Raw genomic sequence first — 287076 nt, forward strand, 5'->3', positions numbered from 1 at the left:
GTAGTAAAATAACACGGTCTGTCAACATCAAAACTAATAGAGGTGTAAATCCTTGCACCCAATCAAGGACAAATGTGAAACATTTAAATGAATGCATGCTGTACACAGAAAGTACAGCCTTGTCCGTTTTCAGTCACTGTCACCAAAAAGTAGATATTTTTAGAGTACAGTCGACTGTTGGTAAAGAGCAGGACTTAGCTGCCTAACCTTTGCCCTAACAAGGATATATCACTGTAATGTGTTTATTCACATATAGATTTACAAGCCTTCTAACATAATGCTGTGTGGTGCAATGGATCACAGATTCTTCTCACTTATTGTTTTGTAAATGTTAACAATGGCTTGAGAAATTGGACTTAATCTCTTTTATTGCATGAGCAGCATTCACTGAAAAGACAGAAAATAATTTCCAAATAGGATTCAAGGATGGAGAGCGTGGTGAGGTGAAAGTACCACAATCGTAATTTCTGAACGAGCCCCAAGGTGACATCTGAGACAAGGACAAAAAAATAGCTTGCAGCTTCTCACCAAACATATTGTCATTCGGTGAGTGCGAGATCCGTGTAGAATGTGCACAGAAAAGTCAGCAGGTGTTGTATGGCCAGATGTTGGGAATATATATATATATTCTGACACCATTTTGAAAAAGTGCAGCACACATCATTATGTACCCAGTACGCTGCTGTAGCTCGTTGGCCTATGATGTTTCATCTTTCTCTTTTGTTTTTTTGCCCTTTTGAAACCTTATTGCCACATTCATGCGTGTGACATGATTCATTTCCTTTTCATTTCTTATTCTTTACAATAAACAGAAATAACACTACCAACAAAATGACTATTGACCACAGTGTAGGACTTTACAATACAAACAAAACACCTGTGTTTTTATGCTCTTTATGTTTCTTCAAGGAAAATCCATGATCCATTGCTATCACGGTGGGTAATGTTTGCAGAGCGTGTCAACACTTATAGAAATATTGCTTCACTTTGACTGATCCACTAAATGATACTTTGCAAAATTGCATCCTGGTTACCTGATGTCTTTATAACATGCTGTCATAGAGAGGCTGACAGAGTCTATTGGCATTATTTTCATTGACCATGTTGCAGATCTCCTGTTCATGCTAAGGTGTAAAGAACATTCTTCTGGCATCACAATAAGGTTGCAATGCAGACCTATACTGATGCATAGTCCGAGATAATAAATTTAGCTTGAAGGATGCAATATAATGCACTGTGATAATTTACATGGGTCATACAAACACAAGAGGAACACATAGTCCCATATAGTCCACAGATTTAATTTTAAAATGCACGTCTTATGTAATCTAGCGTACAGTTTGGTAATGCCATAAAATCCATGTAGACTGTTTCACAGTGCACGACAATATGACAGCTTGGTGCCTCTTTGGGAACTGTATTTTTTTAAATATCAGCTTTTCTGCACCTTATAGCCTTTTTGCATGAAACTTGCTGCAAATGAAAAACCTAAAATTTGCAAATAAACTTTACAGTTTCTCCAGAAATCCCTAACTCTGTTGTTTCCCACCCTTGCTTTTATCACACAATCGTTTTGAGATTTGGCTCAAAGACATTTTTTGAACATTTTGCTGGGGCTGCATGCAGCTTTCAGCTCAGCTTCTTTATGCATTTATTCCCTCTCCATGACTCCATATTTCTCCTGGTGTCTGAATTCAAAATCAAAACACATAATGTATTCTTTAAAAACAGGGATATTCTCATGACGAATGGATACAAAGGGCTTTCTTTGCACTCTGTAAAGAAGTTTCCCCACCTCTCTTGAGACTCTCTGCCTTCAGCGTCAACCTTCCTTTGTTGTGCCATTCTGGATTAGCTGGCTTGTGAGCTTGCAGATTCGTCTGGTGTGTTCAGTGAGTGCACATCACAACCGCCACTAAGGTTAAAAGTTTTACCTTTTTGAAGACCAATAAAAGGTGAAAAGCTCAAATATTTTTCTCGTCTGATTTCTTAGTAGTAGTATTTTCACCGGTGATATATGAAACTAAGAAGTAGTGTTTTGTTTTATATAGAGATCAAACTCTTTTGATGTGATTGTGTAGCTTTCCCAGAAGAATCAGAGGTTTTGTGAAAAAAGTGAAATGTTTCATTTGTTGAAAAACTTTAACAAATCATACAACATTAAAATAAGCTTCAACCAGCTTTGGTTGAAAATTTCCACAGAGAGAGGAATTTTTAAAAAAATAACTCATGGAAAGTTGCAAAAAAATAGATATAGACTGTATTACTAAGATTTTCATTGACAAAAATCCACCCATCAGTTTCTTCAGCCTCTTTTCCAATTAGGGTAACGAGTTTGTCCCAGCTGACTTGTGTGAGAGGTGGAACATATCCCGCTGACACCGACAGCACAGCTGATTTATTTTTCTGCCAAAATAACACATTTTATATTTTCTCATTGTCACTGCAACAATAAAGTTTACTGTGTGGAGGAATTTGGAGTAGGTTAGGGAAAGATCATGCTGTTACATGTATACAAAGATGCTGCATACTGAGACGTTGGATTATAAGGATCCTTCTGATTGTCTGCCAACCCGTTCAGGGAGTATTCTGCCACTTCCTCTAGGTCACCTTGGATAGATTTGAGCCCTGCTGTGCCTCTGAATTTGATATGCAGTTGAGGAAAATGGATGCATGTGTAGCCATTATGATTATATGCTAAACCATCATTTATTCTGAAAGAAATTCCTTTATTAGGTTAAACCATCGAGTCCACAGGGGGTATGAACCCAGTCTATGGAATCTAGAGATCTGCGATGACTGAATGACCAAAAACTGAATGTGAGCTGGTTCATAACGTTGTCTGTGAACATATTGCAGGCGGTAAGCTGTAACTATGTGCCAGCAGCAGAATGTTTCAGTGTGAATTACCTAAAACAGTTAGTGCAGATAATAACAGTGAATCAAGGCAAACAGACTGACTTTGCGGGGTGTAACATAGTGGTCACATTTAAACGTCTTCTGTATTTGTTGAGGATTTTTGTTGGTTTTACTCTGACATGTTTTGAGAATAGAAATCGATTAAAAATACATCTGTTTGTTCTTGGGATTTTTAATCCCAAGAACAAACAGATGTATTGTTTGAGCCTTTGACCTGATTTTATCAGTAAGATTTTGAAAAAGATCTGACTCAAAAACCCGAGGACAACCTTGCACAGCAGTTACATCTTTGATGACACATACCGTACGCTATGATCCTTTTCCAAATGAACACATCTGTGACAAGCAGAAGCAGCATCTAACTTTTCCTAGATGAGTGCTAATTAGCAGACAAATTTACTCAGTTGTAATTATAGATAAAAGCTTTATCGCTGCCATGTTTGAGCAATTTCCTTTTAGTGTAGATACATAGTGAATGACTGTGAGAGTGTCCATGGATGAACTTCCCTTTCACGGTAGGATTGCTGTCCATCCTGAACAGAACACGTGTCGGGTTGTTGCTTAGTATTTTATTTTCCCCCTTTAGCACCTGGAATAAGAAAATCAAAATTTCAGTGCAAACACTCGATATACTGGATGTTATTTGCTACTCAAAGAAATCCTTGGGAGTCTTATTCTCTTTTTTTCTCCAGCTTGTCATGTTTGTACTGATGCTGGCTGGTGAAAATTGGACCCTCTGGCTGTAATGATGCTTGAGACCTTTCGCTGTCTCATCAATGCAAGAGATGTTTGACCTTAAAATATGGTATGCACGTGTAAAACAGCAGTGCTGAAAGAAAAAAAATACCTGAACTCATAAGGAAAATAAAAAATTATTTTCTAGATCCATTCAACCATGCAGCTCATCGTAAAGTTACGACAAGGAGAGACATGACAGAAATACAGACATCCACGAGTGGGTGACTCATTATGAAGAGAAAGGAAATGATCAGATTTTTATGTCACTGATTGGTGATACCAATTTACAAAAACAAGGCTGTTGTGCAGAGCTGTAATTACAGAGAGCTAACATTAATGAGCTATCATGAAGCTACGGGAACAGGTTTTTGAAGCTAGGTTAAAACGAGAGGTGATGATCAGTGAGCAGCACTATGGCTTCTTTCTGAGACAGAGCACTACGAATGTGACGTTTGCTTTGAGAGTTAATGGGGAAGCACAGAGAAAGTCAGGACAAGCTTCACTGTGTCTTTGTGGATCAGAGAAAGCAGATGATTGGCTGCTGAGACAGGGACTGTTGTACTATGAGGAAGTCAGGAACGGCGGAGAAGTATTGGAGGTGGTCCAGGAAATGTATGAGGAAGGTGACAGTGGTGTGATACGAGTGACAGATGGGTGTAATGTGGGAGTGGGATTACATCAGGATCTTTTCTGAGCCTTTTTTCATTTGCATTGTGGACAGGTTGAGAGATGAGGTCAGGGAGGAGTCTTCTGGTATTCAGAGTAGGTAGCAGGTGGAAGAGCGCCTGCTGACGTGGAAGTATGCACTGGGGACGAGAAGAATGAAAGCCAGGAGAGACATGTGCAACAGTAAAAAGTACACAGAGTGTCAGGCTCTGGCTTTGTGGCAAGCGGAGGTTGGACCCAAATGCAGGACTCCAGAGACAAAACATGAACTTAAACAGCTTTACAGAGGAGAACTAAAGCTCAAAGTACAAAAGAATAAACTCCTGGTTGTCACAGTGTGCCGAAGCAGACTGTATGAATTGTGAAGAGTGGACCCAAAATGCAAACACGAAGGAACATGGAACAAAACTTGATATTAACAAAAGGCTTATTTGATAAGCCTGATGAAAAGGGTATGTGAAGTTGGACCCTTTACACACGTACAAGACACTGACGTGGTGACAGCACTCCTTTATTAAACACTCTTTAACTGTGGTTTGTAATGGGACACAGACACTCCCGCCCCGCTGTCACGTCCGCTCTCTCCCTCCTCCGACTGTCACTGTGAACATATAAAGAGTCACAATCACAGTCACATCCCAGCACACCTGTTCACCCTGCCTCTGCGCCACCCCGGGAGCTCGCTGCGCCACCCCTCCTCTGCAGCCAGCCAGAGACCACACCCACGCCACAGGGTACAAAATCAATGGGCAGATACACACTGGGGAGAAAGTAACTAGAACTAAACTGGGAAAACTAAATGCTAAACACAAAAGACAAAGAACAAAACCTTGAACGTGATTTTTTTTTTTAAACGAACAGGCAAAATCCTGGCGACCCAGAGGCACGGAAACATGACGAGGAACAACAGATGACCTGACGATGAATGAATGAAAACACAGAGACTAAATACTTGCAAGAGGTGATCAGAGGAAGTGGAAACATGGGGAAACATCTGAGGTTAATATGACTTAACGAGACAAAGGAAGCACAGCCAATTACAGTTTTAGATTTTAGGTTGTGAAGTATAGGGTTGGATGGAGGCAGATGATTCACTGTGGTGACACCTAATGAAGACAAAAATGTCCAACTTTGCCTAAATTTGTGTTTAGCAAAAATTATATTAAATATTTGAGATCAAGAATCTGATTTTCGGGCACATCCTGGATCGTGATATGCAGCATTATCCTAGCATTTTTATTTTTCCCTTCATTTGTTTACGCAGGACAGATTTCATATCCTTGACTACACCGTGTGATGGAAAGCAGGCTAACTCAAGCACAGGACTCCCTGAGACAATTTATTTACAGGAAACAATTGTGCAACAATTTCTTGCAGCAAGAATCTTTGTTTAGATGCAGATTCGGGTCCACAAATCATAAACCAATCCACAGAGTTCAGACTGTGAACACTGCTAGTTCAGCAATCAGGAGGTGAATGAAGTTTTTCCCTTAGCTTAAGAAGAGACAGAGGAAATCAGCAGATGAGCCACAGGTGTGATGGTCAATGTCGGGTGTACTGGCACGACATGGAGGCGTGTTTAATTCAAGCACAACCAAAACACACAGGAGAGTGAGAGAGCACAGAGCAGAGACAGACAGAAGAAGGGCTGGAGGACCATGACACGCCAAAATCGTTGCAACTGTGCACTTCTGATTACATGCCAGGAACAGTATTATGTTTATCCCTCTGGAAACAAACATCATTCTCTGTTTGCACAGCACTGCTCCTGTAGATGGCTTAGGCTTTTCCGTGCTAGATAACAAGCCCACGTTATGAAAAATTGGAAATTCAACATTATGAGGAAAAACCATTATGTCACACAATTGTGAAAAGTAAAATCACTGGCATGAAGTCATCCCAGTGATTTAGCATTTCAATCAGAATGCCTCAATCATTTGAATAAAGTCAAGTACAATGGAATTATACTGGATAGGTCTTTTACATCAAAGCCTTTGCTGTAAAAGCTCAGCTGCCAAAGACAGCAGACTGCATTCAACATGTAGGCTATAAAATACAGTTTATTACATAATCATGATATTTTAGGGTTAGACGATACATTAGCCGTGTAGAAAGCTGCTGCACATTTTTATGTACTCAGTTATAAATCATATGGTTATAGCATTCAGTCTGTTGCCGCGTTCACTGCACTTGATCTCAAAATAACTCTTGTTGTTTTTGATTTCCTTCAGCTTGCCTTGGTCTATTGAGACTAGTGTCAGTAAAGACGCTGGGATCCCAGCTACTTACATAAATGGATTTCTGCTTTGATGAATGTGTATGCTCAAGCAGAATGCTGAGTCTTTCAATCTCGAGACCATATCTCGATGTTTTAAACCCTGCAGTTTCAAATAGTCTGAACCTTCTCTGTAGTTGAGTCTACAGAGTAGTAGCACTGGATAGCTCTCAAAGTTTAGCGTTGTCACAACTAGACTTTTCATTCAAGGAAGAAAACAACAAAATTCTCCACCCTTTGTAAACAGCTGTGATAAAAAGGGTGCCAGATTAAACTTGTACCTTGACTAAACAGCAGTTTCTTTGGCAATTCAAAGACATCATTTGCTAATTGGACATAAGGAAAAGAGTGAGTGTGATGTGTAGTTATATAATCTGGAGTTTCTTAAGTACATTATTGAATGTTAGAGTATAAATTAAAGATTTCTATTCTGCTAAGAAATGCTAATAGGTAGACTGAAAGCATTACCAAGAAACCCATTTGTGGCAGTGCTTGCTGAAGAGGTGTAACTGACATTTTGCTAAAGGGAGTATGCATGCACAGTATATGTGTCTAATGCCGCGTTTCAGTAAAGCCTCTTTGCTGGCATCGCTCTGAAAGAGAGAAAAAGTGTCCTGCCAGAATTAGATCATGAGTCACTTTTAAATCACAGTGCTTTTTTTCATGTAAGTGCCTTTTTAAGGCTGTTTACATTTAGTCACTTAATGCCCACAAATGCAAAATGTGAGATGAGATAAAATGCAAACTGTCAGCCATTGTTAACTACTGCCATTACTTTTGTAATCAGTGCCTGCTGCATGATATAATGTTATGATATAATAATCCTCCCATCACTCTCCACTGCCTACTCTTCTCTATTGTTTCTCTGTCATCTTTTCCCTCTGCTTCCCGCCCCTTCTGTCTTCACTGATCCTGTCCTCTGCTTTTGTCCCCATCTCATTTCTCATTCCCCATTTCCCTGCCAAGTGTAGGTTTTGACAAACCTAACTGTGAACTAGTGGATTTTCTTCTAGTCCCAAAACAAAAAAGTTTGTCATTAAAACATTTGCCACCGGAAAGCAAATACAGCCATTTATATACATAAGGGAAAACTATAGAGATATTATATCAGACTCTAACTAACACACACCTTTCTATTGATTTCTCTGGTCTCTGGACACCCTTTAAACATCAGCACGTAAGCAAAATAATTAAACATCAGCATGTAAGCATTGTGATTAAATATCAGCATATTACCACTGTGATTAAACATCAGTCTATAAGCTCTGTGATTAAATACCAGCACATATGCATCGTAATTAGACATGTTAAATTGTCCCAGACAAGAGTCAGACTCCAGTTTCCTAATCAAAAGTATGGCATGCTGTTGTTGCTGAGACTCTACCTGCCTTCTAATGAAGACTGGTTAGAGTTTTTTAAAAAATGTCACCTCAAGGGGCTTTACACTACAAGGTAAAGACCCAACATTAATTCAGAGAAAACCCCAACAATCAGATGACCACCTGTGAGCAAGCACTTGGTGACGGTGGAGAGTAAAAACTCCTTTTTAGTTGGAAGAAACCTCAGAAGAGATAGGCTCAGGGAGGGGTGGCAATCTGCTGTGACTGGTTGGGGTTCAGGGGAGGAAGACAGGACAAAAGACATTGTTGTCTTACCAACTTAAACACATTAATAAATATGAACATCTGTTTAAAATGTCAACAGAGTGTATTGCTCAACACGTGTTACATTCTTTATGCTACCTGGAGAAAGGTTTCACCGACAGAGAGTGATTTCAATCCATGTAAGTGAGTTGTGCAAAGTATCTGCTTGGAAATCTGGTAACACTAAACTGCAGTGCTCTAACAGCTGTTTCGGTCCTACAAGCACAACCTGAACATCCTGTTGACTCAAACTGCAGAATGAGTTGGCATCGGGGACAAAAATGCAACTTAAACAGTGACATGAAATGACTGAAGTGCTTTTTGAAGGGGACACATACACAGAGCTATAAATACAAACTTCAGAGCGGAGCGGGCATTGTTGTAGAGCGATTATCACAGCAGTGTTGTTCAAACAGCTCAAAACAGCCTCTGTTTACATTTTACTGACCAGGATCCTCTTGGGTGCTGTGCACGTAATGATTTTTTTTCTGCCCAGAGAGAAAGGACAACATCGGTTCTTTATTCAAGCAACTTAAAGAGACACAAATAAATCTGTCATTTTGGTTGTTTGTTTGTTTTGTTGGGTAGAGAAGGCTGAGATGGTTTGGGCATGTGCAAAGGAGGGACAGTGGATATATTGAAGAAGGAGCTGCCAAGCAGGAGGAAGAGGAAAAACCACAGAGAAGAGTCAAAGACATGTTGAAGGAGGACATGCGGGTATTGATATCAGCATGGTTTTTTTTGTTTTGTTTTTTGGGGGGAGGGGGGGGGGTCAATATGTAGAATAGAATAGAATGGAATTAGAATAGAATTCAACTTTATTGTCTTTGCACATGTCACAAGTACAAGGCAACAAAATGCAGTTTGCATCCATCCAGAAGTGCTTTTGCCATAATATAGATATATTAATCAGAATCAGAATACTTTATTGATCCCTAGGGGAAAATATTTTTCATTACAGTGCTCCATTATAAACAAACATTAACAGAGACAGACAATACACTAACTAAGAATTACAAAATATATATCAGCAATAATATAGATATATAGATATATTACAGAAATGGGTCTGTTATAGGTATGAGGGTACAAAATATGGGTCTATTATGGATATGTTACAATGTACATGGTATAGGTATGTTATGAATATGCTATAACTATAAATATGGATGGATGTGTCCTCTCACCACTACTGTTCTCCCTCTACACTAATGACTGCACCTCCAAGAACTCGGCTGTTAAACTCCTAAAGTTTGCAGATGACACCACTGTCATTGGCCTCATTCAGGATGGTGATGAGTCTGCATACCGGCAGGAAGTTGAGCGGCTGGTACTCTGGTGCAGTCAGCACAATCTGGAGCTGAACTGTAGAGATGACAGTGGACTTCAGGAGACATCCCTCAACTCTGCCCCCCCACCCCACCCCACCCTCCACCCCACCATATCAGACAGCCCTGTGTCGACTGTGAAGATCTTCAAGTTCCTGTGTACCACCATCTCCCATGACCTGAAGTGGGAGACCAACATCAACTCCATCCTCAAAAAGACCCAGCAGATCTTCCACAGGAGCTGCTGATCCAGTTCTACACTGCGGTCATTGAGTCTGTCCTGTGCTCCTCCATCACAGTCTGGTATGGTGCAGCCACTAAACAGGACAGGAGCAAAACGAGCATAAAAGTTGTTGAGCTCGTTGAGAAAGGAGACATCAGAGGATGCGGGGGAGGGTTTGGTGGTCCTGTAGTCTGTAATGGTCTGGAGTCCTTGCCACATGCGTCGGGGGTTGGAGTTGGAGAAGTGTTCTCCTACCTTCTTTTTGTAATGGTGTTTGACTTTTTTGATACACCTCTTTAGCTTAGCCCTGGCTGTATTGTAGGCGTGTGCATCTCCTGACCTGAAGGCGGTGTTGCGGGCCTTCAGGAGGAGACGAACATCCCGGTTCATCCAAGGCTTCTGGTTGGGGTACATGGTGATCCATTTCTGGGTGGTGACACTGTCTGTAGTTTTGGAGATGTAATCCAGTACAGATGAGGCCCAAAGACTTTCCCTCTGCTTATTCTCTCTTCTTGTTAAGTAAAGAACATTATTCCAAATAACACACTTTACTAAAATTGTCAAAATGATGAACATCATACCTGCTAAACATTAGCACAAGCATAAAATAGCACATGTAGCAAAGTGAAGCATTACAGCTGTTAGCATCTTTGCTTCACAAGACTACGACAAGCTCAAAGTACCTTGTTTTTCCTACCTTTACAGAGCCACCAGCAGACTATAAGTCACATGGGCTAACGACATTTGAAATTGGTAAAACTGAACTGAATTAATTATTGTTATTGTATTGCTATTCATCCATTGGTATATTTTATATTTCTTAAAAATCTATTGATATATTTCTTTAACATTATCTACACATACATCTTTTACAGCATTACAGAGAGCCTTCAGGCTACCTCAGCTGACACTAGAGACTGGAGACTTACAGTGAGATCACTTGGATGGTGTTGCTTACCCACTAAAATAATGTGGATTACATGCTCGAGGAAGCAGCACCCAAAGGACACTGGGATTACCAAAGATGACCTTAGGCGGCCTATGAACTTTTCTTTTTCAGGTGTGATGGCAGAAATGAAAATGTTCTGGTCAGTGAACATTTCTGGCTTTTTGAATTTTGCTTTGGGTTTGTTCACCTAGTGGCTCAAGCCACTTTAGGTTTCATGTCTTTGTTGTCAGTACTTTAGTTACTCTAGCATTGAAGTGCCCACATAGATTGTAGTACATGTTAAGATCACCTGATTTCATAGTTTTGGACGGAAACTGGCATGCAAGATTTTATGACATCGACAATTCTACCATTCTATGAATTCATCATATCAGACAAAAACAGGCATTTTTTTACAATCAATGTTTAAATATCTTGAAAATGTGTCCACTGCAACAAATAGATTTAAAATAATTGTGTAATTTTCTTATTTTGGAGTGATTAAATGTTAATTTTCTCTTTAAAAAAAAAAAAAGCAGTAGTCGCCCTCGGTAACTCAATCAGTTTCAAAGACATTGTTCTTGAATTGCCTTATAATGGATGTATTATTCAGCTATAGCTGACAAAGAAGTCTGACTAATGGATTTCACCTTGCATGTAAAGTTCAGTGCTTCCAATCAAGACCATCTACCTTGAAACAAGCTTCAACATCAGCTTCAAGTGCATTTTGTTTTTTATAAGATTGCTTATCTGTAACCATAAATAAGATTTAATCACCCTGAAATGAAAATGAAAGAAAAGGTTAAGGCTTAAGAGAGCAAAGTGAGGCTGATTATTCTGAGGTCAAACTAAAGGAAATATCTGGATTTGGCATCTCAGACTAGTGTCACAGAAAGTATTAGCAGAATAATATTCCTTAAAAACAACAACAACAACTTTGAATTTTAACAAAAACCATTGTCGGGTATGTCTGATGTGAGATGAAAAACATACACCTGTAAGAATCTGGGGTCATTTCAATGCACGTCCAGTTACTCAAGCTCAACTGCCTGTCGTCTCTCCCTGCCAGTCATTCAACTGAGTGTTGTTTACAGATATGACAGCCCAATGGGAGCAGCAGCACGAGGCTTGAGAAGCAGCACAGGTATGTTAAATTAGAAAATTTTACACAGCCTACTTGTTGTCCTCAGAGGTAATTAATGCTGTCAGACTGGTACAGCGTGTGTGTGTGTGAGTGTATGTGTTTTTGTATTTGCACGTGTCTCTGTGTGCTTTTGTTTGTCCCTGTGTCCATGTCCATGTTAGGCGTAACTTTTTCTAATTCCGTTATTAAAACATTCATCCCCCCAGCGCTCATCTCTTTCCTCTATAGTGGAATTTTTAAGCCCTTTAAACAATGCCTTTTGGGGCTATAGCATGTCTGTACAATTCATACAGAGCTCAATCTATCGATGGGTGTCATGTGATTCTTCATGAATTATTTCCTCACACATTATCATTGTGTCAATTTTAAGCGTGCACACTATGACGTGAATGCAATAAATGCATTTACATAAGCTTCTGAGTTCAGGCAGAACTGCAGGCATAACCTGGAAAATGGATGAATTATAAATAAGATTTGTGGATTGTCGATTTCGACAAAGATAACATTCATCATTCAAGTTTATTGCCATGGGAGATTAAACAAACATATCCTTTGAATATAAACAGAATAGCAGCCACAGCTTCTCTGGCTGTTTTCCCCTCAAAGTTATTTGCAGCTTTCTGTACGCACATGAAAGCCACAAAGATTGAAAAGGGCTCTGCAATTATGACGAACAAAATAAGAATAATACTTTGTTTTCTGGGGACTGGTTGGAGCATTCAGTCAAGTATAATCCAACACAACACCGGGGTCTTTATTTGCCCATGATTATAAGTAAAAACTGAGCTGAAACAGAGAGAGGTAACCATTCACACTCACATTCGTACCTATGGCCAATTTAGAGTCACAGTTATCCTAACTCTACTAATTGCATGTCTTTGAGTGGTTTATCTCCAGGTACCCTGCTTCATCCCACAGTCAAACACAGGGAGAGCATGCAAACTCCACATACAAAGGCGCCGGGTAGATGGTGAAGTTGGACCTTCTTGCTGTCAGGCGACCACTGTTCCACTTATTTTATATTTTAAAAAATACCCTTTCGAGGAGTAGTTTCATACATTTTTTCATGCTTGTTTTGATTTTTAGAGGATAATTCTGTTAACGCTGCTTCAATGTATTTATTATTTTATGCATTTATATTAACTAAACCTCGAGTATACCCTTACTGCATCCATACAAAGTGGTTGGTTAGTAGTCAGGTGCTACTGAACAAAATCACCCAAGATCACCCCATAATCAGACCGTGCAATGCAAAATCCCAATGATATCCCACATTCTACAACCGTCAGTTAACACGCTAAATGTTAAAATTCATTAGAATAAGACTAAACAAGCAGGCTTCATTTGAAAGGGTTGCCCAGAAGAAGCTTCTGGCCTCTGGCTCTGGCAAAAAAAACAAAAAAAGACAACACCAAGTGGAGATGTTTGGTCATATTGCATAGCAACAGATTTGGTGAAAACTAAACACAGCATATCAGGACAAGCACCTCATATAAACTGCTAAGATGTAATTGTCATACAAGAGGACAATTATCTCATGCAAAGCACCAAATTTACAATTTACAATACAAAACGAGGACTGAAAAAAACAAAAGAATCGAGGTGTCACAATGATCTCAGTGAGACTACCTGTTTAAAAAACAGATTCAATAATAACAATATAGGCAGAATGTATGCAAGTGAGAAATGTGTGGTACAACTAGTGATGAAAATCATCATCAGGGGTTAAGGATTCACAATTCCATCATTTATTTGTTAATTAGAACAAAGCTATTGTTGCTCTATCTTCGGGTTACCTGTATAACAGGTGAGTGGCACATACAAAAACAATAGAAATGACAATCATGATGATGGATATGAGTAAATCTGAGTAGGCTTCTGTGTTAAAACCTGGAACTGATGTGCCATCTACTGGATAAAAAAAATATTAAACAACATCACATTAACAATCTGTTAACAATAAAGAAATATGTGTATATATTTCTGTATATATATATATATACACATATATATTGTTTGTTTGAACGTTTTAGCCTATAGTGTACAAAACAAAAGTACAAATATTGTTTTTTGCATATTGGTCAAGTGCCCACTCGTGTCTCATGAGTTTGGAAAATAGGCTGAAGAACTAATTAAGAGAGAAAAAAATCCAATAAACATTAGGAACTGATGTTTGATTACCAACGATTGCTTTAGGAACTAATTACTATACTTTGGCCTTAAACACAGCAAATAAAGAGGGAAGACGAATGAAGGGCAGCAGCAGGCAACTCTGGCCTTCACTCATCTGTAACGAAAGAAAGTTGCGACTCCCCCTACTGGAGAGCTAAAGCATTACAATGGGTCAACAAACAATTAACCCAGGCATAACCCTATATTAGCCAATTGTTGCACACTTGGATTAAAATGAATTGAAACCAGTGTGGCTTTGTGAGTTCGCCTTTACTGTATCTGCAAATATATATATGGACATAGCACAACGTTACACACTTTTGCAGTCTCACACAACTCTTATAGGCGCACTGCCCTATATGGTTAGTCTTTAAACTCAAATCACTAATATTTCTTACAGTGCAACAATGAAATAAACATAAACAAAATAAATACAGGTATAAATCCACAAAAGCGCCACGAGGTTTCCGCACAAACTAATGAATTAGATCTAGCTGCTAATCGTTAGCGTCACGGCTAATTCACATCGTTACCAATAACTTATATACTAATGACACATAGTGGGGATTAACGGCCAACTTTCCCACATTCTCTGCAACCCCGTGGACTCATCTGTAGATACATTTTAAGTTATTTACCATCTTATATCTGCTTACCTGCAAATATATATATTGACATAGCACAAAGTTACACACTTTTGCAGTCTCACAGTGAGACTGCAAAAGTGTGTAACTGCCTTATGGTTAGTGGCTGGGCTTATTTACTCCCGCTAGAGCTGCTCATTTTAGGGGATACTCCCTCTTGTGGTGTAACGGAGGAATAACTACCCTTCCTGCACTATGTCATTTTTGGAGACTGGGGCACACATTATTTTACAACAATCAAAGAAAATACATATTTGAACAATCATACCATTTAACTAACTATAATATTGTAACTAAAGATTATTGTTTTGTCCACAATGTCTTTCTTGTCCTTACACAAGTCCACTCTTTTACAATAACAAGGTCTCCTTTCTGGGAAATGTTGTTCTGCCTTTAAGAGGATTATCTTCACCTATAATTTCTAAAAACTCTGTCTTTAGTGTATACTCTTTACCAGTGCCATTTGAGATGCTGTTTTGCACAATAGCTGCCCTTTTTTATTTCTTTAACCTACTTCATGTTTTATTTCTTTATTTTTATCACTGTTGTATTTCATATTGTAAGGACTACACTGGAGACCTGTGGTACTTTTACTTTTAACAGTGTTGTTTTTATTGTTGATTATCCTAATTTGTTTATTTTTACCTGTTAACATATCTAAATTTAGTATTTGTATGACTGGTACTCAGTTTATTTTCCTGCTGACCTTGTTAGTGAAACATGCAAATATTTAACCGTTATCGAGCTACACTACAAGACGAAATCTCTGGATGTGTTTTTGTTTGTGTTTAGAGTTTTTGTTTCCTTTGTCGCCAAGTGTAAACTATCGTGATAATATATAAATCGCATGAAAGCACCCGGAAGCAGCTGGAAATTAAGCCACGTTTTCCTTTATTTTGTGCATGGAACGAAAGTTCGAGTGCCCGATTTCAACATATCTAATGCACCATTACGTGATGACGCATGTGGCTGACGCAAGCAGTATAAAGCGCTGTTTTCTGACGTCAGCGCCCTCTTCCCTGCCTATGCCCTCGTGAGGTGGGCAGTGTAAAATTCCTTGTCTCTTTTCTCCACCAAGAGAATCCAAAACCATCTGTCAAAATGGTGAGTTGCTGTTATTTTTTAAACTGAGTAATGAATTGTTGGGCACATAAACTTTCCTCACTGTCAATATTAAGCTGAGTATGTGAATATTGTAAGGATGTATTGTTACTTGCATAATAGTGTGTGGTCTGTGCTCTGATCAAAATGGCAACCATTTTGTTATCTGCCGGTGGCCTGCAAGGCCCGCGAAGGCTGACTAAAGGCAGTTTGAAAATGTTGCTAAATCATACATATCTATTTGCCTACGTTAGTGCCTCCGTGGAAGGATTAACGTTTATCTCCTGACTCTTTTAAAGGTTAAAATGATAAATTGTATACCGCTAATGTTAGCTAACTTTACAACGACTGCGTTTTGCGGCATCGTTAGCCGTCGTTCCAGTAAATTGTCACTTATGGCCATACAAATGTCACAGAACCAAGATATGAGTAGGCCTTTGAAAATTGAAAACGTAATGGGTCAAGCCAAATGGTTAAAAAGTGAGCTTGACCTCGTTCTGATCTGTAGGAATAATTTGCCGGTATGTCGGCGCTGTCAGTGTTAGCATTTAGCATGGATTCAAAGTCTGTACACGTGGCCTGCTCACGCCGACGTTATGCCGGGTGTTTGTGTTTTAACAGTCTTTTGCCAACGTGTTTTTAAGTAAGGTGATACTTTTTTAAAAATGGTTTCAAATCATCATTTGGGATAAAACCCGGGGCAGACGACTTGGATACTTTTTTTTAAGCTAAACTTAGACAACAATAACGTCATCTTTGATGATGGCGGACACCCAACGCCCAGGGTGGAAGTGCAGCACAGCTGAGTTTACCTTATGTAAGCAACATTTTTACAGGGCTGAGGGCGCAGTTATTGTTAGATGTAGCAAATGAATGATCCGTGTATACTAAGCAGAATTACACAAAGCGTGAGCCACAGAGCCTGTTGTTTAGAATAACGGACATAAAGGGGGTGCACTTTTACCATTATCCCGTCTTCTTTAGTATCTTGTCCCACATTAGTTGGTGTCACAAATGATGCCTTTAACCTCATCTGCACTTAACAGGAGAATCAAAATAATCACAACATCGGATTTTCAACTCACTTTCTTAAATTATTTTTATTTTATAGAAAATCAGACATCTGTTGAATGGTCTAATCTTGACTCTGTCCCTTCAGGTGAACTTCACCGTAGACCAGATCCGTGCCATCATGGACAAGAAGGCCAACATCCGTAACATGTCCGTGATTGCGCACGTGGACCATGGAAAGTCAACTTTGACAGATTCCCTGGTGTCAAAGGCTGGCATCATTGCCTCAGCTCGTGCTGGAGAGACCCGTTTCACAGACACCCGCAAAGATGAGCAGGAGCGTTGTATTACCATCAAGTCAACGTAAGGATTTTTTTTTTTTTTTTTGCATTTTAATTGATGTGAGAATTTTAAATTTAAGACAACAAATGTGCTGGGATTAAAGAATCTCATATCAGTTTCATATAGAGCTCAATTTTCTTAATACCTGTACAATGTATTGTAGTATTTGGTCATTATGTGGTATGTTGGGCTATGTTGAGCACAGAATTTGGGGTAAAATTAAATGTTTTGTCTTAACTTGCAGAGCTATCTCCCTGTTCTACGAGCTGAGTGAAAATGACACCGCCTTCATTAAGCAGTCCAAGGATGGCTCTGGTTTCTTGATCAACTTGATCGATTCCCCAGGGCACGTTGACTTCTCCTCTGAAGTGACTGCTGCTCTCCGTGTCACTGATGGAGCCCTGGTTGTGGTGGACTGCGTGTCTGGTAAGAGCCAAACCAAATATTTGTGGGCTTTTAACATTTTCACCTGCCACAAAAAATAAGATACTAGGTGTAGTAGAACTGAAAGATTTTTATTTTTTTTAGCTGTAGCCCAGATATTTAATAGTGACCTGCTTTAGTGTTTGTTTAGATTGGTTAGGAGAGATGAGTATTGGCATTGGGTTTCAGGACAAGTTTACAGTCAACATGACTAAAGAACGGAGAGTAAATTGTTTCCATGCATTAAGAATATGCTCACACACCAAAGGAAGACTTGTGTCAGCACAGTCCTTGATACTTTTTTTTTTTGCTTATCTGAAATAAGATTTATAACTTAACATGCTCTTCAATTAGTTGTCGTATTATGTGTCCCTACTAGGCGTCTGTGTGCAGACTGAGACTGTGCTCCGTCAGGCTATTGGCGAGCGTATTAAGCCAGTCCTGATGATGAACAAGATGGACCGTGCCTTGCTGGAGCTGCAGCTTGAACCCGAAGACCTTTACCAGACCTTCCAGCGTATTGTTGAGTCTGTCAACGTAATCATTTCCACCTATGGCGAGGATGAAAATGGACCTATGGGTAACATCATGGTGCGTAGCAGTCTGAACGTTTTAATTGGAACAAAGATTTGTCCGTTTGTCGGAGTACTCGGCACAGTTGCTGATATACTGTTGTCTCACTTTCAAGGTTGATCCAGTCCTCGGCACCGTTGGCTTTGGCTCTGGACTCCATGGCTGGGCTTTCACCCTCAAGCAGTTTGCTGAGATGTATGCAGCCAAGTTTGCTGCCAAGGGCAACGCCCAGATGACACCCGTTGAGCGCTGCAAGAAGGTGGAAGACATGATGAAGAAGCTGTGGGGTGATAGGTGCGTTTCTAATACATAGAACCTCAGCTGTAGTGTTGAGGGCTTGGGCCTGTCCAGATGTCAGATTGAAGGCATGGGGGCTCTCTTAAAGAGACCATTTCAGAGGGAATTGTGCAGAGTTTAAAGTGATTCTGAGCATAAGGTTATGATGGGAAATTGCACAGGGTGGGTTTTTTGCTTTTATACATTCTAATTTAATAAAGTAAATTAACAGTGGCTTCTGTTATATAAATGTTTTTAGTGTATCTGTAATGATTAATTACACTTTTTCTTTTCTAGGTACTATGACACAGCAAATGGAAAGTTCGTCAAGTCCGCAATTGGAGCCGATGGCAAAAAGTACCCCCGCACCTTCTGTGCCCTTGTTCTGGATCCCATCTTTAAGGTATGAAACCTTTGATAATGTTTAAGTATTTAAAAAGGGTTAACTGGAAGAAGAAATGGCAACGTTGGCGGTCCTACCTTATGTACTTGTTAGTCTGCCTTAGTCAGAATAAAAGTTGCCTTGTATGCCTGCATGTGATGACTCAAACATTCTTCACTTTGACCTGACTAATCAGTGATGACAACCTTAAGCCTGAGCAGGCGCAGATGCTTTATTAACGTCCTAGCATGTTCATAATAAATTGCACTGAACTAAATGGTTTCCCTCTAGGTGTTTGATGCCATCATGAACTTCAGAAAGGATGAAGCTGCCAAACTGATCCAGAAGATGGACATCAAGTTGGATAATGAGGACAAGGATAAGGAGGGCAAGCCTCTCCTGAAGGCTGTCATGCGCCGCTGGCTGCCCGCTGGAGAAGCCCTTCTGCAAATGATCACCATTCACCTGCCTTCCCCTGTCACTGCCCAGAAGTACCGTTGTGAGCTCCTCTATGAAGGCCCTGGAGATGACGAGGCTGCCATGGGTATGCAGCTGATGTATTTCAAATTTGCTCATGCACCAAGCAGTTGACATTATTTGAAACACCTGCTTAAAATAACCCAGAATTTTAGTCGTTGGATTATTATTTTTAAGCTTGACATTGCTTTGCGTGTTAATGGTCATTAGGTATCAAGAACTGCGACTCCAAGGCTCCCCTGATGATGTACATCTCAAAGATGGTCCCCACCAGTGACAAGGGTCGCTTCTATGCATTTGGTCGTGTGTTCTCTGGGTCTGTGTCCACTGGCCTGAAGGTACGCATCATGGGACCAAACTTCGTCCCTGGCAAGAAGGACGACCTCTACTTGAAGCCAATTCAGAGGTTGGTTTCAGCATCTTCTTAATTAATTATTGGCAATAAATTTGTGAGATAGGTAGGCCAGAACTGATTTGTCCTGCTCTGATCTCTACCAGGACCATTCTGATGATGGGCCGTTACGTCGAGCCCATTGAAGATGTGCCTTGTGGTAACATTGTGGGTCTGGTTGGAGTGGACCAGTTCCTCGTCAAGACAGGCACCATCACCACCTACGACCAGGCACACAACATGAGAGTGATGAAGTTCAGCGTCAGCCCCGTTGTCAGAGTTGCTGTGGAGGCCAAAAATCCCGCTGACCTGCCTAAGCTGGTGGAGGGTTTGAAGCGTTTGTCCAAGTCTGATCCTATGGTGCAGTGCATCATTGAGGAGTCTGGAGAGCACATTGTTGCTGGAGCTGGAGAGCTGCACCTGGAGATCTGTCTGAAGGATCTGGAGGAGGATCATGCCTGCATTCCAATCAAGGTTAATATATTGACTTTAAGTAAAAGAGCACTGCACTTAATCTTAAGGTTTATACGACAGAGATGAGATATTTAGATGTTATTTTGATATGTCCCTCTAAACATTTGTGCATTAACACTTTTTTCCAGAAATCTGATCCTGTGGTGTCCTACAGAGAGACAGTCAGTGCAGAGTCAGATATCATGTGTCTGTCAAAGTCACCCAACAAGCACAACCGTCTGTTTATGAAAGCCCGTCCCTTCGAGGAAGGCCTGGCAGAAGACATTGAGAAGGGTGACGTTACCTCTCGTCAGGAGCTCAAGGGCCGTGCCCGTTACCTTGCTGACAAGTACGAATGGGACGTCGGCGAGGCCAGAAAAATCTGGTGCTTCGGTCCTGATGGAACTGGCCCCAACCTGCTGGTGGACGTTACCAAGGGAGTGCAGTACCTCAATGAGATCAAGGACAGTGTTGTCGCTGGTTTCCAGTGGGCCGCCAAGGAGGTAAGAGCATTGAGAGTATACTTGTGAGTATAATATGAGCATTTTAAAAACGTTCTATCCAGTGATTCATGGATATTTGTTTAAAAGTGGTGTTTGAATGTTTTCAGGGTGTCCTCTGTGAAGAGAACATGCGTGCCATTCGCTTCGACATCCATGATGTGACCCTGCATACAGATGCTATTCACCGTGGTGGTGGCCAGATTATCCCCACAGCCCGCAGAGCTCTGTATGCTTGTGAGCTCACAGCTGAGCCCAGAATTATGGAGCCAGTCTACCTTGTCGAGATCCAGGTCAGTGTTTTCCCCTGTGATGTTTTAGTTTCCGATTTGTAGCTCGTGGAAAATGGCACAGAAAAAGTTCTATCCAAAGCTTGTGTCAATAGGTGGATTGTACGGGACAGTAAAATAAAAAAAATACTACAGTTATTAAAGTCATTAAAAGTGAAGCACGGAATACTTGGATTTCGGTGTTGGTGCAGTTAACACTTTGATAGACTGCTACGTTTAAAAGGGAGCCAGAAGGTCAAAAAAAAGTTCGGTATTCTGGTTCAGTGAATCAAATTAGCTGAGATGAAGTATTTCACTGCTTAATAAGTACCCAACTTTGACTAAAGCAGAGTCTCTAATAATACAGTTTAAATGGTTGAGTTGCAGGGCTGACGGTTGCTGCCAGCTAAACCTTATAAATCTCTTTAATTCTAAATCTTGTTGAACGAGTTTACCACACCTTTCAATGCACTATGGAGTTTAGTAACGCCGATTTTACTCTTATCAAGTACTTAGTAGAATTATTATCACAGCTCACTTTAATAGCATTAAACAAACTGAAGTCGGTACCACTCACCATCTGTTTGTTCCACAGTGCCCTGAAGGTGCAATGGGTGGGATTTATGGTGTGCTGACCAGGAGGCGTGGTCATGTGTTCGAGGAGTCCAGGGTCATGGGAACACCTATGTATGTCATAAAGGCCTACCTGCCTGTCAACGAGTCATTTGGTAAGTCCTCTTTTGTTCTGAAGAGTCAAACGGCATCATCATCATCTAAGCTTAATTTATGTTCAGGTTTCAATCCCAAGTTGAAAAATTACCAACACATGAAAGTTTGCTTGTTTTCTGTATTTTAAAATGAATATGAAGCTGTGTTATATTTAGTAGGGGTGCAACAATACTCGTATCGATATTGAACTGTTCGATACAGTACTTCCGGTTCGGTACGCATATGTATCGAACAACACAAAATTTTTAATTTATTTTATCAACTTTCCTTCTGACGATGCTGTCTGTGTTGAGCGCTCAGTGGATCTGCGCTCGACAGTGCAGCCTAGGCGGAATAGTCGAATGCAGATTCACTGAGCGCAGGGCAAGCTTGCGAGACAGAAGTTAAGCTCTCGTTGCAACATGGCAAATTGAACCTCCCCCACCCTCATTCAGATCTGGCGTTGGGAACTATTTTGGTTTTCATGTGACGTATGACCCTGAAGGTAAGCGCGTCATGGACAGTATGTTGGATGTGCCACGCAATGCTCAATTACATTGGTGGGAACTAGTGCATTAGCGCAGTTAGCTCCTTAATGTGTTGACGCTGTCCAGCCCCATGCACGGGGCGATCTGCGGTAGCTCGTTAACGGAGATTTGCCGTGTTGTGGCGTTAACGTCATTTCAACGAGATTAACGCTGACAGCACTAGTGGGAACACAGCGAATATGACTGCACATTTACGCCGACATCATCCTAGTGCAAAGATGAGGAAGCAGACAAAAACAACAAGCACGCATGCTACACACTTTACCCGAGTCATTTAGACAGCCGTTAGCACGTGATTCTCCTTATGGGGACCTGATATGTTTAATATGCTGCTGAGAATATAGCCCAGAAGAAGCGTATAGTATAGCTTTTATTTTGGAAAGAGCCATTTCTCTGTAATAAACTCTCTTCCAAAGATGAGTGATTTCTCGATCAGAGATTTGTTTTTTTTATTACTTTGTTGTTTCAGCAACATTAAATTTAAAAACTGTACTTTTGAGTTAAAATATATATTTATAATTTTAATAAATGACAAATTAAAAAAGCATGAACATATTTTTTTTTTTGTATCGAAAAAATATTGAACCTTGACATCAAAGTATCAAACCGAACCGTGAATTTTGTGTATCGTTGCACCCCTAATATTTAGATGTGACTAACAGGGGGGAAAATGTGTTTTTTCAAGTCATGTGATACTCTGAGTATACGAGGTATTAAATAATACTTTCTGTCACCAGGTTTCACAGCTGACCTGCGTTCCAACACTGGTGGCCAGGCCTTCCCACAGTGCGTGTTTGACCATTGGCAGATCCTCCCTGGAAACCCACTGGATGCCACATCCAAGCCTGGTGTAGTTGTCCTTGAGACACGTAAACGTAAAGGTCTCAAAGAAGGTGTCCCAGCCTTGGACAACTACCTGGACAAATTGTAAAAGCTTGGACACCCCTCTTGGCACTTGTCTCATTCCTCCATGCCCAACACATTTAAGTCTACGTTGTGGGACCGGACTGTACAGAACACAGTGAGCACTAATGTTTGCCAAAAGGATTGACAATAATTAAGAAATGACTACAAAAATTGTAAACGATAAATAAAAGAAAATAAAAACTTTTATGTATCAAGCTGCTTTCTTTATTGGGGATGATTGTGTGGGTCGTTTGTTTTTTTTTGTTTTGCCCACTCCTAAATCTGGTGAAAATGTTGAATTTGGAATGCTTATTCTTCATTGGCTTTTAGCCTGGCCTGTACTTCTTTCTTTTCTATATACCCCTGCTGCCAGCAACACCTGTGGCTAAAGACAGTGTTCTGGTTGTTGGTCCATCCCATTCCCATAAATGTGATTAGTCCGTGCCTCAAAGCAATTTCATTTGGCACAAATATTTACTTTTGACTACCATCTAAAAATCAAACTGGGGAGCTGAAACAAACTTATTGGCCAGAGACAACATTAGTTAATGTGCAGCACTCCACATGTCTAATAGGATAAAGTGATGACAGTTTATACTCTGAAGATTAAAAAGACTGGTGGGTGGGTGTGTACATCCATGAGCATTTTGTTAACTGTTTGATTTTATTGTACTGCAGTTTAGAACTTTGAAATCTAGTTAATGTCTCTTCAAGCCTATGGGGAAAATACACATATTTATTGGCATACAGTTAATAGTATATAACCTATATAGTTTTGTACAGAGATTTGCCTGCTCTGGTTATTGTCCGGTGGACATGAGTTCTCCAACTCAGATGTCACATGGATGTATTCATCTGTTGCAGCATGAGCAAAGTGGCTTTCCTGCATTTCCAGCGCTGCATAACAGCCACACCCAGAGCGTTCAGTGGGGCGGGGCTTAGTTGTCACAACGAAAACATTATCTGTTTTCTAAGTCCTGTGACTTATGTTTTTGAAGGAGTATTAGAAAAGTATGAATGGGTCTAAGTCATTCAAATACTGCAGGCTGACTGACCTAAAGCCTTATTTGGCTGCAAATCGCCTGGTTAAAACTTCAGAAATGAAAAAAAAATCTAATACGGATGCACAAGAAGGAGCTTTGCCAGTTAAGTCTAAGGATGTTTGATATTTAAAGAGCACAAGTGTAAAAAAACAAAACAAAAAAACAATTGCATCATTGACTGATTTTGGTGAATTTAATGGTACACAGTTTTAGTAATCTTCCATTGAATCTCTGTTCAGTCAGTGAGTAAAAAAGAGAGAAAGGAAAAACAATGTTAAAAATCTGTTATGTTTTTTATAAACTGTCAAAAAAGTAGTTTGATGTGTTTTGAACCGAAGTAAGGAATATCTGATGTAAGCACTCCTCTAATGCCAGCTGGTGACCGTTTACGAGTTCTATTTGGAACATAGTTGCTATTAAATAAATTTGTGTCCCACATCATCTTTGAATTAGTGATGAAGAACCTCAACAAAGATAAATCACGAATGACTGAAGAGGGTGCTGCACTTCACATGCACGGCTTCATAGCATTTTAATTAAATAAAAAATCTGACCTATTTCCTTGACCAACACCACAAAAAGTAGAAAGAGTGCTTTTCACGTTGATTAATTCAATTCAAGTACATTTCCCTGCTTTTTCTTAAGGGATACGGGGCAGGTTGTTATGATTATATGCCAAAGTATTATTTCTATTAAGAAGTAAACTTAATATTTCAACAAGCGAGAGAGAGAAAGTTTTTAGAAAACAGATTTGGGAGAGAATTGCACAACAGCAAAGATGCCAAGCAAAAAAAAGATCTTTAAAGCATCAAAGTTCGAGTTAGGTTTTCTTCATCAGATGCTGCAGCGGATTTTCTGTAGGTAGTTTTCAAGCAGTGGTATCCACGAGAATGCTTACAAAACGTAAAACTTTAAAATAACTGCCTAAACAGGTCCCCGGAGGCTTGTCAAGATGGCTGTCGAGTTGCCAGACTTGCTTCAAGTAGGATTTTGTAACAGAGGTTGAAAACCACCTTTCCTGTATGTGCACACACCAGCAGTTACATACTATGACCACCAGAGGACACCAAAGTACGTAATGGATTTTACAGCAGACGTGGAAAGCACGACCAGCAGCTGACAAGAAGCCCGAATAGCAAACGAACTTCCGGTGAAAACTTAAAATAAAAAAGTACGAAAAAGTCCTATGGCCACGTTGTGCGCATGTTTCACTGATGTGTGTCACATAGTGGTGAGTGCTTCGGTTTAGTCGACCCTGAACTAAGGGCCACAGTGGAAAACATTTTTACTGTCAGCCTTACAGCAATAGAGAAGTAATCATGTAGGAGATCTGTAGAGTAGAAAATAAAGATAAATACTGCTTGTGTTAAGCTGTTTTGTAAAAAAGTACGTAACTTACACAACTCCAACAATATCTACACGACGACAGAGCGTCTTACGTCACCACTTCTATTTTCCACCATGGCGTCCTGCCCTTACAGCTCTTTAAAAATTCATAACATGTTTAAAACCCTGCCTTTGTATTTATTCTACCTGATCTGATTGCAGGGGGAGAGTGCGGTGCATACTGGTTCTGGGTGGAAACGGGGGGGGGGGGTGAGAGGGGGTCTTCGACCAGCCAACCAATCACGAGTCTCCCTATCGACCAATCAGGAGACAGGCAGGCTGTTCTTCCTGTTTGGCTGAGGGATTCATTATCGGGTGAGTAATAAAATCCAAAAAGTAGAAATATATTTGTAAAAATCTATAATTTTCCGTGGTGAAGAAACACTTCTACTTTTAGGAGTGCCTGATTTTCATTTTTTCCACCGGAAGGGTGGGCGGTGTGGATTATCTTTTATTGTGTAGATTTCTGCCCGTTGTGTGTGTATGTGCGTGTGTGAGAGCTGCGACCAGTTAACGTTAGCCACACTGAACTGCTAGCAGTCAGGTTAGCTTGAAAATCGGCGTTATTGTGGGGAAATAGCTAATTATAATCGATGCTAGTAAATATATTTTGTACACTACTTAAACCTTCTAATTCTGCACAGATTTCTCCCCACGGAATTACTCTCTAACGGATAAACACGTTTTTATTCTGAGAGTCAGCTGCACGGACACAGATCATGGGAGGGATCAAACAAGAGCAGAGTGATGCATCACAGCAGCCCAAAGCTTCACAGACAGCGGATCAACCCCCAGAAGAGGTGAGCACCGCTGCAGCTGACTAAAGTGGACTGGATTTGATGCAGTCAATTTCATTTAAATCTTTTAATTGGGAAAATAAGGGTGTTCATATTTGGTTAAATACTTTGCTTCAGCAGGTACACTCAGGTTTTAGTAATAGCGGACTCCACGGAGGGTCCTGAAACTAAGGACACACTGTGACTCATTAGTCTGCCAGCAGGGTCTTGATGGAGTGCTTTTCTGTGTCTCTTCCATCACTTGTTTTTGCATGCTCTTTAGATGTGGGCTTTGACTGGGCCATTGCAGCACCATGCTTCTTTTTTCAGCCATTCTGTTGAAGGTTTGCTGCTGTGCTTGGGATCATTGACCTTTTGCATGACCCAGTTTAATATACAGAGGAGTCGATGGTTGACTCATTGACTGCAAAACAAACCCAAAACATTACCCTTCTTCTGCCATGCTTTACAGATGTTTTGAGGTGTTTGTGCTGATATGCATCTCTGCCTGGGTCTCATCGGTCCAAATGGCATAGTTCCAGAAGCCTTGTGGTTTGTTCAGATCTATATTTGCAATCCTGAGCCCTGCTGCCATGTTCTTTTTTAAGAGCCAGTGGATCTTAGCTGATTATTAAGGCAGTCACTAGCTGCATCAGGAGGAGTTAGATTAGACTGTCCCTGCCTTTCTGAGACTGTTGTTTCATCCATCTCCAGCCCAAGAAAAGAGGCTGGCCGAAGGGAAAGAAAAGGAAGAAGGTGCTGCCAAATGGTCCCAAGGCACCTGTTACAGGATATGTGCGCTTTCTGAATGAACGGCGAGAACATATGCGGGCCAGATACCCTGATTTACCTTTCCCAGAAATCACCAAGAGACTCGGAGCAGAGTGGACACGATTAGCTCCGATGGACAAACAGGTAGCTTTTAAAAGTGTCCCATGCACATGCAGATTGTTCAATATAACACAAAATAACGTCATCAGCTGGATATTTAGTGATGTTTTGCAGAGAGTGTTGTTGTATTTGAACATATTTCGTATACCAATAGCGTTATCTGGATGAAGCGGAACGAGAGAAGATGCAGTATGCCCAGGAACTGAAGGAATATCAGCAGACTGAGGCCTATCAGATCACGAGTGCTAAAATACAAGACAAGAGGATCAAAAAAGGTAACAACTACCCTCTGCTTACTGCTTTAGAGTTGCTCTGTCTTATGTGAGCTGTATGTAATGCACATACACTTTTTTTCAGAAGACACACCATCTGCAGTTATCGGCACTAGTTCAGGATCCTCCTTAACAAAGGTAGGTGACGCTTTAATCAGTTATTACTGTTTTCTTCAGTGTCACTTTCCCGTCAGTTGTCCATTTGCTGACTCTTTCTGTTTTAGGCTTCTGACCTCTCAAACAGATTTGACATTCCTATTTTCACCGAAGAGTTCCTCGATCAGAACAAAGGTAACAGAGGAACTGACAGCGCCTGACTAGTAGTGTTAAGACAGAACTGTGCCGATGCTCTGTTAGGTAATCGGACATTCTCGATTAAACTTCCAACCCCGTCAAACTCTTTTTATTTTTATTCTCTGCGTTCAGCTCGAGAGGCAGAGTTGCGACGCCTCCGTAAGGCCAACATTGAGTTTGAGGAGCAGAATGCAGTGCTGCAGCGGCACATTAAGGACATGTACAATGCTAAAGAGCGCCTGGAGGCTGAATTGGGGCAAGATGAGAAACGTACCCAGGCTCTCCAGCAACACTTGATGGCCATTAAGCACACACTGGTCAACAGTCTCTCATCGGTGCCCTTGCCAGGTCAGCATTGTTTGGGTCAGAGTCATGAAGGGAAATGCAGTAGGAGGGCAAAATATTAGATAATGCTGCTGTTATTGAATCTCTCTTTTTTTCCTGGCTTTTAAACATGTGGCTATAGCAACAGCAAGGTTTAGTTTATACATATTAGAGTCTCGTCTGAAATGATCAAAATTAAACATTTGCAGTTCTGTATTTATCCTGAACAGGTACTGGGGAGACAGCATCTCTTGGAAATCTGGATTCATACCTGAGTCGTCTCAGCGGAGTACTCGAGGGCAACCCTCATAAACACCGTGCCCTGCTTACCCAGCTTTGTGAGGTCCTATCTCACCTGGACAGGTAATCTAATTATTATATCCAGTACTCAGACTGATAGGGTGGAAAATTTAAAATAGAATACTGGGAGCTGTAATGGAGCGAACAGATACTCGGTGTCGTCTTCCAAGAGATATATCGATTTGCTTGCCAAACACTGGCTCTCTGCGAAAGCAAAAGGTTATACCTGAGTTTGAATAAGTCTTTACACTTGAAATTCAATGTGATGGACTCAGACTGGGTGTAACACCATCAGTTTTTTTTTCCCAGTTAGTGGTCTGGTCTTTGTTAATGCCAGCTCAGGTGCAGCGTTTACTGTTTAATGCTGCCAAACACATTTGACAACAGCTCAACACTTTGGCTTATCACATCCTGTTTTTGTCACAGATGTCACACCAGAGCTTTTTCTCACACTCCCTCCTGTGGCGACACAGGTGTTCGTGTCAAAAATATGAAGCTACGTCCAAAAGCTGGTTAGCTGCTTTGGGTTTTATACATATAAACAAACAAAATGTTGTTTGTTACTTGGTCAGCCTTATTGCTCAGTTATAGAAGAGCAAACATAAGACAACCTCCTTTGCAGCTAGGAAACGCTGGTGGTTGCCTGGTGATTGCATTGAACTTTTTCACATTTGACCAACTGTTGACCCAGATGTTGAGCATTCCCCACCATAAAACATCTGGGTGACCACTTTCGATCTCGAGGTGACAGAACAGGTCACCTGGCGGGAGGCAACCTGTCTCCAAACCATCTGAGTCGGTGCTACTCAGTCTGCAACAGCAACAGATTCGCGATTTTTGCCGATTTAGTAGTGTATTATCACAGATCGGATCGAATTGCTAACCCGATCTCAAACGTTTTATCCCTGACCGTGTCTGCAAACGTTTGCAGTCTGTTGCCATCTTCAAAGCAACTTTTCTAGGTGCTCCAAAGTTGCTTTGAAGGGAAAAACTGATTGCAAGTGATGCAGACCTGATCCCTGACTTCGAACCAACAAGATTACAAGTTCATTGGACACGGTTGCAACCATAGCATTAAAGGACGCCTGCACAGGTAGCAATTCGCTTTTACACTTCGTTAGTTGTTAGCAAACATTTTAGGCTCTGGTTGCCTGTCGTATGTTTACCTTTAGTTTATTCATTTCGGGTCACACCCTTTATCTCTTGAAGTGAAGTTGACTTTCCCTGCTTCACTAAATTGCCGCTAGTCGCTTCTTGCATGGATGCTTCTTTAAAGGCTGCATTTACTGCACAGGCATGAATGGTGTCAGTTTTCTCATCAAGAAAGTGAACAAACCAGTTTTTAAAATTTCAAACCATTACTTAGACACACGTGCACTGTTATTAAATATATTTGTCTACATTATAAATATAACTAATTACTTTTACCTTCAGAGGTGGTTGTGTTTGAAATGCCTCCAGAACTACTGTGTAGGGCTCCACATTTACTGATTACTATATTATTTTCCTTCAAAAATGAAGCACGCTTTATGATATGTGCATTACTATTTCTTAACAAATGCAACACACTGTAGTGTTCGGTGTTATATTGGTGCAAAAATTGCACGTGTCCAGGGTCTCCATTTTATCGTTTTGCTTTATATCTTGTCTCTAACGACGTGTTTTCATTCCTTGCCAGTGAGAAGTTATGAGGAGGCTGCAGACAGAGACACACCCAGTCTTGGATCACGGACACGCGAGAGGCTTGGTGCTTTTAGGTCAAATCATTGCCAATCAGCAGAGCATGTAGATAGGAACAGGTACTTCAGAACAACACACATAATCCATGTCTGCATGCCTATAGTTTATGAATATGTGTGGATGTGTGTATTCCCACACATACATTTTGTGAATGTAAGTCTGCGCAGCGGGGTTGAGGGGGCTTTACAATTCATAAATGTCATCAAATAAAATGTCATTTTACTTTCTGAGCTGCCTTAATTAAGTCTTTTGGGAGTCACCTTCCCCTTATCGTGTAGTCATCTACAAGTACATGGCGTGTACAGAAAGCCGAATTATCAGTTTACTGTAAATGATTTGTGGCGTGTGTTTGGCGGAGGGATGCATAAGTAGTTATTTTTAAAAACTGGAAAGGGGTGAGTATGCATGGTGGAATTTCTATTGATAATGTCAGGTTCTGAAATGGACAATTTGTTTGCCATGTTGCCAGAAAACTGAATATTTGTATTTTTCCAGATGTTCATTAAACCATTCTGAAAATGGAGAATTTATGCACATTTATTGTTGACATAATTGTTTAAAGTGCACAGCCTCATGTTTAAAACAAATAACAAAACAGCACGTCACACCTGCAGAGGTAGACCCCACAGCAGGTAACTAATTAGACAGGGTTTTGTTAAATTCAGTGACTGTAAAACGAGGAACTGTAATGATGCAGGGGATGCTGTGTCCCAGCAGAGGGAGATGTGGGCCCACACACGGTTACAGCAACAGCAGCTGAATCCTGGACTAGCTTCACTGAGGCGTGCTTCATATTTTGCGAGTGTCATGCCAAGGTTTAAAAACGTCATCATTTCTGGTATTTAGATTTTTCTGCATGCTGCAAAGTTGGTCACAAACAGCTGATGTGCTTCCAGTCGGGCACACTAAATCAACTTACCTAATTACCTTCTTAAAGTGGATGGTTTTTTTGCACCTCTGAAATTTTTAAATCTCAAACTATTAATGGCAGAGGAAAGGGGAAAATCAAGCACCGTCAAAACCATCTCCCAGCCCATCTTGAAGTATTTGATGAATTTTCTTTACTGTTCCCATCTTACCGATAAAGAGCCCCTTGTTAAGCCACCTGCTGAAACACGGAGGCACTGGAGACAGTTTTGATGGACAGGAGAGACACCTGTGCTGTCGTCGTGGCCAAATGCTGCCTAACTACACTTTGGCTGAATGCTAAATTTGTGATGTTAGGAAGACCAGGCCTTCCTCCCACAGTTCATCTGACACTGAAATGCCCAGTTCTTCCTGAAACGATCAATATTTACTAACGTCATAGATGTCATGACAAAGGGGTGAGTGTGTGTGTCACATATCTGTCAATTTTTCAGATGAGTAATTCATAAAAACGCTGCTTCGATTGTGAACTCTTAGATACAATCATCTATACAAATCACAAAATTGAACATGTGGATTTAAAAAAGATGAGGATGGGTATATTTACTGTGGAGCTGGAAGTATAAAGCATATTTATCTTTTCTATGTTAAGCTCACCAGCACAACAAAGTCTCTTCTGCTTCCAGTCCAGAAATACACAATCCATCTGTGCTGGTTTGAACAAGTGATTGTATGCTCTCGGGCTGTGTAGCAAGACATTTGGCAGTCCATAAAAGTTTTATTTGATTTTAAATCTGCAGGGAGTTTCTGAGAATGGAGTTATAACCACGTAATTTGTAGGAAGGCTGTACTCTGGAAGAGAACAGCACTCAGAGAGGTCTTTGAAAGTGACGTGGACTTGATTTTTAACCAGAGTGCAGAGACGGCAGATCGGTCGGCAGCAGGGGAGTCCCATTACCAGAAAGGGAGAGCACAGTAATGATACTGTCATGGTTCGAATTTTTTGAGGAAGAGACATACGACTGGAAGTCCATAGTGGGTCAACACAAATTATTTTATTAAAACACACAGTACAGTGTGGGAAGAAACTTGCAACAGCCACCCTACAATCTTCCAATCTTCCTCGAGCAGACCGCTCCCCATCCTTATATTACCCTGATGACATCACAGCTAGATCTTACTGGAAATGATAACAGTTCCAAAGTTCTCCTTATATAGACATCCGATACTACTTTCGAAACAAACAAGTTTGTGATATGTTGTGCAATTTTGTGAGACTGTGTGTCCAACCGAGAGATTGTCCTGAGACGACCTCCCTGTTCTTAGTACGTGCGGGAGTGAACGTGCGTACTTTCCATGACTCTCTATGTGCATGTTGGTGTGGGCCTGAATATGTGTGTAGGTGAATGTAGAAGGCCCTACTGGACCCACAGCTTCGAGAGGTGTGAATACAATGATATGGATACCATTTGCAACAGCTTAAGCAGATAGAAAGAATGATAGAGAACAACAATAGACTAATTAAAGTGATGATAATATACATACATCAATATTTTGCTCAGATTACCATAGATATAATTCAGAGATTATTCTGTCAACTGGTTCGACAATGATGAATGATTGACCAATGATAGTTCTGATTATAAATCGTCACCATAAGAATACAAAATAAAATATCTCTTGTCCACAATACCTAAATACAGGAAGGCCAAAGCCAACCTATGTTTACATTCTTCTACAAGCCGACTTTAACAATGCAAGGCTTTTCATGTGCCCAGACAAATCAAAGGATTACTGAATCCATTTGTCTGCACACAAAGGGGAAGGTTTTAGAAAACCTATAAACATCTGCAGCTGATTGTATGATGCAGGCGATTGTGGAAAGGGCACCGATTTCCATTTTCTGCTGTGAGCCTCGACTTTGTCAAAGAAATTCAACTTTATGAAAAATCTGGTCAGATGAATGTGTTACTGTTTACACTTTTTCTTCACTATTTGCCATTAGTAATAGTATAGGTGATGCTAATTAATATAAACGAATATATTTGGAAATGTTTTGAGTCACCCTTCATTTCTTTATGTTTTGCTTCATAGGCAACAGATGTTGTTGACATTTTTAAAAGTGCTTTGAGCAATGCAACTCCAGCCTTTCTGGAGGAAAAGTTTTTTAAAGTTTTGGGGCATTGGCTGCTTTTTCACTCACTCTCAGTCCAATCCTTGTCTTTCTTAGTCCGTCTGCCTGCTGCAAAAGCAACAAGTCTTCATTTCTTCAGCTGAATCTATGAAAAATATTTTAAAAAGTGTTTTTTCATCAACTAGGTGATTCACAAACTCCTATTAGCCAAAAACTTGGCACATCTCAGCATGATGTGCAGTGTCTCCTTAAAAATCGTTGTAGTATATACATGGAAAAAGTGCCAGGTTTAAATCTACATCAGATGAACAGAATCTAAAAGTCCTTAAGAAAACTTCCAGCAAAAACCTGACACAAGATCTGAGATGTGCATCTGGACCTTCAGCCGATCCATCTACTGTTCATTGAAGCCTCATCTGAAACGGTCTCAGTGGAAGGAAGAAGTCATTCTTAAGGAAAGGAAACGGGGAGGGAAGGCTGAGGTGCGCCAAAATATACAAGAACTGGACTGAAAATAAATTTGTGCCAACGGGTGTGATGGAGTGATGAATCCAAATTGTCATAGTTTGATTCACCATGCAATACCATCTGGAAAACATGTGATTGGCTTCATTTTTCAGCATGACAGGGAACCCAAACACACTCCCAGTGCAATTTTAATCCACGCCTAGATTAAAACCCACAGTGGAACACTATCAGTCATGGATTCCCCCCCAGAGCCTCAGCATTATTGAAGTAGTGTGGGAACCAAAAGCAGCCAACATCCAAATATTGACTTTCAATCTCATTAGAAGTGGTCAAACTCTGTCTTACATACCGAATTTCCATATTAGGAATATTTTCCGATATTTAAATAAATTGCTGCACATATTTCTTTTCTTTTTTTCCCCCAATACCAATATAAAGAAATGAAGGGAGACTCGAGTGGTCTGCACATTACTGTATTTTTCCAAAAATGTCCAAAGTGTAAAGTTAGAAGTTAATAATCGGGGATTTCACTCCCCCCTCCCCTCCCCCACCTTTACACACCACCACCACGCGCTCTTACGTCACTGCCAGGAGCTGTCCACGCAGCGGTGGTGCTGAAGCTGAACAAGATGGCTGTGTGTTGGGGACCGGAGAGCTGAGAGCGAAGGGGTGAAAGAGTCTCAGAAATAAGCAGTCAGCTCATTCAAACCAGAGCGACAGGACGGCGGAGCTGGCGTTCACCCCGCAACTGTGAAAACTTTCATTTTGATCAGCTGTAGCGAATCCTGTCGGGCTCTGGTCCTGCTCGCTGGCGACGGCAGGCTTCTCCATCTCCCGCCCAGCCATTCATCCCCGGACTGTATACTGCACAGATTAGCTCTGCCAGTTAGGAAGCTGGATCCTGTACTAAAGGCGCAAATAAGAGATGTCATTGCTGTGTGTTGGAGGTAAGAGAAAAACTAACAGTCCGTGCGCTGGCTTGACTTGCTGTCCGTTTCCTTGACCTGCTGATGTGAGCAGTTTCCATAGCTCCAGTAGTATCTTTACAGCTTTTGGAGGGTTGCTGGTGATACTTTTACAATAGCCACCTCCTGCAGATAACATTACGGAAGAAATCTGGGCTGTTAAATGATCATTCGATGCAAATAGCAATCTATGAGGCAATATTTCCCATCACCTGCATATTAGTTTGAATTTTTTCGCTAAAATATATACAGAAATCTTGCACTCCTCTGGCTGTCCATGCTAACGGTCCAGCCTCTTTTTTTCCTTTGATTTTCTTTTTCTTTTTCTTTCTTTCTTTTTTTTTTTTTTTTTACAAAAGCTGGCATTGCTACAACCGGATCGATTTATGTAGTAGGCGTATGCTTCTGGCAGCTACTGTCAGACATAGTAAAGCAAGATGATATCCACTCTGCTCGTCCCTGTGAGGAGTGTTTTATTCTTTATTTTATAAAAGGTGATAGCATTTTGATTAAATATGTCGAATGGATCCCTCTCTCAGTTTCCACACATAAATACGCTCTGCAAAAAGGCGTGTTCCATTAGGCTGCTGGGTTTCTTTACATTACGATTTCCCCTAACCACGTGACTCATTGCAATGCTATAAAATTTCCATTTCTCCCAATCCGTCCTTAAACATTGCGAGATTTTCCAATTGTTTCCTGTTACTTAAAGACCCAAAGGGTCATTAAATGCACTTATTCAGTAGAGTCTTTAATATTGTCTATGATGTAAAGGCTGTCAGTGAGGTGTCGATAAAACCTGAGCTGTCACTCTGTTGCTGTAAAACCTTTGCAGCATTTACAGGAAGTCACATGTGTAAAGTAATGTTGCTTTGGCTGGTTTGGGGCTTCATTTCAGGCATTTTGTATGAGGAAAGGACTTCAGATCTTCATTTATTAATACATTATTTCTTTTTTAACTGATGAAATGTAAATCCCTTGTTCGTAAATACAAATTTACCCATGTAGTAGTGAATTTGGGAGTGAGCACTTCCTTTCCCCCTACATAAGGAACTCAAAGTTTATGTCTTGTGTGAGGAGATTTGTGCTTAAAATGACATTTTCCTAAGAGTTTTTAAAAGTTTTTCTGCTCTCCCTCCCAACAACAAAAACTTTCTCATGTTTTTTACAACAATGTCTTTACAACATATCCAAAGAACTATATAATATATAACATTATAATTGCAGCTACAGCTGTGGGAGAACCACAAGTTTATGTAATCTAATATCTGTCTATTTGAATGCATGCTGAAACTGTGCACATCTCTGCCTGTCGTGAGCCACTTCCTGGATACTGCTGCTCCTTTTACTTCTCGCTGAATTGATATGAGTTTTCCTGTTATTACAAATATTTTTTATAACTATTTAATACTTCTAATGCTTAGGATCAAATATGTGCTATGCAGAGAATCTCTCCAGAGTTTTTAGTGCATTTCCAATTCTGAAGGGCTTGATAGGTTTTGAGTTTTAAGGGTTAGTGAAGAAAAGATGAAAAACGGGATTTCCTCAAGCGTCTTGCTGAGATTTAACAAGAGGTTAGAACAGGCTCTTAGTGTTTGCAAAGAGGCTGCTTTGCTGCTGACACCAGTGCTGGAGCTGATTGCACAGATGTCAGGATTGAGATTCAGGCTCGTTGGTGGTCCCTTTATGTCCTGAAGCTTTGTTGGCATAGCAACCCCATTGGTATTTTAGGTGTCTGCTGGCATTTTCTCATTAGCTTCTAAACACACTGTAATAGGCCTGCAGCTAGGTTAATATTGATACTATGTTCTTCCTTTCATGGTGAATGTGAGAAGAATAGAGAATTATGGGATGAACAGTATGGGCTGTCATGCTGGACTGCAGCAATCACACAGTTTGCCTGCTGTGATGTGTGTGTGTCTCATGATGTTAGATCTGGTCTGTGAAATGATGGACTGTGCTACAAAAGCTGAGTAAGTAGATGGCAGCCATCCTTACTGTCACGCTTTGTAGCAAGATGCAAATTCAGGCATTATAGCTCTATAAATGAGTGAGCCATGGCACATGCGCTCATTAGCATTACTGTATAATTTAGCACCATACAAACCTTGACTACATTTGTCTTTTACTGTCTCGAAAACACTGCTATGTTACTGTACTGTAAATTAAGATCAGGAGCAATCATAGCAAAAAAAGATGACAGCAAAGGGCAAATTGAAGTATGTGCAACAGTTACAATGAAGTATTCACATTCTGTCGATAACAATGCTTAAGCTGTAGATACTCTTTCTTGTATATGCTATATATAATCTTTAAACCGCTGACTGGCAGTTGTGCTCTCTCAACGCATTTAGCATAATGGCACTCTAATTCTTGTTGCAGGTATTATACTGTAAGGTTTACTGTAAGATAAAGACCCTATAGTATTCTGGAGAAAACCCCAGCAATCAAACAACCTATGAGCTAGCACTTTGCAACAGTGGGAAGACAAAAGCATGGCTGGGTGGGGGTGTGAGGAGGAAGAGAAAAGAAAGAGAGCAGAGGGAGACAGGTGAAAAACCATGGGCTAAAGGAAAGAAGACACAAATTTAATGACATGCTGCAGGCATATATAAACGCGTGGGGAGTAAAAGAGAGGTCAGTGGAGAAGAAGCGCTCGGTGTATCACATGAAGTGCTGCAGCTGTCTAAACTTATAACAGCATAACTACAGGTTGGTTAATTCACCTGATCCAGCTTAAACATTAAGGCAAGGTTTTATTCTAACCTTTAAAGCAGAGAGGGTGTCTCTGCTGAATCCAAACTGGGAGCTGGTTCCACAGAAGACAGAAAAAAGCTGAAGGCTCAGCCTCCCATTCTACTTTTAGAAACTTTAGGAACCACAAGTAAGCCTGCAGTCTGAGAGTGAATCACTCTATAAGGATAATATTGTGCTATGAAGTCTTCAAGATACTATAAAATCCTACTAAATTCAATTCTAAAAGAAAATAGAAATAAGCCCTCTCTCACTCTCTCTCTCACTCATCAGTCTCACTGCAGCATTTTTGATGATCACATTGTTACTTACTAATACCTTCGCCTAAAACATTGTGTCTGACCAGATACTGGTTTCTGGTTTCTAAGGCTATTAGGACCAAATGTAGCAGCCTCAGTTTTTTGGGTTTGGGAGAAGAAAATTGCAGAGCAACCATCCCTTTATGTAGTTTAATGTCATCTGGCTTCATAGATAAATAAAGCTGAAGATCATCTGCATAGCAATGAATATGTATTCTGTGTTTTCTGTTAGCATTGCTTAAGGGAGGCAGGTATAATGTAAATAGAATTGGTCCCAGCACAGAACCCTGTGGAACTCCAAGACTAACTTTCATATGTGAAGAAGACTCCCTATTTACATATACATTTCTTAAAATCTTACACTCAACTGTATCAAATGAGGGCTAACAGCAGAAACACAAAAATGAGTCCACTATCAGCCATCGGCCCTAAGAAGGTCATTCGTAACCATCACCAGTGCTTCTTCAGTGCTAAGATGAATTCTGCAAACTGATTGAAACTCTTCAGTTATACTATTATACTGCACATGATCACCCCGCTGTTTTACAGCCACTCTTTTGTAGGTCTAAAGGCTAAGACGGCTGGCTCAAGTAAAAGCTTTTAAGTACTGGTTCAGTTATAGCCACCTTGAAAGCCTGTGGTAGACATTAGTGACTACTTAGACCTTATTTACTAGTTAACATTATTAATAGACCATCAACTTCTAGTTGCACTGAGGTCACTGTGACTGAATATTATTTAGAAAACAGGGATGAGCTTTAATCACCAATTATTTTAGACTTGCAAGCTGTTTTTTTTAATGAATGACCATTCAATCAGTGTTCCTTTCTTTTTTAATTATAATATTTGTAATTTCCTTCTGTGCGCTCCCTCTTCAGTACTACAGGTTGATATTGCTGTTGCTGGTGTCAGTATAATGGCTCTGATGAAATAAAAAGAAATAAAAAGCCCCTTTAGCTCCTCTGAACCAGGGCACGAGTAAAAGTATTTGTCCAATTTTCTCGAGTGAAGAAAGAGAAAATGAAATCCTGTAATCACCGTGGCACCGACTCAACATTTTCTGTGGAGGTTTTGCTCAAAATATGTAACTCTCTTTATTTTTCACCCACACCGCAGCAGTAACAAGCTACAGAAGTGTTGGTTTAGTCTCATGCCTGTGAGCAAGTAACCCCTCCACCACCCCACCCCTCTTCCCCCAGCTCTTACACACACACACACACACACCTCTCCACTTTCCAGCACCCACCCCCCCACCCCTGTCACACTGAAGTGGTTATTTTTAGTGTTGGGGATGCAGCTCACTCTGCCTGCATCCGGCTCCACAGAGAGATTAATGGAGCACAAGAGAAAGAGATAGAAAGGGAACACACGTGCACACTCACCACATGGCAGGGGAAGCTTGTAGGGGCGAGTGATTGACTGAGAGAGAGGGAGAGAGGACCGATGGCTGGTGAGGAGAGGACTGTATATGTGTGAGAGAGAGTGCTGGCAAGGGTGCAGCCGAAGGTGCATCTGTCAATTACTGCCTACTTAAAAGCAAAGTACCCATTTGAACTCGTCTTTGTCGAATGCATGTTCAGTGCAGTGAACCTTCCTCACCCCTTTGGCACGACTGCCTTGTCAGCAGCTAAAATATCAGGAAGGAGACTTTACTTTGATGTTGGCTAAGAACACACATGCTTCACGACACTTTCTACTCTGGCACTGGTTTCTTGAATCTGAATAATATTTAAGTGATAAGAGTGATCCCAGGGGTTTCCTGGGGTGATGCTATTTTTAGAAGCCAATTTTTCCACAATGATTATCGCGCCTGCTCTCTGTCACTGACTAAGAAAATGACTCAGTGTCTTTCTTTGTCATCATCATATTTGAAACTGTATTTTCTGCCTTTTTTTTCTATTTACTTTCCTCCTCTATACTAGTGAGTCGGGCTGTAGGCTGTGCAATATAAAGAAATTCTTCTTTACATCCGTTCACACGTGCATGTTGCTGAATTTCCATTAGATAGATTTTAAGTAGCCTGTATTTTTTTCTTTAAACCTAACGTCAGTGAAAAGAAGCAATCATCAGGGATTAAATACCAGTCCGCTGAATATTAATACTTCACTCTTGAACATGGGGATGATGGAAATCGGCAGGGTGCAAGACTAAATGAATAATGAATAAGCTTTTGACGTCACTGTGGTTTTAAAAGTCATTTGGGTACCTCCAGTAGACCCTGCGTGGAGAAACTGGCTGTGGCACCTCAGCAGCGATTCGTCTGTTGTGTACAAGAAACCGCAGAACTGTTCAGTGTTTTATCCATCAGCCTGTGTTGACAGGCATGATGGAAAACACACGGGTATCGTTCAGGCCATCTGTCCATCCAACAAGTCACTCAGAGACCCTGACGTCTCCTGCTGAACGGATGCAGTCTTTCATATTGAGAGCCTGGCATCTGCTCAAAGAGCAAAGTTTAGTTGTAGACCCAACACTTTCTCTGTAAAATGCCAGACTACTGTCAGTCACCAAGCAACCATACTTTGATGCACATGAGCTACAGGCAGAGGCTCGCACTGCAAGCACAGGATGAAGCCTTTGAGATCCGATGATGGAATATGATCTCTTAAAAAATACACAAAAAAACCCTGACAGGCTAATTTCCTTTTTATTTTCTCAATTTGTTCACAGTGAAAAAAGGCAAGCTTGATGGACCACAAGGTGAGTTGTGTCATGGATGTACTGCGTGAAGCTGTTGATTGTAAAACACTGGGGTCATCGAGACCGATGTTTGAATCTGTTCATTTTCGCAGAGAAATTCAACACATACGTGACCCTGAAGGTGCAGAATGTTAAGAGCACAACCATCGCTGTCCGTGGCAGTCAGCCATGTTGGGAGCAGGACTTCATGTTGTGAGTGCTTCTCGTCCTGACAATGAAAAAAAAATCCAGGGAATGAAGTTGGAATAAGGCAAACTTTCCACACCTCTCCGGCATGTGGCTACTTTAGCAGCTACCAATATAGCACAGCCAAGTCTCCAACCAAGATTGTCATAAAACGAGTTTCAGCTTTAAGAAAAGAGAAGAATGCATGAAACGAGGACAGTATTGTGGCATTGATGTTTTTAACTGCCTGTTGCAATTGAGACAACCTTTTAAGAGTCAAAGCTGCATTACCTTATTAAACTATCAGCTCTATTGTTTTATTTCCATAAGACATTTTTAATGTGAACATATTCTTAATTAGTGAAACTAAACCCGTTTTCTCTGCAGCCCTGAACTGTCCTAGACATTACCTGGTGCACGTGCATGTGAGAATTCAGACATCTAATATGAAGCTGTCTTTAACCTGCGTGATGTCCAGTTTCACCCACGTGAGGAGTGAAATTGATGTTATCAGGGTGCTGTGGGAGTCAGCTGTAACATTTGTGTCGCAGTTTTTTTTGTTTCTGTTTTTTGCTGCCATTCTGCTTCCCTTCCACTCATGAGTGATGGGATGAAATAACACCTCTGCTGCTGTTTGCTCTGCTCCAGCAGATTTCACACATCTAGTCATGAAAGTTTCTCCCCATTCAATCATTATCAATCCAACAGAAAAACTCTGCTACAGTCATGGTGCTAAATTAAATGTAAGGAATATCTTTAAAGAAGGGCTTTCCTCTACTTTTCACCTTTCGGGGCCAGCACACCATCCAGCAAAGTCACCTGAAGATTTGTTCATCTCCTAAGGAAGCACTTTACGCTCATTATTAGGTTTTTTCTTCATTTAAACCTAGCTTAGGAGCATCACTGTTCAGTAACGGGAGATGCATAGTGAGCTGATAACCTGCAAGCCAGATACGTAGTTGCATTACAAATGTTAGCTGTATATGAGCTTTTGAGTTCACTGTTGTTTATCACACATAAATATAGATAGTTTCTGTCTGTGCAGTCACTTATATGTTGTCGGGAGCCTGGCTGACTGTCACCTGTGCTTTTCCATCTTCATGCTGAATGACTCATTTCCCTGAGCAGATTGAATCATGGTGCATATCCATCACCAGATTCAATTCAGCTCCTCGAGGAATAAACTGTATTTTTGCTAAAAGTCTTGTGTAAACAGCCCAAGCCTCCACTCAGGTCATGACAGTATTCTGTATTTAACTTCTTTTTTTATTCCTCCTCATTTTTCTGTTTGCTTGTCCTTTTCTTATCTCGCCATCTCTACTGAGCAGTGAAATAAACCGCCTTGATCTGGGCCTCACAGTGGAGGTGTGGAACAAGGGGCTGATCTGGGACACCATGGTGGGCACCTTATGGATCCCCCTGCGCAGCATACGGCAGTCCAATGAGGTTCACCACATTCATCTTTCTGACTCAGACCTTTGGTTTTATTGGCAATGCTTACTAGCATTTCTGAATTTAGCGTACTCAAACTCACATATTAAGCCGTAGATGAGAAGATTGATGGCACTGGTCATTTGTACGAAAACAGCAAATTAGATCCAGGGCAGAGATACCAAAATATGTATTGATCACACAGTAAGTGTTGCTGCAGTCATGTTTGTCCTTCTGTCTTTTCCAGGAGGGACCGGGTCAGTGGCTGACCCTCGACTCCAATGTGATCATGGCTGAGAATGAGATCTGTGGAACCAAAGACCCGACCTTTCATAGGCTGCTGCTCGACACACGCTTTGAGCTGCCACTAGGTTTGACATTTATCAGTGCTGTGTCAACAATAACGTTTAATTTATTTTGTATTAATTTGAATTCCTTTTTTCAAAAAATGTTACTAGTATTAGTACTGCTGCTACTTTAGGACTCTAGAGACTGTCTCATGATTCCTATTAGTACTTTTTCTAGTAGTTGCCTGATACAGTTTTATTACTACTTCTACTACTAATACAACTAGCCCTCTAATGCCAGCCCTACTCTTTGATATAACTTGAGAAAATTCACTTTAAACTTTGGCAAAACAGTATCAGCACAAAGTCTTACAGCGTAGCGCCCAATATTTCACGTGCCAAATGGAGAAACTCAAGTGTTTCTGTTTCTGCAGACATCCCAGAGGAAGAGGCCAGATACTGGGCGAAGAAACTTGAACAACTTAATGCCATGAGAGATCAAGATGTAAGAATTTTATTCTGCTGAACACTCTTTACTGTATTACCACAACTTTTTCTGCTTTGTATTGTTTCCTTATTCGTCTGTTGTTGCCGCTTTTCTTTGCCTCAGTACGCCTATCAGGAAGAGCAGGAGCGACCACTACATGCACCATCCACACAGTGCTGTGAGTGCCGCCAGCCTCCTCTTCTGCATTTACCTCCTCCTGCGCCCGATCCTGCTGTGCCCTTTTTATGCCTCCTGTGTTTCCTCTCCCCACTCCCTCTCCTCTGGCTCCTCAGCTTACTGAGAAGAGGCGTAGACAGGAGGTTGAAATAAAGCTAATAGATGAAGGAAAGGTTAGCTGGCGAGAGGAAGGAGAGCCGATGAGATTAATCACAAATGCATGCCTGCCTGAACACTAGAATGACTTACAGGTGATAGATCCGTGATGAATGTGAGATGACATACGGGGGGTGTCAGACACACTCCCACGCCTGTCCGCCTGTCTGGCAGTGGTGACACTGGGAGCAGGTGCGTAACTGTGTGGATACTATGGACCTGTGGAGAGAGGGGTTTGGTTTGCATCACGGTGCTTGTGTTTGTGCAAAGAAGATGTGTGTGTTACCTAACTGCTTCGAGGCCAGCTGCCTTAAAAAGACTTTGTGTTTTTCTCTGCTCAAACACACACACACACACACACACACACACATACATAGACAGCCACTTATAAACTCTCTCCACACATATTTACATCATAAAACAATTATTTCTGAGGGCTAGCGATCCTCCTCGTTTGTTTACCCTGGTTTTGTTGACTGCTTGTGTGTTTAATTTGTGGCCCAAACCTAATTTGGTTTTTCCGACTCCTTTATCTCTTCGCAGGTAATTGGAGTCTGTGGGGAGATCAACAAAGTAAGTTTCTTTCATGTGGTTCTGCTAACAACTTGGAGTAATTCTGTATTTATTGTCCATGTCTCACTTAATGTAATGATCTCCTTGCGTAGTATTCCTCAGAGACCATTAACTGCCAAAAAAGTATTTCTTCTCCACACATCCTCCCTGAACTTCCTCTCACCTCATACTCTTGCTTTTGCAATAATACCTCAAACTGTTAAAATGAAATTGAATGCAGCTCTAGCCAAACTCAGGATGCATACATATTTGATGAGATAAAGATGAGTTATTTTCGAGTGATTCATTATGAGACAGGAAGCACATAACCGAATAACTCCCACTTGCATCTCAGGCACTGAACTGTCTAAATCTCTGTTTCCACAAAATCTGAATCTTTTGCGAATCATTTCAACCCGCTGGTCGACCTGATCGAACATCTCACAGCTGTATGGGTTTATTAGCAGCAGGTCAGTCTTTCATGAAGACATACTGTGGATAGATTGAATCATTTAATAAAAGACTGCGTGGGGAAAAAAGTTTCACAATTTAAAAATAATTCTACAGAATCTGCAAAACAAGATCAAAAACTATGGTGGCCCTGAGAGGCCAAACGGACTGCAACTTAAGAAAACACCAGCAATAAGAAAGACGCAGCAAAAGCACCCAAACACAATGGAAATAGGAAAAATGACAATGGAAATAGGAAAAAACTGATTTCCAAAAGCACAAGGGAAGTGTTTCTGGGGAGACAATAACCCGACGGACCAAAACATGCTAAGAATTGCGTTGGGAGACAGTTAAAAGAAGTGGAGGATCTATTGGTTTTGTGAGGAAAGAAAAGATGAGAGGTAAGTGTGTTAGCCTAACTATTAGCCTAAAATGCGTCATCGGTATTATATGAATCATGATAAAACACAACTACCGTGTTTTGGGTTCCTGCAACTGGTCCGTCCGTTTATTGTCTCCACAGACACACTTCTCTTGTGCTTTTAAAAATCAGTTTTTTCCTATTTCTGTTTTGTTTTTTCCAATTTCCGTTGTCGTTTTTCCTATTATCGTTGTGTTTTGTGTGCTTTTGCAGCGTTTTTCTTATTGCTGGTGTTTTCTTAAATTGCAGTCCGTTTGACCTCTCAGGGCCACCGTAAAAAACACTTTTCTCTGTTTCCTGTAAAAACGTGTCTTGTTATTCTTTTATTCTAGCCTAACAATCTTTAAGTGTTTGTAGGTAAATACAGTTACATTTTAATTTAAATTAAAATAGATTAAAACTCCATTTAATTATAGGGGAATTACATAGTCACAGGCCTACAGATGTTTTCCCCCTGATTTTTAGGCTCTCATTTAGGATTGAATGAGAAGAAAAAAAACTGGATTCTGAGCAGAGACTTCAACTATCTGAAAAGAAACAAGACCACCCCCCTTCTCTACGCCCCAGCTTTCATTACACACTCAGTGTACTCAATGGTCGTCATCTTTTTGTCTCGCCAACCTCACTTTGCTCCGTCTCCCGCTGTTTTGGTGAACAGACGAGGACCCAGACAGCGCAGTGGATGACAGGGACAGCGACTACCGCAGTGAGACCAGTAACAGCATCCCACCTCCTTACTACACCACCTCCCAGCCCAATGCTTCCATGCACCAGTATCCCATGAGGCACCAGCACTACAGACACTCCTACACTGACGACATCAATGAGCTGGACTATGATCACAGAGCTATGAGGTAACAGGCGTACTACTACTGAGACTGAAGAACAGGGTTTTATTTTTCCTATGTGCACCTTAAAGTTTACATGCAACATAGAGAGAGGATTTTTTTGGTCACACAAAAGATCTAAATGTTTTAACGTTGTGAATTTAACATCACGCTGCTCGTAAACGGAGCACTCCTCCCCGTCTAGCTCATAGCCATGAGACAAGTGAGCCCCAGCGGCCTTGTTTTGTTGCACTGTGTTGTACATAGTAACATGTCCCACTGTGCTCTCCTTCTCTAGAGAATAACCCTGGCTTCAGTGTATACAAGCATGCTGGGGTGCAGAGTTCTTGTATACAGGTTTTGTATGAAGCGGGCCTTTGTGGTTATCTTTCACGTGCGAATGCGTGTGCGCGTGCTTGCATCTGTGTGTGCACGTCGAGTGTGTGAGCATCAGAAACCCCTTGTGATTTCTGAACATAATGGTTGTCACTTTAGACATGTATATATGAAAGCAGGAGAGGCTCTAAACTCATGCATTTCTCAGAAAAGCTTAAATTGAAAGTTTGACCATTTGCTTTGTCAAGGCTGAGATGGATATAATAAATCTCAGCGTCAGTGAGACGTCTTTGTGCAGAAGCTTAATGGACAGGTTCATATTTTCAGCAGGTTGTACTTGCTGTTATTGTTTCTCCTTTTTATACTCGCTGTAAAGAGAGCCCTTCCCCATCCACTTCCAGTGTAAATGATGAGTGAAATCCATATTCCTTGTCCCGTACAAATGTATTCATCTGAAGTTAATATGAGTTTTCGGTAATCTGATTTAGACGAGCAAAGAGGCCGTGTTCAAAAGATATTTGCTTATTAGTGCAAAATTCCCTAGAAGATGAAATTTCCCACTGAAATGACGGGAATATCTGCATTTGGTTTAAATGACCTCAGCCTCATATTAACTCCAAATTAAGATTGAGCCAGGACTGCTGTGGATCACTTAGGAATAGATATTAAACGCTGGCGGGAAGAATAACAGCAAGTGAAATTTTCATGTTCATGTGGACGCCTGACTGATGTTTTAAGACAACTTTGTGAAGCTATCGTTAAGCAGGCGGCACAGAGGCTCAGTTTGAGTTATAGCTGTATTTCCAATATTTGCACTGAGCTCTACTGATGCTCCTCTCCCACCTCTCCCCTCCTCCCCACCTCCTCCCCTGCTCCTCTTACCAGACGCTATGATAGTTTAGACTCGGCCACCAACGGGCGCAGTGATATCGACTCAGGCTCAGGGTCGAGCCGGCGCACCAGTCGTCAGTATTCTCTAGACAGTAGGCACTCGCTGTCCGATAGGTGGGTCTCTGTACCTCGTCTCTAACTTCTCCTCTTCCTCTTCTTCTTCCTTCTGCTCCAGCCTGTGACTCCGTCTCGCTGTGACGTCAGTGGTGGACTTGTCCCGTCCTCCTCGCTCGCTGTGCTTGCATGCATGCGCTCTTACCCTATCTTTGTATATGTATATTCTGTATATTTTAGAGGAAACTACCGAACCTGCATCTATCCTTACTGTGTTCCTGTGAAGAATCACAAACGATCACACTTGTCCCCTCAATCTTTAGAAGTTCTGTGCTGTGTCGTCTTTACATGTGTGGGTGAGCGATCGGCGGGATGCGTGTGTGGTGTTTCGTAACAGTCGGAGACAGAGAGGTTAATTGTCGGTTGGAGTTTGTAGAACTGCCCGTGTGAGTCTGTGTGAGCGTGCCCATCTGTTTTCATGACAGCTTGTTATTACAGCTTCACCCTGTATGTGAGACTTTAAGAAGGGCCCTGTCTTATTTAGGGTGTCCCATACTTGGTAATTATACACATTTAATTTCCACTTGTGAGACAGCAGGAGCCCGTCAGCCCAATAATGTGGCCGAGCAGAGAGGCCGAGACAGATTGCGTTCTTTTTCATCTTCATTTCATCATGTTTTGTTTTACATTCTTTGTGAAGAAAGAGGGCAGACATGTGTTTAGACTCACAAATTATGCAAGCATTTGTCACTGTCTGTGTTAGTCTTTGAGACGGAAGAGAGAGAGAGATTGCAGGATAGGTTATGAATAGGAAAAATGGGGGTTGTTGTGATTGAGTATTTATTTGTCCATTCAGCCATACTTTTGTGTCCTTTACTGGTCGTGCACTATGCATTATTAAACCAGCAGGACTGTAATCAATAGAGCCGAAAACAATAAAGCCGGTGTTTGTGTGCGTCTGTCAGAGTGTGTTTAAGGAAATAATCTTTCTATGTGTCTCATATCTCTCGCTGATTCAGTCTAATGGCTTCATTTATCATTGGGAATTTATCTGCTTTTTTCCACCAGTCTGCTAAATTATCCTCAACCTCGTCAGGTTAACTTCTTTTGTTTTAAATTAAACAATTTAAATGTTTACTTTATGAAAAATGCATCGTTGTGTTTCTGCAATCTAGTGTGCTTTTGTATGCCGTGTGATTCTGTACAAATTTGTGTTTGAACTAACAATCATAGTAAGCATTCCTGTTACTAAACAGATGAGTCCCCTTGTAGTTGCATCACTAGTCCAAAGCCCATTCTGGGTTTGATTTAAAGTCACTCCTCTTCTCCTGGTGGTTAGCTCTCTCCCTTTCCGGTCCCAACACAAGCTCCTTTAGTATCTCTGTGACACCCAAACGTGGAAATAGATATAGTTTACTTAATAACCAAAGGCTTATCTAACACGTGTTTTCGTTTCCCCTGCCTTCAGTCCCACAGACAGTCGTTACGCTTCGTCGGGCGAGTTGAGTCGAGGCAGCTCGCAGCTCAGCGAGGAGTTCGTTCCCGAGGACGGTGAAAGCTTGAGAGGTTCGGAATTCTACGATGAGAACGACTCCTATCATTCCTGCCACTCTTCGGTCAGCTACGGCAAGGAAGATTCCCCAGGTTGGGATGGTGAGGATCACCAAGGCATCTACAGCGATGAGGGAGGCTACCTCAAAGATGGAGGGGAGGAGGGGGCTCTGTATGACGAAGAAGAGGGAGACATGTATGGGGAGGAGGGAGATTACAACTATGAGGAGGAGGAGGAGATGTCATATAAGGAAGATGAAGAAATGTATCCACTGGATGGCACACTGAGTGAAGACCAGGAGCCTCCCTATACCCCCACACCCACAAGCACTGCCCCCACCTTGATGCCCCCTTCTGATGGTCTTTCCTCCACCAGGCCGCCGTTGGAGAAGCAGACGTCACTGCATCAGCAGCGACTTGCCCAGGATCGGCCTCAGTCTCCCAGCACGGCTGCTGGCTTACCTCCGGTCTCACAGGACAGCACAATGGCCCCTTCTCTTGCAGATTCCACCAAGCCTCCCTTTGCACCCACACAGCAGGATCTCTTTGGCACAACTACAACTACACCCACCCCCACAACTACATCACAGGTTCCAGCTCCAGACAGCAAGCCTCTGGAGCCTGAGCCCAAATCTGAAGTGCCAAAGGAGGAACCTCAGCCCCCCGAGCTTCCTCCGGCAACAGAGAGTGTCCCTCTGGCTCTTGAACAGAAGAAAGAGGAGCCTCCTGTTGCAAGGTGAAGTTCCATATTGTTATAAAGGGAAAATGTCAAAATTACATATGTAGTTATGTATAGATGTACTTCAAGTTGCTATGACCTACACATGAAAACACCAGTAAAGGGACAAGGACGGTAAAGAATCTCAGCCTGTCCAGATAAAGCAGCGTGATTTTAATAAAACAGCCAATGAAGATCTAATGTGTGTTGTAGTACAGTCGAGAGGTCACTACTCTTTACTGACACCAACTCAGTATGTGTGGTCTCAGCTCCAAAGACACTTCCCTTTACATCCAATGTCATTAAAATTACCTACCAGCAAGTATTAGCCTAAACAACACCTGCACAAAATAATTAATTTTAAAGTTAACACTAACCAACCACTTACTGTATGGAGATAAAATCACTTAAATAATGTATTCACATACCAAGAAAAGCGTATTTTTAGAGAGACACACACTTTTATTCACAGACAAAAATAATAATAATAATTTTGTATTAAAGCCTATATACCCATCAACATGCTTGTGGTTGATTGGTCGTCTCTGAGACCAGTTTTACCATATACATTTCACCTTGAAAATCAATGTTTTTTACGTGATTCATTTTAGCATCTTTGCTACTACGTTACATATCGCTGTGTATATAATAGTTCTGAAAGCTAAACTTCTTCCTCAAACCATATTTCAGCTTCCCAAAAAGAGAAATCATGGAGCCCGGTCCTGCCAGAGCTAAAGCCAACTGGCTTCGACTTTTCAGCAGAGTACGACTACAACTACAAGAGGTACTGCCAGGATGTGTCTGTGTGTGTTCAGTTTATTTGTATGGTCCTCTTGCTTGCAGTCACTGTCAGGTGAATCCCTTCATTGGCAGGAACGGATCTTAGAGTGCGGTTCTGTTGCTGCTCTGCTGATTGCCTTGTTGCATCAATCCCTGCATGTCCTGTTCTTACTCTGTATTTTTCCAGCTTTCGTTGACTAGTCTGTCATTTTTCCCAGTTTTTGGTCGCAGCTGTGGATTATATTGTCTTGTGTTTGATAGTTTCTGTTTACCCCCTGTATTGTTTTTGCCATTTCATTATTTTCTTTTCAGTTGTTTGCCATCCTCGTAGCGAATGCATGTAGTCCATTCTGATTACCCATGGCAGGAGCTGGCTCTCAGGTGGGTGTGCCCTGTAGTGTGTTAATAAATCTAATTTGTATCGTATGTATCTGTATGGCTCACAGATATTTATGATGAGCGCAAGACGCACATAGGAAGCTGTTGCAAGTCTGTTAAGCGTCCTTTCCAAAGCCTGGTGTTTGTATCAATCAGGGCTATTTCTGTGTATAGTGTGACGTTAGTATCAGTGCCGCATGTCATTGTTTGAAGAGGCAAGCGGACAAAGAACATGTCTTTCAATAATGGAGCAGATAGAATTAGAGAAATGATTACACGGATAGCCATCTGGCTGTAATCTTCTTCCACAAACACAGAACTCACTGCTGATGTCAATAATCCCCACACTCACTAAGAAATACACACAGTGTAGTTTTTTTCACTCTGTTGTAAATCATGACTTTGAGAACACCTGCAGTCATTGTGGTGACAGCTCACGTTTGAGCGAACTACAAACTACAATTGGAACTACAGCGTTGTAGTTTTCTGGAAGGCTGCCTTTTCCCGCTTTTTCCATCTCATCTTTTCCTTCTCTTTCTCCACAGGCCCGAGGAGAAAGTGTTGGCATTGCCTCTCTGCTTTTGTCAGCAGGGTAAGTAACCACGAGGCTGACACCGCGCCAGCTATTGAAAATCTATAACTTACCGACCAAAAAGAAAGACCAGTGTCTCAGTGCATTTATTTTGTAACTTATTCACAGTGAAGGTTCTAGCTGCCAGCTGTTAGCTGAAAATATAGCCGATGTTTAAAGTATGTTTTCTCTCCAGGATGGGTGGTGCTCTGTATAGTATTGACAGCATGCCAGACCTCAGGAAGAGAAAAGCAATGCCTCTGGTCAGCGATCTGGTGAGTTTCTGCACTAATCTCTTTACGTTCCCGTGACTGTCTCACATTTCCCAGATCCATCTCACTTGGCTCAGCAGTCCGTACTCTCATCCTTAAATGTTACTCCTGTTTTCTATCTGATTCTCTACTATGTTTATTTTCATGATCTTTTCTAATATTCTACTATTTTTACTCCTGTTGTTCTCTGTCCTTTACTCCACTGCATCCATGCTGTTAAAGAAAATGCATTGCCCTGCTGTTAAAGTCTGACAGGGCATGAAGCAAGGCAGAGAGGCCAGCGGCAGAGGCCAGAGGTTTTCTCTGACTGACGCTGATGTCTGCTACATGCTGTCATATAACAGACCTTTATTACCCCACCATGCCATGATCCCTATGCCTTTTTGACACTATCTCATTACCAACACAACTCTAACAGACATTAATCTTTTGCAGACTTCTATTGTCACTTTTCTTAGAATGTAGACAGACGCACTCTGTATCTCCGTGTCATTCTAAGGAATGTGCGAATAAAAGAAAACCACAAGCGTATTCAGGTTTTGAGAGCACATTGGTTGTCACAGTTTGGTTTTTTTATCATTTAATTATTATCACTCGCTTAATCCTAATTCACACAGAGCTAAAGACCAATCGGTGACTATCTGGCAGTGTTGGGAAGGTTACTTTTAAATCCACTACAGATTACAAAATGTATTTTGTAACGTATTCCGTTACGTTACTCAATGAGAGTAACGTATTCTGAATACGTTGGATTACTTGATATATTATCATGCTTTTTACAACTACATGAATGTACTATTGCTGTGTGATTTATTACTTTTACTGAAGGTTATTCGCCATACCAATACCAACTAGATTTTTAAATCTTAATATAAAACGAGTAACAGTAGGATGGACATTAGGTAAAGCTGCACTTTTTGCAGCGATCTCGTATAGAAAACTATTCCACGCGTATATAAAACAGGTCCGCGGCTCTGAACCGTATTAAAGGGACCTCTGGCTAATACGTCGGGTTCGTGTCGGGCTCGTAGCCAAAAACAAGCTTTACTTTGTTGTCTCGGTCAACTTTGCTAAAAGCACGAACACAGTGTAGAGTCGAGTCTTAATAGCTTATTTACAACTGGGCCCATGAGGCTACATTCTTTAGGGCTATGCCTGTAACACTCTGCCTATTGCCTTCATATTAAATCATTTTTTGAACAATAATTTTTAAAAATATTTCGTCACGTCATTATGTGGGCCGCAAATAGAGGTGACATGGGCCGCGAGATTGAGACCCAGGAATTAGAGCCTATTAATGCGTGTTTTGTTTGAGTTTTCGCCAGCGTGGAATTACCAAAAATAGAGAGGGGACAGCCTAACACAGGGGTAGGGAAAGTTAGACCTCGAGAGCCGGTGTCCTGCAGGTTTTAGATGTCTCCTTGATCCAACACAGCTGATCTAAATGGCTAAATTAGCTCCTCAGCATGTCTTGATGTTCTCCAGAGGCCTGGTAATGAACTAATCATTTGATTCAGGTGTGGTGACCCAGGGTGAGATCTAAAACCTGCAGGACACCGGCTCTCGAGGACTAACGTTCCCTATCCCTGGCCTAACATATGAAACAGGAAAAGACCGCCGTGTAATCCAAAGTAACTGTATTCTGAATACCACCTTTTTAAACGGTAACAGTAACGGAATACAGTTACTCGTATTTTGTATTTTAAATACGTAACGCCGGTACATGTATTCCGCTACTCCCCAACACTTCTATCTGGTAACCACGTGTAACCAAGTGTTTGCTGGAGGTTGCTTCCTGGCACCGGAGGAAAATGGTTGCATAGAGGGTGCTGCACCAAAAACCTCCCTCTGACTGCCACAGTCGGCAGTGGGTTGCATCAAAGATGCTGACTTGTCTGCAAATACTTGGCAACTACCAGCTGGGCAGTGTTAAAATTGCCCAGCTAGGGTGATGCTAGCTCGAAACAGAAAGCATTCGCCTTAAAATTTCTGCCTCAGTGCTGCAGTCACATTTCAAAAGGCACAACTTTCACGTTAAAAGTAAGCGGGTGACCGCAGTAATCTGTTAGCAATCATAAGCATGGTCAGAGACATTGGGATCAGTTTAAGCGATTCAGCATCGATAAACAACATAAGTTACATAATGCACATGGTACATGCACAGCTATAGTTACAACTTAATACCATATTACCAAATAAAAGCATCATAAAGCAACGTTGAAATGTGTCTGAAAAACTGATCCTGCTGTTCTTAAATAAACCAGCTTAACTTTGCTTGTCATAAAGACTAAAAGTTAAGGCCTGACTAACCCTGTTAGTAGTTTCAACTGGTGGTTTCACACTTTGGTTTGACAACTTAAGCATAACATGCTATTGATAGCTGTAGATCTGCTGGTTTGTCACCTCTTGACAGATCCATGCTAGCTGCTGTCTATAGCTTTTGTTTTCACAGCACGAGTGGTTACGTCTTCTCATCTAACTCACAGCAGGAAAGCCAATAAGCATATTTAGCATATGATATGTCAAATTGTTGCTTTGATGCCAAATCACATTGTGCACTGGGAGCCGAAATAATGCCGACTCTTAAATCAGCTGCCAGTCAAAGCTCAGTGCCACGCTCATAAACACCCACCATGCACTGACAGGCAGGTGCACCTCTTTCATCACTCTCATTTACACACACACACACACACACACACACACACACACACACACACACACACACACACACACACACACACACACACACACACACAAACAACTTGTCAGACTGTCTGCTATTGATTTATCACAGTGGAACACTGCCTGAATGAGCAGTAACTAGTATTTCATTCAGAAATCTAATATTCAGGTGGAAATGCAGCAGAGATTTTCTGAAAAATCCCAGTCTCCCTTGATTCCCTAATCGCTTCATTGTTGCTTTTTCACAAAACTACCACATATGCATAAAAAGTGCATCCATTTCTCAGTCATTCTTGCAATTTTAATTCTCTGTGTAATCCTCTGTTGCCTTTTTCTGATACATTTCTACCTTTTTTCTCCCAACTTCACGTCACTGCTACAGGCTATGGTGAGTAGCGCACCTTTTGTTTATGAAATGTCTGCAGTTGGTTATGAAGATATACTCGTTTTCTGGTACCGACCAAAGTGGTCACTCCAAACAAAAATATGCAGCTGTAATCTCCTACTCTGAGATTTATCACGATTAAAGAAGATATTATACTGACCACCCTTCTTCCATCACACAGTCTTTGGTCCAGAACTCCAGGAAGGCGGGCATCACCTCAGCCCTGACATCAAGTACCCTACATAATGAAGAACTGGTCAGTCCACATTTATATTCTTTAATTAAATTATTTCAAATTCTGCATGTAAGCTTTAACTCTGCTGACCCTGGGCTTATCTTTCCTACAACCTTGTAGAAGAGTCATGTCTATAAGAAGACCCTCCAGGCCCTCATATATCCTATTTCCTGCACCACCCCACACAACTTTGAGGTGTGGACAGCCACCACACCCACGTACTGCTATGAATGTGAGGGACTCCTCTGGGGTATTGCTCGCCAGGGCATGCGCTGTACTGAGTGTGGGGTGAAATGCCACGAGAAGTGCCAGGATCTACTCAACGCCGACTGTCTGCAAAGTAAGATGAACGCCGGGAGGCATCACTCCATTTCAGCCCCCAAAGCATTAATGAAGTGAAGTGACTAGTTTACAAACGTGACAATGAAATCTAAATTTAGCAGCCCATATGTGCAGCGGGTAAACACTCCCAGTCACTGCTGGTGCAAAAAGACGGTGTAAATTCAGATAAATACAACCAGTAACTCCGGCTGGCTTTTAGAAATTATCATTTTTAATCGTTTCACTTTTTTTAAAGACATTATATTTATAAGTTTTTTAATACTGGCAGGTTATCTTTTTTTCACTGGCCTTCCATCAGAGACCTGATACTAACTTCAGCTATCAGTGAACAAAAAGGCTCAGATCAATTAGATGTTCAGCTGAATTTAGAAGAGGTAGAGTGGGTAATCCACTGTCTGGGAGGGCCACTGTTTGATTCCTTGGCTCTGAAGCGTCTTAACTAATTGCCCATATTGTCATAAATGCATCTGTCAGTGATATATGAAGTGTGTGAATGTGGTTTTAATGATTACAGACATGAGAGTGAGAAAGGATCGCAGAAAATACCCTTTTGCTGAGTTTCCGTTTTAGACTTTTTGCGGTGTCAGTTCTTTTTATTTATTTTTATTAATAATAGAAAACGATGTAGTCCATTTATTTCCTCTCCTGTCTATTTGTCAGTGCCAAGCACAGAGCCTTCCTCCCTCCTCCTTCTCTTCTTACTCCTACATTCCTATTTTCGTTGTTTTCATGAGAGGATATTACAAACCATTTGTCTTTTCTTGTCATCCGCCTCGCTCTCTTTCCATCTTTTTCACTCAGCATTTTATAGCTCTGCAAAAGCATCCTCTTATATTTCATGAAATACACCAAAGTTGTTATTACAGTGTTATGGTATTCGTTTGAAACGATCTGAAAAATTGTAGAAATTTATCCACCATGATTTCAGGATCAGTAAGCGTGAGCTCACCTCTCATCTCACATGGCACCTTTTTCCATTTTTGTTTACAAATCTGATTCTTTTACTTCTCAATTTTCTTGCCAACCAGGAGCGGCAGAGAAGAGCTCCAAGCACGGCGCCGAGGACCGAACTCAAAATATCATCATGGTTCTTAAGGATCGCATGAAGATCCGTGAGAGGAACAAACCAGAGATCTTTGAACTCATTCAGGAAGTGTTCACCGTCCCCAAGTCCACACATGTCACCCAGATGAAGCAGATCAAACAGAGCGTGCTCGATGGCACCTCTAAATGGTCGGCCAAGATCAGCATCACAGGTTTGTGTCTATAAAAAGAGACAAGCTGCTGTTTGTATGCAGTGAACACAGGTGGCGTCTATGGGGCAGTAGCTCAGAAGGTCAGATGAATTAAGAGGCATCTGTTTCCATCCAAACGCACACACACGTATACATAAACCCACTGGCCTTACCAGCTTGGCTTTTTTTCCTTCTTCCTAGTGTTGTGTGCCCAGGGTCTACAAGCTAAGGATAAAACTGGTTCCAGTGATCCGTATGTAACCGTCCAGGTTGGAAAGACGAAAAAGAGGACCAAGACCATCTATGGCAACCTCAACCCTGTCTGGGAGGAGACATTTAATTTGTGAGTCATTGGCTTTTTTGTATGGTTACTGTTAATTAACCTCCTAAGACCCGAACTCTTTTAATTTCTCTTTGCTGTTTGGGCTGATTGGGACCTGATGACTGTAAAAACAAAGAATTCGGTGATTTTTTTTTTACTTGATTTCTGAGAAAAATAAGATCCACATATGAAGACATTAGTTTTAAATTTCGATAGAGCAGTGGCAGTATAATGTCCTCGTAAGTGGATATCAGGCTCTTGTAGAGCAAAATTTAGTATTTTGGTCTAGACAACCCAAAATGTGATGTCCACATATGTGAACGCCAGATCCTAGGAGGTTAAATAAACAAGGTTTATTTTTAAGGCTAGTGATTTCTGTTTACGCTTGAAGAATATGATACGTACGAGTCACCCTAGTAATCTGCCCTTCTTGTCTAACTGCCAGTATACCTAGTATATTTGGCTCACTCTCCGGTTTGGTCTTTGCAGTGAATGTCACAACTCTTCAGACCGCATCAAGGTGCGAGTGTGGGATGAAGATGATGACATTAAGTCTCGTGTGAAGCAGAAGTTCAAACGAGAGTCCGACGACTTCCTCGGTCAAACCATCATCGAGGTCCGCACTCTGAGCGGAGAGATGGACGTCTGGTATAATCTGGGTCAGTTGAATTGGCACGACTCCTCTTTCTCCGTACACTGCCCCGTTTAATATACTGGATCTCATCACCCATCATTTTTTTCCAAAGCAGACCTGGTGACTGTGTTTCTGTGTGTTTTGCGCTCTTCACAGACAAACGTACTGACAAATCCGCTGTGTCTGGGGCCATCCGCATGCACATAAGTGTAGAGATCAAAGGCGAGGAAACGGTTGCTCCGTATCACGTTCAGTACACCTGTCTGCACGAGGTAAACTCGCTTTTTATCTGTGAGTGAACATGCATTTAAAGAGGGTGAATGCTTCTCAACCGCTTTGTTTTTATAAGGGTGCATTTTGTCAGATTATCCTTTGTCCGACGTTTGTGCATCTTAGACAAATATAGTTTTTTTCCACATAACGGGCTGCCTAAAAATGTCAACTAATTTTAGCAGGTAAGGCATGACATTCACACTGAAAAAGACTGTTTTCTGCACATAGTCGTGTCTGCGGTGTAAAGAGACAGACTGCAGCAGTCGTTTAAATGCGAGTCAAAATGAACCGCTTCTCTTTATTTGCTATGTGCTGACTGAAACCGTTACGCTTGGTTTACAGGAATCTTTGACAAACAAAATTAGCTTTTGTTATAAGTGTGTAATATTGTTTTTGCGGCCTGCGTTTATGAATATGTGTGTGTGAAGCTGCCTTAAATGAGCCAAGCTAAACTAGTTAATTTGCTTGACTGATGTTCACTTTAATAACTGACCCATTAAACTTGAGTTAGTACTCTGGAAAGATAAAGATAGAGGCATCACACACATGTTTCTGCTCTGGGTTCGTGCAGAAAATTCTGCTGATTGATTGTAGACCAGTCCCAACTTTGTATGGAGTCATTACTCAGTCCATTACTCACAGCACATTAGCTGACCTTAACTGACAAATGGGCACTGTTACTGCCTCTCAAGTGCCCATAAACCCACTCAGAATATTTTACAGTGGTGTAAGGTTTTATGGATGAGACAGCACCTTGTGTTGGCCTCATAATGTGGGTTTATGGCTCTTTATGCAGCAGAGCCAACAGACACAACAGCTTGTGAGGTTATAGCGCGCTCTGTCTTAATGGCTTGAACTGTTTACAAATAAGTGATAACTGTTTGAATAACCATTTGAATTTTTTCAAGCCTTTTTTCTCTTTTATTTCACTCACGCCGCCTTCCGCTTTCTTTTCCTTAGAATCTCTTCCATTATGTGACGGACATCCAGAATAATGGTGTGGTGAAGATTCCTGACGCCAAAGGGGATGATGCATGGAAAGTGTACTTTGAGGAAACTCCCCAGGAAATCGTAGATGAGTTTGCCATGCGTTATGGAGTCGAGTCCATCTACCAGGCTATGACGTAGGTTCCCGGCTGACTGCCCGACTCCAGAACGTCACCGTTTATAAGAAAGACCCATGTGTTCAGGCGCATCGTAGATTGTTTAGATAAAAAACAAACAAACAATATCTAACATTTGCCTGTCCTCCTCTCATTTGCAGCCATTTTGCCTGCTTGTCATCTAAGTACATGTGCCCAGGTGTGCCTGCAGTGATGAGTACCCTGCTGGCAAACATCAATGCCTACTACGCCCACACCACCCAGGCAACCAACAATGTCTCTGCCTCTGACCGCTTTGCTGCTTCTAATTTTGGGGTGAGTCAACATTTAGCTGGATCGATAAAGTTAGATGTCATACTTTTATTAATTAAATAGTATTATATACTAATTTTCCCCTAACTATCGCAATGGCATAGTTTCTCTGTTATTTCCCTTTGTCGTGTCCTCTTTATCTTCATTATGTTTAATCACAGAACCTATCAGCGCGTTTCTTTTATTACCCACAGAAAGAGCGATTTGTCAAGCTCCTCGATCAGCTTCATAACTCTCTGAGGATCGACCTGTCCATGTACCGGGTAAGTTACTCTTATATAATTTCTTCTGGCTTATAACTAATGATTCTCTGCGTCCCTGCACGTCTCTCTTTATCAGAAGCAATTTGAGGAGGCAAATGTGTTAATTAGATTGACAGCTCATCGGAAACGTGCACGGACACGTTCGGGAAACCATGTACGCCCACACAGTCAGAACAGGGCTTACTGCCAGTGAAGATTGACCATGCTGGATCGTGCCCACAGATGCAAAAAAACTGGACAAGCACAGATGTGAATTCATGTACTGTGGCTCGCCGTTTCTGATTTCTTTCCTTTTTTTGGCCCGATTGCAGAACAACTTCCCGGCCAGCAGTCCTGAGAGACTGCAGGACCTCAAGTCCACAGTGGATCTGCTCACCAGTATAACCTTCTTCAGAATGAAGGTATAGTCTCTTTCTCTTCCACCATTTTTCCAGTCTTTTTTCTTTCAGTGAACACAGCCATTAGACTGCCATCTTATTCACTGTATTGAAACGTTAGATTTATCAACCTTAAAAATCAACAACTTCCAAAAAGATTTGACTCAGAAGAAAAGCAACACAATATTTTGATCCTAAAGCTTGGTGCTGAGTTGGATTTAAGGCTTTTCTTCAGAAGCAGAAATGGAGAGAATTCTGCAAACCAACTCGGCTTTCTTCACATCGTCTATTTAAGCTGCAGAATATCCCATTTTTCCCCCTGATGTGTCAGTGCTGCTGCCCTGCATCACTGCCTGATCTTTTAACTCTCCCACCTCCCACATGAAGGCTCCAGGGAGATTTTTATTTTCACTACTCCAGTCTTCTATGTTGCATACTTGGGAGAGCACTGTTGCCAAACTTTAACTATATTCTGCAACTGTAATAAATTCATCATTTCAAATGTGAGCTCAAATGAATGATCCAGTCACTGCATGTCTGATTTATGTGCCTGCGTTTAGGTCCAAGAGCTCCAGTCACCACCCAGAGCCAGTCAGGTAGTGAAGGACTGTGTCAAAGCCTGTCTCAACTCCACCTATGAATACATCTTTAATAACTGCCATGAGCTCTACAGTCGCGAGTATCAGGCAGACCCGGTAAGAAGCAGCAGTGATGGGCTGAATGTCTGCGTGTGTGTGTCAGTGAATGTTTTTCTTTTTCCATCTTTTTCAAAAAAAATCAACTTTGAATTGATGTTTTTTGGCATAAACATAATAAAGTACAAAAAAGTAAAGCCTTGTTAGCACACCATGCATGCGTACATGTACTGGACTTCAGAACATACAGAATCAAACAGTTAGAAAAGTGCAGATGTTCAGGTGTGATGGTGATGGTATCTGCATATGTTCATTTTTTATTTACTTAAAGGTACATCAACAGTCTTTGAGTTTAATCTTTGTTAAAAATTGTCGTTGTTACATCTGCTTGCAGCAAATTATAGAAAAAAAAAGTGCTGAATTATGATTTGTTTATTTGGTTTATTTGTTTAGTCCATATTTTCCTTGGTTCATGTTTGGTTTTGGACAAACTTGATCTGTTTTTAGTTGATATCGTTCTGAGCTTCTGGTTGTTACCAAGCAAAACAAATAAACTTGGTATATTTCATTCAGTGGCAAAAGGCATTGAAGTTTACTTTGGAATTTTTGCTGTAGATTTCCCGTGACTGATTCTGTCCGGTTCAGTTTCCCTTAAGCAAAATGCCGGGAATAATGACAGCCCAACCACAATCTCAGCGCCTTCACACCTGCACCATTAAGTCTGCTTAAATTGAATTCTGGTTCATTTTCCATCTTGGTGCGGTTCGCTTCTGCAGACACGAGCAGGGTAATTGCACTTGCAGTGAATCTACCACAGACGCATTCGAGGAGGCGGTCTCGATCCAGTTCCAAATGAGCTTCAGACTGATTCGTTTATGGTGGGAACATGATCTGACCCAACCACTGAATGTATGCTGGGCGTTTGCCTTCTGATAGCCAGGCATGCTTTGCTTCCTGGGATGTGGCAGAGTACCATAAGCCTGCAGAGTACACAAATTTTAAAGAATTGGAAGAAGTGACATTGCAAAGTTATCCTGTAGCTCAGAATACTGCGTCTTCTACCTGCTTTTGCTATTGTTCCTCTTGCACATCTGGCCAACAAGCAGACTGAACTTTCTCATGCGGTTTGTATAAAAAAGACACGTTTTGCTTCGCTTGGAGTTTTCTTTGTGTGAAAACAAAGTAAAATCAAACCAGGGGAAAAAGCTTAAAGTTTAGACACTCATCAGCTGATTGAATTACAGGTGGAAGTACAACTTTAGTGATCAAAATCAGCGGTTTTACCCAGAAGTCATCACTACAAAGAGAATAATATTTACATTTTTACATTTCTAATACAAAAAGGATTTCAGTTTTGTCCTCATTCCATATGTAGACACTTGTGTGTATGTTGTAGGTTTGTGTGTGTGTGTGTGTGCGCGGTAAGTCCGTGTCTTAGTCTGGTGAAGCCAGGCTCTTCCATCCGTCACTCCTGTAGCCGATTCCAACAGAGATTTCTAGAACTTGCTTTGAGCCCTCATTAAAGCACCAAGCCCAATTCTGACTTCCCCGTGAATTTCAAATAAGCATTTTTTCTCTTTGAATAAAACATTTCGTCCTGAGGGACTTTGCTATATTTTGTTGAAATCTCTGCAAGATCATTCTTCACTCTTCAAACCCTGCAGCAGCCAGCTCAGTGTTTTGTTTTGTTTTTCTCAGCACATCTTCAGCTGTTTCAAAGAAGTCGACCAGACAGTTGACATTCGCAGTCTGTTTAAAGCTGTTTGAGCAGCAAGTGTTTAATATGTATGAGTTGTTGAGTTAACAACGCAGTCGAGATTTCCCTCCAAAAACGTCTCCCCGTTGCAGACGACAGAAATATTATTGGTAAAATTCACATTAAGATTACACAATTACACGACTCTGAACATCCTGTTGTACGGCTTTAAAAACCGTTTCACTGATCAAAATTCACTTATGTGCAGATTTTTCAGCCAAAAGGGGCAATAATAGCAGGTAAACCTCAGAAAGCCATTGTCATGAGTCATTATAACGCCACTCATGTTGTTGCTTTCCCAGGCCAAGCAGGGTGCTGTGCCCCCAGAGGAGCAAGGACCCAGCATCAAAAACCTCGACTTCTGGTCCAAGTTTATCACACTTATCGTCTCAATCATTGAGGAAGACAAGAACTCTTACACTCCTTGCCTAAATCAGTATGTCTCTAAGTTTTCTACACGGCCGTTCCAACTTTGTATTTGCTTTGTTTCCTTGTACAAATTAAAACAGAATGGGTTTAATGACATTTTAATGTTATGTAGTTATCCACAGTTTCTCATAGTGCCGTTAAAACTGCACTCTGAGGCTCTCATCAGCTTTCCCGGTTACATGTTCTCCTTCTGCATCCAGATTCCCTCAGGAGCTCAATGTGGGTAAAATCAGCGCGGAAGTTATGTGGAACTTATTTGCTCAGGATATGAAGTATGCAATGGAAGGTGAGTAAAAACCGATAATACAGGTAGTATTGTGCTGTAGTCTACAAAAACACAGAAAAGAAAAGAATCCAGTTAATATTCAGAGAATTTAATTAAACGTCTGTGCTTTTGTTTAACTATCGGCTGCTGGTAGTTCAGCACACTGGTTATTGGCCCTAGCTGGACTCCCACTCAGTATATACAAATGGATATTAAAAAGCCACCTATTATATTAAACTCTCTTGAATGTTACAGTCATACAAACACTATACGCAAGTTTTGTTTTTGTATTAGCAATAAAATGATCCAGTTATTCCACTCGTGGCTATCTACATCCTCCCAAAAACAAAAAGCCATTTTAATCATTAAAACACACACACACACACACACACACACACACACACACACACACACACACACTGAATGTGTGCTCCATGACAAGCAGCTGTTCTTGCTGACTAACTGCCTGCCTGATTTAAATCTTCCAGTACCGCTGCTGAGAGCAAACATCTCATTTTTTCAAACAATGAAGCAAAATATTTTAATTTTGGTAGATCTTGTGATATGCGTATTCTGATTTCTAGCATGCATATTTTTATCTGATATTTTAAAAAAGTATTTATGCATAAAAATAAAGTTTCTGATAAGAAAAAAAGAGGATTTGGCTCTATCCAAGCATGACTGGAATCATGTTTGTGTATTTTAAAACTATTTATTCTATAAAATTATCTGTAAAGTGTCAGTTTTTCAGTTTCTCTGTGCATAACAGAGCTGCAGGAAATGCTGGCCGCCTAAACAGTCCTGGAAATATGTGTTTTCTCCTTTTCACAGAGCATGAAAAAAACCGCCTGTGCAAGAGCGCAGATTACATGAACCTGCACTTCAAGGTCAAGTGGCTGTACAACGAGTACTGCAAGGACCTGCCCTTCTTCAAGAGCAGAGTGCCTGAATATCCTGCGTGAGTAGCATCTTGTTTTGTAGAAACAGACGCATCCGGTGAAAAAGAATTATAGAATATATTTTTGAAATGCTCGAATTTAGTTTGCAAATATCTAAATTGTTGCTCCCCGTAGGTGGTTTGAGCCATTTGTCATCCAGTGGCTGGATGAAAACGAAGAAGTGTCTCGTGACTTTCTGCACGGTGCTTTGGAAAGAGACAAAAAAGATGGGGTAAACGTTTCCAGCTCCCTTCCTCCTTATCTCTCCTTCAGCCCTCTTGAAGCGCTGAGTCGCTGTTGTTATTCAAGCAGAATTATTGTAATCCATCCTTTGTACTTCCTCTGTCACACTCAGAGTTATCATCCAAAGTTTCTTCCCCACTCCCGCCCCGCCTCCCACACGTTCTCCTGTCTCCCCTGCATTCTTCAAAGACTGAAATAGAAAGCATGGACTCAGCAGTGCAGATTCTTAGGAAGTTTTCAAAAAGAGTGCCCGTGACTTGCATATGCTTAAAGCCAAAGATGATTCTGTTACAGCAGGACATTGTAAATTAATGGCCTTATTCCAAAGGTTTGACTGCAGAAAAGCTGTCCTCAACTCATTACCCTGACTCCCTGGAGTAGCACCTACTCACCTCTAGCCAATTAAGGACCAGGCGGTAACCAGCAGCCAATTACAAGGAGACAGACAGGAGCTCCCACCTGTCACTGGATGGCTGTCTAACTGTCTGTACGGCTGGCTCTGGGAGGTCTCTGTACAGGCAGTGAAATATATCAAAGGTCCAGTTTAATAAAGCATCTAATGGTCTGTCTGTATGGTCTTAGACGGGCACACAATCTCACCTGCAACCTTACTCATCCCCTTCTTGTGACTTTTTCCTCCTTTAATTTTCCCCAGTTTTTAATCTTCCCGCGTATCTTTTCTGCCCTGCAGTTCCAGGTCACATCGGAGCATGCTCTGTTCTCCTGTTCGGTTGTGGATGTCTTTTCCCAGCTCAACCAGAGCTTTGAGATCATCAGGAAGTTAGAGTGCCCAGATCCACAGATTGTAGGACACTACATGAAGCGCTTCGCCAAGGTAGGTGCAGTGAAAATGTCATTTGCAGGTTACAAAATAAAAATGCAAGACCGAGGTCTTCAATTTTTTTTCTGTACATGTTACAACATTTTTTATAATAACAGTAATAATAATAAGAACTTGGATTTGTATAGCGCCCTTTAAGAAACCCAAGGACACTTTACACAAGAGCAGAAAAAAAATATTTCCTTTGTTGTTTTCTTCTCCAGACCATCAGCAATGTGCTTCTGTCCTATGCTGACATCATCTCAAAGCTGTTTGCCAACTATGTCACCATGGAGAAAGTGGTGAGTGGCCAAAGACATAATGACCCAATGTGGTTTTTCCACAGATGGTCTCATTTTATTCTGTTTGCCAAAAACCGAAAGCCAACTTTTGGAATAAACATAAAAACATGCGCATGTGTCCGCTTCTTTTTAGCCCTGCATCCTGATCAACAACATCCAGCAGCTGAGGGTTCAGCTGGAGAAGATGTTTGAAGCCATGGGTGGAAAAGATGTGAGCGACTCTTCTCCACTCGCAAACAGCCAAAACTTAGACTGTTTAATTATTCAGACATAGTTTCTAATCCTAGTATATCAGCCATGTGTTATTATTATCCTATCACACAGCCGCCAGTCAACCCAAACAGCTGAGTGAGTTTGTGTGTTTTTATTGTGGCATTTTAGCTGTGTGTTGAAGCTAGTGATATCCTGAAAGACCTGCAAGTCAAACTCAACAATGTCATGGATGATCTCAGCAGGGTCTTTGCTGTCAGGTGGGAACACGCTCACACATATTCATATGCAAATGAACGCTACAGATGCAGTCTCTTAAACGCTTCTACCTTTCATCCTCTGTAGTTTCCAGCCTCATATTGAGGAAAATGTTAAGCAGATGGGAGACATCTTGGCTCAGGTTAAGGGAACCTCAAATGTGGGAAATGCCAGCAGCGTGGCCCAGGATGCTGACAATGTCCTGCAGCCAATCATGGAGTTCCTGGACAGCAAGTGAGCCAATCTTTAGCTTAAAATGATTCCCTATTCGGAAGCAAGTTTCTTCTGACTGACTGCCTGATTGACTTGCAGATAGAAGGTTTGAACAGTAGGTGGGTAGGGGAACGATGCTCGTGGCTAGAGCTGCAGATATTCCTGCACAATAACATAATCAAGATGAAAGAGTAGAAAAAAACTGACCTTTAAAACACTCTGGAGACTGAGCTTTCATCTTTCAGGGATTACCAGTGAATACACTGATGTGATTATTTGAATCTTTGGCTTTGTTGGTTGTGGTTATACGATATATGGATAAAAGTATTAGTCCGCATCTTTTAATCTTTGAATTTGGGTGTTTTCAGTCCCATTCCCACAGGTGTACAGTGTACAATCCATCACCTAGCCGTACACGCTGTCTTTACAAACATTTATGAATTAACGGTTTCTAAAGAGTTCACTGAATTTAACTGTGGTGCAATAATAGGATGCCACAACCACCCTTGTTTTTGTAGGAATGACTTGGAAACGTCCATGACTTTATTTGCCTGTGAATGAATGAAAAATATTGAAATTTCCCTAAATTTTCTGCTTTTCTGAGCGTTTTTTCCCTCATGAAGGTATTTCTCTTTTTCATATTACCTCTTTTTCTTTTGATGATCCGATTTTTCTTCAGGTAGACTGTGTTTTTGTCCCCTCTGCTGCTTAATACTTACGTCTCCTTCTTACTTGTGTCTCTCCCTCCTCCTGCCAGCCTGACTTTGTTTGCTAAGATCTGTGAAAAGACTGTGCTGAAACGTGTGTTGAAGGAGCTGTGGAAGCTGGTGATGAACACCATGGAGAAGACCATCGTTCTGCCACCGCTCACAGACCAAACGGTAAGAGCGCATAGAAGTATAAATGCACAAAAGAACATACCAATACACAAAATAGGCATATTTAGAGATGTTTTCTTGGCTAATTTGTGTAGACGAAAGAGACATGTACACATATCCAATCGCTATCATCTCTTTACAAAATGTTTAATGATTATTTGAAGTCCATGCGGATGTTTATAGCAACATAAATGAAGATATTACATGTTCATATGGTGACCCCTGCAGTATATAAGGCCTACACGTGCACAAGTACGTTCTACTTACACCTGTTACTGCCAAGGCAACATCAAAGGACAGAAAGAAAGAAGAAGGAGGTGGAGAACGAGGGGGAAGGGAAAACAAATGCAGACATTTTGTGTGTGTTGCAATCCAACATGGCCCATGCATAAGCAAAAGATCAAACAGTTTTTGCATCACATCTACATCCTACCCTCTGCTCACCCCCCCCCCTACACGCAGTATATGCAGCATTGCCCTGCAGGTGCCTTCGCTCATCCAAACAATCCAGACGAAACCCTTAAAAAGCAAAAGAAAAAAAAAGGACTGCACCATATCATTCCTACACCAGCTCATGGCTGCTCTCCAGTATGTCAGTTGTTTGGAGAGATTCCTGATTTATGAGTAACTCACATCAGAGTTGCAGAAAAATGTTAGCCTAAAGGATCCGACCCACTTCTGAAAAGAATGATACATTTTGGAAAGCAGCCGCTCTTCTTTTGTTTGTTTTTGGTATATGTGTTATTTCTGTTTGGTTATTAACTAAAGAGCCTCATATCACTGATAATAAAGTGATAATCTGTGGTTACTGTGACCTTCAGTCACAGGACGCAGAGTTTAATGTGCGCCAAAGCTGCACGATCACACCCACAGCGACACTCTTCATGTGAAGCTGCTGAAAGTTAAACCTCGTATTTGCTTTATGAGCAAAGAGATGATGCTGTAACGAGTTAGCTTAGGTGTTATGGCTGCCTGCTCAGTTCTCTACCTGTGCTTAGTCCAGGCTCTAAACAGGTGTCAGTTGCTCCACGTCCCTCCAGGCCTGGGGCCCAAACTTGTGATTTTGATTGATGTGGGGCTCTTTGCAGCTTGACTGACCCTTCTCTCTGGTTGTTGTTGTTGTGATTACTATTACATCCTGCTCCCACCGCTCTCCCTCCACAGATGATTGTAAGTACAGCACTCCTGTGTGTTTGTCTGTCTGTCAGTCCACGGTGGTCAATTTCTCTGCTATATGTGGCTGCGATCTTCCCCTGTTTTTACCCCACATCACACCGTCTGCCTTCTCACGACCTCACCTCTTTGATCTGTCTCATGTCTCCTCTTTTCTCTTCTCTCCTCCAAGTCTGTCTCTCGTTTGAGAAGACAGGAGCATGGTGCATTCCTAACTAGTTCTAATAGGTCCCACCCCACCCCTCAGCAATCTTCACCGATTAGCCCCCTCTCCCTTTTCTGTTGTCTCTTCTTCATGAACGCTCTCCTCAAACAGGAAATGGTACTCCTCTCCTCTGTTGTGCCTGGGTTTGGCTTGTTTCTTCTCATGCATTGCGCCCTTTTATGGGGACCCCGGTGAGGTGACTGATCTCTTGGTAGCTTGGTATCTACTGTCCCGACCAAACTCCAGCACCCCTTTTCCGCCCTTTCCAATCCTCTCACCCCACTGTCCCCACCTTTCCTACCTGTTTGAACTGTGTCCTGCCTTCCTACCCCCTACTGTGGGTTTGTTGCTTGCATCTGATCTATTTCAACACTGCAGTCTTCTCTCAGTATCCTGTACGACACTGTAGTACACTGTATGTCTCTGCGGACCTGTCCTGTTGGTCTCTTCTGGTTTGGTTTCGTGTTCTGTTGTTGCTATAATTACTGTCATTGTGTTTTTATAAATAGACTTGATGCTTTTTCTTGGGTTTAGGTTGTGCAAACGAGGTACACGGTTTGTTTTCTTAATGTCTTAGGACCAAATATTTCACTTTCTGATGCTGACAGCCTAAAGATGTATAAAAACATTTACTTTAATGTCAAGTTATTCATTCTGATCTCTGGTAACTTCCAATAAATTATTTAAGAGAAGCTGGTTTAACATCATAAAGATGCAGACTCTAAAATTGTTCTTTGGATGGAAGTTACTGCACAGAGCTTTAATGCTGCATAATTATTGAAAATATTATCTTTCAGTGATTCCACTAAGAAACTGGTAAAACTATCGGCCTGCCATCACACCTAAAACTCACTAGCACCATCCTGTTTAATTTGTGCATAAATCTAAATATTGTAAAACGATTTCTTTCATAACCCCAATTTTAGTCTGTGACTTTGTTCACGTGACTGAGCGCCCTGTATTTTTCATGCAGGGAAAATGTTTGTGCGCTGTGATTGATAGCCAGAAAATGAATTTCTTATTGAACATTTTAAAGAGAGTATGCATATGTTTCCCCTAGGTAAAATTTTTATTTTAACCAAGATGTTATATTACATTTCTTTAATGGAAACTATTACGTGCTAAGATACATTTAGATTTTTCCTTTTTTCATGCTTCCTGGCACTGTTTTTGCTTTGGGTTGCATGCAAACAGGTTACGAGTGGCCTGGCTGAAATATCAGACCACATGCAAACAATATCTCTGCAATGATCATAAGTGAACAGAGTGCAGTCGAAGCATTTACTCTCATAATGTTGGATTGGCAATCGATCAAAAAAAGAAATAAACTGAAAAAACTGACGAGGGTTTTTCAACATTCGTTAACATTTTTAAAGCAACGTCTGAGCTTTTGATTGCACGCTCTTATGCAGCCAGTGAGCGTGAAGTCAGACAGCAGGGACTGGCCACTGCTTGAAGTATTAACCACATGCTCTCTTTCCAGGGGAGGCTGAAGAGTGCTTCTCACAGCGATGTAAGGACTAAACCCCTTTAGATCAATGTGTCTTGTCTCTCTCCTCCACGTCTTCTCTCCATGTCTATGTCTCTCTCCCTCAGCTCCCAGTCAAACAAAGCAGTGGAAATATTGTTTTGTTCACTATCTACATAGTGCTTTTTATAGTGTGCTGTAAACATACCTCTATTGGATGTAGACATTTGTGACTTAAACACAGAAAGTCAGTGTGTTCAGCAGTCACTTAATTTGACTCAGACCTGGCTATGTGCAAAAAAACAAAAAGACAACAGAGTGTGGTTTAGCTTCACAGCCAAATCAAAGGGAAGCCAAGCTTGCAGGGTAAAAAAGTATATTCATCACAGCAGCTCCTGCAACCAAAGGCACATCTATCTGCACGACTTCTGACAGTTTAGCATAGAGTAGCAGTGGAGGGATGCTGGATTATTCTTCCCTGTTGCTTCCCCACAGTTTCAGAAGTGCACTCTGTTATTTGTTAATAAAACTCTTCCTGAAACTTTTATGCTATTATTTTTTTATTGCATTATTTGAAAGAATACTAAACTACAGTTGGTTTTGGTAAACTTTCAAAGCAGTACTTAGGATACATCCTCTTACAAGAGTACTGCATTAGGCTGGACCAATAAATACCAGCACACACCACGGTGAAGCTTTATAGCTGCTAAATATGTGTGTGTGTGTGTGTGTGTGAGGGAGAGTGAGTGTGTCTGTGTGCATTTGAGTGCACAAATATGTCTATTTTCCTGCCCTTACTACGAGCTGAGCCACTTTCCCTTCTCCTTGTAGTGTTTGTGTGTAATGTTTTGGAATGATTAAAAGACAGATAAGTGTGATAACAGCACTTGAAGGAAAATGTACCGTGACACCTGTAAAGCGGTTCAGAGTGACTGTTTATGAATGTGTGTGTCAGAAACGTCGCTGTCCTCTGTGTGACACTAAGCCATTTACCGCCGCCATTGTTTTGTCACGATAATAACAGCGCTCCTCTCTCTCTTTCTCTCTGCTTGTCTACCTTTCTTGTTCCTCCTTCTGCCTTTCTGTCTCTTCCAGGGCACTCAGCTCATCTTTAACGCTGCCAAGGAGCTCGGACAGCTGTCCAAGTTGAAGGTACAATATGTTTCTGCTACACTTACGCTCTGGGCCCGGCACCAGTGCTTCGGACTGAGTCTCTAATTGCTTAGAAAATACACGGAAGAGTATATGAGGGGGACATATTGGTCATTTTGCTTTATGCCTCTCCCGCTGGCATCTTTAGGAGCACATGGTTCGTGAGGAGGCCAAAGCGCTAACACCCAAGCAGTGTGCTGTGATAGAGTTGGCTCTCGACACCATCAAGGTAGAGATTCACTTTCATTTTCAGTGATTAAACATTGAATATTCTCTTTATTATCAGTGCAAGCGTTTCAGGAAACAAGAATTCATAAATGTACAGTCTTAAAACCCAGAGTTTGGGACCAGGAAATTAGGTTTTTTTATCCCTTTAGGATGAATTAATAAAAGAAAAATAACACATAATTTCACTCCCAAAGCATTTTCCCAAGATAACACAGGCACCCACATAGCACCAAATGTTAAAACGATTATTTAGAGCTCTACGGGGGCTCTAATTTGCACATCATAGAAGCGTTTTGAATTGTTATCTGCAGTTGTCAGTATTGACTGGTTTAGTGTTGGATTCATGTGTGACTGTGGGAATGTCAGGATTCGCTGATGATCGCTCTGCTGTGTTTATAATTATTTGTGCCCTTTTATTTCTTCAGTCAGCTGCTGGTCGGAAGATGTTGGTAAAATATGTTTTTTTTTCCCCACCCTTTTATGTGACAGCAATACTTCCATGCTGGTGGTGTGGGTCTGAAGAAGACATTCCTGGAGAAGAGTCCTGACCTTCAGTCTCTCCACTATGCCCTGTCCCTTTACACGCAGGCCACAGACAAACTCATAAAGACCTTTGTCCAATCGCAGAACGCTCAAGGTAACGTACAAATCTGTCTGTGTCTGAGGGGCTTTGAATTTGCTTTACCTTCCAGTATCTTCAGTTGTTAAGTATGAGCTTAACTACCTACAGCATCTTACATAATTCTCTGAGGAAGGGAAATGTATTCCTTCTTCGCTCACACTCTCAGAGGAGCCCCCCTCGCTGCCCCCTCTGTTGATGTTAGGGTTTTCCCAAATGCCGAGTTTCTATATGCTCAAAGTATCTCACGTGCCTCGTAGAGCGTAAAATTGAGACTGCAACAGCACAATATTTCTCACTGTTCTGAAATGCTGAGTCTCCTGATAGCAAGCTTCTGGAACTGCAGCCACTATTCTGTAGATGATCTGACAGCTATTTGCAATGAAAAAATAAATACCTACCCACTCTGTTTTCCTTCTCTTTGATGCTGCTGCTCAGCCTCCGTCCTCCTGTCACATAGCTGTGTAACAGCCATCCCGTTTCTGCCATCAGACGCTCACACATAGTCCCCGAGCACTGGTAGAAATGCCTTTTGAGTGGATAATCATTTAAAATTGAATTTTTTAACTAATGCCATGTGGCTTTTGATGTTGCAAGACACAGTTTTTTCACTGCTTATTTAGAAGTAGCTCAATTTCCCCAACAAATCAGGGAAAATGCTTTTTACATGTTGGTCTGTTTTCTACTCTGTAATTGTGAAACTCTCTGCAAACCTCATATTTCTTCGTGTGTCTCCTTTCTCTGTCTACTCCCATCTCCTGCCCCGTCTGTGGGACAGTGTTCGGCGGGAAGGGGGTGAGATTCACCACTAGTGAGGATGTTTACCCAGAAAAGGGTATGTGGCACTCAGGCTGAGGCTCTGAGACACCAAGGACCACCAGAGAGCCTCCAGAACAAAGCCCAGCAACCTCCACCTTTTCACCCACCCCCACCCCCCCCATGTGCATCCTGAAACTCTCCTGCCTGCTCAGATTCATCCCAACAGACAAATGCAATGCACAGACTGAACACACTCTCTGCCTTTTTGAACACACATACATGCCCACCACCACAGCAAGAATGGTAACTTTATGCATTCATGCATGAAACGTACACACTGATGTCTGTATGTACAGAACTGCGCTGAATACATACGCCGTGGACAGTATGTATGAGCAGACACGACGCATGATGCGCGGACATCAGACAAATATAATAGAAATGCATTAAAGCGTGGAGGAATTCTGATGCAGCATGATGTCACCCAGAGAAGCCAGGGGGCTAAGTGTGTGTGTGTGTGTGTGTGTGTGTGTGTGTGTGTGTGTGTGTGTGTGTGTGTGTGTGTGTGTGTGTGTGTGTGTGTGTGTGTGTGTGTGTGTGTGTGTGTGTGTGTGTGTGTGTGTGTGCACGTGGGAAAGTACGTGACTGAGCAAAGCAATCTGATGAGTCTGTCCTCAGGTTGTAGAAGCAATTATTTATTTCCAGAAACACTGAGAGGAAATCTTTTTTTTTACAGTGTCACTGTCCTTCCCACTGTGTTTGAAATGGCAGAGTAGGATTATTATGAAGATGATGATGGCTGTTGGCTTAGTTTGTCTGGGAGGGCTCTCTGTCCTTCCCTACCCTGCGATCGCATCCAAAAGCAGGCAGAGATGGAAACACCCAGTCAGCTTCCACACGCAGCGCCACCCTCCCCAAAGCAGTGATGGGAAAGGGTTCTCAGCTCGTCTCCCCTTAACAGATCTAGCCAATCACAAACAGTCCATCGGGTCAGGTGGTCTGATTTCCGTCTCTTTAGATCAGAATAAAAAAGTCTGACTTGCTCTCAGATGCGGTATGTTCATACACGCTCACGCGGAGAGACATATGCATTCTGCTGTTTGTGTGTGCACTTGGCTTCGCCGTTTAATTTGATGCTTCGATGATGATCTGGTGCTGCGCAAGCCCTAGCGCCCTGACAGTCATCTCAGAGGAGCGGCTCAATATGACATTGTTAACACTGCAGTCTGTTACACGTCAAGTTGTGTCACTTTCCTCTGGAAAGAGACCAAAGATGGAAATGTGTAAGGAAAGAAAAGCATTCAAAGTAGATTTTTATGCAGATTAATGCCTAACTGTGAAAGGTATCCACTACCAACAAATACTAGCAAAGGAATTTTGTTGGAATAGTTGAGATTTTTAAGTGTTGCTCTGAACTGGTGTGTTCTCAGGTTTGATTGTCTGACTGAGCTGAATCTCACTTTCTCATCCTTTACCTGTTCAAAATGGTGACACCAGCTTTTTAGTTCTGATGAATTATGACTGGAAATAATTCAAATGCTCCTTTTTGCAAGTTTTATGGAAAATCATCTATTTGAGATTGAATAAACAAGCAGCAAAGAAGCTTATCTTTCGCCTTCCTGCCAGCTGGTGGATGTCCCTGACTGTAACAAGGAAGCAAATTAACTCCCTGTCAAACAGATTTCACTGAGTAGTTTCTCCAACCATATTAGAGTGGATGATTAGAGCAGGATGAATGACCAAAGCTCAGTGGAATTTACTCGCAGCTGAAAGAGTCTTTGATCAGCGCTGACGGTCGGTCTCGCGTGCTGCTGGCTGTGAGCGCCGATATTTGCGGTTAAAATAATCAACTCATTTGTGAATAAGTGGCAAACTCAGGCGATGCTTTGGCACATTTAAAGTACAATTCTGAGATTTAATATCTATTTTGGTGACGTTTTGCAATACGGTGCAAAATGTGCCTCTGATTGCTGTGTTTGTTAACGAAGAAAGGGGCTGCTTTTTCCTGGCAACATCTTCCTGCCTCCCAGCCAGAAAAGTTTCTTTCTCATCTCTCATGGATGTCCTCTACTGAGTAGACAAGGCCAGATGGATGACTGCTGCTCTCTTTGGTCCTGTTGGCAGTGAAACCAGCAATCCCATAATGCTCCCCTAAGAGATGCAGAGAGCCGCGTGCCAGGAACACTCTGCCGTCTAACTCCCACAGACACCTTGTTTAGTGGGCGGCTGGTTAAAAACACAAACACACAGGCTGCTGGTCGTCGCCACAAAGATACCGTTGACATAGTGAAGACGCTAATTAAAACACTGAAAATTAATGTCCATCTGTCACTGTATCCTTCTGGAGTTGTACGTGGATATAAACCGCTTGTTCACATGCGGCACAAGGAAAGATCATCATCCTCCCTCCCAGACAAAGGTGTTAGAGCCTGGTGAAAGCCATCTAGACTTGTCATCTTCTTCCTCAGGCAAAAAGTAGAACTCCAAGGACCCCAAACAAGCCCAGGTCTGGCGTAGCGTAGAGATGGAACAGTTAAATGACTTTGATGTTTGTGGTTGCAATGCAATGAAATGACTGATTTTAACCAGGAACCCGGTCAGTTATGAGGGTGCGTGTCGCTCTCGATCCATAAACTTACATTAAATGATGAAAAAACTAAACAAGGAGAAATAAGAGCAATCTCTCTTCAAGAATGGAAATATAGACATTAAAAGGACAAAATTAGGACAATAGAGCAGAAAATATGAAAAATCTTCTATTCGCTCTTCTTGCAGAAAGCTTTATTAAAGCAGTCAGGCATCAGTAGTGTCATCCTATACCGACGGGCCGGGGAGGCCGAGCTGCTTCTCCCTCCACGTGGTCCCTCCCTCTCTTGGCCCTCCTCTTGACCATGCTTGGGTAAAACACTTTACCAAGGAATGGGTGTATCCATCTGAGCATGCCCAGACATGATCTGTGTCGGTGGGGGGGATCCACACCGTTAGCTGACCTTCTCCAGCTTCTCTCCTGTCTTCTTCTCTGCCTCTTACTAACCACCCCGCATCCTAACAGACACTTTGCATCTATGAGTGGGCAACAGTTACCACAGTGATTGCCTCTCAGTCGCTCAGGTTTAATCATAACGTAGAATGCATTACAAAAGGAGATAATACAGCTATTGCAGGCTTATTGTTATTATTATACCCTACCGGTATTAAACACGTATGCCCACTCATAGCTGCTTTGTCTGAATGTCCACTTCCAGACCACAACATATGCACAAGCAGAACTCTGTGCTTTATTTTAAACGCTATTATTTTATAAAGAAACATTTGAATAGTCAGTATTCTACTTTATATTCACCAGGTTATAACTGAGTCCATTTCGTTGTTTCTTTTGTGAAACTGAAATGGAAGTGTAACTTTTTTTAAATTAAATTATGGAGGAGAATTCGAAATAGAGGGCACAGTGGCTGCGACATTAGCACAGTGGAGATTGGGAGACTCGAGGGTATTAATGGCACTTTTACTCTTTGTCCTGTCCCGTCAGGCTCTGGGGTGGACGATGCTGTAGGAGAAGTGTCCATCCATGTGGAGATTTTCACTCACCCGAACACCGGAGAGCACAAAGTCACAGTGAAAGGTGAGCAAAAATATTTGTATCTTTTTTTGTTTTCACTTTTTTTTGGGACTGAATCTGAGGGTATTTCTGGAAATAACATTCAAGTCATAGTTTAACATTTAAACATTGCTAGACCCCGCGGGCAGGACTGTATGGCCATAACAGGGCACCAAAATATAGCTCTAGCTTTCATCTGCCATAGAAAAACATGATTTTGTAATGAATACTCTTCCAATTCTATTTTCATTATCTTGACCATAAACTGAATGTGAGGCTTGAGGGAGAGCCAGTATTGTCTGAGTTTCCTGTTCACTCGCCCTCGCTCACCGCTCCACTTTTTCACACATTTTCTCCACACGAATCTCACAGTCACCCACACCTTCCCGCTCTCTTTCCTTCCTTTAGCTCTGTCTTTCTGTCTGTTTCAGTGGTCGCTGCAAATGACCTGAGGTGGCAGACGCAGGGAATATTCCGGCCTTTTGTGGAGGTCTATATCATCGGCCCTCACCTCAGTGACAAAAAGAGGAAGTACGCCACGAAGTCAAAGAACAACAGCTGGGCTCCCAAATACAACGAGACCTTCACTTTGTAAGTGGTTGATGTGCATCGATGATTTGAGGGATTGTTTCGAGAGATTTTTGTAATATTCTCCATCGCCCCACTCTGCAGCACCCTGAGTAATGAGGTGGGTCCTGAGTGCTACGAGCTGCAGGTGTGCGTGAAGGACTACTGCTTTGCTCGAGAGGACCGCACCGTGGGCATGGCTGTCCTTCAGCTGAAGGACGTGGCCCCTAAGGGCAGCGCCGCCTGCTGGCTGCCGCTGGGTAAACGCATCCACATGGATGAGACGGGACTGACCGTCCTGCGCATCCTCTCCCAGCGCAACAACGACGACGTGGCCAAGGAGTTCGTCAAGCTCAAGTCCGACCAGCGCTCTGCTGAGGAGGGCCGTAGCTAGGGGGCCAAATCGCAGTTTAAAATGCCACGTCAGGAACTCGAATCAGACCAGAGTATCTGCCCAGGAGCTCTCCTGAGCCACTGCAAGCCACTGCCCCGATTATCCAGTGTTGTAAAAGCACACATAAGACAAGAGTCGCCACACATACTGTAAATACATTTATTTCAGTGGAAATGACAGAGTGCGAAGCAAAGCATCACTCGTTTTCTGAAAACGCACCAGTGTCTTTTTTGTTACTGACTTCATCAAACATGTTTTTGCTTCAGTTATACATAGAGTTTAATCTTAGAGCATATAACTACTTTCCTCTAATCCCAGAGGAGAGCCATGCCATCCCACACACACACGCACACCTCACTTGACTGGTCAGAGTGAGAAATATCTTGTAGCCTTTAATATTTTGGCTTTCTTTCTCACTCTTTCTCTGCCTTTTTAACTTTACCGATCCCCAGCTCCTCTCGTCCCTTCCCTAGTTCGCAACCACTTAGAGAAGGGACCGCAAGTGCCAACAAGGAATTGCTCAAATATGCCAAGACCAGCCCTAAGCACAACCGGACCAACTGTCCACCTGACCCGTAAACAACTACAACGGCTGCAGCCTCAAACATTCCAGATATTGGGTGGGGAACACATACAGGGAACAAAGCACTATTTAGTTATGATGAGTTTAATATTTATTTACTTTTTTCTTCCAGATTATATCTATATTTTAATAATTCTATATATCATCACATATATATATAAAATATTAAGGACATATGTAAAGATAAATACAGGATTGTTCGATGGAACTGTGGTCGGCTAAAGATTGTCCTCGTCCGTCTCTCTGTCCGTCTACCCTGTAACAGAGCACACTGCCTGACACCCTTAATGCCTTCCGTCTTGTTAACCCTTGCACATTATGTATGTCCTGTTTCCTATATGATAGAGAGCGGAGCCTGATGATCAAGCGCTGTAAATCATCGGACTGTATGTGTGTGAAAATGAATGTGTGAATGTGCGATACAGTGTGTTTGTAATACGTTCTAATGTCAACCTCGTGTGACCGCCCGTGTTGTCTGTCACCTGCAGATGTAATCACTGAAAGCCATCACAAGTGAAGGACGTCACAACGGGTGGGGCGGGAGTGCGATAAGATTCGGGGGATTTTTATTGTTTCGTTCAGTTTGTTTAATTTAGCACAGACCAAGGTTATATTGTGCGGGTGGATATTTCCATCTGGTTTACTGCAAACATTCCTCAGCCAGGCAGCTCTGTAAGGACAGTCAACTGCCTTTAAAAAGTACGTGCTAATTAAAGTCCTACATGTATAATTAGATGATTAAAAACACAGTCCCTGATAAGCTAAAATAACCACGTGGGTTACACAACAGCACATTCCCCAACACGGGGAGAGCACATACCGCTAATGATCCAGCGCTTATCGCGTCTAATGATCCACCTGCAGATGCCGTAACCCTTAATCGTGAGTGAGAAACGAGACCTCTGCTAAAGGGCTGCAGATCCAGACCGAGCCAGGTCTGGATCTGACATTTAAAAGAGGGCCTACTGTCCACAGTACAGAGATGTAGTGTGAAAATAGAAGAAGCACAGGGGCTTTGCTGCACTCATAAAAACACATTTATACTCTGAGCTTGTTTTACAGCAGTTCACCTGAAGCTACGGTCACTTTCATGTGAAACTAAATGTTTTAAAACGACTGCTCGCTGTCTAGCATGTCTCTCAATGCAACATCTATTTTTAAGAAAATACCCTTTAAAAAAAAGAATATATTTGTTGTTTTCTCGTGAACAAAAAAAATCATGGGGGTGATGATAATAGTAATGATAATAACAGGATGATCGGTTGGTTGGATGTTTTTCTGCCTCATTACTAAGATGCCCCCTCCCAAACCTGAATAATATCAAAGTCTCCATTATTAGAACAAGGCCTACAAACTGAACTCTATGCATCTGATCTATAAAGTCTCTGTAGATGAGTGATTTGGAATCAGTCTTATAATGTTTACATTGTGGATTATTATTCTAATTATATCAGCACAAGCGTTTGTCTGATATGTTGTAAATGCCGTCTCTGTTTCGATGGGCCAAACATCACAGCTGCGGTAGAGCTGACCAGAGATGGGAAGTTTGGTCAGCTCAGAGGAAACCGATCGGGAGGGAGATCGATCGCTGCGGTCAGGTAGTTGTAAATAGCTCGGATGTAACAAACACACGTCATACTATGTGAAGTGAAGTTTCGCTGCTCTTTTGTAGACTTGAATTTTGCTGCGAGTGACTGCACAGCTGGTGTTTATGTGCGACTGGGTGCCCAATCTGGAAATGTAGCTACTATTGAAGGGTATAGAAAGACCGCGTGCACTCTAGAGATCAATAACAGAGCGTCTGTATTACTTTAATGGGGCCTGATCAGGAGCCATTCAAAGTAATGCATCGTATATCATTATATATAACATGCTGCCTGCTAGTGAAAACTACTCACAGCTAAAAGTTAAGCAATCCCTTAATATGATCTTGTGTGTGTACAAGGTCTTTTATTAAGAGGGCACATCTACTTTTAATAGTAAAATCAATAACAGGTACGCAGCTGGAAATGCAACGAAAAAAAACAAAAACTTTATTGCTGTTGACAATGATACTTTAGGAGAGGAAATTCTTCCCCTTCCTCCACCTTCAGAGGCCCGGACTGCGTGTTGGATTATCAGGTTGGCACGTTGAACAGGAACGCACACACAGAGGTGGATGAAGCACAACGAAAAGCACACAGACACAAGTGGACACACATGCATGATCCGTCCTGAAGTGTCTCGCTGAGCAGGCCACACAGACAGATACCTGCACAGCGCTGCTGGTCCGGTACTTCCAGATACGGTGCATGATAGGAACAATAAACAAAAAGTAAAAAAACGTGTATTGTGCCAGCACGCATAATTATTTGATGTTTAACTGCCAATTGTTGTCTTCTTTATTTTGATATTTAATTATCGTTTTCTATTTTTCAAATGTTTGTGAATATATAAATATGTATTACTGATGCTGTGTAGTGGTACAAAGTACTCGCATGAGAATTTTTTTATACACGAGATGTTTCTAAAAATTCTTTCTTTTGGGCTTGTTTTTTTTATTATAATTATTATGGTTGTTCTTATTGGGGGTTGAGGTTGCTGGGACTGCAGTCTCATTGTGTTTCTGCTTCCAATAAAATATGAAATAAAAGCTCGTGGTCATCCTTTGTCAAACTGTTCAAAGGAATAGCCACATTTAGTTTTATTTAGTTATATTGATTTAATTTTATCCAGGTCTTTAACACGTGCTCTCTTTCATGCCATTTTAGCTATTTTTCCGAGATGTACCTTTCTGAAATAACTCGCAACCTTCTATAAGATACAGACTACACCGATGACAGCCTAATTAAACAAGTTAATGCACATTTTAAAAGTCTGAAAGGAGAAATTCTCAGTAAGTCATTTCAATTTCCAAGGAATAACTTCAGCAAGTTAGGAGTTAAATTCACTGGAGCATTAATAAATTTGCATCCTGCTTCTTATGCTTTGCGCAGAAAGGAGATCTTGAGGGAGTCTGGGATGACTAACTGCTCCGCGCTGAGGACGGGGGGAGGCGAGTAGAGGAATATGACAGGAAACACTCTCCTCACATCCATTAGGAGCTGTGAAGGCTGACTGTTAGAGCGGCCTTTGAGAAGCCCCTAGGACAGCAAAGACAGAGAGGAACATGGGATGCAGTGTATTTTCCACATGAGGAACATGTTTAACCTTACATCTGCAGACTGTACCTGAACAGAACGTATGAAATTCAGAGTGACTCTTTCATCCAGATCGCTGTGGGGGGTGTAGAGGGTCAGAATCTTCACGATCTGTCAAACAAAATAAGAGACCAGCAGCCAATGAAATCATGCACACACGTTCGTCTCCCAGCAGAATCCAAGTAGACAAACAGACCCACCTGCTGGCTGGACAAGGCACTGCAAGTCCGGACGATCCCCTGAGCATCCGCCTCGGTCTTTTTCCCCACCTGCAGCAGCTGCACTGCCTGGATGAGGGGCTCTAGTGTGGCCACAGCGCCCCCTGCCTGTAAACCCCGGCCCCGCAGCCACTCCTCCAGCACGCTCACATTGTAGCTGTGACAAGAAAAGGATTTGAGATAAATCCGTGTTTATTTCTATAAGACCACACAAAGGAGGTGGAAAGAACAACATGCAGACTGTTGTGCAGCACGTGATCTAGCTCTGGAGTACAACAAAGGCGAAATTAATGTTGACACTCTTTCAGGGAGCTGATTATTGAAGTTGAAGCTGTATTTGTGGGGATGCTGTATTATACATATGACATTCATCTCTGCAGTAGATCTAGGCTGCTGTGGGCTACAGCTTCTCTTTATTTATGAAGAGCGCTGAAAAATCTGCTTTCAACTTTCCTTTATTTGGCCTTTACATGCTAAATGCTAATCTGAAAACAACTTAACCTCATTTTAGATCACACAACTGAGATACAAACAAATTGAGATCATTTAATTTTTAAAATTTATGGACTTCAAAATCAAGATATACTAGTTAATGCAGAATATGTTTATGGTCTGCGTCTTTATTTGCATCTCATGTCAGACTGTAAATCTAAGTGCAGGGTTAAAGTGTGTTTCTACCGTATTTGCAGGCCACGACTCCAGCTGCACATGTCCTTCCTCAGCAGCAGGCTGTTAAAAGCAGAGGCACAGATGAGGTAGGTGAGCTGGTGAAAGGCTTGCTCCATCAGGGTCTTGGGCAGAGCTTGTTGAGTCAGAGCGGTGTGAAGGGCTCCGAGCTCCCTCAGCACAGACGCCATCGTGGGAGCCTCGCCTCCTACAGTCCTGGGGTCTGAGCCGGCCCGCTTCCTGCTCACTGCCAGCTTCACCGCTGAGCCTGATAGACCTTGGATGGTTTCGCTCTCCAACAGGGCAGGGACTGAGGGAGGGGAGGGTTAGAAAATAGATAAGAGGAGCAGAGAAGGGGAGAGCGTCAATCATCACTTTTTGCAGTACCTATGATGTTTTGTAGACGGGTCTCGGTGATGGAAAGGAGCTGCTGATAGGCCTGGATAGAGAGGTCGCTCAGGGTGCGGATCAAGTCATTCATATCAGCAGACAGGGTAACCAGTGTGTCTGAGTCGAGGGTCTGAAAAGCAATCAGTCCAGTCACGTGTGAAAGTAATCAGTGAATCCTAAACTTTTATAATCTAGTCAGTGACGTAGAAAGTAAATGAAAGCTGAGCCTGCCTGCTTTGGGGAGTGCTGGGTCAACAAGTCGTGGAACAGACAGATGTTCTTCAACCACAGAGCAGTCATGTCTATGTCACTGACATGTTTCTGCAGAAAAACGATGAAAGGGAAAATGGTTACATTTTAATTAGAAATCATTGCTAACAATGAAAAATGAAACTATCTCAGTGATTGTTTGAACAGATGTGTTTAAAACAGACTTTGTTATGGTTACGTTGGTATGAGATGCTCATGTGGGCCAAAACAATCACAAGGACAAGTTTCAAAATCAGCTGTCAGTGTCATTTTGTAAATGGCAGTCTGCCTGACTCGATGTGAACCGTCCTCAAACATTAAACTTCAACCATACGGCGCACCGAGAAGGCTCAGAGATCAGGTCACCTTCAGAGCTGCCTTCATAGCGGTGACAGCAGCGCTACAAAGAGAGCGAGCGCGAGCTTGGTCCCCGCTGCAGTCGGCCTGGCGGACACACAGGAAGAGCACGCTGGCAGGCAGACCGGGAGCCAAAGACAGGGCGCTGTCAACACGGATGTCTGAAGCACAAACAGAAAGGGAAGCAGTGGCAGAGAGAGGACAAGGCCAGGGCAATGCTGTCAGCTTCAAGAGCTGGCTACACTTATTTCTACAGTGACATCATACTTACCGCTGAATTATTACACATTCAAACCCTGCCCTCCAAATTACATTTTGACACATTTTACCATCATTGTAAAAGTGCTTGATTATTGCCTTTCAAAACGTGTTTTCAATCTCATCCCTCATCTTAAACGCCTGCTTCACAGCTCCTCAAAACCTTCAAGAAAGAAGAGAAAAAGAGGTGGGTGAAGATGATTGAGGCAGACGGGGGGTTGATCTCACCTGTGACGAGATTCTTGATCAGTTTGGTTTCGTCTCTTTTTCTACATTCCAGTAAACCAGTAACTGCTGCTGGCTTCGACTGGGCAGGAGAGGAAGTCTCTGTGGCCAAAGCTGATGGGAAAACTGAAGAGGAAACACGCCATCGCAGTGAAACAGAGAACAGCACATTGAAAACTATAAATGTAGAAGATTGTTAAACTGAGAGGCAGATTATTGTAATTATATTATTCTAATAATAAGTGTTCATTTACCATTGGTAATAAAGTCTCATGATCAAAATGTACACAAATCAAACATCTGCTGGACGTATTTGGCATCTGATCCATGGAAACTCCACCTTGCAACTTAAAATAGCCCCTTAAAGGGTTAGCTGCTAACAACCTGGTGCCTGAGACCACAGGACACCTTCAGAGCTCTTGTTGAGTCGACACCTGGATAGGTCAGAGTGGGCCAGGCCCAATGAGGGAGCCTATGTTAGGCTATTGTTGCATTGATGTTTTTTGTTTTAAAATTCCACAGGAGACTCAGCGCCTGCAGATTTTTTTCCAGCCTGCAGTGACTTTCAGCTTCCGGGCTCATTCAGGTAAAGTCTCACCTTGTGTCAGGAGTCGCCTCAGTGAGACTGTGTTTCTCAGTTCCTTCAGCTCTCTCCTCAGCCTCACACATTCACGCTCTCGGGCTTCCAGCAGCTCCTGAACATCCTTTAAAAAACACATTTAAATTTGTGACTTCAGCCTCAATGTGAATATATAAACATTATAAACGATGATCTGAAACAAAGTGACACGCAAACAGTGACGAATGAATAAATGATAAACGTTACAGATGGACAGCTTTAATAAGTGACAACCATCAGATCCAGAGAACTCTTACAGTTTTATTATGACCTGAGTAATGATACCAGTGAAATGTCCTGCCGTGACTATTTAGACCGGGGCTGGGGAACTCCAGGCCTGAAGGCCCAGTGTCCTGCAGGTTTTAGATCTCACCCTGGGTCAACACACCTGAATCAAATGATTAGTTCATTACCAGGCCTCTGGAGAACTTCAAGACATGTTAAGTAGGTCATTTAGGCATTTCAATCAGCTTTGTTGGATCAAGAACTCATGTAAAACCTGCAGGACACTGGCCCTTAAGACCTGGAGTTCCCCCACCCCTGCTTTAGGCAATGTTTTCTGTTTTAACTTCTTTTTTTTTAACCTCTCCTTTTATTGATTTTTCCAGCCCTTCTCCTAGTGTTAGGCTTTCATTAAAGATCATTAAAGTACTTTTTTTAAACCCTCTCATGTGGGGCTTTAATAAATTTATACCTGTCTCTGTACAGCAGAGGAAGAAACAGACACTGCTTGGGCAAGCTGACTCCTCAGAGTTTCCAGTTCCTTCTCCCACTGACTGCACTGGTTCCGTAGCTGGCTCTCCAGAAACCTGAAACACACACACACAGACATGTAGATTAAGGACAGAATAACTAATAATGAGCTCATCCACCAAATATAAATCACGGCACAAAACTGAAAGCTAGTGCTCTGCCAGAATGAAGGAAGGTGGTGAGAGACTGACTTGTTTGCCACTCGTACAGCATCATAAGCATGAGCCAGATCTTCTCCCTTCATCTTCACCGATGGGTCTTTGGCCACGTCCATCTTCTCCATCAGCTGCTCCTGTCATTACAAACATGAACACAGTGAGATAGTAAAGGACACTGCCTGTGCTGGTGATGCTGCAGTGACGATGTGAAACTTAGGACTTCAGTCGTGTGGTCCTCTTTATTTCATTACCATTGAGGCTTCAGAGCTCCACATTGAGACTCTCTTCTCTGCAGAGGGGGACGTCACGCTGATCCTGCGGACCTCCTCTGGGGATGGAACAGCAGATGGGAATGGTGATATGGAGAGTGGGGTGAGAGACTGGGGGGACAGCGGCGTCGAGGGAGAGAGAGGTTCCAGACTCTGGGTGGAGTCGGTTCTTCTGTGGCCTTTGGTGTGCTGCGACATGTGGAGGAAGAAATTACAGGAAGCACTCAAGATTAATTTTCAAACGAACAAATTGCATTTAAGGCTGTCTCCCTTTGCAGCTAGCTAATGACCTCTGTGAGCAGACTCATCTCCCTGAGGTTGTCATATCTCTGCTCCAGTCTGGTGAACTCTCTCAGGAGACCCTGATACTTTCTCCTCTCCTCGTCCACCTCTGCCCGAAGAGCAGAGGTCACCTGAGACACAGCCTGATGCACACACTCTGCACATAGAGAGAGAAGGAAATGTTTGACAGACACAGACAGAAGAAAAACAGCTGTGACTGTACAATGCTAGTAAAGGGAAGGCCCACCTTCTTGTTTTTCTTCTTGTTCCAGCAGGGAAGCCGAGAGATCGTCTCTCTCTTTGCAAAAACTCTCCCTTTCTTTCTGTAGTGCTTGCAGCTCCTTGAAGAATCAAAGTCAATAAACAGACCAAATCAGAAGCATTCCCTACTAGATAAAAGGAGGAAAGTGTGTTTATTGTTTGGAGACCTACTTCTTTAAGCTGGAGGATCTCCTGGGCAGCTTTCTCTTCAGCTCTTCTTCTCTCCTCTGCCTCCTTTTCGCTGATAACAGGCCCAGGCGGAGGCTTTTCCTGTAACTGGCTCTCTAGTTTTTGTATCGTTGCCCTCAGAGCCGCCAGCTCGGTGCTGGAAGCCTCTCGCTCTGCCATTATGGTTTCTCTCAAAGCAGCACTCTCCCTGGCCTGGATGCACACAAAAGCAACTTTGCCATGTGAATGTAAAGTGAAACGACCTCTTGACTCATACAATTAATTAATGCTTATCAAAATCACATGAGATGGTCAAATCCCTGCACAACTCTCACCCACCTCCTGGTCTGCTTTCAACTGCAGCTGCATCAGTTTGACCTCCATGCCTTTGTTGAGCTCTCTGTATCTCTCCACGGAGCGGGCCTCAGACTTCAGTTTCAGCAGTTGTCTCCTGGCAGCCTTGCGGCGGATGCAGCACTGCATGAACACGACCGCCGCACGTACGCGCCTGTACGCCTGCCTCGCCAACCACCCACGCACTGTGGCCTGGAGCAGCACGGCCGCCCTCTCTGCCACCAGCTGAGGAACCAACAGGGTTTTAAATGCATTCAGGTTAAGTGTTTATAACTTGTAATTGCGTGTAAATAGCCTCTTTTAAGATTAGAGCAAACATGGATAAAACATATTTACACAGGAAAATAAATGAAACCCGAGTATAAAGGTTGATGCCATTTTTTAAACATCTGCTGTGCCCTGTAATGAGAGAGACACTAAATGCTGACCAGTCTGTATCTGCGGCGCTCCAGCATCCCCCTGGTGAATGCCTGGATGGTGACGGTGGCCTGTCGGATCATGAAAAATAGCTGCCTGACCACCATCATACGATAAGTCTTCTGGATCACCAAGGCAGCCCTGGTGTAGCGCAGGATCAAAGCCAGTCTGCAGCCATGCAACAAAGAAGAGTTTCATATATGGAATATTTTATTACGTTTAGACTTTTGTCATTTTGTCTTCTTTCAGCTGCTCCCTTTAAGAATCCCCACCGTAGTTCATCTGCCTCCATCTCACCCTATCCCAGCATCCTCCTCTGTCACACCAACCCTCTGCATGTCCTCCTTCACTACATCCCTGCACCTTCTCTTTTCCTCCTTCACGGCGGCTCCATCTTCAACATCCTCTCGCCCTCCTCTGCACATGTGCAAACCATCTCAGCTGTCTGACTCTGAGTTGTCCCTGCGATGGACTCATTCTTAATCATGTCCAGTGAGGAGCTTTACATCTCAATCTCAGCTCTCTGTCTTTTCGTCAGTACCACCATCTCCAAGCCACACATCATAACAGGTCACGCTGCCATTTTTTAAACCTTTACTCCCATTCTTGCTGCTATCTTTCTGTCACAAATCACCCCTGACACTCATCTCCACCCACTGCTTCACCTCTCTCTCTGCTTTTGATAGCTGACTCCAGGTATTTTCACTCATCCACCTTCATTTCCTCTGCTCCCTGCAGCTTCATTGTTACACCCATCTCCCCCTCTTGCTTTTACTGACTTTCATTCTTTTCTCAGAGCTCTGAAAGCTTTCCTTCACCTGCTACCTACTCTCACCACAATGATCTTCTAAATCTGGGTCATCATATCTAGTGTTTCAAACATTAACAAGAATTCTAGAACTTTCCAATTTTTCCTTTAAAAGAAATGAAGTGGCTTAGCCTGACATAGCCATACATCATAGTAAAGAGACACAAACACTCTTGCTGTCCTCACCGTCTGGCCAGCGCCCCTCTGCTGTATCTCTGTATGGTGAGAATAGCCCAGAGGATCCTGGTGTATCTGATCCGTGCCAGCCATCCTCTAACCTGACTCTGGATGATCACAGCAGCCACTCTCAGTCTCTCAGCTCTCAACCTCTCCAAAAGAGCCACCTGACCAGCCCGGAAAAATACTTTCGTCTTTCCAAAGCAGTACTGGTCTGGATCTGGGATGAGCTGAGGCAGGGCCTGTCTGCACGCGGCCTGGGCCTGGTCCTGGCTCTGAGGCCCCCGAAGAAGAATTCGATACCTACTGAAGAACTCCTCATACGTCCATCTGGATTCACAGATCAAATAGAGTAAATCTCAGAGAAAAACAGTTGATATTTCTGTTTTTATAACTTAAAAATCGATCAATCAACCATTTACAATAAGATAATTATTTAATCTCGATGAACAGTTATACAAATTTATTCTTTTGCTACTTCGTGATAGCATTTAAGTCACTGTTTTGATTAAGTTTCCTGATTTATGTGACAATCTTCCCACGTTTCAGAGCCACACTGTCACGACACTGTGCTCGTATTATAAAGACTAAAGTCTTAGAATTACTCAGTACCTGGACGGATAACCTGCTGCACTGATGCGGATGGTCTCCAGCACCCCACAAGCTCTTAGCTGCTGGACTGTCCTCTTAGGGTCAAACCTAACATGTATATAATGTTATAAAAGCAGTACCCATTAAATCACACCAAAAACCTTAGCTGTGGGAGTAAGCAAAATAAGGACTCACAGAAAAGGCTCTTTGAGGTCATTGGGTTTAATACAGCGGACGTAGTGAGGGGTGGTGCTGTTGAGAGTTTCCATTAACATCTGTAAGGACTGACGGAACTGAGAGGCCCAAAAAAAAAAAAATGAGCAGGAAAATTATGTTTAGAATGAATGGATGTGCAAAAAAAATGAAAAGATAAATGAAAAAAGAAAGAAAAACATCTAACCTGAAAGCCTACTGTCAGCTTGTGTTCTCTGGCGGCTCGTTTACCTGAGCGAATGCTTCCATTGGCCACAGGAGACACATTTCTCTGCTGCTGGAACAACTCAGCGACCAGCTCAGACTGAAGCACGCACACATACAGCGCTGGTGAAACGAATGTTGCTTAGAAATTATAAATTTATATATATTTAGCATATATCTACCTGACTTGCTTTCAAAATGTTAATGAGCTCTTCAAAGACCGTGTCTCGATTTTTATCTAAAAAGCCATCGCATTCATATTGGACCTGACGAAAAGAAAAGAAACCATCACTGCAAACACAGACACACTGAAGAGAATTACAAAAGGCCCTCAGAGAGAGCTCAGAGATTCACCTGAGACCTGACGAATCCAGCATTGTGTCACTTACCGTGTCAGCAAAGTGCAGGACGATGAAGGCGCTGTTTGACATGCGAGGCTTCCTGAAGTGAGGGTGAGGCTTGCTGCTCAGGTGCTGGTCGTACAGCTTGCGCACCCAGCTTTCATCAGAACCTTTAGGCATCTGGATAATGCACAAATGAACAGTTATTACACATGCTAACACAGTTGTCACAAATGCCTAAGTTAGTTAACATGCAAATACTTTTATCCACACAGGAAAAAAAAGATACGAGAACGAACAGAACTAGAGGATTGGATGACCGACCCTGCACTCCTCATCCAAGAGATCAAACATGCCCAGCTGTCCCTCTATTAGATCGATGCACTGCTGATTGTCACTGAACTCAATCCGGCTCCATGCCAGCTCCTCACGGACGTACTCCTCCTGCTCCAAGTGGAACACATGCTGCAAACACCACCAAACAAGTAATAATGAGACAGAATTAGAGAAAGACCATACCCATGATGGAAACCAACAAAAGACTGAAAAGACAGTGATGTGAGCGCAGGTGAAAGGACTGATTTCTTTGAAATAACAGTTCAAAAGCAGCATAAACTAACTCTGACAAACAGGAAGGGCACAAATCAGAGGGAAAGGACGACAGCTTACTCTGTTGAACTGTTGCTGCAGTTTTTCATTTGCATAATTTATGCAGAACTGCTCAAAACTGTTCCTTTCAAAGGTCTCAAACCTGCTCCAAGGGAGACACCTGTCAGTCCACGTCAAAGGCATACAAAAACTTTAATCACACACTGCACAGTCACAGAGTTCATTCACTCACCCATAGATATCTAAAACCCCTACAAAGGATTTGGTCCGTCCTTGCTGGGCCCGCAGAGCTGAGTTGAGCCTCTGGACAGTCCACGCGAACAGCTGACCATAGATGTGTTTAGCAAGTGCGTCTCTGGCTTCTATGGCCTGCTGGCCACTCATAGGTTTAACCAGCATCTCTCCTCCTACAGCAAGTCTGCGATGGCACAGCCAGTGAGCCATCTGAGATCCCTCAACTCCAAGCAGCTTGGAGAAGACAGCCAGAGAGCGGTCCTCTGCCTGAGAAGCAAAGCAACTATTATGAAGGAATATGAACAAAAGACGAGTGAATGCAAAAGTATTCATGTAGATCATTACATCAATGTAACCCCGGTCAGAGCTTCGCCCACTGGCTTGAATGTTGACATTTCCCAGGTGGAGCACAGCTGACAGGATCCTGAAGAGTTCCATCTGTTGGTCAGGCTGCACACCTGCAATTTTAACATATATAACATAAAGGATTTCCTGTTTTATCTTCAAAGATATGTCGTACGTGCATGATTTGATGTAAACATTCTACCCAGAATGGTGAAAGCATTGCGAGTGCGCTCCAGGTCTGACAAATCATCAGTACCAGGTATCTGCATCTCTCCTCCCTGGTTAGTGTAGCGGAAATTCTCAGGAGCATCTGGACTCAATAAAACACACTCACACTCAGTGCACTGTGAACATAATAAAGTGGACACGGTATTCTTCTGAGAACAAACTGAGGGGGTCGCCTCTCACCCAGTTTGAGGGACCTCATTTCAGGCAGCTCTCTGGATGCACACAGCTGATAGAAGATATGGTAGTTCCTCTCTGTTGATGCCTTAAAACAAACGAATATGAAGAAAGCACGGATGAACACCCGTGCATTATTTCTACAAGACATTTGTGGTTTTGTGTGGCTTTTTGCTCTGGCCTAACTATATTGTAGCAAGTTAGTTTACCTGGAAGACCACCCGTGACTTCTCCAGCAGATAGGTCCTCATATTGGCCCCAATGATGTCCCCCTTTCTGCCAAAGCCAATCTCGATGTACTTCCCAAAACGACTGCTGTTGTCATTTCGGGTAGTTTTAGCATTACCAATGGACTAAAGACCAAAATATAGAAGTTTTTATATTAGTAGAATTTTTTATACTCTGTACCTTACAAAGTTGCACAGACTGAAATGTTGCATACTAATAAAAATAATGGTGAGCGGAGGTTATTCTTTGTCTCTTTACTAAGATTTTTTGTCACTGATTTAGGTGTGCAGCGCTTCCTAAATTTGATATTAAAACTTTTAACAATAACGAACATACAAAAAGAGGGAAATATTTGGGTCCTTTACCTCCATGATTGGGTTGGAAGCCAAAACTCTCTCCTCCACACTGGTCTGCTGTGCTGCTCCTCCAACCACAGCGAAATATCTCATGGTGAACTTTGCAGAGACAGTTTTCCCAGAGCCAGATTCCCCACTGATGATGATAGACTGGTTCTTCTCCTCCCTTTGCACAAAGACACAGTGACCATGACATCCCACACAGTGTAGTTAATGCTCAGAATATTCAAAAAGTTAATTAAGCATAAGGCCACCAAACACCCAGGACCCCTGACCTGATCATAGTGCGGTAGGCCTCCTCAGCCACAGAAAAGATGTGTGGTTCCATGTCAGCCATGTCCTGACCGCTGTAAGCGTCTATCACCTCCTCTCCGTATATTGGAAGTTGGTCATATGGATTTATGGCCACTAACACAATACCTGGAGACACGGGAAGGAAAAGCAATCTCACCACGAGAACCTGAATATTAATATATACCTGAATATATAAACATGGCTGTTATTTAAAAACAGGTTTTAGAATAAAACTTGAAATTCTAATATAATGAGGACATGAATAAATGCTTTTATTTACTATATAATAATGTGACACTGCTACATTTCATTAACTTTTGTTCACTCTTTCTGGTCATTTCCTGCTTGTTGTTGGTTGCTTCTCTCAATCATAGCAGATACAATCATGTGAAGAAGAAGGTTTTCAGAGGACTTTATATAATCCTGCAAAAAACTAAGTAAACACCATGATTCAGTAGGTTGTAGAACCACTTTTAGTGGGCAATAACTTGAAGTAATCGTTTTCTGCATGACTTTATCAGGCTCTCACATCGCTGTGGAGGAATTTTGCTTGAAAGTATTGCTTCAGTTCACTGAGGTTTGCAAGGTGCGCTGGCCCTGTGGCTGCAGAACAAGCCCGAAACAATGCTGGACAGCTGGTGTGAGGTGTTTGTCCTGATATGCCGTGTTTGGTTTCCTCCCAAACACTGAGGCTGTGCTTTATGATCACACATCTCCATTTTGGTCTCATCTGTTTGTTAGGACGCAACATTGCAAATCTAAGCTGTGCTGCCATGGTCTATTCAGAGAGCAGAGGCTTTTTCCTGGAACCTTTTCCAAAACAAACCAGTCTTTTAGACTTTTTCTAACTTTACCATCATAAACCTTTACATTTAATGTGCTAACTGAGGCCTGTAGACTCTCAGGGGACTTTGGAGGGAATTTGCTGGAAGATTTTGTTAAGCACCAGATTGCCAGAGTCCAGCAAATTACCAAAACCTTAAACTGTATTAACTAAAGTTAATCAAGTGCATTCGATTAGCAGCACCTCGCTCGTAGTTCTCCTTTTAATTGGAAGCAGTAAAGGTGGGCTTAATTTTCACGGGGCTGAACAGAGTCCTGCAAGCTTTCTTTTTCACATGACTGTAGCTGCCCCTCCCTGAGCCTGGATCTGTCAGAGGTCTTTGCCCTTCAAAGTGAGTTCTTCTTTCACACCATCGCCAAATGCTGCTCATGTGGGATCATTGGATTATTGGATATAGGATCTTTGCCATCTCAGTGTAATATATATTGAGATGTCTGGTCATGAAAAAGGTGAAACATTTATATATAAAAATGAAAATTTAGTAAGATGAGTCATCTAATTCAAAGATAATGTGCAACTACATACATAAGAGTTTTTTCTTTCCTTTTACAGTGTGGCAGTGAGGGTGTAGTTTCAGCCTTTGACCTCCTATATTATAGACAGCATTATGAGCTGCAGTATAATCATGCAGACAGAAGCACACAGGAGCTGTTTCTGGCTTTTTTCCAGCAGGAATTTAAAGATCCTCTCTCACTCTCGCCAGTCTATTGTTGGTTGAGTAATCATCCCTGTTTTTCTAAAGTTCCCTGCCATCTCTCCAGTGCAGTGCTCACCACAGTATGTGTAGATGCTGCTATAGTCCAGGAATCGAACTCGGAGGTTGTGCAGCACAGCGGGCTCGTGGAGAAAGCTGAGAGCTGTTAGATCATTCTCGCCCTCCAGTATGTCGGGATTCCCCAAAGGTGGGAGATCAGAGGGAGAGCCCACTGGGTAACGGACCTCCTGTCATTGAAAGCGGAAATTAAAAGTCTCGGATGTAAGATCGCTGAGAAAGGGGTTTTAGACAGATGCAATTATATCAAAATTGAGCATTTGGTTTAATCTATAGAGCGTAAAACAGTACTGCATCTCACATTTCCATTTGAGAGCTGCAGCAGCAGCAGATGCTTCTCTCCAGGCCTGTAGTCCTGGAGAAGCTGGGCTGAAACCCAGACAGCATCTGGGTCAGGAACCCACACATTTGCCCCCTAAAAAAGGAACAGACTGTCATGGGTGTGTAAAACACAGACTGAGTGAAAAAAGAAGAAAAGTGCAGGATAAATCTGGATGTGCTGAAAAATCTGAAAGCTGATTTTATTTTTGTTGAACACTGTTAAGGTAGATGTCACACTTCCTGGACTCACCCAGTGAAGCTATTTGGTACCCATCAGCATAAAAAGCTCCTAAACTGTGTTAAAAATTAACCGCAGTCATCCTCCCTCCAAACTACCCGCGAGGATTAGGCATTGTTTAAAGCTGAGAAATCCAATTCGCTAATTCACTTATTAATGCACAGATTTTACAAATAAGCTTCAAGTCTCACACATTTTTTCATATATTCAGTAAACACTTTAATACCTCAGACTAACACACTGCTACCAGATCAAAGATCAGGAATAGTCCTAACTTGGGCAATGAAACAGACTTGCTTACCTGACAAACTCATAGGATGCATCTAATTAGTGCACACCTGTGCTCAAACATCAGTAGCAAAGCTGTTTTTATACACTAAAGGATGTTTCTTATTCAAAGCACCTCGAAATTGCAGATTCCATAAATAATAATAAATCATTGCAAAGCCCTCAAGTTAATCCTAATCTTACCTTGCTGTACAATTCCAGTGTTGCCATCTTTAATGATTCAAAGCACGAGGACAAACATCACTTAACACAAGAGACAAGGTAACATCTGCAGGTCCCTCTGAGCCGGTATCCTCCCTCTCCTTGCAAAGCCGCGTCACATCCAGCTGACAGTATCTTGCACTTTGTCCACATAAAGACACGAGGACTGGCAAGTTAACTGTTAATCTGCGAGGAGATGCAGTGATTGGATGTGCCGAGTGTGAAACATTTGTCCAGAGGTGATCATTGAAGGCATAAAAAAAAAACAAAACACTCAGCACATTTTGTGACATACTGACTCATTTTAATAAGCAATACAATCAAATTCATCTCAGCAAACAGCCTGCTGATGTTTTGTAGGGAATTTCATGATTTCAGCGGGACGCATTATTCACTGGGGATTAAAAAATACAAAATATTACCGCTCGCGTGATACAATGAAAAGACAGTGAGTCTAAAAATCAGCTAATTTGCTTTCTACCCAATTCTGTGCGTGTGTTTCAGAGGAGGCAGCGTATTGTGTGGTAACATTGACACATTAGAATTATTTTTAAAAAGAAAATACATGAACTGAAGCCGTGATCGTAACAAAGCTTTGAATAAGCAGCGTCTCACAACATCAGTAAGCACCTATAACGATGATGAGAGTTAAAACAGTAATACGTGTACAACGGAAAGAGGTCTCGCGTCATTTCTCGCCCTCAGTCCCATCGTGCGCTCTTTTCACCTCAAAGCCAAAAACCTAAAACGCCTTTCAGAACGACTGCCTCCTCTTTGGTCAATACTGAACGGGACTCAGCACAATGCAGCTGGCGCAAAAGATGTTTTCTCAAAATGACAACAAAAACTGGACTCTGCCCGTTCCAACGGACACAAACTAAACCGTAAGGACGAGCTGTGCGTGTGCTGCGTCAGGAGTGTATCATACAAATTCAAGAAAGAGAGATGGCAAACGTACAAAAACATTCACTTCCAATCTGCCCGGAACAAATAGAGTTTTTTTCTCTAATGTTCAGATTTGATGTGATTGTCACAAAAAACACATACTCATTCAAAGCTTTTTAGTAGAAAACACACTTATCACCGAACACTGAATTTGCCACGATTTAGATAAGTTATTATTTTAGTATTCAAAAGTTCATTTGATTTCATTTATTTATTTATTTTCATTTCCTCAATAACAATCACGTGGGCTCTAAAATACGGCCGAGGAGTCCATCCAGTGGAGTTATTGATGAACGGATGCATTTGAGACTTGTTTCTGGGGTTGGGCGAAGGGAAAAGGGCTCTTTAGGTCGTACTGGAATAAGTCAGGCTTAGGTTTAGGTTCTTCAGAGCTGGACTGGAATGGGGAATCCTACTGTTCATGGTTGTAGATGTAGGCGTGGAGCGACTCCATCTGCAAAAACCTACAAGAGAAAAAAATATTAGCAAATTGATTTATTCCACAGGTGATATTTTATACAGTGTAGTGTAATGACTGCACTAAGTTACAGAACAGGAATGATTTGGATCATCACTGAGAAACGGTTCTGGGTTTGCACCAAAAATCTAACTGTGCAACGCGTCAAAGCTTTTGTTCCACTCGTTTTTTGTGGATTTTCTCCCCCACATTTATCTTACAGGCCTATAAAAGAGACAGGTAACCCCAGTATATTACATTTATACACGTTTTTCCCACCTCTGGCTTTAATGCTGCTCATCCACCTAGAACAGCGGTGGGTAATTAATTTTCCCAATGGGCTAAAATAGAAACTGGGACTGTTGCGGCGAGCCCCCCCGATAACCTTAAAAAGACATAAAATTAATATTAAGCAGACGTGATTTCAACTTATTGCTGACACACCGTGAGCTAGAATGTCCTGTTGCAAGCTGCCCTGTTCTGGAGATGCTGGCGCTAACGCATTTCCACACTTGTGTCCGTTTAAATCAAACCTCTTTTATTTTTTTGTAAAGATGCAAACACTCCGGTGAGAACCAAAGCAACCAGGCATGGACCCTTTGGAGGGTCTCTGATCCAAATGAATTCCAGAATGGTTTGTTTATGGTGATAGCATGATCTGACCGTTATCTGGTTAACTACCAGGTGTGTGCTGCAGGTCTGAGCTCAACACTTTACTGTGGTCAGCCAGACATGCAGAGTACACAAACTGTAGGAACTAATCCAATAATGAATACAAATTCTTCACATTATCCACTAAATCAACTAAGACTGGTAACTGAATTCAAGCTTTTTTCCAGGCGCTCACTTATTCATCCAGGGGTCACCCCCATTAATGCGTATATTTGATTTAGCAGGTTTTTACACCGGATACCTGCCCTGACGTGACCCTCCCGGGGATCCGTCTCTCTTACCCATCTTGAACAGTGTTGTGTCTACTTAGCACTAAATGTGTGGTGCACAAAGTACACCGCATATGCCACAACTCAAAAAAGTTGTTGTGACCGGATTCATCCAGGAACTACTTTCATTCTGCAGAACTACAACTGCAGCTAGGAAGCAGTTAGCAGGATGTTAGCTCCATCCATCCATCACGAGAGCCCATTTAAGGTCAGTCTTCTTGCCATGACAAAAGTTATCAGGCTGCGTTGTTTCGGCGGTCAACCCCCCTCTCGATTTTTAACCTCACTGGTTCGCCTAGGGCCTCACAGTTACTTTAAAAATGGATGAGTTGAAGCAGGACTGTGTGAACAGGTCCATCTGCACAGGCATTTATGTGACACGTGCATGCAGGAACACGGGGATCGCAGATGGCACATGGAGGGAGATTTCTGCAGTGCTGGAGAAGACCGTAAATCGACAAAAGCGGCGTAGTGGCGAGAATAAATGAATGTAGCTTTGTGATGATGTCACCATCGGCACATCTCGCAAACAATGCAGTGAGCATAAATGGGCCATAAGCCCCTTGCTCTTGATGAGGATTGTGGATTAGTGTTATCTACCTTTATTATAAAAGAGAAGTGTGATGTATCTACAACCAATATTCACACAATTGGACAAAATAAGCCTGGACAGATAAACAGTGATACAGAGTTTAAACACATAAATCTAATCTTTGAGTAAACTGTCACTTTAGTGTTTCCACCAACCTGTGCTATACACTCTCCATGTCTTCACTGCCATTGCCCTCTTCCTTTAAAGCCTCTCCTTCATTGGCAGCCTCCTCGACGTGGGCCAACATATCGGCCATGAGTGCCTCTTCCAGCCGCTTCCTCACGCTGTACACCAGCTCCTCCTGCTTCCTACACGTAAACACAACAGGAAGCTGTTACAGTTGGCAGTTACATCTGGCCATAACAGCCATTAAACCAAGAAAGAGCAGATGGTGTCTTTACAGAGATCACTGGTCACTTGCTATGGGTTGAGGAACACTGACCAGAAGAATACTGGAATTGGGCTAATCAGAGATAACAGAAAAAAGGCAAGCTTACTTTGAATTTGGCAAATAGCCCCATTTTTCTAATGCATTTAAATTTGGGATAGAAAGAATCGATACCTGTTGCATCTCTCTTTATCTTAATGACCTTATAGTACCATATCACAGCATTAGCACTTCGCTCTCGCACTGCAGGCTTACTTGTTGTTCCTAGAGTATTTAAAAGTACAATGGGAAACAGAGCCTTCAGTTTTCAGTTCCCTCTTCTATGGAACCAGCTTCCAGTTTGGATTCAGGAAACAGACAGGCTTCAAACTTTCCTTTTTGCTAACGCATATAGTTAGGGCTGGATCAGGTGACACTGAATCCTCCCTTAGTTATGTTGCTGTAGGCGTAGGCTGCTGGGGGATTCCCATGATGCATTAGTGTTTCTTCTTCACTCACTATGTGTTAATAGACCTCTCTGCACTGAATCATACTTTTTATTAATCTCCGTCTCTCTTCCACAGCATGTTTTTTAATCCCGTCTTCCTTCTCTCATCCCAACCGGTCGCAGCAGATGGCCGCCCCTCCCTGAGCCTTTTTCTGCCGGAGGTTTCTTCCTGTTAAAAGGGAGTTTTTCCTTCCCACTGTTACCAAAGTGCTTGCTCATAGGGGGTCATATGATTGTTGGGTTTTCTCTGTATATATTATTGTAGGGTGTACCTTACAATACAAAGTGCTTTGAGGCGACTGTTGTTGTCATTTGGTGCTGTATAAATAAAATTGAACTGAATTGAATTATTCCCACTACTGGAGGTCTTACTTCCTGGAACTGAAAATGACAGGCTCAGGTAAACATGAGTAGATTTTTTTTTTCTGAAAACCCAAAACACATGTAGACTGTTTTAAGAAACCCACCGGATGTCTTCATCAGTGACTATGAAGGCCTTGCACAGCGGCTGCGCAGTGTTGAGCCAGACTCCCGGGTTCTTCTCCACAGCGGCGGACAGCTGCCCGGTGATTGGAGCAGCGCTCGTGTGCAGAGCGCTGGCAATCGCCGACAGGAGAGTTTTATCTGTGCAACCTGGACCGACACCTGTGGGACCAGCATGTGGTTACCAGACACTTTCCAGAAACTGTTAACTACACCCATGTTTATTTATATTTTATCAAAGTTTAGCAGTTACTGAGCTCAGTCGAAAACTGCTCTTAGAGAAAATACCAAAATGTCATTTTAGGACATAAAGTGCTTGGTGAGGCTGATGAAGTTTTACCTTGCAGGCCTTTAGGCAGTTCCATTGTTTTCACCAGCTCCTCTGCAATGTCATAAGCATTCAGACCACTGAGTTTCTTCTCCCAAAATAACTGTGAACAAAATAAGGAAGAATGTTTCAGCTGCAGGCAGTTCTCAACAGAAATACATTGTTCCTACAAATGCAGTAACCCCCCCCCCATCCACCAGCATTCGAGCAATACTGGTCTGTCCAGTTTCCTAGCTACACACACTCTTCATTATCTGATCCTTTAAATTACAGTGTCAGATTACAGGCCTCCTGATTTCTCTGGCTTATTGTCACAGTAACAGTTTATTCACCTGTCTGGGCTGGTCAACGGCTTTCTGAGGGTCCGTCTTCACTTTGTTGTTGGGATGGTTGGTAACCTTGGTAACGGGCTGCTTAAAGATGGAGGCCGTCTGTCTGACTGGGAGTGATGTGTTCAGGTCAGGTTTACCCTTAACGAAAATATCAAGAGAGGATGAGAAGGACAAGAGAAACAGGATCCGTCTCATTCAACTAGAGAGAGCTAAAGCCTCTGCTTCATAGGCTCAGAGTCCGGTCAGCCACTGCTTGGTGATGGCAAACGGTCGCTGACTTTTTCCTGACTTATTTCACAAACTGTTTCATCTCATTCTCTCCGATCTGTATCTGCGCTCACCACATCCCTCATTTCTGATTTAATCTTACATGTTGTATCCACCAAAGAAGCACTAATCAGTTTCCTGATCTGTGTTGCGAGCAGTGGACGTCAGACTCTAGCTCAGATCATAAAAATGTAATCATGTAATCTCACCGTCATTGAACAGTTTGTCCACTCTAACTGCACAGTTTTGTTGGGTACATTACTAAAATGTGACTTTTCCGCAGGTTTGATCATAATGCATTCGTTCTGCGTCACTCCAGACCGAACTGTCAGGAGAATATTTCGAGAAACTCCTCGCCATCACCTTATCTGGAGATGGCGACCCACAGAAAGTGTGGGCCGCACAGCTAACCTGTTACCACAGTGATCGATGCAGGTTAACAGAAACATCTCTGAGTCTTACTTTAAGCTCAGTCTACACAGCTACACTGTTAATCTTGCTTGTACACTCCTTAGAGCTACTGATCCAATCTGTTTATCGAGACGAGCACCATATAATCCGCAAAAGAGATTAATTTTACAAAGCAGTGGCTGCATGCGTCCTTCCTCCACTTAGATCACAGACTTCACACTCGGGATTCTGGCATGTAGATAAAAGGGCAGACAGTAAATAGAACACAATTCTAGAGCCCGCTTTAGCACTGAGGTCAAGCGACTGATTTTCACGAGGCCAACTGTGTCACCTTGTTCTGGCTGTTGTTATCGTATCGCAGTCTCTGGCGATTCTTGTTCAGCTTGCTCATCAGCATCTTCCCCGTGCGGAAATCAAAAGAGCTGAGGTCCATCTGGTTACCAAGGTAACGGGCCAGCTGAGGCTTGCTCCGAAACTTCTTCCCAGATGGACTAACGAGGAAGACGCAGAGATGAGGCGGGGGAAGAAAAAAAAACACCACGTTAACACTGCCTCTCAGCAAAAACGAAGGTCACACCAAGACTGAAAACACGAAAGACAAAAAACACACAGAGACGACACAGAAAAGTGTAACACACAGACGACAACATGCAACAAGTCAACAGCAACAAAGAGAAGCAGGAGACATCCAAATGAGCGGATGAGCACTTTGTGAAATGGATGCAGACTCCACCTTGGCTCTGTCACCTACCAACAAGCTGCACACGTCTCAGGAAAAATGGGCACATATGAAAATATATACCGAACATGTGTAACTACACCCCACCCTCCTCCATCAGTGATCACAATGTGAACATGGCAAAACTAAAACTAGTCAAATGTTTCAGGGTGGAAACATTAGAGCTCCGCTGCTGGGAGCAGCAGCATCATCTTGAGCCTGAGAGATGACCAAACAAAGGAACAACTGTGGGTGGATACGTGCTAGAGTAACTCATGCAAATGCATCTAACATCACACACCACAGTGAACACCAGTAGGATTGTACATTTAGCCTACCACAAACTATACAACCGACCCGCCTCCCCCCTCTCTTGCCTCTGTTCCTCATCTTGCTCTTCTCCTCTGCTAAATGAGAACAAATCTGAGGTTTGTTGATTCACTTCACTGGGAAATAAAAGGTCATTAGCGGAGATTACACGGAGCTTTATTTATCTCAACACCTTGGCGGGTATGAGGAGCTGCTGCTAGCCTGCACACACTCCTTGCAGTCCCAACAGTTGTTGAGGACTTGGCCCGGCTGGCCTTGTTGTTGTCGTGCAGCAAACAGAGCCCCCCTCCTTCCCTCCCATTCCCAAACTTTACATCGACACCGAACACACTCCTGCCCCGCTTCCGTCCGCACACTCGGTGTCTCGTGCAACTTCTAAGTTTTGTTTTTGTTACAAGCCCTTAGCTCGTGCAGTACCTAAAATAATAGACATCGCTCTTTCCAGCTGACAAACCGGACTTTCTGGTCACTTCTTCCATTTTCCAGCCTTTGGGGAGAGCAGTGCAATCCCACCTTTTCTTCTCCATTTCCCACGCGAGTAATCTCTAAATCCACTCAAACTTACTCCAGATGACCACAGTGGCTTTTAGGAAATGTGCCGATGTATATTTGTATATAATGTTGTTGGGACGGCAGGCCTATGGCGCCTCACGCTTTTGTTTCGACCATGTTGCTACGCGCGTCCTCTGGAGTAGATCTCTGCGCGAACATCTCGGCTCTTTGTCGTCGCACAGATCGCTCCGCCGCGGACCTCAGCCACATCACTACCTGACTGTCTCTCCGGGGCACGAGGGCTACATCCGCAAGGAAAACAGGACAGATACGTCAAAGCGTCGCGACACAAACAGGAAGCTAGTGCGTTCGGATTTCGGTAGAAAAGCACGTCCTTATCGAAGCGTGAGCTGATTCTTGGGTAAAGTAGAGCAAGCGACCGGGGGAAAGGAAGATATTACTGATGTTTAAAAAGGGGAAAATAATCCTCCTAAACCTGGAGTGTCAAATGTAAGGCCCGGGGGCCAGATTCAGCCCAGCAAAGACTCCAATCCGGCCCACTTGACGGCTTTGGAAAATGTGCAGGAAGACATAAATCTTTGGACTTTTGAAAGTTTTTTTTATGCAAGTTTTGCAGATTTTCTTTTTTGCTGATGAAGCACTCCTTGAGGCCATACATACTACAAGCAATTAAGTGATAGATAAACAATTGAAAACATAAAATTTCCTTTTTTTAACAATCAGTCCAAAGAAAGGACATTTTCTGTGAATTATAGTAACTTTCTGTTTTGTTATTGCAGGACATTCTGGCTAATGAGCTGCCTGTAATTTTACACATTAATTTTACACAGTCACGCTAAAAGATTAACACGTTTAACAAAGTAACACGTGGAAAAACTGAGACGTTTCTTTTTCTTACATTATCATATTTCTCCAATAAGTAGTTACATTTATTTACACTGACGAAAAGGGCAGTTTCACCGGTCCGGCCCACTTAAGATCAAAGTGAGATCCATGTTAAGTAAGTAACCGTGCTCTATACTGACCCCTGAAGAGGTCAGTGTTAAAACATGCATTGTAACGTAGTTACATGGCAGTACACGCAAGAGTTATTATACTCATTTTTTATTTGTATTTAGTTTTACACATTTATTTCTAGTAAAGTTAGCTGCCAGAGGGTTTTTTTTTTGTTATTTTAGTTAGATTTCATTAACTATAATAACCTTATAGTAACCTTCCATCCAAAAAGGTAATAATTTTACTGCTGTAAGTAAATTAAGTCTTATGATTTGGTAATGAAAATATTAAACAATTTCAGTTTATTGTAGTAACAACCAGCCTGTGTTAAATACTTGTTCAATAGTAACTTAGAGCATCTGCATCAACTGTGGTGGCATGACTGAGGAGGACACTGGATTACCACCATACCTGTTTCAATGGAAGTCATCATCAGCTCACCAGGCTGTCTTTAACTCACAGGCTTATTTACAAACGAGTGTTCTGTGTGTTTATGGTTATTATTCATAATGGTTCATGATATGGTTTCAGATAAGTTGTTTATGCTTGGATTTGTTGTACAGGCTAAAAAGCTGGCACCATTGATTTCATTTAAATAGCAAAGTGAGTTGCCTTCAGGTTGTATTTTGCCTGTCTGTAATCTCTTAGCTGAACATATGAAGTTCAATTATCTGAACTGGTATTAAGTTTGGGCTCTCACATTCACATTAATTTTCCTAATGTTTTATACTCAGTTGTCTCTCAAATTTTTAATGTTAAAATCTGAAACTTGGGTGACAAACCACTTAATATTAAAGATTTTCTTAAATATTTGAGTAACAGTTGAGTAATGAGTCTTTTCAAACTATTTATTACATGAATATTTTCATATTCATATTTGAATATAAACAGAACAAACTTACACACGTTTAAACCCAAAGCTTGTGTGTGATATCACCAAAGACCGTAAAACGGATACGTTCATGTGTTTTAATTTATTCTTGTTCTTTTTCCTCTAATTTAAATATTCACATTCATTTTTTTTTAGTTTTATAAATCAAGACTTTATAGAAATTGATGTGTCTTAATTGCATGCATTACTCAGGGAGATGATCCAAACATTCTCGTACACCCGGACAATGACAAATAAAGATATTCTATTGATTCTATTAAAAACAGCTAATACTGAAAAATAGTTATCTGAATGCATTTGAGTAGTTAAATTCTTGACTTTGAAATGTAAGGTTTAATAATAAATAAATAAATTGAGATCTACTTAGCGTTTTTCAGTTTTTGAGTGATTGTTCATGTTGAATTAAAACAATGTTTTATCAAATATGTGAATGCAGTTATGTGATTAAATATATAATTATAATATTATGATTGAGTATAGTATGACTGCCTCCCCCTTGCTGTGCTTAGTTATACCAGAGTTTGGGTTATGCAGCTAAATCCTACAAATTCTTGAACTGAAGCGACCCTGTATTCGCTTTTATTTTGACAGATCTTACAGGAAGTTGTGCGTTCTACTTCCCCGTAGCTTGACGTCAGTGTCATAACACCAGAGCAACGTTAATCTATGGGAAACATAAATTAGGCTGCAGCTACAAATAGACCGTAAACAATAAGCACGAAGCGGCGCTGACAACAACCACGACCGGCGCTAAATAATTAAATCCAGCAAAATACGCAAAATAAACACATTTATTTGTGGTTTCTTCACCGAAATGCGCAGGTTTCTGTGTGAACTGCGTGAAACTGGAGAGCCGTTTCACCACGACAATGCCGACCGTTGTCATTCAGGCTCGGAGCCGGCTTTTATCAATGAACAAAGTAGATGTCACCGATGTACCGCACAGCATTTCAACTACACGTCACGCTTAGTTTCTATAAGAACAATGCAGGAAAAAGAAACATTATTTCTACTTTGCACGGCTAAAAATCTGCGCCGAAACAGCACCGTGTCGACGCAGTCCTGCCTCCGTGCTTAAACCGTATTATCTGTGAATCTCGGGGATATTAAAGCATGCTGCGAGGCTCCAGGGACGCGGACAGCCTGGCTTCAAGCCGATGCATGGATGTTTGCAGAATGCGAGGAGACTAGACGGTTGGATTTGTCTGATCGATGACAAACATAGTTTCCGAACATATTCCGAATAACGCATCAAACGCTAGTCATAATTACACCCACAGCTCGCGGTTTTATTGTCCTTTACGTGTACTTACTCGTTTTTATCCATCTTGAAGACACTATCTGGTTTTCTCCCTCTCGCTATGTTAAATCCCTTCTCCCCTCTCTTCTTTCAGTCCCCTCCCCCTTCGATGTTAGAAATGAAAGACATTATCCACGCAAATTTCGCAGTCTGCCTGATAAAAAGAGCATAATGTCTGGCTCAAACTGGCCTCTTCTGGTTGAGCTGCTGGGCTCGTTACGCTGAATTAATATGTAATTTTAAATTATTTTTACAGCACGAGAAAAGCATGCTGTGACAACTACTAAATGAAATAAAATAAATAAATAAAAACATCCAGTTAATTTTAATGCAAGTAAATAAACGAAAATTTCTCACCATACAAGTTTAAACAAAGCATTTTAATAGTTGTACATTTAGAGAACAAGGAGACATACTGGGAGTAAATTACATTTATTCACATTTAATAACACTTAATCAAAAACAGCAGTTTATAAAGAGAGTGCATCTTGAAGTCCAAACTCCTAACAAGCCCTCAGTGACTGACTGTTGAGACAGGGCATCCCACAAAAGCTCAAGGTGTGAAAGCAATCCACCCAAGTGCCCATCCCAACGTTGTGGTCCTGCAGGCAGACACACGGCCCGTTTATTAGCAAAGTGTACATGAACACGTCAGGCTGAATGGCTAACTTCTGTTTCTCTCTTAGGAAACCTTCTGCCTGATGCAACAAGTGAGTGATTTCTGACATGATAAAGAGGTTGGGATAGGGCGACGGTTCCAGAGGTCTGCAACTATTAAATAGGGTCTGCTTTAACAAGTAACACATGTACAAAAATGACAGAATGGAATGCCACATTATTCATAATAATAAAAAAAGAAAAACTAAATCATTTTCAAACATTAATCATACAGAAGCATGGAGCCTTTATTCTTGCACATTACTTCAGTGAACAGGAAAAGAAGAGCGGAGTGATCTGCACAGCCTTTATACACCTGTAACACACTCACGTGTTAAGAGTTTACTCGTCCGTCTTGAACTTCCCTCTAATGTACGGCACATAGTCTAGGATTAATCGCCAATCTGTGAAGTGAATGAGTGCCACGCCGCCCACTGTTCCCCAGGCAACCATGTTTGGGACCCTGGAAGGAAGAAAACAAGACTCCTGAATAAGACAGAAATGTAACCACACCCTCAATGCCAGCTTAGATTACACCCCTCAGTCATCATACGACATAGTAGTAATAGTCTGTTATTTATTTTGTACTGGATGCTGTTTTTATAGATACTATTATATATATATCATTTTTTATTTATTTTTTATTTGGATGACCATACAAATAAATTTTCTTGCAAAAAGATATGCACAGTGTGACAAAGTGGATGAGCAATTGTCCCAGTTGTGCTGACTTTTTTTTGCACATTATTCTGTCTCTGTATTTATTTGCTATTTGTCAAAGTAACATTGCTGCACTAACTATCCTGGGTTTGTTCGTGTAAGCATTCTGTTGCCGGTAAAACACACATTCTGCAAATTAAGGCAAATACTCGGTTACATGTTTCTTTATATTTTATTATGTTACAGGTTAAGTTATTTGTTCATACTTACTTTGTTCTTTCTTTTCAGTCTTCATGTAGGTCAGGTGTGGGGAAAGGCCCACCTAGCATTTCCTTATTTTAAAGTGCTGATGATGCCACTCATGACATCAGCAGGTTGAACCAAAAGGAGGGGTTTCTTTTACCATAGAAATGCTTCCTTTTGTTTGTTTCAAGGTCTGAAGGGATTTGTTGAATCTTTTTTTTCCGTAAATAGAGCCGTTTAGTTAATTAGAGGAACTCCTGTCTGAATAAAAGGGAATAATTTACTAACAGAAAAAAAGAGGTTTTAATGATTTGGAGTGATACAGTTTGTTAGGGAGTAAAACATCCCCAAGTTTTATATATGAATAAAAATACAATATACTAAGATTATATCAAAAGGGCAAAATGATGGGGGGAGGCAGCTTACTAATGCCATTCTGCTGCAGGTGCTGCAGGCAGCTCTAAGCATGCTGGAAACAACGGAGGCGGCGCCGCCCTGCTGGCCAAACCTTGTGTTACACCATTTCTAACAATATTTTGGAAAACAATCTCTTAATGGCCTATAATCAGCCTTTTACCTCTAATACAGGTACACAAACATCAGTTTGACTCTAGTTTTACTAAACAATGAGTGAGGCTTTCCTGTTATTAGTTATCCAAACTGGATAATATTAATGTTGTAAATGGTTAACGAGCAGTAACTGTAAACATGCCGGTTTAATTAAGAGTATGAAAAACTGGGAAATCCTTACATTTGATGCAAAAATAACAAAATATAATAATAATCATGTACTCTATTTTCCATCAGGCCAATATGAGCGGTTCTGTTCTTACTGGGAGGATCTGGATGTATCATAGCATAACAGACATAAACCTTGACTCCCATATCACTAACTGAGCTGTAAACCAACCCAGCTGTAACACTCAGCCATTTAGTTCGCCATTTAAAAAAAAAAAAAAAAAAAGCATCTCTATGGTAACAAACAGCTAGCCAGCTAGGCTAAAAGGGGTGACGCAGGACACACGAAGGAAAAAGAAAAAAAAGCAGGACCAACCCCCCGTAAACCCGCTCCACCTCTTAACTTACCACGTCCTCGCAATACCTATGTACTTCGCTCCGATGATTTTATTTAATATTTTCTGAACCATTGTGACCTTCTCGTAGTTGCTCTTGTCGCGAAGGACCCCGGGCTGTCTCTTCTGCCTGTTTAAAAATAACCACCACATCCGCGGTCGCGTGCAGGGTCGTTTCAGGCCACCATTTTAAAGACCTGCGTTTACAAAAGAGGGCTGTTTAAACATGTTGGCTTCAGAGCTCCAGTAACGGCTCACATCTGCTCTTAAACGTGGCGCCTTTGTTGCATTCTGATGGCGCTCGAGTGAGTTTTTACCCTGTCCGAATATTGGCAATAGAAAATATGGACAAATTAATTTAACCCTTTATTACAATGGTTTTCTTTATTTACTTTTTTTTTTTTTTTTTTTTTTTTTTTTTTTAAATGTATACAATATTCAAAAGCCAGACATTGGAAAAGGTATAATCTGTTATTAAAATGGCACATTTATTGCTACATTACTGTTATTTACAGGACAGTTCTCAACTATATATATATATATATATATATATATATATATATATATATATAAAATATAAATATATATATATATATAAGAGAGAGACAGGCTGAGTCAGGCGCTCTGAGGACCAGCAGTCAGTGTCCTCGCTCCAAGATGTCAAGCTCTGTGCCTGTGAATGTCATTAACACTCAATGGTCCAACCCCCTTCTAGTTCAACAAAGATGTGACAAAACTGTCGAAAGAAAGTTTTTAATTATGCTCTCTTGTGAACAAAACAAGTCCAAGCCCATCAGCTGAAACATTTACAAGCTCCTGCAGTGACTGGGGTGGCTGTTTGTTTGTCAGATTTCAAACTGTGTCTATGTCAAGACTTCAATCAAGAAAGAAAAAGCTCCCCCCGCCACAGAAGTCCAGCCCAGGGAATACTAATTTACATCTAATCCGATTCTTCCCTTGGAATTGCCATCGCAGTGTCCAGTACACAGATTGATCATGTGACAATAGACAAAACTTCAAAACACAACTTTTTGACTTAAGTGATCAAGGATGTCCCAAGAGTCTCCATCAACACCATCAAAGAGTTGGAAGAGTGAAAGGTTGGGGTTTAAAATTGTCACTAGTGACGACACATACTGAAAGTCACTGCAGCGAAGGGCTTGGACGCCACAATGCAGAAAGTCTTTACACCTGAAAATAAACTGTCCACGCTGACACCATGCAGCACATACCGAAACAGGTTTCTGTGCATCAAAGGCAGACAAGCAGAGTCAGAAGCAGCACCTCTTGAACCCTGCCACGCTTTAGCAATACAGGACAGACAGAAAACTCAGGACCTGGACCCGTGACCTTCACTAACACAGCAGATTGGACAATCCAGTTGAATATTTCAGGGGGAAAAAAGAGGAATAAAAACTAAACAAGATCTATGTAACATTTATTTATTTTAACTAGATACACTGAAAGAAAAATCTCTTTATACCATTTAAACTTCTTCCTGAAAACTGAAAAAAGCATTAGGAGAAGGGAGGGTGGGGGAATGAACAAGTACCTCTTTAATCTCCATGATAAATGAAATGATATGGTTCACAAAATAAAAACGGTCTTAAATGAAAAAAATAAAATAAAATACAAGTTCAGGCACTGATAAGGCATCACTCTCCCATCATGACATCTTAAGTCTTGAGAATGAAAAGGCCACACTATTGATTTGTATAGGTCTTTTTCTTCATCTCTTTTTGTAGAAATTACACACACAAAATGCTCCACCTCCCATTTGTGATTACATGTTGGTAAAAAGCCATTCACAACATGACGTGACATGGGAATAACATCACAATAACACTGTTTTTGTTCTCCATATTGCCCTTAACCTTACACCCAAACATGGGCATCTGCCTCCAAAATAAACGAGCAGGAAGTTGAAAAGCGAGCGCACGCCAAGCGCCGCTCGATTGAGGACAGACATCAGAAACAAAGAAGAGTGAAGTGAAAACTATTACACGGTACTGACAAAACCCAGGAACACAACTTTGAAAATGAAGGCGATCCACATTTGTATGGTAGCTACATTCAAAAACCAGTTGCATAATTACTGTTAGAGACAAAAATCCCCTCCCCCATTTTTCTCCAGCGCCCCCTGCTGGGGTCAGAATGCCTCAGCAGGTCCGTGGCACCAATTCTGCCCACGCGCTCCCAAATGGACAGAAAGAATTCTCTTGGGTAGCTGATGAGACGCTTCACAACTAAAACTGGAATAAAAGGACACACCAAACGCTTTTAACATTTTCCATTTGTCATCCCGTCAACCCTTTTCCACCGCCATCCCAGTTCAATTTTGAATTAAATGTCAAATATCCCCTTATACAGCTCATCTACAATACACTCTAAACTTCAAACTAATATTGCCATTTATGTAAAAAATCTACAATGTATAGACTAACAAAAAATATATATTTTTATATATATTTAATTTTGAAAAATGAAACAGAATAATGTATGAAGTGAATTTACACATCACACTTCTCTCGGTAAGAAACGTGAAAACACACTTACTCAGGAGAAAGGTGAAGGGCTGCAGTTCAGTGGGAATGCTCATTTAGGAAACAAAGCTTCGGTTACACAGAAGCTCGTCTGCTTTAACGCCCGCGGACTGATGAGATCCCTCCTTTGTAGAAACCCAGATTTTTTTTTTAATCTTTTTTTGTAATTTTTGTTTTTCTCCTTTTGCTGAACTTCAATTAAGGGGAAATATTCGAGCCGTTAAGTCTGTTGGCACCATCAAAACCACTTCAAAGATACAGCACTAAAGGGCGCTGTTCACTCAGCGAGTAATTCAAATGGCTTTCATACAGACTTTCACAGGGACTGAAACGTGAAACAGGTCAACACTCAAAGTCCAGCCTAAAACTACACGACTGTGCTTTCGTCTGTGGATGCTTTAGTACATAAAGCGGTACAAAAACCTGGATCGATAACAAGCAACTACTGGAGTAACACTTGAATTTGTGGTCAACAAACAGGAAGAACAGTTTTGTTTTGTTGACAGATTCTCCCACTTGGATAGATTATCGTCTTCAAGGAAGAAGTCTTCAATTCCAAGTCTCCAGATGCCTCGTGTGATATGACCGGGCTCCGGCCAGAGACTGTCTCTAAGTCAGAGTTCCGTCTTTCATGCTTCAAGCTGCGTTTCAACTGTCAAAACTGTGACCTTTGCCTTGTGACCTTTTCCCCAACCTCCACACACACACACACACACACACACACACACACGCGCGCACACACACGAAGAAAATAATTTTGACAGTTCAACTTCAACTATGGGCTTGGTTACATAACATATGTAAGACTGTACCATCACGCTGGGAATGACATACATTAAAAATAATTGCTCATACACATAAGCAATCCCTCACAATAAATGTTCCTCACATGTAAAGCAATTTGCTTAAATGTCAAATAGAAAACATGTAACAATTAGGCACAAATCCTTGATTCAAATTATTTGTTTAGGTCTCTCTCTTCTCTCCCCCCCCCACTCCCACCAGAGCACCTCTCGGCAGTGTGTGAAGCCCCAATGTGTGGCAGGACAAAAAAATAAAAATAAAAGAAGTACTCCTGTGTTCCATCATCATCATCATGTGGAAACCAGGAAAAAAAAAAAAAAAAAAAAAAAAAAAAAAGTTTACATGTATTTATATAAAAAAAAAAAAAAAAAAAAAAAAAAAAGGCAGTTCTTCACATTTGAGCTTGTAGTCATGGTTGGGAGTGCGACAAACAGGCTGTGTCAGTTTTGGCAGTATGCATGTGTGTACGAGTGTGAATGTGCATCTTGAAATTTGAACGGACAATACACAGACATGTCCACATACACACGCTCACATACACACGCTCTCACACACACACACACACTTGAGAATAACGGGTGGAAGAAATCTGTTAAGGCCACATCCTCTGACAGCCAGAAAAACACCACCAGATCTGGAAAAAGGAAGGAGGACAATGACATAATGCAACGACATTCCTGCATAACACACAAATGATAGAATATGACTGCGGGTATTGTATACTTGCAGGTAGGTTAAATTCTGACACGAGTCTTTTGGGCCTACCTGGTGTTACATGTGGCCAACTGGATTGTGGCCATCTCCACCCATGCTAGGATGGCCTCCTGAGAGCTGCATGGGTGCTTCACCCACCACCCCAGACACCTTCTCTTCCTCGCGGCGTTTTAAACACGCTGCCTTTGGGTTTAGGTTACGCTCTGAGAAAGATGAACACAGAAATGAGCCTTCTTAGTCCTCGAGAGAGGTCCACAAAGCTGGGATTTTCATCCATAAGAGTCTACATGCAGACTGACCTCTGACTTGTTGTTCTAAATTGAGGATGACATTAACAGCTTGGTGAAGGATGAGAAGTTTGGTCTGAGGTTTATCGTGGCTGAGGTGCAGCTGGCACATCCTCCCAAGCTCCTTAAATGCCTCGTTGATGTCCCGTACCCTAAGGCGCTCACGGGCATTGTTAGCCACTCGTCGTTCCCTCTCGCGCTCCATCTTCACCTCGGGGGGAAGGTCCTCATCGTCTTCCTGACTGGTTTCAAGAAAAAATGAAAGGATGAAACTACAAAATAAAAGTGCTCATTCTACCAGTTCACACTTTTAACCCTCTCAGGCTCAAATTAAACTTTTTGTTGCTAATGCACAACCAAGTCCTGCAGTGGTACTTCTGAGTAAAAAAAACTCATAAAATATGTATGTGGGGTAATCAGGTTGTTAGTTTTTAACTGTTGCAAATCAGCAACGCCTGCCTCGAGAGGGTTAAGCAGACTTGTTAAAGTGCTGGGAAAACATTACTGAAGAAAAGTGCTGGGGGCAACACGTGTCTTGTAATGCAACACTTGAGTTGCATTATAAGACAGCAGTTTATATGTGAATGAGGAAGAACAGTATTTACATTGTGGAATTATTTGCATCACTTTGAATTTGTGGAGGGGAAAAAAGGGCAAAAAAACCAAACAAATGCAAAATGCAAACTGTGTACAGACTAACGGCCTCTGGACAACTTAACCAACAGGCGCAAAGAATCGAGAGGGCTTTTTTCTTTTTGATCCTGCAAATGTACCTTAGTAAAGGGCTCTAACCTCATAATACAAAAGTTCATTTTAAAAGAAACAATTCCCAACACTGCTGAAGAAGCAGTTCATATGATCATTTAATTAAAACGCTTATCCCACACAAGTTCAATTAGAAAAACATTCTCTGCTGTGTGTGAAGTGTTAGCAGATTTAAAATCTATGTCTTGTAAGAAGCTAAGCATGGTAAGCAGCTTTAGCCTCCACCTTTACAACCCCGAACTTCTTAGGATTTTGTGCAGCGCTGTTCATTACTGTGATGCTGGACTTGGGATAAATGTCTATTGTTTCATGCTTGCATTTATTTGTAGTCTAAAAAGCATTTTGGTTTCAAATTTCAAAACTTCCAAGTGGCAACTGTGCAGAAATGGTGACTAATGAGTATCAAAGTTCAGAATGAGAAATACTGTGACGACTCTGTCGAGCAGAGATCGTTTAGACATCAGCTCCAGCGGCATTTGTTTGCTCAGTGATGCCTGGCAAGAGCCCACAAAGCATTAGAAATTGATTTTCTATTGGAGAAACTTACTCATCTTTCTGGTCTGAAAGGCCAGAGAGCATCTGGAGGGTCAACGCCTCCTTTCTGAAAACGTGACATGAAGGGAGAGGGGGGAGTTTGACATCGTTAAAAACCTAACATAGCCTTGGCAATCACTGGGAAACACAGGAAAGAAGAGATGACTGAGATGAATTAAACTTGTATAAAAGTGACAGCTGACTCCCTTTATATTCTCTTAGTGACAAAACGATCCTCACCTTTGTTTGACAAAGTAATAGTTTAATTCTGTAAAAATCAAGCTCAAAGTTTTTAAAGTTTGAGGTGAAAAGACTAAACGTGCAAGGACCTTACCTTGTTCGACTGCGTGCCGCTTTGGTGTCTTTCTTTTCCTCCTCTGACTTGTCTGCAACAGATGAATTTTCATCGTCCTCCTTGTCTTCTCTTTTGATATCTGAGCTGCTGGAGGAGTGTGAGGAGCGAGCCAAACCACCCGGGAGACCTACGGACAAACACAGTGCATGAAGCTTTAATATTTTCAGTTTCAGGAGTGCATACAGCACCGGGGAAGCTGATGAAGTCCAAAAGAAATCTGTGTACATGTAAAATAAACATTTTTATAATTAATAATCATTAATCAAACTTACTGGTAAAGCCTTCTGGCTGGCTTACTGCTGGTGTGGGTCCAGATGCGTGATGACCGTGCAGGAGAGTGCTGCTGGGAGGAAGACCTGTGGGCTCCTCATGTTTCCCACCCTGCTGGTAAAGGTGGAGAACGGTCACGATAGACTCACGAGGACAGATCGAGCAAAGCTGATACACAGACTACAAAGCCCCCCCACCCGAAATCCAGGAAAAAAAAAACCAACCCAAAACTGACATGACATGTATTGAAAATAACTGAATACTTTTTGACATTAATAATAAAAAACAAACTTATTTGCTAATATTTTTTGGAACTGGTTTTACATAACTCAGAGACAAAGTATATAAAATGAACTCTTGCTGTACACCGTTTGGCCAGCAGATGGCACAAAGCATCACCACTGTGATGGTTTTTTGTTTCTGGTGGAGATAAAACCCAGACTAATTTTTGTGACTGATTTTTTCCCCCTATTTAATCCAAATCCTTTCTTGGAAAAAAGAAAATATTTATCTGTTCAAAAGGACAATTTGTTGTGCATCATAAAATTAAACACACAACAAAGTTTCCCCTAATTGTAAATCATTTCCCACGTCTCAGTTTTCTAACATGTTTTAAAAACCGGAGCATGTTCGTTTAAACCTCGACACTGACACAGCCTCTTCAGGAGCGTACCGAATTTAAATCTCCTATGTATGAAAACGTAGACCGCGCAAATGCTTAGACGAGGACTTTTGTCTGCTTTGTGTTTCAAAGCAGCATCACGAGCCCACACCTCTCTTAAAAACAAAAGAAAACATGTTGAACAGAGCAGGTGACTCACCATTGCGGGATGTCTGTTGCTGAGGGCAAGACTTGCATTGGGGAAAGCCGGAGAGAGGCCTCCGAGGCCCCCGTTGTGTACTGAAGACAGCAGGCTGTGCATGTCAGAGTGGGCGCCCTCTAAGCCGGGGCCCTGGCCCACAGCGTGGCTACGGAGCACATGGATGGCCTCTTCCAAGCGATCCTCCATTTTACTCTGCTGTATAAATACATGAAAGATGTGCTAAGCTGTCAAGATGAAGGTGGGACATCAACTATTAAAACAAGTAACGGCATACAAAGGCTAGAAGAACACACCCATACCGGCAACGTTAGGTTTTTAATTAGGATTGATGCAGCAGAGAAATATTTTGGCATACCAGTGCATGTGGTGGCCCTTCATAGTTGGGTGTGGTTGGTCTTTGCCACTGAGACTGAGGTCCTGCAGGGAGAAATATTGGGTGTCGGTTAAGTAGCATTTCTCAACTTTTCACCAGGTGGCACTGCAGACACGTTTTTCTGCTGAATAACATTAAAAACGCACAAGAAAACATTCACTCATGTTCAACACACTCATTCTTCGATGACAAAAATGCAATCGGGTCAGACTGAACAAGTGAAATGAACTGTACTCATTAAAGCACTGTCCAGTTCACGCTGATTCATTAACCAAATTTGTGGTTGCACGGCAGAGATAAAACCACCTTAACTCAGTTTACCAACCTTTTGATTTGCTAAATCTACAAAGCCTTGAGGTTCATCAGCACAATGCGGAACTGATACAAATTTTCCACATATTTTCAAAAAAAAAAAAAAAAAGGATAAACATCTGTCATTTTAATGAGATTATCTTTTATTGTGAGTTTTTTGAAGCACTAACACTGTATGAGAGAATGTACCTGCGATGGCCTGAGGAGATCCAGGAGTAGATGGAGCTGAGGAGAAATTATTACTGTTGTGGTCCGATGGGTAAATCTGAAAGTATGAGCAGAGAAAAACTTAAAACAAATTCAATCTCCTGGGTTCAAAAGGTAAAAATACTCATAGGTAAACATGTCCATACATCTTTTAATGTCTAAACATTCTTCTAAAAAATAAAAGTAAACAAAAATAAATAACATTAAATATCTAATGGTTAGATATTTCTTATTGTCATGACCTTGGAAATGCTTAAGGACCCAGGTTATTGTAAGCAGAACAGCAAAACAACTGATTCAAGAAGGGTTTATAAAATTTAACTATGCCACTTGAAGCCAAAAAACAGCTGTTTTGGTTTTTCACTCCCCCTTCAGGATATTTTTTTTAAACAATCAATCTGTTTTGGATAAAACTCTTTATATCCAAAATAATCCTACACCATCTAACTAACATTTTTGCCATTTTCAGACACTCCCCGAGCTGAATTTCCACTCATGTCTCCAACAGAATTTACCATCACTGCTGATTTTCACTTCGTTAGAGGATATAAAACTCTCGGGAAAATTATTTAAAGTGTTTTATTGCCCAGCACTAATTTAAAGCAACAAACAGAGAGAAAAGAACTCACTGAGGCAAGAGCCTTTCCAATTTCATCTCCTGAACTGCCAGCTGTGGTGCCTCGGTTGGCTGCAGAGATAAAATAAATGCGAGTCAGATGACTTGTTAATCTGAAAAAACAACTCAGTCTGACCACGTAGCCGTCGAAGCAGTGACGGAGAGGTTTGCGACGCGCTCTTTTCAAAGGTTTTTTACCCATTATGCCTTCTCCGTTGATGGTGGGCGTGTGGTTGTAGGTGGTCGGGGCCGAGTGGAAGCCGTTGACCTCGCTGCTGTGCAGAGGATAGTTCTGTGGGGACAGAGGCAGGGGTGATGTTTCTGGGATACAGGTAGCGTCATAAAGCACAAAAGCTGTTCACAGAAAAAAAATAACCCAATCTGCATTGTGTACTTGGCGCCTTGAGAATGGGTACGGCATATTGAACATCCAAACAATTAACCTGTGGATTGATTGCAGAAAAGGAGCCTGGTTGTCCAATGTGAGGGGAATTACCCAGCATGGCAGAGTAGCCAGAAGATGACCAGGGGTCATCTAAGAAAAGAATGTTTGGAATTAATATGAAAACAGTTCAAAGAAGATTACAGGGCAATAGTAATATTTTATGAAAGGTTACCTTGCAAGTAAAAAGAGGTAGGGTAGACTCCAGGCTTAGCACCAGGATATCCCCCATTTTCTCTGGTATACTCGTCACCAGATGTGGAAGCATACACCTAAACAAAGAGACGTGACAAACAGTTGAGACTACGGTTATACAATACTACAATACACACCACCGTTCATGTGTGTTAGCAGTTTACTATGAATCCTGAGCCATCACGAAAGATGAAGTACTGTGGCATTGATCCATCTCGTCTTTGCTATGGATAACCATTTAATTACACTAGCGCCAAGTGACCACAAGATGGCAAGAGGGAGTCTGCCAACGGTGGAGGAGGAAGGCCGGCTCCTCGCCCGTGGAGGAGAACACAGTGGCCATGGCATGCTGGGCACAGCGACGGCTTAGATCCCAGTGCACAGTGAGCACTTCCTCTCTAGCTCCTAGGACCCCAGTGACATCGCACTGCCTGGCCTGCAGCCCCTCCCTATAACACACTCGGTATCAGCTCGCACACATACCATGCATTCAGTGAGCCAACACACCCATCCATGCACAATCCAAAAGCTATGTCCTCAAACTCGCACTAGAGCGTCAGAGGATTGAAAATGACAAAGAACAGCTTTGGTTAATATTGTAGACATTTTAAATACTTGCACCTTAAAGAATTCAACCGCACATTGTTCCTAAATATTGCAAACGACCACTGATGCTAGGCCTCCGAACACAGCAACAGAAGACGGACATGAGACGCCTTCAGTTTCCAGACTATCAGCCACCACTGAGTCCTCCTTTTCCTCTCCTCCTCTGTACTACATGCAGACAGAGGGAGAGAGAAAGAGAATGGAGGCTATGCTGCAAAGAATGCTAATCCAGAGAAGGGATTTTTTCTGTAATTTGATTTAACAGGGAGAAGTGGAAAGGGAATGGAGAGATGCACTTCTAATTACAGAGCCATCTGCCTGTTCCTGGACCACATCCAACTCCACAGGCAGCTGGGCTGAGGAGAGGGAGAGAAGAGAGGGAGAGAGATGGGGGCTGGGATCCAGTCAGCAAGACAGAGAGAGAGGGAGAGAGAAAGAGGGAGAGATTGCAGTGGGTAGGGGGTGGTTAAGGGGCAAGGGGGAGGACTGAGGGGAAAAAAAAAAAAATGAAGGCCCTGATGATTTATGAAATGGGTAGAGAGATAAGGGGTGTTGAGGGGGACAGGAGAAGGTAATCTAAATGACTTAAACAAAGCTTGATATGGCCAGGGGAGTGTGAAGGAAACAGGGGATTTAAAATGATCACGGTTAATTCAGGGGAAAACATGATGGAGATGGCTTCATTTAACAATAGGCTTTGAGTTGTTCTTTCACGGGGAACAATGTCGAGTGAATCCTGCCGCTCTAGATGGGAACACAGGACTACACAATGACTAGTGCTGCTGGATAATTGTATTCTCAGGAAGAAAGGGATTGCTAGGGTAAAATCCTCAACTAATAGGGGTTTAATGTAATTCAGGTTATGACCGTGTAAAGGTCTCTACACCAGGAGGAGAAAAAAAAAAAAAAAAAGCAAAAACAAAAAACACACACACAGAAAAAAAAAAAAAAGCGGCTTGTGGCAAGGGGTGGGGAGTAGATGAAGATTAACATCAAACTAACCTCAGAGCGCTTTATTCAACCACAGGGGTTTGTGGTTAGTATACTGGACAACTAGGGGGCAGAAGAGAGGCTCCTCCATGTTTTTTGTTTGTTGCACATGAAAAGAGGCGTACGATTTGCACGGTTAGGGTGAGGATCTTGTGCGCAGGCAACGCTGGGAAACTGAAGTCAGCTAGCTCGAGGGCAAATGAGATATGGTGTTTACAAAGCAAAACGATTTCTGAAACTCAAGTGGATAAAGAAAAGTAGAATATGCTGATGAGGTGGTTTAAAAACAAACAAAAAAATAAATAAAACAGCGGCAAGAGAGGAGTGTGGGAAGAAGGAAAGACCACAGGATCATCACCAGCTATCATTAATCTGGGCTCAGACACGGGGCTAAGAGGCCTCACAAGCACTGCGCCTCACAACTGGGTCACTCACAGGGGGAGGCCCACCCAGGCCATCATGTGGTGAGGCGTAGGCAGAGGGCTGGGTGAGGTGGGGGAGGGGGGTTCACACACAGAAGTCTCATCAGTCGCGCTAAAACCACGCAGCCATCGTTTACACTGCGGGGACTGACTGAGATTCAGACGGTGAGAGAGAGTGGGAGAGAGAGAGAGAGAGAAGGCCTCGACCAGACAGAGCGTTGACGCTCCATCTCTGTGATGTAGTCGCTTTGGCGAAGCCTGTCTGCACGTAGAGGTTTCGGCAGCCACTTCAACGCGACAACACCCACAGGTGGGAGATGGCAGCAGAAGCAAATTTCATAAACAAACAAGAAATCAAAAAAGATCTGGCTAAGCACAGAGTTCGCCGAGTTCAACTTTGATCTGTTCCCATAGTTACGCTCCGAGTCAATCTGATAAACACCAATCTAATCAATCCACAGACTGTACGTCAACTTAAGAGTCAAAACGCAGCTCTGTTCAAGTCTGCCTGAATTTCCTGTCAGACTACACTTCAAGACGTCTTGTATGGACCCTGTCAGACATACAAGCCTTTGAATCTGCCTTCTTTATGCGTGTAACGCTATCAGCCTTGGTCTGAGTGAACGCCTGAATAAAAATCTACGCAACATACAGATTATTTTAAAAACAAACAAAATAGGGCAAAGATGGCTAAAAATGTTTGAGAAATTGATTTTAATCTTTCCTTCTGCTTGTGTTCATAGCATAGGATATGTTCATCTTCGAAGTCAGAAGACACTTGTGCAGTGGCAACATTTTATATTGATGATCCACCAGCAGCTTAGACATCAAGAGAGTCAACAGCAACACAGGCAAGCCACACACGACCAGGTTTCTGAGTTTAAATAACCTGCAATCACTGCACAAGACACATAATGAAAAAGATTTCTAGTCTGAGTAACAGCAGCACATGCTGAGAAAATTCTTTGTCAGCATTAGCTGACTGTATATTCAAACATGTAACAATGACTAGTATCTCCAGCTATGGTTGGCTGCCATCATCCTCACATCAGCTGCATCAGCAGCTGCCAACTCTTATAATGTGACAGTACAGTCTGGGCCCTGTGAGACACTTCTTTACCTTCGAGCAACAATTTCTCAGTTTTAAATATGTTCAAACGAGAAATTTAAACACAACTTCATCCGTTTGGTTTTGTTTTCCCCAGGCTCAAACGTTACAAGCAGCCCAGCATTGAGGAACTAAAACACAGACACTGTCATGTAAAGAATTCAAACTTTGGACAGAATTATTATAATTACATAATTAGCTATACATCTACTTGTTTGCACACTATAAAGGCGCAAAAAAAAAAAAAAGACAAATTCACAATATTTTACGAATATTTGACTTTGAGCTCGATAAAACCAATGAAACCTTGAACTACATCAGAAAACAAGACTTGAGACCCAAACCTTGTGCGATTTGTGCGTCAGCAAACCGCGAACCACGTGTTCTATCAAAGTGTATCATTCAATCTAGGCTACAGAAAAAGGTATGTAGACATCAACAAAGCACCTAAAAGCCTGCAAAATTACATGACTACATGACAATCAACCCAGAAAACCACTTGAAACCACTTGACTATACAGACAACCACAGTGATGATGTTTACTGGGGCCTGAGTTGCCTAACTGTCAGCTCGCTAAGAGTCTGACTGAGCAGAAGGTCTTTACCCCTGTCTGTCACAGAACTGTTCAAGCAGAGCGAGGACAGCAGTGTGTGTGCAGAGAGAGAGAGAGACGGCGAGAGAAGGGACTGGCTGCGAGCGGTGTAGACGAGCAGAAATAAGCTCTTACCGAGGACGGCAGGCCAGGGGGTTTCCGAATCTTCTTTGGCTGGGTTTCTACATACAGGCAGCAGAGACATACAGAAAATGTTTAAGAGGCAGGAACACAAATACGGACTAAGTGAGGGTACGTGTCATGTTAGCATGTTTGCATTTTTAAAGCTAGACCAGAAAATAAAAATAAAAAAAAAAAAAAACCAAGATGCAGCAAGTGCTTGCCGCTCTGTACGCGCATCAGTTTGAATGAAATGCCAAGGTGCATTCGTGTGCATACACTGTAGCTTTGCATTTAGATTTATGTTCAACAGAACGACAAAGAGAAAGCTGTTTTGGTCCCGATGATCTGATGACACATTTTAACTTCCTAGGACCTGGCGTCCACATATGTGGACATCACATTTTGGGTTATTTAGACCAAAATACTCAATTTTGCGCTACAAGGGCCTGATATCCACTTACGAGGACGTTATACTGCTACTGTTCTATCAAAGTTTTAAACAAATATCCTCATATGTGGCTCTAATTTTTCATAAAAACAAAAATAAGGTAAAAAAAAAATCAAAAATCTGGTAATTCTTTGTTTTTACATTCATTGGGCCCCAATATGCCCAAATATCAAAGAGAAATTAAAAATGCATGCTGTGGAAGAGTTTGGGTCTTAGGAGGTTAAACATCACTTTGGGCTACGGGTCACTGTAACGGACAGTTTTCACCATTTTTGGAGCTACCGAACACAACGCAGTTAAATGACCAATAAATAATCAGCAAATGAATTAATCCTGAACGACACACATACAAAAAAATAAGTACTTAGTAGCCACACTGCATGCCCCATGACGTACCTATGGCTCCTTCAGGCGGCCTTCTCCTGGGGTTGTTAGGATATGAAGGATAAAACTGAGAGCCAGACTTCAGACCAGAGGGTGACATGGCATCTGGGCTGGGCATCGCAATGTCGCTAGGAAGAAAACCAGGCTAGGGGAGGACAGAGAGATAAGATTTACTAAAAGGACACACAGAAGCGTGGGAAAGCATGGTTTCTTTTCTAAGAAACCAAGACCGTTGTCAATTCAAAGTGCCTGACATGAAAAGAGAAGTGAAAATACGGGGCGTCTTACACACAGGCAAACTACATGAAATTAGGTCACATGTATCCTCGCTGTTAAACATACCTGGTTTCCAAACGAAGAATACGGTGGTCTCTCATTTTTACCTGTGAGGTGAACATGATGGACATTTCAACATTAATTCAAGTGAAACCCTGAGCTGTATACGCAGATTAAGACGCAATGGACTGTGCTAATACAAATGAAAAGTAGGTTTTTCTAAAGTACAAAAAGTCCAGCGATGCCCTCCCTTTTTTTCCCCTCAGTACGCTCAGCTGCATAAAGCCGCCCGCCAGACAAAACCCTAGGGAAGCTTTCTGCTTCAATACCCCAACATCCCCAACACTCAACGAATGAGCACACACACACACACACACACACACACACACACACACACACACACGCACTCACACACAGATATAAACATATGCATATACATACACATTCTGCCATCCAGAAGACAGCTCTACGGTCATAAATATATGCACGACTGTCCAATCGGTCTCCATCAGCATGAGTTTCTTAAAGCTGGCGTTTGACAAGGCAACATTCATCTGGTACCAATGATGACGCTTTTATATTTTGTAAACTGATACGACTCAAGTGCTAAAACTTAAACAGATAAAAGTCACATGCATCAAAGTTTACTTAAAGGAAGCAGAACATACCAGCAATCCCTGAACTGATGAATGGAGAGGACAAGGCTTCGTGCTCACTGTAGTGGGATCCTTCTCCATAACCCTGTGGGAACAATGGCACACATAAGACAACTAACCATAAAAGGCCAAGGATGGCAGACACTAACCTCAGGCATATAGACTAACACGCTTACATGGCCAGCTACATCTTTTTAGCACCCCTGCGTGGCTTAGCGCTTACCCTCCCTCTGCTTTTCTGTCTAACAGGATCCATGCCAAACAAATCTGCATCAGCTCGAGGGAATCAAACCAACTTTCTTAATTATCAACTCGTGGTAATCAAAGCTTGCTGCATCCATTTCACCCCCCTGTTCCTTGTATTTACACAGAGTTGTGCCAAGACAGTTATGGTAGATGTGAAGCTGCAATTACCGGTGGGCTTCGACAGAGGTTTGGGCTACCAGAGAGCTTGCCAATGCAGGATCCTGGGCCAAAGTTATTAGGTAGAAAGTAAAACTACAGCTTCAAATTGCATATGGCACACAGATGAGAAAAGTACTAAGCTGTAGTTGTGGTTGGGGGATAGGACGTTTGTGTTTTCATCTATGGCGCAGCGGTTAACTGAATGTGAGTGAGTGACAATGTCGTGGCATCTGGTGTTAAAGCTTTGCAAACTTAAAGTCATGAGCGACTGAAGAGGCCGAGTGTGTGCATTTGGAGCTTACCCGTCCTTGGCTGAACGAGGGGCTGTTCTGTTCCGCGGAGCCCCAAGACCCAGAGCCGCTACGCTCGTCTATTGCTGCAGAGACACACAATGAAAGGTAGGGAGGAACGGCATTAGTCCAAACAAACTAGATACTAGAAGAAGTGAGCAGTCCAAGGGGAGAACCTTAAACCACTTTAATGTGCATTATTACAGACATGAATGGTTTTGACCGTGGCCACAATGGGCATTTCATAAGGAAGCCAAAGAATTCACACTGATCAAAGCAAATTCTCTGTTATGTTAAACCATTTCCAAAGATACATGTAGGTTACATGCCGTTTTTTATGCTCACTGAATAACAGGACGTTTACCATTAGCATTCTAATGTAATCCAATTGTTGTGAGAGTAACATGTCATCTAAACCACATTTAAATTCCACCCAGTCAATTTGACAAACAATGTGTGGTGCCAAAAATTGAAATGCTATGTTTTAGGTAAAGAAAAAGCCGATGCGGAGCACAAAGAAAACACAGCCAAAAGACTGGTGGAGCAGAAAACTCCAAAATACCCCCATCATCCCCTTCTCCCTGTCTTATGCACTAATGCTATCCAGGCTCTCTGGAGACACAAGGCTTAATTGCATGCTGATTTGCATAATTGTGCATATTAATGCGGTTTCCTTATGAATATTCATATTTCGTCTTTGATTTTTGCCTAATTAAAAAAATGTGTGTGAGAAAGCAAAAGAGAGCGAGCGAGTGGAAGGAGAAAGCAAGGGGACGAGGGGGGGGGGACAAGAGTGAGAGGGGTCTGGGTGAGATCAGCAGCCCGGCTGACGAGCGAGAATGAGTGATGAGACTAACAGAGCGGTGCAAGCACCTACACACGCTGCGACAGCCGTGATCTATGGAGCTGATGCCAGTGGCATGGAGAATCAGGCGAGTCGCTAGGAGAGGGCATCCGAAAAGATCGGCCGTGCCGAAAGGCCATGGCACTACTAAAGCGCAGCTCCACCGTCAACCATGTCCGATGGCACAGGACGTCAGCAACGAGCTCGCCGCTAAATAAAGATGACAGACTTTGAATGGAGACACTTAAGCCAAAGCTCCGTGCCAGCAGAAGTAGTACCAAATTAGTGAGATAAAAATCTAGTCTAGATGAGAGGACTCAACAATGTCTGCTTTTAGCCTTGCAAATTTTCATTCAAACAACTTCTCTTTTCCACTTCAAGACACTCTAGCGTCATCCAAAACTGCTGTTAGACCATGAGTATTTTCACAAATACAGAAAAGTAACTGGTGACACACACGTTTACGCATCGCCGCTGTCGACAATAACCTGCACTCTGCACAGAGTTGAGAGAGTAACTTCATCTTCGCAGCTATTTTCAATACCCCACTCATCCGCCTGTGAAGCCTCCATTTGGACAACAGGGGTGCAGAGGATGAAGTGAAAGCACGGCTGTGCAGGAGAAGTCTGACAACGTTGTTTCACACTTAGTGGAGTAATTAACTCTGAGGCAATTAAACAAAGGTGGAGAGCTGCCGAGGTGACACTGACGCCTAGGAGAGCCCAGCAACGCCAGAAGAGAGATCTTCCTATTGTTGTTAATCTCCTGTCACGTTTCATGTCAAACAAAATTTCAGTGGTACTAAATTAGAATTAGAATAAACCGTGTATTACATTATAGGTGCTATTGTGCTGCTCCACATGCTGCCATAAATATTTTTACCGTCCAGCACAAAAACAAACAGTGAACATAGTGAACTTAGTAGCTATCAACTGTTATCAGCTGTTGCTGTAATTGATCATCATGACATCACGTAGTCATGATAATGCTACTGGGTAGCAGTGCTCACACATTTCCTTACGTTCTTTGACAGCACGCGGTTTGTTTGTGCTGCATTTAATCATTTTGCCAGAAGAATACTTTTCAGTGTTTCTATAGTGGTATTTGTAATCACTAATAACGACAAAAAGTCCCACTGAAGTACATCAGTAATATATCATTTAATTATTCACCTTTTTAAAAACAAATAAAATTTCTAATTGAAAGAAAATGACGATGCAAACAGTTCTGACTAAACCCTTACATCAGCGTCTCCTCTCAGCGTTTACACTGACAAGGCCTTCCAACGTTACACAAGGACAGCAACAGAGTACTTAAGAAATGAAGCTCATGCCAATTAATGCATCTAATCTCTAATCAAACTTCAACCATTTTCAGTCTAGAAAGGCAATGTGACCATTACTACTTTACTTTTGAAAAATAAGCCATCAAAATTATTTAAAACTTGCATTTCTTTCAGTAAGCAAATAATACTACCACTAAACACACAATTAGTCTGGATTATCATTAAAAAGTCGAGGGTTTAGCATGAAAACGACAGGTTCTCTGGATTTCTATCACGTCCATCTAGATTTTGGCATGACCAGTGCAAATGTACTCAACATAGCAAGGCAAATACTGACTCACAAGCAGAGCCCAGAAAAATATTTATTCACTGAGCCACAAACTTTCTCAGAGCTGCGAGCTCTGAAAACATTTAATTTAGCTGAAGGAGGAAGCCACTCGCCTTTGAGATTTCCCCTTTCTGAGGGCTTCGATTTTCCTGCTGCGACAAAGTAAAGTACAGAAAACTACAGTACGCGACAGTCCTGCAGCTGTGTGCAGGCGGACAAGTTGAGGTGCAAAAGGTAAATGCAAAGCTAGCCAGTTAGCCGCCTAGAGAGGCTACATGTGACAATTGTTTGTTGTGATCTGAGGAAAGCGAGCTTGTCACGTCCCCTGTATTTGTGTTTGTGTGTGTGAAGGGGGTTGGAGACTTTGCCAGCAGCTGCAGAGGTGACAGAGGGGACGCCTGCCTGAAGGCTTGTGGGCTTGGCCAGCTCCCACCACACCGTCACACTCTGCCTCCCCTACTTCTTAAACATCCCACACTTCTTGCCAATCCTCTCCTCTTTCCTCTAACATCCACTCTACTACCCTCGACACACCCACACCCAGCCACCCACACACACACAGGCCACTGAGGAAGGGAGGACGCCTAATGCAATTAGCACCCCTCTGAGCACTTTTGTGCTGATGAATAGAGGTGGTCTGGTGGGCCACTGGGCTACTTGCGGCCGTTCCCGCGCTGCTGGATCCCTGAATAGACAAGCCGCCGAGGTGACGTCATAGATAGGCGTTGTGGTTTAATGGACATCATTTCGAAAATAAGTCGGTTTCCTGGCCCACAGCCATGCAGTACTGTTTCCCTTACAGTGGCTAAGCTTCAAAAACAAAACAAAAAGAGGCAACTAAACGCCACATGTACCCATTCCATCTACAAATAATGCACATTCATTTAATGCTGTAGTTTTAATAACATGTTTCCTCGTATAGTCACGTTGTAGTCGGTGCACCGTGCGTGTTAAAACACGACACAGATCTAAGAGAACCTCTTAGGCTGGAATTTGCACATTAGCTTTTTGGCTTTCTAGTGCCATTAGAGGGTACCTGTCAATCTCCAAAATGTTAAAGGTGGCAGCTTTAAGTATCACATTAAAATGGGTTTCAATGACCGAGGGTCACACTTTGGGACGTGGGGAGGGGTGAGGAATTAACTCCTCACTGCTTAGTAATTGCCTGCTGTAATAGAAACAAACAGAATCCTGCCTTCCACAGGCTGATCCCTCTATTCAACAAGCTCTCTCTCCCACTCTGGCCACTCTCTGCATGCTGGGCCAGTTTAAGAGGCTGCAAGCTGGGGGTGAGGGACATTGTCTCAGATTCAAGCCATTTCCTGCAGATCAGTGGGGGTAAGAGCCCTGTGCTGTGTTGGGGGAGGAGTGTTTTACACTTCAGGGTGGGGGAGTCGTTTCAAGTCCATAAGCCCCCTTCTTTGCCTTTGTTCCTCAGTGGCCAAGTTCTCACTCTGGGGAACACTGGGGAGTGTGACTCGATTTCACACACCAGGTTGGCAGGGTGACAGAGGAATGAAAGTAACATGACTTACTAATAACCTTCAGGAAGAGAAAAAAGCTTACTCGAAGCCTTCAGGTGCTTGAGTGGTTTAATTGCGGATAGTTTCACCTTTAAAACTGTGAAACAAATACGAAAATGGATAAACAGACAGAACAGGCTGCAGGGTTTCAGTGAGCATCTTTTTTTTTTTCCTGGGACTGCTTCCATTACATTACTCAGTGTAATACGTGTAAACAGATATAACCACAAACACTTTGCTATACATTTTTCTTTGGCAGAAAGCTGATCCAATGAAAACTATTCAGTCTGTGGATTAGAGAGGGGGGGGGGGGGGGACGTCAGTTCTGAAAATATAGCTACAGTCTCAAATGAAATTCTGTAGAGCAGCATGCACCACAAATAAAATGTACCTATACGAAGGAAGTGGAAAAGATCTCAAAACATCGGTAAATAAAACTGAAACTGTCTGCACGATAAATACCACAAAGGTTAGGTTAGAAATTTACGTCACCTCAGAGGGTTGACCTTTAATGTGTGTGCTCCATTATGTCATCTGTAAATTACAAAGAAAAGCTCTTTTTCCCGTTACTCCAGTTTTACATTTATAATACCGTTAAAGAGCACTGATTTAACAGCAAATTTGCTTAATGTTGCTGTGTCAAATCCCACATTCAGCCACCGTAATGTCAATTAAAAAAAACAAGTGGTAAGATTAAGAACGGTGCAGGAATCAAAACTAATACAGTTTAAGAAAAATGCAGTGAGATCAAGCCGAAAAGCTTACCTGATCCACCAAACTGAGAGCTGGCGAGTGTCATCGTTCTGTTTTTCCCATTGGCTACTGGAGGCGCGAACATCTACAAGACAAAAGCAGCGAGATACCATAAGTAACAAGGAAAATGATGGCACACTTCACACATCCTATTTTCACTAATGGCTAACATCACATCACACACACAAACACAAACACATCGTTCAGTTGTGAGTCCCCCTCCCCACCCCCTCCACCTTACAGGCATTTCAGATTTGGATGAGTCTAAAGTGAGAGATAAACGGGATTTTAAAAAAACAAAACAAAAAACTCGATTTAACCATCTATAACTTTCAGCATCAACAGAAAAACCTAAAAATCTATCAAGTTATAAATATTGATTTTAAAACATAAGTGATGTTTTATTCTATGGCAAACAACGCATAAAACAGTCTAATTAAGTTAGACCCCAAACAATACAAAATACTGCCCTTTGAAATGAAACTATAATGACGTAACTGACGTGTGTTAATAATGTCAGCAAGCCACTCTGGGTTTTACCACAGGACCATCTTTCAGTGACACGGCCAAAGTCTGCTGTACAAACCAAACATGCCTGTAACTAGGACAGAATAACACAATCTTCCATTGCCGCACGTGATTTTTTTTTCCTTTTTAAATGTATGACGTAGCCAAAGATTCTGATTAAAAGACCGTCTTTTCTTCCATTACGTTTAACTGCCTAATACACATTTAGTTTTCTTTATGTCACGGCCAATCTCACTTGCTTTCCTATGAGCAGACAACAAATAAACAAAGAGGAGGAAATTCGTTTGTGTAACGTTCAACAGTTTCTCACCCAATTATCAATGTCATATTTAAACAGAACATCTGCTGATACAAATTGGCAGCTGATCAATCTGGGCTTTCCTAACAAACCCAAGTGACTAACAATGAAACCTGCGACAAAGCCCTGCTCAGAACATAGGCTAAGTTTCTTTGAACTCCAGCACAAACAAAGCAGCTAACTGCAACAAACAGCATTATAATGGTGCTTTACTAATAACATATGCACACAAAATACATTTCTGTTGTTCTCTGCCGTAGCAAAACAACATCAATTCAACTTTGGGGAAAAAAAAAAAAAAAATCTCATAGGACATTACGTCTGCTAACGACAGCTCACTGAGAGTCGGAGTTTGGAATTACCGATTATTCTTTGCATATAATAATTATCCAGGGCTTGCAACTTAGCCTCGCCAGCTATTTGGGTTATTGAGGAGAAAAGAAAAATCTAACACAGCTCCACCGGGGCTCCGTGATGTTTATGTCAGCTGAAAAAAAGCTTCACAATAAACTGAAACGCGGGTAAATAAAGCTCAACAGAATTCCTCTATCCACTTTGTAGATAATGTCTGGAGCATAGCTCTCACAGCATCTTTGTGAAAATGTCATCTTAAAGACTAAAAATGTGACAATAAGAAAGGTGGAAGCTGTCTGCTCAGCCACGGTCTTCTATCACAATATTTCCCCCTAAGAACCTCCTCACAACACAAACAGCAGTGAGATTATTTGTACCGTTTCCTGTAGCTGCTCCTGACTCAATATTTACATTTTAAAGTGGATTCTGTTTGACGGCAGGACGATCAACTTCCTCGTAACCTATATCTCTGCATCACCTCAGTAATTGGGTAGCCTAAAGTGTGACTTTATTCTCACCCATCACCTGGAGTACAGCATGACTTTTACCTGCACTACTCTGATGCCAAGAATGAAATATCTTGATCTGACAGAGAGGCCATTATACAGAGATTTTAACATTTCTATTTGTAACGTTAAGCTTTTTTTTTTTTTTCCCCTTGGTCTTTATCCCACATCCCTCTGACCTCCGCCTATGCCCAGACCTGTATCGCACTCTCCTCCTCCCATAGCCACCCACCTACCACTGCCACCCAGAGCCCGCTCTCTTACCGCGCTGAAATCCAGGAGGTCGCTGAGTTCCTTGTCAGTTTCCACTGCAGCCATTCTTTGCTGCTGTTCGTTCATACCCTTCAGTTTCTAATAAACCCTACGAGAGAAATTTGCAGATACAGGATTTTAATGGCGCTAGCAAACACAAAAAGAAGTTACATGTTCCTCTTAAACAGAGATGATGGCAAAGGATGAGTTAAACTATCCTACTTTGTCTAGCTCACACCCCCTTCGCTTACGCTTTTTTATTGGCGGGTTTTTTCTGTCTCATTAGACACCAGTGCAGGGGTGCAGTATGTCAGCAATTTGGCTAAAAGTAATTTTCTGATGACCTTTTTTTTTTCCATTCAAAAAGTTCCCCAAATATGAAAATTATATGCAGGTCTTATTTAAATGTTGCATATTTGGGAAATAACTCAATGAAACATGGGCTAGCTACAGCAAAAAGGACAACACAAACCTACTGACCACTACACACCATAGGCAGGTCTACTTAAAAATGCAAATTTCCCCTCAGACATTGCCTTCCCATCCAGGCAGTGGAGGAGACGCCGCCATGAAGTGATGAATACTCTGCCTTCAGTCAAATCACTTCTAAGTAATGACTTTAAAAAAAAAAAAAGTGTTTCATTTTATGCAACCCTGGCAAATAACACAGCCATATGTCGATCATTGCTACATAAAAGAATTTACAATTACAGACATAATTGGGACTATTGTTAGCCCAAGGAAATAGGGGTGAAAAGCAGAGCTAATGACTGTATGCAAACACGTCATTACCAAATTACCATATGTCAACTCAGAAAGGACCTTGTCAAATGACACAGTGAGCACGAAGACTGGATTTACCCAGTGTTTTGCATTCCAACGCAAGCCTGAGGGCCGCTCTCTGATGCCGAGCGGTGTTTCTCTACGCCTCACAGGGAAACTGGGGGTAAGGGAAGCAACTGGAAGAACAGAGGCACTCGGACACCAACAGGTGGTGTACTTTTACAGCCTCTTTTCCAATTCAGCACTAGCATAAACAGATGTTATAAATAATAACAAAAAACAAACAAACAAGAAAGATGCACATCCTGGAGAAATGCAGGTGTGTGATGTAAACACGGGACAAATTTGGCGTTTTCTTAAGAAATTAAAAGTCTAACTGGGAGACAATTCCTTTGTCTGCCTACACAAGAAAAGTCATTTCAAAGGTAGCCAAACACTGCTGTCCCAGTACAGAGAAGGCAGAACAAGTGAGACTAATTTAACCTTGGGACGAGGAAAGGAAGTGAGCATACACAAAACACTGCCCCAAGTGTAAATAGGCTAGAAATATGGCTGTCATTGCCATCCCAAACTTTTAGAATAAGACGCCCTACAAAAGGAAAATCCTGCCATGCACACACACACACACACACACACACACACACACGCTGCTAAAAAAAAAAAATGACTTTAGCACAGAATTAAATGGAGCAGAGCACATGGAGGGGCTTAATGTTAACAAAATGGCATCTTCAGCTAGTGCTGGATCAATATTTGAAGAAAGCACATTGGGGGTCTTTGTCACCCACACAAGGCAGAGAAGGCAGGTCATTCTCCATAAAAGGACACTGCACTTCCAGTTATCACAAAACACTGAGCCAAACCGAAAACAAATCACCACTTAAACTTTATAATAAACCATAACGAGTTGGGTTTAGATAGCTTCCCGAGTTTTTGGCTTTCAAACACAATGATAGGCCAAATTAGGTCCCTGTTACTTAGCCAAGAAACAAGCATTTGAGGTTGTGTCCAATCCAGCCTGCTGTTAAAAAACAAAAAAATAAAAATAATGGGGGGAATGCTATAACATGTTTATAACAATGCTATTACTACAAGAACACAATGAGCATTTTCTACTGTTGATTCAAACACTGCATGAAAGTAACGGATGTTGGGGCCTCACGCCATAAACACGTTAATAGGAATAGTTTTACAACAATGCCAGAGAACATGTGCACCACAGGATGCAGGCTGCACATTATTTGATCAGATCCGCTAGGCCATATCCAGGGACCAACCTTTTCTCCCCCCCCCCCCCTCTTTTTTTTCCTTTCTTTCTTTTCTTTTTTTTTTTCTTTTTTTTTTTACTGTCAGCTAAACCCACTCACGGCTTATTCTGATCCGCGGTGACATCGTCTACAAGACCAACAAACTACACGTCTAATCAGTGTGTAAAACAAGTACCACGGCCCTGACCGCCCAGAACAGGAGCGAGGCTCCAAACTTCATGCAACAGATACTAAAGCTCTTTCTTTCGCATGTTATTAGGGTCCAATCGTGCATTATGAGGGAGCAGAGTGGAAGAGACGGTGGGGGTGGGAGCATGAGGAATTTCCTGCCAAATGTGCAATAAAATAAGTCTAGCTGGTGGCCAGACACTTCCATAAAGGAATGTTTAAAGGGCTACCAAAGGGATTTTATGGAAAGTTTTTCCCGGCCTGTTTGGAAAACACACGTCGGTACGCATCACAAAGTTCAGCCAAAATGCTGGACAACGTAAAGATTTTATATTTTCCCTCGGTGGCTCGGAGCTAAAGCGGCTAAGGCACACGGTGGAAAAAACAAAAAAAACAAACCGAGGCTCGTCGGCCAGCTCGAACATTTAACGTTAACGGGCTCTTTTTGCAGAACAAAGGAGTAATTTCCTTCTCTCTGTGGTCGATGCGGAGACCATCACACACTTGGCTCGCCACCTCAAACCAGACAAAAACTTACATCCCCCCGCTTTAACCACACATTCCCGAAAACTTTTCGACAATTTGCAGGCGTCAAAATACGCGTCAATGAAAGCCGTCGAATTCGTGCAACTTCCCCCGAAACACGAAGTGTACAGAGTGTGGTTTTTTTACCTCTCCTCCCCGAGTGTCTGGTATCCAAGAGTAAAAAGAAAAGCGGAGACTCGCAAGGAGAAAAACATAAAACTTCAAGAGTATTTCGACCTCAGTGCATGAAACGCATTGGAGCACAGTAGATGTCTTCCTTTTGTCCCGGGAAGCCTGTTTTTTCCACACAGCGCCCACGTGTTTGCCTCTCTGTAACAAGTCTGTGTGCAAACAAATCTATTATAGTAACTAATCTCACGTCTTCCTTTTTTGTTGTTACAACTGAGATGATTTCATTCTTCTCGTAGACATCTTCACCACCTCCGTCCACATTGTCAGACGCAACAACGTATCCCTCCGCACAAACGTGACGGCCTCAACGCCAGCGGTGTCCGATTTCAAACGCCTTTCGGAGATGGGCTGTTTTTCAGAGGGGGAAAATACACACTCAACGTTTTCCGGTACTCGAAACACGGGAAACCTGTACCCGCGACGCTCGGTTTGGGCTCCGGTATCTGTAAGCCTCAAAATACGGGAGCGCTACGAGCACTAGCGTACCCAGCGGAAGGCTATCGTAAGAAAGTTACCTGCGATTACACAGCAGCAGCTCGACGAGATGGCACGATAAATGCGAAAGAGTTCAGCCAATGGGAGCGCGTGTGTTCGTGATTGACAGCAAGGGAATCGAGTGCGCGGCCGGAAAGGCCGTTAAGGGCCGCCTTCGTCTTGACGCTCACTTTCCCTGTGTGCTCAGGGAGGCTGGCTGAGGGGGGCTCCGTGCCCGCTGACATCATTTTATTTATGTGGTTGGTGTGCACGCTTTTCCATTTATTTAAAAATCAACATTTCTAAACGGCGGCTTTACATATATCGATTATTTCTGTAATTGTGTACTACTACTGCTACTTTAAGATTTCGCAATAGTTATACAATACTGTATATAAAACTAGCTTCATTTCTCTAGCTAGTTGTTACACTGACATATGCATGTTATCTTTTACATATGGGGTACATATGTTATAGATTATTTATGTGGTGGTTGCTTACCTTCATTTGTATTAACCCAGCACATGTTAGCAGTATTTAATGTGGACATTTCCAGACAATGTCCACTTTCTCTAGACTGTTTAAATATTAAAACATCAGCTCAGTTGCACTCATGGCATTAATAAATTTGATGCTTATATAATGTGTGGTGTACTTTCAAGACCCTTTCTAATTGCTGGGTTTTTTCTAACCAAAAGTCTAAAACACCAAAACAATACTATATTCAAAAACTTAAATTAAAAACTTACACACATGTTATCAAAATAAATCTTCTGTCTCCACTCACTCAGCCAAGTGTTTCTACAGGCTACTAGTTTTTAGATCCGGTCCGCTTCTTGTGAATGAGCTGACAACCATAAGATCAACATGGCCCTAGTAACTGCCTGCTCCAGAGCAGAGCGGAGAGGAGGGAGAGCAGAGTATAGGATCACAGAGAAGTGGGGGTGAGAGGGAGAAATACTTCAGAAAAAAAAAAAACAGTTCAAACAAGGAGGGCACACGGAATGATCAACTGAAATTTAACAGTGACGCTAAAATGTCGCTTTTATAAGGTAACCACACCAAAATGTAGACGTAGACGCTAGATCAGCAAAATTGTCATGTTCATAATGAAATGCAATAAGTTTAGATAATGCTGTTACCGACTCTAATGCCACTGCCTTTATTCAATATACACGCAACCTGCCAGTGTGATTGTGCTCAGATGAAAACACACAATAACCTCTCTTTTCAAAGGTGTATGTAGGTGTTAGACAGCTGTTGTTTTTAACCTGAGGGCATACCGTGTCAAAGAAGAGGGAAGTTAAGAGAGCTGTCCTTTGTCTTCTGCCTATAAACTAGTTATTATTTTATATACATTTGGGACCGATAAAAGAGTGAAATCCACAGAAGCATCTCTTTGCTATCAGAGTTATCACTATCAGCTACTACAAGAAGGCTATCATTTGAGTTACTGTGTGGGCAGGATGCCCATTCTTTGGGTGTGAGCTGTAACAACAAAAAGACATTGAAAATACAAATTCAGCATAGTGTTATTATCCACCCTGAGGCCCTAAACTGTCTGTTTACACAGAGGTTACCAGCAGGGAGTGGGAATTCGCTGTCAATAGGACATATAGGTAAATAATCCATCGGGTGGGTGTCCCCTGGGTATAAGAAAAGCCTCGCACAGAACATTAATTAGTCTCGTGGACCATCTTAGGAATGTAATGGGGTTACAGCTCGGAAGAAGCGCACATATGGGCCATAAATACCTTCACAAACATACCGTGCACCCATTCATATTCAATTCATTGGCACATACAGGTACTCGCACACGTACAGGCGGCAAAATATAAAGGCAGCTTTAGCATCACAGAATAATCGCGCAGCTATCAGCGAAAGGGCACGCCGAGTTATTTGTCTAACACCAATTTCGAATCCCTTCATTGAGGAACGTATTAATCAAAAGATTAGACACGAGCAGATGGAAACATCTGTTTGGGGAAATGAATTTCTAGTGGAGTCAGAGAAAAATCTCTCGTATTCTTGCTTTTTCCAGGAGACGTTAGGCCTTGAGTAAGAATAGTGCTGTTGTCAGTATTAGCAATGAGGCTTGTAAGCCCTCCAAGTAGTTTGTAGTAACAGCTGGGTCTGACATGGAGAGCATGTACAAGGGCAGCCAGGCTGAAGAGAAGGAGGGGAGGGGGGTGGTAAAAAAGACTTTAAAAAAACATATATATGCTGAGGATCTTCATCTTAATGAACACACAGTGCGTCCAGTGGAAATGTGTTGTATAACGGGCAGCTGATGACTGAAAACTCAGAATGACGCTCTTTCAAGAATTTTCTTCTCATGGACCAAATTAACATCATAGACCTAAGGACAAAAAAAGCTTACTTAATATGTTTTTCCTGATACTGAGAAATCAAATTTTATATTCAGCTGTAACAGAATAATTAGTCCAGGTTGGAATATGCGAATGTTATATCACTGACGCAGACATAAAAGAACACATAGTGACCTCTTAAAGCCCACTTTTCACGCTGAAACGATGTTTGGTTATCCACACTAACTGTGGGTAATCTACCACATGGTAACCTAAAAGCCCACGGCGTCATTATACAGGAAGGACTAAACAAAAACAAAAATATGTCATCTATAATCTGAAAATACATTCACAGGACAATGGACGGTTAACGGCACAATGGGGAGGGATGCTGTCACACATGCCCTCTTTGATTCCTTCGAGCCATTCCCAGCTTCATATCTGTAATTAACGACAGATGCACGTGGAAAATTAGCATATGTTTGCCACATTGGTGCTAATCGGTCATATATTTGTGCATATTAATGAAACACTCTATCTGTGTACATGTATTTTGAATTGCGTAAATTCACACAGGAAATAACGGCGTGCAATAATGTGCACTTAATCCTCTTGGACTGAATCAACAATGCTTTGCAGAACGCTAACTTACAGGGCCGTCCTGCATATGTCACCTCTGATATAGCTCGCATAGGAGCCAGGCGCGCAGGCCGAAACACATCACTAGGTTATATCACACGCGAGGATAAGCTCGTAAACATACAGTATAGGCAGCGTGCATAACGCAAACAGAGCTCCGTGGTGAGGCAAGCTGCTCACCTCACTCCATACTGAGCCCCTCGCAGCCTGTAATAGTAGAAGCTTAGGTTTGGATGGGGGGAAGGGCAGAGGTGCACAGGTTTCTGATCAGACAAGAAAACTAGGCCAAGACCAACAATCCCTCTCTCTCCCCGAACAGCCCCGGCCCCTCCTGAAAGATACAACTTTGTTACACGGCTCTGGCAATCACTTACAAGGCTGTCATTAATGGAAAAGCAACAGAGTGATTTTTAGCCACAGCATGTGTATTTAGAGGCATAACCACTTCTCATAGCCGGCCTATGATTCATGCTTTCTTGCCCCTTTGGAAGCTGTCCTCCAATAAGAGTTAGAGGCTGGGGGTAGGAACGGATAGATTGATAGCGTTGGCTGAGTGCCCGTGCTCCGAGTCTATCTGTGCTGAAGGGGAGGAGACGGGGGGGAATCTATCTGTTGTGCTCTCTGTGCTCATGATAAACTGACTCCCGTCAAGCTTCTTCCCCCCTATTACAGCTCGCCTGGCAGAAAAACACCCAAACTCACCCTGACTTCCAACACGTTAAGCAACAATAAAATGTTGGGGGGGTGATTTAAAGAGGGCAATAATCCACAAGGTTATGCTATCAGTTGTCAGCCAGTAGCTGGACGGCATATGTAAAACAGAGCAGTTGTTTTGGAAAAAGTGAGAATCACACGCCAGCCCGAATTCGAACAAGTATTCAAAACAGCCAAATTTAAGGGAACACAGTGAACCCAGATTTCTGTGCTTCACAATTGGGACCATTGTCAGCAGCAAATACAATGTCTTCCTTCCTTATCCGCAAACTGTAATTCCCACAGAGCTCCACAGTTAGAAAGAAAATGAGTTTGAGGGATTGTCCATGACATTAATCCTCACAAACACTACAGTGCTAGGCAGGATCCAATACAGACAGACAAACACAAAATCAAATCAACAATCTATTTACCAAAGGAAAAACTAAATCAACAATCTTTTTGGCTTCTGTCTACTCTCATTTGACAATGGCTTTCCTGGATGCCGCTTTCCTCTGTTGTCTCTGCTGATTTTATGGGACCCCTCCCTGCCATCTTGGATTCCCATTATTGTGCAGTTGTATGGGTGCCCCTGTTCTGCTACCCACGCTTCAGGTACAGCGAACAGAGCACAGGCTTCCTGTTTACAAAGCCGGGCAATTGAGAGACCCACCACCAGACTGTGCAGCTGAGGGGAGTGAAAAAAAAGAAAAAGCAGATAGGACTCTGCAGCGGTGGTTGATATTGTGGGGAGTGGAGGGTGGGCGGGGGGCGAGGGATGAATAGGAAGGTGAGAAAAAGAAAGAAAGAGAGGCAGACCGAGCAAACTGAGCAAGTGCAAACTAGGCAGGAGTATTCCTACCTCGGTCCAAGAAAAAAACCTCAAGCCCCACTCTGAAAATAATACAGTAGTCACATATCGAGAGGGAGGTGTGCGAAAAGTCACATGATAACAATCAGATCAAAAGCTGAATTGACTCTAAATCAATTGAAGTAGGCATGTCAGGGCTGCCCGGGACACGAGGGGGAAGAGAGGGAGTGAAAGGGAGATAGATGTGAGCCCGTGTGGGGGAGGGAAGCAGAGATTGTTGGTGTCGTGGGAGCACTGCAACAACAATAACAGCAGTGTGTGCATATGTGTGTGTGTGTGTGAGCGACAGCCAGGGTGAATGAGTTAGAGTGGAAGTGAGGATGTGTTATGGCTCACAAAAGTGATGAAATGACATCTCCTTTACTTCAGCACACAGCTGCTATTGCAGCAAAGAACACACTGTCGAGATATCTGACCTTCTATTTTCTCGGGTAGCCGCTGGTCAGAAGTGTCTGCCTGCCTGTCATGCTCACCTCTAATTAGCTATAGCTGCACAATGACCGCACTGTGTCCATTGCAGCCAGATTCCTGCCTATAGATACTCACATAATCAGTGTAATCTTATTTTCAGGGGTGTTCACTGAGGGAAAAAAAAAGCTGAAAATCCAGCGTGCTGCAGATGTGTTTCGAAGGCTGTTTGTTGCACATTTATATTCCCTAAATACTCTTGATCATTAGATGTATTACTGAGTAAGTGGTTAAAATAATAGAGTAAATACTTTAGATTAAGCTCTTAGGTAAAAAAAAATCTGATATGAAAACTTGTGGGTATAAAAAATATTTAGGTTGAGCCTTCTCTTTTTCGTTGTTTTCTCGATTTCTTTCATCTCTTTTTCTCCTCCCCTCCCCCTTTCTTTGCAGATTAGAATTCATTAGCAATCAAAGAGCCTCCAGAGAGCCTCAGCTCTTAATTACCTACTCATTTGCATTTTTGCATATTAATGACTGCAGGGTTTTGGTACGGTTTTTGCCGCAGTGGTTTAAAGGCACCTCAGTCCTCTGTTCTCTGGGGAAGAGCAGAGATGTCCAGAGGCAAGGCTCCAAGCCTGTCCAGTCCCCCCTCTATCCTCCCTGATGGGAGCTGGACGGAGCAAGTAGATGAGAAAACGGGGGGGCGGGTGGATGGCCGGAGGCATATGGGACGGGTGGGGTGTGGTGATTTGGGGGGAAGAAACTACTGGGGTGCACAGGTTAAAGGTCAATGTCCCTTATCAGCATAAGAAAGAACACATGTCTTCTGCACCGCCTAATTGTTGTCATATTGAGCAGTTTAAACACCTGATCTGAACAAAATATACCCTGAGAGAAACTGGAAATCTATACTGCAGAGATCCCTCACGTGGCTTTTATTGAGGACGGCAGCTAGTTGGGATGAAACTCATGTCCCACAGTGTGCAGAGGCAGGGGCATTTTATATCCCAGGAGAAAGGTGTGTAGTGGTGAAAATGAGGCTAGAGTGTGTGTGTGTGCGTGTGTTGCTGTTTCCTTTTACAATGCAGCCCCTCTCTAAATGCTCACTGGAAGGACAGTCGGCGGCTTACTCAGCGAGCCCTAATGACGATGGCGCGAGCAAGATTTAGAAACCCCACCTTAGCGCACCAGCATGCAGACAAACATGTAAACAGAAAGAGTTGCAGACACTTGTGTGCACGTTCACATGCGCAGACTGAGGGAATAACACCGCTAGAGATGGCAGACAACAGCTCCCAGGCATCTCCTGGCCCCCGAAGTGTTGCTTTTCCTCTTATCCAATATGTTTTGACTGCAACAATAATGCCTGAACATGGAAAATAACACCACACCCCGCTGTGATTTTAGATACCTTACAAACATAACAATTAATGACTTGGAGCCCTGAGACATCTGGCCAGGAGATTCAGCATGACTGAATGAAACATCTCATACTCTCACACGTTACCCAGCGTGCATTTGTCTTACAGTTCATGCTGAAGCTGGATCCCGTTGTTGGAAATATGGAAAGTGAGCATTTTTGGCACTTAAAATAAAAATGTCAGCAAAAAGACCATGCTTCAGTGTAGTGTTAGTACATGCAACATGCATGACACATGTAGTTGTCATGGCGCATCCCTGAATGCATACTGCTCACAGAGTGGGCTTAAGTCGACTTAACTGCTATTAGTGGGGCATTATAAAATGTGTGTGTGCACGTGCAGTCAGGGCCCGAGGACTGCAGCAATGTGTGGGCTATTGGGGTGGGGTTAATGAGCTATTCTGTGACCCCTGTCACCCCGCGGGATTGCCTTGGGGAGACAGGCTGAGACAAACAGGAAGACAGGGTGACAACAACCCTGTGGTTGCAGTCTGCCTCAGGACTTCTTGTTAGAATTAGTCTTAAAAATAGTAAAGATGGCCTCACCTTAATTCATATGCTTAAATAGCATCTTAGCATTTTCCTTTGGAACCAAACTAGCTAATTACAGTTCTCTTGTACTGCATTTATAACTGAAATATAAGAAGCATTATGGTGTGCACAGTAATCTGTTATTTATTTATTTTGCTGGGGAGGTCTTTATTCTTCAGTCATAATGTACACACTGTGTTGTCATGTCTGGTGAAGAGGATGAATGAGCCTAAGAGATGTATGGCAGCAAAATGAGGCTCACTCAGCCTTAAAAAGACAATAGCAGCGACAATACTGCCACCTTCTGGTCAGTTTAGAGAACTGATTTTATAGGTGGCAGCCGTTTATGAGGAAGGCCATAAAACATAAACACATAATTTAAGAAGATCACGTAGAATAAGAACGCTATGATTACACATCTTTCTAAAGGTAATTGTGTTAGCTTTGTGTTGACAGGCAGGTGTTGCTCTAACACCTGCCTGTTACAACTGTAGAATTTAAAAAGTTATTTGATAGCGAGTACTATAACACTGTACACGCTGTATAATTAACAGGCCTTTGTTTTTATAACACTTCCACTTAAGAGCACTGTTTACACAAACTTGTGTCTTATGTTAAAACACACACACACACACACACACACACACACACACACACACACACACACACACACACACACACAATTATCCACACAAAGCTTTGCAACCATCATTTTTAATAGAAAGATTTTATATTCTTTAAACCAGACAACCAGATGCCAGACATTTTTGGATATATTAAAAAAAAAACAAAAAAAAAACAAAAGAAGAAGAACAGAACAAATAAAAGACACAAAATGGAATTATATGGTTTAGACTGTGGATTTAGTGGTCTCATGTACAATTTCTTTGTGTTGCCAAAAAAGTGCAAATTCTCTGAAGAAAAAAAAAACCCAATCACCTATATTTCACCCTGCAGCTTCCAAAAGATACACACTGACAGATTTCTTAGCAATGAGCAGAAAAACAAAAGAGGTTATGGAATAAAAATCCACACTGAATCATGTAGAGAAAAACATCTGCTGCACTCTGAATATGTCTATTTATATGTTCTCGTCGCTGTCACTGGAGTTAATGGTAGAAGTGAGCCGGTATTCCACCTCTGGGATAAATTTGTGATACACAGAGCAATGCATGTGCCCAGCAACAGGAATGAAAGAAAAAAAAAAAAAAAAAAAACAGCGCGCACACACACACACACACACACACACAGAGACACATGTGGAGCAGCTGTTTTCTGCTTCGTGTGATTCAGTGTAGATTTTCACTGAAATGTCCAGATTTGAGAACTGGGTCACTTTAAAATGTACATCAGAAAAGAAAAAAAAAAAAAAAAAAACTCTATAAAGAATTATAGTAATCACAGTTAAACTCAATCTATAAATAGTAGCCTATTTGTCTTCTCTCCCACGTTAAACCATTTACTGAACTATAAATTTAATGAATGCTTATTATGATCGATAGTATTCTTTCCGCTCTACTGCAGTAATCTTGATTTGTCGTAGATGTTAAGGCCAAAACGTACGTCTGTACGGATCTGAGAATGGAAATGACGGTTATTTGACCATTTTGTCCTGTTTTTCATAATCATTTACGCTTAATATGGATACCAGATCCAACCTTTACCAACAGACAAAGAGATTCTGCAGTAGATACGACACTGCATGTTTAACATTCAGCACAGCGAGCCTTCTCAGAAAGCTTTGCAACTGTTATACAGGTTTCTGTGTCAATAAAGAGTCTCCAGAAATTAAATCAAATCACCTTTCTCCCCAAAAGATCCCAGACAGCGAACAGAGAGCAGGTGGGGGGGGAGGTTTGTCCCGTACCCCCGCCACCATCACCAATGCGTGACTATGCAACAAGCTGCAAAACAGGTACATATAACAGAGATGTGTTTGTTTGTGATGAGGCGACAGCCATCTTCATTGTAGATACCAAATATTCAAGTTTTTTCTTGTTTTTTTTTTTTTCTTATATAGTTTTTGCATTTAAATAATCAGTTGCATTGAGAAAACAAAAAGACAGGGACAAAATAACCAAAACAATATTGATAAGGATAAAATAAAAGCACACAATTTCAGGATGGCCTTTCGCAAAGTGCTTTTGTTACAATCGCAGAAGCTGATAAAAGGCAGCTTGATAGTGCTACACCGGGGGCCTTTTAAACTATCTGTCTACATGTCTGTCTGTCACATAGTAGTGGGATAAAGAGGCTAGACAGACGGACAGAAACAGCCATCCGCAAAATGTCTAACACTTCCTTGTCCCTCCTCAGACGCACGACCTTGCTAAAAAGTGGGAATCACAGTATGAAGTTATGGAATGTATCCCAAACTGGTTTACGTTACCAACAAGTGAAAATGTCTCCTCTTCCATACCTCATCCACACCTCCCTCCCTTGCCAATCCCCCTGCTGAGGGTGTGTGATCTTTGATCAAAAGCCAGTCGGCAGCAAAGATGTTGACTACGAGTCCACAGAGAGGGAGAGCGATGGGAGAAGAAAGTGAGAGAACACGCAAACCCCCCTCCCCTGTGCTTTTCCAACCCCATGTCTTTTCAAGCACGCTACAGTCCGACTAATAAGACTGAATCCCAAGTGGCTTCCTTCCCTCCAACTAACAATTCACTGGATCAATATTAGATGGAGAAACAGGTTGGTCGCATCCACTTTACAAAGAGGGAACTGTTCATGCCAGTACCTTTCTGGGAATTATTACGGTAAATATTTGTATGACGAAGAAAGAAAAGACAGAACAAGAACACAGAGTTTGATTAGACATACGATCAACTGAGCAGACACTGAAACCCAATGCATAGCAGTGAATTTTCCACCTGAGTAGTACTTACATAGAGACAAAAGAGATATGCAACATTCTGATGGTTGCAGTTCCCCACTGTGAACTCTGCGGTGACCTCTTTTGTGTTACGTTTCTTAGGCCACGTATTTCCCATCAGCGTAGAGGACCAACACTGAACAGTTACCTGGGCATCCTGCTCTCATCCCTGAAAACAACATTCAGCCCTCTCCTACCACCTGGATTTGCTCCTCCCTGTATGCCAACCTTTGTATCTCCAGAGACAGAGAAAGACTCCAAGTGCAAACTGTCCCCGCTTGGCTGAGAGCAGCCTGCCTCTCTGAAGGACCCAGGGCTGTCTGTGTAAGTGCCAGAGCCACGCTGTGCATACTGCCATACTGCATATGCTGCGCTCAGCTTGCCCTGCTTCGACAGCCTGATGGAAAACGTGCAAAAAAATAAATCAGGTGTGCAGCAAAATGACGAAGCAAAGCAAACAGCCCCCTTTCTGCTGCCACGAGTCGCCATATCACCATATTAACAGTCACCCCATCCTGCTTTGTTTGATTTTTGCAGTTATCGTGCTTGTTATTGTCTTTGTTTTATGGCCTTCTCAGATAGATTTACAAAAAGTCTTTGATAATAGCACAGAAAAAAAATAACATTTCAAGGTCCATTTGAAAGAAAAGGAAAAAACAAAACAAAACACAGTTGCAATGAAGTTCTGAGACTGTCTTGGTGCAGCCTGTGTCAGAGTAACCTTGGCCTGGGGCTGAGGCTGGGGACACACCAGCTGTGGAGCCACGGAGGCAGAGAGAGACACTAATATATCAGTTCATTCAGTACTAACTATCGTTTTAGTACGAGCCAATCAGCTTTCACAATTTGGTTTCAATGTTACAAGAAAAGTGTTTAAATGGTAAAAAAAAATATATATATAGTTTTTTTTTTTTGTTTTGTTTTTATTCCTGTCCACATAAGGCACACTGTGGCCCTTGTGTCTGCACAATCCACCTGGTGGGAGTGAGCCTCAGCCCCACGCCGCATGACATTACCGTCTGAAAACACACACACACCACCATGAGCTCAGCACTGCCCAGTCAAGGCCACAAAGTCACCGTCTGTCTCAACCAGAGAACATTTAAACTCAGCTCAAACAGCAGAAGGTAAATGGAAATCATCCAATTCAGCAGTAACAAAAGTAAGAGTATTTAAAAAACACATCAGATTTTAGGATCGATAATCCGTCAGTGGACTCAACATAAGACAAAAATCTCAGAATGACAAAGAGCTGGAATGAGTATCTGTGGCATCGTCAAACATTGCATCTGAGCCATCATCAGGAACGAGTAGGTTTTTTTTTGTTTTTTTCAGAGAAGATTTGCTGCTTGCCTAAATTTTCTATATTTAGATTTTCATGTATAAAGAGCACGTATGATTGACTTCTATCAAAAAGACAAACAAACAAAAAAAAAATCCCAAATCTCTTTTTAAGAGCCTTCAGATTAAACAGTAAAACTAATAATCAAACATTACATTGGTAGCTTAAAATGCCCAGTGACTTAAATGAAAGCAGTTTTTTTTCTCCTTTGGTGTTTATTGTTGCTGGACGTCTGTATATTTTGAATATACTATACATGATTATTTCTACGGAGGGGTTGGATGGACTCTTAATGAGACCATTGAGTATTAACCACACTGCTCTGTGCTCATGGAAACTCGCAGGCCTTTCTGAGGTCCCCTGTCCTTTTCCCATAAGCAGGACAAGGACATTTAACATTAGTGCAAACTTTTGCTCTTTCAGCTAAAGCACCACTTCCAGTGCTATCAGGCTTTTATCCATAACCCCACCCAAGCACCCATTAGCCCCACCTTCCTGGCACAACATCCCAAAACCATGACCACACGCACGCGCACACTCACACTAGCATATACACACCCACACACACGGCCACGTATAATTATTAGAAAAAAAAAAAAAATAGCTGTAGCACAACACGTTATTTTAAGAAAAACGAGTGTAGACAGAAACAAAAGGCTATACACATCCTTACACCTCAAATTCTATTTTCCACAAGGATACAAAGAGTGAGAGAAAGCAAACTCAAGTAAGTAGACACATTTCTGCATATGTATTCCAGAGAAGGGCATCTGTGTGTGGCTTAGTCAGGGAGGCCCAGCCTGGAAAAATTATAGACATACTTTCAATATCTCTTGTTTACAGTAGACTAAGATGGAGGGCAAAAAACTTTGGTTAATCAACAAACAACATAAGACATTTGGGGAAACATTAAGGTCCAATGAAACATTGTGTTTAAGATGACCCACGGGTCTTGACAGGTAAAACTTCTGCCACGTCAAGATAAGTGGGTTTAGGCAGTCCAAGCCAAGTACCACGATACATGAAGATCACAAGACATTAGACTGCCCCGCTTACATCGGTCTGCCTGCAGGAGTCAAACTGTGCAATAATTAACCCCATCTTTATCATAACGAAACAACAAAAATAGAAACTAACTCTCAAGACCTGGCCAAACCCTGACAATGGCCAACAAGGGTAAACAAAGAGTTATGCAAATCTGCACCAAGAGAGCCGTGAAGTAAACAAGCAACTGTCCAATGTGTTGTTCTACAATATGGTATTTTCGCTTGTGTGGTACCGCGGACCTATTATCACTGCAGTTCCTCCGAGAACACACGTAGTTTTTAGAGTAGCTGGTGAACAGATGGGGTAGACACCAAGTTTGTTTATCCAGCGTTGTCCTGAGACCCTTCAGCCTGCCAGCCAGCAATGCATGCTTGTGCACAGGCGTGCAAAAAAAAAAAAAAAAAAAATGCATGTATGCACGCACACAGCGCTCTTTCCACTTGTCTACCTCCTCCTATCCCCTTACTTTACATTAAGATGAAAAAAAAAACAAAAACAATCACTAGATTTTTTACAACTAAATTCAAGTGCATTCAGTTACATGGATTGATTTACTCTTTTTTTGTGTGTGTGGACCTGCCTGGCTTCTCTTGTAGAGATCGACACTCGGCTCCTCTTTTCTTTTTTGGCAGCTTGTTGTCAAAACCTGAACGAAACCAGCGAAGGAGCTCGACTTCACCATCACGCGCTGAAGGAAAAGGCTGATCTCATTTGCAACTGGTTTGTTTCAAAGTACCCGTTTCGTTGACCAAAGTGCCCTCCTCAGTAACAAAGTGCAATCATGACCTGCCTCTTCCCATCCAACGTGCAAAAGGACTGATAGTTGAAAAAAAAAAGCACTACTGCAGAAATTACAGGGTGGGCTGTGGGAGGGGAGGGGGGGGCACTCTACATCACATGCATGTTCTCTTAACGCAAAAGGCTCAATGTGCTTGTATGGAAACTAAAGTTCTATTCTGGAGTTTATTATTGTTTAACAAATCCAAACGTATGGAGTCGCTGACAATATTCAAACAGATATGTCAGCTCTGGTGTTTTCCCCTTCTCTACAGGATACCTGGACCCAGTGAGCATGTGTGTGTGTTAGCGAGACAAAGTGTATTGGGGCTGGCAGCTCAGGGTGCATGTTTGAACAGGCTGTGGCTGACTCACACACGCTGATGATGTGGCCAGAGGGACCCTGGCTGCCACGCACACACACACGCACGCAAACACAGTCGCACACTAAACTGCCAGCACCAGGCGTCCTCCCCACAGTAACACCAGGCTCTAATATAATAATATCCCCTCCAGGCTGGTTCGGGGGCATTAGAGGACTACAGAGGGAGAGGGAGCGAGAGAAAAGGCCTGATTTGATCCCCTCCTGCCTGGAAACGTGGCTGAGCTGGGGGAGATTATTTTTTGGAATGCAACAGACATTGCGAGATCCCCCTCCCCTTCCCTCGATCCCCTCCCCCATCAACCAGCTGCAGCTGCGCTCCTATTTGGCCTCCCAACTTGGACAGGTATTTATTGCTCTCTTCATCATACAGGTTGCCTTACGGTTGTGTGGTCCCCAGGGCAAAAAGATTGGAATAAGCATAAACCTCCTCGCACATCAGCCCGCTTCCTTTAAATATTACCTCTCCCTCAGTTGGATATCTTTAGTAAAGCTGTGCAAACATAGAAAAAAAGGTGCTCGTCTATCTCTTCGTACTCTTTGTCACTCTCTCACTCAGGCTCCTTTAACCTGCGGTTGGTTAAGTGCTACCCGCGCCTTGTCACACAAGGACAGAATCCGAAAAACTGCAAAAAGTTAAGCACATTCATTCAATCGACCCCCTCGTCCTTTGGGCAGGAACTTTACATATCAAGTGTTAAGTTTAGGACAAATGGGTGAATCAATGCTTTTTTTTTTTTTTTTTTTCCTCTCTCATCGAACATTCATACAGTTTGTTTTGTTCACCCACAAGCTTCACTCTCTGAGAAATATGACATCAAGCCTACGAGGAAAAAAAATGTGATTGGTAACTACAACTCAGCATTAAGAGGGGCCAATGTCATATCACCACCTGCTGTATATACATGTATACAATAATAAAGTGTCAAGTACCCAAAGCAGTCAAAAAAAATAAAATGTTGAGAAACAAAAATTAAGACAAAATCAAAAGGGCGAACAAACATATTGACACCACAGGGCTGTGAGGGATAAGAGGCCACGTAGTAAAGCCAACACGTACATTGACAATGGTAGTGCTTCAGAAACACAAACCCTCCACCCCTCGTATTCCCGAGTCCTGCAATTGGCGAGCCCCCATTAAAGTGGATTTGACTCAAAGTGAATTTGCTTTTCAGTAAGACAAGCCATAGATTCTTAAAATGCATTTTAGAGAGTAAGTAACACTTCAATCAAACCCCTGCCTCATTCTTTCTGGAACATTTAGAGAAGAAAAACTGTTGCATCAAAACTGTGGCGAGTTTTCCTTGCATATGCCATATTGTGGCAATGGTGTTTCTATGGTAACTGTACATTTCAGACCTGCAAAGAATAGAAAAAGAGTTGTTTTCATTGGGAGGATTTGTCCTCGCTTCACCCGTACAGCAGCCAGAAGGTGCTTGACAGACACCTTTCTTAGAGCTTGAAGGCTGTGAGGACAAAACCAATAAAAATCTAAATCAACTGCATAGTTGCTCAGAGTTCCTTTGTATCTATCATACATTTGCCTAAGCACATATGCCACATATGTATAAAAACCCTATTATTACAAAGAAAGAAATGACCCAGAAAGTGGACGTGATGGGTGCATGATTTGAAGCGTTCTTTGCTCTTTAACAAATAAACCAACTTAAGTGCTTGCAATTCTACGCCGTGTCCTAAGTAATAGGAGAAAGAAATATAAAGATTAGATTTTTGTGACACCCTGATTTGGTTTATAGAGGAATAGTTAGTTGTTTGTTGTAGTTTTTTTTAAATTGCCTTTGCATCTTTTACTCCTCTCTGTTCATTGGCCTGTCTCACAGGCGGTGCAGAGTGACTATGGTGTCCAGCAGTGTCCTTGTCTTCCCTGCAGTCTCAGGGCCCTGCCTCTCCTGCTAGCTCCTGCAGCTGAGGACTGTGTGCGTGTGCTCCAGCAGCAACCTCCACTTCCGCTGCCGAGGTCGACTCCGATCGCCGCCTTCCCCTGATGGTATGAGACCCGGGGCCGGTGTCGGATCCGGGGCTAAGCAGGCCCACGGGGGCCTCGAGGAGCCCTGGCTCTCTCACGCGAGGTTTCCGGCCTCGACGGGAGGGGATGCCGTTGCAGCCGTCCTTCTTGAGGTGGCGGTGCAGGTGATCCGAGCGCACAAAAGTCTTAAAGCAGCTCGAGCACTGATAGGGGCGCAGGCCGGTGTGTACACGCATGTGGTTCTTCAGGTCGTAGTTGTGAGCAAAGGCAGCTCCACATTGTGTACACAGGTAAGGCTTCTCTCCTGTATGCTTCCGCATATGAACCTTGAGCTTGTCCTGCCTGAGAGGGAGAAAAATAAACACGGTCGAGTAAGAATACAAAGGCAAAAAATCTGCTGCACTAGAAGATCGGTTCACACCCATTTGAATGCACTTAGTGCACACAGCCAGCTTCAGGTTCTAATCACTCGTGCAATATCACGTACAAATACACAATTAACTCAAACTATATTATTAATTCTCACACATACAGTGGCCAGCCTAATATGCTTTGGATGGATTTATTTCCCATTTAAGAGCCATCTCCTGGATCTCCTCCAGTCTAACTGACGAAGCCATAAACGTAACCTTTTTATTTGTGTAAATGGACGCAAGAGCACTATTGCTAAATGATAACAATATCAGTTTTATATCAGCGTTTTACGGCTTTTGTTAACATGTATTTGACGACAACACAACAACAATTGACAGATTGCAAAAATGTTTAATGGAGACTTGAATTTCCTCTGCAGCGGAACGGTCCCAGGATAATTTGGAAAGAGCTGACATTTATTGTGGAGTAGTACTGTAGTACTGAGTGCAGCTCAAGTTTGCAGCTTATATTTATCCACAAGAGTCATACTGGGACTGACTTTTGTAGGTGTCGCACATGAGCAAATAAAACGGCTCATGTGGAAAACTTGCTTTCCAAAAAATTGTGAGGTCTACAACACTGCAGTCAAAACAACATACAGCATGACTCTATATCAAAACGCATCTCATAACACGAAACTATTTGACTTTCCAATGACACCACCTACTAAACTTTATCAGACTTCTTTGGCCTTCATCTGACTCTTGTCCTTCCCTCCCCCCTTTAGGCCCTACTATCTCTCCAGCTCCGAGCTCTTAAATCGCCTAACCCTTCTGTACCGAGGGCAGAGGGCTTCTAAACAAACAAGCGTAGTTAAGACAACTGCATCTGAACACATACACACCCACCCACAGGTGTGTGTATGCAAGTGCCAGGTAAGTGGATTAGCTGTCATACAAGGAAACAAATAAACCCACTGCAACGCTCAGAGGTCTGTATACCTGTGCCCTAAATAGAAATGTTAACCACGAAACGCATGTGTGCACACACATACACAAACACACGATGCAGACACATAGTTAGGGTGAAGCATTGGAACAAAGTGGCATACTGACAGAGGTGAATTATTTAAAGGACAGGGGTGATTTATTACTGTGCGATGCAGACTCTTAACCCTGTTCAAACAGGATTAAGATTACAGTGCCCCCTTCCCACTGCCAATCTGAATTTACGTAAATTTAGATTGGTCTTCCCTACCTGCCAGCAGAGGTTTTGGCTATTTCTAGCCAACTGTATCTATTTCCAGCACAAGTCCACTGATTAATTAATTAAAGGAACGATTTCATGGAAAAGTTAAGACTTAAATAGGAGGAAAACATGTGCACTCGAGTACCCTTCTGTAGCCTAGTCACATTTATTTGAGTAGGACATGGCAGATTTCATTAGAGAGGTAAGGGAGTGACAGAAAGAGAGAGGAGGGGGTGGTGTAACTACTCTGCCGTGGGCAATAATCAACATAACCAGAGATCAAAAGTTCACATTACTGCATTGGAGCACATAGAGCACCATCCAGCGCCTGTAATCCCCCTCTGTATCAGAGCACAGCACTTTATAGCAGCCTTCCACTAGATAACACTACCACGGCACTGCCTTCTTTTATAGGACCCCTACGTTAAAATTCCAGGACTTTGCTATGAAGGCTGTCACAATAAAACAGACCTTTACAACCCTCCAGCCCCCTCTCTCTGACCTGAAAGATTCTACGTGGCGTTGTTATTAACATTCAGCTTCAATGTTATGTCAGGAAAAATCCTGGTTAGGGCCTAATCACTCCATCTTCACGTAAATACACACGCACACACACAGCTTCACAAGCTGCACTGTCTACTTAATACAAAGCTAAGTTGGTTAGCGCTAATACTCCTGCTCTTGGCTTTGTGTTTCCCCGCTGCTGGCCATTTTGTCAACAGTGTCCAAGACTATTAGCACATGTGACTTGAGGAAGTCTCTTCATTAATTGGGCTTACCTGGTAAAGCGCACTTTGCAGATGGCGCATTCGTAGGGTTTCTCTCCCGTGTGCGTTCTGATGTGACGCGGGAGCTTGCCTGCCCCTTGAATGACCTTGGAGCATATGGGGCACTTCTGGAAGGCCTTGGAGCGCATCTTCCGTTCTCCTCCACCCCCGCTGGCTCTCTCTCCGACCCCCCTCTCTGCTCCTACTCTGTCTTGAGCTGTACTGCCTCTTGATAACCAGAGTGATGGCACTCCCTGCGTTACAGCGGATGACGCTGTATCTTCGTGCTGTGTACTGCTAAAATAATTCAAGTAAAATTCCATGTCAGGGTCATCGCCATCTCCCTGGTCCTCACCGGTCGTAGCACGCTCCTTCTGCCTCTCGATGGAGTCCATCATCTGCTGCAGGAGGGCACTTGCTGAACCCCTCTCCGTTATCATTGCCTCCCTACAAGCGTCCTCCGTTTCGGGCTCCTGCCCCAGCCTAGAATTGTGAGGGAGGTAGAAGTGTCCGTTTTGGGACGGAGGGTAGTATGAGGACCCCAGGGTTCCTCCATTACCCTGCACTGCGTCCCCATCCTCATCTTCATCCTCATCGTCGTCTTCTTCCTCTGGTTCCTGTTTAGGGACCTGGGACAAGGCGAGGGCCAAGGGGGAGTAGTACTCGCTGGGGCCAACAGGGGCCCCGTTGCTGGGGGTGCCCCCGTTACCGTGATTAAAGTGCAGGTGTGCGGTGGGCAGGTCCCTGAGCTCCGGCGTGCTGCAGCTGCTGCTCCAATGCGCCCCTCTCTGGAAGTACTCCAGATACTCCCGGGCCCGCACCCGGTTCCCCTGCTCCCTTCCTCCTTTGCCTTTCCCATTCTCATCTTCACCCTCATCTTTTCGCTCACTGCCCGCCTAAAAATAAGAACAAACAAAGTGTTACAAGCCTGTGAAAAAAAACACAAATAAAAACATAAAGAGAAGATGGACTAAAGGCAGAGGAGGAATTAAAATAAAATGTTTTAAAACGTTTATCAGATACAAAAGGATGATGCGTGCAGACCTGTAGGGTCTGATGCTTTTCAGCACTGACTCAGTATCCTGGATGCAAACCGAGGCGCTCAGTACGCTCATGGGTATTAGTATGCGCAATGAGAAAATGAAAACTAATTGGCAAAGAACATTCATACCCGGTGTATGTATAAAACAAACAATAACGCAGCACACGATCCTGTGTATGTCTTCGCTGCCGTACTCTGTAACTCTTAAAAACACCAGTCTTGAAAAAGTCTGTCAAGAGGCTTCAACTTTTGATGTAACAACAGATGTTAGAAAGCTTCCAATAATGATTTGACATCACGTCATCTTATGATGTAAAGCATTATCCATGCAGTGCAGCATGTCACAGCTACACTTGATCACGTTGAAGTGTAGTTGCAATGTGCTGTGTCTGTACTCTGTTAAAGAGCATGCTGTCCCTCCATGAATGCTGTTGGCTCAGAATGAGTAAGCGCTGAACTAACCCCACGGCTGTGGGAGTGTGTTTGGCATAGTGAGAGAAACTGATAAAGGCCGTGATATAAGCTTCACTATGCTGAGCATTAATTGAAGTTGATGGCTTAATGACAGGGTGGCCTTTTGACCGTGTGAATGAATCAGTTACTTGGATAAAGTACAGTTCATGCCTAAATTTGAATTGTGACACAAGTTACTTTAGCATTAAAAGTCTCATACCGGCGGGGAGAGCACTTTGGTGTCCAGCAGGTGTGTACAGACATCCTGGACAGGTGGGATTTCCAGGAGACGTGCAGCAGCAAGGATCTCAGCCACACTGCTGTGACTGACTGTCAGCGTGGCCGTGTAGGCAAAGTCCAGCAAAGCTCCCAGAGCCTCCGCTGCCACAAAGTCGATGTTGTAGATGTTCTGTTGGTCGGCGGCTACCCCTGACGTGAAGAGCTTGTGGAAGTAGGTGCTGCAGGATGCCAGGACGGAGCGGTGAGCTGGGAACTCCCGATCTTGGGAAACCAGGAGCACGTCACACAGCAGCCCGCTGAGCCGCTGCTTGTTCAGGCTGCCCAGTATGTCTGCGCTGTGTTCAGGGAAAGGGATCCCCACAGGACCTTCCTCCGCCTCTCCCGCTCCACCTCTCCCTCCTCCACCCCCACTGCTTGCTATCCCCCTGAGCCGCCTTCCGCCCCTCCCGCCGGCTCCTAACGACATCTTCCACCAGCCTGCCGCCGAGCCGCCTAGCACAGCCCCCACCCGTGTATCCGTCCTGCCGTCTGTCCGTCTGCCTATCTGAAGGAGAGTAGAAACAGGTGGAAAAGAAAAAGAGGAAATTAGCAGACAGGTATTACATGGACGCAGAAAGAGAAACAAACATGTATTACCTGAATCAAAAGTTTGCGGAGGCCTTATTTGAAAATTATTTAAATATCAAGCACAAGAACGGAGAGCTCTCAGTTCACAGTACGCAGCTGGTAAAAATACATGCATAAAGATTTTTAAATATCTTTGGAAAAACTGCAAAAACATCTACAAACTTGGGCCATATCTGGTAGCCCAAAAATTGACAATATTGTCAAATATAAAACTGAATGTACAATTAGGATGCCTCCATTTGAGCTTTGAAGCAACATGTGAATACAGTCAAAAGAATTTCATTTCTTAAAAATTGTCATAACCAGTCTGTAGCCTAATATGACACCATTTGAATACAGACTTTTTTCTAGCCTATGATCTTCAACCAAATAAACTGTACTGACTTTTCCAGCCGGTCAATAAAAATTTCTAATGAGTCACTCATCTTTATTCATTAATTTCTTGGCAGTTCAAAAACTTCTCTGCTGCTTTTTCACACCAACATGTCGACAGTTTCTGTGAAAATACATCAAACCTTCCCAGAACCACATACATCAAAATCTTCATGACATGCTGCTTAAAAATAAAAAGAGCCTGCTATAAACCTGACTGAAACCAAACTTCACCATGAGCATTTCACACTTGCCAAATTTGCTGAACGCTGTAAACAATTGACTTTGTTCAAGCAGATTGGTTACAAACTGTGCAAAACAGGACTGTTACATATATTTGGTGCAAAGAATTAGTTTCTAATGGTGCTGAATAAACAGTAACCTGCAACAATTTACATTTGGGTCAACAATTGGGTGAAGATGTTTGGACTGCATCCATGCAGGTGGCTAGGAGCCCATTTCCTTGTATACACACCCACATCTATGGGAGTGTGCATGCACTTGTGCAAGGAATCAAGTAAGAGGTCGTGGAGGACAGATAGGCAGAGGGCTGTGGGGATCAGAGTGCATGCTGGGAGCTGGGCTGTGCAGGCTATGCTCTCTGTGTCGGTGGAGAGCCAGAGAGGGAAGTGAGAGAGGTGGAGGAAAAGAGGTGGAGGGGAGGGGGGGTGGGCTGCCAGAGCAGACCCTGTGGAAAAAACTCCACAGGAGGAGGAAGAGGACACGCAACAAGCTGCGAGGGAACGGTATTAAAAAGGGAGGTTGTCAATCCGGTCTGAGCTGGTTACCCCACCCTGTACTGTGTGCCAAGTTTCAGAAAAGGCCTGTCCCCTCGCTCACATGTGGGGGGAGATTAAAATGATCGACTGAAGCCTGCGCAGTGGGAGGGGGGTTTCGGCAGAACAAGCCATCCTTGATTTCTCTATGAACGCACAGGCACACAAAATACTGTAACATCAATAACATATCAAACACACACACACATACAGACTCCAACCCTTTCCCCCCTTCTCCATCTGCCAGGGAGACCCAGCAGGGGGCAGCGGGTGGTGGTGGGAAGCAGGGATGTGTTGCATGTGCTGCTCTCTACGAGAGCAAGGCATTGAAATGACATTCCTTCAGATCAGACCTTCTGGTGTGTTTGTACACTACACCCCACTAACAAACCTGCCAAACCTGGCTGCCTCTCCTCTTTTGTCCCAGTTCACCCATGCTAACCTCTCCTTCTCTCTCCTCTGGAAAAATCTGATGACACACCTGAGATTTGGCAACATGTCACCTTTGTACAAATAAGCAGATGCATGTTTAAGCTTATTATGAGCAACTAAATAGGTCAATTTTTTTTTTTTTTGCATTAATTACCCAAAAATCTAAAAGCTTCTACATCCAGAGATCACACATAAGACTGATTTTATGTATTTACATCGTTGTGCTGTGTTTGATTAGTGTTAAATATGTAATGGCTATACCATTTTTTTATTATTTGCTGTAATTCTCTCTTAACTCAATTCAGTTTTGATAGGCAGCTGACCAGAAAGCCTCTGCAAACACTGCCAACGTCTTTCGCAAAGCTCTGATAGAAGCGGACTGTCAGACATGGCAAGAGCAAATTTTATTATCCAACCCCTCATCTGAATATGTTGAGGGAGGGGAGGGAGATGAGAGCAAAGACAAAGAGAGATGACACGGGAGGGAGAGAGCGAGCACGAGCGGTGTGAGATGGAAGAAAGAGCAAGAGAAAGGGCAACCACATGGCTACCGGTCACGTCCTTCGCAGGTGGAAATAGATCTCTGTGAGCCCATCCAGACCCGAGCCAACCTGCTTTTCTCTAACACAAATCTACAGCACCTGCACTAGACCAGACAAGCTTGTATAGCACGCTATCCCCCGCACATACAAAGCTGACCCTAGGTCACGGCTTTTTGGGGTAAAGACGTTGAGCTGAGAGGAGATAAAGAAAGAAAAAAACAAACAAAACACACACGCATACATGCGCAAACTTGATTCAGCGCCAATGAAGCGCGGAGGCACCACTCCGCATGCAAAAGCCACCTGTCCTCAAATAAACCTACAAAGAGCACTACGAAAGAGGAAACACAGTGCAACAAACCTGATCCTGACACCTCCTCATGGCTTGAAACATTCCTTATCACTAATTCATGCCTGTGGGTGACAAGGCCCACAGCCCGGCACAAAGCAGCGCAGCAGCTGTCCGTGTCCCTGGTGCTCCACTTCCAGGGTAGGGCCTCCTCTCAAAGCTCAGTCCATGAGCACCCAGGCCTGCTTTGCAAGTCAAACAAGTCCTTTAAAATAGGACCTACCCATCCCTTCCCCGCCCTCATCACCTTCATTTCATCTGTAATCTGCCCCTTCCCATATATCTGCACACAACGGTCGTTTTTGACTTTCTGTTTGGCTGTTGTTTCGGTTGACTGTGCAGTGACCTATGCATTAAATATCTTTGCCAAGACAGTTGTACCCGATTTTAGTCTCACTCGCAGACAAACACGTTATGACGGGAAGCGCGGGTATTTAGTAAAAGCAGTAGTATTTTGGCCGATACACATCATCTGTGAAACATACCACTCATTCCAAAATACAAAGAAACAGTCTGTGCAACCTCAGGTGGTTTTTAGATGAGAAAATATATTGCCTAATGCACACAACAACAAAAAAGCAACCGAAAAACAACCGTCAACCAAATTTCACAGCGAATACCACATCAGTATCTGTCTGTTATTCAAAACTTTCAGTTACCTCTTTCTTAAACTTGAAAAACATGAAAATTTGTAATTGGCTCATAAAAATATTACACAACTCAAAAGTGCTGAGAAATCTGCCTTTAAAAGAGAACAAGCAGAACAAACACGAGTGAATTAAAGAGCCCTTAAACTATAAATGCTAATGGAGCATGTAGCAGCCATGTTTTAAAAGAGAAATGCAGGAAAGTTATTAATTTTATCTGTTTGTAGTCCTAGACCTTTTACAAGAGAACAATTATTTTTCAATTTTACTCGGGTGAAGACTTTATGCATTCACCATCTCATTCGCTATCCAAGTAACTCATTTATTAGGACCTCAAGTGTTTGTATAAAGACTCGAGGAAACTGCGGCTCCAGAAATGAAAACGTGAAAAATCTTTGCATCTGGTTGGCCCTATGGCCCTGTCTATTCTTCCATAACACTTTTTAAAAAAAAAAAAAAAAATCATATCTCTTTCTCCCTTGCCCTTATTTCACAAACTGGCTCAACTGTTTTTGCCTCTATGGCAACAACCAAGGGAATCACTTTACTCAGGTCAATAAAGTTCAAGGTGGGACAAAGAGGACATCGCAAGATAACTGGAATGAGGAGGGGGGTGGCAGTTCCTAGGAAAAGTGGATTTTGATCAAGTGCCACAGCTAAGTGACTCATTGCTGCCAGCAGTGGAAGGAAACCTGATTGGTCATATTGGGAGCGAAGCAGGAAGAGAGTAAGCAACTGATAAAACTGAAGCTGCGAGGGCTGGCCTAGGCCTGGCAGCTTTCACTAGAAACTAACCATGGAAGCACTGCCAAAACATCGACACAAAGCCAGTGAAAAGGTGGTGGGTGAGGCAGGGCGTTAAACTTACAAGCTCGCTCATAACTCATGAGCACATGGAGGCCCAGGAATCCGTCTCAGATGTCAATGATAAACTCAAGAGATCTCATTCGGTTACCTGGTATAACCTGTTACAGTAAGTGGAAAGGTAACCACCCACAAGTGGGGCAAAGTTTAATTTGAGGAAGCCAGCAGGGGGATTTATGATTTCCTTAAAGAGTGTTCGTGCTGCCGTACAGCTCCAGAAGAGAGACATGTAGCTGCTGTCAATGATGTGCAGAAGCCCTCAAACTGTTCTGAATTTGCATGGTTTTATTTTCCTGACCGTTTGCACTGTAGTACTCAGACCCACAGCCTACTAAACACACAAACAAATAAAAACAAAACTGTGATTCACTTTAGCATGACACATCGAAATGACTGCTCTCGCAATGCACACAATAACAGAAGTATATTTCTTTTTGCACCTGGACATCTTCTCTTATTAGACAGCATTTTACTTAAAGCATATGTAAATGATGTTCTGATTAGAGGTGGGAATCACCATACATCCCACGATACGATATTATCACAATACTTAACTCACGATATGATATTATTGCAATTTTTAGAAATATTTTGCGATATTCAGATTCTGTACATAAAGGTAAACTTTATCAATATTCATTTTATCTAATATCAAAGTCTCGCACTCAGTCTTTCTCTCATTTCAGTCAGTTTTATTGTTGACAAACTGAACGGTTTGTATTACAGTCTAGTCCAACTTAACTGAATGCAACCATCTGGTACAATTATAGCTATTCTGAACTATGCAATTTATGAAAACTATGCAGCCCATTCAGCAACTGAAGAATTTGAAAGTAAATTAAAACAAAATATAATTTTACATTAAATAAAAAAGTTTTAAACTTAATTAAACTAAAACATGTCTTAAATTAAAATAAGTAAACTGTCATGTTTATTGCTGCCATAAAAAAAGTTAAACACATTTGGACAGTGCCAGGATTCTTGCTCAGAAAAAGGATCAACATGCTCTGAAGTCAGAGCACAAAAACTTTTTTGTAACAAAATATCAATTTCTGCCGTCCCTGTATCGATACATTATTAGCAAACAAAATATCACGATACTACACAGTATCGATTTTTTTCCCCCACCCCTAGTTCTGATGTAGTTTAAACTCCTGAAGTAGCAGTCTAAACAAAAAGGAACCTTCTTAAATAAAACACTGTTGCATGCACTACAAATCTTATTTTGTGGTCAAATACCACGCTGGTAGATAATCAAATCTTTCAGATTTTTTTTACAAGTAAAGCTTTAACTTCAACAATTCTTTAAAGCCAGTTACAGTTTTGTGGTTTTGATGACAATTTTGTGCCGCTGATCAGAATTATAACACATGGTAGGGAGACTAGCTTCTCTCAGGCTGCAGCATAATAAAACCACATCCACAGTCTGAGTTCCTTTTAGTGTGAGTAACATAGTTCGACACTGCCATGCTGCCAACCAGGAAGTGTATGAAAATCTAAGACGTGCCTTCAGAAACCGCACTACACCCCTACACTGCGTCGTCCGGCACAACTTGAGCTGGCCAATCGGTCGGTCCGCAGGCCCAACATGCCCCGGCTGCATCGCTCTGTGCATGCGCAGTCCAACGGGGAAAGAGGACTTCCTGTGAGTCTGTTGCAGGCGTGTAACAGAACCCGCTCTGTTATCAGATGACCAGCTCTCTGCTTGCTCGATCTCTCTGTCCCTACTGTCTGACTCCCCCTCCACGCACACACCACCGCCTCCCCCTTCCTCTCATCTGTCGCTCTCATCTCATCATTGCTCCATCTCTGTCTCAGAGTCTGCACTGCATAGTATCCACCACATCACCCACTTCCCCTTTCCACTGCTGAGGAGGCAAAGCAGCGCAGACCAACCCACCCTCCCGAGTCTCACCATCCCCTAATGCATCCCACCCATCGTCTCTCTTGTTTCATTGCAAACCGATTCTCTAAATCAACGTGCGGACAGTGTCAGTTTGGTCTCATATCCTCCTTCCTGATCACTTGGCCTTTCTGCTTAATTAAAAATGAGCCTTTGGACTCTGTCCTACAGTTCTTAATATCAACTTCACAATAAATTAAAGTGTTGACAGAAGCCTGCCGCCTTCGACTATTCCATGGTTTTTACTTGATATTGAAAAACCCTCGCTTAACAAAACATTTAACTCCCCAAGTGTGGAAATTCAAGTCTAGCTTCACCCCCCCACTCTGAAAAACATCTCAGCCTTTTACTCTCCCACTCTAATTTGATCAGGTTGTGTTGGCCTCTCCATAATAAATGTCCCAGAAGAGAACAGAAGAAGCCCCTTTACTCCCCCTAGACTTCAGCACAACAACAGAAAAACAACAGAGAGGGGTCTGTCTGTCTAGCCAGGCTGGAAGCTGTGGTATACTAAGCAGCTGACCAGGGGAACCAAACATTAGGGGGAAGTGAAGCTGCATTCACCATGGAGGAGGCTAACCAAACAATATGAACTGGAGATAAATGTGCAAACGCATATAAAAGAGCATGTATAGAGACGGGGCAGAGAAACAGTTTAGCACACAGCACGACAAGAAAATATCAACACGAGTGACACTAGATACTAGAGATTATGTGACCACATGAAAAAAAAAGTAAAACTCAACAAACACAATGACTGTTACATGCGATGTACAGTACACAGCCAACATTTCACTCCGAAACGAACCCTCAAACTGCCACGGCGACATCACGCAACCTGTCTTCTCAGTCTGTCTGAACCTGCTAGTTTTGGGCCATAGTGGTGTAGGCACAAACATACAGGAATATCAAACTGTATTCAGCCTCACCGCCAAATTGATGGGTGGTGTCTTGGACCTGCCCACAGCCACTGAAGTCCCCTGCAATTCCCCTGGAGTCTATTGTTGGTAACACAGACGCACACGCATGCGTGCACACACCCATACAAACACATATGGCGTCCTAGTTTAACCTCTTGCTGGAATTCTCTTGAAATAACTATACTTTTCTGACACAGTAGTACCTAAGAAATAACACAGCACAACATCAACACAACATTTACTGTAACTAATACATACATGCATTTGTTTGTAACACTGGGCTAAATAGAAAATATCACCGGTCACCTTCTGAGAAACATTCCAAACGCTTTCCCAGCACTTGGGCGTCTTCGTGTACTGCGCTCTGCTTGTACCCTCTCCGTGCCCACACACTTAAAAAACGGGTTCAACAAGTATGCAAAGCCAAAAAATATGCATCTGGTTATCGGGCAAAGCAGCCGAGGGTTGCTATGAAGTCTTTAAACCACGAGCCGCAAGAAAGCATTACACGGCAGACAAGATTAGAATCTGCTTTTAACAAGATACTGGTGATGAAGGGGGTGAATGGACTACGCAGAAAACATGTCATGAGATTGACTGTGGTGCAGCTGGCTGAGAAAACCTGAAATCAAGCCACAAGAACATAAGTTCTCCAGGAGAAAGTTTCCAGAGCTTATGTGCTATTTTAATATTGCATGGACTTCGCTGTGACAGCTTCCCCTACAAGCGAAAATCAGCTGTCACGAGATGTGTCACATATTCTCTTTGTCAGCAAGAAGAGATGCCACTTACTGATGATTCTCAAATAAGCTGTTGCTCAACTGCTCACCTGTACCCTGTCAGCGATCAGCGTGGTCGCGCTGCTACAGTCTAGAAAACATCTGATATGGTGGTTTTTGTGGAGTTGGTTTAACAGCCCTAAAGAAGCAGCAGTACAGGATGTGCGACTGTCTTCATCTTTTCACTCTACTAATAATAGCAGCAGAGCAATTTAATCACAGCAGTAGGTAAAAAAACATTCAAAGAAAAGTGCATCTTAACAGCATAAAAATAACTCCCGTGCACAATGAGCTTAAATGGCCAGAGTTTAAAAAGTTAGCGTGGTGGAAAGGAAAAACTTTGTTTAAACAAGCAGCTATTTCTCTGTGCACAAACTCTGTGCACAGCACTCAACAGTGACCTATTTGCCATTCTCTCCTTTATCTGCAAGTGGGTCAAGAACTCTGAACTCTGTCAAGCCCCTTTGCTCTCACCCACAACATGCTATGGCATTTATTTCCTCTGTTTGCCTCTCGTCTCCTTTCAGTGACAGCCTAAAGACCCAGTTTGTGTACGCGCGCGTGCGCGTGTGTGTGTGTGTGTGTGTGTGTGTGGATGCCTTTGTGGTGCTTACCAAATAGGCTGAAAATGTTTCCCGAGCCCTATCTGCCTCCCCTGCCTGCCGGCCAGCACTGCTGCCTCCGTCTCTGGGCAGGGCTAGAGCTCCACCAGACAGGAAACTTACGAGTGGCCCTAGTCATACAGGCAAGCCCTTGCCTGATCCCACACAAACAGACACCTACCCCCCACCCCCCAGCCACCAGCACCAACACCACCCCACCCCCCCTCTATTTTCAGCCCACAACTCAGCTTTGCATCCCCCACCCTCATTGGCTTGACAGCAGCTCACTCACCACACCTCCTTGTTGGGATAGGCTGGCGGCTGTTCCCTTTCCTGGATGGCCGAGGGCAAGGCACTCTGGGATATAGAGTTCTGCAACTCCGTTTGACCTGGTTTACGGTCCCTGCTGTACACTACGAGTCCCAGCTCCCTCTGCCCTCACCACCCCCACTATCTCCAAGCCTCCTCTAACGTAAGCACTCGGAGCTGAATTATACACTACAGTATGTTGCTAGCAGGCTGCCAGGTATTAAAGTACAGAGCAGCCATGTAGCAGGGCAGAGCTTCGCAGGGAAAAAAAAAAGCAACAACATTTCAGCCTCAACTGTCAGAGCAGTATTGAAGTCTTTCATCAGCTCACGCTACAGTGACATGGCAGACCCCTGAAACTCCTGCCCTAATTTGTGACTTATTCATATGGTGAGCAGTGTACCAGTGCCACTCCAACATGCCCTCCACACACAACTCACACCACACGGAGCCTTTCAATCGCTGCCATCCCCAAAAGTTGTTGCCATTGCTTTTACCTTGTCCGATTGAATTATTTTTGGTTCCTCCTCCTTGTTCACTGCCCCCCCCCACCCTCTATCTCTTTCTCTCTCTCTATCTCGAGAACCCCCCCCCCTCCCCTCCTCTCCTTCCTCCACCACCTCCACCTCCTCTAAGTGCTTCCACCTGCCTGAAAAGTTAATGCCTTGAACACATCCTATAAACTTTATCTCAAGATTCCCCAGAGGTAAAGAGCAGCACAGAGGAAGTACTTTAGAAGGATTAAAAAAAAGAGGAACCTTAACTGGAGACTACTGCTGCGACCCACCTCTCCTCTCTGGCCAACCCCCCCACCCTGCTCTCCTCTCTGGCCCCCTCCCTCATTCCTCTCCTCTTCTGCCCTGCTCTCCTCTGTTCGACAGGCCCAGGGCAGACAGAAGGGGGGGGATGACAGGGTGTCTTTAGCTCACCTGCGATGGCCGTGGTGGTGCTTGTTGTGGGTTAGCTCAGCCCTCTCCTCTCCTCCTCTCCGGAGCTCTCTCTCCCTCTCACTGTTGTGCAGCTTAAAGCCCCGTATGCGCTAACCAAGCAGCAGCAGATCAACTCAATTCCCTTCCTGGTTTCTGGAGGGCAAAGAGGTCCCTCCCTTTCTCTCTCTCCCTCTCTCCCTCTCTCTCTTAAAGAAACAGCATCCCCCCCTCGCTCTCTTCTCCCTCCTCCCTCCGTGGAATAAAAGTAAAGTGAAAATCATTTTGCGCTAAAACAGTTGACAGTTATCAAAGTAATAAAGTCACTCACATGTAACACCAATCATTAACCCACGGCTTCCCACTCAGCAGTTTCACAGTGAATGTCTTCCAGTGTTCCCCTCCACAGACAATCGTGTTTTTTTTGTTTTTTGTTTTTTTTTGGGGGGGGTTAAAATGCTAAACAGTGTTATAGTCCGTGTCTGTTCTCACCCGCCTCATCTCTTGCTGCTCCTTTCCTTTTCTCTGTCAGTTGAGTCGCACCCACCCATCCTATTGCCTGAGGTCATGGTGTCCCACCCCAAAAGCAAGTCTTGGCACATTCCAGCACATACACTGGGGGCTGCCAGCAACCCCCCTCTATACACATACACTCTGGCTCTGCACAGTGTTTGTGCATAATACCTGCCAGGCTCCAACAGGTGAGGTATTAGAGAAGACATTTCTAAGTGAAAACGTGTCTTACCCACTGCGGAGAACAGCGAGTTCCCGTGTGTAAATTTACAGTCCGTGTATTTGATGTTGCGCCACTTCCAACCACCCACCGGCACACCCCCTCAGTGAGAGCAAGCCAGCCATTGTACCACTGAGTGGGATGGAGCATAAGATGTATTTGATAATCGTGTTGCACCATGAACCAACCCAGCACACCTCTGAATGCACTTTTAAGCAAGATGTTTTAAGCACGCACATACAAGACACACTTTACACAATGTTGCTGTTTGTGAACAGTCTTTGAGCCACACAGGAGTCCCACAGTGTAGCAGAGCCTGACACTGACTTGGCACTGCACACATGCAGGGGAATTAAGGGCTATTTGGCAGGGTGAGGCAGTGACACACTGTCTGTCTAGAGGGCACTGTTCAGCCAATCTACACATTAGCACGTGGGAGTTATAGCTCACAAAGTTCAGAAAAACATGTGAATTGCAGTATGTGAACCTTTGATGTTACCACTTGCTATAATTTCCAAAGCTAAGACAAGAGAATGCAGGTTGACCGGCTGTGGCCAAAGCGAAATGGAAAAAAAAAAAACACAAACAAAAACCAAATCCAGGATATACACATTCACATAAATACATAAAATTTTCACAAGATGCCTTCTATTCAGTTTTGCCCTAATTACCCACAATGAAAATGAGTTGTTCTCAGTCCACAGCAGTCTGAGATGATGTCAGACATTTTTATAGCAATGTCGCCTTTCGGTCCAATATAAACTGGTCCTCCCCAGTGCCAGACACCCCACATCAGATCTGGATTTGTCATTACTGTCTGAATGATGGTTTTGATTATATCTCAACAAAAAAAAGAAGGCAGTTAACAAGAATTCCTGTCCACAGACTGCCATGACCTTCTTACAAAAGGTCGATATATATTTAGTAAAAGTAAAAGGTTTCTGTGACCACAGGCATAGACTTTTTTGTATAATCTCCAGTTTAGTCTTTAGCACATTTCACATGCAGGTAATAATGCTTAGTTTAATGAAACTGGCACAGGCTATTGTGTCTGTAAACATTTTTTCTTCCTGTATATGCAGGCCCCAAAGTACACTATCAGTGTAACTTGTAACTGTGAGTTGCATGTTATTATAGCTTTCGTTCAAAAGGATTTCTAATGTACTAATGAGTGGAGAGAGTGTGTTGAGAGGATGGAAGGAGCACTTTGAGGAGTGCATGAATAAAGAAAATGAGAGAGGGTGGACGACAGATGGAGGAAAGTTAGTGAATCAGGAAGTGCAGAGGATTAGTAAGGAAGTGAGGGCAGCTAAGGCATGAAGAGTGGAAAGGCACTTGGTTCAGATGACATACCTGTGGATGTCTAGAAGAGGGCAGTGGACCTTTTGACACTGTTTAACTCAATCTTAGAGAGTTTGAGCCTGAGGACTGGAGAAGAAGTGCACTGTACTGATTTTCAAGAACAAGACTGATGTGCAGAGCTGTAGTAAATACACAGGGATAAAGCTGATGAGACACACCGTAAAGCTGTGGGAAAGATTTGTTGAATCTAGGTTAAGATGAGAGGTGACGATCAGTGATCAGCAGTATGGCTTCATGCTGAGAAAGAGCCCTACAGATGTGATCTTTATTTTGAGAGTGTCAATGGAGAAGTACAGAGAAAGTCAGAAGGAGCTACACTGTGTCTTTGCGGATCAGAAAAAGCAGATAATTGGCTGCTGAGAGAGGAACTGTGGTACTGCACGAGGAAGTCAGGAATGGCAGAGCAGTATGTGAGGGTGGTGCAGGACATGTATGAGGACAGAGGCAGCGGTGAGGCGTGAGGTAAGAGTGACAGATGGCGTTAAGGTGGGGGTGGGATTACATTGGGATCTGCTCTGAGCCTCTTCTTGTTTGCAGTGTGGACAGGTTGAGAGATGAGGTCAGACAGGACTCTTCAAATGAGACTGATCTGTAGTGAGAGTAGGTAGCATGTGGACGAGAGCCTTCAGAGGTGGAGGTATGCTCTTAGAGAAGAGGAATGAAAGTCAGGAAAAGGAAGACAGAATACCTGAATGACGGGGAGACAGATGTAACAGTCAAGCTGCAAGGAGCAGATGAGTTTAAATACCTGGGGTCAGCCAACACAAGAGAGGTAAAGCAGAGAGTGCTCAATCGCAAATATAGCAAAAAATATACAACTGGATTAATGTCAGGGGATCTGTCCAGTTAACAGCATTCACTTCTGTCTTTAAAAGAATGGTTACTTAGTTACGGACCAAACAATGCTCTACCAACATTCACCGGGCATGTGTTCATGATCTTTGGTAAAATTTAATAAGGTCTCTAACTCGTTTATTCTGTTCCAGCCCAGTACGGCCACACTGCATTAGAAACACGCAGCGGGTGTTACCAAAATTTTTTCCAATGTGGGTGACCCGGAGGAAATCAGAATATTAGATCAGAAACAAACACAGTACAGAAAAGCAGGATAGAAATCATTGTTTGTGTTTTTTTAGGCTCATGTGCAGCTATGTGCCTATAACGTGAAAATTGACAGAGCCAGAAAAGTGCTTCATATAAAATAACTGTTTAATCATACACATGTAGTAAATATCTATAGTAAAATATCTAAAGTAAATTTACTCATTACGGGGAATGGGCCTTTTCAAAATTATGCATGTTCATTAACAATGTGGACACCTTTTTTTTTATTTTTGTTACTCATGTAATACTGAGTACGTTTATCTAAAAAAAACGCATAATACATTAAAATCTCTAAAATAAGTAAATAAAGCTTTAAATTCAATAATATAGAATAAAATGCACATTATTTGCATACCAAATACAGTGGAACAGAAGTAATAGAGCCTGGAGCCTGGATCTGCCGAAGATTCTTCCTGTTAAAAGAGTGTTTTTCCTTCCCACTGACGCCAAGTGCTTGCTCACAGGGGGTCGTCTGATTGTAGGGGTTTTATCTTACAATATAAAGCACATGGAGGCGATTTTTGTTGTGATTTATGGTTATATAAATAGAAACTGAACTGAACAGAACTAGAGCAGCCAAGCGGCGGTGCTCGGCCTCTAAGTTACTTCTGCCTCCGTTTGTTTTGTTTTATTTTATTTATTTATTTATTTTTAGCGTAGCTTCGATCTGCCTCTCAATGCTAAAGTAACACTGCCCCAAAAGTTTTTAAAAATTACATACAAATATCAAGAATAAAACTTACCGCGCTGAAGTCAGCATTCAACAGCCTGGATTCCAGTCGCCATTTAGGTGTTAACCATCAAAGTTAGCTAACTAGGCTATCCCTACTCACGGGCACTGTTGCTAGGGTTACCAGCACTGATGTACGGAATTCTGTCAGCCAATCAGAACAGCTCCACAGGCAATAATTAAGAAATACTAAAGCCATCAAGCCAATCCTACTTACTACCTGCCACTCAAAATTCAGACTATGCACCAAAAGTAAGATTTTGTAAACATGTAGCCAAATTGTATTTTTATTTCATCTTTTTTTTAATCCTTAGTTACTAATTTCTTTAAAATTAATGATTAAAAGCTGAAGAAAAAGCTAGCTGCAGTTTGCATATCTTAACTATTCAAATTAAAGGGGCTACACTCACAGGCAGTTTTATTAGACACACCTGTTAATTTCCTCTTTATCTAAACAGCCAATCACATGGCAGCAGCTCAGTGCATTTAGAAAAGAAGTCATAGTTAGGACAACCTGCTGAAGCTCAAACCGAGCACCAGGTTGTAGAAGAAAGATGATTTAACTGACTGAATGTGGCAAGGTGATTTTTCCAGACAGCCTGGTCTGAGTTCTGTAGAAATTGTTGATTTACTGCGATTTCCCACACAACCACCATTTGCAGAGAACGGTCTGAAAAAGAGAAAATATCCAGTGAGCAGCGGTTATCTTGGTGAAAACACCTTTTTTTGACATCAGAGGAGATAGGCCTGACTACTTAAGCTTATAAGAAAATAAAAGTAACTAATTTCCAAGGTGTGCAGAAGAGCAATCTGTGAACACAAAACTTAGCAGTGCTAGAGCAGCAGAAGACCACACTGGGTGCCACTCTTGTCAGCTGACAACAGGAAACTGAGGATACAACTGACAAAAATTAGGCAACAGAAGAGTGGAAAATGTTGCCTGTTGTGATAAGTCTGGATTTCTGCTGCAACATTTGGATGGTAAAGTCAGAATCCTGCCGTTTACAGTTTAGGCTGCTGCTGCTGGTGTAAATGTGTGTGTGGGGGAGGCGGGGGTCATGACCTGGCACACTTTGAGCCACGCTGAAACGCTACAGCCTGACTGACTGTTGTTGCCATCCATGTTCAGTACATTCATCTTGGCTGCTTCCAGCAGGATAACACACCATGTTAAAAATCCCAACACGGTTGGGTCACAAGGTACCAAGTCAATAAAGCACCTTTGGGAATCAGTAGAACACGACTACAGGAACTGAATGACACCATCATGTAAATATATCCCATAATCTAACCCATGATGAGAATTTGTCATTTCTTTATTTAAGGCATGTGTGAAATTTAAAAAAGGTCCAACTCAGGATTAGCAATGTGTACCTAAAAAAGTGGCCAGCCAGCGTGGATGCATAATGCGGACTTTAATGTCTGCTATAAATGACAAGGAAATGTTGCAGTACATTCACAAATAGGTTTTATTTTAATCTTTTTTTTATACATTATAACCATACCCAACACATTTTATATTATAATAAAATGACTCTTGTCATTTACATAAATCAAGGATTTGTGTATTAAGACTGCAAAATAGTACTGTAATTTTTGTATATAGCTTTGTACACATACAGGTGACAATGCATCCATTTTGCTCTTTACAAATGCACATTTTTTGGGGGGCGGGGGAGGGGATAAGAAAGGGCAGCCATAAGCAGAGGATACAAGAGCTCTAGCAAGACAGCAGGATAGTAAGTAAAACCACCACCAATACTGACCTGGGTTACAATGCTCGGTCAGACCCTTTGTATGACTTGAGAAGTCTGATGTCCCACTTGAAGTCAGGTTGTACTTTTAACAAAATTAACTGGGTTTAATCACAAGGAAAAGCATTTTAGCAATAATTCAACCGAAATCTTTCAAGAGCGAGCCTCCGGGTTGGCTGCATCCAAGGAGAAAGCTCAGAGCGACACATGTAGCGGTACGGTGAAAATATATACACCTCAGGGGGAAAGTACAGACAGACAACATAGAGAAAGAAAATGTCAAATAAGCCAACATGATTGAAATCTCTTAAACATTGCAGATTCAGGATTCTGATAAAAACACCACCTAATCATCCCCATCATGAGTTGGGAAACCAAATACACAAACAGTATTAGAAGATAATAAACCATGCTATATTGTCCCATGAATACATTTTTGTTTCCTCAATGTCAAACACATTTTGGCATATAACGGCATGTGTGTCCTCCCATGTGAGACCGAGTGTGGGATGCAAATTGAAATAAATGCTGAAGAAATGATGTCAATCAGCACTTAGATCACTGACTAAGAAAATGAGAACATTCAAATTACAGTTTCATACTGTTCATGAATCTGCACACAAGAAAAAGATCAGCCATCAGAAAAAAAAAAAAAAAAAAAGTAGTAGTTGTGAGTAACCTCTTTGGTTTGTGATATTGTTCATTTGCCAAAAAAGTGAAAATGACTCCTTACACGCTCATTTGCCCTGGATTCTACTCTCAAACTCGATTATTATATTGGAGGTAATTGCAACAGAACCTTTTAGCATTTATGATTCTAATTAAAGTAGCAGCATTTACCTTCAATAAAAGCAATCGCGAGTTTGCAAGTAGATAATATGCTTGGATTTCCCTTTGATTTTCACCAAATCTCTACAGCAGGTTATTTAATAAAATACAGTCCCATGTGCCATCACCCATTGCCATAGAAAAGGTTAATACAGAATATCTGACAATACAAAATAAGTTTGTCAATGCAAATTTAGCTGACACACTGGCAGCCCTTCAGTGCTTTACATCCTCTGTAGCAGTGTGGAAAAATGAGCTGTGGCTGCTCTCGACACTGTCAAGGTGAAGCTGTGGTCTTACAGTACAATGACTCAATGGGCCCTGCTGCTGGTGAAGAAAGAACTGGGGAGGGGGAACAAAAACTGTTTGAAGCTATAGCAACAAGAAAAAAAGTGCCAATATTTGTGAGAGCTTCTGTGCGTACACGTACAGGATATGCACGTGTATGCACAGAGGTCCCGAGACGTGGCAGGGCAGCGTGGGAGCCCGGTCACTCGGCGCCGCGGGTGGGAGTGCTGGGCTGGTTGAGGCCCATGGTTTTGCACAACCAGCCGGCAAAGTCCACTTCCTCCACTTCTGATCGCTTGATGAATGTGTGACTCTAAGGAAAAATGAAACTTCAGTTTTTATTGTTATCAGAAAAACTAAACAAAAAACAGATGGGTTAAGTATCAAATTAAAAATAATAAAATTAGAATAAATATTAGGGGGCCCACCATGAGCATCTTCAGATCCGCTCTCTCAGCTGGGTTTTTAATCAAACTGCAGACAAAAATGAGATAAATATGTTAAACGTAAGTAAAATATCCTTTGCATGCATGTCGTTCACCATGTATATGCAGAGGATGCTAGAAAGCCTTGTTCCGGTTCAGAGTTCACCTTAAAACACGAGTTTACCATGTATGCACGCTTTTCTTTAGTAGTTTTGACATCAGCCGCAGTGCAGTATAGACTTTAGACAAGACTGATATAGAAACATGTGCAACAATATCTCCTTATTCATAGACTTTTTAAAAGGTAAAGAACAGTAGATACTATTCTGGACTATTATGGCAAAAACGTTATTTTTATCACTATTCCAGACGGGATCTTTATCCGAGTGTGGTGCTGACTTGTTTCCTAACCACCTCAAACCTGCACAAGCACAAAAACTACATGCATGCATTTAATTACAAACAACTCTTGCAACAGGTGTGTGAAGCAATTTGGAAATGTCAAAGTTTTCTGAATAGCTTCCTTTCATAATTCTTCATGAGGTGAGAAAAGAAAGACAAACGTCACATTCGGTGCTCACCATTTTGTCACAAAGTCCTGGAAGTCACTGGTGAAGACACCAAGCGGCAGTTTGGGGGGTGGCTGAGGAGGAAGCAAGAGTTAAAGATTATACACTGACTGAGGAAAGATGCGAGTGTTTGTTCATACTGTGGAAAAAACAGACATTGCTCAGACCTCATTGACAATGTAGTCCAAAAGTTCAAAGATGGCCATGGCAGGTCTACTGTCCATCCCAGATCCTGTGGGAAAAGAAACAGACATAATCTCTGGTTAGTCTTCTTTAGAATACATTTAAATGCTTTAGTTTTAATTTTACTGTGCATTTTCTCAAACTGTACAACAACACAGCAGCTCTTGTGCTGCCAAAAGCTCTGTATGAGCTCTTGTCTCTTTAAGGCAGCCATTATAGTCTGTTGCAGACACCAACAGCTGACACCAGGGCTGAGTAATCATTCCTGAAGTCTGCATGTGTATATGGGGAATTGTGATGTAAAGTTCAAGTTTGCACATAACCATTTCTTTTTCTTTTTTTTTTTTTTTTTTAATTTAGGTACTGTGAGCCCAGTCATCTCTACTGGACGACTCAGCTGTCATGTAAAGCTCTTCAGGAAGGCTACAGACTAGTTAAGTGCAGAGATTATGTTTCCCCATGAGGATCAATAAAGATGTTTTTGGCTTTATTCAAAATTCCAAAGTTGGACCACACAACCAGAATGTGATTGCTCTATTCTCCTGTGGATGCCAGACAGGTTAATGCATGAAAACGATTTCATGCATTACTGTTGCTGAATTATGAATGCACCGTGGGGGTTTTGTTAAAAACATGTATACCATTGGAAGTGTGAACATAGACAGCCCAGTTGCACAAAAGGCTAACCCTCACCCTGTCAAAAGTCACCATCTTCAAATTTCCACATTTTCTGATTGTCCATTGCATTATGATTTTGACATAGCTGTGACCTGTGAGTCAGCTCTGAGCATACAGTCAAAGTAGAGTCAAAGTTGGCATGTTAATTGGCAGCCAAAACTGCCAATTAACATGCCAACTTTTCCACTGCTGTGAGGACAGGATTGTCAAACAACAACAAAAAAAACAAACCCTTACCCGCTAGGCTTCCAGTTCCTCAGATGCTAGGAGTGCATAAAGACTAATGTTTGTTCTTAAAGCCAACAACAGAAAATTTGGTTGAGATATTTCAGAGTTCGCTGTGAGGCATCCACTCATACACTGCACGAGGCCACGCCAGAGTAGCTGCTAGTCAAGCATTATGGAAAAGTGTTACACACTGGCCTCGGTAAGGTTAGGAGCAACGTTTGCTTTTGGGAGAGTATAACTCCCTTCGTTGCAGACTTCACAAATCTTTTGCATACACAAAACCGTAAACAAGACACTAAAGGGAGGAGAAAACCCACAAAGCATAATATGAGCACAAATCTAATCTAATGTCAAGTAATCTGCATAAGTTTATAGGCACGTGTGTGTGCTATTGCCCTTCATACCACTTATAGGCCTTCCGGGTGGTCTAGGCCTCTGCATGTTGATGTGAGGCTCTCCCTCAGCCCCATCCACAACGGCCCGTCCAAAGATGGCCTCCAGTTCTCTGGCGTCTGGTGGGGGGATGGGGTAGCGGCCAATCGCCAGCTCTACCAGAGACAGACCCATGCTCCACACGTCAGACTGAACCGAGTAATGAGTGCCCTGCAGTCTCTCCGGCTGTTGAGAAACACATAACTACGTCACAGAGAGCCGGTGAAGCCAAGACGCCAAGCAGGAGAGAGGGCTGGGCGGCGAAGGCACAGGAAGTGGAGGAGAGGAGTGGGAAGAGAAGAGGAGGGGGGTGTTATGGCAAGCAGAGGTGGGGTGTGGTTAGGGCAAGAGGACAGAAAAGAGGGTTTGGCAGGAAGTGGACAGCAACTTTGGACTGTTTTAGGGGTGAGCAAGGACAGGTGTGTGCGTGCCTGTGTGTGTGTTTTAGGAATTGCAATCAAAGGGCAAGCTTCTCTGCACCAGAGGTGCTTTTTTGGGAGTAGGATGGGACACACAAGCAGCTTTTGGCACTGCACCCACCAGGTGTCTAAGAGTGAGGGGAAAGGACGAGAAAGCTCAAGCACAGTTGCCTCCCTCATTGCCAAAGAGCCCTTCCTGGGTACAGCCCGTGGTTCTTGGCAGGGGAGTGAGGGAGGGCCAGAGGAAAGGAAGGCAGAGGGTGGGACCAGAGAACAAGAGCCATGTGAGAAGAGTGGAGAAGGAAAGTGGGGATAGGGCCAGAGGAAAAGGGGTGGGGGCGCAGGCGCGCAGAGCTGACTCACCGACATGTAGGAGCGCGTTCCAACAAAGGAGTTGGCCATGGAATCTATGAGCTGGCCGCTAACACCGAAGTCGCACAGCTTGATCTCCCCACGAGAGTTGACCAGTATGTTGGAGGGCTTGACGTCTACATGGCAGAGGGGACATGGACAAAAACAAATGCGCATTACATTTAAAAGAAGAGGCTCTTCTTCATACTGTGTTTCATCTGTCATTCCTTTGGCTTACAAGTTTCTGTATGCAAGAGAAGGCACAGATTTATTACTAAATTATACCTAAAGAAACAGCAGACACTGCTACACTGGTGTTCTGATTTACACGCTTCTGTGCAAAACATTTAGGAATTGTCATTTTCAGAAATAATACCATTAACATTTTATTTTTCAAATACAAAGTACAGATAACAAGGAAAACAAATGAATACTTGGTGTGACCACCTTGTACCTTTAAAAATAGAATAATTACTCCTTGACACACACGCACAATTTTTCAGTGTGTTTGTTGCAGGCTGTTGCAGACATGGTGATAACATGTTTTTCCTGTGCATTTCTGTGTCTCTAAGATGTGGAGGCTACAGCAGCTGCTGCACGTTTAAACATCTTAATTTCCTAAAACTTTTTGCACTGAACTCTATAGAGCTTTGCGAACGTGTTTATAAACCCCCCTTGCTTCATGTCTGAACGAGCCCCAGGTCACCTTTCTCTGCTTTGCTCTCGTGAAAACTGCACATGACCAAAAAGGCACATCTATCATGTCTGCTTTTATTTTCTTTTGCCTGTTTCTTTCTCTCCATCATGGGGATAATTGAAGCTGTAAGGAACATAAATCTGACCCAAGTTTGACTGACAGAATGACATGACTTTTAATGTCGCTGAAACTAGCATTATGTGCTTATACACGTGTGAAGTGAGAGCACAGCATTTTGATATTTTGCGTGATAATTAAAAGAGGGACACCAAATATCAATAGTTTATGATGTAACTTCTAAACAGAAATTTAACCTTTTAGTGGTAGAATAATAAAAATCTGTGCTTTGATGAGAAGCATCAGAAAAGTGCCTCATTTAAATTAAACGTGAAAACTTAAGTCTTCAGATTTCACCATGATGGGACAAAGAAGCAAAAAAAGCTTCCTACGAACATTAAAAATAATCTGAGAAAACTACGAACACAAATGCTCATCTCACGTTCGGCCATCCTGAGATAACGTTAGCTGACCACGGCAAAGTTAAATCGGTTCAACCAAAGAAGCCAACCAACACTCGACATACTTAGGTTGGCATCCTGGTATCTTCCAATTCAGAATGAGCCAAGAAAGCAACACAATCCATCCCCCTACTTGCGACCACAATCTTGTGGATTTCTCTTACATGCTCGAGCTTCTGGAACTCAGAAGCATGACATCACATTTTATCCCATCACAACCTTTCCTGGATTCTGGAGGGAAGTGACGCTCAAAGTTGAGGAAAGAATGCAGCATAAAAGACTGCATTACTTGCAACGCATGGACGTCATGGGCGGCAGATTCATATGTGTCTATAACAGCTCATTATCTCACAGAAGACTGGTGACTCATGTCTCTCATTCAAAATGTGTGCAATAGCACTGTAGTCCATACATGCTTGTCCATACAAGTTGACCTAGGCTGCCCGATCAGCCTGTCCGCTTCACAATTTCACTTTGCAGCAATAAAAACGACTAAAGCGATTCTCTGGCGATTCCCTCCTACAAGAATACTGTGATATATGTAGGGAAAACATTTACATCTATTGTTTGTATCCCAGTTTTTATGTGAGACAATACCATGAACCTATGCTTTCCACGATGGATAGAAAACGCTTTCTCACAAATACAGATCGTTCATGCTTCATAGAAATATTGAAAACAGGACTACAGTCTTCCGTGCAGGCCACGGGTGGCATGTACAGATCTCCCAGCTCTTGCTGAGTCCCTGTTGTAAACAAGCCCAGTCCTCCACATATCCAATTCATCGCTGAAAAACATCCTGCAAAATAATGGTGTAGGACTGAGCCCTGCAATCTGTCCTCTGCGGTGTATGACCCCCTCCCACCGACCAAGGCCACGTGAGGAGAGGCTGAGAAAGAAATGGCATGAAAGAGCGGGAGAAAGATGGAGGGAGACGCGGAGGGAGGGGTCAACAGGGTGCGGTTGCTCTATAATCACATCTGAGAGGCTGTAATTACCGCCTGAGCTCACAGACAACTCTGTCCTGGAGTACCACCGACCCTGTAGCACTGAAACTTCACTGCACGATGCACTTCTTGCTGCTCCCTTTCTCAGTAATTTTCACAACAGCACACCCATGTGTCCTCACTTGTGTGCAGAGAAAAACCTGCCTGAGATGCTGTGACCTGTCATTTCAATGAATACAAATAATGTTTTCATGAGGACAATATGTTTATTCTACAAATTCCCTTGATGAGAAACTTGTTATTTCCCCCCCCAAAAAATAGCTGGTCCCGTATGTGCATACGTGTGCTAAAGCTCTTAAGATGCTGATGCATGTGAAGGGAGAGCAATGAAGACAATTAATACAAATTCAAATGAAGAAGTACAGATACTACTGGCGCCCGTCGACTGGATGTAGCGCATTTCAAGTGGTTACACTAACCGAAGAAGTTCAGACGTCTGGAAATACCGATCAGACCTAATGTCCAAAAAGCTTTATCTTATAGTTTAAGAAACTATAATCCATGGTCTGAATCTCTACCGGATGTCTGTAAGAATTGTCTACAAAAACACTGATAACCGATTATCAAATGAGGCTGACGTGCCACATATTTTATATTTTATCCAAACCCAAATAACTCTGTAACACAGTGATTTCATAAACTCCATATTTGGGATTTATTATACTGTAGAGATTTGAAAGTGTTCCAAATGAGATTTTGAGCACAACTGTAATTTATCGGGACTCAAGAACAGCATTACCTCTGTGCATGATCTGGTGCTTCTCTCGCAGATATGCCAATCCCCTCAACACCTGTAAAGGAGAAAAAAAAACCCCAAATAATTCAGTTTACAGACATACAATCTAGGAGTCCACACACACGGGACTGTACTGTGCATGCAACTTATGCATTATTGAACAACACACAGCTAGTTGAGCAACATCACAACCACAAGCGAAACCACAAAGAACAGCACACATGCAAAAATAGGCACAACCCTTTTGTTTATATTGCTGCCAAATTCGAACAGCAACTATATTTCAAAAGAAAAAGGTGTTGGATTAAGTCGCTCTGTGGTCAAAATTTAAGCATCCAGCATACATCCATATGCTGTCCACAATTACAGGTGGACACAGAGGATTCATTTAGCTCAATATGTGACTACGGTCAATATCTCTTAACCTTAAGTGCTGTGCAGAGCATCTCACATCACAGTTCAGTGTTAACTGTAAAAGTTTTCCTTTGATCTTCTGGATATAAAATATTTGAATTTCTTCATTTTACCCTAGTGGACATGTTTAAAATTGTGTAATAAATAGGGTATGACCTTCTCAGAAAATCTGCTTTGTGGTCAGAAACGCCTTAAAATCCTCGAGTCCAGAATTATTTTCACACATCACCTCCAGCCGTAAACCTTTCTAAACATTACCTGACGGGATGTGAGAACGTGAATGTCCGACAAAGTCGACATTAAGTACACTTTAACCACCAGCTGCCAAAGAGTCTGACTGCTCTGATTTTTGGAGATTAAGAAAAGAAAGCAGAAATTATTCTGCAGAGACTCCTGCCTCAAAACGTCAGGAAGCGAACTCGTCTAAACCAGAGTGAAAATGTGTCTGATGTTGACCTGCGGTGTCACGTGATCAATTTCAGAAACTTATCAGGCCCGACTCTCCTGACATCGTCCACAGTTCATGTGAGAAGACTTGTGAAGCGAATCATATTTTACAGCCTATAAATAAACACCTAAAGCCACAAAACAAAAACAAACAAACAAAGTAAAACATCAATGGTGTACGCACAGCTATGCTAACTTTTCCAAGGATTTCTTCTGGGATTCTTCTGGCTTCTTTAAGAACCTGGTCCAAGGATCCGCCATCCTGCAGAGACCAAAACAGCCCATGTTAAGACAGACAAAACTGCCTGTAGCTGTGGGAACGTGTGTGTCGCACAACATAAGAATTCTCAGATGATGCGATTCACAAAATCGATTCCAGTCTCACACAGAAATTGCAGCTAACAATCTTTGTCTCTCACCATGTGCTCCATACAGATGCTGATCTCTCCATCGCTGTAGAAGGCCCCATAGAAGCCCACAATATAGGGCGAGTTGCATTCATGCAGGACCTGCAGTTCTCTGATAATCTGGTTTCTGATGGCAGGTTTGATTTCCAGGTGGATCAACTGACGAGAAAAAACACAGAAACGAAATACTGTTTTAATTAGTGTTGCATGCAGACGACGCAGTTACACCGTCTGAAGTCCTCTTTTTACACTTGTGGCACTTTGTTAGGCACACCTGCTCGACTGCTCATTAAAACACAAATAGCTAATCGGCAACAAACGGCAGCAACTCTGTGCATTTAGGCATGTACTCGTGGTCAAAACGAGCTGCTGAAGTTCAGACGATAAGAATGGGGATGAAAGGTGATTAAAGTGACTGAACATGTCTGTCATGGTTGTTGGTGCCAGGCAGGCTGGTCTGAGTATTTTAGAAACTGCTGATCTAATTGGATTCTCCCACACAACCATCTCCAGGGTCCAAAAAAGAGAAAATAGCCAGTGAGCAGCAGCAGTTCTGAGCGAAAATGCTTGCTGATGCAATGGCCGTAGAGCTTTGAGTCAATGGGAAGGCAACAGTAACTCAAATAGTCACTCATTGCAACCAAGGTATGCAGAAGAACATCTCTGACTGCACAATGCTTTGAACCTTCAAGCAGATTGGCTACAGCAACAAAAACCCACAGCAGGTACCATTCCTGTCAGCAAAGAACAGGAAACTGAGGCTACAACTTGCACATCTCACTAAATGTGAACAGTAGAAGGCTTGGTCTGACAAGTCTTGATTTCTGCGTTTGGTGTAAACAACATGAAAGCACGGATCCATCCTGCCTTGTATCAATGGTCCAGGCTGCTGGTGTGGGGGACAGTTTCCTCACACACTTTGAGTCCCTTGGTACCAAATAAACATTGTTCAAACACCACAGCCTACATGACAATAACTGCTGACCTTGTCTATCCTTTTATGGCCACAGTGTACCATCCTCTGATGGCTGCTTCTAGCAGGATAATGCAATGTCACAACGATCACATCAAACTATTTTTTTGAACATGACAGTGAGTTCACTGCAGTCAAATGGCCTCCACAGCCACCAGATGTCAAGAACCTTTGAAATGTTGTGAAACCACAGATTCACATCATGGATCTGCAGCAGCTTCATAATACCATTATGTCCACATGGACCATAATCTCTGAGGAATGTCTCCAGTTTAGAAGAACTTTCAACAAAGGTTCAACTGACATCCACAGGTCTCAAGCCTGAGCTCGCTTAGACTGCTGCTGCCACATCTGTATAAAGTCTAGATAACTTACTACATTCATTCTTAAATACCCACAAAGAGATAGATACTAAGAGATAAGTATTTAGTGTATGAAACTACACTTTGATAGTGTGAAAGGAAATTTAAAAAAGTGTAACATAATGGCAAATATCTTTCGTAAAAGCACACAAGATGATACTTGTGATAAGGATGCCATTAGGGTTTGTCGTTAAAAAAAAAGTGAAGGTAATATAAACAAAACATTTCACAATGGAAAAAATGTGTCGGCGCTCTTTGATAAGCTGAGCTATGCAGCTCAGGCGCTGCCAATAAAATACCTCAGGCATATCTTTGACATTTACCTGAAACATTTTTGTTTCTGAACTTCAAAACTAACAGTTTTGTTGTAACCGTTTTATTATTTTCAGTTCCCTTGTCTTTCTCCAGAAAGAGGCGTTTCCAGACATGGTGCACTGATAACATCTTAGACTTGAAGTGGAATGCAGTTTTTTTTACTTTCACTTGGAGAACAGCTGTTAAACAATCATTCTTCACCTTCCGAGCCATGACCAAGCCCGAGGGTTTGTGGCGGACTTTGTTGACCACCCCTCCGTTTCCTGCGCCCAGCTCACATATGGGTTCGAAATCTTCATCCTTCAGCTCCCCAACCTGGGCTTTCTGGGTGAGAAAGGCTTCCAGCCGTTTCCTCTGCTGTTCATCCAGGTCCAGCTCCCCCAGTTTCTTCTGTAAGGCCTCGAGGTTGGCTCTGTAAGGAGGTGGCATTTGGTTTAGCAGAGTTCCTTAAAAGGAGTGAGAATTAACATATGCACCTCCTTATACGGTGGTGCAGAACGAAATCTTGTGCAACTCCAGTAACAGCCAATTACCTCGGTATAAGGACAAAGCAATTCACGATTCAGTGGTTTAACACAATTAATCATAAGGCACAGCACTTACTCAGATGCAGCATCAATGGTGTTGGAGGTGGCCTGTCCCTCTCCAATGGGCGTAATATTAAGGGGACCGGGTTTTCTTTTGGGCCCCATTTCAATAACAACCCGAATCGACTTTGTCCAAAATTTAAAAATAAATTAACGAAAAAGGCAAAAAATTAAAAAAGAAGCACAAAACTGCAGTGAACTGGGCTGCTGCTAGCCTAACCTTTCCCTCGTGTGAAAGTCAGTATTAAAAAGCAACAGGATCAGCTCTAGTATAACTTGGCTAGCTAACGTTAGCTAAGTTAGTGCACTTTCGGAAGCATGTCACTTAGTTAATCTGGTAAAACCTATCACCCCGATGTGCTCTTAAAAGTCAGACAGCTTCTTCGGTTTAACTGACTTAGAGAATTCGAGGTGTAGACATTTCTGTCACTCGGCTTCTTCTTGGTTTTCTACCTGCTGCTGCTAGCCATTAGCCACCTAGCTGCTCCTGCTAACTAGCGCTACCTCCTGCAAAATCGTGCCTTGCGCCTCTCAGTCCGAACCTGCAGCCGCCTCTCACAGCACACGGGGCCGCCTGCCACGCTTTTACCGGCAGCTACACCGGGGCACCGACTCGGCTTGTTTCCCTAAGCGAGAGGGCGGGGTACGAAAAGTAAATCCGTCCGCGATACAGTCCGGGGTGTGGGGTTATCAAGCGGCGAAAAGGACTGTGGCTAATACAGGAAGCAAGCAGCTGCCTGCAGCATCAGACCTGACACCAACAGGGAGAGCCCGTGATAAATAGCGCGAGATTGGCTTTGACAAGTTGATACGAGATATGCAAAAAAAATAAAAAATCTCATGGGTGGGTGGATGACATATGCAGTTTGTGGTAACACCTCCAGTACATTGTTTTTTAACGAGGAACAAGCTCATTTTAACCATATGTCATCTGCCCTGTGCAGCTTTGTGTATTTATTAGTAATAAGTAAACACACAAGAACAGAAGAGGGGGGCAGTGTTTGCTGCCATCTGCTGGCGGTGGTTGGCAATAACAGGCTCAAGTGAAGATAGTTTCATTTAATCTTAAATCAGAAACGATCGTGATATGAAACTAAAGATATAAAAGACCCCACCTGGGAGCGATTTTCTTCTTCTTAATTGTACATCGTAAAAACTGTATTTGACAGAGTTTTGAGAAGGAGGGGGGCGGAGTGTTGTAGGTTTTACAGTTTAAAAAATGATTTCTTTTTAGAAAAATGTCCATGTATACACTAATATTTTATGGGGTCTTTTTTGGCCATGCTCTACCGGTAAAATTCGATTGAGTGGCTTTAGCGTCATCTTGTCAAAAAATCAAAAAGATTTCTATTTTGGCATGAGCTTTCTATTAAAATAATTATGTTTCATATAACATGTACCCATGTGGAAAAACAAACCACGGTCATCTATGGCCTAATGTTAATATATCAAATGACTGAATCATTCTCTGTTATTGTCTTTTACAAACAGTAAATACCACACGTTTCCCCAGATTTCCTGTGCAAAAAAGGTTTTCGATGCCAGTGAGATGTATTCATGTACTTGTACTCATTAATAAAATATATGGTATAACAACCAAGCAGATACCATTTTTAGATGGCTCAGTTTTCAGTAACATCCTGAACTGTGAGACAGAACACTATATATAATAAGTATCACACTATCATCTGCTTATGGACAGGAAATGAGTACATTAGAGGTACAGCTCAGGTCGATCGCTTTGCAGATAAAGTTAGAGAGATGATCTGGACATGTACAGAGATAATGATACACTGGACAAAAGGTGCTAAATATGGAGTCAGTAGAAGAAGAGGAGGAGGTTCATGGATGAAGTGAAGGAGGACACACAGAGGACTGGGGTGACAGAGGAGGATGCTGGGTTAGGGTAGGAATAGAGATGATCTACTGTAGTGACCTCTAAAGACAGCAGAAGAAAGAAGAGGAGCACTTATCATGTGCTTCTTTTGTGGGAAAAAAATCCTGACAGTCTAGTGATCTGCTGTGACTTTTTAATATACTTTAGTCAAGTTCAACATCACTATGATAAAAAAAACTCATCAATGAAATTTGTAATATTAAAATATTTACAAAATATTGTTGTAGTTGGATGGATCTTCCTTCCAGTGTGAACAAACAGACATGTTCTTATTATTAAAGGTCACTTGATCAGATAAATAACACATAAAACAGATGGTTTGTTATTAAGATTTAAGCAACCTGAAAAAACAGACATCCATTACACTAAATAAGTGCTGCCCAGCAATTAACAAATAGATTTCAGAGTTCCACATGAATCACCAAACTTGCCAAACTCTAAAGATGTCTAAAGGTGTGGATGACTGTGTTTGATTCAGGTTTTTAAAAGTCTTTTCAGATGACCAATGTGTCCAGAACTGGCTGGTCCATCAGAGTAGAGGCCCAGAGCACCAGAATTTCATCACAGCATCTTTAAATAACTCTTCCAGCAGTTTGTCTTAAAGCCCACTATAATAAAGAGATTTTTAGATTATTAAACTAGTGTTTGACATTAAAAACATGAGGCAAGCCCAGGTCTTTTGGGGTAATGTTCTCTCCACAGAGGAATCAACGCACTGGTTGGCAACGGAAACATGAGGGCAGACACGTGACCTCGGGAGAAGAAGCTTGCAGCTGTTATAAAGCACAGTGCAGGGTTAGTTTAAAGCATTGTTGCTGCCTTAGGGAATGAATTCTTTCAGCTGTGATTTCCTCAACATTTCAAAATATGGTTCAAGTACATGTGAGGCCAGTAGACCCAAAACTGAAGTTGGATTGAAAGTGGAGCTTTCAGAGTAATGATCCCGTGCGTACAGACAAATCCAGGGAATGGCTCAAATGGAAGGGAAAAAAAAAAAAAAGAATGGCCTATGCAGTTTTGAAGATCACGGTGATATAATCGAGGGATTTGAAATGGGAAGGAAAAGCAATAAAACCTTCAATAATCCTGCAACTGAAAGAGGCGTCAAAGCTTTAGTCAGAATGGGGACAAATGCAATGCTGGCATAATTTCTGCTAAAGGGGGTACAAGTTTCTAAGAATAAAGGTGCGCTCACTTAAAAAAAACATATTATATCAAAGCCTTTGTAGCAGAAATGACTAAATGAGGCTGTTTTCATGTTGAAGTTTCTGTCTCTAATCTGTGGACGCCATACAGAAAGAGGGCCAAGTATTTGTGTAGTCTTTTCTTCAGATGTGAAAAATGAACGTTTTTTTCTACATTAAAAAAAAACTAACAACAAAAAAAAAAAACTCTGACAACTCCGGGAACTGTTTTTGTGACAGGATGGGAAACAACTACAGATAAATACGTGTTGCTTTTGTCTGTGATGAATATAAAGGTTTCGGTTGTGCTAAACCTGAATCCCCACTTAGACTGCAGTGTGACATCGTTCCAGTACGCTACTCATTGCTATATTCTCATTTCCTGTCAGCACTCAACGGTCTAATAATGGCAAAAAAAAAAAGTTTACAAAATATTTCATGTAACTATGGAATCCCAGTGATGTTACCAGTGGTAATCTTTTTAAAACAGTAAAACCCCCACAATCCTCCCTGATACTTAGGCGGGATGGATTTTATTCAAAACACATTTTTTTCTTCTGGAGTTGATGCGTACCTTTTTTAAGAAAATGAGGCACGCCGAACAGTTCAGAGTTTGCAATCCATCACAAGGCTGCCCAGCTCAATAAATTCAGAAAATCTAAGATAAAAAAAAAAAAATGCAGACTGCTGTTTTTAAGAACTGATTTTTAATTAATTCCACACGTCAATAACAGCTGTTAGAATACGATCATTTTTTTTCTTTTTTTAAATTTTACAGTTTTATCCTCAACAGGCATCAAATGAGTCCCCAGATCTGAGCTTTTGGTACAGAACATGACAATCCACATGTTAACCAGTCCTCCCAGTAGTGAGTGGCATCAGCTTCCAGTGCTGCTGCCCTCTACAACTTCTTATTTTCCACTTGCCTACAGGAACTGGAGGCAATTCAAGGCTTAATAAAATATTATTTAAATTTTATTGTCTTTAATATGAACATATATAAAAAAAAACAAAAAAAAACAAAACCAAAACAAAACATTTACATCATGGATTGTAAGCCTCTGCCCATGCTACCTTATGCATTATTACAAGAAGAGATGCCACTACAAAAACACCAGACCCTCAGCTCGCTCTCTAGCTCCCAATCTGCAAAATTACCTGGCTCAGTTCCACAGCAACTACCTGCACCATCTCTCATCTTTAACCATAAGGCAATGAGAAGTTTAGGAGAGCCACACAAATAATGACCTTCTCTAACATAGCAACAAATGAAAAATGTGATTTTCATATGTATAGCAGTTAATTACAAATGCAGAATGCCTTAAAGGCGGCTATTAGAGTTCTTTACAATATTTTGCTTCAAAAGCACCTTAAATATCTTTTCAGGGACACACTGATGCGTTAGAGGCCAAATGCCATCAATCAGTCTTGTGCGGATTCCCAAAATATTTTTCTATCTGTATATTGATTTTGTGAGCCGTCAAAAGAAGAAAAATGGAAGACCACATTTGACTCCATCTACTTTTTCAATCATCAACGATGTCAGAGGATGCACTTGGAACAGTGAGGCCTCAGATCGATGTGTATATGTCATTTCTGTGCACTTGAGCAAGTCAAAAGAAATCCTGCGTTGACAGCAAAGGGAAGCAAAACATGCAGAACGCCTTTCCAACCCTGTGGTTGCGTCCACTTTCACATTTTCTGATTCGTATGGACAAGACGAATGATGACAAATGTCCACAATGGGCGGGGGTCCCTTAATACGCACTACATGGGAGCTTTTAAAATAAATAAAGCATTATTAAGTTGATGAATGCATCACATGAAAGTGCAAACAGCTCTAGCAAGTTTTTTTTTCCTTCTTCTGAAACCAACACTGATGATCCCCCTGCAGATAAACCCAAATGCATGCCCAGAGTCTCTCTTACTGCTTCCCCAGTGGGGGTGGCACAGAGCGGAGCAGACAGGTGAAGTAAATACAACAACTCTAATGTTACTCCAAGAAGCCACTCCTGCCGATAATGTTACAGCACTGACCAAGAACAGGAGGATAGGATCCGAGCCAGTGTTCCTCTCGGCCTACAAGACGGGTATCTGCAAGATTAGCTACAAGCTTCAATAAAAATGCTTAACAACACAGAATTGGGTAAAACTCTACAATCAAAATCTAGAATAAGAAAACGGGGGAAAAAAATCGAAGTTGTAGCTGTGGTTAACACTGCCACCAATCCCAAGCAGTAAATGCAGAGAAAACACTGATCCCTGTGTGAGGAGCAGCCATCACATACAGACAATATTAGTGCAGGTGCAGAGGAAGTTGTAAGCCTACAGCATGTAGCAATTGAAGTCCAATTCTATTGCATCAAATAGATATGACCTTATCTACATTGAAAGTAGGCAGAGAAGGGCTGCTGGTCGGAGCGCGCTACTTGTTCCAGACACGACCATCTGTAACCTAATCAATGACTTTCAACTTGTTGGGGTTGCACTCGATGACACTTCATTAAGTTTTGTTGTGTCAGACATGTTGAACCCACTGCAGCAAAATACTCCGAATGGCACTTTGACCCAGGTCGGATTCATTCAGTGGCAAAGAAAGCAGCGTTCAACAGCAGAGCCGTGAGCACAGATCAATGTACATCTCCACACCAAATACCAGCAATCAAGAGCTCCAGTCTATACAGAACTATGCCAAGTATTATGTAGATTTACCACAAACTATTAAGAGAATGTCAAGGTCTTAAATAAATATGATAGTTTCAAAGCAGGTCACAACTGTGGGATAAAATGATGACTCTGAAATCCTGTTCTGTCCACTTGACTGGAAAATATTGATTTAAACATGCGGTCGCGGACTGGGGTTCTCATCTAATGGCTAGCTCAGCTGCGCTTAAAACCATAGGCTTCACTCTTTACTACTTCAACAAAAAAGGCACCTCATAACCATTTCCCCTCAGTGAACTCTTAAAAGATGTCTGCTTTGGCATAGCTGCCACGCAGTAATTTTGATGAGCTAGATCCATGTGGAATTCTGAGATACCAATCCTAAGAAATCCTGTTACAGACACCTGCAGAAATGTTTTACAGAGTGAAACAGTTGCTGACCAGTTTTTGAATGTCTCTCACTCCTACAGTTAGCCTGGTTATTCATACTCGAACTCTCCTTCAACCAAGGTTTTTCTTTTTTTTGTTACAGAGGGATCAGAGCTGAATGAAACAATGGAATAAAAAAAAACCAAAACAAACAACGACAAAATGCAGGAAAACACTATATCCAGTGTAAAATTGGATTCAGAAAAACTCGTCAATTCTTCCGTCTTCTTTCAAAGCTACTCTCTGGTCAGTCTGCCAAGTTTTTATGACTGAGGTAGGTTCTTTTTATCTAAGGACAAAATAAAAATGGAAATCACACACTGAAGCCAGTATTGTGTCCTGCCATTTCATAATAAAAATGATAAATTCCTGAAAAAACCCTTTCAAGCTTTGAATTCATTCTGTCAACAAAGAACAAAATAGGAAAGGTTTAAATTTGCATCACACTTCAGATATCTCTGCTGTGTCCTCCCACAAATGTTTTCACTTGTTTTCCACCTTCTACCAAAAACTACTGAGGAGCTTCCATTTTCAACTTGCCTGTGCATCACAACTGTGACAAAAATCAGAGACGCAAACATTGAACGCCCATGGCTAAAAGAGCCAGGAATTCCAAGTCATATACAAAGAGAGACGGGGTCGGAGTGGGAATAGTCTGGAAAGAGAGAAGCAAGGGTTGTGACTGTGGTGGGGTGCTCAATCCATTCAGTCTCTTCAGCAGAGGCAGGACAGTACAGATGTTCACTGTAGGGTGACAATTGATCAAGAAGTGTAAGAGTAGCTTCCAGTGGTGTACAGTACAAAGAGGAATCCTTATCACTGTAGACTGAAGAACCATGGACAGTGCATGTTTGAGTGCGTGTTTGTCTGCCTGCCTGGATATAAACCAGAGCTGCTAAAAGGCTCTGACGCTGGGGCAAAAGGGCGGGTTGTTGCATCTAGTGGATTACTGTGTTCCTGTCCTCACGTTTTAAGGCCCCTGCCTCTGTCTCTGTGTGTCAGTCTAAGAGGGGACAGAGTGGTGGGGTCAGTAGGCAGTGACCAGGTCCTTGTCGTAGTTGTATCGGCCCCTCTTTGGGGCAGGACTGTCGGCGCTGTCCTCAGTGTCCTCACTGTCTCCTCCAGCCCCGCCCCCCTCCTCCTCAGAGGAAGAGTCAAGAGTCAGATCTACCACCGCACCTCCACCCGGTGCCACAGCAGGTGCTCCCGTGACTCCTGGCATCCCCACAGAACTGCTTCCAGACTTGGCCGTCAGACTAGTGCTGCTGTGGGCTGGTGAATGGCCATTTGCTTCGGGAATGCCTACAGAGAGGAATACAATTTTAAGGTAAGGAAGAAGATTTTACTCTCATTACCTTCAGCGCACACAAACAAACACACACACAGTGCAAAACCCCCCCAAAACAACTACGGACAAGGGGATGTGACAGGGCTGAAAACTTACATATATCAACAACTGGGTAGTCAGGTGTGTTACTGCGTTCTCTTTCCCGCTCCCTCTCCTTTTCATCTCTGATGGGTCGCCAGGAGCCGTCTGTTAAGTACTCTATCTCCTCAATGTCCTCACTCGTTTCTTTTAGAATCTCAGATAACAGCCTGAAATGCACACCGGCCATTAGAGAGACGTCACAAAACAAGTTTATACATGGGAAAATCAAACTAATAGCTCAGTTCTCACTCAAACGCACAATTAGAAATGAAATAATAAATGAAATAATAATACCATTATTATACAACATATATATATGTCAAGATACTGAAGTTCCGATGAAGAAAAACACAACATATACTTTAATCTCTTTCACGAATGAAAGGACATTTAGGAAAACATTTAATACTTCATGATTACACTTTCAAATATCAAACCTGGGTCAGGTAAAAAAAGGGTCTTTCAAGCAAACATAGTTTAAGGAATGTAAATATATGTTGCACAAAGCTTTCGGTCTTTGCTACAGTAAGATGTGTTTGTGAGAGCTGCTGAGAACTTCCAAGAACAAAACCGTAAATTGCTTTTTTGGGTTTTTTGTTTTGTTTTTTTTTACATACTTTTCGTATTAAGAATTATCTGTTGTGCTGGTAAATGAAACGCACAAGTGTCGCTTCTGTAACATAAATGAACAGCAGGTGGAGAATGACAAATTTTGAAACACAATGAGTGTTCATACCAGACCAAATAAAAAGAAAAAAAAAGAAAGCAGTACATGTTGGTGCATGGTTGAGCTTGTATCAAGAATCCCTAAAACATCTCTGCAGCTTCAATGATGTTCCTCAAACTGGCATCACATACAGGTACTCAAAATTACACAATACAAACTTTAAGAATTTACTGACAAAGCTGCAGGGGCGGGACAAGTCAAAGCATGCTCTCATCTCCTTACCCATCAATAGTGAGGAGCTCAAATGGAGCGGGCTTGTCACAGACTGGGCAAGTCCATGTGGGCTTCTTTTCATTCATCTGAAGGAAAAAGACTGCATCGAAACACTGAAGGTGGGCACAAGTTAACACTCGACATGGTACCCCAAGCCGCATCTTCACCAGCTGGAAGCGAGAAAAAAGGAACAGATGTGATATCGGGTGATATCATGCTTTTTAAAACATTTTGGGAGTTTTCTAATAGCTAAATAAATTGAGGGGCTTTTAGACACAGCATGACAACAGAGCCACAGGACTGTGAAACAATATTTTCCAACAGCACGCACTGCACTAAAACAACATTTCTCTCTGTATTTGTCAATCGATGTCCTGGAAACAAGTTTCCTTCCAAATGGTCACAGAGTTTCCCCACCCATAGACATTAGTGGGCGAGCTGGCCCCATCTATTACACACTCCCAGAGATATATGTGGTGAATAACTTTGGCAGTGTTTTATGAGTTTAAGGAGCAATCTGCAATCACTTTACTATTTGACAAAGACCTTGCTCTTATAGTCAAGGATTGTCGCTGATATCCAGCTTGGCCTTGTCCTTCCTGTAGTGTTTTCAGGCTGGCCAGGTCATCAGTGTGACATTACTTATTATGAGTCAGCTGCTTCCTCAGAGAGGATCTTGTCTCACAGACGGGATTCCCACTACACTGTGCTGGACTGCAGCTGGCAATGGCAATCCTATCCTGGAGGTGTGCTGCAAGTTTCTGGACTGCGAACAGACACTATAACAACTGGAAAACTGGTTCATGTGCTGCTCTGTCAAGCTCACAAAGGCTGCCGTTGAGCGCTGCAGTCCAAGATGGTGGAGTCAGAGTATGGCCACAGGATGAGACTCGCTATTACACTGCTCAATTATTTGTCACAAAGCCATTTAAACCCCAAAACCTTATTATTGAATAATGTATTAAATAAATGTGCATGGACACAATGAGCTTTCTACAAACGGATATTCACTGTAGAACAGCAGTATAAACACAGCTTTGATTTCACTCCAAGGTTGAATGGATGTAAATGGAGGTAAACTGTTTAAACGGAATATTTGATTAATGTAGTGAAGATATTCACTCTACGCTGTAGATTGTCCTGCTTTTCTGCTCTGACTGAGCAGAAATCATAATGCATATTTGCAGCAAATGTGGCACGAGTTGCTTTGTGTTTTAAAGCCCCTCCATTTGCGATCAGGATGTACTCACTGGACAGATGAGAGACACTCTGAGTCCTGTGGTCGCAATCTCGCTCTCTGGGTCGAAGCGTAGTTTGTCTTGTACTGTAGATAAATGTAAGTACACGGTTATTACATTCTGTATCAGACATTATCCTACATTATTTAAAATTAACTACACAGCGAGAATGAATATAAACCGTTTTTACTGATAACGATTCCACTTAAAGATTATTTTTTACTGAATCCTGATCAATATTCAAAAAACTTAGACCTACACAGGTTTCAACCATCAGCAATTATTTTATTATGTTAAAACTCAAAATTTAGCGTTGAAACTCCAAGTGCTTGCTATTATTAGTCTGATGTCATTACTTTACAATGTGCAAATATCAAAGACATGTGGCAGGACTAAAAAAGGAAATGTGTACACTGGAAGAACAACCTCGAACTGATCCTTGACACACATCCGTGCAAAATCCAGTCATACCAGAAACAAAATGTTCAGTTATTGACTCCTACATTCTGCACTGACGTGACTTTGTGTACCTTTCATCTTACTCTGAATGTGAAAGCTGCAAGCAAAAATATTTTGGTGAGTGTAAAAGCATCACTTACTGCGCTCACGGCAGCGTTCTGCACTCTCAACTGAGCAGAGTTTAAGCTGGCTGAAGAGGTCTGCTGCGGTGAAGACCCTCACTAAATACACCGCCACAGAGTAACGCTGCAAACACAGATCAACAGATTTTTAATAAAATGTAACAAGAATTTATCCACCGAGAATCGGGAACTGACAGTGGAACTTAAACACGATGTTATTGTAAGAATTCACTCAAAATTTTGAAACAGAACCATCAAATTAGTACAAGGTAACCTCTCTAACGATTATGAGACATCAGTGAATCTGCAACTTGGACAAGCAGCACATAAAATTATTTTGTATAAAGAATGTTCCCCATGTTTGATTGTGGTTACAATTCACCGACGAGTGATGAAATATTCAACATTTAATCTTTCCACGTAAAAATATATATATGAGACTCGCTAGAGAGAGAAAATAATAATAATCCATTATTATTTTCGGTTTTATTATGTGACAATACTGGGCAGCACTGACGAGTTATATAGTTAATTATTACAGTTATTGTTAAATTAAAGTGTGAAGCTTTTTTCAAATATAGTGTTCACATTTTTAAATAGGGGATTAGAGAAAACAGTCGCTAGGCTATTCTTGTGCTTACATTTGACTAATGTTATATCACTGTATCAAACTTTAATTAGAAGAAGTGTCATCAGTGACAAAAGTTCACTACAAAAGCAGGATGGGAAATGCCATTTTTGTACTTACACTTAGAAATGTTCCGGCCAATAAAACTGTGTGTGTGTATATAATGCCACTAATATCATTATTAGTTTTCTTTAAATACAGTGATATTTTGAGGCTATATTGCCTACCAGTTATGGATTATATCACACAGACCTCTTCTGAAACTTGCTAGGCCAACCAAATTTTAGACTTTTACAGACTCTATAGACTCTGAGCAGTGAATTTATTATTTGTACATGGCAACTGCAGACAAAATGTGTGGAATGTGCATTACCTCAAGTACACGACACTTTTAAACTGAGCCGTTTCATCACGTGTGATCAAGCTGTGACTAAAATGAAGTTGCTCAAGGTTTGCACAAACCTTCTTGTTTGTACAAAATGTGATAACAAACCTAACCAAAAGTCCTTCTGTCTACACACATACTCTCTCAAAATACTCAGTGTGGTGGCAACCGTGCTTACAAAGGTGTATTACACATGCAGTCGAGTGAGGCCAAACACTCAAAGATCTACAAGTATCAGCATGCCTCGATAAATTACAGAACCTTCCAAGAGGAGCTGGACAGATTAGCAGAATAAAAAAAAAACATAAATAAAAAATATCTGTGCTAATGACAACCCTGAGAGCTACGGCTGCAAAAGGCAGGATTCAACTGACCTTTCCAAAGTTTCCCCAGGTGATGGTGACTCTGTTGGTGACATTGGAGAGGTGCAACCACGGAGTGATGTTTATAGGACGACAAGGACGACGAGGTTCAACACCAGGCTTATTGGAAGGATAATATCCCTGTAAAACACACACAATTTAAAAATAAATAAGACTGCAACAGTTAATTATGTAATACTTCATCTCAAATATCTTTTCATAATTTCAAAACAGACACCTTCTTCTCACTACTTTTAGCACAAATGAGGGTTGTTTCCTTTACCATGCACAGCTAACCTGCAATATGAGCTGAAGGTCATATTTGTAAGTGTTGATTTACCTTCATTCAAAATATTCAGTTTACAATAGGGCTGTGACATATATCATTTGAGATAATACCAGTACAAATAAAAAACAAAACAAAACAAACAAGTTAAATCATGATATCAAAGCCATGTTTACTTCTACTGCTAGCACAACAAGACAAGCCCCGACATGCCTTGAGTGAGAGCCACATGACAGCCTGTGATTACAATTCAATAAAAAGGGAGTAACTTAAACAATCTTTATGCATAATTTTTTTCTTCTGTACTTACTTTCATTATTATTGTACATCCAACATTATTATTGCACTACAATGGTGCTGGCATCTTGTAGCAATCAATCACTGCTTTCATGAATGACCGCAGATCTTTGGAAAAGGATGGAATTTTCCCTTTATTTTGTTTGCACTGTGGCTGTGGCTCAGGAGGTAGAGCAGGTCATCTACTAAGTGGAAAGTTGGTGGTTTGATCTCTGCAGATGCCAAAGTATTGTTGGGCAAGATACCGAACCCCAAAGTGCTCAAATGCATCCACCCAAATGTGAGTATGTATGTATAGAAAGTGCTTTTCAATCGGGCCTATAATAGGGTAATATATATATTATAAATTATGCATGTACGTATAGACGTGTGTGGATAGTTGAAAGAGGCATGTTATATAAAGCACTTTGAGTGCTCCAGTAGAGTAGAAAAGCCCATTTAAATAAATGCTGCTGCTTGCAAGGTACGATCATAAAACATCATTCACTATAGTTTTCTACATCGATCATAAATTTCATTATTGGAAATGGCAATGAAATACTGTGTTAAATTTTTCAGACTTTAACCCAACACTAATTTACAATATCAAAAATGAAATCTGATATTTGAGAGAGTGAAATTTGTAACAGATGGTAATTCTTCTTGAAAATGACTTAATTATCAGAATTATCAGGCTAGCAGCTTAAAAAAAAAAAGAAGGTTCAAATTAAAGTTTAAAAATGTGATTATGAGACAAGGGAATTTAAATGTCTTAAAATTTCTTGAGACATTTAGAACTCACATTATCTAAAGCACAATGGAGCTTTTCAACAATTCACAGTATGTACAAACAGTCAGAGATTAAAATATCTGTGTGCTAGACAGAATGGCAGGATTAGGCCAGGAGCCCAAATTTAGACATTTATGGCCAAATTTGAATCCTCGGGAGGTCATAGTCACACCCTCCTAAGCTGTCATCTAGGTGCTACCCTGCCAGTTTGATTTCTTGTGGCACACCTTAAGCCACATAGTATCGGCCAGCTGGAGAGCTTCCTCCTAAAGTTTTGTTTCCTGAGGTCTTCAGATAAGCCAACATCATCTTTACCCAAATCTTATTTTTCCCCTTTATGTTGTTCAAGACACACTTACATTAGGTTATATTATCCATCATTATCATATTATGACATTTTATCACTGACCTGGTAAAACATCTGTGACTGACACCCAGAGACACCCTGAGTGTATCTGAAAACGATGCTATGAGCTATGATTGAGCACACACTTCAAAACAGGAAAACAAGCCCAGCTTTAGTCACGTCTGTATTATGAAGGTGTGGGACATTTCAGAGTTAATCAACTCACCGGCACATGACAGTAGGACTGATTAACTTTGACAGCTATGTTGGGAGGATACTGGTCCTCCTGAACACCAATGGAGTCTGTGTAACAGATTCTGCAACAGAGAGCAGTAACAGAGGAATAAATGAGTGAGGTCTTCTATTGTAAGAGACTAACCACAAACACTGTATATACAAAGAAGCAATTTGTCCTCGTTGGTTTGAATTATGATATTTTTATGACACAGTCACTACCAAAAAATCCCCCCCCCAAAAAAATGTTTTTACTGGGAACTTACCTAAGAACCACTTGGATTGATCGGATTCCTGGACGAAGTTCACTAAGAAAATAATAGGTCACGAATTAAAATGAGCTTCACAGAGATATTTTTATATTAACCTGGGGTTAACCTAAAGTGCAGTTTTAACAGACAGTGTGACTTTTTACCTTGCATTTCGAATCTGGTCTGCTTGGCTGGGTGTTAACTCAAAGATGCACTGACTGTCCTGGAGTTTCTCACTGTTCTGGGCAACTGTAAGCAGATGGAGACAAAATCCATTGTAAAAAGAGAACAGTGCAAATTCTCAACGTCGAGTAAAAATGCAACGTTTTGCAAAAACACAAACAGACACAAAAAGCCTAACAAATAGTCCACACTCACTTAGCTCTGTTGGTAGTAGCAGTGTCTCTAAAGTTTGGTAGAAGGGCAGTGGCACTAGCTTCACCTCTGCTGCAGGTGTGATCGGTTTGGAAATGCCGTTGAGGTAGTCTGCGCCCTGAGAGGTGGCAGTAGGGGAAGAGCTGAGGGATGAGTAGTTAACTGGGACACTTTCCGGACGCCGTGCAGCCAGCCAACCAGATGTTTTAGGGAAACGTGACTCGTAGAGCTGCCGGACGTTCTTCAGCAGCTCTGGGCTGTATTCGGTCTGCACTAGCCTCAACGCACGCCCCACCAGGTCTTGCTTCAGCCCACTTTTGCTGCGACCCATTGAGGCCAGCAGCGTCTGCAGGTCTGAGACCCGGAAACTTTTGACCATATTCTAGTGAGAAAACAAGACCAAAAAATTTAAAAAATATAACAGGAGCACAAAAACAATTAGATTTCTGGAAAGGCTGAAGTGACAAAGTTAATTTCCAAGTTCAGACTTTTTTTCAAGAGCCACATCTCAAATGAAGGAGTTTATACAATGCCAATTACCATTTTCACATTTGTCCAAGAGAGGAAGATACATGTTAGAATACTTATGTTTATATTCTTTCATTTTACTCAAGTAAATATATTAAGCAAATGAATGAAATAATTTAATATCGTGTGCAAAGTCCTGCGTAAACACACCTACACACCTCTTTTTAACCCTTGGAAGATGCACAGAGTCAATTACAGGTAACTTATATGCAGAACAGTAGTGTTCACCAAACTGCTTGGTACTTGCTAAAATTAGCATCTGTCCTTGGTCACTTTAATCCTATAGAGGATTTAAAGTGTGTTGTAATTAGCTGGCTATATTAAGAAGTTCACTTCCAACTCTAAGAACAATGGCTTGGTCATGATTCAAGTGATCACACTAATTGTGGTAGTGTTAATTAGGCTTTAGAACCATAAACTTCCAAAGGTGGCTTAAAAGTATGAATAGAACTTGGAAACGCACTAATTCCATCCACACTATCTGTCATTTAACACACAGAAAGCTAAAGGAATAGTCTGGCAGGCTCAGTTACAATGAAATAGGTGCCTAAAAACGACTATTTCTTGTTAGTGGCCTAGAAATGTGCAAATAGTGCAATAGTTCTTACCTACATGAAACATATACATACAATCTGTTTAAAGTCCACAACAAATGTAAGACAAATACGGCTTTGCAAATTCTGCATGTTTATGGCTCCATTAACTGTTTAATATCATTTTAATTTGTTGTTTATGGCTTAACAACCTCATTTGTACACTAATCCGAAAAATGTAAGCTTAAGACACACCGTAGCAGGCGAGGATGTTTATTTAGTAAAAACATATGAGGTGCAGACGCACATTGAACTGCAAAGTAAACGCAAAATCTCTTATTTTCGACATAATATGTATGTCGTATCATCCTATGTGAGGTCGTTTTTTTTTTTTTAAGAAAATTATTATTTACTTATGATGAAGCAGAGAGCACGCGAATTGGGCTCTAGGGGCAAAAAACGGGATGTTGTTGTTTAGCCGCCAGACAAGCCTCAGCTTTGTCTGACATGGCCGAAATAGACATTAGTGGAGAACTGCTTCATGTCTATATTAAAAAAACAAAACAAAACAAAACAGGACTTTATGGATGGATCCGACTGAACCGCTGAGCTTCAAATACAGCTGCGTTACAGACTGCTCAACCTCACTTGAACGTTGCTAGTGTAGCCTGCGCTATCGCCGGGCTAGCTTCTCACACTCGGCATTCAATCACGACTGCTAGATATTTTGACAGGTGCACAGTTCCATAAACTAACCGGTGAACTACAAACAGATATTCCTGTAAGCCAAATAACATCAAACGGTAACATGCCAGAAAGCAGGCTAGACCAAAAACAACCACACGCTTATATGGTCTCATCATTCATTTTCGGTGTCTTCCTCCAGAGCCAGCGTGATGCTAGGTGAACCAACGCACTTGCCTGGTTAACATTTCCAGGCAGGCTAGCTACCTTAGCACCATAGGCTAGTTCGTTTCGTCGTGCTTGAAATACACCACATTTGTAAGAGTAAATACCCTTTAATAATATTCGCACAAAACCCACAGTTTGCCCACAACTGGGGTGACTTTCAGCCCACAATCCCGCGCACGTCTCCTATCAAATCAAAGCCAACCAAGCTCTACTTGCCATCGCTTCCACCAGTTCGGCCGCCATCTTCGTGCAGCAGTACCGCGAGAGTCAGAGACGACGGCCAGTCTTGCACCAATGGAACAATGACCCTGCTTCGATAGACAGTGATCTCCAGCCAATCACAGCGCGACTTTTGCCAGCATCCGAAGCGATTCACTGAAAATAGGCGGGACCACGTTGTTTTAAAGTTACAGCACAACTTTTAAAAAACACTAAGAGGCAGGTCTCCCTTCCAATATAGGCCTCTGTGTCGATTAATAACACCACGTGTCAAAGTATTTTATTATTGAGACTGTTTCAATTTTATAGTTTTGCGATATTCTGAACTCGTGTCTTAAAGATAGTTTAAATTCAGCGTGACGGGAAAGCATGGGCTGTCAAACGGATTGGGTGGCATGGTCCCTTCAATTCCCGTCCGAGCAAAATATTCCATTTCAGGTTAGTCGACCAGCCGTGAGATGTGGCGTTAATGCTTTGTCTGAGGCATGTTCAAAATTAAATTAAAACGACTTATTAAGAAAACACACTTAGACGTGTAGGTATAGTCCTGCAATACCTTCTCTGAATCACAAATGCCAGGTAGTGTTAAGACATCAGCAAAATGGAAATATGTTTGCTGAGGGAAATATCTGCTCCGATTGACGATCCAGCCCTGCTTTTCCAAAACTCTTCACATGTGGGCAAAGAATAGCCTCATGGAAAAACCAAAATCAATTGAGGGAATTGCAGTATCATGTAATAACATGGCGTGTTTTGTTGTGGCTCCGTTTTGGATGGGAAACGTCAATAAAGCAGTGCTGTATTTCAAAAAGAACAGATTGCTCTGCTTCTGTGCTGACTTATAAAAAAATATTATCTTAATTTAAATTACAAATAAAACTTAAATGGGAAATCTGAGATTCCCTTACTTCAGTCATTCATGCATTCATTCTCTGTTTAGTGCACCTCCCCCTCAAAACAAAACCCATAATCTCAGCTTCATGTTTTACACAGTAAAGGCTGTTATTTTTAGAATTCTAACTCTTCATGTTTTTGTAGTCACTGTAGTATGATGCTGAAAATAATTTAATAAAACTAATTGCAACGATAACTTGAAAGGTTGCATAGAGTAGTGTTTTAATGTTGTGCATGCGTGTCTTGTTCCATTACTTAAACAGAAGAGGGCAATATGGTCCATGATTTGACCTGACTGTGATTAAGTGCATCCCCTCTGTTAAACTGAAAGAACAAAGCAGATCACCATACTGCTGATGCCTACAGGCTAAAGCTGTAAATGCTACGAGAACAGGGTGGGTTAATTATACTTAATGTTAAAACAGTTACATCGTTATCCATTCTCTGCTGAAAATACACTTTTATTTGTGTAAGATCCCAGAGATATTCAGAATAAAAAAACATTTAGGTTGAATAACTGTCACACACTGATTCAAATAAACTTTTTAGGTACTCTTGTTCAAATGCCTGTTAATGCAAATATCACATAGACGTGGTAAAGATGAGCTGTTGAAATTCTGAGCACCAGAATGGTGTAGAAAGGTGATTTAGATGACTATCTCCACGATATGGGTTTCAGTATCTGATGTGTTGGATTGAGTATTTCAGAAACTGTTGATCTACTGTTATTTTCCTTCAAGGCCGTCTCTAGGATTTACAGAGAATGATTTGAAAAGGAGACAATATCCAGTGAGCAGGGGTTCTGGCCAGACTGTTTGGAACTTACAGGCAAGCTAAAGAAACTCGGTTAACCACTCGTTACAACCGAGGCAGAAGAGCATCTCTGAACACACATGTTGACCCTTCTGTCAGCTAAGAAAATGAGACTAAAGTTTGAGTGATCTCACAAAAACTGGACAAAATGACGGTCTCAATTTCTGCTACGTTTGGATGCAAGTGTCAGAACTGGGGTGAACAATGAAAGCATGGATCCATCCTGCTTTGTATTATTGGCTCAGACTGCTGTTAGCGGTGTCATGGTGTGGGGGCTATTTACTTGGCACATTTTGGGGTCCTTAGTAGCAACTGAGTATTGTTTAAACACCACAGGTTTTGTGAGTGTTTCTTGCTGACCACGTCCATCCTTTTTATGACCACAGTGTACTGCAGTGTCTTCCAGCAGGACAACACATGACATCACAAAGTTAAAATGATCTCAGACGACTTTGTTGAACACGGGAGTACTCAAACAGCGCCCACAGTCACCAGATCTCAGTCCAGCAGAGCATTTTTGGGATGTGGTAAAATGAAGATTCACATAATGGATGTGCAGCTGAAAATCGGTAACACTTTATAATACTATCTGCAACTAAAGGTGTAACTCCCCTGTAATTAAAAGGAATTTCAATGTGTTTTATTTAAAATGACAACATTTTATTTAAATTTATCAACAAGTAAAAGAATTAGGGGTACTGCATTTTAAGTAGGGTGGAATTTCATGTTAATTTTACGGGCCATATTATGGAGTGCTTAACCTTACCTAACTTCCATGTATTTTGCAGGAAAGGAGACACTTCTTTTCAAAGTTATGTTTGAACAGTGATTGTGAAAGAAAAAAAATTGAAATGCCGCCATTATTATAATGTCGAACTTTACTTCAAAATACTTGTTGTGTATACTTAAATTTATTTACAGTTTAATCACTTCTTTGCTTCCTGGACAAACCCAACTTTAAACCCCCTTATTCTAGTGCACCTACCTTTAAGTATTTGTATGTAAATATAATTATATTGTAATTTAAAATAAACTATGTTGAAATATATGTTTATTAGAGGGGAAATACACCCATAAAGTTTTACTGGCAAATCTGTAGCACTGTGTCATGCAATCATGTCACATTACTGGTGTGCCTAACAGAGTGGCTGGTGACTGTATAGCCTACCATAGACTATAAGTCTGATACAGTTTCAGTTAAGCACTAGAAGAAGCAGGCAGAGAGTATGCACATAATGTGGTGTTGCTTGAAGAAATCTTCCACTGATCAAAAACACACAAACAATAACTCTCTGTAACTATAAAATCAATTAACATTGCCAAAAATGTTAATTTCAGCAATTTGATCCATGATGTTTGATTTGTACATTGTAACATAAATAAATCTGATATGTTTCAGCTAAATCTTTTGTTGACATTACAACATACCTACAGAGAAAGGTTTAGAAATGTTCAAACAACATGTCAAAATTGATTTAAATGAGATTTTTATTCCATAAGGATCTGAAACAAAACCTTCATTAAAAGATAAATCTTAATCAAATGTAGAAATGAATGACCTAATGAAATAACTAATTTTCAAGTCAAGGGAAATAATTAGTTGCATACAGAAAAAATAAACTATATTAGCCAGTAAAATATCCTGCACAGTTACAGAACACAATATAATACGGTTTAATAGTAACCACAGACAGTTTTTATCTTTAAGACAGATTTTAAACAAAATATATAATTATGTTAGCTGAACTAAAAAAAAAAATCATGTATATATGCAGTAATTTATTGTTACATGTGAAAAAATAATTTTTCCACTATCTAATAATTGAAGTAATAAAAGGTATTTGGTAACAAATTAAATAAAGATGTTGAACGATCCAATATTAAAAGAGTTTATATCAAGAACGGGAAGTGAACCTTTCTAATTTGTCATTCATACTCTTCACTTTTCTGTAACCTCGTCGCCGTCGATGGCTGCAAGAGACATTAATGGTCTTTGCAAATAAAGACGTGACTTATCTCCAACGTGCTGAAGTTGACCCATTAATTACTCCTTGATGGTAATTGAAGTAATTCTTTGGACAGTATCCTGGACAAAACGACTTTAACAGGATAACTCTGACATCTAAAAGGCCTTTGATTCTACATCCACCTAACATCCATCCTTTGCACACCATGTCTTACTAAATCTTGAGTGTTTAATCTCCCGTAATTACAAAGATTTGCTTAGGTTAATAAAAATAATCCGCCTCAATTGAGACCCCCCACTTGGACCTCCCCTGTGCCTCCTTTGCCCCTTTCTGCGAGGGATAAAATCACAGTCATATAAATAGAGTCACCTTCACATCTTTGAAGCACAACTCTTTGATTCGGGAGCAAAAGGCTGACGGATACCAAGTGATAGGTTTGGATTGACAGGGTTATCAAAGAATCGAAAAGATTTACCGAAAATTTCTTGGCAAACGAAGCGTCCGCATTTAGTCTTGGCGACTGACGTCATTTCCACAGGTTGAGATTGGGTCACTCGTGAGCGCATCAAGGTTAACAACAGTTGAGAGGCTCATCTTTATCTGTGATCTTGTCAACAGTAAGTCTTCGGTGAAAGAATTTAGTGGCAGCGAGACGCTGGCTTTATGAAGGCTCCTAATTTTAAAGAACAATAGACATGCTGTGCAACTTAAATACACAGTTTTGAGAAGACGTTTGGGAGAGATATTTTTTATTCATGCCCTGACACCTGTTCAACAGTCAGCGTGAAATCAATAAAACCTCTGCCATGAGCTTGAGATATTTTAATTCAGAACTGACAATGGAGGAAAGAAGCAGCCGCAACGGAAGCAGAGGCAGACTGGGACTGAGCTTCACAATTGACTACCTGCTCTTTAATAAAGGAGCCAAAGCTTCTAAAGACGATGCAACAGCAAGTCGTGCTGCAGAGCAGATAACGAACGACATGCCAGGTCGTCAGAATCCTAAACTCGAAGAGGTGGGGATTCGCTGTGAGATCCAAGAGAAGGGTCTACAGAGGTCAGAGGTAGATGCTGAAAAAAGCAAAGCCAAAGAAGATGAGGGGGATGAAGACCAAAAAGAGGAGGGGGAGGAGGAAGTGACCACCACCACTACCACCACGTCTGCGAGCTGCGGTACAGAGAAGTCTGCGGACAAACCCAACCAGTCATACATTGCACTCATCTCCAAAGCAATCCTGTCGTCTGAGCAGAAGAAACTGCTTCTGTGTGACATCTACCAGTGGATCATGGACCATTACCCATACTTCAAGAGTAAGGTATGTTCATGTCTTGTGGTTTTCTATGTATGTAGCACATAGCGATAGATATACCGTACAGGAACTCAAAGTGAAACTGGGCGATAATTCGAAGCAGAATTTCCAAGCAGATGTTTGCTGATGTTGTTAAAACAGGAAAACAGGAAAACAGGAAAACATCGTTCCCCAAATGTGTTTAATTCAGTCCCTGAAAACTAAAGTGGCCGCCATTTTCGCAAATAAAGCGACCTACTTGGCGCTGGTAATCTGTCTGAGTGGTTAGGCAATTAGGTGCTCACAGGGACACTAGATGATCTTGTTGTTGGCGAAATCACAAATAAAGTAATCCTGTTGCTAGGTTGCAAACTGCCTCTGCCTTTACCAGGTGCTACAACAGATTGGGTGAAGCCTAGTGGATTAAAGTTGATCACTGGTTTGACGTGCTAAAAAGGTAACTCAGGGTGTTGTGACTTACTCAGATCATATATGGTCTTGACACGCCACAGCTCATGCTGCCAACAACAGGACAAGGTGACATCCTGAAGCGGATCAGTGATACTTAGCAGCCCCTTGTGTTAATTTTCCAATGGGGACACATTGTTTGACCCCTGCTTTAATTTTGACCTGACATATTTGTTTTCTTGTTCGCAGGACAAAAACTGGAGGAACAGCGTGCGTCACAATTTGTCCCTAAACGACTGTTTCATCAAAGCGGGCCGGAGCAACAACGGTAAAGGCCACTTCTGGGCGATCCACCCATCGAACTATCAGGACTTTTCCAATGGAGACTACCACTGCCGAAGGGCAAGACGGAGGGTACGCAGGGTGCCAGGACAGCTCCCGCTTTCCTCCCTGAGCTCGCCCTACCACCCCGCCATCGTCCGTCCCCACAGAACAACCTGCTGGTGCTGTCCTCAGGCCTCTGCACTTCCTCTTCAATGCTTGGCACCCAGACTCTACTGGCCTTGGTCCAGCATGCAGCCACAAATAGGGCTCCACCTGGGCCTAAATGCCTCTGTACCCTGAGATTGAATTGTTTGTACTGTTGAGGTATACTATACTAACAGTTTGGCCCTGAAACACTATTACTTAAAAGAGAAATTTTTTGAATCTAATGATTATATCATTAGGTGATGTTAAAACTGAAATGCCCTCTGGCAATATTACATTATGTTTATATGCTTCTTAATGAGTAAGAACAAAGGGATTTTAGGGCATTTGATGATTCAATAAAATTAATGTCTTAAAGCTGTGGCACTTCTTGAGTTTATATTCAGAATGTTTTAGAATAACAAAAATAAAGTGTTTGGAATCAGCTCATTAAAAAGTGTGTTGTCAGCTCTGCGTGCATGTGTGTGTGCAGAGGGTGTGTGTGTGTGCGGATCTTGCTAAAAGTGAGCCCTTGCTAAAATACCACCCGGTGTTAGATGCTAATTAGTCAAAGCTGTCGCGATGCAAAATCTTTTGCATTAAGAGACTAAAATCAGGCTTTCCAAAGCCAACTCCCAAGGAAATGAGGCCAGATAATCTCAGCAATCCTAAATAGTTTCAAGAAATAGGAAGCTTATCACACAGTGTAATCCGTAACCTCGGCTGCAGAAAGAGGGGAACCACGGGAGGTCAGGGATGAAGGAAGCGGAGGAAAGGGAAGGAGGCAGTGAGAGATTGAGAGGAGGGGGCACTGATTAACTGGGGAGAAGTGGGAGGGTATTTAAGGGAGTGTATGCAGATCAGGGGGTCTTAGGGGTTTGACAACTGAGTGCCAGTTTAGAGAGGCAGTGTGTGATTGAGGACTGCACAGGAAAACTGCACTCATCAAACACTGTTAGTGTTTGTTATGCATCTGTTCAGTGGATTGTGTTATATGCTGTTTTTTGGCATTTGGTGCTGGTTACAGCTTTTTAAACTACTAGTGTGGTGGCCGTAGCATTCCTTGACATTAGCACTTTTTGTGAAATCTATAACAGACAAGTAAAGTGAACAATAAACGCTCCCTGGTTCTTGTTCTGTGCTGCTATATGACAAAAAATAACTGATAAATTTAAAGTAGTGCACTTTCTTTATTGAGCTGGCAGGCTGTGTTATGGCTGCCGCTGACCTTCAGGCTGCAGGAGAAGAACCCTACATGAAGTAGAATATTAAAGCTATTCAAACACTGAAATTTATCTTATGTATCAAACATTTTTTGAACACACTAAGCCAGAGTCCCTGTCAAAATAAGGGGAGTGTAGAAGCCGTAATGGTGATGTAAACATCTGTGGATGTGTCTTTTTGTGCAACACGGCACATATGATTGAAACTTTAAAGCTGGACAGTTCATCTAGCGTTGTTATTTTGTGACACCAAAATGCTGCCACACTAAGAATCAAGTCAGTCTTTGCCTGTCTGGCTTTACATCAATAGTGAAATTCCTCTCTGACTTGCAAAGGTTGGCATTTACATCCACAGTGCCTCAGCCTAAGAGGATTAGATCATACATTGACTTTTCTGAAGTTTGTTTGTCTCGGCTCACGGGGGCTTCTTATTTGCAAATTATTGAATATTTGAATAAAGCAGTATTTGACATTAGATTAGAATCTGAATGGACAAACAGGGATAAATTCAGAGAGCAAGAGAGGGAGCAGGAGCTATGCAGAGCAGTTATTTTCTGACGATGTTCATTAGAACAATGACAAAACCATCTAATTATTTTTTGTTCGCCAAATCTTCCTATTCAATGTCAGCGGCTAATTAGAGACCTAATTTGCTTAATTCCCATGATTTGGTCTCTGCTTAAAATCCTCTTCAATTCAACAGCTTTAAGGCTTTAATTTGGTTGCATATGTTTGCTGTACACACACACACACACACACACTCGTGTGCGCGCACACACACACACTCGCGCGCACAAACAGAGGCATACAAACATGCATTAGTGTACGATGCACACACATAGAATTCCCAAACTGTTTAAATAAACAGACACAATCAGTTTTAAAATCATTCAAACGTCACATGAAGAGAAGTTCACTGACAGTGTTTTTGTTCTTTTTTGTAGATATTTGACATATTAAAGACGTAAGAGCCCACCAGAGCAGTCTTTTGCATTTTCTTCCAGATAAAACATTGTGCGTAACATCACCTTAGTTCAACATAATCATACCAGATTATAATTAACGTTTTAAGGAGAATCAGATTGAGGTCATGAGCTCTGTGTGTGTGTGTTCATATGCGTATGTCGTTTTGTTAATCTAATGAGATGGGCGGAAGGGTGCAGGGGGCCGTAGATTAAGGCCCAAAGATTTGTTGCTGATTAGCAGAGAGTGAGGTAAGAAGATCAGTCCTGCTGAGATGGCGATGAAACATTATGGCCGTGTTTTAATACACTACATTTACAGCAGCATTCCAAAGCTGCTTCCCTTTAGTTTGTATGTATCGCGCTGATTTGACTATAGGCAGAGTGTATCATTGTTCACACAACACAGGAGGGAGGCTGAAGCTATACAGGCAGCTAGAAAAAATGATTTTTCATGTGCAGGATTTTATAGTTTTCACCTTATAGCTGTTGTTGTCTGTCCTGTGAACACGTTTCTCTGACTACATTTGTAGCTCAGTTATTCAACCCACCGATTGTGACTGATTTAAGGGAATGTGTCACTCTAGGACACGTCCTCCCTGCCTTTCTGTTATTTGAAATGATAATGCTCAGCGAAATGTCAAAAGAAATTCAGATGGACACTGATAATCATAAATAGTCATAAATAGATTTAACAGCCTTAATTCAGTGTATTAAAAATCTATAAATTTCAATATGTGTTGATATAAAAAGTTCCCTTTCTTAACACTTTAAATCCTAAAGATTATGTATTTTTATTTAAGCAGGGGTCCTTGGCTCACGTACAGCTCTGATATATATATATATATATATATATATATATATATATATATATATATATATATATATATATATATATACATATATATATATATATATATATATATACATATATATATATATATATATATATATATATATATATATATATATATATATATATATATATAAAAGCTGGTGTTCAGCAGGTTGTAAATCAAGAAATAATGATACTGTTTCATCCAGTGACGGCTGAAAATGAATGTATATTTAAAAAAAATGCAAGTAAATGCAATTAAATGTCAAACTTGCAATATTAAGAACAGCTTATTTAGTATTTGCTTTTTGTCTTCATTCACTTAATTATTTGTCTCTGTAAGTTGTGGTTGTGTGACTGCAGCTGAATAGCTCTCAATAGGCCCTAAAGGCTGGAGAGCCTAAATTGCAGCTCTATTAGAAAGCATGATTGCATAGAAGTAAGTAGTATTTAAGTCTTGGGAAGCGCTATAGTTGAACCAAAACCAGCTACTTTTCTCTGGTTGTGTCCCACTATTAACAATAGCCCGGCGTTACTTCGGCTTCAAAGACTCCATAATAGTCAATCGATCAGAATGCGAGGCGCTATTCTGCAGATTACTGTTAACAATAATTTGCCTCCCAGTGCACCGTTGCCATCTTTGAAGCAATGTTTTATTGCCTTTTTTTTCATCTGCATCTGCCATCCCCGAGGTCCACTGTTTGATCTCTCCCCACCAGTGTCTGTCTCCCCGGGGTCGCGTTGACCTGTTGATTGGCAGCTGCGATCAGACATATGGTGGGACGACGCATCGACCGGAGCTCCCCGGAGACAAAAGCAGACTAGTGGGGTTTCCCCCCTTCTTTCCCCCGTGCTGAGGTGCCGAGCAGCAGGACAGAGGGAGAGGTCGGATCCGACCACTAGATGACGCAAGGTGCACGCGAATATTTCCAGCAGCTTTTCGACCATTTAATGTAAGTCGATGTTGCAAAGTTTGAATTTATTCAACCCGCCAACCTTTTCGGATTTTCCTGTTAAGAAGACGTGATGCATGATATGTTTGTAGCAGATAATATTTAGGCACATTTAACTGGGCTAAAGGTTTGCTTTTTATTGCCATTTTTTCATTTTCTATTATGGAAATTAATTTCCAATGCGATTATTTAGCCATTCATCCCCAATGAGTCCTAAAAACAAAACACAAAAACAAAGTAAAACCAGGCCCTGGTGTGCAGGCCAAAACCATAATGTAGGTGTGACTAAGTAGCATGATTTCCTCATGTTCACATAGGATTTCATGGGTTTTGTCCAGCTGTGAATGTGTGTGTGTGTGTGTGTGTGGGTAGGTGGGTGGGTGCACACTGGAAACTTTTTGGGGTTAGCTTGACTTTTAGGAAAAGAAAGCACAGATGTGATGCTTATCCTTGTGTGTTTCCCTGTGCATGATCATAGCAAACAGAATGCATGCCACCCCCATCTCTCCTCCTATAGTGAGTACCGTTGCCATGGTGATCCATCCCTGGCCAGGGTCTTGCAGTGGTCCCCTTTGACCCTGATGCGTGACCCCTGACATTTAGGCCACGGCCAGGGTCAAAAGGTCAGCGATGGCCGGAGGGCAACAAGAGCACTACCATGATTGGCACCCTTGACATGTGCGCTGCTGGCTTCATCTGCAGCGCTCACCTCCCTCGCAGTTTGCACCTCTCATTTGCATTTCTTACCGAATGAAGACGGTCAGCTGCAGGAGCTTCATTCCTTGTTTTACATTGCACTTCAGCCGCCAGCAATGTAAGGTACGGTATAGTATATCTTGCATTCATGTGTGAGCCCCACATTCTAATTTTACACCTCAATTTTGTGTAAATTTTAATGATAACATATAATCTGCAGTAGGCTGGCATCCTGTATCATGATGGTTATGATAGCAGTAATGATCATCAGTATTCCCACAGCCTCCACAATCCGCTGTGTGTCAGGATATTTATAGGTCCTCACGTGTGTGTGTGTGTGTGTGTGTGTGTGTGTGTGTGTGTGTGTGTGTGTGCATGGTGCTTCATTTCTGGGGGGAGAAGGGCAATGCACCACACCACGGTTCTTCTCGTGGGGAATAATTACAGAATCGTGTGTACTAAAAGTCATGTGACCCTAGCCTTCTGCTCCCAAATAATTTATCCCTCCGGCTGATAGCTCGTCAATATCAATTTATTAATTTAACAGTTCTGGACTGATAAAAGGTAGTGCGCACAGTTAGCTTGCTGAAGCGGAGAATAAGGATGAATTTTACAGTGCAATGGTGTGAGGGGAAGGAAAGAGGGAGAGACTGGAGGACAAAGCAAGAGGCAGAGAAAAAGGCACAGGAGTGATCAATGGCAGCACAGAGCAGAGCCGTGCATATTTGCTGTGCAAAAATGGGCCACCATCACTCATATTCCAAAGTTATTGAGCTAAAGTTATGAAAATTAATACACTTATTATCACCATATTAAAAATTAAGATTGAAGACAGCGAGCTTATTGTATTGATATTCAAATGCCTCCAATATATTGATCAGAACAACCCAGTTCCCAGTTTTACTCTAACCTCTTTGGGCGAGCCAGTGTTTCTGTCATAGAAGAAAAAAAAGATTTTGCAAGAAGAGCTTTTGAAGATTTTAATTTTTAACATGAAGAAAATCATTTTGCATCAGTAAGCTAGCTGACAACCCTTGGAGGTGTTACACAGAGTAATTGTTTCCCCCTAAGATGCAACCTCCAGGCCAAAATACTCCACAAAAACACAGAAACTTGACCTCTTATAACCCCTGCTGACCTCACAGCACTTCCTTTGCATTTTGATTTTTTAAAAAGGGTCCTGAATTTACATCTGGCGTAAACACATACTGTATATCATCCACAACAAAAGCGTCAAAACCTGCAACCTAACCTATTCCCAGAGCCATTACATAATATCCCTGAAGGAGGCTAAAAGGTATTTTAACAAGACCCTCTGCTCTATGACATTTGACCTCTTCTTAGTTGACCTCGAGCTCCTGACCCCACTTACACTAGCCAGTGACACCAAAGAACACATACACTACCCAACATTAGGAAAACAAAGAGGGGGCGATTAATCCACAAATGGATGCATATGAGGATTCAGCACTTTTAGACCGAGGCTGAGAGACAGCTTCTAATTCCTGATCTACGGCTAACCCAGTCATTTTTTTCCTTTGTAAAGAAACCAAACAAGCAGCAAATCCCATCGGTTCTGGTTCCGTATGTAGCGTATAATCCTCCCTTCTCTGCGGGCTCCGAGGCGTCCCTCACACGGACAATCACTGTAGTGGATTCTCCTCGGCTCTTTGGAGAGCTGCAGTGTAGCAAGTGTCAATAGAAGTGAAGTGTGCGAATGCGAGAGATGATAGACTGAGGTTAAGAGGTGTCAACACAGAAAGAGAGAGGGCTCAAGGACTCTTCACCGGAGACACTGACACTCTCCTCAACCTCCACTCTGATTAACCCACTCTAAAGACAGCATTTAGACACAAATGCTTCTTACACACACACACACACACACACACACACACACTGTGCTAGTTCTTGAAAACACACTTTCCAAACCCCGATGTCTTTCCTCAAAGTCACACACTTCTCTGTGAGGCTAAATCTCATCCGTGTCTCTGTGTCAGACACACATCAGCTCTGAGGTGTGGAAACCTGAAGATGTGTTGTTCACAGGCACAGAAACTCTGAAAGGTTCTGGCAGCCAGGAATGGATTTGTTACACCTCTGATGTGCTGTATATGTTCAGCCAAGTGTAAGACACAACAGTGCCATCCCACAGGGCTCGGTAGCTGTCAGGTGGTCTAGTGCGATATACAAACTGCAAGAACACACACGGTTGCATACATTGCCATCACATATGAGTCCACTGAACCACCCACTTCAGTCAGACTGTTTGTGTGACATTGTCACAAAGCTCCCGTGATCAAGTGTGTTGTCCTTAAAAGCGCCACACTCATGTCATCTCGAGAAAATGGAAAGCACAAAATACATAATCTTCATTTTGTTAAGTACCCGTTTCTTGGGAACTTTGTTAAAAGATTTTAAATCGGTTCATCTCCTGAACTTGGCTCCATATTATAAGAGTACAGTTTGGTGTTCATGTAGATTTTGATGTAGTAAAGTAAACTATAGCTCTGTCCTGCTGGTTGTTCTGAGTTTAAAAGGAGGGTTTGGTTTGGGAGCATTGCAGGGCTGCTTCTCCAGAAAAACCCAGTTGTTTAATATGCACACAGTGGAGTTCAAAAATCTGAGAGTGCTAACGAAGATACGTCAGTTTTTTGTTTCAAATTGAATAAAAAACGCTTTATTCAATTCAATTCAGTTCTATTCAGATCAGTTCAAATCACAACAACAGTTGCCTCAAGACGCTTTATATTGTAAGGTAGACCTTGCAATAATACATACAGAGAAAAACCCAACAATCATATGAGCGATTTTCAGCATGCTCGGTGTGGACAACTTTAAACTGAAATCTGATCTAATTAATATGATTTTTTTTAAAGGATAATAAATAAACAACAGTTTGTTGATGCTCTTATACTCATCTTTCATCCAATAAATTTTAGCTTGATTTCTTTATTATTGTTACTGACTGGAGAGTGAATTTCTTGAGGAATGCTAGAAGGAGTTTGAGAGTCACGACTGGAAGCTGAAAAGGACTGCCACTGCAGAGAATAACAGGACTCTGAAACTTTCTTCTGATGTTTTCCACAATCATGACGCCCTTGTTAAGCAATGCTATGCTGGAAACTTTAGGTATGCATTATAAACAATTAGGCTACTGCTGCAGCTTGGTATTTGAACATCTCTCTGACGAGCAGATCAAATCCAAGTGTGTAGTGCCTCAGTGAAGGGAGACGAGTCAAAAGAAATTAGACCTTTTTATACAAAGATTCAACTCTCCTAAAGTAAAAGGATCTGATGGGCATTTTGTTTGCCTGAGTTAGAGGCAGAGGTCACTGATAATCTATACAGAGTTAGCCCAAGTCATTGCTTTTTTCTATGATTAAACATTTCAAAGGGCACAAGGGGTCGCTGCATAGCTGATGAGTATGAAAATTATAAGAATCATATTGCTATGGCTTTTGAAGTCACCAGATTTAAATTCTTCCACCAGATCTTTGTGAGCATTGACATGTATTCTGAAAAAATGCCAGTCCAGGCCTCCATCAGATATCTAGATTTCTATATAAAGAGTAGCTTACATTGGTTGGATTTGGATTCATAATTTTACACAAGACCTAACATAATCTGATAACACAAATAAAATAACCCGTGCACGTTGCACAGTGAAACAATGTGCGTGACGATGCACAGCTGGTGCATCTGAAGATAAGTAAGAATATTTATTTTAGCACATGCATTGCATTTACTACAGATTAATTACTCACTGTTAGCGTTCTCTGCTGTTCATGAAGTGAGTTTTTTGTTTTTGCATTCTGAGAAGCAGGCTCAGTCTCACTTGTAACCTTTTTTCTACCAACAGAAAAATAGTCAAGTCAAATTTATTTGCATAGCACATTTAAAAGACATTGTGTGTCACCCAGAATGATGAACAGAATAACAATGTAGTGATAAAAAATATTATTAAATGATTATTACAAAAATGATGACTAAAAAATTATTAAAAGATAGCAATAATAACAATGAGACCTATTTTACTGAGTATACAGCACTTGTTTCAGTCACACCACATACTGAAAACCTGCATGCAAATAAAGCGTAGCAGTTATTTAGGACATAGACGCTTTAAACAAATCTATAAAAAGTCCCATTTGATTTTCATTCATCAGGCGAGTTGTCGTACATATTATTTGTGTGTACGTTACAAGGTCACCGTATTCGGTGCTGCTGGGCTCAGCCCTGCTGTTTTTGTCCTCCTTAGTGTTCAAGCAGTTCTCGTGACGTGCCCTCGCTCCATCACTCTTAAACATGAAAGCAAATGGCAGTTCTCAAGTGATCAGAGAAAACTGCACAGAAATAGAGATATAACACACACACTTGTGAATGCTATAGATCGCAGAATGTGAGAACACTGCATGAGTCAATACCTAAATGAAGAAAGATGCTGATGTGAATGCAGATATATGACTCATATCTGTAAGAGTTGACATGCAGGCAGGTTCATGAATCTTAATAATCAAAGACGAGAATCAAGCAGCTTGAATGGCATTACCAAGATATGTCAGCGTAATGACATGTGAGTATTTAAAACAAATAGTCACGCTGACAGCGATGGACCAACTGCTGACAAAACCCTGTGTCTCTTCCCATCCCCTCCCTTCCTGCCTCAAACCCTGTGAGGTAGAAAATATGGAGATATGAAGAGGTGGGGATGGAGGGAGATAAGCTGAGGCGGAGATAGAGACAGGTGAAAGAGGTAAGGGTCATAGCACATGCTCCTCTTGGCCTTCTCTCGCCAATGTTGTTTTATTAGCCCTGTCAGATTGTAATTTACCCGACGGTAAACATACAGAACGGGCTTAATTAAGAATTTTTGAACGGGGATACGGTCAAGTCCGGAAACATTAGAGAGATGCAACCGGGTGTCGTAAAGATTGATTGAGACAAAGGATGGAGGGACATGGTTGGAAACAAAGGGTGGAGGGAGGGGGGTGAGAGTGGTGAGCATGTTACACCGGAGGGGTATTCTTGTGTTGCTCAGGGCAGTAGGGTGAGATAAGTTTGGAAAGATAGGGACAAACGATTTTTAATGCATTAACAACCGTGATGTGCGAGGCAATAACAAGGACAAGATCGGCGTTAAAATGTTTGACATCCTGCTTCGAGATCAATGCATCCCGGACAGGGCACACAGACATAGGACGCATATTCACCTCAACTACTACAGATAACACACACACACACACCTTAACAGGGCACAGAGCTTGTGGGTGGGTCCACGAGTTAACAGCCTTCAAACCTCAGGGCGATGTGTAGGAAATAAAAAACAATACCTATATCCACAACAATATCCGCAGGTAAAAGCATCTTTAAATCAAAACAGAGAGAGGGAGCATCTGGAGTCGATTGTTGAGAGCTGTGCGGACCATGTAAAAGGCCAGCAAACTAAAAGAGTAATGAGCCTATCCATATCTCCCCATGGACCTTAAGTTTGCATTCAATACATTATTTACAGCTGAATTTTTACAGAGGTATAGGTTCCTCTCAAGGGTGTTTACAGACCGGTGCTCTAACTGCTCTCCATTGCCTGCAGTTGAGTTGGGTAACGTTTACGAGTAATGCTTGTATCTCCGTGTTTACAAGCCTGCGTGTGTATTTGTAACATGCGTACGTGATTCCAATGTAGATCCCGAGCTGAAGAAAATTTGGAAGAGAGGGATAAAATCTCAACTTTTTTTGGTGCCAGATATAAATTAATAAGCCTCGAACAAGCAAAATGCAAATTTAAACAAAAACTAGCCTCTTTAGAATAATAACTCTTTGGATTTACTATCAAAGTGTAGATTTAGTTTCTCATTTAGTTAAGATTAATGTGTTAATCGAGCTTCTGAAAGTGAAATGTTTTTAAAATGTTTTGGAAATATATATATCCAGGTGGCTGACTGTTGAGGGGTTCAGGATAAATCGTTGTATAGTTTTGGACTATGTTAAACTTTTTTTTTTTTGGGGGGGGGGTCAGTGACCTGATGCTCAATGTTTGAAATCATGTAGCACAAACCAAGTGTAGTATACTGTGTCATTACGGAGGCAAACATGAACAATTGCATTCTGAGCTTTACGTAAGTGACTTGCTTTAAAAGCTAAATTTATGCGATGACCTACAAACGAGATACTGGCAAATAAAATTCCTGCAATCAAAGTACATAGTTGTGTAAATGAAACATGAGATTAAGCGTGATTTCAGATGCAGGATTCTGGTGTGAAATATTTGTCTGCATGCTCTTTTTAAAGCACCGTCTCTAGATCTGAAGGATTTTTTTATAATAAGCCCCCTCCTCCTCTTCTTCTAGCCGCCAGAATACACACAAGCTGCTGTAGCCTGAGAAGTCCCTGCTCCCTTTGTCTTTGTAGTTCAGCATCTCCCGTCCAAAATACTGTAACTTCTGGGAAACAGGGAGGTCTCAGTTCTCTGCACAGAGAGCTACACAAGCAGAAACTCTTTCTCCGGCTCTTTATGACGCTATCGCTCTCTCTATGCCTTTGTCTCTCCCTTTTCAAATAGACTATTTGTCATCTCTGAAATAGAGCATTTTAAAAATTCAACCTGGAGCCAACCCCCACCCTAACTCCCCTCTATTCTCACTCTCAATTCCCCAGACTCTGGCCAGCTACGATCAATAGCCTATTGATCAACTCTCTCCATTCCCATTACACACCAGTGCCAAAAGAGCCAACCATTTTCCCTGAAAAGCTGAACTGGGCCACATTTGCAATGGTAAGGTTTCTCTAATTCCAGCGGTTTATTATTAAATGCATACAGCGTATGAGTGCTTTGGTGCTCTGAGATGTTGAGTGGTGAAAATGCCAGAGAAAGGACCTCCGTAAATGCGTTTACCTTTTAATTGAAAGGTATTGCACTGTGGTAAAGCAGAGTATGGTTTTCCACTTAAGTAAAATAGGAAAGGTGAGAGCATTACCACATACGTAGAAAGTAATTCTTTTCCCAGTTGTTTCTACTTCATTTCTCTCCCCCGCCCTCTGTCTTTCTCCTCTCTCTCTTTCCCTTTCTCGCTCTCTCTCTCCATAGACAATGCTACGGGCAAAATCAATACTGGAAAGAAAAAAAAGAAGGCATATTTTTAGCCTGTTATTATATGAGCTGTATGAGGAAAATAGTGTTTGTGGGAATGACAGAAATGCCAAGGTGCTGATAAGAAGAGGATTGGGTGGGGGAGATACAAAAGAAGTGAAAGAGTGAGAATGATGGTGGTGGTGGGCCGTATAGGGGAGAGTCTAATGGAGATGGATCAAACGAAGGTGGAGATAAGATGGGGTAACTGTGAGAAAATGGCTGATGTCTTGACTGGCGATGTAGCAGCGTGGTCGGCAGCCGAGCGGCTGCAAAAAGATGTGACGGCGAGGTTTTTCTTAAGGATTTTTAATGTGTAAAATCAGAGCAATCTGTTCTCTTATTCTTTTATTTTGTTGTCTTGCATTTCATTCATAGTCATATGCTGTTTTCTCTGTCTTTCTCTGCTCCTCACCTCTGAAAATAAATGGTTCCTCTCCGTCTTTATTACATTTAGAAGCAAAGATAACATTTATTACTTAGAACATCTTCTTATGCAGCCTGGCTCCACCTCTGAGCATGTTTGTGCTCTCTGTGGATTGCTTTATACTCAACACAGACTACACCACAGCCCCCACTTTCACTCCTGCTGCCAGTAGCTTTCTGATGGACTCCCCTCTCCCTAACCTTTTTCCGGGCTCGCTGTCAGTCAAGCTCCGGCTCTCCTCTCATTGGCTAGAGATGCTCTGTTGATCAAATGGCGGGCTGTCCAATTGGCCGAAGAGCTCAGGGGGGAAGGAAGGGATTGATTTATCTGTGGTATTAGGAGATCAATTAATCCCCATTGTGTGTGCCAGCACAGATAGTCCGATGTGTCTTATTTGGTATGGCTTGTTTCTGCTCAGCCAAGATAAGAGTCTCTCCCATCACTTCCCTCTATGAGCAACAAATCAAATCAAATCGAAAGGGATGACGGCACGGAGAGGGTTCCTCCCTAGGCTGTGGCTGGCTGATCACAATAAGGAAGGGCCATTGATATGAAAAGTAGTCTGTGCAGAATAAATGCTGCTCATCTGAGATGTCTGCCCTGTTGCTATGACAATGCAAGGGGGGGATAAAAACATTTTAGATAACTTGACTTGCCTCGTGACCCCAGTTATGATTGATTAATGGCATTTAATTCAAATAACGCAGCGGTAACAAGTTGCATACAGCTAGTCCTGCAATTATTAGTTAGTTAAAGATCACGTGCTTATAAGGCACATTTATCAGATAAAAAAGGTTGTCTCCAAAAGCAGTCTCTGTAGTTTCTTCAGCCTCACTGACAGCAGAAGGACCGTGCATTATCTCTGCTCGCTCATACTGAAGCATCTTTATGAGGGTCAATCTTGACATCTGTGCATACATGTGCAAGCAGCTGACCTACCCTTAACTTAGTGTTCAGCTAGCACAAATGTAATAGATACAGTTTTGATGATCAATCAATAACTTTTCTACTTGATTTTTCGTAATGATCGCATTATTAACTATTCCTTAATTAAAACAAGTCACAGGCAGATGTTGGCCTCAGCTTGTGATGGACATGTTTGACGATTTTCTGACATTTTGTGGACCAAACTCTTGATCAATGAATAGACACAGGGTTCGGCAGCTTAATCAATAGCAGAAATTAGTTGCGCTACGACATGGGGCATATCTGTATATAGCACATGTAAGGAACAGTAAGAAGCCAGGAAACAAACTACTGTTTTGCACACCTCTAAGTGGGAAGGCAGTCATAGCCAGAAGAGGAAGAGAGAAGGGTCAATGGACCGATAGTTGCCGATACTCACTCCAAGATGACAATGAAAAGAAAAGGTAAGAGAGACTAGGATAGAAGTGGGTGCTAATTCCTACTTTTCAGTTTAAATAAAGATTGGAGCTGGATAAAAGCCATTAAGGGAGAAATCAGACAGGGCATGCTATGTAGGACAAGAGCTGACTGCAGGGAGGTGAGTGGTGGGATCGATACTCAGTCGATGCGCTCAACACCCAGTTCTGCACACACACAGACACACAGAGGGGCATGTGGTGTTGCCGGGCGTCTGCGTGTTTGTGTGTCCATGTGTGTGCGTGCAGCAGTGACTAATGGAGAAAGAGAGGGAGCCCGGAGAGAAAGAGTGCATGCAATATACAATTAACTCTCTTTTGAGTAAGGGAATATTAAACACAGGCTGCTTGTGCAGACTGTAATTTGTAGTGATAAAAGTATTAAAGTAAAGCACTTGGACAAAGATGGAAGGGTGGACAGCTGCAGAGATGGATTTATTTTCGGAGGCATGGTACAGTTAACAAAGATAGATGTTTCAAAAGAGTGTCTTCAGACCGAACTGGAGCCTCAATACGACTGCAATCACTCTGCATCCTGTCCTCCCCTCCTCTCCTCTAGCTTTCTTCTTCTTCTTCTTCTCTCTCTTTCTTTTACCTTCTCACTCCCTCCCTCCCTTTTCTCTCTCCCCCTTGCCTCCCTTCCTCTCTCACCCTCTCTCTGTAGAATTGATTGACTATGTCTCCTCAATCCATCTCTCCCTCTGTCGCTTAGCAACGGTTGCTCGATCGGGTGTGTAGGGTGGGAGTTTCACTGAGGGAGGGGTGGGTGGTTAGGTGGAAAAGAGGTGTGGGGGGGCACGTATAGTTGTGTATATGGGTAGTTGGGGGGGGGTTAAACCAAAAGCCAGTGGTTCACATTTCCCCTTCACACTTTGCTTCTGAGGTTTTACAACTTACAGTTTACAAGAAAACAAAATGATACTGGCAGAGAAATATTTCACCATTTACACCGTCTCATAAAAGCAGACATGAGCTGCGCTCGCAGTAAACCAAGAAATGTTTGATCTCGGAGCCAGAATGACTAGTAGGTCACTGGCTCTGTTTTGTGTTTGTGAATGTTACAAATCCGACCGAGCAGTCCATCACTTTCCCTGAAGCTGTGTCACTGTTTCATACAGTGAGCCGTCTCTGAGAAAATACAAAAGCACAGCGGACTGAGCCTGCACTTTAAATTTATCAACGCCTCCTCTTCCGTGTCTCCACAAAATGAGAACGAAAGAAAAAAACAAAACACTTGCAGTATTCGGGCTCTAAATACAGCATTTATATTACTTTTTAGGTCACATGGTTGTGCTGTGTCCACTTCCCTCACTTTGTATCATAACCAGAATTCCTATGACAAGATTTTCATGCAAATCAAAATATTTCCACTATCTTGGGCACAGTTTTTATAAAAACACGGGGAGTGTAAAACCCCTCTGTCCATGAGAATTATTGTGTGCGTGAGTATAAATTGAAACAAAAGGCTAAAAGGTCTATGTACAATCCCCGAATTAACATGCATATGGGAATTAGAAAAAGTGTTGTGCGAGAAGCATTGTTCTGTTTTTAAGACCTTATCCTTTTGATCTACACTTAATGTCTGATCCCCTTTGAGGAAGATGTGTAGACTATTCTTTAAGCCTAATAAATCCAGCGTTAGCAGTACTTAAGAGGGGGAAAAGCTGTGTAGTTTAAAACCACAAGGGCAGTGGGAGAAGAACAATGTATAATGCTCTTAACTAGCTTGTGAGATAATACATACACATTACAATCTATAATCATTTTAATCTACAATCTAAAAAGCTGAATAAATGTATGGACGTATTAGCTAAGGCCTATAGGTGATGTAGGATAATACACATCGGCATTGCTGTCTGTTTTGCCTCTAATCCTGGAGTTAAACCACAAAAATAAAAATGTCTGTAGATTTGGGAAATCCAAAACTATATGTATAGAAAAATTATAAACACACCTTACTATGTACTATATACCTTACATCTATTAAACAGGTAGCCTACAGTTAACATGTGCACATTTATACACACAGTTCTGCAGACACACACTGCTGTGTGTATTGCTCACAACAATTATTCCACCACTTATATCGTCAATCAGATACACACAGCAAAGGACTGCAAACACTAAATAAAATAAATAAATCCAAAGGCACTTGAGTTTGGTTCAAACCGAGTCACTTTACTTGTTGTTCCGTTTAAAAATCTATCTATCTATCTATCTATCTATCTATCTATCTATCTATCTATCTATCTATCTATCTATCATAGAAATACATAGTAAAATTATACTGCTTCATAAACACAAATATAAAGGCAGCAAGTATAAATTTAAATTAAGGATTATGGGTTGCACACACACACACACACACACACACACAGAGAGAGAGAGAGAGAGAGATAGTAGTATCACTTACAATGTTAGTCCCATAGCAGTCAGTTACAGATGCGCACACCCACGCAGCCCCCCAGGCGCTGTGAAGTTCCCCAAATGTTCTGTCAGTTTGCAGATTAATGTGAATGAGTAAGAAGTGTAATTTAAGCGTTGTGCCTTTTCCTTAATGTATTTTATATATATATAAAAATAAAAGTTTTTTGAAAAACAGTAGAGTTGTGCAGTAAGTTTCATTTAATACTGCAAAATATATATTTCCCCACTTTATATAAATGACATCCTCTCAGAAACGCTGGGAAATTATCTCACGGTGGAACATGAAAGAAAGCTTGTCTCCTTTACTCGGTTTCGATATTTTTGATAAGACCGGAAGTGCACAGACTAATATTATATGCACAGCAAATGAAACAAACGAAGCTGTTTAACAGGTTGAATTCTCTCTTATTTCATGTGTTTGCGTGTCGTGCTGTCCTCACACGGAGCATCGTGGTGTTGCCAGCAGAAGTTGGATGAATCCGAGAGAAAAAGCGAGTTAATCCGTATAACATTTAGCCCGATCAGATCGATAGTGTATTGAATGTGTTTGTGATTAGTAGCTCTATTGATTGCAGTGACATCACGTGAACATACCTGAGTGATGGTTATTTCGCCAGGCTGGTTGGAATTAGAATATATCTGCAGGAGTTTAATGACCTTTAGGATTTTTTTAAACTTTAGTTTAAATTCTGGAATTTTTTTTCGGGTGCCGTTATTTCAAATTGCGTTTGTTTTAATTAAATCACGTGACAAAGACGGGCGGAAACCTTTGAACGCGCTTTTCCTGCACATGTGCCATGTAACGTAACCGAACTTTCTGAATGACAAGAGACACACAAGGAAATTTCAGGAAAGCGTGGACTATCAAAAGCTAAACTAAAAACAGATCTAATACAAATAATCTTTTTTTTTCTTAAAAAAAATCAAATGCGTTTTTAAGCATTTCATCTCAGAGTCTGCTTTATATGTCTCAGTATAATTTATGATAAAACCATATGAAGAAGCAGCTTACCGTGCTGGTTATTGATTAGTCTTTGGGGGGCATATCAGGCCTGTTTTTGGCATCTGTTGTCCTAAATATTTTTAGAAGCGAAGCGGCCTGCTGTACGCTCCGTTTCTATACAAGTTTGTTTTCGTGTCTATTGAAACCGAGAGCAGAGAAGAAACGTGCGTCCAATTCTTTCTGCCAATCGATCAGACTGCGGATAGATCAATATGGCACCAGGGCTATTGATCACTATGGTCCTCTATTGCTGGACGCTTTCAAATGCAAATGTACCTAAATAATAATCTATGGCAACACACTAATTCCTTAACAAACTGCAGGCAAACGCTTTACAAACACAGCTATTCAATGTGCAAGCGATTCTTTTTTTCAGCATTTAGGTCTTTTAAACTTGGCTGCAGAGCTCTGACTGTGAAACAAACTGTTAAACAGTGGGCTGCCGTTTAAAGATTTAACAGGACAAACATGGAACATTCAAAATGCAGGGTGACATTGATTTGGCCTGTAGCTTATTGAAACTTTACAGATAATGTTTGAAGGCGAGGCTGTAAAAGTTAAAGGTCTGTAGAAAAAAGATCAGGTTTATAAAATTAGGACGAAAATCCAGCACTGAAAAAGCCCCGCGTGCACAGCTGAGCGACACAAACGCTGAATAATTGGAATACATTTGGCGTTTTGCCGACCATGTGAAATTATGATGTCGTATTTGTGACTGTTAAACAGTTATGTCGCTCTCTCTCTCTCTCTCTTTCTCTCTCTCTCCCACACACACACACACACACACACACACACACACACACACACACACACACACTTACTTAAAGTAAAGCCACTGGCAAACAAGATACATGTGGTAAGTTTAGTCTCCTCTCCAGGAAGGCCGCACCGGCGCGCGCGCGCGCGTGTGTGTGTACTGGGATGAGTGCAGCAGAGCCCCGTCCCGCTGACTTGCTCAGAGGCCTGATCAATGCGACATTACTAAACACTGCTACTTAACTTTTGCCAATAGCCAGTTTCAAGTAAATATACTTTAGAATACATTAAGCGTGATGCATCAGCCACGGAGTCATTCAAGAAGTCATGAAAAGATTAGTCTGTCTTTATCGAGTGATTCCTGGGAAAATAGACAAGCTTACGGAAGCGCTGGTCCGATTCAAAAAACAAAAAGTCTTTGTGTTACAATTACATAAAATAAAATTTTGTCTTGGCTTTGTTTTAAAAATAAATTAATAATAATAATAATAATAATAATAATAATAATAATTTTCGAAAGAGAATTTCACGCAGCGAAAAATAAATTGTGGTGTGCAGTCTGCAGTTTCCAGCACTCAGACACGTGAGTAGCAGGTCTTAAACTGCTTCATGTAATGAAAATGCCTGTTGACACAGGTCAAACACATCACTGGACAGACGTAACTTAAGCCTTTTTCACAGGTTACATTTTTTGGGCCACTATCGATCTTTCACAGATACATTGATCGAAGCTCCGGGTTGAGGGTTCACTATTGATTAGTTGATCAGCAGAGGACAGCAGTGCTTAAAGATAAAAACAAAACGCTTTGGGGCCTCATTACAGACTCCAGCGGTGACTTTACAAACTCACACATACTTTTAGAAATGTTTAACTTTTTAAAAATATAATTTGATGTTAATAACAAGGAAATCAAAACACACAAACATTGCTGCACAATCGTTGCGGTGTGTGTGTGTGTGTGTGTGTGTGTAAAGTCGATGCCAACGTGGTGCTGAGGCCACCGCCTCGCCCGCTATTATTAATATGAAATAAATCACCGGGTCTGCGCAGCATCGCCCCAGTCACACCGCAGGTATTGACACAGTTAATATTTCATATTGTATTTGCCATAGGATATGCTTATTTAGGTATTCGAAAAGAGTACATTAAAATACAAATTAAAACTAAGCTCTAGGCGGATGCATGGATGTTTGAGGGGGGTCGGGGAATGGCTGTTTTTTTTTCAATTCAAATTTTATTTTGGCTTTCTGTGAACGAGGTTTGATGAAGTCGCTCAAAACTAAAGAACTGTCTGAAGTGTCTGGAATACGCCACGTGTCCTGATCACTTCACTTCCCCACGCCCTGCTGGAGTTGTAGGCCTCACCTGAGTAAAGTTGACCCGCACATGTGGCCTAATAACAGACTCAGATTTGAAAGAAGACTGACAGACGAAGGGGGAGCTTTAGCTATTGAGTTTACAAGTTCTTGGTGAAAGCATAAAACTTTTCAGCGCGTTGTTTTGGGTTGTAAACCCTGGTGAATTAGGAGCAGGGAGCCAACAATGAAAGTTAACATCCATCACCACCGCGACCAATAAGCTGCTCTGGCCGGCTGGCTGAGCACAGATGACGGATTCGCTGCTGTGCGGGCTTCGGTAATTCATTTTCGATAGCAGTGGTTGCTGGGATCAATACAGGGACATTAACCCAAGCGGACACTGCTGTTCTCCTGATGGCACAAGCCAAAAGCCACCATCCCCCGTTGGCAATCAGCAAAGACACAGTTTTTAGGGTCATCCTTTGCAGGAGAGCTGTGTGCCAAGGCCATGGTGATATCACAATTCATCAGTGAAGTAATGGATGGCCGTGACCTAACAGTTGGTAAACACTGCTCAGGGAAATTATTTTATGCAATTTGCAAATGATTAGTGATGCCACTTTCTGGAGTGTTAGACTATTTTTCCCCAGCTTCGGGTCGAAATCCTAATGGGCTCATTTTACATAACATCGGTGTAAATGCCATGGCTCCTCACTTGATAACTGTGTTCACAGAGTGCAGCAACTAACGACTTACACAGGACTGCTGGTTACTGTCACACACACACACACACACACACACACACACACACACACACACACACACACACACACACACACACACACTGTTTACAGATTTCACAGAGGTGTTTATGTTGTGATTTTAGGAGATTAATGAGCAAATTTCATTCTATGTGTCCTCACACAACTGCATATATAGACTGCACACGGCAGTTTATTATATGCACCTATTTATCTATTTATTTATATAAAATAAATAAAATGTATTACTTATTCTTATTTTATTTTATTTTTTATTTATTTTTTTTTTTACTGAACTTCGCGTTGCCATAGACTCATTCGGTAAATTTTGGGCATTTAGTGACGTAACGGAAAATCACCACTGTAACAGGTCATCAAGTCAAAAACGCTGTGCGTGCTTTAACAAATTGATTATTGAATTATTAGTTATGTATGCGACAGATTTTACCTAGTGACAAGCAGCAGTACACAACGTAATAAATGTACTCGGTGCTTATAGTAGCTGAAAAAGTATTTAACGACCTCAGTGAAGTTTTATGCTCTCCACGACCTATTATTTCTCCCATTTCACACAATCCAATCACTCGATCTCAACAAGCTGCTATATGGTATCCATACTGCGGGCCTCTGCAATAGGCACCAACCTATCGATGGATCCCCTGATCCATACATACGCTGATATTGATAGATTGCTGAACTGGATTGACACCAGCGAGCAGCAAGAAAGTTTTACGCAGAAGTTTTGAAGGGATATCATGTCGGAATTTGTGTGAGAGAGTTTGATTTTCGTGGCCTGAATTCGTGGAGCAAAGAAGCGAAAGGGGTCAAAGCCTGGAGGCAATGATGAAATAAAGCTCGACAAATTTATTCAGAAACATTTGCTAGAGGAAAAAAAAAACCCAAAACTTTTCTTTAAAAAAGTTATGAGTATAAGCAAAAATTTCAGATGTGTGCTTTAGGAAAGTGGCTGTAAAGTACGTGTCAAAGGTCAGACACGGGTCTTAAGGCTGTAATTCACACGTTTTATTGCACTGTTAAATATTTTATTGTCTATATAAACACAATCCTTTGAATATGTAGCACTAAATAGCGCATGCTTAATTTACAGTTGGAAAAACCAAGACTGTTAGGCATGACTTGCACGTCCAGATGTGCTTTTTTACCTGCCCTCGTGATCTGTTGTGACACGCGTCATGTTTAACCTCCAACACAGCTATCACATGTGCTGCTGGCGCCTGTCAAACACTTTTATCAGACAAAATAAGGAACGGGTCCTTCTTATCCATCTGAGTGTAAATGTTGCGCATTCTGTCTTTTATCTAACGCGTCTAACGCAATCTTTTCGAGGATTTGAGGGTCCACGCTTTACAACGCGAGCGAGCCCTGACACGGGGGCCAGTGACGTCAGATTGGCCCCAGACAGGGTTCGCGAGTGCGAGGATAGGCCACGGGGGCGCGCACTTGCGCACAGGCTCGGTCTCATTTTAACAGGAGCGCGGGCACGTCAATATACACACAGCGAGCCGAGCAGCGCTTTGGGTATAGTAGAAGGTGCTCAGCGGAGAGAAACCAGGCAGGCGCAGACACCTTCACGCACCGAGCAGCGGTTTGTTTGGCGGCCGGGACCCGATCCTTTAAAACCATGCTGGATTGACTGCGGAGAGGCAACTCCAATCAATGGCTTGGCTTTGAAATCGTTTCAAATTTATTGGAAAGGAGCGCGAGATAGAGAGACAGAGGGAGTGGGGGAGAGCGAGAGAGTGGCGCGAGGGGTGGAAATAAAGATCCTTTCAACGATGGAGCTGACAATGGAAAACATCGGAAATCTGCACGGTGTATCTCACTCCCATCAAACCAGCGACTTAATGAACTCCCCGCACGCGCGCCAGTCGTCGGCGTCGCATCGGAACTTGGTGTCGCACGGGCGGTCAGCCATGGTGTCCAGCATGGCCTCGATACTGGAGGGAGCGGGGGACTATCGCCCAGACCACGCTTTGTCTGGCCCCCTGCATCCGGCTATGACCATGTCGTGCGACTCCGGGATGAGCCTGAGCAGCACCTACACAACGCTGACGCCGCTACAGCACCTGCCCCCCATATCCACGGTCTCGGAGAAATTTCACCATCCACACCCGCATGCTCACCACCATCCAGCACACCAGAGACTTGCAGCTGGGAATGTCAGCGGCAGCTTCACCCTGATGAGAGACGACCGAAGCCTCGCCTCTATGAGTAACCTCTATGGCCACTACCCCAAAGATATGTCCGGGATGGGGCAGCCCTTGTCGCCCCTGTCCAACGGGCTCGGGTCTTTGCACAGCTCCCAGCAGACTCTCAGCGCCTACGGTCCCGGAGCTCACCTCTCCAACGACAAGATGCTCTCCTCGGGGGGGTTCGAGTCTCACGCAGCCATGCTGTCCAGGGGTGAAGAGCACTTGGCCCGCGGTCTCGGGGGTCACGGGGGCGGGCTAATGACCTCCTTGAACGGTATACACCATCACAGCCATCCGCACTCTCAGGCAAACGGATCCATGCTCTCAGACCGAGACAGGCAGACGGTGGTGGGAGGCGGGCAAGGTGCTGGGTCAGGGCAGGTGGAAGAGATAAACACCAAGGAGGTGGCACAGCGAATAACAGCAGAGCTCAAGCGCTACAGCATCCCCCAGGCCATCTTTGCTCAGAGGATCTTGTGTCGGTCCCAGGGAACTCTGTCTGACCTGCTGCGGAATCCTAAACCTTGGAGTAAACTCAAGTCGGGCCGAGAGACGTTCAGGAGGATGTGGAAGTGGCTCCAGGAGCCCGAGTTCCAGCGGATGTCAGCGCTGAGGCTTGCAGGTGAGTGAGGAGACAGCCTGAGTGATGTGGAGGGATCAATTAGAAGTCAATGTGGCGAGACTGTCAATAGCAGCTCAAATAGACATTAGTAGAAGTTATTAGTCGATTGTATCGAGTAAAAGTTCATCATGACAGTTGAGGTGTTAAATGTTGAGTGAGATCTATATTTTGATTGATGCTACAATGCGCAGTAGTATAAACATACATTGTGTGATAAACAAAAGAGAAGCGCTGTCTGTCATAAACAGACAGACTCCAAAGCAAACCGAGTCTGCTCAGACACTTTTGGCTTTACGCACGTTTACGCACGAGTACAGTATGCATGCGTGCATCCATCTTCCTCTGTCTCACTCTTTCCCCCCCCGCCTCTCTCTCTCTCTCTCTCTCTCTCTCTCTCTCTCTCTCTCACACACACACACACACACACACACGCACACACACACACACACACACACACACACACACACACACACACACACGCATGCACGCAGAAAGAGGCGAAACAAAGGAACTCAGAGCAAGAAGTGAAATTGATTAAATCTTACTTGAAAGGTAAACGCTATACTTTGATATCATTGTGCCCCGAACACCCAGTTTTATTTATTTAACAAACCTCATCTAATTCTTTGGCTCTCTCCTTGTCAAATATGCGCGTGGTCACAAACAAGGATCGTCTGAGGCCTGGCCAAAGAGTCTGGGGAGCATGACCTCCTATGGATCAATATTCCAGGTCCAGGCGTCCCCTTTCAGAGTAGCGCAGTGATAAATGATCGATCTGGATCTGTAAGACAGAAACAGATGCGTCTTTCTCTGGTCTGTGTTGTCCCCTCTTCTCTCTGGGATCTCTGTCTACTAATTTGATTTAAGGCCTATTTAGTCATTGTGCTGAGAAATTGTTTATTGCGGTTTGTGAAGTTATATGAGATCTCAGCTTAACAGGACAGATACTAAATGTGTGGCACAAACCCTCTCTGCCTCAGCATTTCGGTTTTCTGAATGGTTCGCCACTTTGATCCATCGTTTCGATTTTTATCGCGCAAAGATTGTCACATTAAAGGCTGTGATTTGAACCCAAATCTCTGCCCACTTTAAAGTCTTTAACACTTGCAACCCGATTAATAGGATATAAATGAAAACAAGCTCCACGGTGGAGTTAATACAAAGATGTGAGTGAAAGGTCCCCCATCATTGATGTTTCTGTAAAGGCCTTGTTTAGACGCGCTGCTCTTCCAAACGTCAATCAGCGCTTCTGCGTCGTATTTCAGTGAACAGTTCAATTAAGCAGATATAGTGGCATATTTTAGTTCCAGTCAATGCCCTATTGAAAAGCACTTAATGGCATGTAAATTGTTCCTTTGCGTATTTAGTGGGGTTCTGGTAAATAAAGATTTAAACACTCCACAATTGTCTCTTTAAGTGCCACTGCTGTTAAAGCTAATTGGGCAGTGGGGTTTTATATCTTCCACACCCGGCACCAGGATAAAACCCTCAATTCAACTAGCGTGCTGGAGTGGCACAGTCCTGTGCAGCACACGGCTGCCGCATATTTGAATGTGCTCAGGTCCAGGACAGAGTAGAGGTGCTCAGTGGTGAACGAAAATAAGAGCTGCAGTGTTTTACCACATTTTAGTTTCCCAGAAAGTGCAAATGTTATCAACATTAAATGAATAAATGAAGTTTATTCGAAATTCCCAGCACAAAATTAATAAATACTTCTTTTTGGAAAAAGCTGATTCTTAAGCCTTCACTGTGCATCAACCTGCTGCCACAGCAGAAGCAAGGACATTCTAGGTGGGTTAAAATGACAAATGACTCGTATGTAAATGCAGGGAGCAACATTTTACTCATTGCATTTAAAATCACAATTATCCTCGGCTTTCATGTGGGTTGGGAGTGGGAGTTGGGGGAGGCGGGTGGGGGTTTGGATGCTGAAAGTGAGGCTGGGCCATACTCGCTCGGCCACATCAATCAATAAATTCAAATTACTATTCCAAATTCATCACAGTCACACGAATCAATGCAGCTGCCCTGCTTAGCTAATGCGAAAATACCAGTGTCCGCGCGCACACACATGACAATTCACTGCCGACAGGAAAAGCAGAGCAAAGGTGGGCACGTTTGGAGGGGGGATGTGTGTCCTTCACGCTTAACATCTCCTAATGCTTTCTCCACTTACTGTGTTCTTCATATGCAGACCTGTAACACACAGGCCACGTAAACAAAAGGCATTTCCACACACTGAACATATATTATGCAGACGGCTGTTGTGTAAGCGGGCAGCTTTAAGAGAGACGCGGGCAGAGTGAGGTTTGGGGGGCATTTAAAGATCGCATTAACGATGAAAACAATTCGTCTTTGCATCTGTGTTGAATTCCACACTCCATCTCAATGTATTTGGTCGAGTCAATACAGCCCTGATCGATAAGGATAGCCAGTGCATCTATCAATTATCCCGCCTCAGCACTCTCTCCCATTGGTTTCTCCCCTGGAGCAGAAGGGAGGGGGGAAGGCGGGAGCCGGAAAAGGTTGGGAAAGGGGACAGCTGGTTTAAAAAAACGCCCCTGCACATATTTTTCTTTCCTGTTATCATGTTCTGTTTGTTTATGCGGTGTATAATCCCTTGTTTGTTCTTTGGGGGTTCGTGCACCCGGGTAATGTTCACGTTTTTCCAACAGATGTTGGACAACACGGAAAATATCATCAGAAAAAATACATTCCTACCTTCCAGGAATATCCGCTTCGTTTCCTTCCATTTACCAGTGATAATGTGCCATGGCATGCCAGGGTCCCCCCTTTCTCTCTCTCCCTCTCTGTCAAAAAAAAAAGCGCAGTAGGTTCATTTCCATCTAAATGGCCGGAGCACGTGCCAGGGTGTGGAGGTCAAGACCCACAGGACACAGAGGAAAAACATTGTCGAGAATGACGGTGGGAGGCCTCTATTCATGTTTCAATGGACTACACGCAGTTTACACAGGCCTAATCCTGGAGCTATACTCCAGCTCATCCACCAAAATCTCCCCCATCAGCGTCACTCTGCGCCCTTTCCTCTCTGCACTAATCCATTCATTTTCCTGGGTAAATATATGTATTTATTAAGATCCCCAGCCCATTTCCATTCCTTACAACGCACGGTCTTCATTTTGGTTAGGGGTTCATCATTTTGAGATAAACTCGGGCTTTTATATCAAACTGATGAATTCTGGGTGTTTTGTATATTTTAATTAAATTGTTGCTTTTCTTTAAATTAAATTGATGTGTGTTGGTTTGTGTGTGGCACACAGAAGGTGGTTAAAGCTTTGTGTTTATGTCTACAAAGCGTTTTCCTGCTGGTCAGTTTCTGGCGCTGTCCAGAGTGCTGAAATATCCACCGCAGGTTTGAGGACAGTCGAAGGTGGTGATCTGGAGTTTTCCAAATACATACTTGATACCGTTCTTGTGGCCTCTAAACACCATTATTTCATCCAACAGCTTCCACCCAACGATCAATATTACAATCCACAATCGCGTCAATCACACCACCACGCATCCTACTTTCCAGTCCAGCACGGAGCCCATCGGGGTTTCCATTTAAATCACATCTCCAGCTTCTTTTAGCAGCTGCAGATACAAAGTGGAGGTCATCTTTATTTTGGGATTTTCACGGAAATATCCTGACGTAATAAAAATGCCTAAAATGTGTGATGTTTTTTTATTTTTAATCTAGTATAACGGGTTTCACTGGTAGAAACATTAAGAAGTGATTGATGAGGGATAATCTCAAACAGCATTTTTTTTTTACATGAAAAGATGGCTTGATGCTGGCCTGCGAAATAATCGATTGGTACGTTAATAATTGATGTATGAGGGGAAGATAGGGGAGTAAACAGTGCAGCTGTGGTTTCAGAGCTTCGTTGTTCGTTAAGCACAGCATCATGTGCTGTAAGTACTGAGACACGCGTGTACAAGCATCGCCTTTTCAATCCCCTGGTGGGAGGGCAACAGTCATTTTCTTGAGGTTATACCTCGAGGCTATTTTGTTTAAATCCCGAGTTCAGTGAAGCTCACTCCAAATGAAATGACATTATCTGTAGCCTCGTGTGGAGAGGCTGGCTGGACTCCTAAACAAACACATTTAGAGGAATCCTGATGTTCGAGTGTGAAATGAGGACTCATAATAATGCACCGCTGGAGTCATGCTGGAACTGCGAAACAGCACAAAGCAAAACCATATACGTTAATTCCCACAGGATAGTGTTTTACCACCAGCACCTCGCAATTGTCGCCTCCTCCATTTCTTCTCTCCAGTATGTGTGTGATCGGGATGCAGAGTGCGTCTGCGCCAATTGTTAAGGCCGATCTGGTGAGCCCTGAATCTGTATCGATTTCCATTCCCCGGCATCTCCTTCCCATCTCTGGAGCTGCGCCATGCGGCCATGCAACCCCCTCCATCTCCGCCATGCAACACCTTCCCTCCCATTAACAGCTCACCTTTCATAACACATAACAGGACGAATCTTACGGAGCTGTCAAGTGAAAGTCTGAGAGTTTGGCTTCCCTTTAAGGCTGTGCTATGGTGGGATTAGCAGCGAGAGACGACTCACAGTTCACAGTCGTTTAACCTCTTTTTGCTCATTACACATCCCACCCACACTGGCCGTCCCGCATAGCCGGCTCTGACCACGTCGACCTTATTATTCAAAATAATGTCATTTTAATAGAAATCAGATTAGCCTGACTGAAGCCGGAGCCCGCGTCGTCTCTCCCACGTCTTCACCCGTTCCTCTCACAGCGCGCGCACGTTCCAATTCACACAGGGTGCGTGGTTAGCAATTATAAATGCAGCAGCGCTCCGTACAGTCTCCAATACCGTCTCTTCTATTTTAGATGATCAATTCCTACGCTGCTCAGTCGCCCCCTCTCCAAACCGGATCGATAGGAGAGAATGACCTTTAAATCAAATTGCTGGCAGAGTCAACGGCATGCACGCGGATCGCATCATTGGGTTAATGGCACCGCGCGCGTCCCCTTCTTCCAAGTAAAAACACAAAAGGTCCAAAGCAAAGATAATCCTAATTTAATCTCGCTGTTCGTGCACGCGCTTTGGAGTTCAATAGGTGCACAGAAGGATTTTAAATGTGAAATGAGCTAATCGTCAGTGGAGCTGAGGCCTGATAACGGACAATATCGCCGTTATAATGTCGTTATAACAGGTGTTATTATAACAACACCTTTTATAATGACACCGCGGGCCTTTGTCTGCAGGCTGTGGTGGTTTGCATAAGAGCATCAGTAAGTGAGGACTCCAAAGAGCAGCTGGTGAGCAATTAAAATGTTGACCGGAGTTATGTAACGCCGGGGTGCCCCCGAAAAAAAAAACACATGCTCTGCTAGCTCCTGTGCGCGTGCACAGTGCCGACATTTCTGCCAGGCGTCTTTTCACTCGCTCCAAATTGTTAATTTTATCGTGATCTGTTCAAGTTCGTCATCAGCCCTGATTTATTCCAGGCAGTGATTCGCTGTGCTATTTTCCAAATGTCTCTGATACTTCAGGAAATAAGTAACAGATTACTTTTTTAGGGGTGATTGGGGATTTGAGTAACCAAAACCACCGCTAGTTATAAATCAGTGTCCAGCGGCGTCGAAGCAGCAGCGATTCCGCACACTCCCCTCTTATCTGGCGCTCTGACAGGCCATCGGTTATTAAAGGCCCGATAATGGCTCGTTTAATGCGCAGGATAAGAACAGAAGGCAAGGACACTGTCCGCGCAATTAAAGACGAAAAGGGCGGATAAACATTTGATCATTGTAAGACTTTAAATAATAATAATAATAAAATAAATAAGTAATGTAGCATCGCATTAAAGGAGATCCATAAGATAGAAAGACAGATTATGAATTTGAGTGAAAAACTTAAATAAGAAATAATCGCAAAAATTCATCTTTTGTAAATTTGTTTCTCTCGCCAAGGGGGAAAAATATTTGACAGACTCAAAAGAAGATTAAATGATTTAACTGACATTTAGCTCACACTGTAAAACAGTTTGTAAACAATGTTTTGGATGTAAAAATAAAAATAAAATAAAATAAAAAAATAGGTAAAAATCATATCTGGGAAGAAAGAAAGAAGCCTGCAGATGGTTCGTATGTATGGAGCCTTAAGTCTTCCTGGGGTCGATCACAACCAAACCGCAACACACACACACACACACACACACACACACACACACACACACACACACACACACACACACACACACACACACACACACACACACAGGAACACCGCTTATCGTACCCACAGATGCAACCCGAAACTCCGGTTGGGCAACCCCACACAGATCAACAAAGGAACAAAACGACTGTGAAATCAATTGATGAATGAATCGATGTCAGCCTTTGCAGCCTTTGTGTTACATGTTATTAAATATAACGAACTGCCTTCGGGTTTAAGCTAAAATTAATAATTTGGTTAATTTGTTGCTTTGGTGAGGGACGTGAACGCGCTGACGCTGCATTTCCGTTTTTCAGGATTTCTGACTTTGAGGCGTGTTTGAGAGATTATTATAGAATATCCTTGTGTATCAAAACAAAATTATTATTATCATCATTATTATTTTTTTATTAATATTATTACTATAATTTTTATTACTGCTACTGGTATTATTATTGAACGGTAGTTCAATAATAATTGCTGCTGTTTGCTGATCAAAAACTTTGCACATAAAAATAGAAAACCAGGTAAATAAAATATATTTTATATCTTACTGTACAAAAATAAAAACCTAAACATAATTTCCACACTTTTTAAAGTAAAACTCAAGCGATACATCAGTGTTAAAAGGACTACATAATATAAAATTAAACATTACATTCAAAATGTGCATTTTGTAACAGATAAAGACACATCGCCTTATTTTATTATATAATATATTTTCTCCATTTTAATATCCTTTGTCTTGCATTGGAGAGAATAAATCAGATAAATGCAATTACATGGGTGCAATAACGGGCTGGGAAATAAGGGCTGGAAATATTTGTGTTGACTCTCTCTTCGCATGATTGAGTGAGGACGGTATTGAACTGAATCTGGAAAATCCTGCATATTGAAAACCTGTCTGCGTCCCCGTGGAGAGTAAACAGTATCATCCGACTGCAGATCAGTGTGATGATTCTCCTGCGACAAATAAAAAATTAGCAGAGAAGTGACAGCTCGGCGGCCAGCTGACATTTGAAGATATTTTGTTTCTGAGAAATCAAGTATATGAAACCCTCAAATGGCGCACAAATGTGCACACATCCACTCAGGAGTGCAAATATAAAAATAAGGTAATTAAAGTCCGCAGATCCTGCTAGTCCCGCGAGATTTAAAAGTTGAAAACAATGGTGTGGGATTCGAACAGAAAACAAAGTCGGTAAATATTCTTTTATAATTTTCACCCCACATCTGATTTACAGTAAATGATCGTGATGGTTTAATATTAAACGACATGGTTATTTAATTAATTAAATGCTGATTCGTTTTATGAGAATAATTTGCTGCTGGGGTGAAATTATATAAAAAAAATTAAAGAAATTAAATAGTTTATCATTTCGACTACTTAACAAGATTTAAGATAAATATGAAAGTTAATTTAACAGAATTCAGTAAAAGCAAAATTTAACCGAAAAACCTCCAAAAATAATTTTTTTTTTTAAAGAAAAAAAAAAAAACTCCCACCTGTTGTTTGTGGGAAAGCATCCCTATGGCCACCTGTCTGTACATTCACAGTAATAATAAAAGAAGAATCATGATTACAGCTATCACACATAACTCAAGCAATTATCACTGAAATCGATGATAATCACAGATAAGATTATCACTCTAACAATGGACCCACTCATAACAATAAATGGCGCGTGCAGAACAGGGCTGCTATTAAACAAAAAAAAAAAAAAGTAATGCGGGGTAAATTTCAGCTCCGTGCTCTCGGTCCAGCGCTTAAATGGCTGAGTGCTTTTAATTATCCAAAACCTCATAAGAAGCGTGATGATCACAGCCATCAGCCTCGGCTCATTATTGAATGTTCTTAGCGCTGCGCAGTTTCTTGGGTTCACTAATAACGAGCTGGGATGAAAACAGCACCGAAAGAGCTTTTCGAGCATCTCAGGCTGACACGGATCTTTAAAAAAATGTCTTTTTAAAAAATCCTCTAATTAACATGAAAATCCAAATTCCAGTGCATGCATGAGAGTGTTGTGAGAGCTAATACAGCAAATCTAAAGGTAAAGGCTAGCTTCAAACGTTTCAGGCAGCAGAGATTCTCGCGGACTTGAAGGTGGGATGTGGGCGAAGGTGTAACTGAGTTCAGGTTGAGTGTTATTGAAGGGCTGGAACAGAAATGCCTCGCAGCTGAGTCGCAGGAGAAGGCAAACAAACAAATTGTGCCGCTTTATCAGTATATTAACACCAATTCTCACTCATTACATTAAGGAGTATTGAGCAGGAAGTGTTTTGGCCTGGCGAGAGAGAAAGAGAGTGAGAGCTTGGCACTTCCCTGCAACCGAATGCCACAGTCTGCAGAGAGGGCCGTGTGGATATATATGCACACTGCTATCAATCTTTAGAGCAATAGCCCATGCAAAACAGCAGAGACGTCACTTAATAAACAGGCCGAAGCTTTAACGCCAAACTGCCCAATCACGCATGCTCCATGTGAAGAAGAGTTCAGCTACAAGCAGCCTGCATAGATTATTAGTGAGGACAGCACTGCATTCCAACAATAAAGGGGAGGCACTGTGTGTGTGTGTGTGTGTGTGTGCATACATATAAAGGCACCCAACCGTAACCCGTAAACATGTTTATTGGTAAATTAATTAAATCAGCATACGCTGTTGACCTCGTCTCCTTTCCAGGGATCACAAACAGGGCCAACCAGAGAAGTTTAGAAAACAAGCAGGGCTGTTTCTTTATGCAGATGTGTAATCGTGGTTTCATACAGGCACAATATTAGGCGGTTTGACTTTCTCATTATGAGCAGGAAGGGCAGCGATGATCGATAAATGATTAATGCTCCAGATGAGCTCACATCTGCAGGGATCGAGGAGGCCTCGTGAAGACAGCTGTGAGTATTCAGCCGGGTGCAGAAATCACAGCTGAAGCGGGTGATGATAATTTACTCCTTTTCCTGCTCGGGTTTCAGCAGCACAGAAAGCTGGATCATCACTCCGCTTCCTGCCCGGTGCGCTCTCACGTCTCCAGCCCCTTTCATGAATCTCCTCTCCAGGCCCACTCCCCCCTCCGAGGCATAATTAATTGGACGAAGTGAATTTCACACACGAATTATTCACGAATCTATCGATCGATATTGGACACCCAGGGCCTTTCTCTTAACCTCGCTTGGTTTGTCGTGAAGCAAAGAATATTAATGTCATCAGTGGAAAAGAAATGGGTCTAACTTATACCGTTTTCATCCGCGCATAAAGGCATTATTAAAGAATTCCAGATGTCTGGAGGCACGGGCCAGTCTGCGGGGACATTCGCTGACATTCATGAGGATTAACTGGACTTCCACTGCGTGCGCATATTCATGGACAATGATATTACACCTGTGTAGCCTGTATATGATGTACGTGTGTAAAATAGCGGCACGCGGGACAAACGTGGCTGTGAGAATCAATCTTTCTATGTTAGCGAGGAGCTCGAGGGATTCTTCCAAAGTAGGTCAGCTCCTGCTCTCAGCTCCAAAGCGAGAAATAGAAATCTCATTTCTCTTTTTATCAGCATCACGCGCACCTCGGAAAACACCCAGCGCCAAATCAGGATTTCTGCTCCTGTCCGGCTGCTCTTTGTGCATGAGTTTATGTCCGTCTCTCTGCTCGGTGCCTACTGTAGCTCTAAAAGCTGCAATGATCGATTTTTTTCTTTTCTACGCCGAGCTTGGTTCAGTAATCAGGGCCCCCTTCCTCACCGATCGATCGATATCGATTACTAAATCCAGCGCCTGTAGCAAAGGCAGCGCACTATGGCGCCCCGTGCAGCCGGGCCACGACGAGAGCGACACCTACCGACAGAAACGGAACAAAGCAAGCGGTCGATGAGGTGGCAGAACGTGACTATCCGGTGGAGAAGATGTGGAGAGAGTCCGGGACTGTGTCAGCTTGCTGTGGAGGCACATTAAGAGAGAAACACCCGTCCTGCTGACTCTGCATCTTCCCCACGCACAGGTGCACTCACGGCGAAAACGTTTGGATGTGTGTTTCTTACCTTTTAGGCATTGGAGAGAACATTTAACCATTAGGAACTCTTTGAGATATGATGCGGTTTGATAAATCGTAATACAAATAAATGAGAAAACATTTTTGAAAGCGTTTAAAACATTAAAGCTGTTGTATTTGGCTGGATAGGATTTTTACAGGGGTCCTATTTTTGGTGTGAGGTTGTGTGTGTGTGTCTGGACAAACCACAGAAGAATAAAGTTAGACAGTAGGAGGAAGTAAAGCTGCTCATACCAGCTGGAAGCTGCATATGATAAATGGAGAACTGAGTGTTGTAATATATATTAAATATCATTATTATTATTATTATTAACCTAAAGACAGTAATCAATCTATATTGATAAAAATAGAAGAAGCTGTACTAAAAGCAGCAAAATCCATAACAAAAATACTCTTGTATGAGATGCAGTCCATGCTCATGTGTAATGAGGAGCTACATTAATAAACACAGGTATCCTGGGAAGCGTATTTAAAAATGCAGCTTGAAAAAACTATTTTAAATGAAGCTGAATGTTATTTAGTATTTTTAGCTTTTATAGAAAAAAATGATTAACTCAGCACTCTTCACGACCATTCCAGAGGTTCTGTGTTTCGAATAGGAGCAGACATGTCACACATGTCAGCACTGCTCTGCTGCTCCTCCCCGGACTTCAAAAGCCTGGTGGAGCTTAGATACATGTTAGGCTCATTGTCCTGCTGGGAAACGAATCCTCTTGCACACACGTTTAATCCATACTGTCTGGCATGTCTCTGATGGGCTGTACGCTTCTCCCCGATGGCCGTGATGATCCAGTACAAGTTGTCGAGTATAGAATAAATAGAGATTTCATCACACCTGGAAATGTTTGAGCACTTAAGCTTTATCACTTGAACCTTGATGTTCAAACTCTGACGTGACTGAAAGAGTAATTCTCAGCAGAGTTTCTTTATAAAGGAAGACACAAATGATGAACTGTTCATATACATTAGAATGAAGTAAGCAGCTCCATTTATTGGGAAAAAGAAAACATCTTAAATATTAACTTTTATCGGTTTAGGAGACAAAGAAATCTGGGATATAAGCTAGCCTGTCAATATTTATCCCTGGAACTACCAGGTGGGATTTACTTTGGCATTTTTAGAGTATCTTCAAGAAAGAGAAATACAATAAATACATGATGATGTAATCTTAGTAAGAATATGCTTTCTCGTTGTAGTCTTTCTGATTCTTTAGTGTCCTACTTTTTTCTTACTGTGAATAATTTCAGACACTAAAGAAATGGCATCCTCCTCCTCCCTTTTCTCACCATCATTACTACTCTTAAACCTTTAATAAATCAAAGTATTATACATGATGATACGCTCGCTGTTCGTACAAGCATGGACAAATTTGTATGTGGCATATTAGCATGTTTGCCTGATATATATAGCAGCAGTGTTGATGTGAAATATGAATATGATGGATGCGCAAGTGTGCAGGTTAGACATCTGTAGTAAACAGATTGGACTGCAAGGGCTGATCAATGGGCTCTGCTCCACTGTAATTAGACACACAGCACCACTGCTTGGCTCCAGCCACTTCAGCATAATCACAGCCTCCTCACACACACACACACACACACACACACACACACACACACACACACACACACACACACACACGCACACACACAAGGAGAATATAAAAAAAGAAATCTGTCCTTAAATGCATCAAGACACACACACACAGCGTGAGAGTGAGACATTACTGAAGGCGAGTATGAAAGTATCAGACAATACCAGCGGCAGCAGGTGGAGACCCCATAGGGATGGCATCTTTCCCGCTCGCTTTCTCTCTCCAATTTGCTCCCGTTTTATTGAGACAGTAGGGAAGCTGAGAGGGACACACAGTGCGTTCTGGCAGGATTCGATCCTCAGTCAGCAGGGGAACATGTGGCTGCAGAGGTGGTGCCTTAACCTCACACACACATACGCACACTCCTCCTACACCATCTCTGGGCGCCATTTCTCCCTTTTACCTTCCACCTGTCTGCTGCTTTCCACCCGTCTCCTACAAATACTTACAACACACTTACCTACATTCCATTAACTATTAATTTCTGCGTTTGCTGCACGCAACCCCATCACCCCCTCGGACACCCTCCCAAACGTAGAAGAGTACACTCAGCGTGTTTTCTTTTGAAAATTGCTCTGTGTATGGGAAGGGGCTCATAGCAGCCAGTGCAAGCACCTCTCCAGTGTTTGTGTTTGGGAGGGGTGGGGGTGTGCGGGGGGGTTATAAATACCCTCTCAGAGCTCAATAGAGTGGGCTCCAGTGGGCTCTGTTTGAAGTAGCAGACTGTAGACCTGCTGGGGGGGGGATTCTGACCTCAGTCCCTACAGAGAACCCCCCAATTCCTACAGCAAAGTCGGTCAATATCTCGCTTTCTCCTTCACTCGCAGCCCCTCCCTCTTCATCTCAGCTACTCTCTTTAGTTCTTGCACACACTCGCGCACGCACGCACGCACGCACGCACGCACGCACGCACGCACACACACACACACACACACACACACACACTTTGTCTTACTCCTGCTTCTTTTCTGTTCTTCTCTCTCCAACCTATTCTTTCCCTGCATTTGCCCCTCCTCTATCTTTCATTTCCACACACGCACACTCAAACACAAAATGCTTACTTTTGTGCAACAGTCACTCAGTCCCCCATTGCGACTCAAACTGCATTAATATTGAATCAAACAGCAGTGTCTCCAGCTAGCAGGCAACAGCCAGTGCGCCCCCCACCCCCCCAATCTCTCTCTCTCTCACCGCAGGCTGGGTCCCTGTCTGCACTCTGCAGGATGGAAGGAATATTCCCACTGGGCAGGAGGCATGGATTAGCTTTAAATCAACTTTAATATGGCAATAGAGATGGAGCCATAGCATCTCCACTGGTGTATGAACTAGTTTTATGTGTTTAAGTACTGGGTAATTATAGTTTACGCACTTTACTTCCCTCCACCTCCAGCTTTCAGTTCATGAAAATGATCACTTTTGTATATTTACCTTGCGTTGTGTTTTCTTTCTCCTCTTTGCCTCCCACTCTCATTCCCATCCCTCCCACCTCTACCATCCACACCAAGCCTGCAAGCGCAAAGAACAGGAGCAACACAAGGACCGCAACACGGCGCCCAAGAAACAGCGTCTAGTCTTCACTGACCTGCAGCGCCGCACACTCATCGCCATCTTCAAGGAGAACAAGCGTCCATCCAAGGAAATGCAGATCACCATCTCCCAGCAGCTCGGCTTGGAGCTCAGCACCGTCAGCAACTTCTTCATGAATGCTCGCCGCCGCTGTGTGGACCGCTGGCACGATGACCACGGTACCAGCCCCGGGCAGCCAGGCACCTCTGCCACCACTTTCTCCAAGGCCTGAGAGAAGCAGGAGAGGGCCTTCGGCGGGCCGAGGGACCAGGCCGGAACAACAGGCGACGCTGGAAATTCCCTGCGAAGCCTGTCTGTAACAGCCCTGCCTGGCCCGGAGCGCCTGAAGGTGTCCTCTACACGATATAAAAATCCTTTGTGCCATGCAATCATCTTTTACGTCAGTTAAAATTTCAAGCTCTCACCTGAAACAAGCATAATCTAAAAAGGTGAAGTGTGAAGTCAGGTCCACTCTGCATTTCTCACACACAAGGACAATCATTGATTTTGTCTTTTTTTTTTTTTCCTTCTTTTTTGAGAGAAAATAATTTTTATGGCATCTGACAAAGCAAAGCGACACCAAAGATTTGACGTTTCTGTTGGGCGGTATCTACATGATGCTGGCCTCCTCCTTCACCACCCAAGTAGCCACTGATTCTGCTTTTTCCTCTCAACTCACCTCCTTTGTGTCTGCCTCCTCGCTGTTTCCCACACACACACACACACACACACACACACACACACACACACACACACACACACACACACACACACACCGGCACACGGAAGCAACAAGGGCAAAAGAACGGCAATAAATCTGAAAACAGAACAGCACATAGCCTTATTATCAGAGCCCCATCCTGCACACACACAAGGCCGTCATGAAGAAAACAACGCAGCCCATGAAAAAAACAACAAGGCTTTCCAGTTCTCTGCCTCTACCTCCCCCCTCCTCCTCCTCCTCCCGCAGTCTCCTTCATTCCTCAGCCAAAGGTATTCCCTGATGGCCAGCCATTTCAGAGAGCAGCTCGGCCTGATCATACGGCAAACTAATGAATTGAAAAATGAATCGATGCAGACAGAGAGGGAGCGAGGCCTTGACCCCCTCATGAAGGTGAAACTCAAGACACTCGCCAGTAGATACTCAGGTCTTCCAGGCCCAGGTCTCGTATATTTTTTGCACAGATGTTGGGAGGCCTGCAGGGAGACGTGTCGTTGTTACTCTTATCCTGAGCCCAGAGTCTGCGTTTCTCTGACCAACAGGAGAGGCGGGTGAGATGTCTGGACATGCTCTTTGTTCTGCTGGGAGCTTTTCCTCTAATCAATAACTGAGAACCGAACGATGACAACAACACGCTCGGGCATCCAGCCAACTACATTACAGCTGCATAGGAAAAGCAGAATGTAAGAGGAGCACATGAGACCCAGTGGAGATGGGGACACAAAGGCCTCACTACAGCAGCAGCAGCAGCAGCATTAGCAGCATCAGCAGCAAGCACACCTCGCCAGCCTTGCCTACGCTGGCAGAGCAACAGTGCCCCCTGCTGTTGAAAGCAGAGACCTGCATCCAGCAGAGCAAGGGGGGTTCAGAGTGGAGAAGAGGGAGGGAAGAGCCACTAGATGCTGAGGAGAAGTCATGGCACAACACATTCAGGCCTCGCAGCTCTTTGAAGGCAGATCAATAGCTAACCATTATCCTATTGTTGTTCCTCATCCAACCAGCACTGGTGAAGCCGGAGGAGGGGGATGGTTAGCCTGAATGCTGAAAATGCAGGGATTTTGCAAAGGCAGGGATTTATTTGGGCAATCCAAACGGAATACAAGAAAATTACACAAAGAGAGGAGGGGGAAAGTACAACAGAGTAAAATGTAACAGAAAGGCATCCTAAGTAAGACACATCAGTGGTGCAGTGGAGGTTTCATTTAGATTAGTTTTCAAAGGTTTTATGAAATCATTGATTTTCCATTCATTCATTTCATCTGCTTGCAGAAAAAAAAAATTCAACAGATGTGATTTCTGTCGAACCTGGTTATTCCCACACAAGGGTTATCAGTAGCTAGCCCAAAGCTAAACACCACACTCAGCTGTTAAAATGCTACAACAATTAGTGCCAATGCTTACTGCCTTAATGCGAGTCAGAGAAAACGGTGCGATGGTTAACACACGGTTACAGTGCGCCCTGCAGATGATGGGCGGTGTGTGCCATAGCGCCCAACAATCAGCTTTTAACTGAATGAAATTATACTTTTTTAGTAAAAGAAAAGAAAAAAACAAGAATCTGATTTTAAAGGCAAACAATAACCAAACCTCAAATGAGAAAGACACCAAACATACAGTGCAACACAAAATGTTTCCAACGCATAACTGGACACATTTTGAAGCAGAAGAAAATCTCTCATTCTATCTTTGGTTCTCTACCTCCTCTGTCCCTCTAACCCCATTTCCCCCTCCAACCCCTCACCCCCTTCCTCTCTATATTGATGCGGGTATTTAATTAGTACCATAGACACAAAGTTTCTATTTCTTGTTACTATTGTGCTCTGTTGTGCATAAGTAAGGCACCTTGTTGATAAATCAAAAACAAAAAAAGGAAGGACTTTTTAAAAGGAAAAAAAGAAGGATGCAAAGACTGAGGCCAACGAAGGACGTGGTTTTGTTTCTTTTTCTTTTTTGCATTCTGTGTGAATATAGACCTGCAGGACATTTACCACAAGAAAGAGAAAAGACAAGAGAAACAGGGAGCTGCTGAAGAGAAGAATAAATGACAGACACTTTCTCTCCTTTGGCATTTCGTGTCGGAACTGTGGTACTCTCAGCCCCCCCGCCCCTTTAAAGCTGAGCCCTGAGGATGGGGTAAAATTAAGAGGGACAAAACATGACCTCCAAATGTCCTGGCTGACTCGCTGTTTTATTGGAGGGTGGGGTGGTGGTGGCGCGGGGCGTTTACGCTTGGGACTCCGTAGTTATCTGTGTGGTCTTAAGATGCAACTGTAGCATTTCCAACAATGTAGTCAGATTAGCAGTGCAGATTAGATAAGAGGTGGTCATTGTAGAGGAGCTGATCAGGAGGTACTGACTAACTTCACGTTGCTGTAAGCAGTGAGTTAACGTCGCCAAAGGATGATGAGCTTAAATTGACTTGTGGTATACAGTTCAGTGAGCATAGATAAATAGCTAGATTCAGCTTTAGGAATGACACTGACAAAATGACGTTTGTAGTAGTGAGAACCAATGTGGCTACCTCACTAAGCTGAGTGGTTTGTGAAACCGCCACTAATACCAAAGATACTGCAGCCTACCAGTCACAAACTGCCTAGGGGGACACAAACCAAAAAAACGAGAGCCCCCCCTCTTTGCCCCAAACTGTTACAAACACACTGATGATATTACGCACACACACGCGCACACACACACGTTTCTACTAACAGCGCAGTCAGACTGCATTGTGCCACATAGGAGGAGGTGGCTGCCTTGCAGACAGAGTTGAGTGCCTTTTCCCTTCAACCACGGGTGGGACTGCACTGGACACACACCCACACACCAACACACACACACAGATGCATGCATATAGCGGCATACAAACTTACAAGCGTGTGCTCACACAGACAATGCACCCATAATTGGATGGACAGAAAGGGGGGCCAAAGAGAGGGACACAGAGTGGGGGCTGTGTCAGCATTTTCTCCCATATTGACTTTCCATCTTGATACACTAGAATACAAGCACTTTATCATGTAGAAAGTCTATAAAACATTTTCTATACGCTATTTATTTGAAACAAAATTATATGTTACTCCTTAATCTGTCGGAATCTTCGTTGCCGTATCGTCGATCTTCTGCTAGCTCTCAGCCTTCGTGTTTCTCTTTTGCTTTCCGCCCGGCCTGCTTACGCTCTCGGCCGCTTTACCTTCCTCACATCAGAGATATTTTTGTGTAACAGAGAAAGAGAAGGGTAAAGAGGCGGCGGCTGTAAGCACCCAGAGGGCTGTTGTTATAAAATCTTAAATGCCAAATGGCTTTCTTTCTCCCCACTGCGTGCAAGCACAGAGGCTGCACTGGAAAAGTGTGGAAGACTCGCTGACAGTTTATAGACACACACTCTCTCCTCCCTCCCTCCACCTTGTCTGTCCAGTCAACTTTCCCCCTGGCTAGTGCTAGGACTTGGTAGGCGTGTGTTGACAATTAATTCTGAAATACCTCAAAAACCTTTCATGTAAACTTTATGTAATTTAAACTGAAAATAATACTGCTAATGATAACAATGATTATGAAAGTATGATACTATGATAGTTAGTTTTGGAACTTGTGACTTGAAGCTTTATACTGTTAAATTCCTTTTATTCGTTTGCTTATTTTTCTCGTACGTTCTCTCGTTTGTTTTTTGCTACGGCATGTACTTACTGTTTTCATAAAGGAAAAGACATTGTGAATGTTTCTGTGGAGGGTCACGCGAGAAAAGAAGAGACAGAAGAGAAGGCGAGAATAGAGGGAGACGAGCGAGAGCTGCTCGCTTCAGATGTTTAGTTCAAAGCTCTCTCACAGACGCCTACATTCAAAGAAACAAAAAAAAGAAAGAAAGAGAGAAAGAAATGACAAAAATGTGATTTGGGTTGAATTATAAACCAAAAATTTGATGTTAAACCAAAGGAGGAATAATCTTATATCCATTGTTAGCTTTCTTCTGCCTTTCAGTTGTCTTTTCTCTGAAAAAACAAAAACAAAAAAAAAAACAGTTTCACAGTTACTTCTGAAGGTTCCTGGGTGTGTTCAAGTGCTCCTGATGTTCTTAGAATATTAAAGACCAGCACCTCCTGTTGAAAAGAAGGTGCACTTTTTTTTTTCTTTTGTGCATGGATATTGTATAACTGTATAGAAACCAACAGGAATGACCTGTGATTTTGTGGGGAGAGGAGGAGGATGGAAAGACTTGGGTGTGGGGGGAGAAGGGTGGGGGTAATAGTTTGGTTATCAAAAATAAACAAAACAGGGTGGGAGGATTTGGGTTTTAGGCGTTGGAGGGGTCTTTGTTTTAGAATTTCTGTCACTGTTGGATTCACTGGTTGTGTGCATGTGTTGTTGCAACCCTTCCCCTTTCCCCAATGTTTCTTTGATGTATATAAATCCAAACAGTAGGGGGCAGTGTGTGCTGGGGGAGGTCAAACTCCTCTCCTCCCAATCAATCGCATTCAATCTTCATTCCTCAGCTTGCGGTCCTCACTCGGGTCCTGAAACGTGTGTCTTGCTTTTCCAAAGACGGGCTGTTTACTTGGAGTTAATCACAGGGACACACTCAGACCTGAGCGGCCTTCCGATACCTGTACGTCTGTCTACATGCTTTCCTTCGGTCTGTGTACAATGTATATGTGTTCATTTGTACCTATGTGGAAGACTATTTCTATTTTCTGTTCCTTTGCTATGGGTTGCAATATTTGTCATGCAAAAATCTGAAACCATTTCTTACTGACCGACCAACCGCAGTACCATGTGGCAACCGATCATCCCGCCTGAAGTGTCGTCCGCATCTACTGTCAAACAGCATATTCGTGTCATTTCAATTGTGGGATTGAATAGGTTGCCGGTGGGACTGATGTAGACACCCCCAGTCACACTGTGCTCTCCCTCTTCTGTTACCTGTTAATCAATCAGAACCAAGTGTCTTTGTGATGGTAGAAGACAATCAGTTTCAAAACAAGAAAAAAGGTAGAGAGAGGGCAGGCCAGAGGAAGGGAAGGACGGAAGAACAAAATCACGCGGAAAAGAGGCTCTCTGAATCGTGACATGCTGTAGTGCCCGACTGCCAAACGACTGCCCCACCAGCCCCACTCACTCGTTCATCCTTCGTCCCATCTCGACCAGATCTCACAGCTCAAACCCCTCGAACCAACGATCGCATGACCAGTTCCCCGCCACCATTGTAGTCCCACGCAGCAGTGCAAAAAAAAGAGCTGTGGTGCAAAGACCATGTTTCCCATCACCCACCACAATGTCCTGCTAATGTAATGACGATGTAACCAGCCGCGAGGAATTAAAAAAATGGCTCCGGTTGGTGGCTTTTGCACAGAGAACTATGCAAACACCTGACCCCCCCAATCCTAATTGTTGCTGCTGGGTCAGAGTGTAACCCTCAACCCCCTCTCCCTTCCATCTGCGACATTTAAACGCTCCCACTCATTTCGACCTTCACAGCCATTTACTCGGCCAATTAACCAATCCCATGAGCCCAGTGTGGGCGGAGTAACCCCAGTCACTCAGGTTATGGTGAGAGTGGCTGGGGACAAGAGCACTACAGCATCCCATGTTTCACCACACTGAGATCACTTAACTTTACACGAACGCCCCAAACTGCCACTGACATCAAAATGGAGTCCATGCTGATGTTTGCAAGCCGATCCACCACACTCATGGCTCCATCGTTCTACAATGTTCGACTGTCTTTGTCCCCAGCGCCAAGGAAGGGCCACAATCAATGCAAAGACACTTTCATTGTACCTACTTAAGTTTACAAAGTCGTCTGGAGATGGTGGCTTATATTGCACTCGGACAGACAGACAGACACACAAACAGACACAGGCACATGCTGGAGAGGGTGAGTCTGCCTTTTGAGAGTGTTTGCTGAAACCAAAGATGAAATCAGAGGTATGACAATCTGGCTGCCAAACCTAGAAGACAATGTTCAGCTCTACGGGTCCTGTGATTTCCCGGCCGTGTGGACATTCCACTTATTGCACTTAAACACACACACGAACACACGTGTACGTGCACATACCCCAGCGTAAACCCGTCACACATCTCCGCACCCATATAAACGACGGAAAAACCCACTCACGTCTATTCAGAAAGCCTTTTTTCCCCTCCTCCCACTGCAGAAGCCGGAGAGCCTGTGGAGGACTTTTAGTTTCATTCTAGTTGAGACTTTTGAGAAGGAGAATAATCTGAGTAATAACTGTTACAGAAAAATAAAAACTTAAAAGGATAATATGGGTAAATTGCGTGTTTTGAAATAAATTAACAAATAAAACAATTGTAAAACAAGGCTATGCTGTCAGTTTATTGTGTTTGGTTCGATCCTCAAAGGAAATCCGCTGTAACCTCAGCAGATGGAGATTTGATTTTTACCTCTGAACAGATCCAAAGTGCCAATGCAAAGATAATGAACAAGATTTATGATGCATAATATATTTTGTACATTATATCATTAACTTTATTTCGAAATAGTATCTGTACAATAGTGTAACAGAACTGCCCACAGAACCATACGCAAAACACTGAAAGACACAGAAAAGTTTGCTGCAGGAGCAGACGATAGATGTTATCTGTCACAAAAACTTTTAATGCAGCTCTCCATTACATATGTTTCACACAGTTGGTCGTTTTTCGCCTTTGAGACAGCGCGGTTATGACTTGCAGTCACTTTCTCATGTGTGTCGCTGAGGTGATGTGGCGTCCGGACCCAGCTCCCTGAGAGACAGCATAAGAGGAACGGCGGAGAGGCGTCCCCCTTCTGAAACGAGACCTCAGTTCCACTGACTGATGGGATACACTGTGGACCTGGGTCACAGAAGGGGAGAAACATATCAGCGACTGTTTACTTTATATAAGGTTTTTTGGGGTGTTTTTTGTTTCTTTCAACCCAAGAGTAACAAGAAACAGTGGCAAAACTCAGTAAACTGAACCGGAGATGATGGCTGGGCAATGTCAGCAGCAGCTACAACTGCAAGCATGATCTCCTTTCCGTCTCCAGTGTCTTCTTATCAAAGCTCCTTTTCTCTGGTCCTCTTTTCCCTCCTCTGTCTCTCACCCCTGCTTTGGAATTGGGCACCAGCACAGCACCTGTAGGTAAGGTGTATCTGTGTCTCTGTGTTGTTCCGGTTCCTGTCTTTTTCCTCAGGCGGCACACCTTGGGTGCATCGGCTAATCAGCATGCTGTACTCACAACCCCTTTGCCAACCCACTTCTCAACAGACTCTCTGTCAACCTCTGTGGTCTGAGGATCCCCTCGTGCTCCATGCAGCCTTTGTTGAATCCCGTCTCTGATGATTTTCTGATCATCGCTGCAACTGCTGCATTATTCAGTAATTCTTTGAACTTCGCTCTCTGGTCTAGTGTACTGCATCTGAGTCTGCCGGTTCTTTGAAAATAAGCTCACAATAAACTGCAGCACATGACTAGAAAACGATCAGATAATAATAGAGAAAGAATAACTTGAGATTGGTGGAGTTTTTACGAGCTGCTGCAGGTTGTTTGGCGTGGTATGCGCTGTGATTGTTGACTGTGAGGACAAAGTTTCTGTGTGTTTCCTGTCAAGAGCTGCAGTCTACAGTTTTTCTCAGTTTTTATGGCCCTTTTTACACCTTCTCTCTTTTGACAGAGAGATGGCATAAACTGAGCAAACTGTGAGATATGGAGCATGACATTCAGTGACTCGAAACCTAAATGGACATACAATTTACATTTTTAGCTTTTCCTTTTGAGAAGTATTCCTTTTCAAAAAGATACACAAGTAGATCTTTCGTTCATACTCTCCCATGCACAAAAAGATCACCTTGTGTTTGTCGTGGACGTTGAGGATGACACTGAGGGCGTGAGCAGTCACTGAGGGCAAAACAGCTGTCCAGGCAACAAGCAGAGCTGTGAGCCACACAACTGGATCAGTGAAGGCGTAATCAGATGCACCTGATAAAAGGACAAACATAGAGCAACTATACCTTTAGACAGAAATGGATAGAGAGCCACAATTTTCTAAAGACAAATTGAAATCAGCTCCTTGTTATTGCGTGTTTTCTTTTTTGATTTTTAGTCCAACAATGGGATGTTATGTCACAGCTTAAAGCAAAATCTCACAAGAGTGACAAAGAAAGAATAATAGGCCTGTGCTGAATACCAAGAAATATATAGTCCTTGGGTGATTGCTCAAAAAGGAAGCGGTTGTGGGTGATCCTGGTACAGATGAAGAACAGCCCCACGGAGACAATTACAGCTGCTATGTTGAACTTGGTCCAGTGTCTGGTCAGCAGAATAATCTGAGACGTGGAAACACATTAAAGGATAAAAGTCCAACTGGATATGCAGTACAGTGTTTATGTCAGAAAGGGGACCGAATAGTAAACATTTATATAATCATATAGTAAGTCTATACGAAATAACGGACCAGCAGATAGTTCAATTACTGTAAATAAAAATGAAATTATAATTAAGTTTTCTAAGGTTAGATCATTCCTATTTAGATCAGTGTTAGAAAAAAAGCAATTAGAGCAATATATTATGTATTATATCAGAGCTGGTATGAGATTAAAAAAAATAATTACGTTCAGATCACCAGTGTTGGGCAAGTTACTTTGAAAAAGTAATTAATTATAGTTACTAGTTAATTCTTCAAAAAAGTAACTGAGTTAGTAACTGAGTTACAAGATTCTAAAAGTTATTAATTACTTGAAAAGTAATTATTGCATTAAGTTTCACTCTCTGGGGTCCAGGGTAATTGGCCATTTTATACACTTTTGATTTTACCTCTACATTTTACCTTTTAAAACTATTTACTTTCCCTTGTTTGGTATCATTCTTTTCAGCACAACCTCATGTGTCTGAATTTACAGTCATGTTTTTATTTTGACATACTGTATTAACACAACTGATCTAAAATCAGAGAAAAAAACATAAAATCCAAGTAGAAAAAGTTATATTTGTTACTGTAACAACCACAAACATGTTTATTGAATCATATTTTATAACTTTAAATGCAAATATAAATTGTCAATTTTAAAATCATATGCACAAGTTTTGCAAACAACAAAGTTATTTGCAGCCATTTACCTTTTACCCTTTTTTTCAAACCATTTCAAACTATTTACAGAACAATCAGGTGTTCTGCATTCAATAAAATGCCGCACAAATTATTTGTGCCGCTCCAAAAAAAAAATTTCTGTCCACTATAAAGGAGAACATCTCAGCCTGATACCTGCAGGTCTGACAGCAGGAGAGGTGCATCACTCCTCCTGTTTTCTACCTGGAGACGGCAGTCGCCTCATTGTTCTGACACTCAACACAAAACTATTCACAACACTACACACTAACTACACAACACAACGTCTTGATGCATGCTCAGTCATCCAGGTAAGTAATAGGGGTGCAACGATACACAAAATTCACGGTTCGGTTTGGTCAGATACTTTGGTGTCACGGTTTGATATTTTTTCAATACAAAAAAATGTTCATGCCTTTTTAATTTGTCATTTATTAAAATTATAAATATATATTTTAACTCAAAAGTAGTTTTTAAATTTAATGTTGCTGAAACAACAAAATAATAAAAAAAATAAATCTATCTGATCGAGAAATCACTCAAGAGAGTTTATTACAGAGAAATGGCTCTTTCCAAAATAAAAGCTATACTATACTCTTCTTCTGGGCTATATTCTCAGCAGCATATTAAACATATCAGGTCCCCATAAGGAGAATCATGTGCTAACGGCTGTCTAAATGACTCTGGTAAAGTTTGTAGCATGCGTGCTTGTTGTTTTTGTCTGCTTCCACTTGTCTTTGCAGGATGATGTCGGTGTAAATGTGCAGTCATATTCGTTGTGTTCCCACTAGTGCTGTCAGCGTTAATCTCATTAAAGTGACATTAACGCCATAACGCGGCAAATCTCCGTTAACGAGCTACCGCGGAACTCCCCGTGCATGGGGCTGGACAGCGTCAACATGTTAACAAGCTAACTGCACTAACGCACTAGTTCCCACCAATTGAGCATTGCGTGGCACATCCGACATACTGTTTTACTTTTATCCATGACGCACTTACCATCAGGGTCATGCTTCACATGAAAACCAAGATAGTTCCAAACGCCAGATCTGAATGAGGGTGGGGGAGGTTCAGTTTCGGGTAGCGTTCAGGCAGTTGCCATATTGCAACGAGCTTAGCTTCTGTCTTGCTAGCTTCCCCAATCTTATAAACAGTACATTTGCATAATTACTGAAACCAGCCCACTGAAGGAACAAAGGGCTGGGAGGTCAGTTCCTTCATCATAATTATGCGATGCTCATGAGAATTTGCAGAATTCAGAATAAGAAACCTGCAGTCAGCTGAGACTGAAGACGTCACTTGGATGAGTGACGAAACGTTTCTCCCACTGAAAACGCTACGTCCAGATGAACAGAATCAACTTTTGGAGATACACAAGACAACACATTAACTACACACTCCAAACACGCTAAACGTCACAAATCTCTCACATTTTAAAACTCGCTCTCTCTCTCTCTTTCCCCCTCTTCCTAAACAACCAAATGTCATGTTGCCATATCATTTTCTGATTGGTCGACATGGTGCATTTTTCCACCAACACAAACGGGCTGTTTTTTGTTTTGCTTTTTTAGTTTTTGGTCATAAGCAGAGAGTGCTTTCTAACGCTCTCCTTAGACAGTAAACGTGACGAAACTATATGTGTGTGTATATATGTCTGTGTATATATTGTTTATTATGACTCTGGTTTTACGTGGTATATATCACCTTGTTGCTTTGTCATCTTAAAGTGGTCATGTGATTGGCTTACCACGACTACTTTATTCTGCCTCAACTAAACAGCAGCATTAATGCGATTGTTTTGCCCCCTTATCTCCAGGTGTTGTGCCAAAACGTGATCGTCTGCCAGAAAGTGATTGCCTTCAGCGGGAAGGCCTTCACTTTTAATGATCACTTTCAAATGATTAAATATGTATTCCTACAGTGGCTATAGATGAATAGGTAATTAATTATAAAACATTTTGTAAACATTATCAAGTTTTCCTAACATAACATTCACAAAAAACTTAATTAACTATCTACAAAACATTTAACACTGGTTATTATAAATATAAATCAATTAAAAATGTTACACTTTCTGTTTCACTGTGACAACTGCATCTATGAAAAAAGAATAGAATAGCCCTTTATTGGCATTGCCCATGTACACACAAAACCATAAGACATCCTGACCTCAATCGTGGCAGTGAACGTAGCTGCCATGGAAACCGTGATCGCCATCGTCTGGTAGTCAAAGACCGTGTTGTCGAAAACGGCGAGCGGGATGAAGGCGAAAACGAGCGATGCATACACAGCATGCAGGAGTGACAAGGACAACTTGAGAGGGCTCACGAGCTCATGTCTCTGTCCACACTTGTACAACTCGGGAAAGTTTAAGCTTTTTTCTGCGCTGACATCCTAAAAAAGAAAGAGGCGATTTTTATTGTTTAGACATTCACACTTATCTTCTTTTAGTCTAAAATAAACTCTCCAGCTCACCTGTTCAAAAAAGGCCAGGCAAAGAATTGGGTGTGCACTGTAGAAAACCGTGTATAAAGCGATGAACCATGTTTCATACAGAGACTGTGAGAGAAACATAATTTTTTAAACCTCACTTCATGACGTGACTATAAGGCTTTAACTGGCATAAATTAATATCTGTTTTTGTCTAACCTGAGCACTGAAGCCATTGAAGAAACCAAACCATAGATGCACAAGGGCAAAACTGCAGGTCTTAAACAGGAAATAGCGCAAGAAGAGGGAAATGCGGCGGTAGGACCAGCGGCCATGGACGAGAAGCAGCCGCTGCAGAAACCTGAACTGGGCCAATGCAAAGTCTGCATTCTGCACCGCCTGACCTCCCTCCACTCCTGCCAGACCCACACCAACATGAGCCGCTGGTGTTGAGGAAAGAGGAAGGAGGCAAATGTTAAAACATGAACACAAATGATCAGAGCACATTGATTTATTTTTACTTTTTTATATTGTAGAACTACAAATAAACCCTTACTCTTGATCATATTGACATCATTGGCACCATCACCAATGCTCATGGTCACTGAGCTGGTATGTTTTCTCACCAACGTGACGATTTCGGCCTTCTGTGCAGGTGTTACACGGCAGCACAGCACAGACTGACAATGTTCTGCCAGGCTCATGAATGTGGCCCCCCATTCTGGCCTCTGATCAAACTCTGTCTGGGGAAAACAGACCCAAATGCGTAGATGCGAGGGAGACTTAAATAACAAAGTCATTTATTATGGCTGATGCAAAGTCCAAGATACAAAATCCAAAAGGCAATAGACTCAAAGAGGAGGTTAACAGATGCTCAGACAAAGAGTGAGGGGAAGGACTGGACTATTTATACACAAGAGGGTAATCAAGGAAGCGGGAACAGGAGGGTAATGAGACAAAACTGAGCTTAATTTAGACAGAGACAGAGGGGGGAGTAAAACTAAAGGTATGAAACAGGAGAAAAGTCACAAAGTAAAGCAAAACATGATTAAAAATAACAAACAAGGAAGCACAGAAATTTGAACTTCACAGAGGAGATAATGCAGGAAGAAAACAGAGGATCTAAGAAACAATTTAAATACAATCAGTAACTAACGCAAACTGAAGGCACAAGTACTAGTGAATAAATGAAGATCAACGCTAAATGATCAACAAAACTAAGAACTGAGAAACTATGAAGGAACCAATCAGAATTCTCAAAAACAACAAATCCAGGCTTAATAATAAACAAGAACTGAAATAAAGAACCCTAGGCCTGATAGTAACAAACAGAAGACTTTCTAGAGTTTAAAAAATTACTTTAACCACCTCACTGTACATAACCCTACAACAAAACCCAGACACGAAGACAAGCTGACCTAAAACTAAAAGCAAAGCGAGAATAGGACGTGTTCCCTGCTTAGCTGAATCATTACAAGCGTGCATATGTCCAGTGTTTCTTTTTTTAATGTAATTCATCCTCAGAGATTATATTCTTGGTTTGCAGTGTAATTTTATGTTTTCCCCCCCTCCCGGTATGACGTTTTTTGTTGTGAGTATTATCTGTTACAAATAAACTTATTTATGAATAAACGTATACTAATCTTTCACTCGCTGGGCCCACATCTTCATTTTAGGTTTGACAGTGATTTAGTAGATAAAGGTGAATGGCTTAAACATGAAGTGAGCTGCGGTTCCGATAATTTATCTCCAATTAATGTAAAACGAATGATTTCTTGTTTGATCATTCCACTGGGTGCAAGAAATTAGTCCTAAAAGAAGAAGAAACAGAAGAATCTACTGCTCAACACCTTTTAATATCGCCTCTCCATGTCTCTGCAGAATACAACTTCTCATGAAACCAAATCGTCCGCAAATCATAAGATAGAATTTGTCCTTTACAAAACTTTACATTGTCTATGTATAGCACAGGTCGGTGTGTTTACCAGCTCAGGTCCGGTGAGGACCACGGAAGTCTTTGCTACAGCCATCTCCTTGTCTACAGCCCACAGCTCTGTCTGTCTGGGCTTAAAGAAACTGACCCGTGGATCTGGGGACTGGAGTATCTGTCTGCAGGGGCAAACAAACAAAGATCAATGGGATGGTGTGAGTGTGTGTATGTGCATGTGGTTGGATGTGTCTGTGTATTTCTAACACTGCTAACCTCAGCTCGTCCCATTCTACTATTCTGCTATCAGGATCCAGTAGTTTGCAAGAATATCCAATATTCACTGCAGTCTCTACAAACACAAGGAAAGAAGTCGCAGATGGAATCAGAATAACACATAAACCACTGTGAAACTTTATTTTTATGACACGTTCAGAATTTATGCCATGCTCCTTGTCGTGTCACAGCTTATCATAATACCTTTTTTGTCTCCAGTCAGTACCCATACTTTAATCCCGGCCTCTTGAAGTAGAGCAATGGTTTCAGGCACTCCATCCTGAAGTCGGTCCTCAATTGCTGTCACCCCCAGCAGCTAAAGCAAGACTTAATTTCAGCATCCATACAGCATATTCACATTTTTAAATATTACATACATATTTCATACCACAAAGTTCTATGACTGTGCCCATAAAAATATGAAACCAGACCTTTACATTAGACTAAAGACTCCAAGTTTGTGTCCAACACAGCTGCTTTCCGGGGAAGAGTGCCTACCTGTGCATTTGTGTGTACCCTAGAACTCCTGCAATGTGTTGGAACAGACACCCTTCAAATTGATTATCATTTTAGAGAAGCAACCAAAGTCACAGTGAGAAAGACTGTATTGCTGCAGGCAATAATGTTATCAATGTGTTGTGTGCTTGTTGCATGCACTGCAGTTCATGCAGTTTCCACAATATAGTGATGCAGCAGAGAGCAGACTGAGAATAAACGACACCATCACAAACTACCAGACTTTCAAACATCCCCAGTGTTTGTTATCTTAATTAACTGTCTACAAATATCTCTCAAAGGTATGTTTAAAAATGCAGTTTATTGAACAGTTTCTGATGCATAAAGTGCAAGAACACTGCAGTGTTTTGCCTCAAATCCTCATTCAGTTAACCTCTCAGCTATGAGGGGAAAATACACAAAAAGCTTACGGGTCTGACCTGCGACTTTTGCCCCCTTTACTGATGCAGGCAAATTTTCTGTTTTTAGCTTGTGGTGATAATGCTGAGTGGACTGTGGTCAATCAACAGTTTCTTGCAAACCCAGTGCAGTTTGGTTAGACGTTTAATCACTTACAAACATGCTTCAAGTGAATAATCTATTTGCTGTTACTAAACCAAACAATGGGCAATAAAAATAATAAACAAATATAGATAAAAAGAAACACATTTGCATTTTAATATAGAATATTTTAAATATTATGAAACGTAAAAAGTAAAAAATTAAAATTTTGGACGTCACAGTGGAACTCTGTTTTGATATGCCAAGCGTGGTAGGACAACTCATGACTGACCCCAAGCTTTGCATGAGATTCATTCACTGAAAATGGTGTATGGTGAAACCAGATCTTTGTGATTGTAGTCTAAAGTTGTATGACTACATCAGAGTCAAATATAATGTGAGAAACTTAGTCAAGTTTAACCTTATAAAACAGGTTAAACAGATTTTAACGAAGAAAAAAATATTTGAATCAGTCTGCGCTCAGCTCCACAAATGCGAAAATAAATTTTGGGGAAAATAAAGGGTTGAAATCTTTAAGCATTAACATTATTAGAACCCTTTAAATGAAGAACTGACAATATATAAAACCACACTGAGCACGAGCCCACCTGCAGGTCCATTTCCATCTCGTCATATAATTTTTCCAGCAGCGCGTCACGGTCGCAGGTGACCATGGTGGCAGACTGAGCCAGAGTTTTGTTCCACTGCTCCCATGATGCTTCAGGAACAGATCGAACCGCAACGCACAGTGTCCGCAGACAGGCCTCGGCAAACAGCTGACAGAAGATAAGTTAGATTGGTTTTTGATAGGCTGACGTTATTTACTGAGTAATCCTTCAGGCAGAACTGGAAGAAAAAAAGCAAGCGATAATCAGGGATGCCTCAGCTATCTCATTAGCTAGTAACGACTGGTTGGATCCGTTCTTGAAAACCTACTAATCATTGATTAAGAGCCTTCAGTATAGTGTGTAGATGGTTTGATGATGTGACAAATGATAACTGTAGTGGAAGATAATGTAGTTTTAGTCCGTGTAGACTTGCACACATCGCAGTCACAGAAATTTGAGAGCAGAGTACGTGATAACTGTTAACAGGACGGAAAAAACATTACGTTAATTTAGCTTAGCATAATGATTAAAAACAGGATTAATAGCAAGAGGGAAATGCTTTACCTCTAGAGCTCTTTCAGTCCTTTCCTGATGTGGAGAGTCCTTCTGCAGTCTCTCCAGGATCACTATATCTGCCCCTTTACAGTACAACTTTATTCCACCTTCTGGCTCCCGCACTAAAGGCAAAAAAACCCTCTTAGTATGGACTAAACAAAAGGATGTCTAAGAAATAACAAAAGGCTGTTTCACTTAGAATCCAACCTGTGTGAGCCAAATGAAAAAAAGCCATTATATGCGTGTGTTTAACAAGAGCTGCTCTCACCCAATACAGACATGCGTCTCCTCTGACTGGTGAAGTCCAGCAGTGCAAGGAGCTGATACCTGCGAGTGACGCCCAGCTCTGAGACAACAATAAAATCTCTCGCCCTAGAAAGAAAGACCCAGCCCAGCTCTCTGGCAGCACCAACAAGTGCTTCCTCATCTGGGGACGCAGCCTGGTAAACTAGAGTCTCTGTGGGAACGCGGTTAGTGCACAAAGGAGGAAAACATGTTGTCTTCCAGAAAAGGACCACAGTTATTCTGCCATGCACATTCAGATTAGTGATTTACAGGTTTTCTTAGATAATAGCAGAGAGAAAAAAATGTAATCTTTATTTAACTTTAGTTAAGTTGACAAAATTCACAACTTAGGTAAAAAACATTACGGACTCACGACATGTGCAAAGCCTTACTTTTCTTCCACTCTGTCATGACAGTATGGCATAAAGCCAGCGCTGTAAGGAACTGTCTGCTGAGCGGACACTGGTTCCCTCTAAGTCTGTCCACGAGGCCTGGGGCTGACATAAACAGGCCACCATGGGAGAAGGGATTCCAGCTTAAATCCATGGGCTGCCCAAAGGCGGGGAAAGAGGCAGAATATAAGATGATATCATTTCAAACATATACTGAAGGATCTTTAGGGAATACCTTAGAATAAGATTAAGTACATATAAAAAAGTGTAATTGTTTACCTCTACATCCTCTGCCCTGACTGAGGCATCACCTGTAAATGTATAAAAGAAGAGATTTATTTATTTATTAATATATATGTTTTAAAGAAAGAAAAAAGAAAGTTTGTCATCTGTGGTGAAGGTTGGTATTAATATTCTCCTGTGGTGGTGAATGTTGGGGTTACTGTTGCACTGAGCATGTTAGGAGTCTCCGCTGGTCTTTCTCGAGGGATGAGGTTTATGATGTAAGCATCTTTCCCCAGAGTCGTCTTTGTTCAACTGTAAATCTTTGCTGTCTAATTTGAACTTACCTTTACCTTGTACGAGTTTTTAATGAAGGAAATTGCTGCAAATAATAACTCAGCATGCAACCTCACACATTACTGGGCACAGGCTGTACTGTTGGACCATTAGTTGCTAACAAAGTATTCTTAGGGGAATAAACTGTGTCATTGCTGCTAAAGTTGTGTCACGCTGATGAGAAAAACTGATTTAAAGCTTTCGTGTGTGACTTTGTATCAGCGGCTGAGCAACAAACACGAACACACACAGTTCTTTCTGTGCTACTTCTGTGCTACTTTAAGCTGACTCCAAAAGTGAGTCGATCCCATGTTTAAATGCCAATTTTATTAATATAGCACATTTCACTATACCTAAACTCATTGCGCTTAACACAGAAGATAACAACATAAAAACCTTTGTGGGTTTACAAAGCCTTGAGGAAGTGCAAACAGCAAAAATAAAATAACAATTGCCACACTTTATGACATTAACCAAAATTGCTAATCTTAACTGACAACTTCTATCTCTCAACCAATCCAGACATGGTGGCTTCATCCAAATAAAAACTGCATAACTGGGCGCTTTGCAATTACATTTTAAAACACAGATTCTAAACATCTGTGCAAAATCATCTGATGTATTCTCTGTTAATGAGTTTTGCTTTTGTAAAGCAGAGTATTTGGCTTGTCCAAACATCCACCTGCCCATGTGGCACGACCAGAACATGTATTAGTCTGGCCTGCTTTAAGCTGAAAAATTAAAATATCACATTAAATGTAGTGTTTTGTTTAGTCACGACACACTTTCAGGTCAGTAATTTGTAAAAGAAGGAGCTCTTGTTACCATAGATTTCCCCAGCTATGCAGCATTGTCTGACGAGCAGGCGATTCTGGGTTAGTGTTCCAGTTTTGTCACTCAGCAGGTATCCCACTTGGCCGAGCTCCTCGTTCAGTGAGGTATTCCTAGCCTGAGCCGGTTTGTCTGCCTGCTGCCAATACATCTCCAAATCCCAGCCAATAAACAGGCTGTGGACCGTGTGGACCAGCTCAAACCTGCAGGCACACACACATGCATGCATAGTAACCCAACGCACGCACGCAGATGTGCATACCCACTTTTCTCCCCACCCACAAATGATTGCAGTATTGTAGATGAAACTAACGAGATGTAGAGGGCTATAGGCATGGCTGGGCTGAGAAGGATGATGTAGCTCCAGTAGACGAGGAATCCGGTGTAGACAGCATTGCTGTTAAACACCAGAGCAGACAGAACGCTATTCTGTCTCATGAGCTGAGCAGAAAACACGCTGCTGCCAATGGCAAGGAACAGAGCTGCCAGCAGCACACACAGGACTATCTAGACAGAGCACAGACACACAGGGTATATAAAAACTGCACAAAAATGTCTCGTGGTTGTTATTCTCATGCCCTCCATGCACTCACCCCCATCACCACTTTGTTAAAAACTTTTTCCATCTGAGTCCTCTTCAGTTTCACTTTCCCGCTGTTCCTCAGGATCTTCGTGTCTGCGCCTGCCGTTAAAAACATCACTATTAGATGCTTTTGCTGACCGGGCTGATTGAGTAGACGGTCAAGCAGCCAGAGGGTGAGAGTTGAAGCCCGCATGTCAACAAGCTTCTGCTGATGTGCCCTTGAGCGAGATGCTGAATTCCTAGCAGATCCGGGGGTTTCTGACCCCGGTGCAGGGAGGTCAGGGGAAGAGAGAGTTTTTCTTTGCAGGGATCAATAAAGTATCACATTATGTTTTCCGACGATGCTGTCTCAATCTCGCAGACTGTGGAAAGTCGCTGAACTTTGTGTGCAGAAATGACAAAACCATTCTAGGGCAGAAAACTGATTTGAACTCAGCCCTACAACAGCAACAACATGCAAGCTTTGATGGAAGCAGGTTATGTCGAGTGTGAGTTTACTTAGAGTTATTGTCAGGCTTAACTGGGGTTACACCAGTGGACAGCTTCAGATTAATAGTATGAAACTCATCTCTGGATAAATTTGATGGACTGATCTGCTTAACAGAACAGGAAGGGTCAAAGCTATGGAATCCGTGACACTTCTGCCTCGTCCAATAATGTCAAATCAATGATGACTCAAAAGACAGGAAGAGCCTATAATCTGCCAGACGCCCTCAGCTATAAGAGTGAGGTAATCAGGACCATTATTAGCAGTAGATTGTATTCCTCATAATAACATTTGTCATTGAAGTGAGTGGAGGCAAAAGTGCAAGGTGAACATAGCAGATCTGGGAACATTGTGAAAAAGTGATATCGCTGTGCACTAAAGTAACAGTTTTCTGAAAACAGATGACATCGTTCCACTCCTCTTTTCCATCTAAAGAGTACCGGTGTAGATAGCCAAGCCGTACGCAAAGGCTGTGTTGCGTAGGACCGTTCCCCTCAGCAGGATGTGCTCGCTGTCCAAGAGGAGACCCTCTCCCCGCCACTGCAGCTGACCTCTGAAGGTGTACAAGCGGTTGTTGGGTTCCTCACAGCGTACAACACCTGGGGAAAAAAAACATCACATTAGATCTCACTCTTACTATTCGGTTTTTATAAATGCACATCTGTATTTTTAATAAAAATAGGTTTATTCACCATCAAAGGCACTGAGGGCCTCCTCTGAGGGATTAGAGGTCAGCTCTTCGTGTGTAGCACTGAGCGCCTGTCGGTACTTGAGGTTGGTTTCTCTAAATGAAGAAAAAAACAGAAGTGTTCATTACAAAGTCAAACAAAAGAGCATCAATACACTGAAAATACTGAAAACACTGATAATTAAGGTTTTGGTTATATGGATGAGGGCAGTCGTACGGTCTTAATTCTGTAGTTTATGAGTTCAATAAAAGACGATTTGTATGTACTGACACATACAGTCACACCTCTGCCTCCTCTATTAATAAAGATGTTACATTTATGTCATGTTTTCAAATTTTCTCCTTCACAAACATTTTTTGACGTCCATATTTGAAGCATTTTTATTGTCCTGTTCAAACACTTAAAAAATGTATCATTACTGTTACTGTCTACTTTAAGCATCATAAACGTTTCTGCATTTACATCAGTGTGTGTGGTGCCAATACATTTTAAGAGAATTATTCAGGGACCGGACTGATTGTGTCTCTTTACCCATCTATATCAGCCGTCTCCACGTAACACAGGCTGTGAGGCTCTGAGCTACATAAAAGAAGAAGATCGGCCTGGGTGGGAAAACAGAAAACATTAAAACAAAGCAGAGAGGGTGATGAGGGCGAAGGTGTGGAAACACAAACGGACACAAAGCACGCACTAAATCCAGTTGGATCCAGCTATCCTAAGAATATACTGGGGTTTTTTTTTACCATGTACTGTATTTTCTAACAATATTATTGTTATTATATTCTCGAAACAAGGACAAATAAAAATTGCTGCACATTTCTACGTTTTATGAATCAAGAAGCTCACTGGGAAGACTTGGTCTTTGTGGATCCGCAGCACATCCCCCACACACACGTCTTTCCACTTCTTCATTTGAAAACTGAGACAGAGAACAGACGAGAACTGAACGATTGAGAAGAAAAAACCCTTTTGAATGGTTTTCTAGACAAACTCAAGCAAAATGTTTTAAAAAGCATCACATAAAAACATAATTAGTAACCAACATTCAAATTAAAGTTTTGTTCAGGGCAGGAATTTACAGATTCATACTGTTTAATTACAAAAAACAATGACTCATCTTTACACTGGTTGTGTTTTTTTGTGCATTTAGTTTGTTAGTTCTTTGCAGAACAGCGATGATTACATGAAATAGTACAATTCTTCTGTAATATGTGTAATATTTGCAACATAATATTCTCAGAAACAGTAGAAGTTAAAAAACATGTGTCATTAAGAGGCTGGTCATAGTTCTTATCTTTCAATAAGTGGGGAAACTGCTCAGTGCATTTGCCCCGCTCTAATGTGTAAACGGGACTATCCAGGGATTCACTCATTCACACTTCATTAGAGGTTCATTAGAGGTCTGTTTCAAAGTGGAGATGTGTTGGCTCCTGAGAGAATAACCCCGCCTTTGTCCTCACCTTTGGGAAATGAGAATGTCACAGGGTCTGGAGTTAATCTCAGAGTCACTGCGTCTTCTTGCCTGTATCGGATGTAGGGAGAGAAGGACGGAGACAGATGGAAGGAGAGTAAAAGAGAATGAGCAATTGCTGGGAAGCATGACAAGGGTGGAGGGTAAGAGTAATGGACAAGGAGCAAGCGAGAGGGAGTGAGGGTGGCCATGAAAGGTTGAGAAGAAAAGAGGAGAAAGGAGAAATGCCATTACGGGGCTCTACAGTGACACCAGCTGGGAGATTTACACCCTCCACTAAATGATTAGTCAATAGAGAGGGGTCAAGCAAGCATTTCACCCAGAGCTGTTAACGACCGTAACTCAGCGATGCACTTAACCAGGGAATTCTCCATGCAAAACATCACACCTGCATTTAAAAGGAAAGGCTTTAATGATGGGAGAGAAAATTAATGCTACTGGGATGACTGGTTCCGTCAATGAGGAGAGGACAAGGAGTCAATGAGGACAGTGAAGGAGAGAAACAAGTAAGTGGCATGGGCATAAAAGCATGCGTGAGCCCGGTCACATACTTATATTCAAACTCCTGCATCTGTGTGAGCGGAAACATGCAGCTCAGAGAGGGACGGGCAGCCTCACCATGTCGTTGTTGAGGTCTTTCAGCCCTCTCAGTGAGAGAATGGAGATCAGCGGGATGATGGTGATGTACCATGGTACTGATGAGATGGCAGGGACACACTTGAAACCACATGCAAACACAAGCACGCGTCACCCACATCATCCAGATAAAGTTCCTCCACCATTATTAGAAACTGTGCAAAATGCTTGCAAATGACTGCTGAGTTAAGTTCATTTTGTCAAACTACATTAACCAAATACGAGCTGGTTTGTGATCACTCTCACTAGTAAAAAAAAAAGTGAATTATAGAAAATTAGCAGCAGGCTATATCAGGTGTAAAATGTAAAAACGTCAGCATATTAAATTATGCATTTGTTAAAGCTGAGCTGACAGAAGCGCAGAAGCAGGATTTTTGGATTCATAGCATGTAAAAACAAAGCGAGACGCCACAGCAGAGCCTTCATCTGACCTGCAACACCATGATGAGGAGATAATAGACATTGGCTGCTCGCTGGAACTGTTCAAATAGCGTCAGGGGCAGGAACGTCAAGGGGGTGTACTTGTAGCTGCGCACCACATTGTCCTGGCAACCGATGCGGAGAGCCATGGAGAGGGGCAGGAAGAAGACACACATGCAAACATCAGCGCATCAGCCTGACTCTGAATGTATCAGCAGGTGTAAGGTTTTCGTGTGGGATGGCTGACTCACAGCGGAGCTCCCCCAACGGAAGCACAGAAAGGATTTCTTCTGTTTTGGTTTGTGGTAGTGGCGGCTGTTTGCTCTCACCTCCCATGTGAAGCCTGTCAGAAAAACTCTGTGATCTCAGACAACATTTACATAAAGTGATTTTTATGAGTCATTTTTAACAGTGATTACAGATGCAAAGAATTTCCTGCACTGTGCGTTTTCATGCAGGTGGATGCTGTATAGTACCTCTGTCAGTCCTCTCCTCATATCCCCCACTTAGAGTCTTAAGAAAGTTAAAAAATACTCAAACAACATCTGCTAAAGAAACTTTATCTACTATAAGAAAAGAAATCAACGTGGATGTGAAGGTTGCAAATCAAAACTGACATCCAACTGCATTCCTTTCTGGACGGATCTTATGAACACAGATATGAATACGATGTCTGAAATAAAGTACAAAGATCAAAAGAGACATACCAGATTCAGCACTTTCATTGACCATGATGTTGATGAAGACTTGGACACTTGTAGACTCCTGTTTGCTGCTACACAAAGTAGAAATCACAATGACATGGCAACTGAAATATGTTTTATCAGCAGACATGCAAACTCATTGCAGTTCAGTGACCACACAGGCAGCAATTTGATCTGAGTAGGGCTGAGCTCATCAAAATAACCTATTGGAAAAGTAGATTTCACCTTCTTTCACCTTCTTTCAAGATGTTTTAGCGGAAAAAAACAAAAACAGAAACATATTTACACTTGGAAAAACACCCAGTTAGAGAGGAGATGATAAATGGTATGGAATGGCCACAGCAGGAATTATGGTTTATTTTATTTAATCATTTGAATATTATTGTGTATCCAATGGATACGGGAGATGTGCTGTGGGACGTTCAATCCCTTCGGTAGTACCTTCTTGGTTTATCAGTCGTGTACTTACACTTTGTTACTGCTGATGTGCTGATTTAAAAAGACTACCCAGTTCTCTGTAAAGCGTACTCATACTTGATTAACTACACCGTGGCATAAACAACAGGTTACTAAGGCAACCTGAGGGCAGCAGCAGGCTGACACATGTATGATAAAATACTGAGACGAGTACCTGATCTTCCTGCTGAATCTGGAAGCTAACGAGCAGTCCTGGGGAGAGAGGCGCGAGGATGTTCGGATCCAACCACCTGCGTTAAATCTGCAAAGTTTTACTAAAACAAAGAAAAAACAGACTCATCAACAGAAGATTTGTATGCTAAATTTTACCTGTTGCTAAGTAACAACCATCTGGGCCATTTAAAAAATTGGAAAACCATAAAGTTTGGATGTTAAACTCGTTTAACTGCTCCTCACTCACAGAGTTACAGGTAACGTGTACAAATACAGTCAAGGAGTACTTTACTGTACGGTCCATTTAGAGTATTGCTCTAATATCTTTCACAGTACTTCTACTGTAATCTCATTTACAGTATTTTTACTCTAATGTTTTTACTGCACTTTTATTGTATTTTCCACTGACACTGATTATAGTATTTTAACTGTGAACTCATCTATAGCATTATTACTGCAGTTTATTTTATGGTACTTTTTTCTGTATTTGTGCTAAAAACGCTTGTGTTGTGTATTCATTTACAGTACTGTATTTTCATTTACATCATTGTTGATTATTGTGAAATATTCTAAAACTCTCATTTTTAACCTGTAAAAAACATTTGAATTGCAGTCCGGCGCTTTAAACTCAAAATTGAACCCTAAAAGTGAGGTTCTCATATAGATTTGGACATAAAATATGCTTTTAATTGTAAAATATTACTTTGAAATTATGAACAGTACAAATTACATACTTGCTTATTTAAAAGGAACACCGACTATTTCCACTTGTGGGCCTCAGTAGTATCTCATATTAAAGCATGTCGTTAAAAATCTATTAAAGCACTTTTATTGCTTAAAAAAAAATCCTCAATCTCTAATATAATTCAGTTTCCAGCCTGCCACGACTTTGCCTCTGCAATGCATTCTGGGTTGATGACATGAGCTGGTGGCACTCAATCATTTATCACTGAAAAGGAGTTTACTGAATATTGGAAAAATACCAGACTGACACTTTTGGTTATTCTAAGCGAAAATGAAACAAAAAGATGTGAAGATGATGCTGATTGTTGGCGATGACTAAAACTAAGCGCCTCACTAACAATGTTCACCCGAAGGTTTCCTCGAATTGATGGGAAATTGTTTAAAATTGGAAAGGATGGGAAATATCAGGCACTCTTATGCTTGCAGTAAACCGGAAGCACTCTGAAAGCTAGCGAATGGTCGTGAATGTGAAAATATAAAAAGCTGAACACCAGCCGGTAGCATCAGCAGCCTAAATGTTCTGTGTTGTCAAAGTAAGATCTGTGCTGCTACTCATGTGGAAACACACAGATCGGATACAGCCGAGCTGGATGTAGTTGAGCCAGTATTTATGGATCAAGTTTGACTGACTTGGATAAAAAGTGGAAGACTAAATGATGGTGGTGGAGGCTCATTTGTGAATTTATTGTTAGTAGAATATGTCATAAAACTATAGTTTGATCCACACATTGGCCTCTAACAGCTTACTACAGTAAATGAAGCTTTTCAAAACAAAGAAGCATCTCTCCTTATGTTCTGATTTCAATTGGAACGATTGAACAGAAGCCATTTTTATCTCACTACAGGGTTCGTGAACTAGGACCAACCCAGTTGCAGCTAGCTTATGTCACTACCCAGACTACATTGCAATGTAAACAACAATGCAGGCACATGAATTAAATATTTACTTTACAAAAACGAAGACATCAGATGTTTATTTAATATACATGTCGTTGTAGTCAGGGTCCAGTTTAATAAACAGGAACCCTTTTTCAATAAACACTGTTATTTCCAGGGGGAAAAAAAACACATAACAAAAAACATTAATAACTAAATTTAGTAGAATTTGCCATCTCATGACCATGATTCTTTAGCAATATTGACTTAATTTGGAGAATATAAGAAACAACTTGTCTTTTTCATCTTTTGTGAACTCTGAAATCCTGGAAACAAACTATGAGCAGATAATTTTGTATTTTTTTTGGACATTTGGTGGCCGCTAACCAGCTCATGTGTTCCTTACCAGCTTGTTAGGTCATTTATGTAGCAAGCTTCAGCCATCACCTGTTATTCAGGTGTTTGAGTCTCTCATCCTGCTAGAAGACAGACTCATCTTGGGCTGGATTTCATGATTATAATCTTTGTTATTCTCTGGAGGGTCACTCTAACAGAACTAACAGCAGGAACTGGTTCATTTGCCACTATCTCAGGCCAGAAAGCACAACAAGAGCAACCAATAACAGTTGGAGTTCATCCACAGGACGGAAGACTCACTGGAAATGTTATTTGTCACAACACTGCCAATCCCACAAATAGAATTGAAATCTGTGAGAAAAAAGCATAATATATACACAACACCTGACACCATTCCATTACACTGTGTGAAAACATATTTAATGAACCATCTTGTTACAAAACAGATGATAAACATTGTGGGATGTCTCAAGAAAAATAAGGCAAATTTTAACTCTACACCTCAGTTTTTAAGAGTAAGTCTACCTGCCCTTATTACACATAAATTACATGTTATAGAACCGAGTGAATCTCCTAAGGCAAAACATTCACACTGAGTATTTTACCACATTATTCAAGCAACTTGTCAAGATCTATGAATACTTCAGCCTTTGCTTACTTTTCCATTCTTGTGCAATGGTGCTGGAATGGCCACAGTAGGAATAGCGGTTTATTTTATGTAAAATCATTTGAATTATTAATGAAATCTCTGCAATTTCTACTGTTTACAAAGATACCAATGGGCTGGATTGGATACGGGAGATGTGCTGGACGTTCACACTCTTCGGTAGTACGTTCTTGGTTTATCAGTTGTGTACTTACAATGTGTTATGTTACTTATAAATACCTGCTGATTTAAAAAGACTACCCAGTTCTCTGTAAAGCGTACTCATACTTGATTAACTACCCTCTGACATAAACAAAAGGTTACTAAGGCAACCTGAGGGCAACAGCAGGCTGACACATGTATGATAAAATACTGAGACGTGTACCTGATCTTCCTGCTGAATCTGGAAGCTAACGAGCAGTCCTGGGGAGAAAGGCGCGAGGATGTTCGGATCCAACCACCTGCATTAAATGTGCAAAGTTTTACCAAAACAAAGACAAAACAGACTCATCAACAGAAGATTTGTATGCTAAATTTTACCTGTTGCTAAGAAACAACCGTCTGAGCCTTTTAAAAAATAAGAATAACAGAAAGTCTGGGAGAATATTAAACTCTTTTGACTAATCATTAATCCTGTTTGTACTGCTGTGAACAGTAACTCTGTCATTCTTAAGTAATAACATATAAACATACAGTTTTCTTTAAGTCACAAATTTACCTCCATTGTCTGCTGCACAGTCCACGAGCCTGTGTAAAAAACATTACAAACAGCTGTTTATCTTAGTCATTAATACTGACTCCACAGACCACAACCAGACATTAACACGAGTGTTTTCACAACCATTCTTCAGCTGCTTTACACAGCTCAAATCTGCGCTACCTGTCTCCCTCCTTTATCCCTGTGCAACATGACTCCACCTTTCTCGTTCTCCCATGTGAAGACTCCAGTAACAGACTGTACTCCCCAAGCACTGTACCTGAGGAAAAAGAAGGTAACGTAGGAGGGGCATTAAACCCTCACATGCATAACAGATCACTGTTTGAATCTCAAATGTGAGTAAAGCACAATTAGTGATTTTAAAAGAATCTAAGCCAAATAACTTGAATGAGCCAGAATGTCCTCATGAGGATATGACAGTACGGCCATTGTGTCAGCAGTGGGAGTATCAGTTTACAGGAATGTGAATGCTGTGAAACTTTCAGATAAGGCAGGCACGGCCGACACACAGTCTTTCTTTCTATCTGCAAAATACTGTTAAATGTGCACACAAATTAAACAGGTCTCCGAGTGCTGAGTTTAAACAGCGGCTGAATTAACGATTTTTTGGTGAATCTTGGCCTTGAGTATTTGCTCAATGCTCTATAAGCAGATTTTCTTTTTTTTTTTTTTAAAGCTTTATTGCCTTTGCTGATATTTGCATATGTATGTATTTGGATCTTAAGCAATCCAGCTCAAGTATGAGCTCATCCATTTTTCTTTGATAGTTTAGAAAACCTAATGTATGTAAGTAAAGGAACGTTTTAATGATTTGACATACACCAGTCTTCTCCTGTCTCCTCCTCTTATTTAGGGCTTTTCTAACAAGTGTTTTGAACTTCCTCATGAATCTAATGCCACCTGGTGGAGGTGAGCACCCACTGCAGATCAAGCATCAATTGAAGGTCAAAAAGGGTGAATTTATAAACAGTGGCAACCCCGAACAAAAGGCAGTTTGCTGAATTGATGCTCACTCAATGTCAGTTAAATGCACTTTTTGTGGTTTCATATCTCTTTGTCTCCATTGCTCTTTCCTAAGTGAGGTCCCCCCCACAAACGCCACACATCTACACCTGAAGGTGTGTGTGTATCTTATTTCTTATATGTGTCTCTATGTGAGTGCGTGTGCATATCTAGGGCAATCTTTCCTATCTATTTTTACAGCTGGGCTGCGACGCAGAGTGGTTAAGGTGATGTGCCAGTGGTGTGGAATGGGTGCTTTAAGGCCTCCACAAACAAATGACAATCGATAGGCCAGACTGTTCCCACCAACAGTTTAACCGTTGGCCAACACGGCTGCAAACCTCAGAGCCATTAACGAAAAGTGGATTTGTCTCTTCGAGCCTGCGGGTTTGGTCAAGGTTCAAGGCAATATGTCAAAATACGCGAATATTAGAAATTACAGCGTTTCAAAGTCATGCAACACAAAAGCTTATGTTACAAAAATCATCAAATTAAATAATGAAACATGGACATTTTAAGCAGAAACGTGCTCTCCTAAACTTCACATTGGTAAAAACACTGCCAGTTACGCAAAGATGAGGCCTTGATACCATACTGGAGGTCACTTAGTGGTCACTGATAGAGCTGGACTGCTAAAAATAAAAAATAAACAAAAAGCACATTATGGGGTATTGCTCATGTATGTATGCATGCTAGCTGCCAACAACAACCAGCCTCTGCAAACATTAGTGACCCCTTTATTTGTTTTAACACCTTTTAAATTCCCAGAAGTGACCAATAGATAAAGACATCACTTAATATTTTTTAAAAAAACCCTATTTAGATTGCATCTTGTTAGATTCACAGTCTTACTGCGGTAGTTAGTGAGAAAAACAGATGACAAGTTTAACTTCCTCATATCTTGCTCAATACAAAATGGAAACATGCAAACTGCTAAACCCGAAGGGGTCTAAACACTGCAATAACGACCGCAGCAATCAACACACAACTTGTTTCAGGAGATTATAATGGTTGACGTGCTGAGCTCTAAAAATGACAGATTATGACTGAAATACTTTTAAATAAGTTAGTTACTTTGCTGCTACTTGACAAAGCAAGGGTGCAAAGTGATAGGTTGTTTTAGGCTGACTTTTATTTTAAACACATCACAGTTACAACTTTATACAAATCTTACACTGACGGTAAAAACCACAAGTGGCAAAACAGACGCATTCATTATCACTGCGCTATTTATCAAATAGTCGGGGGAAAAAACGCCCAGAGCTTTTATTACGTGCCTAATGAGCTTATGTGTTTTCTCATCTTCTACTGTATCTCACAGGATCTCAGCAGTGCATGATCCTCAGGCCACTCATGTATCAACAGCACAGTAAGTGTGAGAAAGCCCCATGTTGTGGGAAGCTACACAATGCCCTTATTTCTCAGGGGCCTACATTACTACTGTAAAGTTGTCATGTGACGCTGTACAAAAGTCACACTGCAGTCGAGTATGAGGAGGCGATATCCTCTTCATACTCGCTGAGGCTCAACTTCCTGTAAAAAGTGGTTAACAGCTGAGCTGTGAATTAAGGAGTAGGAATCAGGCCAGCAAACATCAACCTCAACAATCACACAAATTACCTTCTTGGAGGGGTTTGCAGAAGACATGGGGTCTGATATGACATACAAACTCACCTTAAATAGGTCAGGTTAGAACCAGAGCAAAGCAGAGGGGACGGGAGCTTGTTAAAAGCAAAACATCTGTGTGAGTCTGCGTGTGTGTGAGTGTGTGAGGGGAATGGGGGTGTGCGGGGAGTAGGGCTGACATAACAACAACATCAAAGTTTACAGGAACAAACTGATTAAACTAACCGCCCCAGTGATGACTCACCTGGTGGTATCACAGTGAAGTGAACTGTGTGGGTGCACTGAAACACGTTCGTAATGGTAAAACTGTGGTTTGGAGGGTGCTGCTTAAAGTAGGGGTACCTGGGCGAGAGCTGATTTGAAAAACAACCAAATAATATAACAAGTTTGTACTGTGACTCCCTCAAAGTAAAAGCACTGTAAAAAAAAAATCTTTCCATTCTCTCTCGCAGTACTTTTGAGACAAAGGCCCACATGTCCAACGATTTACTCAATTCATCATTATGACAAAGTTATTACAGTAGTATTGTCTAAACGAATCAGTAGTGGTAAACAGTTCCACTAGCCATATGTTTTTTCTACATCTTATCTATCTGGGCACTAGCTCTGAGTGACGTTTGCATGACTTTGATGATAAAGATGACCATTTATTGAAATTTCCACCAGCATGACACATCATCGCTTGTGTGCCCTGGAATCCTCGGGTGTTTTAGCATTAATCACAAGTCACCCTCGATTAGCTTAGCCCCTGCCATGGAATAACAGATATAACTCGTTTTTTCTTAGGACTGCACATAAAGGGATCTCCTTCACCTCTGCATTAGCTAAAGTCTGCTGCCTGCATACTCAGACAGCCGTCCTGACAGACACTAACGAAGGAATATGAGTTGTGCCTGAGTTAAAGTGGAATTATTATACTCATATCAATCTCCATATTATTATTCCTGTACAATAATAACAACAACAACAAGAGAAAAACCCCACTTAACCTAGCTGATAAACACCCCCACAAGCAGATGAAAAAACCCAGCATGACATCACAGGTCACTTTCCTTTTTTCTAGCTTCTGCCTGTCTATTGCAAACCACCAACACATCGATATATAAGCGAGACCATTTATGCTCATTTCCAACACCAAATTTTACTCGCTGGCCACACAAAACTAGCCTTCCATGAGTTACAGTTAAAAACACTCCTCATGTCATCCTGGGACACATGTATTTGATACCTTATCACACGTTATCACACGTATATCACACATGTCCAAAAGCACCCGAGAGACTCAGAGTGGTGATCTGAAAAGTAATGATGTCAGTTTCACTGGAAGACGCTTTGAGTTCAAACTAAGAGACACGATGCTGAAACAATACTTTTAAACAAGCGTGACTTCAATAAATATTTATTTATATACACTGTACAAATTTCTATAATTAATTCAATATCAGAAGCAGTATGCTTTAAGTAATTACATATATTAAAAATATCTTGACTAAACTCTCCTTATCTTTCATACTAATTTACCCATGAGGTAACTGAGCTCCTAATATTAATGCACAAAAAACACACACACATACACACTGGTGAAGACTACAGTCTACAACAAACTTGCAGTTCTGGTAAAGTTTTCTTTTCTACACAGGAAGGATAGCCACTCCGTCTCTGATTCCTCACCTCCTACAGGTATCGCTTGAATAATGCTTAAAAATATTAACTAAACTCAATCGCAAACATTAAATGTGTAGATTTTTCTTTAGCTTATGCTATGAATCGTCATGAACTAATGCACATATTGGGAACGGACTGATTCTTACAGCCCTCACGCACCCGGTCACGTCCATCCACACAAGAACGTTTTTCGATCTTTAAGTGTTTCTATGTAACATGGGGCTCTTGCCCAACCCAGCCAACCTTTTGATTAGTGGTTGACCTGCTCTACTCCTGAGCCACTGCATTTATATAGATATAGGAGTAGAGTAATGGAACCCCTAATCTCCATTATAGAAAACAATACAGAAGTGCTTTAAACTGGCATTCTTTCTAGCCGGTAGACTGTGTAAGTCTACAGAAAAACAGCGCCAGACTCAGTAAATCTTTTTCCTGATGGGTTAATGATCTCAGTGAACCAGCTTACAGATTTGGTGACTACAGCACAATGTTCATTTCTGTAAATAGTGTAAAAAACAAAGGACAATGAGGCAGAGTATGCTTTAAGATGAGGCAACACTGTGATTAAGGAGCTGGTTCTGTAGGAGTGAGGATTTTGACGCAAGTTTAAAGTGCCCTGAGTGCTTAGGTCAAGTAGAAAAGTGCTATATAAGAGTCAGTTCATTTACCATGAAGATGAAAACACAACTCAAGCTCTCCCAACAAAACTAATGTCTATGTACAACTGTCTGAGGCATTTAGAAAGGTCATGGTAACACTTAAAGTGGGTATGAGGAAGAAAGAATATATACATATATACACTTTTAATGCACAAGGTAAAGAAATTCAAAGACAAAAACAAGCAGAATAACTTTCTCTTTGTGGCATAATGTGCCAAAAACAACAAAAGAGACATCAGTCATCACACTTCCTTTTTTGCTGTGCGCATGGCCAGTGTAGTAAAGCTCAAATTCACTGATTCTTTTATTTAGACAGTAGGTCACTTGTCTTTGTGTTTTTCACAACCTCATTTAGACATATGACGAGGAGAGTGATGGGGAGACCTACAGTTCGCACGTATGTGCAAAACACTTGTTGCACTTGTGGAAAGATGCATTTGGCACCTGGTGAACACTAGCGAAGTGTAAACACACTTTTAGAACATTTACTTCTCTTTCTTTCTTAGTCACTAAGATCATAATCTCTATCTGTCCAGAGTGCATTTGTGATTTACAGGGCTTTGTAGTGAGTGGTACCCCAAAATTCTAATCTACAAGGCATTAAAAACAGATTTGGTAAGACTGGAATTCTCTAGTGAGCTGAACAACTCACACAGTTGAACGCAGACTGGGCTGTCATATTCTTGTGCATGCATGTTAACATTAGCGCATGTGTTCAGATTTGTGCCATGATGAAAACGAAACATATGCGTGCAGATATATGTAGCACTTTGAGGAGCTGATAGATGGAGAACATGAGAAAGTAGGATGGATGAATAGAGGACAGTTAGTGAATCAAGAAGTGCAGAGGATTAGTAGTGAGGAAGTGAGGACAGCTATGAGGAGATGGAAGAGTGGAAAGGCAGTTGGTGCAGATGACATACCTCTGGAGGTATGGAGGTGTTTTGGAGAGAGGGCAGTGGACATTTTAACCAGACTGCTTAACACAATCTTAGAGAGTGAGCACAGATTTTCAAGAACAAAGGTGATGTGCAGAGCTGGACAGATGGATAAAGCTGATGCGTCACACCATGTTATAGGAAAGAAGGAGATTCTTGTCTTGGGAATGTTGGCGGAGGTCAACCATCCAAAGCAGCAGAGAGAGTATGAGAGAGGTCAAGAAAGGAGTGCCGGCAGGGTTGAATAGGAAAGGGAAGGTTTAGGAGATAGTAGTGAGACCTGCAGTGATGTATGGTTTGGAGATGGTGACGGTGACACAAAGACAGGAGGCCGAGCTGGAGGTGGCAGAGCTGAAGATTTTTGTTGGAAGCGATCAGGAGAGATAGCTCAGGCTGAGCAGTTTGGAGACAAAATAAGAAAAGCTGAGCAAGGCTGAGATGTTTTGTACATGTGCAGAAGAGGGAGAGTGGATATATTGGACAAAGGATGATAAAGATTGAGCTGCCACACAGGAGGAAAAAAGAAAGACCTCAGAGAAGATTCATGGATGTAGTAAAGGAGGACGTGCAGAGGGTGGGTGTGATTGAGGAGGATGCTGGGACAGGAGGAAATGGAGGCAGATGATCTGCTTTGGTAAACCCTAAAGCGAGCAGCTGAAAGAAGAAGAATAAGGAATAGAGGTCAACTGGTGTTCTTTGTCACAATCATCGGATGTGATCAACATCTGTTTGAGAATCCTTCTTTCTTAGCCTGCAGCCAGCTGTCTAAACAATTCATGAATCCTTTACGAAATTAATTAGAAATCCTGTCTGTGAGGATAAATGTACTAGTGGTGCACAGGCTGGGTAATTAAAACCTGGAAATGACTAAATCATTAGCTTTTTCAATAGATTTATTGGTGAAAGGAATACAGCCTTTAACAAATGTTTGAAGGCCCTCCGCATCCATATTTTCGATAAAAATCAAAGCTGCCGGCAGCACGATGTTAGTCGAGCAATCACTGGTACGAAAGAAATACAGATAATGGTCAAACATTCAAAAGTGTTCTCTCAATTGGACACTGAAGCATTATAAAGCCAACAGGACTTATACTGCTGGCGCTGAGTAATCCACATAAAAGAATCATCTGCAACATGCAGTCAGGATGTGGGTGTTGCCACACACGAACGTGGGAGTGCAACAAATTATGCAGGCCCTTCATATCACAATGTTTTCTAAGCATGTATTATTTTTTTTAACAGTGCTAATAAACTATCCTCGAAAAGGTCCAGATTCACACAGTGCTGAGAGACACAGTCGAGTAAATCGGATCACTGTCTGTCTAAAAAGAAATCAGCCCTGTATTTATTAATAATTTGGATGCTATCATATTTATAACACCTGCTTCCTGTTACTGCTACAAGTTGAGGCTACACTGTAGTCTTCACCTGCATATATGTATATGTGTGTGCGCATGTTTGTTTCTGTGTTTTCTGTGCATGATAGTTTGTCTCTTTTCAAAGCCATCAAACTAATATCCGGGAACCAATACAACCTGACAGGTACTATGTCTTTAAAAATCTGGAGACAACGTTCTTACTAAAAGAAGACTGTTGGAACATGAGCGACTATGGCTGATGCGGTTATGATGAGTCAGACAGAAAATTCTACTGGAGTTTTTAACAAACACACATCTGATAGGACACCCCCCTGTGATATGGACAGCCCCCTCACTCTGCACGCTACAAAGAAGTCTTCAGCACAAACTGCAGAATAGTGTTGTTGTACAGTGTGGTTTTCCATTCTGGTTGCTGTTCAGCTTCTGTGTCTTCTCGCGAGAAGCTGCTCTTTTGCAGCCTTTCAAAAGAATACCCAGACTACAATTAGAATGTGAACAGTATAGGAGAGGTGGATCATTAGGTTTCACCTGTGCTTCTCAAACTTGTTAATGCTTAGGCAGCTGCCAGGCTGGAGATTTCAGTGCTCTCCGCAGACAACCTAATGTACCCTGGTGCACTTTGCCCCTGTCCCCTGCAGACAGTGATTCATCTCTGGCAGCTCGGGTGAGGCAGGATTCAAACAACAGCCTCCTTGGTTGTGTTATGAAACATTTTGGTTTTTTCACCAATAGATGGACAGGTGGATTTGCCACTCTTAAATGGAAAAATACAACACAAATGAACAACTGGAGAAGAATGAGAGATGCGGGGAATCACGTCTGCACCAGTGAAGATTAGTGACATTGAAAAAGCTAGACCAAAACCAGGCGCATAACTAAATGGAATTCCACACCATCTGACTAAATTAAATATGGATAGATGAATACTGGGGAGAGACTCGCCAAAGGCACAAAAAAGGGTTTAACGAATCACATTTATTAAAGTAGATTTGTATGTGTAAAATACTCACTGTACAGCTACCTATTTTTGTAGACACGTGTGGAAGTGAACAAGAGTTGTGTGTGTATTGTGGTCATGTTAACATGACCACAACGTCCTGACATTTTAGAATAAAACATTAACACTGCAAGGCACAGACAGTGCTTACAGATTCTAAAGTCCTGCTTTATCAGATGGCTGGAATGAGCAAATCCAGCAATGGGAAAAGAAACCCCCACAATCTGAAGCATTCAGCAGGAATTGCCTCTTGAAATTTTCCTTTTAATATAGCAAAAAGGAATTTGAACTGACCAGCAATTTCTCCTTCAATGTGATTTGTCTAATTAAAAAAAAAAAAAAGATACAGGGAACGCTAAATTACAAATCTGGACTTTAGTGATTCCCTGCATCCTTCCTGAGGCTGGACTAGTGGATGACTGGACACATTCAAAGTCCGTCCTGAAATTTAACTGTGAGCACGTGATTAGCAGTTATGTGCACCATAACCTTCATTTAAGGAGGAGTTACAGGTGCAAAGTAGGCACAGGTAAATCCATGAGAAGTTAAAGCTTTTGTTACAGTTCCCGCAGTCTCCATTTGAGAAGATGCGCCACATGCTGAGCAACACCGTGATGTGGAGCGAACTTTTTAATGAAAAAAAATAAAGAAAAAAAAATCTCTAAATTTCTCTAAATGTAGCTCGTGCTTTCTGGGATTTGTTTCAGTGTTTTATTTCATTTCATCACGTCATTCAAAACAAATAGATAAATACATGTCAAAAAAAATCTCAAAGTCAAACACAATCATGTCGTAAACCAAACCATGTTTTCTACTAATGAGTAAAGCTTACTGAACAGTGGTGTCACAGTGCGACTGTTCTAGACACGTCGACCGATGTGCTGTAATTTTACAAAAGTAATAAGTAGGACGGTTGATCCAAATCGACTCATTTCAGTAACACCTGTTGGTTAGATCGTGGCCACACACAGCTCTCTTGGACTTCCGCACTCCAAGTTAAAGTTGCCAGATCGGTTTCCACAGAATGAAACAGACAGCACAGTGTGATTGGCTATCCGTGTGGCCTATATGTGCGCACCGCCCAGCAGCTCTGCTCTCCACATCACCGCTGATTGTGAGTGAATGGTAAGTTCAGCCCTTTCTCTGTTTCACCCCATGTAACACTCACAAACTTAAAAAAGATTAAGTCACTTTTCCATGTGCTGCGCGTAAAACTGTATGTCGCTCTTCTTGTGTGTGTGTTTGCAGAGCTGCAAGAGACGCTCAAAGTCCCGGCTTCTAACAGTCCCACAGGTGTCATCCTTCCAATCAGGTCAGTGTCAGTTCAACTTTACGACGCTGTCTAATTCTAAGGCTTTAAAACGTGAACGCTCACATTCAGTATGCTCGCGTAAAGTTCCCTCGAGGCTAACTTTAATGTATCTGTCTTAATCTTAAGAAGGTTAGAAACTGTTTTAAATGAAAAGGCACCGCCACTGTCGTATGTGCCGACATCATTTAACGTTGTGGTGGAGTAAGGCTGTTTAGATTAATGCACATTGAATTTACATATTATTAACTCGCTTTTCAACGTCAGTAAACTACGCGTTTCGTCAAATGTCTGAAGTACATTAAACTCAAAAATGCTCAAAATAAACGTAAGCGAGTTTTATTTATTATGAATCGAAACTTTTGCAGCAATCATTGCTTTAGGTGATTCAGGTGCAGCTAACGGGGTCAGATTTGTGCTCGATGCATGGATGTATGCATGCTGCTTGACTGACACTTGTTTCCCTCCACTAGTGTCATGAGCTCCCCGAAAAGCCCTGACGGTGCCGGGACAGATGCTCCTTGCCAGCCCTCCTCCTCAGTTGAGAGCAGTGGGTACACGGACACGGAGCCTCGGCTCCTGGCTGGGACTCGGTCCTCCCTCCTGGCTCGACGTCTCATGCGCTTACAGGCCTACAGTAGCCACTTCACCCCCGTTACGCGCCGGAAGAGGGAGATGATCCCAGACGATAAGAAAGATGCCAGCTACTGGGACAAGCGACGCAAGAACAACGAGGCGGCCAAGCGGTCCAGGGAGAAGAGGAGGCTGAATGACCTGATGATAGAGGGCCAGTTACTGGCTCTGAGCGAGGAGAACGCCCAGCTGCGGGCTCAAGTCCTTAACCTGCAGTACATCAGTACCCTGAGCATAGAAAAAACCAAAGCACCCTCTCCCTCTGCGACATCAACTGCGCCTGTCCTAGCGCCCACTCTGCCCTTGTCGCCCATACCTCCCCACACCCCTTCTCTCTTCCAGGCAGGGATCAGGGCTGTGCGACAACAGGAAACTGCACTGAACCAGTATGAGTCCAAGCTCCCTTGTTTTGGCTCAACTAGAGGTCTTTTTAATCCACTAAGCCATCGCAATTGTGGGACACAGCCAGGCATCCTTCCTCTCACCGGCTCCGGTGTCCTTTCGCTCCGAGATAGTTTAGGGAGCGGAAGGTCAGGGGAGGTAGGAGTGGATGCCCAGCGCCAGGTCTCCTCCGTCGATGTAATCCCCATCTCACCCAGTGTATCTTCCCCACCCGTCTCTTCCTTCTCAGCAATCATGTCCTCTCCTGACACTCTCCACCATGCCTCTGCGCTCTCGTACCCACCCCAAAACTGGCTGGTGCCCCAGCTGAACCACTCGGCTGTGTGTAATAATCTTCTTCTGCCCTGGAGGTCCTCCTACCTGGCTCCCTCGGCCGTCTACTCCGGCCTGCCTCTCCACTTACAAGAAAGGCAAAGCCATGGTGTCGGTGTGGAGGCGCACATTCAGAGGGGGCTGAAGAGTCGGTTCAGCAGTGCAACGCCTGGTTTGTCTCAGCTCGGGATGCATCTCAGTTCTGGGGGACGCTGACTGGACAGTTTAACTGTTAAGGTGTAACTTACAAGAAGTTTTTTAAAAAATCCCCAAACTTAACGTGATTCCATATGCGTCCAAATGAGATGTGAGGTGAAGGCTTTTGCAGCTGTTTTTTTTGTTTGCCGGTAAATATGCAGTCCAAAAAGAATGAAACGTGTGCAGTGGGTCATAATGAAAATATGAACAATTAAAAAACGAAATAAACAGCATTCACGTGGCCTATATTCCCCGAAAGATCAGCCATGAACAATGTATTTTACCACGAGCTACACGGCACGATTTTCTGTGGTTTTATTCTGTTTGAATGATGCTTTTGCGCTCCCGCTCTTTGTCTGCATTTGTTTTATACAATGAAATATTAATGTATAATGTAATAAACACACAAGCTGTTTTTTCGTTTTTGTTTTTTAATGTCATTCCGGACTTTTCTTTTTCATTCAGATTATTTAATTTCATTGCAGTATAGGTATTTCTTGTACATTTTTACCCTTTGCCAGTGATGAAAACAAACAAACAAAAAGAAAAACACAGCGACTGCACCAGTGAAACTGTGCGTGCTGACTCGGTATTCCCCTTTATCCCCACTGCGTGATTTCCCAGCACAATTCGACTCGATGGAAAACTGAACGTTGAACCGTTTATTTGTGGGTCAGCAGCTCAGTGAGACACAATCCACCACATTTCAGTGAGACACCACATCTGGGTAATGTTTAAATCTTTAAATGCTATGCTTTTGTTAGAATAGGGTCTTTAATATATGAATGTATATCCATGCATTCGAATAGTCCTGTTAGTCATTTTACAATCAAGTATAAAAGTAATGTATACAACTCTAAGAATATACTTACTTTTTATATTTAGAGTATATTCTTTAAGTATAAAATATACTTAGTGTACATATATATATATATACACCAAGTATAAAAGTAATACTTTAAGTATAAAATACTTGGCGTGTGTATATATGTGTGTGCATATATATATACACTAAGAACAAAAGTATAAAACTCTAAGAATATACTTACATACACACACGCACTCTCTCTAAGTATATTTTATACTTAAAGTAATACTTTTAAACTTAGTTGTCTAACTAATATCTATCTTTAGTACGCACTCTGGGGAAAATGATTTATTCATAAGCGTCAGTAAATTACATCTGAGATTTCATTTTTAAAATATGGAAATAAAGGCAGGCCGTTAACGTGTAAAGGCAAATAAACAATCAGGAACATTCTGATTTAGGTCTATATCATAGGTCTAAACGTTCACTGGGAAATCCACCTATAATCCTTCCAGCCTCATAACTTTGTTATTAAATATGCTAACATTAGCGCTTAGAAAGCCTCGTAAGCTTCTGCTCGGTATTTAAGCTCAAATCCACTCTTTGAGTTACGGTTGGCTTTTACAAATGTTTTAAATATGATTATGTGACAGCAGATTTGCTATTAGAAGTACTTTCGGCTGCTCCCTTTCTTATAAAGCGTCACCACAGCAGGGGGGCTCTGCCTGCTTCATTTCATTTTTATTTGTATTTTTTAATCCCTTTTTATGCCCTTCTTGATGTAAACCCCCCCCCCCAAAAAAAAAAAGATCCGGGTATCCTCTTGCAACAGGATCTTTCACTTGTTAGGCGAATGGAGCATCATGTCATCTCTGACCTGCTACGCAGTGCCATCGCAATCGGCTCTTAAATACCCATGCACGATCTTGAAGCCTCCAGCAGAGGGCGCTACAACACAAACGGTGTGGCAGATGGATTTCGTTTTGTGGAATAATTTCTGCCTCTCCAGTAGTATGTATGCATTTTTCAAACATACACCGGTTTTAGAGTAAATAACTAAATAAAGTAAACGTAAACTAATATTAATTCTACCAATATATTCACATCGCATATTTTTATTCAGACTTCAAAGAAAGAACATTATTTTAAATTAAGGAGACCAGATGTTCTATTTTACGTGAGAGCATAGAGCATTTGTATGCCTTCTCCTGAAACTCAACACACTCAGACACTGTTCCACATTTTGAGTGGTTTTAGTTTACAAAAGTCAGTACACATAAGTCTTTGAAGAAACTTGTGGTTAAAAAAGAGACGTGCCGATGCATCCCTATTAAAACCCAAAGATTAATATCAGGCACAGCAGCAGCTGAAATAGCAATAAGGTTTTTTATTGTTAGTCACATTTAAAAAAAAATGTAAGAAGACAAGCTCATCATTAAAACAAACTTTTAACCTTCCTGTGACCAGTGCCCAAACTGTGACCTGATAGTTTGTGTGTTTGTGTGTCATGGGTTAAATTCTTTTCATGGGATATGTCATAAATGACAAACTGGTGACATGACCTATATTGTCAGACAAAATCATATCCTTTGACCCAGATTTAATTTGTTTGGATGTGGTCACCCCAATTCAATCATGGATTTGAACTTTACTCTCCTCTGAATAAATGCTTGACCTCCTTTCTTGAAAAGGGACGGCCTAAATTAAGCCATCCCAGGTGTTAAAGTTAAAAACAGAAAAAAACGATGACTGAATGTCCTGTTTAACGTACTGGAACTCGTCCGTCAGGGCTCGTGATGTCAAATTCATATCTTTGTGTAAGACACGTTCCAGCTTTGACAAACCGAGTGCGTCTCAGTGTTCGTCCATCCGACACAGAGAGATGGACTGAAAATAAGTTTACGTGCGAGTTTAGAAAATAACATTTTGGCATAAAAGGAACTCTCTTTCAGCCCTTTGAAAAAGAAAGCATTTTTGCCTCCACGTGGACCTCTCGTGCTTATTTTTCTAACATTAAGGACTTACACGCATCACAACAGGAAGCCAAAAATCTGTCTACATGTGACACTGGCTATACATAGAAATGGGCGTTGAAGTAAAATTTCCAGTCACGACAAAAGCATGCATTTTAATTCTTGTGTCAAAGTCATTTTGACACAGGAATTATTATATTATAACAAAAGATTCTAAATTTGGATAAGAAGAGGATTAACTGAGCAGAGGCTTGAAATACACTCTCGTAAGTCACAAACACTTCTGCATTTTCTGCGAATCTGAGGTGCCAAAGATTTATTTAAAAGTCACACATAAAGTTTTAGTCACGTGTCCTCACACTTATGCTTTACACTAAATATCTGAACAACACAGAACTGATGGTCATATCATTACCTGGCTGTTGTGGCTTTTATCTCTAAAACGTCTCATATTACTAAGACTGCCGCAACTACTGCTGCGCCCAAGCTTTTCTGGAACGAGACATCAGGTATGTGACTGAATTTTAACATGTGGTTAAAACATTTCACTGAGCAAAGTATCATAGTGCAGCTGCAGTACGAACAAAATGCTGTAAAGACGCTAACAATGCATTTACTCTAGAGATTTTAAAAAAATCATATAGCTTTACTAAACTCTAGGGCATTAGATGCATGTTTTCATTTAGTTTTGGCATGCTATCGACCAAATATGCCTAAAATTGAAAGCAGCATCATACAGGGGAGACCCCTGTGTGGGCAAGCCACTACCACCACAATATGATCGACATCAAGGAAAGCAGTCAGACACTTTTCATGCGACAACAGAGGTGGACAGCCAGAGTTAAAGACAGGAAAACAGCGCGTTAAAAAAGGCTGAGAGCAAAGCAAAAAAGAGAGAGGTGAGTGGGTAGGACTGAAAGCAACAAAGTATTATGATCCCCACTCGACTCATATGTGCATTAATTGCTTGACAGTGGCTAACAGAAGAGTTCGGCACTCTAAGTTGTACATTAGGGCGAGAGCGAGACCTCTCTGAAACAGTTCACTGGCAGCTCGACGGCAGCAGATCTTGTGGATACGCTCGCTGAAGGTAAGGCCTGAAGCGCATTTTCTCACATATACTGGCACTGACCAAGTATGTTAAAAGCAAAAAGACCGAATGAAGGAAATGGTTGAGGTGTTAGTGACCGAGGGACGGACATTTATCAACGCGTGCACAACTGGTCTTGCTGTGATCACAGCAAAACATAACTGTGTATTCTGTGAAATTGTCAGCTCAGCAAACCTTTGAATCGTTTCACTTCACTCGCGACCAAAAGCAGAATTAAGCAGCCAGACTTGTAAAGTGTCATTTTCTTAATTCAAAATTAAATCAGGTATTTATTCTATATTCTATTATCTGGTGACAGTTGTTTGAGGAAGAGGAAGTGTTTGCACTGTGTAACTATGCGCAAGAGGAGCACAGTTGTGTACATGGAGCTTCTCTACAGCAAACAACATATTTCTGTTAGCTGTATTTTTTAAATAAACTACCAAGGTTAGGAATAAAAAATACTTTTTGATGTTCTGCAATGACCTCACAGTTATATCAGAATACGAACGCTCTGAAGGTTATTTAGCTATCTCAGAAAAAACGAACGTTTGTTTTATGAAAGGTGAAAAGATACACAAAGTTAGAATAGAGCACAGAACAACAGTAAGATATGATGTTGGATGATCTATAGCTCATGTGAATTGTTGTATGTCATCTCTGCAGTGGTGTTTATGTGATTAATTCACTTTGTATCTGTATGTTTCTCTATTTGCTAGTTGAATTATTCAAAAAGTCCGGGATGGATTTGCATGAAAATGACCAAACGTGGGGCTCGGCCCAACTCAGAGATCGTTGACTTTTGAAGCCGAGCTAGTCCCGCATGCAGATCCCCATTTTTGGAGGGATTCTTTACCATTGCGAGGGAAGGCGAAACTGGATACTTCGTGCAATTTTAGCAAATCCGTATCAAACTGAAGTCTTAAAAAATGGGACAACTAATCGTGATGTTCTCAAAAACAATGTCACGAATGAATCGCTTCTGATCCAATCAATTCGACCATGATGTGGAGGAAAATGTCTTGGCCCGCTCTTAGATGCTGCGCTGTGCTGTAGATGTGAGAAAGTGGGAGTTTTTAAACATTTATTAATTCATAAGTTACCAATCCATCATCGTGCATACTTCTCAGACTAAGAAGTGGTCTCGCCCAAAGCTGAACATTTTTAATAAAATTATATTTACTGCAATGACGATACCCGCGTCTTGGTCACTTAGTAATATTTTACGCGTGATATAGTTGGGACATTTCGCCCGTATGAAGCCGGAGTTTGATCGGAGCTGCAAACATCACAAGTTTGCAGAAAGTGAAAGTGTGTTTTATGAAAGCATAAAATGATTTTACTAGTAAGTGAAGGTTCACTGTCCACTCAGAAGTAAATAAAGGTCAAGCACTTTGGTAGCAGCGTTGCTAGTAACGCTCGCTATGAGCGAGCGGAAGACTTCAAGTATAAATCCAAAAGGTTTCAAAAAGTAGTGCGATCACAAGTCTAGCACATTTATGCAAATTTTATAGTCAGTCATGAAGCTAAATGTCTATTTTGTGATACGAATCATAATTTGTGACACTTGAATAATAAAATGTTTATGTCGGTATGGCTGACAAAACAATGAGGAAATAATATTTTTCACGTAAAGTCAGGAAAATTACAAAAAAGGCAGAACGCCTGATGTTTCGGAACATATTTACTGCATGCGAAGCATTGTGAGGATGGTAGTTTGTATTTTATCTGCTCTTCAAGAAATGCATTGCATTACAAGATGGTTAAAAGCAAGAACGGAGGCGAGTTCTTTATTCACCCAACAGGGAATTCTCTCACACTAATGGCAGTTTCAAGGTGGTGTGAATAGAGTACATTGAGGTGGAAAGCCACAGAATATGGACTGACCAACTTTTCCTATGAGCACTTATTTTAACAAAGCTTGGCAGGGTACAGAGCAACACAACAACAGATGTTAGAGTGTGAGAAAACGGATAGACACCAAAAGAAGTCTGAGAGTTCCTTACTAAAAAGCAGGCGGGCTATAATTAGTCGATAAGAAACAGGTGCAAGTGTGCAGCAGCGTAGAGAGCGGGGTTGGCCTCAAGAGAGATTTCACTCAGGAACCCTCTCTTTTTTTATTTTCTCTTTGTCTGTGTCTTCCTTTGTGATTATTGTTTTCTCTCTTCCTGCTGTTGCTTTTTTTTTTTTAATGTACAACAAGTAGTTTTTGTGTCAGACACCAGTTTGCAGGTGTGCACGTTCTCACACAGAAACACACGGGGTTTCTCTGGGCAAAGGTTTGAATATTTTTAACCAATGTGTACTCTCACCACTACACACACGGTACATGGCCTCTTTGAAACTACAGTTTTGTTGCCTCTGGCAAAGTCTGACTGTACGGTCACTCGACATGCTAAGAAAGTACTTTAATTTTGTACAACTGAAATAAAAAAAGGCCATTCTACAGCCTTGCAGGGCATTGCACGGTAAGTAATAAGCTGTGAAGTTATTGTTTGCATTTAAGAGCATGCTATATGTGTGACATCCTGAGTGACAGCTTTTTTTGCAGCTCTTCTATCAGGTGTCACAATTGACTACTATCATAAAGTACCATGCAGTGTATGATTAAAAAAAACCACTTATCAGGTATTATATTGTGAGCAAGAATAAGGTGTGAATGAAACATCAATGAGTTAAAAGAGATAAGTGTAAGCCTAGCATGTATGAGTCTATGTGTGTTTCTGATTGCACGTACAGGAGGCTGGCTGTGGTTTTTAACACATTGTTCACCCATCTTGCACAGCTTCCCATAAAAACCACCCACAAACCCACGTGAATAAAAGAGAATTCATTAGCAGCAGTCAGTATTCCTCCTATTCTGTTCATTTAAAGAAGGATTCGAGGTAGATGTACAGCAAAATGGACAAACTCTTACTGGCTGCACGTTTGTTCACACAACAAAGTGACGCACAAAGATGAAAGTGCTGGAGAGGGGAAGCAGTGACTAGAAGGACAAGGCGATCAAAGAGGAAGATGAGGGGGAGACAAAGTGAGAAACATGAAGCATTGTTTGACTTCACGTTAACTAAAGATACCTATGCGTAATTTGCATATGCCGAGCTTAGGTCACCTCAGCTGAACTAAAAGCCGCTTGGTGCGACAGCATCTTCTCGGTCGCGTAAAACCTCGCGTGAAAAGTTTCCGTTAAGAAGCGTTTTATTTGGTTTCACAGATATAAAAGTAAAAAGAGAAAGGCTCGACGAGTATTTTTATTTGGTTTTGACAACACAGATCTGTAAAATCACAAATGCAAACTCTTCTAATTTGTCTCCTCATCAGCCATGATGCAGACAAAGCACGCTGATGACTCAGTATGGAATATGGAGCTAGCACACAAAGCCACAATCTTGCCATTCTATGTATTGTTTCCAGCCTTATTATTTTCATATGTTTCATATTGAGACAGGTAGGTGGTGAGGCTAGTTCAGGAAGGGGGGTTGTGGGTCTCGAGGTGCTAGACAGAGTGTAATAAAGTACTGAACTGTAATAGCCTCTAAATATTTTTGGAGAGGAAAAAAACCATAATGGTATGAAAATGGTCAGCCATAGATGGACAGCCTCTACAGGCACGTGCAGTATTTTATACAATTATATCCGATTTTTAAAAAAGCCCTTTATATCTGAACATTAGCCATTTATATGCTTAAAGCGAGACAAACAAACACAAAGTTGCAAATACACAAAGTATATGTGCCTCTATTACTCAACACATTATAAGATTAGGGACTAGCACTGCAACAGCATCCCGTTGTCATCAGCGGCTAATCTGTTTTCTCAGTGGTGCAATTAAACAGCTTGCCCTAACAATATGACAAAAATATGGAGAAGTGTCTGCTGTTTTCTTTAACCAGACCCTGAAACTGCATCCGTAAGTGTAAGAATCCAAATGTAAGACATATTCAGATTATAAATGTGTTTAATGACAAGAATCACTCAGAGCGTTCAAACCTTCACTGAGGCAGCTCGCTCTGTGCGCGCGACTTCCTTTTAAGGGAATAGGATTGCATTTGGTGTATGTTCACCTTGTTTTCCTCGTTCCTTTAAAACGCATTTAAAATATGTAATGGATAACGGATACTGATTTGTAAATAACTAACTATATTCTGCAGCATATCTCTGATTAGCTCATTCTCTCTCTTGATGATACTTTCTTTAAATATTTAACATATTTGAGGATCATCTTGAAAGAAAGGCAGATATGAAATTAAAAGTGAGATCAGAGGTCAAATGTGACGTGATATTTGGATGCAAACGATACTCAGAATCCTCAAATACCACAATCATCTCCTAAATTTTGTCAGGACAAACAGAGGCAGCAGAATTTTAAACATAAGACATTTTACTGAAGTTTGACCTTGAAGAAGAGGTCAGAAGTCCAAAGTAATATTTTGAATCCCCCTATATCATTTCTCATATTCCCTTATGCTGTCAATATAAACAACGGTAATTAGAAACAGTTTTAAACAGCTCTACGCAGCATTATTATCACGTCGACTTATCTATTGACCTTGAAGGAGAGGTCAGAGGTCAAATGTGACATATTTTAAATCTTCACACGGTACTTTCTATATGTTGACAGCGCACAGTACAGCTGCAAGGATACAGGAAATCGTCATGTTATTTGAAAAGAACCCCAAAGCATAAATATTTTGTGGTTCCTGTTTGTTTAATGTAAAGCTTTATCTATAATTACCTCCACCAAGGACGTTTTTGGTAGCGTTTGCACGTGCGTCATTCTGTAAACGTGATTGCTTACTCAGCTGCTCGCTTCAGCTCCACTAACTGCTCTCCTCTACTCAATTTCAGGTCTCTGTTGTGACTCGCTCTTCATTTAGCATGGAGTCCCTACCGCTAGCTTTTCACGGGGGCCAAGAAAACCATGTTTTACACATGGAAAACGATCTGGTACGTAAAGGACCCCGTCGCAAGAGGGAGTTCATACCTGAAGAAAAGAAGGATGAGCTCTACTGGGAGAAACGTCGCAAGAACAACGAAGCTGCCAAGCGGTCACGGGAGAAGAGAAGGATGAATGACTATGTGCTGGAGACGCATCTCATGGCTCTGAAAGAAGAAAACGCCAGGCTCAGTGCTGAGTTAATGGCCATCAAGCTTCACTTTGGCTTGGTTCACCCTGCAGCGTACACAGGCCAACAAAGTAATCCACTGCAATGCCATTTCAACAGCAGCAGCCAGCCTGTAAGCACCACCAGCACCCACCAACAATCCCTGCAGAGAAACTACTACTGGGGTGGTAGAGACTCTTCTGTCCTGCCCAGTCACCAGCCTTCTAACTCCTTTCTGATCCCTGCATACGCCCTTCATACGATGAGAGGCTATTCATATTTCAACAGACCAGCTACTAGCGGCTCTGGCATCCTCAAGCCCCTTGTGCTTCCTCGAAATCTCCTGCCAACCCATTCCCCTCATCCCATAGGTCCTCTACTGAAGCCCATGGCAACAAGAACCCCCTCAGATGAAGAGGAGGAGCAGCAGGTTCCAGGGCTGCTGTCCATGTCTTGCCCACCTCCGCCTCATAAAACCATCGCCAGAGCAGGCAGAGCCCATTCTCCACAAAGACAATACATGTCTGACTGACTGAAACACAGAAGGACGAATCTAGCGTACAGCTTCATCAACCAAGAAACAAATGTGTTATTTCTTTTTCAGTACTGTCATACATGCCTGCTGACGATGTAACGTTATTGCTGGGAACTAACGGCTCAAGGTGCGCAGCCCTTTCAAAACGAGAACTTTTCAAGTGTGTGCAGCATGCAAACCTCCCCCCCTCTCCACTTTTTGTTCCTAAAGAATCAGCTGTCAGCTCTAAGTTGCTGACCATTCCCATTGCAGCCACATAAAGAACATTCTAAAGTAGGGAGTACAATTTTTTCCATACAGTCCATTCATGCTGTTTAACTTCACAGAACAGGATGCTGTGGTGTTTGTGCAGTTCGCTGTTTGGTACTTTCCTGAGAAAGTATATAAAGAATAAAATACACACAGAATTGGGCGGGTAGCCACATGTGGGTCAGTGACGATAACAACACACGCTCATCTTTGCCCACTACTCTCACTTCAGAAATCTGTTAATGTTATGCAAAACTGTGACTGAGCTACAGATGTGTGTCCGGTGTCACGATGTTTCACTGGTGTTAATGCAGAATTTACAATTAAACTTCTCTGTCATCATATCACACACTGCCTTTACAAACTGTAGGCCACAGTCTGCCTCCAAACGGAAAGAGTGAAGTATAAGATGATCTGTTTTGCCGTGTGAGCAGATGTAGTCATGTTCTTCCATACTGTGCCCACAATTTGTTTTTATTGTTCCATTAACCTTCAGAACCCTGACATTGTTTTTAATATTTTTACACGCAAAATTGATTAAAACAGATGAATAACAGCATTTTGAACAAAGTCTTTGCTTTATTCATTGACGCAGTGCTCACAAAGATAAAAAACACTTCTCTGACTTGAACCATGAAGATTGCCCACTCCTGGGCCTCTGTGTCCATGCTTAAGGTTTTTGGGGCTTTGCTAATAAAGTGTGACAGTCTAACCTCATAGAGATAAAAACAGAACTATTGCATAGGATTTACAAAAACAGTAGCTGTGACCCCTTTCTTGGATTTGGCTTGTGTTTCAGTGTGTTTTTGAGTCAGCAGCCAGCCGCCTGGGCTGTAGCAGGTTGCTGGTTCATTGCCTGACAGTGCTGCTGGCCAGGCAGGCAGTCAGTCCCAGTGGCTCAAAGACAAACTCAAAGAAACATTCAGTGTCAACAGAAAGACAGCAGCTGACTGCAGATGAACTCTTTTTATAATATTACACAATTTTAAAATAACTTAACCAGCTATTTAACATCAATTACGAAGCAACATCAGATAAGCAAAAGTAAATTGGAACTTGGACTATGTTCGGAAACAATTTGCATTCAATAATGAGTGAGCAATAGAAATCCCACCTGTTTGCTTGCTTCTTATTTGTCATAATTGTCTCTCACGGGTAACGCCTAACTTTGTTATCAGCAGACATCCAACTGAAATAACAGGCAGCTGTTATTCCTCTTAAGCTATTAGCTGGGTTATATTTCTCATCAAGAGTACAGCCTACAGGAGTCTGACGGACAGCTAGCAAGCTATAAGCTATTTTTTTTAGCCTTTTTCAAATAGGAACAGTGGACAGAAAGAGGGGGGAGGCATGCCGCAAATTATTTTTACGCGCTCTCAGCCATACGGCATTGTGGTCGCCGACTCATCCCAGTGAGCTTAAGCAGCGCAGGAAGCTACTGATCTGGTGGCTAAACAAAACTTCCATGTAGTTACAACAGAGAAAATGTGGTAATTTCAGAGTGAGATGCACTTACAGGTTTTTAAAGCTGCCGAAGTACTCGTGGTGCTCTTTAAGCATTTGTGGACATTAGATTAAAAAAATAAAATAAAAAATAAAGCACCGGAGGGATTTTTTTCCTAAATAACTTTGTTTTACCTCTGGGCTACACACAGCCAGGGTTATGTTTTAGCTGACCACCAGTGGTTCTGATCTATGAGATTTATGCGTCTGTGTTATTAAGACTGTAGTTTATGATATATTGTTTTCCTTTTTGTAGTGGTGACATTGAAGTGATCAGAAAAAACACTAAATAAAACTTGGCTTTCTAAAAATAGTTTTGTATGAACACAAAACTATTACAGCAAAGCTGCACTGCTATAGTGGTCAAGGGACCAGAACAGCAAGTTCAATTTCAAGGGCTGGAGGGAGGTGGGGGTGGCCTACGTTTATATTTGGTGAAACCCTGATTGAGATATACTGGTGACTTCAGTTACATCAAATGAAAGCAAGCTAGTTACAGTAAAGCAACATATAGCATCATACGCGTCATCACAACTGCAGACAAAGTCCGAGCTGTGACCTCAATCACAGCCTCGCTGGGTCAGCACAGCCAGAGCAAGTGCTCTAAACAGAGATCTGGTTGCTGTATGACAGTTTGATCTTTTGAAAAGAGTAATGAGCAATGAATGAATCATAATTATTTCTCCTCTCTGTACTGGTTACATATCAATATAGTAATCAGTATATTATCACTAGACTGGTTCAACACAATAACTCAAAGGCCCAGAATTTTCCATTTGCACACTGTCATCACAGTCAGGCATACTGAAATACCACTACATATAAAAACAGTGCAGAATTATATCTGGGTTATGTTGTTTGTTTGTTTTTATTCAGTGGCAGACAGGCTCCCGTGAGACTTCATGCCTCTCAAACATAAAGAGCAGACACTGTTTATTTTCTATTTAGTAACTTCTATAAATATAATTTACAGAACCACTGCATATAAAATTAGCAGAGACATACTGAAATGCTGTAGGCTATATTTTATAAGCATACTCTGTAGTTGGCTGGTATTTGCTGCCTATTAGTTTCCATTTGTCTGTAGATTTTTCTCACATCGAGTTTTAGTTTATGCTTTTTGGTTTAGCTTCTGTTTGACATTCTGTG

General features: G+C 41.9%; 15 protein-coding genes and 1 non-coding gene across 30 annotated transcripts; 8 read left to right on the plus strand and 8 right to left on the minus strand.

The window, feature by feature from the left end:
* Positions 1-15659: 15659 nt before the first annotated feature.
* Positions 15660-23255, plus strand: LOC146361779 (elongation factor 2b-like). The gene is made up of 13 exons (XM_084921576.1): positions 15660-15784; positions 16941-17155; positions 17379-17560; positions 17937-18148; positions 18246-18424; positions 18704-18809; positions 19080-19332; positions 19476-19671; positions 19764-20130; positions 20259-20612; positions 20720-20902; positions 21474-21606; positions 22872-23255. Exons 1-13 carry the CDS (start codon positions 15782-15784, stop codon positions 23063-23065), a joined length of 2577 nt encoding a protein of 858 aa, XP_084777702.1. The 5' UTR covers positions 15660-15781; the 3' UTR covers positions 23066-23255.
* LOC146361780 (small nucleolar RNA SNORD37) lies at positions 18940-19007 on the plus strand. The gene has a single exon (XR_014799576.1). It is a non-coding gene; the product is annotated as a small nucleolar RNA SNORD37 (small nucleolar RNA).
* A 2441-nt stretch (positions 23256-25696) lies between the features above and the next one.
* On the plus strand, positions 25697-30592 carry hmg20b (high mobility group 20B). Of its 3 annotated transcripts, none has more exons than XM_084920879.1 (9): positions 25697-25784; positions 26114-26269; positions 26960-27160; positions 27291-27411; positions 27494-27546; positions 27633-27699; positions 27835-28050; positions 28257-28389; positions 30005-30592. In XM_084920879.1, the coding sequence occupies exons 2-9, from the start codon at positions 26189-26191 to the stop codon at positions 30015-30017; spliced, it is 885 nt and encodes a 294-aa protein (XP_084777005.1). In that variant the 5' UTR covers positions 25697-25784; positions 26114-26188; the 3' UTR covers positions 30018-30592. The 3 variants fall into 3 exon arrangements, with proteins under 3 accessions (XP_084777005.1, XP_084777007.1, XP_084777006.1); XM_084920880.1 differs by lacking the exon at positions 25697-25784 and adding an exon at positions 25805-26013; XM_084920881.1 differs by lacking the exon at positions 30005-30592 and having other exon boundaries at positions 28257-28393.
* A 3527-nt stretch (positions 30593-34119) lies between these two features.
* Positions 34120-79245, plus strand: unc13a (unc-13 homolog A (C. elegans)). 2 transcript variants are annotated; one of them, XM_084920884.1, is made up of 45 exons: positions 34120-34482; positions 40224-40253; positions 40346-40445; positions 41747-41864; positions 42097-42220; positions 42571-42641; positions 42747-42801; positions 43500-43529; positions 45038-45233; positions 46428-46547; positions 47956-48774; positions 49447-49540; positions 50460-50506; positions 50682-50760; positions 53822-53827; positions 54006-54080; positions 54180-54399; positions 55430-55657; positions 55838-55979; positions 56448-56617; positions 56749-56864; positions 57826-57989; positions 58130-58283; positions 58475-58543; positions 58855-58944; positions 59481-59615; positions 61614-61747; positions 61941-62026; positions 62837-62963; positions 63079-63175; positions 63878-64021; positions 64231-64308; positions 64442-64519; positions 64690-64778; positions 64864-65010; positions 65747-65870; positions 67032-67037; positions 68729-68758; positions 69809-69865; positions 70014-70094; positions 70583-70730; positions 71491-71547; positions 75001-75093; positions 75501-75660; positions 75742-79245. In XM_084920884.1, exons 1-45 carry the CDS (start codon positions 34461-34463, stop codon positions 76028-76030), a joined length of 5499 nt encoding a protein of 1832 aa, XP_084777010.1. In that variant the 5' UTR covers positions 34120-34460; the 3' UTR covers positions 76031-79245. The 2 variants fall into 2 exon arrangements, with proteins under 2 accessions (XP_084777010.1, XP_084777011.1); XM_084920885.1 differs by lacking the exons at positions 53822-53827; positions 67032-67037.
* LOC146361783 (unconventional myosin-Vb) lies at positions 78957-93072 on the minus strand. The gene is made up of 35 exons (XM_084920886.1): positions 92885-93072; positions 92156-92269; positions 91856-92024; positions 90220-90364; positions 89954-90110; positions 89570-89713; positions 89367-89448; positions 89161-89268; positions 88959-89071; positions 88612-88880; positions 88440-88521; positions 88095-88235; positions 87819-87950; positions 87612-87695; positions 87413-87529; positions 87208-87305; positions 87034-87120; positions 86431-86751; positions 85448-85604; positions 85005-85244; positions 84669-84935; positions 84484-84577; positions 84245-84393; positions 83937-84143; positions 83719-83819; positions 83469-83583; positions 82754-82859; positions 82159-82281; positions 81682-81833; positions 81298-81387; positions 81064-81196; positions 80689-80986; positions 79993-80167; positions 79823-79903; positions 78957-79735 (listed from the first exon to the last, which is right to left on the minus strand). Exons 1-35 carry the CDS (start codon positions 92909-92911, stop codon positions 79574-79576), a joined length of 5040 nt encoding a protein of 1679 aa, XP_084777012.1. The 5' UTR covers positions 92912-93072; the 3' UTR covers positions 78957-79573.
* A 112-nt stretch (positions 93073-93184) lies between these two features.
* On the minus strand, positions 93185-103484 carry mbd3b (methyl-CpG binding domain protein 3b). Of its 6 annotated transcripts, none has more exons than XM_084920877.1 (8): positions 103296-103484; positions 99590-99655; positions 98865-99024; positions 97856-97993; positions 97536-97626; positions 97180-97357; positions 95993-96145; positions 93185-94311 (listed from the first exon to the last, which is right to left on the minus strand). In XM_084920877.1, exons 1-7 carry the CDS (start codon positions 103307-103309, stop codon positions 95998-96000), a joined length of 795 nt encoding a protein of 264 aa, XP_084777003.1. In that variant the 5' UTR covers positions 103310-103484; the 3' UTR covers positions 93185-94311; positions 95993-95997. The 6 variants fall into 6 exon arrangements, with proteins under 6 accessions (XP_084777003.1, XP_084777002.1, XP_084777000.1 ...); XM_084920876.1 differs by having other exon boundaries at positions 99590-99658; XM_084920874.1 differs by lacking the exon at positions 103296-103484 and adding an exon at positions 99999-103271.
* A 159-nt stretch (positions 103485-103643) lies between these two features.
* Positions 103644-106225, minus strand: LOC146361785 (cytochrome b-c1 complex subunit 10-like). The gene is made up of 3 exons (XM_084920882.1): positions 105929-106225; positions 104271-104402; positions 103644-103884 (listed from the first exon to the last, which is right to left on the minus strand). The coding sequence occupies exons 1-2, from the start codon at positions 106066-106068 to the stop codon at positions 104282-104284; spliced, it is 261 nt and encodes an 86-aa protein (XP_084777008.1). The 5' UTR covers positions 106069-106225; the 3' UTR covers positions 103644-103884; positions 104271-104281.
* A 429-nt stretch (positions 106226-106654) lies between these two features.
* Positions 106655-131573, minus strand: tcf3b (transcription factor 3b). 3 transcript variants are annotated; one of them, XM_084920867.1, is made up of 21 exons: positions 131020-131573; positions 128141-128237; positions 126203-126275; positions 121470-121543; positions 120775-120847; positions 120173-120213; positions 119843-119975; positions 119011-119057; positions 115137-115233; positions 114963-115054; positions 114718-114811; positions 114533-114591; positions 113886-113961; positions 113367-113428; positions 113009-113206; positions 112190-112298; positions 111897-112044; positions 111576-111629; positions 110276-110505; positions 110028-110179; positions 106655-109896 (listed from the first exon to the last, which is right to left on the minus strand). In XM_084920867.1, the coding sequence occupies exons 2-20, from the start codon at positions 128213-128215 to the stop codon at positions 110034-110036; spliced, it is 1881 nt and encodes a 626-aa protein (XP_084776993.1). In that variant the 5' UTR covers positions 128216-128237; positions 131020-131573; the 3' UTR covers positions 106655-109896; positions 110028-110033. The 3 variants fall into 3 exon arrangements, with proteins under 3 accessions (XP_084776993.1, XP_084776992.1, XP_084776994.1); XM_084920866.1 differs by having other exon boundaries at positions 112190-112301; XM_084920868.1 differs by lacking the exon at positions 128141-128237 and having other exon boundaries at positions 112190-112301.
* Positions 131574-139110: 7537 nt separating this feature from the next.
* zbtb7a (zinc finger and BTB domain containing 7a) lies at positions 139111-161144 on the minus strand. Of its 3 annotated transcripts, none has more exons than XM_084920871.1 (4): positions 160978-161144; positions 150907-151466; positions 149204-150087; positions 139111-147164 (listed from the first exon to the last, which is right to left on the minus strand). In XM_084920871.1, exons 2-4 carry the CDS (start codon positions 151390-151392, stop codon positions 146729-146731), a joined length of 1806 nt encoding a protein of 601 aa, XP_084776997.1. In that variant the 5' UTR covers positions 151393-151466; positions 160978-161144; the 3' UTR covers positions 139111-146728. The 3 variants fall into 3 exon arrangements, with proteins under 3 accessions (XP_084776997.1, XP_084776996.1, XP_084776998.1); XM_084920870.1 differs by having other exon boundaries at positions 150907-151470; XM_084920872.1 differs by lacking the exon at positions 160978-161144 and adding an exon at positions 159752-159865 and having other exon boundaries at positions 150907-151470.
* A 5210-nt stretch (positions 161145-166354) lies between these two features.
* map2k2a (mitogen-activated protein kinase kinase 2a) lies at positions 166355-178322 on the minus strand. The gene is made up of 11 exons (XM_084921691.1): positions 177538-178322; positions 177136-177346; positions 175297-175443; positions 175062-175139; positions 174020-174071; positions 171071-171195; positions 170261-170474; positions 168935-168999; positions 168780-168841; positions 168202-168247; positions 166355-168086 (listed from the first exon to the last, which is right to left on the minus strand). Exons 1-11 carry the CDS (start codon positions 177624-177626, stop codon positions 167976-167978), a joined length of 1200 nt encoding a protein of 399 aa, XP_084777817.1. The 5' UTR covers positions 177627-178322; the 3' UTR covers positions 166355-167975.
* A 2968-nt stretch (positions 178323-181290) lies between these two features.
* On the minus strand, positions 181291-194094 carry pias4a (protein inhibitor of activated STAT, 4a). The gene is made up of 11 exons (XM_084921807.1): positions 194006-194094; positions 191820-192198; positions 191606-191690; positions 191457-191498; positions 191183-191273; positions 189271-189399; positions 187902-188007; positions 187315-187388; positions 186074-186234; positions 185140-185291; positions 181291-184997 (listed from the first exon to the last, which is right to left on the minus strand). Exons 1-11 carry the CDS (start codon positions 194030-194032, stop codon positions 184723-184725), a joined length of 1521 nt encoding a protein of 506 aa, XP_084777933.1. The 5' UTR covers positions 194033-194094; the 3' UTR covers positions 181291-184722.
* Positions 194095-198437: 4343 nt separating this feature from the next.
* foxq2 (forkhead box Q2) lies at positions 198438-200003 on the plus strand. The gene is made up of 2 exons (XM_084920544.1): positions 198438-198998; positions 199629-200003. Exons 1-2 carry the CDS (start codon positions 198489-198491, stop codon positions 200001-200003), a joined length of 885 nt encoding a protein of 294 aa, XP_084776670.1. The 5' UTR covers positions 198438-198488.
* A 21402-nt stretch (positions 200004-221405) lies between these two features.
* Positions 221406-236700, plus strand: onecut3a (one cut homeobox 3a). Its single transcript, XM_084921592.1, has 2 exons — positions 221406-222532; positions 235865-236700. Exons 1-2 carry the CDS (start codon positions 221494-221496, stop codon positions 236155-236157), a joined length of 1332 nt encoding a protein of 443 aa, XP_084777718.1. The 5' UTR covers positions 221406-221493; the 3' UTR covers positions 236158-236700.
* Positions 236701-242964: 6264 nt separating this feature from the next.
* atp8b3 (ATPase phospholipid transporting 8B3) lies at positions 242965-263821 on the minus strand. 3 transcript variants are annotated; one of them, XM_084921589.1, is made up of 31 exons: positions 263707-263821; positions 263545-263573; positions 263212-263287; positions 260205-260304; positions 259577-259644; positions 259121-259212; positions 258881-258994; positions 258432-258530; positions 257803-257864; positions 257189-257261; positions 256874-256944; positions 256346-256437; positions 256094-256252; positions 255177-255265; positions 254897-255090; positions 254578-254786; positions 253474-253505; positions 253195-253351; positions 252786-252974; positions 252527-252639; positions 251963-252130; positions 250563-250674; positions 250359-250434; positions 250141-250264; positions 248712-248898; positions 248375-248598; positions 248201-248284; positions 247895-248119; positions 244808-244946; positions 244469-244599; positions 242965-243474 (listed from the first exon to the last, which is right to left on the minus strand). In XM_084921589.1, the coding sequence occupies exons 5-31, from the start codon at positions 259599-259601 to the stop codon at positions 243334-243336; spliced, it is 3381 nt and encodes a 1126-aa protein (XP_084777715.1). In that variant the 5' UTR covers positions 259602-259644; positions 260205-260304; positions 263212-263287; positions 263545-263573; positions 263707-263821; the 3' UTR covers positions 242965-243333. The 3 variants fall into 3 exon arrangements, with proteins under 3 accessions (XP_084777715.1, XP_084777717.1, XP_084777716.1); XM_084921591.1 differs by lacking the exon at positions 258432-258530; XM_084921590.1 differs by lacking the exon at positions 263707-263821 and having other exon boundaries at positions 263545-263657.
* A 9195-nt stretch (positions 263822-273016) lies between these two features.
* Positions 273017-275103, plus strand: LOC146361793 (uncharacterized). The gene is made up of 2 exons (XM_084922402.1): positions 273017-273122; positions 273593-275103. Exon 2 carries the CDS (start codon positions 273597-273599, stop codon positions 274680-274682), a length of 1086 nt encoding a protein of 361 aa, XP_084778528.1. The 5' UTR covers positions 273017-273122; positions 273593-273596; the 3' UTR covers positions 274683-275103.
* Positions 275104-282782: 7679 nt separating this feature from the next.
* Positions 282783-285120, plus strand: nfil3-4 (nuclear factor, interleukin 3 regulated, member 4). Its single transcript, XM_084921110.1, has one exon. It carries the CDS (start codon positions 283414-283416, stop codon positions 284170-284172), a length of 759 nt encoding a protein of 252 aa, XP_084777236.1. The 5' UTR covers positions 282783-283413; the 3' UTR covers positions 284173-285120.
* Positions 285121-287076: the final 1956 nt, after the last annotated feature.

The sequence above is a fragment of the Perissodus microlepis genome, chromosome 23, assembly GCF_051167445.1.
Source record: "Perissodus microlepis isolate ML-2025 ecotype Zambia chromosome 23, ASM5116744v1, whole genome shotgun sequence".
Classification (NCBI taxonomy): domain Eukaryota; kingdom Metazoa; phylum Chordata; class Actinopteri; order Cichliformes; family Cichlidae; genus Perissodus; species Perissodus microlepis.

Coding starts and splice junctions, on each gene's coding strand:
- hmg20b (XM_084920879.1), top strand. CDS start 26,189: ATGGGAGGGATCAAACAAGAGCAGAGTGATGCATCACAGCAGCCCAAA. Junction 27,161..27,290: donor TAGCTCCGATGGACAAACAG/GTAGCTTTTAAA, acceptor GTATACCAATAG/CGTTATCTGGATGAAGCGGA. Junction 27,700..27,834: donor GTTCCTCGATCAGAACAAAG/GTAACAGAGGAA, acceptor CTCTGCGTTCAG/CTCGAGAGGCAGAGTTGCGA.
- LOC146361783 (XM_084920886.1), bottom strand. CDS start 92,911: ATGGCAACACTGGAATTGTACAGCAAG. Junction 89,714..89,953: donor CTTCCAACCCAATCATGGAG/GTAAAGGACCCA, acceptor TTTGGTCTTTAG/TCCATTGGTAATGCTAAAAC. Junction 80,987..81,063: donor CCGTCTACAAAACATCATAG/GTACTGCAAAAA, acceptor CCCCTCCCTCAG/TCCCTGCCCTGTTGGAGAGC.
- mbd3b (XM_084920873.1), bottom strand. CDS start 100,108: ATGGAGAAGAAAAGGTGGGATTGCACTGCTCTCCCCAAAGGCTGGAAA. Junction 99,659..99,998: donor AGCGATGTCTATTATTTTAG/GTACTGCACGAG, acceptor GTTCTCATTTAG/CAGAGGAGAAGAGCAAGATG. Junction 99,025..99,589: donor GGTCGGTTGTATAGTTTGTG/GTAGGCTAAATG, acceptor CTTCCTCGTTAG/TCCATCTGGGAAGAAGTTTC.
- LOC146361779 (XM_084921576.1), top strand. Junction 19,333..19,475: donor AGATGACGAGGCTGCCATGG/GTATGCAGCTGA, acceptor AATGGTCATTAG/GTATCAAGAACTGCGACTCC. Junction 21,607..22,871: donor GCCTGTCAACGAGTCATTTG/GTAAGTCCTCTT, acceptor TTCTGTCACCAG/GTTTCACAGCTGACCTGCGT.
- zbtb7a (XM_084920871.1), bottom strand. CDS start 151,392: ATGTCGTTAGGAGCCGGCGGGAGGGGCGGAAGGCGGCTCAGGGGGATA. Junction 150,088..150,906: donor CCAAAGTGCTCTCCCCGCCG/GTATGAGACTTT, acceptor TCTTATTTTTAG/GCGGGCAGTGAGCGAAAAGA. Junction 147,165..149,203: donor TGCAAAGTGCGCTTTACCAG/GTAAGCCCAATT, acceptor TCTCCCTCTCAG/GCAGGACAAGCTCAAGGTTC.
- tcf3b (XM_084920866.1), bottom strand. CDS start 128,215: ATGAACGAACAGCAGCAAAGAATGGCTGCAGTGGAAACTGACAAGGAA. Junction 115,055..115,136: donor TACCTCTTTTTACTTGCAAG/GTAACCTTTCAT, acceptor TTCTTTTCTTAG/ATGACCCCTGGTCATCTTCT. Junction 110,180..110,275: donor TTTAGAACAACAAGTCAGAG/GTCAGTCTGCAT, acceptor CATCTTTCTCAG/AGCGTAACCTAAACCCAAAG.
- pias4a (XM_084921807.1), bottom strand. CDS start 194,032: ATGGCGGCCGAACTGGTGGAAGCGATG. Junction 192,199..194,005: donor CCGAACTGGTGGAAGCGATG/GCAAGTAGAGCT, acceptor TTTTCTCACTAG/AATATGGTCAAAAGTTTCCG. Junction 191,274..191,456: donor TCAATCCAAGTGGTTCTTAG/GTAAGTTCCCAG, acceptor TCTCTGTTGCAG/AATCTGTTACACAGACTCCA.
- LOC146361793 (XM_084922402.1), top strand. CDS start 273,597: ATGAGCTCCCCGAAAAGCCCTGACGGTGCCGGGACAGATGCTCCTTGC.
- onecut3a (XM_084921592.1), top strand. CDS start 221,494: ATGGAGCTGACAATGGAAAACATCGGAAATCTGCACGGTGTATCTCAC. Junction 222,533..235,864: donor GTCAGCGCTGAGGCTTGCAG/GTGAGTGAGGAG, acceptor ATCCACACCAAG/CCTGCAAGCGCAAAGAACAG.
- map2k2a (XM_084921691.1), bottom strand. CDS start 177,626: ATGGGGCCCAAAAGAAAACCCGGTCCCCTTAATATTACGCCCATTGGA. Junction 177,347..177,537: donor ACCATTGATGCTGCATCTGA/GTAAGTGCTGTG, acceptor ACCTCCTTACAG/AGCCAACCTCGAGGCCTTAC. Junction 174,072..175,061: donor TTGGAAAAGTTAGCATAGCT/GTGCGTACACCA, acceptor TCTCCTTTACAG/GTGTTGAGGGGATTGGCATA.
- LOC146361785 (XM_084920882.1), bottom strand. CDS start 106,068: ATGTGGTGGTTATTTTTAAACAGGCAGAAGAGACAGCCCGGGGTCCTT. Junction 104,403..105,928: donor ATAGGTATTGCGAGGACGTG/GTAAGTTAAGAG, acceptor TCTTCCTTCCAG/GGTCCCAAACATGGTTGCCT.
- foxq2 (XM_084920544.1), top strand. CDS start 198,489: ATGAGCTTGAGATATTTTAATTCAGAACTGACAATGGAGGAAAGAAGC. Junction 198,999..199,628: donor ACCCATACTTCAAGAGTAAG/GTATGTTCATGT, acceptor TCTTGTTCGCAG/GACAAAAACTGGAGGAACAG.
- unc13a (XM_084920884.1), top strand. CDS start 34,461: ATGTCATTGCTGTGTGTTGGAG. Junction 55,980..56,447: donor TGGGAGGAGACATTTAATTT/GTGAGTCATTGG, acceptor TGGTCTTTGCAG/TGAATGTCACAACTCTTCAG. Junction 68,759..69,808: donor AGAGTGCTTCTCACAGCGAT/GTAAGGACTAAA, acceptor TGTCTCTTCCAG/GGCACTCAGCTCATCTTTAA.
- nfil3-4 (XM_084921110.1), top strand. CDS start 283,414: ATGGAGTCCCTACCGCTAGCTTTTCACGGGGGCCAAGAAAACCATGTT.
- atp8b3 (XM_084921589.1), bottom strand. CDS start 259,601: ATGGTCAATGAAAGTGCTGAATCTG. Junction 258,995..259,120: donor TCCGTTGGGGGAGCTCCGCT/GTGAGTCAGCCA, acceptor ATCGGTTGCCAG/GACAATGTGGTGCGCAGCTA. Junction 244,947..247,894: donor CGTTCACTGCCACGATTGAG/GTCAGGATGTCT, acceptor TCCACGTCTCAG/ATTATTCTGCTGACCAGACA.